The 288,358-nt window shown below is 46.6% G+C and overlaps 1 protein-coding gene across 3 annotated transcripts; it reads right to left on the bottom strand.

Annotated features, from left to right (window-relative positions):
- Positions 1-264,733: 264,733 nt before the first annotated feature.
- rprml (reprimo-like) lies at positions 264,734-266,880 on the bottom strand. Of its 3 annotated transcripts, none has more exons than XM_067969266.1 (2): positions 266,814-266,880; positions 264,734-266,207 (listed from the first exon to the last, which is right to left on the bottom strand). In XM_067969266.1, exon 2 carries the CDS (start codon positions 265,800-265,802, stop codon positions 265,476-265,478), a length of 327 nt encoding a protein of 108 aa, XP_067825367.1. In that variant the 5' UTR covers positions 265,803-266,207; positions 266,814-266,880; the 3' UTR covers positions 264,734-265,475. The 3 variants fall into 3 exon arrangements, with proteins under 3 accessions (XP_067825367.1, XP_067825366.1, XP_067825365.1); XM_067969265.1 differs by having other exon boundaries at positions 266,763-266,878; XM_067969264.1 differs by having other exon boundaries at positions 266,723-266,878.
- Between the last annotated feature and the right edge of the window lie 21,478 nt (positions 266,881-288,358).

Consider the following 288,358-nt stretch of genomic DNA (forward strand, 5'->3'; position numbering starts at 1 on the left):
GAAAGACAGCGCCTCCGACTGTGCAGCACTCCCTCAGTACTGCAGTGGAATGTCAGCCTGGATTATGTGCTCAAGTCTCTAGAGTAGCACTTGAACCCATGACCTTCTGACTCAGAAGCAAAAGTGCTACCCCGGAGCCACGGCTGACGTTTGGGCAGATTGGTAGACCATGGGTGGCATTATAGCCAATCCAAACCATCCTCTCCCGGAATCCACGTACTTACATACTTTTCCAACAGGAATCACTGAATATGAACCAGACGCAGGGATCTTGGCTGTTTTTTTTCCTCTTCCTAGTCAAGTGATGCTAACTTTGGCACCCACATTGCTGTCCTATCCAAGAACAACCAAATCAGCTCAAACTTGGCATTGAACCTGGTCCGTTCTGGTGCATTTGGCTCAGTACAATCTGAAATTCTGGCCCCTAATTGGACTGAATTGCTCACTTCATACCCCAGGTGCCACCTCTGCCCATTTCCCTGTAATACTTTAAGTAAAAGACAACTTGTGGGGGATAATTCCACAAAAATGATTGAACTATTAAGAAACCTGGCACTAGGGGCAGTGACAGAATGGTTTGATGCTCCTGCCATGCCCCAGGGAAGGACAGCATGCTGGTTCATAACTATGACTCTCAATCTCAGTCATGATGTTGGAAGAAATGGCTAGTGGAGGGTGGAGATTTCTCAAAAGAATGGAAAAATAGTGAGTTGAATCGTGCTGGGCTGTTCATCCCCAGAGGAGCATTGGCAGGAGGCATTGGAGTAGGTTGCCACCCACTCTTTCAGCCTGAGGAAATAATGCTTCCCATCAACACAAGGACTGCAGCAGTTCAAGGAGATGGTTCACCAGCACCTTCTCAAAGCAACTAGGGATAAGTAATAAACGTGGCCTTCCCAGCATTGTGAGGGGGGGCAAAAGCCAAAAACTGGAGTAGGGTTAATAGAGATGAAGACAACCAAGTCCACAATCTAGACTTGGAGATCCTCAAAATGGAACTCGTAAGGTTGGACATAGATCTCCCTCACATGCTCACAACTACTGACCTACATTTTATTGTCTAGAGACACCAATAAATGTGCTGATGAAGTCAGGTGTGAACTAGCCATTTGGGAATTGGGGAGATTTCCCAAGTTACCACTTGAATGATTCCATAGCAACGTATTATCGGCACCCCCACCCCCAACTTTTTCCGTGAGAATTCCGAAGAATCCCGCAACTTTCGGGGATGCCAGTCTGCTCTTGGATGAAGTGCGTCTGCAGCAGAAGAAACTACTGAATTAAGAATATAGGCAAATTGTCCCTAACACCCTCTGCTTTGTTGAGTTAGATGTGAGTAAAACCACACGATGATGAGAAGATGCCTCTCAGCTTATTCTTAGTTAACTTGCATATAGTTGGCCTTCACCTCTGACTACAATATGTAATCATAGTTTGTAGTGCTCATAGAATCACAGAAATTTACGGCACAGAAGGAGGCCATTCGGCCCATCGTGTCTGTGCCAGAGGCATGGGATATACTAGTGTTATGTGAAAGCTAATGGTATCTAAGGGAGAGTAAGCTGAGACTGGTGCATACTGTTGGATATTTATTGATCCAGACAGGCGACAATTGAACGGGTGCTGAGCCTTCATTTATTCTCACAGTTTGCCAATATATTCAGAACTACTGCATTGATTAAAAAAGGTCTCGTTTCAGACTGTTCCATGGTGCAAGACTTTAATTGCTTAAGATATAATAGCGGCTCCTGCACAGCACAGTTAGTTTAGACAGTGGGTGGTTTTCTCTTGCATTTGTTTACACACCATCTTGATATGCTTTTCAATTGATTATAGTATGGGGTACAGAATGGAATTGCAGAATCTTGGTTTGCACACCAGCGTTCTCAGTACAGTAGGAAAATTCACCTTAAAGGTCTCGGCCATGGCTCAGTGTCCACACACTCGCCTCTGAGTTGGTGGCTCAGTGGTAGCACTCTCGCCTGGTTCCTTTCTTATCTATCCAGTCGTAGTCAGAGAATCACAGGCAATGGCTTCTCTTCCCGCTCCCACACTGTTACCTCTGGAGTTCCCCCAAGGATCTATCCTTGGCCGCTCCTATTTCTCATCTACATGCTGCCCCTCGGCATCATCATCCGAAAACATGTCAGGTTCCACACATATGCTGACGACACCCAGCTCAATGTCACCACCACCTCTCTCGGTCCATCCGCTGTCTCTCATTTGTCACATTGCTTGTCCGACATCCAGTACTGGATGAGCAAAAATTTCCTCCAACTAAATATTGGGAAGACCGAAGCCATTGTCACTGGTCCCCGCCACAAACTCCGTTCCCTAACTATCGACTCCATCCCTCTCCCTGGCCACTGTCCGAGGCTGCACCAGACCGTTCGCAACCGTGGCCTCCTAGTTGACCCTGAGATGAGCTTCCAACCACATATCTGCTCCATCACCAAGACCACCTACTTCCACCAACATTGCCCGTCTCAGCCCCGCCTCAGCTCAGCTGCTGCTGAAACCCTCATCCATGCCTTTCTTACCTCTAGACTCGACTATTCCAATACTCTCCTGGCTGGCCTCCCATCTTCCATCCTCCATAAACTTGAGCTCATCCAAAACCCTGCTGCCTGTATCCTAACTCGCACCAAGTCCCATTCATCCATCACCTCTGCATTCGCTGACTTATAATGGATCGATTCTAAAATTCTCATCCTTGCTTTCAAGGCCTCCATGGCCTCGCCCCTCCCTATCTATGTAATATCCTCCAGCCCTACAACCCTCCCAGATCTCTGTGCTGGTCCAATTCTGGCCTCTTGCGCATCCCCGATTTTCATTGATCTGCCATTGGCGGCCGTGCCTTCAGCTGCCCTATGTGCGCTGTATCATTCTATGAATCTAATCTGGTCCAAACAGTCATGGTTCAGTTGGAGCCTCCTAATTTGGATACTTTGGGGAGGGGTGTCCAGTGAGCCTTGTACATCGGCTCACGAACCCCTTTGCACTGGCTACCCGTGCAGGGCACCTCAGGTACAGTGCAGGCACCCGCATCAATATGGAGACGCGCTTCAGTGCACCAGGAGAACGCCATTGGGTTACATACCCTTTAATCCCTCCAATGCCTCACCCCTCCCTATCTCTGTAACCTCCTCCAGCCCTTCAACCCTCCGAGATCTCTGCGCTCCTCATATTCTGGCCTCTTGTGCATCCCCGATTTTAATCGCTCCACCACTGGCAGCCGTGCCTTCAGCTGCCCTAAGCTCTGGAATTCCCTCCCTAAACCTCTCCGCCTCTCTATCTCTCTCTCCTCCTTTAAGATGCTCCTTAAAACCTAGCTCTTTGACCAAGCTTTTGGTCACCTGTCCTAGTATCTCCTTATGTGGCTCGGTATCAAATTTTGTTTGATAATCGCTCCTGTGAAGCACTTTAGGACGTTTTACTACGATGAAGGCGCTATATAAATGCAAGTTGTTGTTGACACAGACTGTGAGAACTCTGCAAATATTATTTTCAAAAAATAACAAATATCCTGGAGTAATTTCAAAGACGTATTCAATTTGAATACGCCTTTGAGATTATTCCAGGGTATTTCAAATTCTGACCTATTAAGCTTGCTCTCGTGGTTGTGATCTCATCGCACCATTTAATTAGGTTGTTGACTCCTGATTGTTCTCAACTGTTTGTCTTCTAGATCGTTCTTGCACCTTTTTAAAAAAAAAATGCTTGTCAGCTTGGCTCAGTTGGATGTACTTTCACTTCTGACTAATCTCCCCTAAGACTTCTGCACCCCAATCTAGGCTGAGGGAGTGTCTCATTGTTGGAACTGTCATTCTTCAGATAAGTCGTTAAACTTGAGTCTCTGTCTGACTTTTTTTGGTTCAGGTGGATGTTAAAGATCCCATGACAACATCTGGGAAAGAGTGGGACCTTCTCCTGGTGTCCTGGCCAACATTCCTCCCTCAAGCAACACCATCAAAAGCGTATTAACTAGTCATTGATTTCATTACTGATTATGCGGTCTTGCTGTGTACAAAATGTCTGCACATTTGCCAACATACATTCACTGTGGTCAAAGCAGGGATGCAGGAGGTAGGGCTACCTGTAGTGCTGATTGCCCAACTCACACTGTCTTTGAGTGTGGCTTCCTACTGGGAACATGGGATCAATAAATTTTACCCTCTTTATGAACTTAGAGATGTTTCTGGGGTGTTATAAAGTGCCAGATAAATGCAAGTATTTCTTTCTTGTTGTTTAACAGCTTTGAATATTTAGTGAAGAAACTAAGGGCTATTCATTTATTGAGGTTTTGAACTGTAACATTGATAATTAATACTATCAGATCTCCCGTGACATTCCTAACAGTGAGTAGGAGGTTTTATAAGAACAGAGTTGTTGTGCCAAATAATAATACCGGGTGAAAAGGAAAGGAAGGGACTTGTATTTGTATAGTGCCTTTCACGATCTCAGGACATCCCAAAGTGCTTTACAACCAATTAATTACTTTTTTGAAGTGTAGTCACTGTTGTAATGTAGGAAATGCGGCAGCCAATTTGCGCACAGCAAGATCCCACAACAGCAATGTGATAATGACCAGATAATCTGTTTTTTTTTAGGTGTTGGTTGAGGGATAAATATTGGCCAGGACACCGGGGAGAACTCCCCTGCTCTTCTTTGAATAGTGCAATGGGATCTATTAGGTCCACTGGAGAGGGCAGACAGGGCCTCGGTTTAACATCTCATCTGAGAGACGGCACCTGCGACAGTGCAGCTCTCCCTCAGTACTGCAGTGGAGAGTCAGCCTGGATTTTGTGCTCAAGTCTCTGGAGTGGGACTTGAACCCACAACCTTCTGACTCAGGTGAGAGTGCGACCCAATGAGCCAAGGCTGACAAGGACCCATCAACACTAGGGTGGCCCTGGGATCTGGCATTACCCAGGTGATGTTTTAGGATCGATGAGCACTTTAAAGGGTTCCCAAAGTCTGGGAGCACTGAGAGGGGAGTCCCAGGATTCCAGGCACACTGCAGAGAGAGATTCTAAGAACAGCAGGACAGGTTCTTGTAATCTGGGGTCTCTGGCAGAAGGGTTCTGCGATCTGTGAGCACTGGGGGAGGGTCTCAGGCTCTGTCGGTGGATCAGCAAACATGGGGAATGCAGTCTAGAGGTTTGTGAGCACTCAAGGGGGAACCAGGAGCTGGGAGGGGGTGAGGGGGGGGGGGGGGGGGGGGCGGGAGGAGAAAGTCTTCAGGAGGGGCCCCCATGGGATCCAGCATGACTGGGAAGGGGGGTTTCCAAGCACTGTGAGGGCAGAGTCTGGGGGATTCATAGGGTGTGGCAGTATTAGGGGAGCAGAGTCTAGCAGTCTGGTGAGGGAGTGCTGAGTCCCTTTCGGTCCATCAGACACCACCCCCCATTAGGAGACCTGTTCTCACCTGTCAGCCTCCTCCTCCAGTCCCTCTGAAACCACTTTCACACCCTCGGGAAATCCTTCCACCTCTTTCCCCATCATCAGCCAGCTCTTTGGGGTAGAGTTTCTGCTTGAAATTGCGCTGGTTAGGGAACAGTTCAAGTTTCCGTCAAAATTCATTTGCATATTCACAAACATAAAATCCTCCCAAACGAGCGCAATCAGTGGAATCTGGCAACGTCGGCCTGGGGGTGTGGCCAGTTTTTTGGGCGGAGCCTGATCCGAGCAAATTGAGTCTTGAACCAGCTGAGAGGAGCCGAGCCGAGCGGAGGGAGCGTCCGATAAAAGGCGGGATTTCAGAGCGCTGAGAACAGCTGAGAGGAGCCGAGCCGAGCGGAGGGAGCGTCCGGTAAAAGGCGGGATTTCAGAGCGCTGAGAACAGCTGAGAGGAGCCGAGCCGAGCGGAGGGAGCGTCCGATAAAAGGCGGGATTTCAGAGCGCTGAGAGGAGCCGAGCCGAGCGGAGCTGCGACCGAGTTCGAAGTGACGTTAGGAATCAGATCGGGACGCGACACAGGGGAGGCACCTGATTGGTGAGTAGGTTCAGGTGAGTATTTCTACTTATCTACAGTAACTAAAATAAAAGGAAAGGGAAGGTCTGCAGGTCTTATAGGAAGTACCATTTATTTTTTAGTGAATCAAGGTCCCTAGTGTAGTTAACATTCTCTAAATTGAGAACAATTTAAAGGAGTAAACTCCTTAAAGGGAGTGGTAAGTAGTTTTTCTTTCCTTTTTTTTCTCTTGACATTGTAGTTGTTCTTAAGCTAATTTAAGGGTTAAGTCATGGCAGGAGATCCCAGGGCCGTGTCATGTTCCTCTTGTGGGATGTGGGAATTCAGGGCTCCTTCCTGTATCCCTGATTCCTTCACCTGCGGGAAGTGTGTCCAGCTGCAGCTATTGTTTGACCGCTTGACGGCTCTGGAGCTGCGGATGGATTCACTTTGGAGCATCCGCGATGCTGAGAAAGTCGTGGATAGCACGTTCAGTGAGTTGGTCACACCGCAGATAAAAATTACTGAGGGAGATAGTGAATGGGTGACCAACAGACAGAGGAAGAGTAGGAAGGCAGTGCAGGGGTCCCCTGCGGTCATCTCCCTCCAAAACAGGTATACCGTTTTGGATACTGTTGGGGGAGATGGCTCACCAGGGGAAGGTGGCAGTGGCCAGGTTCATGGCACCGTGGCTGGCTCTGCTGCACAGGAGGGCAGGAAAAAGAGTGGCAGAGCTATAGTGATAGGGGACTCGATTGTAAGGGGAATAGACAGGCGTTTCTGCGGACGCAACCGAGACTCCAGGATGGTATGTTGCCTCCCTGGTGCAAGGGTCAAGGATGTCTCGGAGCGGCTGCAGGACATTCTGGAGGGGGAGGGTGAACAGCCAGTTGTCGTGGTGCATATAGGCACCAACGATATAGGTAAAAAACAGGATGAGGTCCTACAAGCTGAATTTAGGGAGTTAGGAGTGAAACTAAAGAGTAGGACCTCAAAGGTAGTAATCTCAGGATTGCTACCAGTGCCACGGGTTAGTCAGAGTAGGAATGACAGGATAGCTAAGATGAATACGTGGCTTGAGAGATGGTGCAAGAGGGAGGGATTCAAATTCCTGGGCCATTGGAACCGGTTCTGGGGGAGGTGGGACCAGTACAAATTGGACGGTCTGCATCTGGGCAGGACTGGAACCAATGTCCTAGGGGGAGTGTTTGCCAGTGCTGTTGGGGAGGGTTTAAACTAATGTGGCAGGGGGATGGGAACCGATGCAGGAAGTCAGTGGGAAATAAAGTGGTGACATAAACAAAAGGCAGTAAGGGAGAGTGTACAGAACATGACCGGACAGATGGTCTGAGAAAGCAGGGCAAAGACCAAGGGAAGTCTAGATTAAACTGCATTTATTTCAATGCAAGAAGTCTGATGGGCAAGGCAGATGAACTCAGGGCATGGATGGGTACATGGGACTGGGATGTTATAGCTATTACTGAAACATGGCTAAGGGAGGGGCAGGACTGGCAGCTCAATGTTCCAGGGTACAGATGCTATAGGAAAGATAGAGCAGGAGGTAAGAGAGGAGGGGGAGTTGCGTTCTTGATTAGGGAGAACATCACGGCAGTAGTGAGAGGGGATATATCCGAGGGTTCGCCCACTGAGTCTATATGGGTAGAACTGAAAAATAAGAAGGGAGAGATCACTTTGATAGGATTGTACTACAGACCCCCAAATAGTCAACGGGAAATTGAGGAGCAAATATGTAAGGAGATTACAGACAGCTGCAAGAAAAATAGGGTGGTAATAGTAGGGGACTTTAACTTTCCCAACATTGACTGGGACAGCCATAGCATTAGGGGCTTGGATGGAGAGAAATTTGTTGAATGTATTCAGGAGGAATTTCTCATTCAGTATGTGGATGGCCCGACTAGAGAGGGGGCAAAACTTGACCTCCTCTTGGGAAATAAGGAAGGGCAGGTGACAGAAGTGTTAGTGAGGGATCACTTTGGGACCAGTGATCATAATTCCATTAGTTTTAAGATAGCTATGGAGAAGGATAGGTCTGGCCCAAAAGTTAAAATTCTAAATTGGGGAAAGGCCAATTTTGATGGTATTAGACAGGAACTTTCAGAAGTTGATTGGGAGAGTCTGTTGGCAGGCAAAGGGACGTCTGGTAAGTGGGAGGCTTTCAAAAGTGTGTTAACCAGGGTTCAGGGTAAGCACATTCCTTATAAAGTGAAGGGCAAGGCTGGTAGAAGTAGGGAACCTTGGATGACTCGGGAGATTGAGGCACTAGTCAAAAAGAAGAAGGAGGCATATGACATGCATAGGCAGCTGGGATCAAGTGGATCCCTTGAAGAGTATAGAGATTGCCGGAGTAGAGTTAAGAGAGAAATCAGGAGGGCAAAAAGGGGATATGAGATTGCTTTGGCAGATCAGGCAAAGGTGAATCCAAAGAGCTTCTACAAATACATAAAGGGCAAAAGGGTAACTAGGGAGAGAGTAGGGCCTCTTAAGGATCAACAAGGTCATCTATGTGCGGAACCACAAGAAATGGGTGAGATCCTGAATGAATATTTCACATCGGTATTTACGGTTGAGAAAGGCATGGATGTTAGGGAACTTGGGGAAATAAATAGTGATGTCTTGAGGAGTGTACATATTACAGAGAGGGAGGTGCTGGAAGTCTTAACGCGCATCAAGGTAGATAAATCTCCGGGACCTGATGAAATGTATCCCAGGACGTTATGGGAGGTTAGGGAGGAAATTGCGGGTCCCCTAGCAGAGATATTTGAATCATCCACCGCTACAGGTGAGGTGCCTGAAGATTGGAGGGTAGCAAATGTTGTGCCTTTGTTTAAGAAGGGCGGCAGGGAAAAGCCTGGGAACTACAGACCAAGTTAGCCTGACATCTGTAGTGGGTAAGTTGTTAGAGGGTATTCTGAGGGACAGGATCTACAGGCATTTGGAGAGGCAGGGACTAATTAGGAACAGTCAGCATGGTTTTGTGAGAGGAAAATCATGTCTCACGAATTTGATTGAGTTTTTTGAAGGGGTAACCAAGAAGATAGATGAGGGCTGTGCAGTAGACGTGGTCTACATGGACTTCAGCAAAGCATTTGACAAGGTACCGCATGGTAGGTTGTGACATAAGGTTAAATCTCATGGGATCCAAGGTGAGGTAGCCAATTGGATACAAAATTGGCTTGACGACAGAAGACAGAGGGTGGTTGTAGAGGGTTGTTTTTCAAACTGGATGCCTGTGTCCAGCGGTGTGCCTCAGGGATCGGTGCTGGGTCCGCTGTTATTTGTTATTTATATTAATGATTTGGATGAGAATTTAGGAGGCATGGTTAGTAAGTTTGCAGATGACACCAAGATTGGTGGCATTGTGGACAGTGAAGAAGGTTATCTAGGATTGCAACGGGATCTTGATAAATTGGGCCAGTGGGCCGATGAATGGCAGATGGAGTTTAATTTAGATAAATGTGAGGTGATGCATTTTGGTAGATCGAATCGGGCCAGGACCTACTCCGTTAATGGTAGGGCGTTGGGGAGAGTTATAGAACAAAGAGATCTGGGAGTACAGATTCATAGCTCCTTGAAAGTGGAGTCACAGGTGGATAGGGTGGTGAAGAAGGCATTCAGCATGCTTGGTTTCATTGGTCAGAACATTGAATGCAGGAGTTGGGATGTCTTGTTGAAGTTGTACAGGGCATTGGTGAGGCCACACTTGGAGTACTGTGTACAGTTCTGGTCACCCTATTATAGAAAGGATATTATTAAACTAGAAAGTGCAGAAAAGATTTACTAGGATGCTACCGGGACTTGATGGTTTGACTTACAGGGAGAGGTTAGACAGACTGGGACTTTTTTCCCTGGAGAGTAGGAGGTTAAGGGGTGATCTTATAGAAGTCTATAAAATAATGAGGGGCATCGATAAGGTCGATAGTCAAAATCTTTTCCCAAAGGTAGGGGAGTCTATAACGAGGGGGCACAGATTTAAGGTGAGAGGGGAGAGATACAAAAGGGTCCAGAGGGGCAATTTTTTCACTCAAAGGGTGGTGAGTGTCTGGAACGAGCTGCCAGAGGCAGTAGTAGAGGCGGGTACAATTTTGTCTTTTAAAAAGCATTTGGACAGTTACATGGGTAAGATGGGTATAGAGGGATATGGGCCAAGTGCAGGCAATTGGGACTAGCTTAGTGGTATAAACTGGGCGACATGGACATGTTGGGCCGAAGGGCCTGTTTCCATGTTGTAACTTCTATGATTCTATGATTCTATGAAAAGATCACGGAAAACACGTAAGTGGTTTTGCACAGAACTCACTTACTTATAAAATTCCCCGATCTTTTGCTCTGTTTTTTGGCCGATTCTGCTTGGATTGCGTTGATATTACCGACGCAAACAAGCAGCAATTCGACCCCATTATCTTTACGTTTCTGCCTCAAAGCATTTGGTCCACTGTTACTGGGTTTGCCAACTTGTGCAGTCCTAAATAAACAAATATTTCCATAAATAAGAATTGCAAACTTTATACAATTTATACAATTTCCAAGTTTTAACAGAAAAAAAACTCCCTTAATCCCTAAATAATGGTTCAGAAGAGCAAGATTTTTAAACTAAATTTTCAACTGAAATAAAGATAGGAGCGGCTTGTCATGATTGACGTGGACAGTAGTCAACCAGGAGGATAGTAATCGAATTACATAGAATTTTGCAGCACAGAAACAGGCCATTCAGCCCAACTGGTCTATGCCGGTGTTTATGCTCCACATGAGCCTCCTCCCACCTTACTTCATCTCACCCTATCAGCATATCCTTCCATTCCTTTCTCCCTCATGTACTTATCTAGCTTCCACTTACATGTATCTATGCTATTCATCTCAACGACTCCATGTGGTAGCATGTTCCACATTCTAACCGCTCTGAGTAAAGAAGTTTCTCATGAATTCCTTTTTGGATCATGACCCCTAGTTTTAGACTCCTCCACAAGCTGAAACATCTTCTCTACGTCTACCCTATCGAACCCCTTCATAATCTTAAAGACCTCTATCAGGTCACCCCTCAGTCTCCTCTTTTCTAGAGAAAAGAGTCCCAGCCGGTTCAGTCTTTCCTGATAGTTGTACCGTCACATTTCTGGAATCATCCTTATCAATCTTTTTTGCACTTTCTCCAGTGCCTTTATATCTTTTTTATAATATGGAGACCAGTACTCCACGTGTGGTCTAACCAAGGTTCTATACAAGTTTAACATAACTTCTCTGCTTTTGAATTCTATTCCTTTAGAAATGAACCCCAGTGCTTGGTTTGCACTTTTTATAATTCAGACATCTTCCAGCTGGGTTTAAGTCACCTGAGATTCTTTTCAACTAAAGAAAAATTCTCACTAAGCATTTTTTTTGTTTTCTTTTCTGCTATATCGACAAAGAAACCACCCGTGCTCTAATCACAAGTCTTGTCTGTCTGCAAACAGCTCAAAATGGAAAAGCAACACTTGTTTATAAATTTATGTCACACTTACCTGAAAGAAGGCTTTGAGAATTCACTCTCCAATTTGTTGCAAAGTCTTTTGGAAAGAGCATAGGAAGTCTCAGATCCTCACATGGCGAAGAGACAGCCCTTCGACATCAAGTCATGTTGATCTACAAATCCCCCACTGGGAATTTCTGCAAACTGTACATGCCAGGAATGCACAGATGAGGTTGGAAGCATTATCCAATGAGTCTAAGGTGAAAATATCTGGTTGTAGCCCAGGTTTTTGAGGCAGGATGTAGCCCTGAAGTAAAAGCTTTAAGGAAACCATTAAAAGTTACAAAATAATGGGTAAATATCATCACATTGTTATGAGAAATGTAATTTTTCTGAATCTTGTTTAAAACCTTTTTCCACTTATTAAGATAAATAATGAAAATGTTTACAAAAACATTGAGTGATTTGACTGATTTGTCAACAAAGCATGATAGTGAAATGTTTATATAGGATTTCCCATTAGAAATCTTTGCGTAGAATTTTCCATTATAAATGTTTAATAAAAAACATTATTCAAATATCATGACAACTGGAGGTATGATTCGGAAGTGCTCAGTGTACACAAGACTTTTAATGATAGATAGATTGAGAATTTAGTCTCCACACTGCACTGGTGATCCAAATCTAGCACGAGATTGTTTCCTTACCCTGCCTCTCTTGGAAACATTGGTTCACATAAAATGGGTGATTCACGTACGCTGAATGGCGCTGAAATAGCCACGGGTGAAGTTAAAATTGACCCTTAGGGGTTGATTTGAACCTTGCCCACCCAACGGGAACCGGGCAGGCGGGCAATTAAAATGGGACTTACCGACGCCTGCCTGGTTGTGATTTTAACCTGCTCTTCTGAGCAGGCGAGAAGGACACCCATCAGAAGGCAGAGGGGTCCTTCTTTAAATATGTAGTTAAGGCTCCGATTACTTCATCAGGTCCTGACTGCCATTTTAAACGGAGGCTTGTGCGGGGAAGTCGTTGTGGGTTTCCTGCCAGACTATCCTGGCAGCAAGAGGAGCTGGGGTCAAAGAGGCCCAGAAAGGTCAGTGTTTTTTTATTTTCTTTTAGATTCCTTGTGGAGCCAGGAGGAGCAGGAACAGTTTTTTGCATTTGTCCCCTTCGCCCCACCATTGGTGGTTTTGCATTCAGCCAGGTAGATTCCATTCTTTGGAATCCCTCCCTAAACTGCTCCACCTTTCAACCTCCTTCTCCTCCTTTACGACCCTCCTTAAAATCAATCTCTTTGACCAAGATCTCAGTCACCCCTCTCCTCCTTTGGTTTGGTGTCCATTTTCTTTATGCTTCCCTGAAACACCCTGGGACAGTTTTCTATGTTAAAGGCGCTATATAAATGCAAATTGTTATTCAGGGTCTTTCTGAATGGATGAACTAAGCCTTCCTCACTCATAATTACCTTGTGATCTGCTGGAATGATTACACAGGTGGTGATACATAAGAACATAGGAACAGGACTAGGCCATTCAGCCCCTCAAGCCATCCAATGAGATCATGGTTGATCTGTATCCTAACTCCATCCACCCCCCTTGGCTCTATATTCCTAAATACCCGTGGCCAGCAACAATTCATCGATCTCAGATTTAAAATTATTAATTGAGCTAGCATCCACTGCTTTTTATGGGAGAGAGTTCCACATTTCTGCCACCTTTTGAATGAAGAAATATTTCCTAACTTCCCTCCTAAATGGCCTGGCTCAGATTGTACGGTTATATCCTCTTCTCCGAGACCCCAACCCCCCTCCACCAGCAGAAACAGATTCTCTCTATCGACCCTATCAATGTCTTTAAACACCTCAATCAAATGACCTCGTAACCTTCCAAATTCCAGGGATACAAGCCTAGTTTATATAATATCACCTCAGACTCTAACCTGTGCAGTCGTGATGTATGACCCCAGACACGCACGCATGCACACACGCACACATGCACACACGCGTGCACACACACACACAAGCGTGCACGCACACGCAAGCACACACACACAAGTGCACACACACACACAAGCACACGCGCGCGCACACACACTCACGCACGCGCACACACACAGATGCGCACGTGCAAGCACACGCACCTGGCTGGGGGGAGCGAACAGCACAGACCAGTGATTAAAGTCTGGACCCTCCTGCTGTGTGCAGCTCAGAAGAGAAGAGAAGAGGGGGGAAGAGGGGAGAGCAGGAGATGAAAAGAGAGAAGAAGAGAGGAAAGGAGAAGAGTGGAAAAGAGGAGAGGAAAGGAGAGGAGGGGAGAGGGGACGAGAGGGGAGGGGAGGTGAGGGGAGGAGTGGAGAGGAGAGAGGAGATTTAATCTACTTCATTCCATCATATTACTTCACTTTGTAAATTGTATAAATGTTTTATAAAGGCAAACAAACTAAAAATAATCATTTTCCTTCTTAAGCCAAACCTTCAAAGCATTTACAATAACCGTGGGTGGTTCGGCAATGTTATCAATTTTAAATGAATTTCACAGAACTCATGCACATGTCCTTGATGAGAAGAAATTTGCAGACATATTGAAGCCAGACACTTCATATGAGTGATAGGTTCTAAGTGACAAGAGCACAACAGATTGCAGAGCCATTGAAATATGTAGGGCTGCATTTATCTTCAAAGAAGGAAGCACAGAACAGAAAAGAGAAGAGTTTATAATTCAATTCAGGTAAGAAAATATAAGGGTCGATATTCTGGTCCCAGCGCTGAGCTGGTGGGAGTAAAGAGCTGCGATCTCTTCACTCGGTAAAATCACTGAACCAAGGTGTCAGCGCTCTCACCTCTGAATCAACAGGTCATGGGTTCAAGTCCCACTCCAGAGACTTGAGCACAAGATCTAGGCTGACACTCCAGTGCAGTACTGAGGGAGTGCTGCAATGTCAGAGGTGCCGTCTTTCAGATGAGACGTTAAACCGAGGCTTTATCTGCCCTCTCAAGTGGATTTACAAGATCCCATAGCAATATTCGAAGAAGAACAGGGGTGTTGTTCATGCTGTCCTTAACCAGCATCACTAATAAACAGATTCTCTGGTCATTACCGAAAAGCTGTATGTGGGATCTTGCTGTGCGCAAACTGTCTGCTGCATTTCCAACATTGCAACAGTGACAACATTTCAAAAGTACTTCATTGGCTTTAAAGCGTTTGGGATGTCCTGAGGTCATGAAAGGCGCTATATAAATACAAGTTCTTTTTTAACCTTGAGAACAGTCGACCCTGCTACATGTTCCAAGGTCAGCTCAATTACTTATTCAAAGCAAGCTCCCTGAATTGGGCCTACAGCTGGGACTTCAGAGGGTGGGAAATGCGGCTCTTAAAAGGTCTGCAGCAGTGCATCGAAGGGGAGCACATCGCTTTGCAGAACAAAAATTAGGGCAAAAGTGTTGGAATTTGTTCAGAAACGGCACACCGCGCCCCAACGAGCCCTTCCGTTCCCCAACGCAGCTGTGAACCAGCTGTGAACCAGCTGCCACAAGAAGTGGGTAAAAGGAGGGTTGCTGCTTTTGGCACAGGGGAGACACTTGGACTGATGTCAACGTAACATTCACCTTCAAGGCAAGCAAAAAGGTTGGCAACGTCAGAGAACCTTCCAGAGAAAGACTATCCAGCATTTCCCTACGTGAAGTAGCTAGACAAATTGTGTACACCACAAAGAGTTTCTCTTAACTCATTATACCTTGATTGAAGCCACTTACAAAACAATCAGAGAACCGCACCGCACTTTTCTAGCTTCATGCACAACAATAACAACTTGCATTTGTATAGCGCCTTTAACATAGTAAAACATTCCAAGCCACTTCACAGGAACGTTATCAAACAAAATTTGACACCAAGCCACATAAGGAGATATTAGGGCAGGTGACCAAAAGCTTGGACAAAGAATAGGTTTTAAGGAGCATCTTAAATGAGGAGAGAGAGGTGGCGAGGCGGAGAGGTTTAGGGAGAGAATTCCAGAGCTTAGTGCCTACGCAGCTAAAGGCACGGCCACCAATGGTGGGGCGAAGGAAGTGGGGAATGCAAAAGGCCAGAATTGGAGGAGCGCAGAGATCTCGGGGTGGGGGGAATGTTGTAGGGCTGGAGGAGGTTACAGAGATAGGGAAGGGTGAGGCCATGGAGGGATTTGAAAACAAGGATGAGAATTTTAAAATCGAGGGGTTGCCAGTCCAGTAGCCAATGTAGGTCGGTGAACACAGGGGTGTTGGGTGAACGGGACTTGGCGTGAGTTAAGATACGGCAGCAAAGTTTTGGATGAGCTCAAGTTTACAGAGGGTGCAAGGCGGCCAGGAGAACATTGGAACAGTCGAGCCTAGAGGTAACAAAGGCATGGATGAGGGCTTCAGCAGCAGATGATCTGAGGCAGGGGCGGAGATGGACGACGTTATGGAGGTGGAAGTAGGTGGTCTTGGTGCCCATTCTGTTGCAGGACATACTTCCTCACTCCAACTTCAAACCAGAACTACTGTTACACTAAGGTGAGCCCGCAAAGCAAGCTTCCAACAAAATCGAGCTGCTTGGTGTATGTTCGTTTACTCACGCAAGCACACACACAGAGTAGGAGGTTGGGTGGGCACTAGGGTCTCACCCTAAGTCCTCTTCAAGCTTCCAACAATTTGGCACAACTTCTCCGCTTGCAAGGACAAGGTACGTGTAACAAGAAGGAACAAACCCATATGGGAGGAGGGTGTCACAACTTCAACCCCTTGGAAGGGACCAAATCCTGGAGCTGGAGAGCGTAGAGGGAGTAGGACAGAGTGAAGCCACAAACCAGGTCCAAGCTGAGGGCCAGTAACAACCTCATTCCGTCATCCTTTCTTCGCTCACTGGTTCACTCACTCACTCATTCACTCACATGAACGCACCATGACATTCAAGGGTTAATTCAACAATCCTATGCTCCCAAATAGGAGCCACATTCCAAGGGAGTGCAGGTTGGAAACTGGATTACAACAATGTAGCACTGATTCCCCAATCCGCACTTCCCTCTAATGTGGCTAGATTGCTGAATTTACTCTACAGTGTAGTATTTCGCCAGGTATGGACTGTCTTGCAGTCGGCACTCTCATACAATGTTCCTCTCTTATTTCTATAGGTGACCCCAAGAACCAGCCTGACCTCTCAGAAAGGTGGAACAAGATAATATCTCACAGTGCTCTATCATTCACTCGACATGTCGCAAGGGACAGCATAGGTACATCCACCACTGGGGGATTTAAACAGTCAGTTTGAGCCTGTCTCTTGAGGCTATATCACATCCAGGCCATCAAACACCCTTCTCAAATAACTACAGATGTTCCAGAAAGCAGGCAAGCATTTGTTGCCCATCCCCTTGAGAAGGTGGTGGTGAGCCTCCTTCTTGAACCACTGCAGTCCGTGTGGTGAAGGTTCTCCCACAGTGCTGTTAGGTAGGGAGTTCCAGGATTTTGACCCAGCGACGATGAAGGAACGGCGATATATTTCCAAGTCGGGATGGTGTGTGACTTGGAGGGGAATTTGGAGGTGATGGTGTTCCCATGTGCCTGCTGTCCTTGTCCTTCTAGGTGGTGGAGGTCATGGGTTTGGGAGGTGCTGTTGAAGACCCCTTGGCACGTTGCTGCAGGAGGGATTGGATGGAGTGGATGTTTGAGTTGGTGGATGGGCCTCCTCCCCCTCCTCCCCCTCCTCCTCCTCTTCCTCCTGGGCTGGGAGTCGTTAAAGGCCATTAAGGTCAACAACATCTTAAAGTGGTATTACTATCTCAGATCTAACTCTCTTACTCTGTTACAATTGACAAACTCACTTAAACAGACTGGGGTGGGAAATGGAAAAGGAGCAGACTGGTGTAGGGGGAGGTGAGGCATTCCTCTGAGGCTGAAGCTGAGGCACATTGTTGTGGCAGAGTGGAGGGAGCTTTACTCTGCATCTAACTGTCATGTACCCGACCTGGGAGTCAGCAATGGGAAGTGTTCAACTTCCCTTATTTCAATGAGCACACTCTTCAGACAAAACACAGCCAGAAACGAGTATCTTTAACATCACTGGAGATCATGTTCTTTTCTCTGTGTAAGGATCTGTTCCACAGGTATCATTGCTAGGACCACTGATGCTCACCATTTACATAGAATCATAGAATGGTAACAGCACAGAAGGAGGCCGTTCGGCCCGTCGAGCCCGTGCCGGCTTTCTGCAAGAGCAATCCAGCTAGTCCCACTCCCCTGCCCTTTCCCTGTAGCCCTGCCAATTTTTTTCTTCAAGTACTTATCCAATTCCCCTTTGAAAGCCATGATTGAATTGGCCTCCACCACCCACTCAGGCAGTGCATTCCAGATCATAACCACTCGCTGCGTAAAAAAGTTTTTCCTCATGTCACCTTTGGTTCTTTTGCCTATTACTTTAAATGTGTCCTCTGGTTACCGACCCTTCTGCCAATGGGAACAGTTTCTCTCTATCTCCTCTGTCTAGACCTTCATGAATTTGAATACCTCTATCAAATCACCTCGCTACCTTCTCTGTTCTGAGGAGAACAACCCCAACTTCTCCAGTCTATCCACATAACTAAAGTCCCTCATCCCTGGAACCATTCTAGTAAATCTGTTCTGCACCCTCTCTAAGGCCTTCACATCCTTCCTAAAGTGCAGTGCCCAGAACTGGACACAATACTCCAGTTGTGACCAAACCAGTGCTTTATAAAGGTTCATCATGACTTCCTTGCTTTTGTACTCTATGCCTCTATTTATAAAGCCCAGGATCCCGTATGCTTTTTTAACCGCTTTCTCAATCTGCCCTGCCACCTTCATCAATTTGTGCACATATACCCCCAGGTCTCTCTGTTCATGCACCCCCTTTAGAATTGTACCATTTAGTTTATATTGCCTCTCCTCGTTCTGCCTACCAAAGTGTATCACTTCGTGTTTCTCTGCGTTAAATTTAATCTGCCATGTGTCTGCCCATTCCACCAACTTGTCGATGTCCTCTTGAAGTCTATTACTGCCCTCCTCACTGTTCACTCCGCTTCCAAGTTTTGTGCCAACTGCAAATTTTGAAATTGTGCCCTGTACACCCAAGTCCAAGTCATTAATAAATGTTAAGAAAAGCAGTGGTCCTAGTGACCCCTGGGGAACACCACTGTATACCTTCCTCCAGTCCAAAAAACAACTGTTCACCACTACTCTCTGTTTCCTGTCACTTAGCCAATTTTGTATCAACGCTATGGCACTTTATCAAATGCCTTTTGGAAGTCCATATAGACCAATCAACCACATTGCCCTCATCAACCCTCTCCGTTGCCTCATCAAAAAACTCAATGGGTGCTAAATTGGGTGGTGTAGCACCCGTTGTTTCGGCGCGACACGGCCTCTTCAGCATCCAAAATGGCGTCTTGGATGCGCACGCACGTTTCCAGCGTGACGTGCGCCAGATGCCATTTTGGTGTAGGAGTTAGCGCAGGCGCAGATAACGAATGCTGGAATCATGTAAAGTAGGGAGAAAATGGCTTCATTCAGTGTACAACGCTGATTTAAAGTGATAGACACCATTTTGGGACTTAACGCTCAACTCAATGTACAATCTTAACCCCGACCGTCTGAACGTGTCTTAGAGAACCTGGAGGGCCCCCCACCAGCGCTATTTAAAGGGACCAGGCAGGATTTACAGGTTAGCGGCTGGATTATTGCTTCTAGCTGCCAAGACATTTGTAACTGTTTTTGGAGGTCTCCTATACTTGAATACTAGGACGCGGGGACATAGCCTAACATTTAGAGCAAGGACGTGCAGGAGTGAAGTTTGGAAATGCTTCTACACACAAAGGGTGGGAGAAGTTTGGAACCCTCTTCTGCAAACGGCAGTTGATGCTAGCTCACTTGCGAATTCTAAATCTGAGATTGATAAATTTCTGTGAACCAAGGGTATTAAGGATATGGGGCTAAGACCAAAATATAGAATTAGGTCACAGGACCACCATGATCTCATCGAATGGTGGAACAGACACGAGGGGCTGAATGCCACTGCCACTTGCTGCCGACTGATATGCACCACCTTCTCCTGCATGAAAGCGGGGCGTGTGTCTGGGTGATGTGCCTGTCATAAATGAATAGCTGCCAGTGTGTGTGGCCTGTGAGTTGTGGGTGGGCGGCTTGAAACAGTGGTAATGTGTAAGGGTGAGAGGGTTGAGTACAAGAGTTTGTTGGTATGTGGGTGATGGGGGGTGTACTGCATGGAGCAGTGGATGCGGCTAGTGGTGTAGTTGGTAGGAGACGCCACTCGACAGTTGACCTCACTCACCTTGACCACTCATGTCAAAGCATTGAACTTCTCCCTGTATTGCATCCATGTTCATGATGCTGTGCACCTGGCATTGACTTCGTCCCCTACTGCCTCCCACCAGCTTTTGGGTGTATGTCTGGAAGGCCTCTTGCTCCCTCCCCCCCCGGGGGATATAGGATGTCGCTCCTTCTGTCCACCTCTTGCACCAAGGCCTCTGGTGCATCAGCAGAGAACCTTGGTGCACAAAGTCTCAGATCGGCAGATTGGTGAGGTCTGGTATGCAGATTGGAGGATGTGGGATTTAGTGGCACAACCTTTATTCAATTTTTTAACATAACTCATCAGTATGTTAAAATAGGGATGGAACCTGCATCTGTGCTTTACGTGTGCGATGTCTGATCTCCGTTCAGACTCCATGCAGACAGCAGGCTGTTATATTCAGTAAATAACAGGTACCAGCTACCTTTAAGAGAGTTCGACCAGACAGCCTGCCTTTAAGAGATTAAAGCTCCCCCTGCTGGTGGAAAGTGCGAATTGCATGGAATCCTCGTTCAATGCTGATTTCCAACGCAGATTGCAGGTGAGTTCTCAGGCCTGACGAAAATCTCGTCCTGCCTGCGCAGGGACCATTGGGCGCGGGGTAATAGCGGATCGTGCTACCCCCGCCCAAAAACAGGACCCATCCAATTTATCCCCCAGTCAGTTTAGTTAAACACGATTTGCCTTTAACAAATCCGCACTGGATTTTCTTTATTAATCCACACTTGTCCAAGTGACTGTTAATTTTATCCCAGGATATTGTTTCTCAAAGTTTACCCACCACCGAGGTTAAACTGACTGGCCTGTATTTGCTGGGTTTATCCTTACACCCTTTTTTCAACAAAGGTGTAACGTTTGCAATTCTCCAGTCCTCTGGCACCACCTCAGTATCTAAGGATGTTTGGAAGATTATGGCCAGTACCTCTGCAATTTCCACCCTTACTTCCCTCAGCAACCTAGGATGCATCCCATCCGGAACGGGAGACTTATCTACTTTAAGTACAGCTAGCCTTTCTAGTACCTCCTCTTTATCAATTTTTAGCCCATCCAGTCTCTCAACTAACTCCTCTTTTACTGTGACTTTGACAGCATCTTCTTCCTTGGTAAAGATAGATGCAAAGTATTCATTTAGTACCTCAGCCATCCTCTCTGCCTCCATGAGTAGATCTCCTTTTTGGTCCCTAATCAGCCCCACCCCTCCTCTTACTACCCATTTACTATTTATTTGCCTATTGAAGACTTTTGGATTCCCTTTTATGTTAGTTGCCAGTCTATTCTCATCCTCTCTCTTTGCCCCCCCTTATTTCCTTTTCACTTCCCCTCTGAACTTTCTATATCCTGCCTGGTTCTCACTTGTATTATCAACCTGACATCTGTCATACTCCCCCTCTTTCTGCTTCATCTTACTCTCTATCTCTTTCGTCATCCAGGGAGCTCTGGCTTTAGTTGCCCTACCTTTCCCCCTCATGGGAATGTACCTAGAATGTACCCAGACCATCTCGTCTTTAAAAGATGCCCATTGTTTGATTACAGTTTTGCCTGCCAATCTTTGATTCCAATTTATCAGGGCCAGATCCGTTCTCAACCCACTGAAATTGACCCTCCTCCAATTATGTATTTTTACTCTAGATTGCTCCTTGTCCTTTTCTACAGCTAATCTAAACCTTATGATACTTTGATCACTGTTCCATAAATGTTCCCGTACCCACACTTGCTCCACTTGACCCATCTAATTCCCCAGAAACAGATCCAGCAATGCCTCCTTCCTCATTGGGCCGGAAATGTACTGATCAAGAAAGTTCTCCTGAACACACTTCAGAAATTCTTCCCCCTTTCTGCCCTTTACACTGTTACTATCCCAGTCTATGTTAGGATAATTGAAGTCCCCCATTATCACTACCCTATGGCTTTTGCATCTCTCAGTAATTTCCCTGCACATTTGCTCCTCTATATCCTTCCCAATAGTTGGTGGCCTATAGAATACACCCAGTAGTGTAATGGCACCTCTATTGTTTCTTGGCTCTAACCAAATAGATTCTGTCCTTGACCCCTCCAGGACATCCTCTCTCTCCAGCGCTGCAATATTCTCCCTAATCAATACTGCCAACCCCCCTCCTTTCTTTCCTTCCCTATCATTCCTGAACACTTTGTATCCCAGAATATTTAGTACGCAATCCTGCCATTTTTTGAGCCAGGTCTCCACAAACAATTTGGACTCGGGCATCGGAAGTATGATTTCAAAATTTAGGGACAATATCAAATTGGGAGGTATAGTTAATACTGAGGAGGACCGCGACAAAATACTGGAAGACATTAATGAACTTGCAGAATGGGCGTGTAATTGGCAAATGGATTTCAAGATAGATAAGTGTGAGGTAGTACATTTTGGTAGGAAGAATAAGGAGGCCACATACTCCTTGGAAAATAAGAATCTAAACGGGGTAGAGGAGCAAAGGGATTTAGGGGTACGGATATACAAATCGTTAATAGTAGCGACGCAGGTTAATAAGACCATTAAAAAAGCAAACCAAGCACTGGGGTTCATTTCTAGAGGAGTAGAATTCAAAAACAGAGAAATTATGCTAAACTTGTACAGAACCTTGCTTAGGCCACACTTGGAGTACTGCGAACAATTCTGGTCTCCATACTGTAAAAAGGACATAGAGGCACCGGAGAAGGTGCAAAACAGATTTACTAGGATGATACCAGAAATGAGAGGTTATACCTATCAGGAAAGATTAAATAGGCTGGGGCTCTTTTCTCTAGAAAAAAGACTGAGGGGTGACCTGATAGAGGTCTTTAAGATTATGAAGGGATTTGATAGGGTAGGTGTGGAGAAGATGTTTTCACTTGTGGGGGAGACCAGAACTAGGGGCCATAAATATAAGATAGTCACTAATAAATCCAATAGGGAATTCAGGAGAAACTTCTTCACTCAGAGAGTGTAAGAATGTGGAACTCGCTACCACAAGGAGTAGTTGAGGCGACTAGCATAGATTGATTTAAGGTGAAGCTAGATAAACACATGAGAGAGAAAGGAATAGAAGGATATGTTGGTAGGGTGAGAGGAGGCTCATGTGGAACATAAACACCAGCATGGATCTGTTGGGCTGAATGGCCTGTATTTGTACTGTGATTCTTCTTTGTAATTCTTTGTAAAGGCTGGGAATACAGAAGGAAGTGAAGACAGGTATCACCTCAGGCAGTACAATGCGCACGCACCCGTAATCTGTTCTTGTCATATTGAATTGGATAAGAATTGCTGGCCAGAGTCACTAAGGCTGTGCTTATCCAATAGTGTTATTTTTATGACATATGTTGCCTGTTATCTCTCTGTCACATCAAGTACAGTCTTTCAACTGAAACGTCACTCTACAAAACTAAATCTGGGGAATGGTGACCGTCCCTGGTGTTGGCAAAATCTCTGCCAGGCAGGGCGTGTATTGGGGTTTCTCCCAATCTCCCGCCATTGCTTCAGTGGGAAATCGGTGGAATACCCAGAGGAACCGCCATTTACACGATCCTCGGCACAAGATTGCACAACAACACCAACACCACCACCACCAACAACAACAACAACAGCAACAACTCACATTTATATAGCACCATTAATGTAGTAAAATGTCCCAAGGCGCTTCACAGGAACGATTATCGAACTAAATTTGACAACGAACCACATAAGGAGATATTAGGACAGGTGACCAAAAGCTTGGTCAAAGAGGTATGTTTTAAGGAGCGCCTTCAAGGAGAAGGGAGAGGTAGAGAAGCAGACAGGTTTAGGAAGGGAATTCTAGAACTTAGGGTCTAGGCAGCTGAAGGCACAGCTGCCAATGGTGGAGCGATTAAAATTGGGAATGCGCAAGAGGCCAGAATTAGAGGAGCTCAGGGATCTCGGAGGGTTGTAGAGATGGAGGAGGATACAGAGATCGGGAGGGGCAAGACCATGGAGGGATTTGAAAACAAGGATGAGAATTTTAAGATCGATCATAACAACGCTGATAAACACCATCCCCCCCACTGACCCAATGGTGCCCTCCACTGGAGTTTGCAGGGTCAGCAGAAGGGCACCTCATTAGCATGGGTCAGGCGGGTGCAAGCATCACTTCTGGTCATTTGCCTGGCCAGCAGTCCACCCTTGGGGCCCACATAGCCCCCGTTGAGACTGAGCCTCCACTCACTTGATGTACTGGTCGCCACAATTACACCAGATCCCCTAACAGGCTCAGGAACAGGAGCATGCAGCTAAGGGAGTCCCCACCCCAAGCTTGGTCCCCTGGCCATCATAAGAACATAAGAAATAGGAGCAGGAGTAGGCCATATGACCACTCGAGCCTGCTCCGCCATTCAATAAGATCATGGCTGATCTTCTACCTCAACTCCACTTTCCAGCCCGATCCCCATATCCCTTGATTCCCTTAGAGACCAAAAATCTATCAATCTTAGTCTTGAATATAGTCATGATGTGGAGATGCCGGTGATGGACTGGGGTTGACAATTGTAAACAATTTTACAACACCAAGTTATAGTCCAGCAATTTTATTTTAAATTCACAAGCTTTCGGAGGCTTCCTCCTTCGTCAGGTGAACGATGTGAAAATGAAATCCTCGAAATGAAATCGCATTTATAATTCACAGAACAATGCTTGGTGAGTACAGACAGTTTTTTCAACTGCCCGTTGCCAAGGCAATCAGTGTGCAGACAGACAGGTGTTACCTGCCAGGTCTCCGAATATACAAATCACCAAAAAAAAACAACAAACAAAAAAAAACAGAGATAGAGAGGTAGAAACATAGAAAAGACAGCAACTGACCCGTTATATTAAAAACAGATAACATTTGTTCGCTGGTGGGGTAACGTGTAGCGTGACATGAACCCAAGATCCCGGTTGAGGCCGTCCTCATGGGTGCGGAACTTGGCTATCAATTTCTGCTCGACGATTTTGCGTTGTCGTGTGTCTCGAAGGCCGCCTTGGAGTACGCTTACCCGAAGGTCGGTGGATGAATGTCCATGACTGCTGAAGTGTTCCCCGACTGGGAGGGAACCCTCCTGTTTGGCGATTGTTGCGCGGTGTCCGTTCATCCGTTGTCGCAGTGTCTGCATGGTCTCGCCAATGTACCATGCTCTGGGGCTTCCTTTCCTGCAACGTATGAGGTAGACAACGTTGGCCGAGTCACAGTGTTACTCCTGTGACTCGGCCAACGTTGTCTACCTCATACGTTGCAGGAAAGGATGCCCCAGAGCATGGTACATTGGCGAGACCATGCAGACGCTGCGACAACGGATGAACGGACACCGCGCAACAATCGCCAAACAGGAGGGTTCCCTCCCAGTCGGGGAACACTTCAGCAGTCATGGACATTCATCCACCGACCTTCGGGTAAGCGTACTCCAAGGCGGCCTTCGAGACACACGACAACGCAAAATCGTCGAGCAGAAATTGATAGCCAAGTTCCGCACCCATGAGGACGGCCTCAACCGGGATCTTGGGTTCATGTCACGCTACACGTTACCCCACCAGCGAACAAATGTTATCTGTTTTTAATATAACGGGTCAGTTGCTGTCTTTTCTATGTTTCTACCTCTCTATCTCTGTTTTTTTTTGTTTGTTGTTTTTTTTTGGTGATTTGTATATTCTGTGAGACCTGGCAGGTAACACCTGTCTGTCTGCACACTGATTGCCTTGGCAACGGGCAGTTGAAAAAACTGTCTGTACTCACCAAGCATTGTTCTGTGAATTATAAATGCGATTTCATTTCGAGGATTTCATTTTCACATCGTTCACCTGACGAAGGAGGAAGCCTCCGAAAGCTTGTGAATTTAAAATAAAATTGCTGGACTATAACTTGGTGTTGTAAAATTGTTTACAATTGAATATAGTCAACAACAGAGCATCCACAGTCCTCTGGGGTAGAGAATTCCAAAGATTCACAACAGTCTGAGTGAAGAAATTTCTCCTCATCTCAGTCCTAAATGGTCGACCCCTTATCCTGAGACTATGCCCCCTCAGCTCCAGACCTCATTACAGCCTTGGTCCAAACATGGACAAAAGAGCTGAATTCCAGAGGTGAGATGAGAGTGACTGCCCTTGACATCAAGGCAGCATTTGACCGAGTGTGGCACCAAGGAGCCCTAGTAAAATTGAAGTCAATGGGAATCAGGGGGAAAACTCTCCAGTGGCTGGAGTCATACCTAGCACAAAGGAAGATGGTAGTGGTTGTTGGAGGCCAATCATCTCAGCCCCAGGGCATTGCTGCAGGAGTTCCTCAGGGCAGTGTGCTAGGCCCAACCATCTTCAGCTGCTTCATCAATGACCTTCCCTCCATCATAAGGTCAGAAATGGGGATGTTCGCTGATGATTGCACAGTGTTTAGTTCCATTCGCAACCCCTCAAATAATGAAGCAGTCCGAGCCCGCATGCAGCAAGACCTGGACAACATCCAGGCTTGGGCTCATAAGTGGCAAGTAACATTCGCGCCAGATAAGTGCCAGGCAATGACCATCTCCAACAAGAGTGTGTCTAACCACCTCCCCTTGACATTCAACGGCATTACCATCGCTGAATCCCCCACCATCAACATCCTGGGGGTCACCATTGACCAGAAACTTAACTGGACCAGCCATATAAATACTGTGGCTACAAGAGCAGGTCAGAGGCTGGGTATTCTGCGGCTAGTGACTCAGCTCCTGACTCCCCAAAGCCTTTCCACCATCTACAAGGCTAAAGTCAGGAGTGTGATGGAATACTCTCCACTTGCCTGGATGAGTGCAGCTCCAACAACACTAAAGAAGCTCAACACCATCCAGGACAAAGCAGCCCACTTGATTGGCACCCCATCCACCACCTTAAACATTCACTCCCTTCACCACGAGGTTAAACTGACTGGCCTGTAGTTGCTGGGTTTATCCTTACATCCTTTATTGAACAAGGGTATAACACCCTAAACATTCACTCCCTTCACCACTGGCGCACAGTGGCTGCAGTGTGTACCATCCACGGGATGCATTGCAGCAACTTGCCAAGGCTTCTTCGACAGCACCTCCCAAACCCGTGACCTCTACCACCTAGAAGGACAAGAGCAGAAGGCACATGGGAACAACACCACCTGCATGTTCCCCTCCAAGTCACATACCATCCCGACTTGGAAATATATTGCCGTTCCTTCATCGTCACTGGGTCAAAATCCTGGAACTCCCTTCCTAACAGCACTGTGGGAGAACCGTCACCACACGGACTGCAGCGGTTCAAGAAGGCAGCTCACCACCACCTTCTCAAGGGCAATTAGGGATGGGCAATAAATGCCGGCCTCGCCAGCGACGCCCACATCCCATGAATGAATGAAAAAAATGTTCTAGTCTCTCCAGCCAGGGGCAACAGCCTCTCAGCATCTAACCTGTAAAGCCTTCTCAGAATCTTATATGTTTTAACGAGATCACCTCTCATTCTTCTAAACACCAATGAGTATAGGCCCATTCTACTCAATCTCTCCTCATAGGACAACCCTCTCTTCCCTGGAATCAATCTTGTGAACCTTTGTTGCTCCGCCTCTAAGGCAAGTATATCCTTCCTTAGATAAGGAGACCAAACCTGTACACAGTACTCCAGGTGAGGTTTCACTAAAGCCTTGTAAAATTACAACAGTACTGTTGTACACTAACCCCCTTGCAATAAAGACAAACATACTATTTGCCTTCCTAATTGCTTGCTGTACCTGCATGTTAACTTCCTGTGTTTCATGTACAAGCACATCCAAATCCTTCTGAACACCAACATTTAACAGTTTCTCACCATTTACAACATATTCTGCTTTTCTATTCTTCCTGCCAAAGTGAATAACCTCACATTTCCCCACATTATACTCCATCTGCCACCTTCTTGCCCATTCACTTAATCTGTCTATATCCCTTTGCAGACTCTTTGTGTCCTCCTCACAGCTTACTTTCCCACCTAGCTTTGTATCGTCAGCAAATTTGGATACATTAAACTCAGTCCCTTCATCTAAGTCATTAATATAGATTGTAAATAGCTGAGGCCCAAGCACTGATCCTTACGGCACCCCACTAGTTACAGCCTGCCAGCCTGAAAATTACCTGTTTATCCCTACTCTCTGTTTTCTGTCCGTTAACCAATCCTCTATCCATGCTAATATATTACCTCCAGCCCCATGAGCACCTATCTTGTGTAACAACGTTTTGTGTGGCACTTTATCGAATGCCTTTTGAAAATCCAAATATACTACATCCCCTTTATCTACCCTGCTAGTTACATCCTCAAAAACCTCTAATAGATTTGTCAAACACGATTTCCCTTTCATTAAACCATGTTGACTCTGCCTAATCAGATTATGAGTGCCCCATTACCACGTCCTTAATAATGGATTCCAGCATTTTGCTGACTACTGATATCAAGCTAGCCAGCGTGTAGTTCCCTGTTTTCTCTCTTCCTCCTTTCTTGAATAGCAGGGTTACATTTGCTACCTTCCAATCCACTGGGACCATTCTAGAATCTAGGCAATTTTGGAAGATCACAACCAATGCATCCACTATCTCTGCAGCCACCTCTTTTTGAACCCTAGGATGTAGGCCATCAAGTCCAGGGGATTTATTAACTTTTAGCCCTATTAATTTCTACTAATTTTCTTTACTAATATTAATTACTTTAAGTTCCTCACTCTCATTAGACCCTTGGTTCCCCACGATTTATAGTATATTTTTTGTGTCTTCTACTGTGAAGACAGATACAAAATATTTGTTTGACATCTCTGCCATTTCCTTATTCCCCATTATAATTTCTCCTGTCTCAGCCTCTAAGGGAGCCAATTTACTTTTGCTACTCTCTTCCTTTTTACATACTTGTAGAAGCTCTTACAATCCATTTTTAGATTTCTTGCTAGTTTACTCTCATATTCTATTTTCTCCCTCTTATCCATTTTTGGTCATCCTTTGTTGGTTTCTAAAACTCCCAATCCTCAGGCTTACTTCTTGGCAACATTATAAGCCTCTTCTTTTAATCTAATACTATCCTTAACTTCTTTAGTTAGCCACGGATGGATCGTTTTTCACCTGGAGTTTTTATTTCTCAATGGAATGTATATTCGTCGAGAATTATGAAATATTTCTTTACATGTTCACCATTGCTTATCTACCGTCATATCATTTAATCTAATTTCCTAATAAACCTTACCCAACTCGCCACTCTTATCTATGTAATTGGCTTTGTTTAAGTTTAAGACTGTAGTTTCAGAATTAAGTACTTCACGCTCAAAATCAATGAGAAATTCGATCATATTATGATCAGTCTTTACAAGAGGATCCCTTACTGTGAGATTACTAATTAATCCTGTTTCATTACACAAGACAATATATAAAATAACCTGTTCCCTGGTTGGTTCCACGATGTATTGTTATAGGAAACTGTCTCGAATGCATTCCTTGAACTTGTCCTCCAAACTAATTTCGCCAATTTGATTTGCCCGGTCTATATGAAGATTAAAGTCCCCCATGATTATTGTATTACCTTTGTTAAAAGCTCCTCTTATTTCTTGATTAATGCTCTGTCCAACAGTATAACTACTGTTAGGGGGCCTGTAAACTTCTCCCACTGTGGGGTTCAAAACCCCTTTAACAAAAGACATTTGAAAGAAGGGGTTAACTGTAGCTCTTTTAAACAAAGACATTTGAAAAGCTGCAAACACAGTAATGTGGTAAACCGTGTTCTCGCAAATCCTGCTTTTCCCTGATGGCTTTGGAGAAGTCTGAGTTTCGGGATCGAAGACATTGTACTGCGGATCGATACCTAGATTATTAAATAAATAAGCTAGATGGACAATATTGAGCTTAAAGTGTTGTCAGGTTTTCAAAACACACAGGCTTTTGGAAACACAAGCTTTTCAACACAGCAGGGGATAATGTAAGAAAAGGCAACAAGGACATTCATCAAAGGCTTCGGATCAGGAAGGCAATGATAGGTGTGAAAAAAAGCATGGGCCTCTCATTCCTATCTGGTAATCTGTTCAAAAGAACTGGGATTTGTAAAACATCAAACAGTGTTGCACCCAGCATATGGTCAAATGGTGTAAGGAATGGATTTGACGCCATTGAAGCAAACAAAATTGGAGACGCAAGGACCGTTAAGAATGTCTGGGCATAGAAACGTAAGGGGCTATCACTACATGAAAGGCCATCAACAGCGACAATAACCCATCGTTCGAACACATGGTCTTTTCTATATCAAAGGGTCTCCAGTCACATGATCAAAGCCTAAACTGTCAATTATTGAAGTATGTTAATGATTGAGGCATAGCAGCAGGGAGCGATTGAACAAAAAGAATGACCCTCCCCAATCCTACGGCCTATTGGTAAAAAACAATATAAAAAGAAGACTTTGAGAGAAGGGGGCTCTCTTCTCTTCACCACCCGGCAGTCACAAGGAACGCACACTGCAGTTGAACATCACGCAAGAAGAAGAGGACCTCGAGTTCTGAAGAACTGATCAACCTTCAGGCCCGATGAGCAAAAGCCTTGGTTGAAAAGTTTGTATACAGATTAATGATTTGCCTGATGTGTGTATGAATTGTTCAGTCATTACATAATAATGTTGCGAATTGTTAAGTGTATAATGGGATTTTATAGAGGAAAGTGATATGTATGGTTTGATGTTGCTTCATGAATGCTCGTATGAATAACATCATTAAATAATTACTTTTGATTAACAAAACTACCGTGAGTGAGGGTGACTTTCTTTGCTTGACTATTCATCCAGTGTCCAAGAATCACACAAAATAAGGAATTCCCTACATCACCAGTGTTTTCTGTCCCTTGTTATTTCTTATCTCCACTCATACTGATTCTACTTCCTGATCTTCCACACCAAGATCCTCTCTCACTATTGTCCTTATCTCATCCCTTATCATCAGGGCAAACCCCCCCCACCCCCCAACCTCCTTTTCCATTTTGTCTGTCTTTTCAAAAAGTCAATTACCCTGGAATATTTAGTTCCCAACCTTAGTCCCCTTGCAACCGCGTCTCAGTAGTGCTTACTAGATCAAACCCATTTATCTCTATTTGTGCCATTAATTCATCTATCTTGTTACAAATGCTTCATGCATCCAGATAAAGCGCCTTTCATTTTAACTTTTTACTATTTTCCCCTCATTTGACCTTATCCACTGATGCACTATTAGTGTTAAACTCTCTGTCCCTTCCTGTCACACTCTGCTTATCTTTACTCAAATCGATACACTGCTCTATGACCTTGACTTTTCTCTTTAAATTTATAAATTTCCACTCACATAAACCCTCCACCCCCCCCCTCCCCCACCCCCGCCCGTTTAGGTTAAAACCCCACCTACAATCCTAGTTATTCGATTCACCAGGACACTGCTCCCAGCTCAGTGTAAGTGGAGCCCGTCCCAACGGAACAGCTCCCCCTTTCCCCAGTACTGGTGCCTGCGCCCCATGAATTGAAACCCCTGTCTCCCACACCACTCCTTGAGCCACGCATTTAGCTCTCTGATCTGTTTGTCTCTATGCCAATTTGCGTGTGGCTCAGGAAGTATTCCAGAGATTACTAGCTTTGAGATTCTGCTTATTAATTTGGACCCTAGCTCCTTAAACTCCCTCACCAGAACCTCATTCCTAGTTCTACCTATGTTGTTGGTTCCTACATGGACCACGACAACTGGATCCTCCCCCTCTTGCTTCATGTTCTTTTCCAGTCACAAGAAAATATTCTTAACCCTGGCACTGGGAAGGCAACACAGCCTTTGGGACCCCTGGCTGCAGAGAACAGTATGTATCCCCCTGACTATCCCCTACCACTACCACATTCCTTTTTACTCCCCCCACTTGAATGGCCTCCTGTACCATGGTGCCATGGTCAGTTTGCCCGTCCTTCCTGCAGCCCTTGTTCTCATCCACACAGGCAGCAAGTACCTCGTACCCGCTGGACAAGGTCAAAAGCTAATGCTCCTCCATCACTACATCCTGGGTCCCCGTACCTGCCTGACTCGCAGTCACATCCTCCTGTCCCTGACCACTGACCAAATCTAAACTACTAGCTAACCTAAGGGCTGTGACTGCCTTCTGGATCAAAGTATCCAGGTAACTCTCCCCCTCCCTGATGCATCGCAATGTCTGCAGCTCGGATTCCAGCCCAACAACTCTGAGCCAGAGTTCCTCGAGCTGCAGACACTTACTTATGCTGTGGTTGCCTGGGATCAAGCTGCTCTCCACCGACTCCCACACACTGCAGTTACGACACACCACCTGCACTGTCATCCCAATATAACCTTGTTTTATTTATTTAATTGGTTAAAGTTGTTATTCACTCAATATTTTTAGTCTTATTAACTAATTAGTTTATCTAGTTTAAGTTATTAAGTTAATAAAGTAATAGTTATCGTTTCCAAGCCCTTAGTTTAACTCACTGCCGCCACACTTGATACCCCCGAGGCTCCGCGCTCTTTACCCCCGAGGCTCCGCACTTTATACCCCCACCACTCTCACTGTGCTCTCACCGCTTTTTCCTTTGTAAGAGACGGACGTAAATTTTCCCCCTTACAAGGCATTCAGGAAACTTCCAGAAATGCCAGAGACTCGGCCGAAACGATGGAGACCCAGGGCAAGTTGGTGCCTGCCATTTTCCTGGGGTACTGACGGTCTCCTACTGTAATTCCATAGAAATAGGAGAAGGCCATTCAGCCCCTCGAACCTGCTCAGCCAACCAATTAGATCACGGCTGATCTGTACCTCAACTCCATTTACCTGCCTTTGCTCCATATCTTTTACCCAACCAAAATCTATCCATCTCATTCTTGGAAGCTTCAATTGTCCCAGAATCCATAGCCTTTGGGGAAGAAAATTCCAGATTTTCACTACCCTTTTGTGTGAAAAAGTGCCTCCTGATTTCACTCTTAAATGGCCAAGTTCTAATTAAGATTAAGCCCCCTTGTTCTGGATTTCCCCACCAGAGGAAGTAGTCTCTCTCTATCTACCTTATCAAATCCCTGTGTCCTTTTACACACCTTGATTGGATCACCCCTCGACCCCAACGGGGGACTGGTAGAATCCCTGAGGAATATTTGTTAATCCGATTTGGGCAATGCTAAACACAGATGAACAGTCTGTTAGCATCTCCTACTGGCACCTACACCCACTTTCACTCATGTCTGCTTTTGATGGAATTATGGAACAGGAGAAAATATGGACTTTAATCATTTGGTTGTGCCTGATGTCACACATTGGGACGCGGTTATACTGTGACAGGGAGTTACTTCTGCTATATTCACCATTCAAACCCTAACGCTAACCAATTATTCCGGTTCCCACCTGCTCAACATCCGCTGCCTTTTCCTCCTTAATGCGACTCATTTCAAGATGCCTTCCTATCTGTGCAGAATACTACAGACATGTGCTGCTGCTGTTCTCAGTGTTGGTGTTTCTGCGGCTGTTGGTGTCACTAATGTTTGTTGCATCTGTTGTTTCTGTTGTTGTTGTTATTGGTGGCCGTTTTGTGTGGTTAGTAATGCTATTGCTACTGTTCGTGTTGATGTTATTCTTGCCGGTGTTATTGCCGGTGGCTATTGTTGACATTATTGCTGGTGTTTTTGGCGTTGGTGATTTTTCAGTTGACGTTATTGCTGGTGCTGCCAGCGATGGTGAAAGTCCATCAGCCAGTGCTTACTTTAAAGATATAAGACATTGGTTTGCATTAGTTTAATTGCATTGTTGCTGTACAAGGTGCTGCTCAGACCCCAGTTGGAGCACAGGACATAGTCCTGGTACCAGAAATTTCACTTATGAGCAAAAGTTAAAGAAGTTGGGCTCATTTCCTCTAGAGAAGAGGAGATTCGAGATGGTGAAAGGAATGAACAAAGATGATTCAAGTGAATCACAGATTACAGAGAAGGATTCAAATATCAAGGGACACAAGTTAAGAAAAATATTATTTTCACCTGAGCGTGGAATAAGTCGGTTATTGAAGCAAACGGTTGAAATGGGTTCAAGTGAAAACTTGATGGCCCCAATATTAACGCAAAGGCAGGTTCCGAGTGGGGGGAGGGATTTGCGTGCGCAAAACCTGGAAGAAAATTTAGCGGGTTGAAATGTCCGACTTTAACTTGATTGCCTGATTAAATTTCTCCTTCCGGGTTTTGCGTCTCCAAGCTGTGACAGCGGGCGTGATGCATGACGCGATCTCAAATCGACTATTTAAAGGGCCGATGCAAAAATGGAATGTGGAGGAGCTAGAAGGTTTTGGAAGGAGACGGATGAGAGTTAGTGAACATGGATTCAGGATGAACAGGACCAGCACCCAGATTTAACGGTGCTTCCCTTGACTTACTGCTGGGTGCAGTCAGGAGCAGGAGGGAGATAATTTTCCCCAGCAATGGGAGGAAGGAACCTGCTGCACTGACCAAGAAGGCATTGCTCCAGTGCAGGAAGCGGTTTAATGACCTAACCAGGTCAGGAAAAGTCAGTACACTTGCTGATTCACCCACATCCTGTGGTGTACGCCTCTCACTCTGTCTTGCCAAGCGTACTCCATTACATCACTCCTCACACCCAGTTAAGTTTTAACAGCATCCATCCTTCGCTTTCTATGCACTTCCTCACTTCCCCATTTATCCATCCACCATTTCCACTCACCCCAATCCTTATGCAATGTGATCCATCTGTCTCATGGTCACCCATGCATCCATCGGGTAACTTCGTGACCATCAGTCACTCACAGGTCTGTTCTTTCGCCTCTTGTAGGAGAAGAGAGAGCAAAACGCAAGGGAGAGGGAGAGGTGGCCCTCCACAAATAGTGCAGCTCACAGATTCAGAGGAAGACGCCATGGAGATAAGTGATACATCTGCATCCCTGTCAATTGGAGATGGAGAGACCGGGAACTCGCAGATGCCCGGTGACAGAATTAAAAATATCTCTGACACACACGCTGACTTTATTTCATCAATGACTGAACTATGAGAAGCCTGAGTGTGGTGTTTGTCAACATTGTTACTTTGCCAGGACTAATTCATTTCTAATTCCTTTGTCTTCCAGGGTCTTCACACTTAGAGCAACAGGATGTGGACTTGCCTGAAGATGATTCCTCAGAGGACCTTATTCCTTCTGAGGGTGCACCGTCACAGGACTTACAACCAAGCACCAGCCCAAATACTCGTACTTCGGTGGGTCTTGTTAGACGGTAAGTTGGGTTTTCTCCTGGTATCATAGTATCATGTATTATAGTAGGTACAGCACAGGAGGAAGCCATTCGGCCCAACGTGCCTGTGCCAGCTCTTTGAAAGAGCTATCCAATTAGTCCTTTCCTCCTGCTCTTTCCCCATAACGCTGTAAATTTATCCAATTCCCTTTTGAAAGTTACTATTGAATCTGCTTCCACCACCCTTTCAGGCAATGCATTCCAGATCATAACAACTCACTGTGTAAAAAAAATGTTTCTTCATGTCACATCTGGCTCTTTTGCTGCTCACCTTAAATCTGTTTCCTCTGGTTACCGACCCTTCTGCCACTGGAAACAGTTTCTCCTTATTTACTCTGTCAAAACTCTTCATGATTTTGAACACCTGTCAAATCTCCCCTTAACCTTCTCTGTTCTAAGGAGAACAATCCCAGTTTCTCCAGTCTCTCCACATAACTGAAGTCCCTCATCCCCGGCACCATTCTAGTAAATCTCTTCTGCACCCTCTCCAAGGCCTGACATCCTTCCTAAAGTGTGGAACCCAGAATTGAATACAATACTCCAGCTGAGGCCCAACCAGTGTTTTATAAAGGTTTAGCATAACTTCCTTATTTTTGTACTCTGTGCCTCTATTAAAAAAGCCGAGGATCCCATATGCTTTTTTAACAGCTTTCTCAACTTGTCCTGCCTCCTTCAAAGATTTGTGTACATACACCCCCAGGTCTCTCTGTTCCTGCACCCCCTTTAAAATTGTGCCATTTAGTTTATATCGCCTTTCCTCATTCCTCCTACCAAAACGTGTCACTTCACACTTATCTGCGTTAAATTCCATCTGCCATGTGTCTGCCCATTTCACCAGTCTGTCTGTGTCCTCCTGAAGTCTGTTACTATCCTCCACATTGTTTACTACATTTCTGAGTTCCATGACATCTGCACACTTTGAAATTATTCCCTGTATATCCAAGTCCAGATCATTAATACGTAAGCCCACCAGCGAACAAAAGCTATCTGTTTTTAATATAATGGGTCATTTGCTGGCTTTCTCTGCCTTCCGGATGTTTCTGCCTCTCTCTCTCTGGTTTTTTTTTCCTGTTTGTTTTTTTTGTTGAATGTATATTCGGGGGTTCTGTAGGTAACACCTCTCTGTCTGAACACGGTGATTGCCTTGGCAACGGGCAGTTGCAAAGGCTGTCTGTAATCACCATGTATTGTTCTGTGATTTATAAATGTGTAGGCTTCAAGGAGTTCCTGACATTTACCTGAGGAAGGAGGAAGCCTCCGAAAGCTTGTAGATTTCAAATAAAATCGTTGGACTATAACTTGGTGTTGTAAAATTGTTTACAATTGTCAACCCCAGTCCATCACCGGCATCTCCACATCATTAATATATAACAAAAAGAGCAGTGGCCCTAATACCGAACTCCACTGTACATTTCCCTCCAGTCTTGGTGATTCACAATTCACAAGTGAGCACGAGCAGACACTGGTGACAGGGGCAGCTGTGGAGAGTCCGTGTCGGGAGGGGCACTCCACACCCTGGGGACCATCGTTAAGAATGAGAATGATTGAAGTACAGCAGCAACTTTGCGAGGTACTGGAAAACATACCTCACACACTCTCCACAATAGCGGAGAGGATGGAGGAGTCCAGCTCTGACAATAGTGGAATGGTGTCGCAGCTAATTGTGAGAATGTCTGCCACGGAGACAGTGGCCACCTCTATCGAGCTTCAAGCACGGGTCTCAAATGAGTCGATGCGGCCGTGATCATGGCCGTGCAGGAGATGTGTGCCACCTTAAACAGGATGACAGATATCTTATCCATGGCCTTACAAGGCGTCACTGATCTGCACCAAGCTGCTCCTTCAGCCAGTACCCGACATGCTGCCTCCTCTCCCGATGGTCAAGTCTGCCCCTGCACAGCTGCAGTTGGAGCAGTCTTTGGCGGGGCCTTCAGGGGCCCAAAAACCCAGAGGTCATAGTCCAAGAGCATCTCAGCAGTCAGAGCAGGGATCTGAGCAGCCTGCCACTACAGCTGCTGAAGCCATAAGGGATTCACCATGTAGAAGTGGTAGGAAGTGTAAGAGAAAGCTATTGTAATTCACCAAGGGTATGCACGTGTTTGATAAAATGTTATGTTGTTAAGTTTTCTTTTTTTATAATGACACATAAAATTGAATGATGTGCACCATTTTCCTGTCTTGCCCATTATTGCGTCCTGAGTGCCAACTCGCCCTTTCAGTTGCTTCATGAATAATGTCAGTTCATGACGGGACTCATTGGGGGATGTGCAATGGGTGTATGCTTGGTTGAAGGACAGTGTAGTGCAAAGGGGAGGGGGGATTGGTGGTGGTGGTGGGAGCGGGCTGGAGGATTTTATTTGTTATTATTTCCAGTGTCAGCCACTAGCTGAACCTTCGAACTATCAGGGCAGAGCAATGTACGCGGCTGGTCTGGTGTAGGACGACCCATCTTCATATTGCTCCTCCTCCTCCTCCTCCTCCTTTTTTTCAATGATCTCGTCATCAGAAGATGATTGACGAGTGCCTTGGTCAACCTCCACCTCTAATCCTCTCTGCTGTGCAATGTTGTGCAGGACGCAGCACACCACCATGATTCTGGGCACCCTCGCTGGCGACTACTGAAGGGCATCCCCAGACCTATCCGGGCACCTGAAGCGCATTTTCAACATGCCGACGGCTTGCTCGCTGACACACCTGGTGGCCATGTGGCTCTCGTTGTAGCCTCTCTTGCACCTTATTGGTGGGGTTCCTCTCAGGTATCATGAGCCAAGTTTGAAGGGATCTCCCTAGTCTCCCGCGAGCCAGCCATTAAGTCTGTTTCCTGGTAGGAAGAGGTTCCGAATGTTGGACTACCGCAGTATAAAAGCATCATGATGGCTCCCAGGGAGCCTGGCGCACACCTGCATGAACTTCTTGTGGTTGCACATCAGCTGTGCATTGATGGAGTGAAATCTCTTGTGGTTGATGTGGTGGTGCTCGGATTGCCACATGTGTGCAATCGATGGCACCCTCTACCTATGGGAAGCCAGCCAGAGACACAAATCCGACTGCCTACGCATTCAGGCTTTTGTCGTCGCGGGGGAAGTTGACATAAATTGCAGCCCTACCAAACAACCCATCCATCACTTGCCGTATACATTTATGTGCAGCCGACTGAGAGACCCTGAAGATGTATCCGGCAATGGAAGGAACAAGAGGCAATAAATTGAGGGCGGTGGTAGATTTGACAGCGACGAGCAATGAGTGGCCACCAGGTCCAACAGGGAGCAAATCTTCTTGAAGGAGGCTGCAGATGTCTGCGACCACCTGCCGGGTCAGTCTGAGCTTGTGGAAGCACGGTTCTTCAGATAGGTCATGGAAGCTGAGCCTGTGTCTTTAGACCCTCTCACGTGGATAGTGCCTCCTGCAACCTTGGCCCCTCTGCTGCTCTCCTCTCTGCTGCTCTCCTCTCTGTTGTCCAGATCTGTGTTGTGCACCTCTCTGTTGTGCACCTGCAGATCCCACCACAGCACGACGTTGCTGCCATGGATGGTGATTGTCTTCCTCGCCCAATGTCCTATCGAAAACATCCATGGGCCACCCCCATCCTGAAGTCCTTCAGAAGTTTGTAGGCTATCGATGATCATAAGAACTCTCTACAAAACATTTGCCAGAGGGAACTGAGAAAGCAGCTGTAAACACTGAGCCTAATTCACATCGGGCAATCAGGACTTTAAACACCACCATGAAGAGCCACTCAATTTCGCCCCTCTTTTACTGACCAGTTTCCCGAGCCTCGGAGAGCCCCTGCTGGAGGTGTTAAATTCAAATCCCTGTTGAAATCTCTTCAAATGCGTCTCATTTGCCTGTGACAAGGATCGGCCCGCGTGTGACGAGGAACGGCCTGCGTGTGACGAGGAACGGCCCGCGTGTGTCAATGATCGGCCCGCGTGTGTCAATGATCGGCCCGCGTGTGACGAGGAACGGCCCGCGTGTGACGAGGAACGGCCCGCGTGTGACAAGGATCGGCCCGCGTGTGTTAATGATCGACCTGCCTCCGGCGAGCAGGTCACTCACACGCAACCAAACTTGCCTCCGTTAAAAACGGATGTGGGCACATTAGAAGTGGGTTGGCATCGGGTTTGAGAATTTTACAATTTTAACCTGCCCACTCGCCTCCAACCCAGCCATCCTTGGGGGTTAAAATTCTTGCAATGTGCTTCTGGAGAGAGAGGGTTTTGAGAGATATATCAGGTGGAGTGGGTTTAGTGAAAATTGACAAGCTGGTTGGGTCTCAGGGGATTTTACTGTTTCGAAAAAATCCTATGCTAATATATGATATACAATAACAATTTATTATGATCTATTACGCATCAATTATATTTTTATCTGGACCATTATAAGCACACAGGGCTTTCATGTGAGGCAACTTTCACCTCTCTACAAAAGAGGTGTCAACCGCCTTGAAGTTATTGAGATGCAGTAGGGAGTAATCAGAGAACCTTCACCACACGGACTGCAGCGGTTCAAGAAGGCGGCTCACCACCACCTTCTCAAGGGCAATTAGGGATGGGCAATAAATGTCGGCCTCGCCAGCAACGCCCACATCCCATGAACGAATAAAAAGAACTTTGGAGAGATCATGGCAGGTCAGGAAAACACCTTGGCTAAAATATTCTCCCAAACAATGAGAGAGCGGGAGATGGAGAAAGAGAATCTAGGGAAGGCCTGATGCATACATGAGGGAGAAGGGAATAGAGGGCAGGGTGGAGAGGCGATTAGAGCAGGAGGAGGCTCGTGTGGAGTGTAAACACCGGCATAGACCAGTTGGACCAAATGGCCTGTTTCTATGCTGCAGATTCTGCATAATTCTATGTAATCTGTGACAGATGGGGGGGATTCCTGCTACATCCCAGGCATTTAAACTCCGTTAGAGACATAAAACTCCATAGCTGTCAGCGAAAGGGACCTTTCGAGCAGTAAAATGGAAAGAGAAGAGAATCTGCCCAAATTCAGGAAAAATAAGAATACATTTCTCTGGAACAATGGACGATATGGGAGAGATGTCGCCCAGTAAAACCGCTCCTTGTAAAACTCTCCATTCGCTTTCAAATTTGCAAATCTCATTACAATGAAAAGGGAGCAGGGTTGCTAAAAAGTCAAATGACATTTGATATGGCCTTGGTCATCCTGGTCTAGAAACACAAAGTGATCCTGAGGCTTCTTGATCCAAGCATAAAAGTTTGTAGCCAGAAATGTATGTGGTACGAGAGGTTAGAGATACTGTACTAGAGAAGCATTTGGACTTATAACCCAGGTAGATACAATACCAATAGAAGTGCACTTTTCAAAGGCCTAGGTAGACTCCCATTAAACTCAAAGCTCTTTTCCATATCGGCCCTAGGGTTGCCAACTCTAGTTGGAAGTATTCCTGGAGGTTTCATCACATGATCTCCCAGCCTTGCTCCCGTGCAAATAGCCTTTTAGCCCCATCTCCAATATTGTTATAACTAGTAAACAAAAGTGCTAAAAGAAAATAAAAAACACACCATTTTCGTTTTAATGCCTCGATTATTTTTTATCCTGGGTGTTGCTCGCAGCAGAGTCCTGGAGATGAATCTTTAATTCCTGGAGACTCCAGGACAATCTTGGAGGGTTGGCAAACTAATCAGCCCTGAGATGAATCCCTGTTCCCTAACTGACAGTGTAAGAAGGGGGTCAGCACACACAGGGATTCAGTAAGAAAACCGATGCTGTCTTCATCTTTATGAGATGCTTGTACCTGGCATCTCATGTGCCTGGGAAGGCCCGATATCTGCAGGAGACAGGCAGCAGGAATCAGGAGGGATTCAAGCAGATCGAAGCTTCCAGCTGGAGACAATTGATGTGCGGATGTCAATTTGTCAAAGATTCTGGTTTCAGCAAATTGGCTCCGGGAGATAAGGAGCAATCCTCTGGAAGATGAGATCTGTCAACAGACCATGGAACAATCCGCACAGGCCTGGCTGGAAAAATCAAAACTAGACAGCAGACTGGACAGCAGCGGGGCACTTGACAGTTCACAACGGAGTACTATTTAAAGACACTGACTCGTCAGGTGATCCCTACGTCAATGTGCTCCGAAATGTTGGACAGGGTACATGCAGGGCACTAAGGGAGGTGAAAATGCAGAGAAGAAGCTAAGCACAGTATACAGCAGCCAAGCTTGAGCAGGCAGCTTGAAGAATTAAGGAGTACAATTTCTTCTGTTCTGGCAGAAAGTCCTTGGCTGAAGGTCAGATCTAACCTGTTCGAATTGAAAGGATCCACATATCTCCTGATAGTGGTCTGCAAACTTTTCGGTGAGGAGATGCCAGCAAGTATTGGTACACACCTGGGTGCCCCCTACAAATATTGGAACACTCCTGGATACCCTCTACAAGTATTGGCACACTCCTGGGAACCCTCTACAAGTATTGGCACACTCCTGGGTACCCTCTACAAGTATTGACACACTCCTGGATACCCTCTACAAGTATTGGCACACACTTGGGTACCTCCTACAAGTATTGGCACACTCCTGGGAACCCCCTACAAGTATTGACACACTCCTGGATACCCTCTGCAAGTATTGACACACTCCTGGATACCCTCTACAAGTATTGGCACACTCCTGGATACCCTCTGCAAGTATTGGCACACTCCTGGATACCCTCTACAAGTATTGACACACTCCTGGATACCCTCTGCAAGTATTGACACACTCCTGGATACCCTCTGCAAGTATTGACACACTCCTGGATACCCTCTACAAGTATTGACACACTCCTGGATACCCTCTACAAGTATTGGCACACTCTTGGGTACCCTCTACAAGTATTGACACACTCCTGGATACCCTCTACAAGTATTGGCACACTCTTGGTTACCCCCTACAAGTATTGGCACACACTTGGGTACCCCCTACAAGTATTGGCACACTCCTGGGAACCCCCTACAAGTATTGACACACTCCTGGATACCCTCTGCAAGTACTGACACACTCCTGGATACCCTCTACAAGTATTGGCACACTCCTGGATACCCTCTACAAGTATTGACACACTCCTGGATACCCTCTACAAGTATTGACACACTCATGGATACCCTCTACAAGTATTGGCACACTCCTGGATACCCTCTGCAAGTATTGGCACACTCCTGGATACCCTCTACAAGTATTGACACACTCCTGGATACCCTCTGCAAGTATTGACACACTCCTGGATACCCTCTGCAAGTATTGACACACTCCTGGATACCCTCTACAAGTATTGACACACTCCTGGATACCCTCTGCAAGTATTGACACACTCCTGGATACCCTCTGCAAGTATTGGCACACTCCTGGATACCCTCTGCAAGTATTGACACACTCCTGGATACCCTCTGCAAGTATTGACACACTCCTGGATACCCTCTGCAAGTATTGGCACACTCCTGGATACCCTCTACAAGTATTGACACACTCCTGGATACCCTCTACAAGTATTGACACACTCCTGGGTACCACTACAAATACTGACACGTTCTCAACGCCCCGTAGCAAATAGTGACAAAACTTCAAGGACCACGAGATCCTCTTGCGGACACCTTGAAGTCCAAGAATTGTAATTTGACACCTCTGCTGCACACTACTTCATGTGATAAGGAGATGTGTTAACTATAGCTACGTTTCAAGCAATCGTGACACCTTCCAAATCTATATTTACCTCAGTGGGCAGCCTGAATAAGTCATGTCAAATCATGGACCGCAAATCTCACTGGAAGATCTTGTCAAGTTCCAGGAGGAATATAGTTTTACTCACTGGATGTGTAGCCCGAAATAAACAACGAATAAGAGGGGAACAGAGAGGAGAGTGAAAACAATGAAGGATCTACTGAAGAAATCAAACCTTACCTCTATTAGTGTATCATGCTACATTATTAGCAAATGGCTCTAGCCTTGGCTCAGTGGGTAGCACTCTCACTTCTGAGTCAGAAAGTTGTGGGTTCAAGTCCCACTCTAGAGATTTGAACACAAGATCCAGGCTGACACACCAGCGCAGTACTTGAGGGAGTGCTGCACTGTCAGCCTTTCAGATGAGACATTAAACCAAGGCTCCATCTGCCCTCTCATAGTGGATGTAAAAGATCCCCTAGCAATATTTGTAAAAGTGCTGGGAGTTGTCCAGGCTAAAAATTTTCCCTCAACCAACACCGCCTAAACAGATCATTGGGTCAGTTGTCTCAGTGCTATTTGTGGGACCTTGCTGTGTACAGATTTTTGCTACGTTTGCCTACAAAACACCAGTGACTACACCTCAAAAAAGTACTCCATCTGAAGCGCTTTGGGATATCTTGTGGATGTGAAAGGCCCTATACAAATGCAAATTCTTTCTTTGATGGAAAGATGGCTGAGAAAGGCCTTCCAATGTTGCCAACAAATCTCCCTCCTCAGTGGCCACATTTGGCTGGGTTTAGGGAAAGGAATTAGTTGTGCCAGCTAGAATTTCAGATGCAGGTTCCTGATCTGAGTGAAGGTGACCAGACCTGAGTGACAGACTCAAAGATCGAAGGGATGGTGCCACAGGAAGTCTCAACATCACAGGTGTTATCCGCATGCCCAACCGTTGTGTAAGAAGAAACCAATGTTATCTTTTTCACATCTCTGAAGCAACTGAAACACAGACAGCCAGGAGCCCTCGGCCGAGCACTCAGTGGGACACTGACAACCAAAGCAGAGAAGATGAAAGCTCTCTGAAGCTGCAGCTGGGGCAGAGACCAATTCAGAATGGGAAAAGAACCAGGGAGGAGATGAGGAGAAATATTTTTACGCAGCGAGTTGTTATGATCTGGAATGCACTGCCTGAAAGGGTGGTGGAAGCAGATTCAATAGTAACTTTCAAAAGGGAATTGTATATATATGTGAAAAGGAAAAAAATTGCAGGGTTATGGGGAAACAGCAGGGGAGTAGGACCAATTGGATAGCTCTTTCAAAGAGCTGGCACAGGCACGATGGGCCAAATGGCCTCCTTCTGTGCTGTATGATTCTATGATTGTAGAATCCTGGGGTAGAAGAATGTGACCTGGGATGTTACAAATTGGATAGCCAGGTGGTGAAGGATCGAATACTAGAGCCTGGTCTTCAGTTGCTTCCAAGCCTTTATACACAGAGCTCCACATTACACCCACCCACACCCTAGATCAGCTCTCTTATAAATGGATACAAGAGAGTCCTCAATTGATACACACCACCTGAATACAATTAACACTAATTGATATAAATCACATGGATACAATTAACATGGGAGTCCACCTATACCTCCTAAAGGTCTCGGCTTACAAACGTAGTTCTATAAGACCATTCGGCCCCTCGAGCCTGCTCCGCCATTCAATGAGATCATGGCTGATCTGATTTTTACCTCAACTCCACTTTCCCGCCTTTTCCCTATATCCTTTGACTCCCTTGCTGATCAAAAATTGCCCCAACTCAGCCTTGAATGTATTCAATGACTCAGTCTCCGCAGCTTTTTGGGGTAAAGAATTCCAACGATTCACGACCCTCTGGGAGAAGAAATTCCTCCTCATTTCCATCTTAAACGGGTGATCCCTTATTCTGAGACTATGCCCCCTAGTTTTAGATTCCTCCATGAGGGGTAACATCCTCTCAGCATCTACCCTATCGAGTCCTCTCAGAATCTTGTATGTTTCAATAAGATCTTCTCTCATTCCTCTAAACTCTAATGAGTATAGACCCAACCTGTTCAATCTTTCCTCATAAGACAACCCTTCCACACCCGGAATCAACCTAGTGAACCACTTTGGGAGAAAAAATAAAAAAGCAAAATATTATTTGAATGGAGAAATACTACAAAATGCTGCAGTACAGAGGGATCTGGGTGTCCTCGTACATGAAATCCTTCCATACCCGGAATCAACCGAGTGAACCTTCTCTGAACTGCCTCCAATGCAAGTATGTCCTTCCTTAAATAAGGGCACCAGAACTGTACGCAGTACTCCAGGTGTGGCCTCACCAGCACCCTGTAAAGTTGTAGCATGACTTCCCTGCTTTTATACTCCATCCCCCTAGAAATAAAGGCCAATATTCCGTTTACCTTCCGGATTACCTGCTGCACCTGTATGTTGACTTTTTGTGTTTCATGTACGAGGACACCCAGATCTCTCTGTACCGCAGCATTTTGTAGTATTTCTCCATTCAAATAATATTTTGCTTTTTTATTTTTCCTCCCAAAGTGGATGACTTCACATTTTCCCACATTATATTCCATCTGCCAAATTTTTGCCCATTCGCTTAACCTGTCAATATCCCTTTGCAGACACTTTGTGTCCTCATCACAACTTGCTTTTCCACCTATATTTGTATCATCAGCAAATTTGGCCACAAGACATTCTGTTCCTCCATCTAAGTCATTGATATATATTGTAAATAGTTGAGGCCCCAGCACTGAGCCCTGCAGCACCCCACTAGTTACAGATTGCCATTTGGAAAATGACCCTTTTATCCCGACTCTTTGTTTTCTGTTAGTTAGCCAATCCTCCATCCATGCCTGTATATTACCCCCAACACCATGAGCTCTTATCTTGTGCAGTAATCTTTTATGTGGGACCTTATCGAATGCCTTTTGGAAATCCAAGTATACTGCATCCATTGGTTTCCCTTTATCCACCCTGCCCGTTACTTCCTCAAAGAACTCTAATAAATTTGACAGGCATGATTTCTCCTTCATAAAACCATGTTGACTCTCCTTGATTGTATTATAAGTCTCCAAATGTCCTGCTACTACTCCCTTAATAATGGATTCTAGCATTTTCCCAATGACAGATGTTAGGCTAACTGGTCTATAGTTACCTGCTTTCTGTCTCACTCCCTTCTTGAATAGGGGTGTTACGTTTGCAGTTTTCCAATCCGCTGGGACCTTTCCAGAATCTAGTGAATTCTTCACGTTCAAGTTCTGGGACATTTATTAAAATATTTCTTAGAAAGGGGAATGTAAGGGTTATGATAAAAGGTTATAAATTAGTTATGTATTAGGGAAAAGGAGACCAGTGAATGTAAATAGAGAGGGAGACAACGCAGATCATGAGGCCGGGTTATAGGGAGAACCTGTCAGATTGGGAAGATTGGTAGAAACTGTAACAGAAGCAGCTGGAAATAAAGTATCTCATATCTGGGAACTATTCTAACAGAACCCAAATACAACAGAAACTCCAGACAGGTACAACTCCAGCACCATCCAAACTCTCAATTCCAAAACATGTTTCTACTTACAATGTCAATGAGTCACAGAGAGAGAGAAATGTAGACAAGCACTGAGGCAAATCATTAAAAAAGAAGGGAGCGCTACTATACGCGAGAGCACTTTCAGTACAGACACTTCCCTATGGCAGTTAGGGAGAAAATCACAATTAATGGTCTCTGCTGTCTGTCACAGGGAGGTTAGAACATACATATACTGCTCAGGCTCTCATCTTATGGACCAACTGACCAGTCTGAATTGGAGGTTCCTTACCTTGTGTTTTTTGTTCGTTCTTGGGATGTGGGCGTCACTGGTGAGGCTGGCATTTATTGACCCTCCTTAGTTGCCCTTGAAAATGGGCCTTCTTCTTGGTCCACTGCAGTCCTTGTGGTGATGGTATTCCCCTCAATGCTGTTAGGTAGGAAGTTCCAGGATTTTGACCCAGTGACGATGAAGGAATGTTCCTCCTCCTTATGTCCAAGTCAGGATGGTGTGTGACTTGCGGGGAACTTGGAGGTGATGGTGTTCCCATCCACTTGCTGCCCTTGTCCTTCTAGGTGGTGGAGGTCGCGGGTTTGGGAGTTGTATAATTTGTATCTATATATCCTGTATATGAGACATTTTGGGAGCTTCAGCCAAGCTATAGAGGGTTTTGTGACCCTCTGTCCAACTTCCCAACCTTTAGCCATAAAATAAAGCATTGTCTAAGTCGCACCGTACACAATCGCTGTGGTCCAGAACTAACTGTAAGATTTTGGGGCTACCAATAAGGTTAGTCGTGAAACCCCTACCCAGAACTTAATCTACTATAATTACTGTTATTAAAATGTTCTCAATAACTACTAACACCGTGAGCTTCGTAACGTACCAGTGAATTTCCCTTGGCCTTGCTCATGGTTTGTTGGAGAAAATGGTACTCCTCTAGATGTGTGTGTTGTAATAGGGCAAAATGTTGGGCAGACCTGGCTAACTTACACCACAGCACCACCAGTGGTGGGAGGGTAAAATAGCTGGTGTCACAGTGTTAAACCAATGTTAACTTATTTCTAACATAAGTGGTCCTTGTATATTCTCAGACCGTATTATATCTTCATTACACAGTGTTTTCTTATTTCTCCCTGCTTTGGAAACTTTGACTGGAGTTTATTCATTTTTGTAATGAACTCTGCTTCTCAATTGATGATCAGTTTCATAGTTTCAATATTCTTTCCAGTATTTCCAATTACACTCACTCTCTAATACTCTAAGCTGCAGGCTAATAAATGAAAGTCAGCACGGATTTGTTAAAGGAAAATCGTGTTTGACTGACTTGATTGAGTTCTTTGAGGAAGTAACGGAGAGGGTTGATGAGGGTAGTGTGATTGATGTGTATATGGGCTTTCAAAAAGCATTTGATAAAGTACCACATAATAGACTTGTTAGCAAAATTAAAGCCCAGGGGATTAAAGAAACAATGGCAGCACGGATACAAAATTGGCTAAGGGTCAGAAAGCAGGGAGTAGTGGTGAATGGTTGTTTTTTAGACTGGAGGGAAGTATACAGTGGTGTTCCCCAGGGATCAGTATTAGGGCCACTGCTCTTTTTGATATATATTAATGAGCTGGACTTGGATATACAGGGCAGATACATGGCAGATGAAATTTAACGCGGAGAAGTGTGAAGTGATACATTTTAGTAGGAAGAATGAGGAGAGGCAATTTAAACTAAATGGTACAATTTTAAAGGGGGTGCAGGAACAGAAAGTCCTGGGGGTGCACATACACAAATCTTTGAAGGTGGCAGGACGAGTTGAGAAGGCTGTTAAAAAACCATATAGAACCCTGGGCTTTATTAATAGAGGCATAGAGTACAAATGCAAGGAAGTTATGCTAAACCTTTATAAAACACTGGTTAAGCCTCATTTGGAGTATTGTGTTCAATTCTGGGCATCACACTTTAGGAAGGATGTGAAGGCCTTAGAGAGAGTCCGGAAGAGATTTACTAGAATGGTGCCAGGGATGAGGGACTTCAGTTATGTGGAGAGACTGGAGAAGCTGGGGTTGTTCTCTTTAGAACAGAGAAGGCTAAGGGGAGATTTGATAGAGGTGCTCAAAATCATGAACGGTTTTGATAGAGTAAATAAAGAGAAACTGTTTCCAATGGCAGAAGGGTCGGTAACCAGAGGACACAGATTTAAGGTGATTGGCAAAAGAGCCAGAGGCAACATGAGGAAATATTGTTTTAACACAGCGAGTTGTAATGATCTGGAATGCACTGCCTGAAAGGGAATTGGATAAATACTTGAAGGAAAAAATTTTACAGGGCTCTAAGGAAAGAGCAGGGGAATGGGACTAATTGGATAGCTCTTTCAAAGAGCCGGCACAGGCACGATGGGCCAAATGGCCTCCTCCTGTGCTGTACCTACTATGATACTATGTTACTGCAAGACTGCTCTGAGGTGAGTAGGTGTGGAGCATGAGCTGGGAACTCCTGAGCTATACTGCAGCCTGTGAGTATTTGTGAATTGCCCTCTATCTGTCAGGAGAGAGCTCTGTATAAATGTGCTCAAACACAAACAGCTCCACTCCACTGCGATCATTTTTTTGAATCTGAGGAGATTGCGTAGTGTCGGATCTTCAAGGTAATGGTCTCCCTGGACACTGATCCAACCCGGCTTCACTTGGTACTGGAGTTATATTCCACATGGTGTCGAGCGGCGAGACAGTCCTCGTACACATCTGGCCTTCATGCATTCAGGAGTCAGATTAGAACTCAGCTCCTGGATTATCCGCCCGCTCTCATGCTGATGTACATTCTAAACCACTTTGCATTATGTACGAACATAGGAACAAGAATAGGCCATTCAGCCCCTCGAGCCTCCTCCGCCATTCAGTTAGATCATGGCTGATCTGTATCTTAACTCCATCTACCCGCCTTGGTTCCATATCCCTTAATACCCTCACCTAACAAAAATCTATCAACCTCAGATTTGAAATTTTCAATTGCCCCCCCCTCACCGCCCAGCCTCGACAGTTTTTTGGGGGAGAGAGTTCCAGATTTCCACTCCCCTTTGTGTGAAGAAGTGCTTCCCGGCATCACCCCTGAAGGGCCTAGCTCTAATTTTAAGATTACACCCCCTGGTTCTGGATTCCCCACCAGAGGGAATAGTTTCTCTCTATCGACCCTATCAAATGTTTCAATCATCTTAAACACCTCAGTTATATCACCCCTTAGTCTTTTCACCACATTTGCATTGTGGTGAAAATGCCAGTATAACTGCGGTCTTCCTTTGTCCCTTCCTTCCTTATTCGCATTCTATCTAACCTGCCCTTGGGTTAACCTGTTTGTTGCCTGTGCAGCCAATTCTTTCACACCTCTTCCACCCTTGAGACTGCAGTGATCACCAACATCCAAAGGACCGCTCATGTATCAGGGCCACACATGGCCAAGGGATGTTTAAAGCAGGCTATCGATAGGGTAGACACAGAGAAACTGTTTCCTCTGATGTTTCAATCCAGAACAAGGAGGCACAATCTTAAAATTAGAGCTACACCATTAATGAGGGAAATCAGGAAACATTTTTTCACAGGAAGGGTCGTGGAAATCTGGAACTCTCTCCTCCAAAAGGCTGTGGGTGCTGGGTCAATTGCAGCTTTCAAGGCTGAGATCGACAGATTTGAATTAGATAAGGGATATGGAGAAAAGGCGCGTAAACGGAGTTGGGGTACAGATCGGCCATGATCTAATGGAATGGTGGAACAGGCCGACTCCTATTCTTATGTTCCTATGCTGGCATCTAAAGCTGAGAGTACCTATGACTTTAAATAGGTTATGGCATAGCCCAGTAATGATCCTCCGATAGGGCAGGCCATGATTTAATCTATACATATCTATTTGAGCTTTACAAATGTATAGCTTTCTCAGCTAAGGGAAAGTAAGCTGTGAGGAGGAAACAAACAGTCTGCAAAGGGATGTAGACAGAGTAAGTGAATGGGCAAGAAGGTGGCAGATGGAGTATAATGTGGGGAAATGTGAGGTTATTCACTTTGGTAGGAAGAATAGAAAAAAATAATATTTTTAAAATGGTGAGAAACTGTTAAGTATTGATGTCCAGAAAGACTTGGGTGTCTTCTTACAAGAAACACAAAAAGTTAGTTTGCAGGTACAGCAGGCCAATAGGAAGGCAAATGGCATGTAGGCCTTTATTGCAAGGGGGTTGGAATACAAGAGTAAGGAAGTCTTGCTACAATTGTACAGGGCTTTGGTGAGACCTCACCTGGAGTACTGCGTACAGTTTTGGTCTCCTTATCTAAGGAAGGATATACTTGCCTTAGAGGCGGTGCAGCAAAGGTTTACTAGATTAATCCCTGGGATGAGAGGGTTTTTTTTTTTTTATTCGTTCACGGGATGTGGGCGTCGCTGGCGAGGCCAGCATTTATTGCCCATCCCTAATTGCCCTCGAGAAGGTGGTGGTGAGCCGCCTTCTTGAACCGCTGCAGTCCGTGTGGTGACGGTTCTCCCACAGTGCTGTTAGGAAGGGAGTTCCAGGATTTTGACCCAGCGACAATGAAGGAACGGCGATATATTTCCAAGTCGGGATGGTGTGTGACTTGGAGGGGAACGTGCAGGTGGTGTTGTTCCCATGCGCCTGCTGCTCTTGTCCTTCTAGGTGGTAGAGGTCGCGGGTTTGGGAGGTGCTGTCGAAGAAGCCTTGGCGAGTTGCTGCAGTGCATCCTGTGGATGGTGCACACTGCAGCCACAGTGCGCCGGTGGTGAAGGGAGTGAATGTTTAGGGTGGTGGATGGGGTGCCAATCAAGCGGGCTGCTTTATCTTGGATGGTGTCGAGCTTCTTGAGTGTTGTTGGAGCTGCACTCATCCAGGCAAGTGGAGAGTATTCCATCACACTCCTGACTTGTGCCTTGTAGATGGTGGAAAGGCTTTGGGGAGTTAGGAGGTGAGTCACTCGCCGCAGAATACCCAGCCTCTGACCTGCTCTCGTAGCCACAGTATTTATATGGCTGGTCCAGTTAAGTTTCTGGTCAATGGTGACCCCCAGGATGTTGATGGTGGGGGATTCGGCGATGGTAATGCCATTGAATGTCAAGGGGAGGTGGTTAGACTCTCTCTTGTTGGAGATGGTCATTGCCTGGCACTTATCTGGCGCGAATGTTACTTGCCACTTATGAGCCCAAGCCTGGATGTTGTCCAGGTCTTGCTGCATCCCATGAAGAGTGGTTGAGTAGAATGGGCCTATACTCTCTGGAATTTAGAAGAATGAGAGGTCATCTCATTGAAATATATAAGATTATGAGAGGGCTTGACAGGATAGACGGTGAGAGATTGTTTCCCTAGGCTGGAGAATCTAGAACTCGGGGGCATAATCGCAGGATATGAGTTCGGCCATTCAAGTCTGAAATGAGGAAGAATTTCTTCATGCAGAGGGTTGTGAATATTTGGAATTCTCTACCCCAGAGAGCAGTGGATGCTGAGTCATTAAATATATTCAAGGCTGAGATAGATAGATTTTTGGACTCTAGGGGAAGCAAGGGGTAGAGGGGTAGGGCAGGAAGTTGAGGTCAAAGATCAGCCATGATCTGACTGAATGGCGGAGCAGGCTCGAGGGACCGTGTGGCCTACTCCTGCTCCTAATTCCTATGTTCTTATGTTCTAACACATAAAAATCATTGCTTCTCCTTCATGCAGTATTCTCTCTCACGAAAACTGACAGTCCATTTTTGTTTATTCATTCATGGGATGTGGGCATCGCTGGCGAGGCCGGCATTTATTGCCCATCCCTAATTGCCCTTGAGAAGGTGGTGGTGAGCTGCCTTCTTGAACCGCTGCAGTCCATGTGGTGAAGGTTCTCCCATAGTGCTGCTAGGTAGGGAGTTCCAGGATTTTGACCCAGCGACGATGAAGGAACGGCGATATATTTCCAAGTCAGGATGATGTGTGACTTGGAGGGAAATGTGCAGGTGGTGGTGTTCCCATGTGCCTGCTGCCCTTGTCCTTCTAGGTGGTAGATGTCGCGGGTTTGGGAGGTGCTGTCGAAGACGCCTTGGTGAGTTGCTACATTGCATCTTGCAGCCATGGTGCGCCGATGGTGGAGGGAGTGAGTGTTTAATGTGGTGGATGGGGTGCCAATCAAGTGGGCTGCTTTGTCCTGGATGGTGTCAAGCTTCTTGAGTGTTGTTGTAGCTGCACTCATCCAGGCAAGTGGAGAGTATTCCATCATACTCCTAACTTGTGCCTTGTAGATGATGGAAAGGCTTTGGGGAGTCAGGAGGTGAGTCACTTGCCGCAGAATATCCAGCCTCTCACCTGCTCTTGCAGCCACAGTATTTATGAGATTGGTCCAGTTAAGTTTCTGGTCAATGGCGACCCCCAGGATGTTATTGGTAATGCCGTAAAAATAACAAGGGGAGGTGGTTAGACGCCCTCTTCTTGGAGATGGTCATTTTCATCAGAACCTTATTAATGCAGGCTCCACATTTAATGTACAATGAGCGGCCTTTAAAGAGGAGATGCTCCAGGTACAGTCTAGGTACATTCCCACGAGGAGGAAAGGTAGGGCAACCAAAGACAGAGTTCCCTGGATGATGAAAGAGATAGAGAGTAAGATGAAGCAGAAAAAGGGGGCGTATGACAGATGTCAGGTTGATAATACAAGTGAGAACCAGGCTGAATATTGAAAGTACAGAGGAGAAGTGAGAAAGGAAATAAGAGGGGCAAAGGTAGAGTATGAAAATAGACTGGCAACTAACATAAAAGGGAATCCAAAAGTCTTCTAAAGGCATATAAATAGTAAATGGATAGTAAGAGGAGAGGAGGGGCTGATTAGCCTGACATCAGTCGTTGGGAAAATGTTGGAATCCATTATTAAGGAAGTGGTAACAGGGCACTTAGAAAATCATAATATGATTAGGCAGAGTCAACATGGTTTTATGAAAGAGAAATCATGATTCACAAACCTATTAGAGCTTTTTGAGGATGTAACTAGCAGGGTAGATAAGAGGGAACCAGTGGATGTCGTATATTTGGATTTTCAAAAGGCATTCGATAAGGTGCCACATAAAAGGTTGTTACACAAGGTAAGGGCTTATGGGGTTGGGGGTAATATATTAGCATAGATAGAGGATTGGTTAACAGACAGAAAACAGAGAGTAGGAATAAACAGGTCTTTTTCAGGTTGGCAGGCTGTAACTAGTGGGGTACCGCAAGGATCAGTGCTTGGGCCTCAGCTATTTACAATCTATATTAATGACTTAGATGATGGGACCGAGTGTAACGTATCCAAGTTTGCTGATGATACCAAGCTAGGTGGGAAAATAAGCTGTGAGGAGGACACAAAGGTCTGTAAAGGGATATAGACAGATTAAGTGAGTGGGCAAGAAGGTGGCAGATAGAGTATAATGTGGGGAAATGTGAGGTTATTCACTTTGGTAGGAGAAATAGAAAAACAGAATATTTTTTAAGTAGTGAGAAACTATTAAATGTTGGTGTTCAGAGAGACTTGGGTGTCCTCATACAAGAAACACAAAAAGTTAGCATGCAGGTACAGCAAGCAATTAGGAAAGCAAATGGAATGTTGGCCTTTATTGCAAGCGGTTTGGAGTACAAAAGTAAGGAAGACTTACTACAATTGTACAGGACTTTGGTGAGACCTCACCTGGAGTACATCGTACAGTTTTGGTCTCCTTATCTAAGGAAGGATATACTTGCCTTAGAGGTGGTGCAGTGAAGTATCCCTTTATTAATTCCTGGGATGAGAGGGTTGTCCTATGAGGCAAGGTTGAGTAGAATGGGCCTATATTCTCTGGAGTTTAGAAGAATGAGAGGTGATCTAATTGAAACGCATAAGATTATGAGGGGGCTTGACAGGGTAGATGCTGAGAGGTTGTTTCCCAACGTTGGAGAGTCTAGAACTAGGGGGCATAGTCGCAGGATAAGGGGACGGCCATTTAAGACTGAGATGAGGAGGAATTTCTTCACTCAGAGGGTTGAAAATCTTTGGAATTCTCCACCCCAGAGGACTGTGGATGCTGGATCCTTGAATATATTCAAGGCTGAGATCGACAGATTTCTGGACTCTAGGGAAATCAAGGGATATGAGGATCAAGCAGGAAAGTGGAGTTGAGGTCGAGGATCAGCCATGATCTGATTGAATGGTGGAGCAGGCTCGAGGGGCCATATGGTCTACTCCTGCTCCTATTTCTTATGTTCTTATGTTTTTATGATCAGGGACCAAAAAAGGAGATCTACACATAGAGGCAAAGGGCATGGCTGAGGTACTAAATGAGTACTTTGCATCTGTCTTTACCAAGGAAGAAGATGCTGCCAAAGTCACAGTAAAAGAAGAGGTAGTTGAGATACTGGATGGGCTAAAAATTGATAAAGAGGAGGTAATGGAAAGGCTAGCTGTACTTAAAGTAGATAAGTCACTCGGTCTGAATGGAATGCATCTTAGGCTGCTGAGGGAAGTAAGGGTTGAAATTGCCGAGATGCTGGCCATAATCTTCCAATCTTCCTTAGATATAAGGGTGGTGCCAGAGGACTGAAGGATTGCAAATGTTATACTTTTTAAAAATGTATTCGTTCATGGGATGTGGGCGTCGCTGGCGAGGCCGGCATTTATTGCCCATCCCTAATTGCCCTCGAGAAGGTGGTGGTGAGCCGCCTTCTTGAACCGCTGCAGTCCGTGTGGTGACGGTTCTCCCACAGTGCTGTTAGGAAGGGAGTTCCAGAATTTTGACCCAGCGACGATGAAGGAACGGCGATATATTTCCAAGTCGGGATGGTGTGTGACTTGGAGGGGAACGTGCAGGTGTGTTGTTCCCATGTGCCTGCTGCTCTAGGTGTTAGAGGTCGCGGGTTTGGGAGGTGCTGTCGAAGAAGCCTTGGCAAGTTGCTGCAGTGCATCCTGTGGATGGTACACACTGCAGCCACTGTGCGCCAGTGGTGAAGGGAGTGAATGTTTAGGGTGTTATACCCTTGTTCAATAAAGGGTGTAAGGATAAACCCTGCAACTACAGGCTAGTCAGTTTAACCTCAGTGGTGGGGAAGCTTTTAGAAACAATAATCCGGGACAAAATTAATAGTCACTTGGACAAGTGTGGATTAATAAAGGAAAGCCAGCACGGATTTGTTAAAGACAAATCATGTTTAACTAACTTGGTTGAGTTTTTTGATGAGGTAACACAATGGGTTGATGAGGACAATATAGTTGACGTTGTGTTTATGGACTTTCAAAAGGCGTTTGATAAAGTGCCACATAATAGGCTTGACAGCAAAAATTGAAGCCCATGGAATAAATGGGGCAGTGGCAGCATGGATACGAAATTGGCTAAGTGACAGGAAACAGAGATTAGTGGTGATCGGTTGTTTTTCGGACTGGAGGAAGGTATACAGTGGTGTTCCCCAGGGGTCAGTACTAGGGCCACTGCTTTTTTTGATATATATTAATGACTTGGACTTGTGCATACAGGGCACAATTTCAAAATTTGCAGATGACACAAAACTTGGAAGTGTAGTAAACAGTGAGGAGGATAGTAAAAGACTTCAGGAGGACATAGATAGGCTGGTGGAATACATGGCAGATGAAATTTAACACAGAGAAGGACGAACTAGCAGGGGCAATATAAACTAAAGGGTACAATTCTAAAGGGGGTGTAGGAACAGAGAAACCTGGGGGTATATGTGCACAAATCTTTGAAGATGGCAGGACAGGTTGAGAAAGCATTTAAAAAAGCATACGGGGTCCTGGGCTTTGTAGATAGAGGTATAGAGTACAAAAGCAAGGAAGTTATGATGAACCTTTATAAAATATTGGTTCGGCCACAGCTGCAGTATTGCGTCCAGTTCTGGGCACCGCACTTTAGGAAGGATGTGAAGGCCTTAGAGAGGATGCAGAAAAGATTTACTAGAATGGTTCCAGAGATGAGGGACTTCAGTTACGTGGAGAGACTGGAGAAGCTGGGGTTGTTCTCCTTAGAGCAGAGAAGGTTAAGAGGAGATTTGATAGAAGTGTTCAAAATCATGAAGGGTTTAGATAAAGTAAATAAAGAGAAACTGTTCCCATTGGAGAAAGGGTCGAGAACCAGAGGACACAGATTTAAAGTGATTGGCAAAAGAACCAAAGGCAACATGAGGAAAAACTTTTTTATTGGAGAGTAGTTATGAAAGGATGGTGGAAGCAGATTCAATCGTGGCTTTCAAAAAGCAATTGGATAAATACTTGAAGGGAAAAAATTTACAGGGCTACAAGGAATGGGACTAATTGGATTGCCCTTAAAAAGAGCCGGCACGGGCTCGATGGGCCAAATGGCCTCCTTCATTGCTGTAACCATTCTATGATTCTATGATTCTGCACTTCAGTGTGACATGAGCCTGTGATCTTATTGCCGAGACCTTTTCCAAGCAATAATCTCCAGTCAGGATTCAAACGGTAGCTTCATCTGACTAAATGCCACAAAACTGCAAATTTTGCAGAAGGAAGAAAAACGCCCAATCCTTGAACCCTTTGTAAATCTGCACAGAGATTGTCCTTCAGTCAACAACAACTTGCATTTATATAGCGCCTTTAACATAATAAAACGCTCCAAGACAATTAATAAATTAGTAGAGCTATTAGATTTCAATATCTTGATCTGGGAGCTTTTCTATGAGAATGAATGGGATGAGAATTAGTTCTGCGTAATCCCCAAGATAACTAGGGGCATGATTTGAGCACGGAGGCGGGAAGGGACCGACCGGGGTGGGAAGATTAATAAAGGAAAGCCAGCACGGATTTGTTAAAGACAAATCATGTTTAACTAACTTGGTTGAGTTTTTTGATGAGGTAACAGAGCGAGTTGATGAGGGCAATGCGGTTGATGTGGTGTTTATGGACTTTCAAAAGGCGTTTGATAAAGTGCCGCATAATCGGTTTGTCAGCAAAAATTGAAGCCCATGGAATAAAAGGGGCAGTGGCAGCATGGATATGAAATTGGCTAAGAGACAGGAAACAGAGAGTAGCGGTGAACGGTTGTTTTTCGGACTGGAGGGAGGTGTACAATGGTGTTCCCCAGGGGTCAGTACTAGAACCATTGCTTTTTTTGATATATATTAATGACTTGGACTTGGGTGTACAGGGCACAATTTCAAAATTTGCAGATGACACAAAACTTGGAAGTATAGTAAACAGTGAGGAGGATAGTGATAGACTTCAGGAGGACATAGATAGGCTGACTCGAAACTCAGAAGTTAAGTTGGCGGGTCACAATCTGCGATCGCAACCTTAATGAGGTCAATAAATTTTACTTCCAGGCTTCGCGCCCGGACGCTAGCCTGATTGACAGGGAGCTGGCTGTCGGGCGGTGAGGCCGGGGATCGAGGAAAAGGAAGGATGGGATTGTGGGCCGTGGAGGACATGTGGGGTGGGCTGATGCCAGGATGCGATCGGGAGGGGGAGGGGGAACTGATGCCGGGAGGAGATCGGAGGTCGGTTGAAGAGGTCGCAGATCGGGAGAAGAGATCGGAGGTCAGGTGATGAGTCAGCCGATGGCAGGGTCGCGCCAGGTGACCTTATTGGGCTGAAATGAAGCACTCCTGCTCCTCCAGGCCCACAGGCAGTGCAATAAAGACCCTCACCTCATGGATCCGGCCCTTCCCGCCTGCTTTCACCCGACATGAATCGGAAGCGATGGGAAACCTGAACAGGAAAGATTAAAGTCGTTTTACTTTTGTTATACGCAAATAATTAAGTACCTCAACTATTTCAATGAGGTACATTGCCCCTTTAAGTATCGGCCCGCTGGCTTTAAGTGGGGGCAGGACTTCCGGGTGTTTGTTGAGCGTGGGCAGACAAACCTGCCTGAAGTGGGCACATTGGAGCCGGGATGCTGTCCTGCTCCAATAATCCACTATTTTTACTGCCCACCCACCCCCAACCCACCCGTTCTTGGGGGTTACAATTATCCCCTAGGTGTCAGCTGTGACTCAGTGGGCCGCACTCTTGCCTCTGAGTCAGAAGGTCATGGCTTGAAGCCCCACTCCAGAGACTTGAGCACAAAATCTAGGCTGACACTGCGGTGCAGTACTGAGGGAGTGCTGCGCTGTCGGAGGTGCCGTCTTTTGGACGAGACGTTAAACTGAGGCCTCGTCTGTCCTCATAGTTGGACGTAAAAGATCCCATGGCACTATTTCAAAGAAGAGTAGGGGAGTTCTCCCCGTGTCCTGGCCAAAGATTATCCCTCAACCAACATCACTAAAAAAATAACAGATTATCTGATCATTCTCACATTGCTGTTTGTGGGATCTTGCTGTGCGCAAATTGGCTGCCTCATTTCCTACATTACAACAGTGACTACACTTCAAAAGTATTTAATTGGCTGTAAAGCACTTTGGGATGTCCCGAGGTATTGAAAGGCGCTATATAAATGCAAGTTCTTCCTTTTTTTACACTACTGCTAATTGTCTAGTTTATTAAAAATGAGCCACCTGTAGGGAAGGCAGTGGTTGTGAGCAAGTGATGATCAGTAAAAGGGAAGGCAGGATCAGCCCCCGCAGCTTCGGTGCAGTTTGATAGTTAATCGTCGATTTTTATCAATCTTCACAACCCCACCCTCCGAAGGCGCTGATTAAAACTGAGGCATCATCCCCCAGAAGCTGCGACCTCTGGTTACCCCCCCCCCCACCCCGAATCTCAACTCGCCAGGCGTGAAGCCAGACAGTGACCGTTGGCAGGCTATTCCACTTCAGAAGGCATCACAGCCGAGTCTGAGCCTGCTCCTGTCCTCATTCGATTACCAGGAACCCACTTTGCAACTGGATTGCGATGAGGGGCAGGAACTCTGGCTGGATCTCTTCCCCCTTCCCTAGCGACTGTGCTGTCGTACCTCAACTGCTGTCCAGACTGAGATCAGCTAACACAGCAAACAGCACCAATCCAACCAGGGACACTCTAGGCTTTGCAGCCTTAGCAATACTAAGCCCTCGGTGGACCTCACGAGTGGATTACTATTCTGATGTTTAAATAATTATATGGATTCATTGAATCACGCTCAGAAATATAAAATTAACCAACTATAAAAGGTCCATAAATGTACAGGCTAAGATTCCCGGCTGCCCACATCTCTTGAATGATGGAGAGAACGGCCTCTGGTATGGAGTAGGCAGCCCTCAATCGGTTGATTGGTCCTCATGGTGCTGGATCCTACTGAGTTCAGGACCAAGCGCTGGACTTTCTCTGCCATCTGCTACTTAGGGTAATAGCATTCCATCAATGGATGGATATCAACTTTGTACAATGCTAAAGTCAACAGTTGGCCCATTCTACCTCGGACAGTAGCTCCAGCCGTGTGCCCCAGCACATAGCATAGATGCATTTAAGGGGAAGCTAGATAAGTACATGAGGGAGAAAGGAATAAAAGGATATGTTTATAAGATGAGATGAAGTAGGGTGGGAGGAGGCTCGTGTGGAGCATAAACACCGACTTAGGCCAGTAGGGCCGAGTGGCCTGTTTCTGTGTTATAAATTCTATGTAATTCTATGTAATACCTTCCCTTCCTCTGACAGCAGACTACTGCTCATTCCACACTCTCTCCTTCCCACCATCAGTGGCCATTGTTTCAGCTTTGCTTCTGAAACTCCTTTCCTGTATCACTCCACTTTGCCAACTCCCTCCTTGATTTCAAAAGTCTCCTAAATATCCCATCCCTTTGACTTTGCTTTCAACCCCTCCACCTGCCTTACATACCCCTTTCCCCTTGCTTTATCCATTCTTATCCAGGAACCTAAATTCTTGCAATGGCGATATGTAGGACTGAGTTTCCTGTTTTCTCTTGAATGAGGATTGAACAGAGTGACAGAGCAAACAAAATTCCATTTGAACTCATATCACTTGGGTAAAGAGAACATTAAGGAGAAAGGAGCAGCTGAATAATATTCTTTCCTCAACAATAATCCAGAAGAGAAAGGCTGGGGATTATAAGGATGTTTTCTAATTAACTACATAACCAGCCCCTCCATGGCTGTCAATAACCAAAACCAATCCATGTCTTTGTGAGTGGCTATGGTCCTCTTTTCTCCATATGTATCCCTGTATATATTCATGATTCTTCTCTCCGTAACTCTGCACCTGTTTTTTTTAACCTTCTCTCTGGTCCTGAAACTCAACAGACCAGCAATCCCGGCCTGCTCGTGACCTCTGCCACTGACCCCGAGAGAAGGTCACTTAATGTGCATCCCCAAACCCCGCCCCGCTCCTCCCCAGACAGGTGCCTGCCCCACTAGGGGCACAGCTAGTCTACCAACTGCAATGTAGATGGCTTGGCTGGGTAGGGTAGGTATCCCTCCCCCCAGAAGAAAATTCTCGTTCCCTCTGTAAAGGGTTGGGGGGCACCTCAAAACATTTATAATCTTGGGGATCCAGGCCATGATCCTGGCCTACACTGCAAGTTGGTCAGCAGGTACTCCTGGTCTCACCAGGCCTCCCAGTGCCAACCATACACTCAGTAGTTAAGTAGGCCCAGGGTTTGCCCGCCCCGCACCCCCTTATATCGATGGCTCCACCGCCACAAGGCCATGCCAAAAACCTTGGTGTGAGCTCAGGATCTGTCGTAACCGGGTTCCGGTGTAACCTCCAGTTCTGGTGGACTCTAGCCAAAGTTATGGTGGGATTCCACTGGATCGGCCAGGAATCTTAAGCCCCTCTATCTCTGTGTGTATCTGTGGTTCTCCATCAGTGTAGCTGAAACTCCTTCAATATCTCTTCCTTTCCCTCTTCCGATTTGCCTGTGGTTTCTCCTCACCCCATCTTCCACGTCCGAACTTGCCTCTCTCTCTCTATCTGTCTCCCCTTCTCCCATATCTGACCATGTCCCACTCTCTCCCCCACCCCCAATGTTTGAACTTCTCTCTCTCTCTCTCTCTCTCCCCCACCCCCCGCCCCCCCCCCCATGTAGGAGCTCCTTTCTGACTCTCCCCACTTCATGAATCTACTTGTCTGTCTCTCTCCCTCCATCCCCTGTGTCAGAAACTCATTGTAACGTATAAAATTCTGACAGGGCTAGACAGCCTAGATGCAGGGAGGATGTTGCCCCAGGCTGGGGGGTCCAGAACGGGGGGTCACAGTCTCAGGATATGGGTTAGGACATTTAGGACTGAGATGAGGAGAAATTTCTTCACACAGAGGGTGGAGAACCTGTGGAATTCTCTACCACAGAAGGCTGCGGAGGCCAAGTCACTGAATATATTTAATGATGTGGAGATGCCGGTGATGGACTGGGGTTGACAATTGTAAACAATTTTACAACACCAAGTTATAGTCCAGCAATTTTATTTTAAATTCACAAGCTTTCGGAGGCTACCTCCTTCGTCAGGTGAACGATGTGAAAATGAAATCCTCGAGATGAAATCGCATTTATAATTCACAGAACAATGCTTGGTGAGTACAGACAGTTTTTTCAACTGCCCGTTGCCAAGGCAATCAGTGTGCAGACAGACAGGTGTTACCTGCCAGGTCTCACAGAATATACAAATCACCAAAAAAAAAACAACAAACAAAAAAAACAGAGATAGAGAGGTAGAAACATAGAAAAGACAGCAACTGACCCGTTATATTAAAAACAGATAACATTTGTTCGCTGGTGGAGTAACGTGTAGCGTGACATGAACCCAAGATCCCGGTTGAGGCCGTCCTCATGGGTGCGGAACTTGGCTATCAATTTCTGCTCGACGATTTTGCGTTGTCGTGTGTCTCGAAGGCCGCCTTGGAGTACGCTTACCCGAAGGTCGATGGATGAATGTCCATGACTGCTGAAGTGTTCTCCGACTGGGAGGGAACCCTCCTGTTTGGCGATTGTTGCGCGGTGTCCGTTCATCCGTTGTCGCAGCGTCTGCATGGTCTCGCCAATGTACCATGCTCTGGGGCATCCTTTCCTGCAACGTATGAGGTAGACAACGTTGGCCGAGTCACAGGAGTATGAACCATGCACCTGGTGGGTGGTGTCCTCTCGTGTGATGGTGGTATCTGTGTCGATGATCTGGCATGTCTTGCAGAGGTTACCGCGGCAGGGTTGTGTGGTGTCGTGGACGCTGTTCTCTTGAAAGCTAGGTAATTTGCTGCGAACGATGGTCTGTTTGAGGTTGGGTGGCTGTTTAAAGGCGAGTAGTGGAGGTGTGGGGATGGCCATAGCGAGGTGTTCGTCATCATTGATGACATGTTGAAGGCTGCGGAGAACATGGCGTAGTTTCTCCGCTCCGGGGAAGTACTGGACGACAAAGGGTACTCTGTTGGTTGCGTCCCGTGTTAGTCTCCCGAGGAGGTCTATGCGATTTTTTGCTGTGGCCCGTCGGAACTGTCGATCGATGAGTCGAGCGTCATATCCCGTTCTTACTAGGGCGTCTTTCAGCGTCTGTAGGTGTCCATCGCGTTCCTCCTCGTCTGAGCAGACCCTGTGTATTCGCAGGGCCTGTCCATAGGGGATGGCCTCTTTGACGTGGTTAGGGTGGAAGCTGGAAAAGTGGAGCATCGTGAGGTTGTCCGTGGGCTTGCGGTAGAGTGAGGTGCTGAGGTGCCCGTCTTTGATGGAGATTCGTGTGTCCAAGAAAGAAACTGATTCTGAGGAGTAGTCCATGGTGAGCTTGATGGTGGGATGGAACTTGTTGATGTTATCGTGTAGTCTCTTTAGTGATTCCTTGCCGTGGGTCCATAGAAAGAAAATGTCGTCGATGTATCTGGTGTATAGTGTTGGTTGGAGGTCTTGTGCAGTGAAGAAGTCGTGCTCGAACTTGTGCATGAAAATGTTGGCGTATTGGGGTGCGAATTTGGTCCCCATGGCTGTTCCGTGTGTTTGGGTAAAGAACTGGTTATCGAAGGTGAAGACATTGTGATCCAGGATGAAGCGGATGAAACTACACCATGTTCTCCGCAGCCTTCAACATGTCATCAATGAGGACAAACACCTCGCTATGGCCATCCCCACACCTCCACTACTCGCCTTTAAACAGCCACCCAACCTCAAACAGACCATCGTTCGCAGCAAATTACCCAGCTTTCAAGAGAACAGCGTCCACGACACCACACAACCCTGCCACGGTAACCTCTGCAAGACATGCCAGATCATCGACACAGATACCACCATCACACGAGAGGACACCACCCACCAGGTGCATGGTTCATACTCCTGTGACTCGGCCAACGTTGTCTACCTCATACGTTGCAGGAAAGGATGCCCCAGAGCATGGTACATTGGCGAGACCATGCAGACGCTGCGACAACGGATGAACGGACACCGCGCAACAATCGCCAAACAGGAGGGTTCCCTCCCAGTCGGGGAACACTTCAGCAGTCATGGACATTCATCCACCGACCTTCGGGTAAGCGTACTCCAAGGCGGCCTTCGAGACACACGACAACGCAAAATCGTCGAGCAGAAATTGATAGCCAAGTTCCGCACCCATGAGGACGGCCTCAACCGGGATCTTGGGTTCATGTCACGCTACACGTTACCCCACCAGCGAACAAATGTTATCTGTTTTTAATATAACGGGTCAGTTGCTGTCTTTTCTATGTTTCTACCTCTCTATCTCTGTTTTTTTTGTTTGTTGTTTTTTTTTGGTGATTTGTATATTCTGTGAGACCTGGCAGGTAACACCTGTCTGTCTGCACACTGATTGCCTTGGCAACGGGCAGTTGAAAAAACTGTCTGTACTCACCAAGCATTGTTCTGTGAATTATAAATGCGATTTCATCTCGAGGATTTCATTTTCACATCGTTCACCTGACGAAGGAGGAAGCCTCCGAAAGCTTGTGAATTTAAAATAAAATTGCTGGACTATAACTTGGTGTTGTAAAATTGTTTACGAATATATTTAAGAAAGAGATAGATAGATTTCTAGACACAGAAGGCATCAAGGGGTGTGGGGAGAGAGCGGGAATATGGTATTGAGATAGAGGATCAGCCATGATCATATTGAATGGCGGAGCAGGCTCAAAGGGCCGAATGGCCTACTCCTGCTCCTATTTTCTCTGTTTCTATGTTTCTAGAACACTAAATCCACCAATCGCAGCGCAGCAAACAATCACCCCTCCTCCCTTCCCAGTTTGAAGCCCCTGGAATTCAAAAAGAAATAAATATTTCAGTAAGAAAGCAGTACCGTGAGACAAGAGCACAAATTTACATTTTTATTTGTAAATTCAAGGAAAAATTGCAAATTTGCAATGGGATGCCAAGTCCTAAGCAATCCAGCCATTACCCCAACGGAGAATAAGTGACTCAGTGCAGACAGTGAATGGAACCTGGGACCTCCTGGGTTTTTGGCTTTGTGTTAAACTGAACGATGCCTTTACCTACTGGGCCTTGAAGAGTTTCAACTTCCTGTATCTTAAAATAAGAAACATACTGTTAATATATTCGCTGCTTAAATAGGCCATTTCTCATCCGCCCTAAAGCAGTACGTCTTGCCTGATTGAATGTTTAGACAAGCGTGAGGGTTTATTTTTTAATAAGTTCCACGTGACTGTCTTGAACATTAATGCTGGGTTAGGTACGGCTGTGTCTGACAGTGACAGCGGCCAAATGTCTCAAGGCGTTGATGCTCCTGTGCCTCCCTCCGAGGCCCGGGCCTCGGGTTCCGCTTGAAGTAGTCTCACTCGCCCTAATTGTTCATCTTCGCCAACCGCCCAACCTGTGCCGGGTTTCAATTTTCTTCGATTTTTCCTCCCAAAAGGCAAAATTTGGAACAGCGGCAGAATTGATTGCTCTCCCCAGACGCTGTAGCTCTGCCACAAGCTTTTACTGAAAGGTAATTACCTCCAGGCTGTGAGGCCCCTGTGCCGAATGAGTTATCTCTGTCGCACGGTGAGGGGCAGCTCTCTCCGCTGACAGTCTCCATTAACCGCAAACTACACAAGGTAATTTGTACTGTGCAACAAGGCCCGGTTTGATCAGGCTAGTCATCACACAGTGTAGATATAATGAGGGAGAGGCCAACTAGTGGTATACGTGGAGGGGGATAATTCAAACAATTATCTGGGAGTCATCCAGTGATTGACTTCACTTCAAAAACTTAAAAATCTATTGAATTGTACAAGGGGGCGAGTTAGTTGACGTTAACAGATATTTTAACAGTGTTAGCTCGGCCCAGTGGGCGCACTCTCACCAGAAGGTTATGGCTCCAAGCCCCACTCCAGGGAGTGCTGCATTGTCAGAGGTGCCTTCTTGCAGATATCATGTTAAACTGAAGCCCTGTCTACCCGTTCAGGTGGACATTAACAATCCCGATTCAAGAAAGAGCAGGGGAGTTCATTTGTACCTCAAATTGCCTCAATTCAGAGGACCCCCGATTTGCGTATCACATGTGGCCTCCCGCCTGAAACAGGCAGGCGCTCTGGCCGCCCGTCTCATGGCACTACCCAAGATGGCGACAGCCAGAGTGCCAGTGTAAAGGGGGCAGTAAGTGACCTAGTACCACGTTCAGGCCCGACCGCCTCGATTACACCTGGCAGATGGAGTTATAATCGGCCCTTGTTAGTTTTCAAGCATTTTAGGTGTGTGATAGTTCTAGTACTTTTCTTTTATGTCACTTGTTTCAATTTGAAAAAACGCATATGTTGGAAGAAAGAAAGAAAGAATTGCATTTATATAGCGCCTTTCACGACCTCAGAATGTCCCAAAGCGCTTCACAACCAATGAAGTATAGTCACTGTTGCAATGCAGGAAATGCGTCAGCCAATTTGTGCACAGCAAGATCCCACAGGCAGCAATGTGATAATGACCAGATAATCTGTTTTAGTGATAAATGTTGGCCAGGACACCAGGGAGAACTGCCCTGCCATTGGATCTTTTACATCCACCTAAGAGGGCAGACAGGGTATCAATTTAATGTCTCATCTGACACCTCCGACAGTGCAGCACTCCCTCAGTACTGCAATGAAGTGTTAGCCTAGATTATGTACTCTGGAGTGGGACTTGAACCCACAACTTTTTGATTCAGAGGCGAGAGTGCTACCCACTGAGCCACGGTTGACACTACCCAGTGTGACCCAGAGACCAGGAAAGAGCTTACTGTCTCGGTTCACACGGTAAGAATGACTTGGTTGTGGCCCCAGGGGGCTGCTGATGCCCAAGGGACAAATGCTTCAGGGTGGCACAGTGAAGTTCCGCTGCAGATCCCATTGAGCCAGGTGTCTGCAACCTCAACGTCGGGGTTGTGGGGAGACCTGGCACTACCTTGCAGGAGAGGGGGCCACTCTCACACCCCCTACCCCTGCACCCTGGCTTTAGCATTGCATTGTCAGAGGCTGTGAGCTCTCCTGCACTGAGAAAATGCCCTAGCAAGTTTTAAATTGTAATGCAGGCCCCATTGCATTTAGTTGGCATGTTGGTGTCAACACGGTTTGCCCGCCATTCACAGCCGGTGTAGGAAATTGTCGCAAACATGGGTTGTTAATCCTTCAACAATGACCTCCGCTCAAGTGGTTATAAAATAGCAATTTTAATAAAATGACTTACAACAGAGTTGCACTACATCTTTCTTCAGTGTTACATAACTGTATAACAGTATTATAGTTATAAAACAGATTACATTAAATGACAAGTAATCAATACAACCTGATCCATCCATCGAACCCAAGTCAGACTTAGCCTTTGCAGACTGCCTGTGGCAGTGGACTTCTGGCTGTCCCCTCTTGAGAGCTCTAACCTTTGGGAGGGAGCATGCCCAATCTTTATACTAATCGGCTGCGTTGTTCTGTACGTAAGCACTGCTGGTCTTATCTCATGGTCGTAAACCATCCCACTTTGCTGACTCTCAGAAACCACCAAGGATTGTTTATACCATCTGCTGCATAAACAGTTTGTTCCATGTCAGCCTTGAACATGGCTCCTGTGATGTTTATTGTTTACATAGCCTTTCACTGTTATCAGGTAATATGTGGTTTCTATAGCAACCTCACCTCTTGATTTGGTGTAAACCACTGTCTGACATTAGCATCTAGAAATGGGCCATTTCTTGACCTTTGAGTGTTAGTTCTGAAGTTTCAACAGGATTATTTCTTACAAATTGTCTTTCACACACACACACCAAAAAACAACTCCCCCCCCCCACCCTCCTATTAACACCGCCCTCTTGCTAAATGTTTGGGAGCTTTCTGCGAGCAATGACCATGCTTGGCTTTAAGCCATATTCTTACAGCCAATGTAACCCGAGATCCTGGAGGTGGCCAGCAACGCAGGACAACAAGAGATTTAGCTGCACTGAAAGCACAGAGGGAATCTTCATCCTCCGTCTCTCCATTTAAAAGTCGAAATGCCCCAATGCTGTTACTCAATGCCTCGTGTGCCCAGGCTTTACGTTCTCGACAAGCCCTAGGACAGTTTAAGAGGTAGTCAGACTGTGACAGGGGACGGACGGAAGGTGTCTGAGGGAGGGCGAATTAAACAGGCCGAGTCTGTTCTCTCATCTTTGTCACTGCTAACAGAAAGTTTTGTAACGTGTGAATTTTAAAATGGAGCCAGAACGTGTCCCGATATATTACATAAGGGTTCGACAGGGTAGATGTAGAGAATATGATTCCATTTGTGGGGCAGACCAAAACTAGGGGACATAAATATAAGATAGTCACTAATAAATCCAATAAGGAATTCAGGAGAAAATACTTTACCCAAAGAGTGGTGAGAATGTGGAACTTGATACCACACAGAGTGGTTGAGGCGAATAGGATAGAGGCTTGGTAAGTATATGAGGGAGAAAGGAATAGAAGGATATGTTGATAGGTTGAGATGAAGTAGGGTGGGAGGAGGCTCCTGTGCAGCATAAACACTGGCACAGACCGGTTGGGCCGAATGGCCTGTTTCTGTGCTGTAAGTTCGATGTAATTACAAGATGTTGTGAATGGGACTAAAGAAAGACAGGTGTGAACAGCTGCTTGAATGGCCCGAAATAGTCGGCATGCTTAATACGGTTTAAGCAGCGCCCATGTAATGGTAACAGTTCGGGCCATTTTCCCAATATAGGCAGCTGTCCGGGATAAGCAGGGACGATGTAAGTGGTGGGGATTGTAATACCTAAAACCCTTGTACCTGTTGGGACAAGTAACAACGTACAGCACTGTACCTCACACAAGCCGGAGACTCTATGAGGCACTCAGCTAATGTCAGCCATAGACCCAGTCACATGATGGTCCTCTGCTACCGGTGGTGGGGAAGGGAATGTCACCTGTGGAGGGCACAAGCCAACAAAGTTGGACAGCAGAGATGTGGAGAAGGATGAATGCCCTGGAGCTTCTCCTTGATCACCTTTGAGAACAGTGGACGGTAAGGATTGTACAGGATCTGTGGAAGCACTAGGCTCGATGGCCTTTGACCTTTTCTCTTTCAACTTTCCTCACATTCGTAGAACATGAGCTTCTTTTCACTTCTGTTCCCGGTGCTTCCTGGGAGTTGTCAATCATTCTCAACCTCAATATCGGCAAATTGCTGCATTGTAAAAATTCCAATTTCAAGTAATAACCATTTCAAGAAAAATCAAAATTATTTGTTTCTTGTCATACTCACACAGCGATTTTCATTTTGTTCCTGATATAAATTAGCATTGCAGCCAAATTTAAATTTGTTTTTGGTCTTTACTTGGAAAAAAAAGTTTTTTAAAAAAAACTTGTTAAAACAGATTAGGCTAAGATAATACCATTTGCCTCACAATAAATTCTGAGATGTCATTTCCGCAGCTCTTAGGCCAAAGTTACAGCGAACTAACGGGAGAACTCTGTGGACATTCACACTCAGCATCTCTGGCAATGCTTTTCTTCGAAATAAAACCATGGGATCTTTTACAGTGAGTACAGGGGTGATGAACAGGACTTGGTGCAAGTTAGAATACAGGCAGCAAGTTTATGGAGGATAGAAAATGGGAGGCCGGCCAGGAGAGCATTGGAATAGTTGTGTCTAGAGGTAACAAAGGCATGGATGAGGGTTTCAGCAGCAGATGAACTGAGGAAGGGGCGGAGATGGGCAATGTTGCAGAGGTGGAAGTAGGCGGTCTTGGTAGTGAAGAGGATAAAGGGCCGGAGGCTCAGCTCAGGGTCAAATAGGACACCAAGGTCGCGAACGGTCTGGTTCAGCCTCAGAGAGTGGCCAGGGAGAGGGATGGAGTTGATCGCTAGGGAACAGAATTTGTGGCGGGGACCGAAGACAATGGCTTCGGTCTTCCCAATATTTAGTTGGAGAAAATTTCTGCTCATCCGGTACTGGTTGTCAGACAAGCAGCGTGACAAATCAGAGATAGTGGAGGGGTCGAGAGAGGTGGTGGTGAGGTAGAGCTGGGTGTCGTCAGCGTACATGTGGAACCTGACGCCATGTTTTCAGAAGATGTCGTCGAGGGGCAGCATGTACATGAGAAATAGGAGGGGCTAAGGATAGCTCCTTGGGGGACTCCAGAGATAACGGTGCAGGAGTGGGAAGAGAAACCATTGCAGGCGATTCTCTGGCTACGACTGGATAGATAACAATGGAACCAGGTGAGGGCAGTCCCACCCAGCTGGACAACGAAGGAGAGACATTAGAGGAGGGTGGTATGGTCAACCATGTCAAAGGCCGTAGAAAGGTCAAGAAGGATAAGGAGGGATAGTTTACCACAGTCACATAAGATATAATTTTTGACTTTCATAAGGACTTTTTCAGTGCTGTTGCAGAGGTGGAAACCTGTTTGGAGGGATTCAAACATGGAGTTGCGGGAAAGATGGGCACGGATTTGGGAGACAACAACACGTTCAAGGACTTTGGAGAGAAAAGGGAGATTGGAGATGGGACGGTAGTTTACGGGGACAGAGGGGTCAAGGTTGGGATTATTGAGGAGGGACGTGATGACGGCAGATTTAAAGTGGAGAGGGACAGTACCTGAGGAGAGGGAACCATTAACAATATCAGCAAACATGGAGGCCAGGAAGGGAAATTGGGTGGTCAGCAGTTTGGTGGGAATAGGGTCGAGGGAGCAGGATGTGGGTCTTACGGTCAAGATGAGCTCGGAGAGGGCATGAGGGGAGATAGAAGAGAAACTAGAGAAAGATGTGAGTTCAGGACTAGGGTAGGGGGGAACCATGGGGAATTTTGGCTTGGTGGGCTAGGGGAATGGAAGGAAACGGCAGAGGCAGCTGAACCGATGGTCTCAATGTTAATGACAAAGAAGTCCATGAGATCATTATACTTGTTGTTGGCTAAACGTCTTCCAAATTAGACAAAATTTACATCTCTGAGGGCACTTGCTCCTGACAGGCACTGTTTGTATTTGTTCTCCATCATATCTGCACTGTTTGATCAGTGTAAGAATTACAACTCTCTATCCTTAGGTGACTGACTTCTCTCTAATTACATTCTATGCAGATAGAAATCATGGGGTGCCTTTCATGCATAAATTCACACTGTGGTGCTGGGTACATGAAGCCTTGTCTTTGCCCCCGGTTATTAGACATCTATTTGTTTGAATGAGCAATCTTTTTCCACTTTGCTAAAGCCCCCGTCAAACACTATCATCTCACAGGAGATAAAAAGGAATCAGCATAATCGGTGACCTTGGAGATGGAGGCTATTCTTAGCACTGAGTTGTTGAACTCCGTTAAGTGCAGTGTTATTTGACTGAGCCATCCTATGTGAGAGTCGATTCCATGATCCTGGCAATATTGGAGCCGGGGGTCGAGGTGTGAGCGAGGAGTCCCACTCACGGGACGTGGGGAGCCCTCACTGGATTCAACTAGGTCAACTCAATCGAAAATTACAATGTGCTCCGTGAGCACCTCTCTCGAGCACAGGGAGCATGAGGAATTGCGGGGGGTGGGAAGATAATGAGAGCAGCAGCACTTAAAGGGCCACTGCTCCATTTTAAAGTTGATGTTAATTGTGAGTGGGTGGACCAGCACAGATGGAAGGTCAACAGTACAAACGGGCTGAATGGCCCCATTTGGCGGTGAAATCTTCTGCTGGAAGAGGTGCAACTGAGGAGGGTATCAATGTTTGGGGAAGAGGGGAACCCTTCTGTGTGAGTCAATGTGCAGTATGCGTGGGCAGGAGGTGGCACATGGAGCGAAGGCTGTCTCCCGTGTCCACAGGTCGTAACCACAGATAAGGAAGAAATCCTCAGGCCTGAGGCAGATTGCCAAGGTACAGCTGCCCATAGTTTGACAACTCAAATTAAGTCTATGCCCACAGTATTCATCCCATGAGCACTGTGCCCTAAACATGGTGCAGGATCAGCACTCGAACACGGAAAACACTGGCATAGCGCCCTCACATCTAACACACCAAAACTTCCACACTCATCGTGCTTCTGCTTAAACCTTGTGACTGGCAGAGAGAAAGGCTTCTAATGTCACACACAACCATTGCATGCTGTGCCACTAAGTCAAATTGGCACCTAAAGCTGCATGGATGCTGTATGGTCATTCGCACATGGTAGGATGTGAGAAAATTCCATCCCCAACACGGGCATCCCCCACTTTGATAAGCACATTATCGAACTCTGGCCCTTTTTCTGTGTCGTCACACTGGTAATGAGCTGGTGCTCGTTGATGATAGCAGCAGGAAACTTGGCCCCACCATCTTTACAGACGAGAACAGCTTGCCTTCGAGTCGACTGAGACTGTTTGCTGACTTGTTGAGCACTGAATTTGCTTCCAAAGTTTTGTTACAATGCTCTGTCGTACAACATCGGCTCACATAGATAATTGACTTCTGAAGTTCTGATTGGCTGAAAGAGTAGACACCAATGAATGCTAAAGGCTGTCACAGTTGAATAGCTGTGTCACTATCCATCCAGTGGACATCCCCACGTGTGCTCTATTGGAACAGTGCAACTCAAGTGGATTAAAACTGTCAGCTCTACTTTTTATTTTACTTAATGCTCAGTGCCCTGTTCCAGTACAAAATATGTTGGAATAGCTCAGAGCAGATTACTGACTGAGGTGGAGCTCCGTGACTTAGCAGCTATAAGGAGCCAATGCAATGAGGTAACCAAACTCTACCCTTCCAATGCCGCCTTTCTTAACCCATCATCCGTTCGTGTTTTAGTTTTGCTATTTTTAAGTTTGTTTTTAAATTTGTCGTGTGATTTGGTTACCTCGTCCTCACACTGACGAATACGAGAGTGCCTGTCATTGTCATCTTATCTGAGGAAAGGTACAATTTTCCTCTCCCTCTCACGTGGTTAGAATGTGGAACTCGCTATCACAAGGAGCGGTTGAGGCGAATAACATAGATGCGTTTAAGGGGAAGCTGGATAAACACATGAGGGAGAAAGGAATGGAAGATATTCTGATAGGGTGAGATGAAGAGGCTTGTGTGGAGCATAAACGCCAGCAAAGACCAGTTGGGCCGAATGGCCTGTTTCTGTGCTGTAGACTCCATGTAATTCTACTTAATTACTACTGATTTGGTATGTAGGGATAAGAATATCCCTGTTTAGAAACAAGAAAATCACAGCCTTTTCTCAGAGATCAACTCACGTATCCAAAATTGCACCATATCCCTCTGTCCCTTCTCTCACTAGAAATGCATCCAATTGTCACTCAACCCCACTTAGACTGACCCCTGGTAGTGAGTCTGACAAAACTGAAGCATTCTTGTCTGTGATATCTTAGCATTGGCTTCGTTCTATCCATCACGGTACGTATGGGATTAAAAACCAGCTTCACTCCCAGGGAATGACCCAGTTTGTTTTCCACAGAAGTTACTACACACAAACAGGCAATTCAGCCCAATCAGTCCATGTCTGTGTTTCCCCTTTACCCTCGCAAATAGTCTTGATTTTTAGACATTAGGTAGGATGTACCTCACCGTCACCGATGTTCTTGGGGCGGTAATGAGATGGCGGGGGGGTGGGGGAGTGGGGGGGATAATTGGGCAATGACCCTACCGCTGGCTCCCCACCTGTTTGTTCCCCCTCACCATATTTTCTGGCATCTCCACCACCAGATGTCGGTAGCACCACCCAAATATGGGCGGGGGCATGCTAAACAGGGCAATAACAATGGAATGAAATAGAACCAGAAAATGCTGGAAATAGTCGGCAAGTCAGGCAACATCTGTAGAGACAGAAACAGAGTTAACATTTCAGATCGATGATCTTTCATCAGAACTGGAAGATGTGAAAGATTTCGCAGTTTTTAAGCAAGTACAGAGCCAGGGAAAGGGGAGGGGGGAGGGGAGGAAAGAACAAAAGGGAGGATCTGTGATAGGGTGGAGGGCAGGAGTGATTAAATGACAAAAAGGATGATGGTGCAAGGCAAGGAGGGTGGTAATGGGACAAGTAAAGCAACAAAGGATGGGTCTAGAGGAGCTGTAAACAACAACAGCAGAACCATTACCAGGTGGTGAGCGAACCAACACGAGGGAAAAACTTACTTGACCCCATCCTCACCAATCTACCTGTCGCAGATGCATCTGTCCATGACAGTATTGGTAGGAGTGACCACCGCACAGTCCTCGTGGAGACGAAGTCCCGTCTTCGCACTGAGGACACCATCCAACGTGTTGTGTGGCACGACCACCGTGCTAAATGGGATAGATTCAGAACAGATCTAGCAGCTCAAAACTGGGCATCCATGAGGTGCTGTGGACCATCAGCAGCAGCAGAACTGTATTCCAGTAAATCTGTAACCTCATGGCCCGGCATATTCCTTACTCTAACATTACCAACAAGCCAGGGCATCAACCCTGGTTCAATGAGGAGTGTAGAAGAGCATGCCAGGAGCAGCACCAGGCGTACCTCAAAATGAGGTGCCAACCTGGTGAAGCTACAACTCAGGACTACACGCATGCTAAACAGCAGAAGCAACATGCTATAGACAGAGCTAAGCGATTCCACAACCAACGGATCAGATCAAAGCTCTGCAGTCCTGCCACATCCAGTCATGAATGGTGGTGGACAATTAAACAACTAACGCGAGGAGGAGGCTCTGCAAACATCCCCATCCTCAGTGATGGCGGAGTCCAGCACGTGAGTGCAAAAGACAAGGCTGAAGCGTTTGCAACCATCTTCAGCCAGAAGTGCCGAGTGGATGATCCATCTCGGCCTCCTCCCAATATCCCCACCATCACAGAATGATTCACTCCACATGATATCAAGAAACGGCTGAGTGCACTGGATACAGCAAAGGCTATGGGCCCCGACAACATCCCGGCTGTAGTGCTGAAGAGTTCTGCTCCAGAACTAGCTGCACCTCTAGCCAAGCTGTTTCAGTACAGCTACAACACTGGCATCTACCCGACAATGTGGAAAATTGCCCAGGTATGTCCTGTCCACAAAAAGCAGGACAAATCCAATCCGGCCAATTACCGCCCCATCAGTCTACTCTCAATCATCAGCAAAGTGATGGAAGGTGTCGTCGACAGTGCTATCAAGCGGCACTTACTCACCAATAACCTGCTCACCGATGCTCAGTTTGGGTTCCGCCAGGACCACTCGGCTCCAGACCTCATTACAGCCTTGATCCAAACATGGACAAAAAAGCTGAATTCCAGAGGTGAGGTGAGAGTGACTGCCCTTGACATCAAGGCAGCATTTGACCGAGTGTGGCACCAAGGAGCCCCAGTAAAATTGAAATCAATGGGAATCAGGGGGAAAACTCTCCAGTGACTGGAGTCGTACCTAGCACAAAGGAAGATGGTAGTGGTTGTTGGAGGCCAATCATCTCAGCCCCAGGACATTGCTGCAGGAGTTCCTCAGGGCAGTGTCCTAGGCCCAACCATCTTCAGCTGCTTCATCAATGACCTTCCCTCCATCATAAGGTCAGAAATGGGGATGTTCGCTGATGATTGCACAGTGTTCAGTTCCATTCGCAACCCCTCAAATAATGAAGCAGTCCGAGCCCGCATGCAGCAAGACCTGGACAACATCCAGGCTTGGGCTCATAAGTGGCAAGTAACATTCACGCCAGATAAGTGCCAGGCAATGACCATCTCCAACAAGAGAGAGTCTAACCACCTCCCCTTTGACATTCAACGGCATTACCATCCCCGAATCCCCCACCATCAACATCCTGGGGGTCACCATTGACCAGAAACTTAACTGGACCAGCCACATAAATACTGTGGCTACGAGAGCAGGTCAGAGGCTGGGTATTCTGTGGCGAGTGACTCACCTCCTGACTCCCCAAAGCCTTTCCACCATCTGCAAGGCACAAGTCAGGAGTGTGATGGAATACTCTCCACTTGCTTGGATGAGTGCAGCTCCAACAACACTCAAGAAGCTCAACACCATCCAAGATAAAGCAGCCCGCTTGATTGGCACCCCATCCACCACCCTAAACATTCACTCCCTTCACCACCGGTGCACCGTGGCTGCAGTGTGCACCATCCACAGGATGCACTGCAGCAACTCACCAAGGCTTCTTCGACAGCACCTCTCAAACCCACGACCTCTACCACCTAGAAGGACAAGAGCAGCAGGCACATGGGAACAACACCACCTGCACGTTCCCCTCCAAGTCACACACCATCCTGACTTGGAAATATATCGCCGTTCCTTCGTCGTCGCTGGGTCAAAATCCTGGAACTCCCTTCCTAACAGCACTGTGGGAGAACCGTCACCACACGGACTGCAGCGGTTCAAGAAGGCGGCTCACCGCCAACTTCTCAAGGGCAATTTGGGATGGGCAATAAATGCTGGCCTCGCCAGCGATGCCCACATCCCATGAACGAATAAAAAAAAAGTACCTGCTGTCCGAGAAAATGAGAGCAGTGGTTATGATCTGAAGTTATTGAAATCAGTGTTGAGTCCGGCAGGTTGTAAAGTGCCTAATCGAAAGGTAAGGTAAGATAAGGTGCTGTTCCTCGAGCTTCATTGGAACAGTGTAGGAGGTCGAGGACGGAGAGGTCAAAGTGGGAGTGGGATGGAGAATTAAAATGGCCATTCAGCCCATCATGCCTGTGTTGGCTCTTTGAATGAGATATCCAATTAGTCCCACTCCCCTGCTCTTTCCCGATATTTTTTCCTTTTCAAGTATTTATCCAATTCCCTTTTGAAAGTTACCATTGAATCTGCTTCTACCACCCTCTCAGGCAGTGAATTCCAGATCATAACAACTCGCTGCGTAACAAAAAATTCTCCTCATCTCCCCCCTGACGTTTTTGCCAATTACCGTAAATCTGTGTCCTCTGGTTACTGACCCTCCTACCTGTGGAAATATTTTCCCCTTATCTACTTTATCAAAACCCTCATGATTTTGAACACCTCTATTAAATCTCCCCTTAACCTTCTCTGCTCTAAGGAGAACAAGCCCAGCTTCTCCAATCTCTCCAGATAACAGAAGTTCCTCATTCCTAGTACCATTCTAGTAAATTTGTGTTGGTATCTGCCTTAACTTGTAAGGGGTGGAATTTGCAAGTCAGCTGACTGGCCTGGGGGCGGGAGTTCCTGGTCCAGGCCTCGGATGAAGACCCAGTGTATCAGTGGCAGCCAGTACACTGAGGAGGATGAGGGGTATCGGCCTCTTACAAGGGTGCACGTCGGCATCACCGGTGGTGTCCTGGACTGGGGTAAGTAACCTTTACCACCGCCCCCCCACCGTAGAGTTAAAATTACGGGCAAGTGCACGACCATTTTCCCTCTGGTATGGGGCAGGCAGATGTCTAAGAAGCAGCCCAAGGGCACGTGTGCCCGCCTGCCCCATGCAAACAAGGTGCCCTCCCACTGACTCGGCAAACTCCGGCAGGCGGTCAGTGTCGGATGACCCAATGCAGCCACCATCGGCGGGACTGCAGCCCGTGGAGTCTCAGGAGCCCTGTGCCTCTCCAGAGATTAACACTTTCCGCTGACTCCTGAAGCTTGCCCATTATCACACTTTGAAAAAAAATACCGCCCACCACCATCATTATTTGCAGCACAGTGAAGATAGCACTCACCAGCCAATGGCCTCTGTCCAAACCCCAGGCTCTCTTTCAAACTCTGCAATAAATCCCCTTTAAATACTTCATCTGAAAATTGGATTTGTGATCACAGCGGGTCACTCGACAGCAGTGCTAAACTTTCTTCATACATCATTGATGAAAGAAGCCTAAGTCCTGATCCTCGCCTCACAGCCATCTCAACAAAATCCCACAACACGTCCACCGTTACAACCGAGACTCCAGCTCCGAGCGTTTTGCCATCCGCTGCTCAGAGGCTCCATGGCCCCAGATCAGCAGCTGTCGAACCCCAACAGGTGAGTCACACTGCCTGGTGCCGCATCAATCTTCAATCCCAGCCGATTCATTCTTTTGGCATCTCCTGATCCCGTGCTGTTACAAAAAAGGATCATCCTAGAACAGAAAACGCTGCAAATACACAGTAGGTCAGTTAGGATCCGTAAAGAGATGAAAGGCAAGTTCTGACTCCATAGAATCATACAGCACAGAAGGAGGCCATTCAGCCCATCGTGCCTATGCCGGCTCTTTGAAAGAGCTATCCAATTAGTCTCACTCCCCTGCTCTTTCCCCATAACCCTGCAAATTTTTCCTTTTCAAGTATTTATCCAATTCCCTTTTGGAAGTTATAATTGAATCTGCTTCCTTTTATAGGAATTCTCCAGCCCGATTGTCCCAGTTCTGATCTGGGGTCACATCTGATACATTATATTCAGTCTTCCTCTTATAAATGCTGACTGACCTGCTAAGCATTTCTAGAATTTACCATTTTTATTTCACTTCCCTGGTGTATTTGATTATTCTTCATTATCTTTTAATTCTGTTCTTAAAAAGATTTATCAATTCACTACCTTTTGAATGGAGTTAATGAATTCTTATATTTTGCTCCTTTACATTATGTTTTTTGGACAGTGTCCCTTTAAATATCGTTCCAAATAAATAAAGGGGAGAAAAATTGCTGTGGTCACTGTATGTTCAAAAGAAGCTGTTTATGATTTTGCTAGAAATATTGACCAGAGCAAATCTTCATGGACAAACGTACAAGGTCAAGTAGTGAAAAGAGCATTTCCTCCACCAAGTGGAGGCTTTTCAACTTCTCTAACCTTCCCCGACTCAACCCGCCTCAATATTCACCTCATCCAAAACACCACTACCCACATCTTCACTCGTGTAAAGTCCCACACTATCATCACACCCGCCCACTACCATCACACCCGCCCACCACCATCACACCCGCCCACCACCATCACACCCGCCCACTACCATCACACCCGCCCACCACCATCACACCCGCCCACCACCATCACACCCGCCCACCACCATCACACCCGCCCACCACCATCACACCCGCCCACCACCATCACACCCGCCCACCACCATCACACCCGCCCACTACCATCACACCCGCCCACTACCATCACACCCGCCCACTACCATCACACCCGCCCACCACCATCACACCCGCCCACTACCATCACACCCGCCCACCACCATCACACCCGCCCACCACCATCACACCCGCCCACCACCATCACACCCGCCCACCACCATCACACCCACCCACCACCATCACACCCGCCCACTACCATCACACCCGCCCACTACCATCACACCCGCCCACTACCATCACACCCGCCCACTACCATCACACACGCCCACTACCATCACACCCACCCGCTACCATCACACCCGCCCACTACCATCACACACGCCCACTACCATCACACCCGCCCACTACCATCACACCCGCCCACTACAATCACACCCGCCCACTACCATCACACCCACCCACTACAATCACAACTGTCAACTGCCACCCCCTCTCAAGCTCCATTAACTCCCTGTGGGCCAACAATTTGGCTTCAGAATTGTTGTCCTCACTTTCAACTCCTCAATCCCTTGTCCGACCTACCATTGTGATCTCTTCCTGCCTCAAATCCTGGCACACACACACTCTGCTCCTCTAACGCCAGCCATCTCCTTGTTCCGCACTCCGCCACTGCTGACTGCTCGCTCAGCTGCTACGCTCCTGCCCTCTGGAAACTCCCCGATTTGTTCTTTCCACCTCCCATCCTGTTCTCTTTGACTGTGCCTTTGGTTCCCCACTCCCTGTCTCATTCTCTCCTTTCCCCTCCTGCTCAGAGCCCATTGTTTCATCCTCTTTAATGTAAAGCACGTTGAGACATCTTCATGTACATGAGAAGCAGATTGCTGCCATTGTTGCTATTTATCAAATTCCAAATGTCTTGGGGAACGACAGTCGGGATGAGAATGAAAACGCAGGCAGGGCTCATCACAGCACCATTCAAAGAGAAGAAAAGGGTTTTGGATTGAACAGCCAGAGGCAAGTCTTAACTGTATGACCATCACATGATCTTTTCATTATGAAGAAGGACAGGAGCTGATGGGCTGTCGGAGGTGTAGAAAGCAGCTACTGTACATTTCATCGCATTTACAGATGCGTAAGGAAGTTCCCGCCAACACCCTGTAAGCACACGTACACCCAGCTTCCTCGTGGCAGTGGGAAGGTGGACACCCCACAGTATAAATTGGACGTTGTAAGATGTGAGCCATACTTTGCAGCTACTGGTCACCGATCAGGAGTACAGAATGGCCTACAGCCTTAGTGAAGGTCGTTTTGAAGGTATTATTGCCACAGGCGTATGTAGAATCATATCATGAATGGGAAAAGTAGGTTGTTAACAGCACAAGTGATTGAAACAGCACCTCCCTAACCTGCGGCATCCACCACCTAGAAGGACAAGGGCAACAGGTGCATGGGAACACCAAGTTCCCCTCCAAGTCACACACTTTTCCGGCTTGGGACATATATCGCCGTTCCTTCATCATCGCTGGATCAAATTCCTGGAACTCTACTTAACAGCACTGTAGGAGAACCTTCACCACACAGACTGCAGCGGTTCAAGAAGGCGGCTCATCACTACCTTTTCAAGGGCAACTAGGGATGGGCAATAAATGCCGGCCTTGCCAGCGATGCCCATATCCCGAGAATGAATTTAAAAAGACAGAACTTAAATGGAGTCACGGGAGAGGAATTCTACGTAAACAAAAGCATTTCTATAACGGTAAGCAAATGAGGGAAGTCAGTACGTTTCAAGATGCATTTCTTCACAACATTTGCGATTATAGAGCAATTCCGTAGAATAAACTCTGCTTTAATGCCTCTGTTTTTCTAGCCAGGTTTAAAGCGCTGGGTTCATATTAAGGGTCTCTTGGCCACTCACGGTGGACTGTTTGGAGCTGGGACCATTGATGGAAAAGATGAACTCCAACTGAAGGAGAGTCCCAAGGATCGTGCCTGATGTGGCTGTTGAGAAAAAATTGGTAAAGAATGTGGAGAAAGAGAATAAATATTTTGTGGCCCATTTGGTTATGACGATGACGATGCTGATGGTGATGGTGGTGTGGGTGCGGGGGTAAGATGACAGGGGGAGATGATTATGCCACGTTCCAGGCGCACTCCCACCCCCACCCCCTGATTTCCCGGTTTTTCAACACTTGAGGTTGGCCTATTGAACTTACTACACATACACTCAAAGAAGAGTCATATACACAGATATACATATATCCAGGTACATGTACAAGTGTACACACACACACACACACTCACTACAACAGGAGGCATAACCTGACTCCTCAATTCTCTCTGACCTCCATTGGTCTCCTGTCTGGTTACCAGGTTTGGAGGGAGCAATAGATACAGTTGAGTGGGACAAAAGCAGTTTATTGGGACACAACAAGTTGTCAAACAGTACAGTGGGCTTCACACAGCACACAGCAGCAGGCCAGGACTTGTCTATGTAAAGGGTTTGAGAGTGTACATCACACTCCATAACAAACTATGGCCAAAAAACATAATTTTAAAAAAAGTGCACATGAAAATTGAAAACCCAGTGGACCATCATTTTCATGTCTGATGAATCCTGTAAACTAACAGGCACAACAATGAAGTACAAAAAGGAACGGGAGCTTCAAAGTGTTGAAATGGGAGAAGAGCAATGTCATTTTGTCTTTCAGAAGGTCGAGCATGGTGCAAAATATGTCTTTTTATAACGGGCATCGGGGTGCTGAGGAGATCAGTAACAAGACTCAGGGCACAGTCTTCTGGACCATTTTACTTCAATTGTTTTTTCTGCTGCCACTTAGGATTTCCTGAGTCTTTGTGGTAATGACACTATCATGTTTATTTTTTCCTGCAGCTCCATTCGAGGAAGGCCAGCATAGGGGCTGTCGGGCAGGGCTGGCAGCAGAGCTGGTTTAAGAATTCATGGGGCCCTGACCGCCTAGGGTCCTGTGGAAAGTGCAGCCCCCAAGGCTGAGTGGGCGGATCTTCCCTCCAACAGGCACGTTCCCACCGCGGGTGTTTAACCTGATAACGTGAGACGTCGCCGTGTCGGAGCAGAGCCTGGAGCAGAGAGGAGGTCAGGGGGCACATCCTGCAGTGTTCATAGGGACATAGAATCATGGGGGAATAGGGATATACATAGGGACCTAGGGTCATAGGGACATAGTGACCTAGGGACCTAGGGTCAAAGGGACATAGAATCATAGGGGATGAGGGATATAGGGTCATAGGGACATAAGGTTATAGGGACATAGGATCATAGGGTTATGGGGACATAAGGTCATAGGGACAAAGGGACATAGGGTCATAGGGGCATAGGGTCATAAGGTCATAGGGACATAGGATGATGGGGATATAGGAACAGGAATGGGTTATTCAGCCCCTTGAGCCTGTTCTGCCATTCAATCAGATCATGGCTGACCTGTATCTTAACTCCATTTACCTGCCTTGGTTCAATATTCCTTAATACACTTACCTAGTAAAAATCTATCAATCTTCAAAAGTTTTGACATTTTGAATTGATCCCCCAGCCTCAACAGCATTTTGGGGGGGGAAGAGTTTTCCAGATTTCCACTCCCCTTTGTGTGAAGAAGTGCTTCCTGACATCACCCCTGAATGGCCTAGCTCTAATTTTAAGTTTATGTCCTTTGTTCTGGACTCCCCACCAGAAGAAATAGTTTCTCTCTATCTACCGTATCAAATCTTAAACACCTCAATTCGATCACCCCTTAATCTTCTACACTCAAGGCAATACAAGACTAGTCTATGCAACCTGTCCTTATAATTTACCCCTTTTAGTCTCGGTATCTTCCTGGTGGAATCTGTGCAGCACCCCCTCCAAGACCAATATATCCTTCCTGAGGTGCAGTGCCCAGAACTGCACACAGTACTCCAGATGGGCTGGAACCAGAGCTTTATAGAATTCTAACATAACTTCTACCCCTTTGTATTCCAGCTCCCTTGAGATAAAGATTAACGTTCCATTAGCCTTTTTAATTATTCAGGGACTCGGTCTGGCACAGACTGATCAGCGGGTGGCAGAACCATAGAGGGCCTTCCTCAGTCAGCGTTAAACCTGCCCCCCCCACCCCACAACCCCCACCCAGCGCTGCCTCTCCGCTCTCAACTGGCCCAAGCCATGCCCTCTGTATCTGAGTTGAAACCCAGTGAGGTCCCCGCATTCCTGACTCCCTGCTGCTCTCTGCGCGTCCTCGAACACCGCACCACACTAGACAATTCTGGCAAATTTGGCGGGAGGCCCTATATTTGGCGGGGGCCCCTATATTTGGTGAGGGTCCTATATTTGGCAGGACCCATATTTGGTGGGGATCTCATATTTGATGAGGGCCTCTATATCTGGCAGGAGCCCCTATAATTGGCAGGAGCCCCTATATTTGATGAGGGCCCCTATATCTGGCAGGAGCCACTATAATTGGCAGGAGCCCCTATATTTGATGAGGGCCCCTATATCTGGCAGGAGCCCCTATAATTGGCAGGAGCCCCTATATTTGATGAGGGCCCCTATATCTGGCAGGAGCCACTATAATTGGCAGGAGCCCCTATATTTGATGAGGGCCCCTATATCTGGCAGTAGCCACTATAATTGGCAGGAGCCCCTATATTTGATGAGGGCCTCTATATTTGGCAGGAGCCCCTATAATTGGCAGGAACCCCTATATTTGGTGAGGGCCCCTATATTTGGCGGGGCCCCATATTTGGCGGCAGCCCTTGGGCACATGCCCACTAGGCCCATGTGTTAATCCGCCCCTGTGCACCAGAGGTGTTCTGTGCCCAGCCACTGCTGCCCTCACATCTGCATGTACAGATAGATGGGCATGCACTTTGCTTTGGCAGTAATGCTGGCCTGTTCTTCAGAAGCACCCCAGTCACAGTAGGTCATCCTATCAATGATAATGATTGTCAAGGAGACCAACAATTATTTATGTTGCTTAATTCTAATTCTTGGACAAGGCAATTCATTGAGCGTAAAATAAAACAATGACTTTGAATTATTGAGAGTAGACTGTATCACACAGTGTCTCTCCAGGGTCTCGATTAAACCATTCAAAAAGAAAATACTGAAAAGAAAGACAGGCACCGTCAGTGAATTAGAACGGTTTTCACCTTCATGAATTGGTAGATGGGAGATCTACAATTCGATGACATAAGTTGCATCAAAAAATGCAAAGACATCGCTGCAACAAAAGTGTTCCTTGTGGGATCTTGCTGTGCGCAATTTGGGTGCCACATTTCCTACAATGCAACAGTGACTGCACTTCAAAAGTGCTTCATTGGCTGTAAAGCGCTTTGGAACATCCTAAGGTCATGAAAGGAGCTATATAAAAGCAAGCCGTTCCTTCTTTCTTTTCCTGTGATAAACACAGGGCCCCTTTAAGACAGTATTTCAGACTCAAAGCTTTGTTCATGTTCATAAACTGCTCAAGCTTCACTCTCAGGATTTATAACATCATTACCATCCTGCGATTGAATTATTGCCATATAACTCCGTCAGCCATCTGCATCTGATATTTATCTTCTCCTCTTTAAAATCCTGTTACTGTTATGTCCTGGTCGTTTCTCTTTTTAAAGTGATCGATTCGGTAGCAGTAATCTGTTTACTTATGGGGCTGCTCTTAAACCTGCTGGGGTACAGAGAGAGAGAGAGAGAGAGATCAGAGAGAGGCAGTTTTAGCTTTGTGGAGATTTACACCCGTGACTTAGAGGGGATGTGTGTGGGAAGCGGGGTGGGGGGGGGATTGTTTTAGGCTCCCAGTGTGACAATAGCCTGGAGCAAACTCTTGTCTCCCCATCCGCCCACCCAGCCCTCCTCCATGCACAGAATCAGCACGAGCTCTCTGAATCTCAGCCTGTACAGGACTAATACTGACTCTGATAAATCATCTCATTTATCAGAATCAGTGCTGAGCCGATCAGAGGTGAAGGTAAATAATAAAGCACAGTCCCCTGCGACTCGATCTTTGTGTGCTTGTTAAGATGCGGGATGTCAGTGCTGTGAAATAACTTGCTGTACATTTTATACCCAGCGTCACATAGCCGTGGCTCAGTGGGTAGCAGTCTCGCCTCCGAGGCAGAAGGTCGTGGGTTCAGAGACTTGAGCACAAAATCTAGTCTGACACCGCGATGCAGTACTGAGGGAGTGCTGCGGTGTCGGAGGTGCTGACTTTCAGATGAGATGTTAAACCGAGGCCCCCGCCTGCCCTCTCAGGTGGGTGCAAAAGATCCCATGGCACTATTTGAAGAAGAGCTGGGGAGTTCTCCCCTACCACTTCAAAAAAAATACTTCATTAGCTGTAAAGAGCTTTGGGGGGGCTCCTGAGGTCGTGAAAGGTGCTATATAAATGCAACTTCTTTCTATTTCATACTCCCCAGGTTAGTTTCAGTCGACATTCTGGCCCTCGAGCTCCCCAGCCCAGCCTATCTGTCACACTGGTGTGACCCGCACTGGAAGGCGCTATTGCCTATCTGTGCTGAGTGCATTTGGACATGTCACGTTACCCCAATCCAAAGGGCTACTCCGCACAATCCATCGGAGCCACATAATGCAGGACATCCTGTAATTGGAAGAGTCTTTAAAGAGAATCGGACCTCTGGAGGCCCCACAAACAACTATTTGTACTTACAAACCTTTCACTTAAAGAAATTCCCAAGGCGTTTCATAAATATGCGTAAGAAAATCTGACGCCATGCTAAGAAGGCAGAGATTAGGAGAGATGACCAAACTCTTGGACAAACAGATTGATCGTGAGGAACTTTTTAAAGGTAAAATAAGAGATGGAGAGGTTTAGGGAGGGAGTTGCAAAGAGTAGGGCAGCTGAAAGCTCTGCCACCAATGGTGGAGCAAGGGGAAAGTGGGGGTGAAGAGAGGGCTGGAATCACATCAACATTCGGGAGGGACATAAGGCTGGAGGATATCACAGATATAAGGTGTGGCAAGGCCAGGGGGGATTTATAGACAAGCACAAGTATTTTGAACTTAATATATTGGAGGATGTGGACCCAGTGGAGGTCAGCGGGAATGGGGGTGATGGGTGAGCAGGACCTAGTGCAGAACAGTAGGGAGTTTTGGGCAAGTTGGTGTTTATGGGATATACAGATGGCAAAGGCATGGAGAAGGGTTTCAACAGCAGAGGGGCTGAGGTAGGGGAAGAAAGTAAATTTGGTGAGGGATGGGATGTGGGGCTTAAAAATCACTTAAGAGCGGAATAGAATGCCCAAATTACCATCCCTAAAGCAACAGTCCTTATTTAACTTTTATCCATGGTCCTTTCAGTATTATGTAAAATGGCTGACTGCCTGGGTGTCTGTTCCTAACAATCAAAAAGTTTCTTACACCAATATCTTATACTGTAGGTAGTGTAGTGGATATTTGGACTGTCCATCCTATCACTGAGCCATGCAGCCCTGTTTAAATAATGAGCTGGTATCAGTAAAAGTTGTTTGATTGTCATAAAAACCCAACTGGTTCACTAGCAAACCACTCAGTTGTATCAAACCATTACCAAACAGTATGGTAGGAGTATCTTCACCACATGGACTGCAGCATTTCAAGAAGAAGGCCCACTTCTCAAGGGTAACTTGGGATGGGGGAGGATCAGTCGGAGAATGGCCAGAGAGGTGGATGGACTCAGTTGCAAGAGAGTGGAGTTTGTGGCAGTGGCTAAAGTCAACGGTGATGTTGAACTGGAGGAAGTTGTGACTCATCCATGACTTGATGTTGGACAGGCTGTCTGACAGCATGGAGGCCGCCAAGAAGTTGAAAGAAGAGGTGAAGAGATAGAGCTGGGTATCATCAGCGCAGATGTGAAAGCTCATCCCATGCCTGTGGATGGACATGTAGGCAAGGAAGAGGAAGGGGCCGAGGATAGATCCTTGGGGGAACCCGGAGATGATCCCTCAAATTCTATTTGAAAGTGACATTGGTGAAGACGAGAGGAAGCCAGCACGATCTCCTGATGCTTCCTCCTCAGAGGTGCACCAACAGCAGGCTATAACCCAAAAGGCAGCCACTGGAGAACTGCCTCATTACCTCCAGGTTTGTCCTCATGCCACTAGCACTAAGCCGAGTGAGGATTCCAATGTGTCTAGACTCAAATAGAAGTTGGAACAGTTCCAAGGATGACACTGGTGAAATAATTGGAGACAAATGCCAGACTGAATATCAAATACACTATACTAGATCAGCATAAAGTGCCAGTGACATGTAGCTAGAACCATTCATCTTCAAGTTAATCATCAGCCCCTACCAATCTCCAGCCCCTAGTAATCATCACTATTGACCAATCTTCATTCCTTACCAATCTCCATCCTTACTAATCCTCATCCTCTAACAATCCTTCTCTTGTACCAACCCTTTTCCTCTCCCAGCCCTCACCCCCTACCAATCCTCACCTGTACCAATCCTCACCTCTACCAATCCTCACCTCTACCAATCCTCACCCATACCAATCCTCACCTGTACCAATCTCCACCCCTAGCAATCCTCACCCGTACCAATATCCACCTGTACCAATCCTCACCCCCTACCAATTCCAACCCCTACCAATCCTCACCTGTACCAATTCCCACCCGTACCAATCTCCACCTGTACCAATCCTCACCCATACCAATTCCCACCCATACCAATCTCCACCTGTACCAATCCTCACCCATACCAATTCCCACCCATACCAATCTTAACCTGTACCAATCCTCACCCGTACCAATCTCCACCCGTACCAATCCTCACCCGTACCAATCCTCACTGGTACCGATACTCATTTGTACAAAGGAAGATGGTAGTGGTTGTTGGAGGCCAATCATCTCAGCCCCAGGACATTGCTGCAGGAGTTCCTCAGGGCAGGGTCCTTGGCCCAACCATCTTCAGCTGCTTCATCAATGACCTTCCCTCCATCATAAGGTCAGAAGTGGGGATGTTCGCTGATCATTGCACAGTGTTCAGTTCCATTTGCAACCCCTCAGATAATGAAGCAGTCCGTGTCCGCATGCAGCAAGACCTGGACAATATCCAGGCTTGAGCTGATAAGTGGCAAAGTAACATTCGCACCAGACAAGTGCCAGGTAGTGATCATCTCCAACACGAGAGAGTCTAACCACCTCCCCATGACATTCAACAGCATTATCATTGCCGAATCCCCCACCATCAACATCCTGGGGAGGGGGTCACCATTGACCAGAAACTTAACTGGACCAGCCACATAAATACTGTGGCTACAAGAGCAGGTCAGAGGCTGGGTATTCTGCGGCAAGTGACTCACCTCCTGACTCCCCAAAGCCTTTCCACCATCTACAAGGCACAAGTCAGGAGTGTGATGAAATGCTCTCCACTTGCCTGGATGAGTGCAGCTCCAACAACACTCAAGAAGCTCAACACCATCCAGGACGAGGCAGCCCGCTTGATTGGCACCCCATCCACCACCCTAAACATTCACTCCCTTCACCACCAGTGCACTGTGGCTGCAGTGTGTACCATCCACAGGATGCACTGCAGCAACTCGCCAAGGCTTCTTCAACAGCACCTCCCAAACCCACGACCTCTACCACCTAGAAGGACAAGGGAAGCAGGCACATGGGAACAACACCACCTGCACGTTCCCCTCCAAGTCACACACCATCCTGACTTGGAAATATATCGCCGTTCCTTCATCGTCACTTGGTCAAAATCCTGGAACTCCCTTCCTAACGGCACTGTGGGAGAACCGTCACCACACGGACTGCAGCGGTTCAAGAAGGTGGCTCCATTACTCCAGTACCATTACTCACCCGTACCAATCTCCAATTGTACCAATCCTCATGCCTTAACAATCCTCACACTCTACCAATCTTCATCCATCACCAATCTCCACCCCTAGCGACACTCACCCCTAGCATTCCTCACTTTCTATTACCCTGGAAATAACGTTCTGAAATTGTACAGCCAAATAACATGTCACAGTGCAATCAAACTGACTGATTGAACCGGTGCCCTGGGCCACACTCTCCTGTTCCTATGTTCTTTTCTTTCTCTGTTCCCTTCCTCTCTCTCTCTCTGTCCCTCTCTCTCTGTCCCTCTCTGACTGTCTCTCTCTCTCTGTCCCTCTCTCTCTGTCCCTCTCTCTCTGTCCCTCTCTGACTGTCCCTCATTCTCTGTCCCTCTCTCTCTGTCCCTCTCTCTCTGTCCCTCTCTCTCTGTCCCTCTCTCTCTGTCCCTCTCTCTCTGTCCCTCTCTCTCTGTCCCTCATTCTCGGTCCCTCATTCTCGGTCCCTCTCTCTCGGTCCCTCTCTCTCGGTCCCTCTCTCTCGGTCCCTCTCTGAATGTCCCTCTCTCTCTCTCTCTGTCTCTCTCTGACTGTCCCTCTCTCTCTGTCCCTCTCTGACTGTCCCTCATTCTCGGTCCCTCTCTCTCTGTCCCTCTCTCTCGGTCCCTCTCTGACTGTCCCTCTCTCTCTGTCTCTCTCTCTCTGTCCCTCTCTCTCTCTCTGTCCCTCTCTGACTTTCTCTCTCTCTCTCTGTCCCTCTCAGACTGTCTCTCTCTCTCTTTTGATTAAAGTGGACTGGGAAAATAGATTAAAGGGTAAGATGGTACATGAGCAGTGGTGTTCATTCAAGGAGTTATTTTACAACTTTCAAAAAATATATATTCCACTGAGGAAAAAAGGGTGTAAAAGAAATGACAGCCATCCGTGGCTAAGTAAAGAAATTAAGGATAGTATCCGACTAAAAACAAGGACATATAAGGTAGCCAAACTTAGTGGGAGGATAGAAGATTGGGAAGTCTTCAAAAGACAGCAAAAAGTAACTAAAGGATTGATTAAGAAAGGGAAGATAGATTATGAAAATAAACTAGCAAAAAATATAAAAACAGATAGCAAGAGTTTCTACAGTTATATAAAAAGAAAAAGGGTGGCTAAGGCAAACGTAGGTCCCTTAGAGGATGAGACCAGGAAATTAATGGTGGGAAACATGGAGATGGCAAAATGCTGAACAAATATTTTGTTTCAGTCTTTACGGTAGAGGACACTAAGAATATCCCAACACTGGACAAACAGGGGACTCTAGGGGGGAGGAGCTAAATACAATTAAAATCACTAAGGAATTAGTACTCAGTAAATTAATGGGACTCAAGGCGGATAAATCCCCTGGACCTGATGGCTTACATCCTAGGGTCTTGAGGGAAGTGGCAGTAGGGATTGTGGATGCTTTGGTAATAATTTTCCAAAATTCTCTGGACTCGGCAAAGGTCCCGACAGATTGGAAAACTGCTAATGTAACACCCTTATTTAAAAAGGGTAGCAGGCAGAAGGCTGGAAATTATAGACCAGTTAGCCTAACATCTGTGGTAGGTAAAATTTTGGAGTCTATTATTAAGGAGACAGTAGCAGAACATTTGGATAAACATAATTTAATAGGACAAAGTCAGCATGGCTTTACGAAGGGGAAGTCATGTCTGACAAATTTGCTTGAGTTCTTTGAGGACATAACGTACAGGGTGGATAAAGGGGAACCAGTGGACGTAGTGTATTTAGACTTCCAGAAGGCATTCGACAAGATGCCACATAAAAGATTATTGCTCAAGATAAAGAATCACTGGATTGGGGGTAATATTCTGGCATGGGTGGAGGATTGGTTATCTAACAGGAAGCAGAGAGTTGGGTTAAATGGTTCATTCTCGGACTAGCAACCAGTAGCCAGTGGTGTTCCGCAGGGGTCGGTGCTGCGTCCCCAACTCTTTACAATCTATATTAACGATTTGGAGGAGGGGACCGAGTGTAACATATCAAAGTTTGCAGATGATACAAAGATGAGAGGGAAAGTGGAGAGTGAGGAGGACATAAAAAACCTAGAGGGGGATATAGACAGGCTGGGTGAGTGGGCGGAGATTTGGCAGATGCAATACAATATTGGAAAATGTGAGGTTATGCACTTTGGCAGGAAAAATCAGAGAGCAAGTTATTATCTTAATGGCGAGAAACTGGAAAGTACTGCAGTACAAAGGGATCTGGGGGTCTTAGTGCAAGAAAATCAAAAAGTTAGTATGCAGGTGCAGCAGGTGATCAAGAAGGCCAACGGAATGTTGGCTTTTATTGCTAGGGGGATAGAATATAAAAACAGGGAGGTATTGCTGCAGTTATATAAGGTATTGGTGAGACCGCACCTGGAATACTGCATACAGTTTTGGTCTCCATACTTAAGAAAAGACATACTTGCTCTCGAGGCAGTACAAAGAAGGTTCACTCGGTTAATCCCGGGGATGAGGGGGTGGACATATGAGGAGAGGTTGAGTAGATTGGGACTCTACTCATTGGAATTCAGAAGAATGAGAGGCGATCTTATTGAAACATATAAGATTGTGAAGGGGCTTGATCGGGTGGATGCGGTAAGGATGTTCCCAAGGATGGGTGAAACTAGAACTCGGGGGCATAATCTTAGAATAAGGGGCTGCTCTTTCAAAACTGAGATGAGGAGAAACTTCTTCACTCAGAGGGTGGTAGGTCTGTGGAATTTGCTGCCCCAGGAAGCTGTGGAAGCTACATCATTAAATAAATTTAAAACAGAAATCGACAGTTTCCTAGAGGTAAAGGGAATTAGGGGTTACGGGGAGCGGGCAGGAAATTGGACATGAATTTAGATTTTAGGTTAGGATCAGATCAGCCATGATCTTATTGAATGGCGGAGCAGGCTCGAAGGGCCGATTGGCCTACTCCTGCTCCTATTTCTTATGTTCTTATGTTCTCTCTCTCTGTCCCTCTCTCTCCCTCTCTGGTGAAGGTAAAGGTGAATAGAAAGCTCAACTTGAATAAATACTTTTAAAGCCGCACCTCATTGGGCTACGGCAAACGGACTTGAACTGCTGCATACTGATCAGAGAGAGGGGGAGAGGGACGCAGAGAGTGAGAGAGGGACAGAGAAGAGAGAGGAGGACAGAGAGCGAGAATGGGATGAGAGAGAGAGGGAGAGGGACAGAGAGAGAGAGAGGGACACAGAGAGAGAGAAAGAGAGACAGTCAGAGAGGGACAGAGAGAGAGAGAGGGACAGAGAGAGAGAGACAGTCAGAGAGGGACAGAGAGAGAGAGAGGGACAGTCAGAGAGGGACAGAGAGAGAGAGGGACAGTCAGAGAGGGACAGTCAGAGAGGGACAGAGAGAGAGAGGGACAGAGAGAGAGAGGGACAGAGAGAGAGAGGGACAGAGAGAGAGAGGGACAGAGAGAGAGGGGGACAGTCAGAGAGGGGGACAGTCAGAGAGGGACAGTCAGAGAGGGACAGAGAGAGAGAGGGACAGAGAGAGAGAGGGACAGAGAGAGAGGGGGACAGTCAGAGAGGGACAGAGAGAGAGGGACTGTCAGAGAGGGACAGAGAGAGAGAGGGACAGAGAGAGTGAGGGACAGAGAGAGTGAGGGACAGAGCGAAAGGGACAGAGAGAGAGGGACAGAGAGAGAGGGACAGTCAGAGACGCACAGGGAGAGAGTCAGAGAGAGAGAGAGGAGGGGAACAGAGAAAGAAAAGAACATAGGAACATGTTCACATAGGCCATTCAGCCCCTCGAGCCTGTTCTGCCATTGAATTCAATTATGGCAAGGGAGAGGGACAGAGAGAGGGAGAGGGACAGGGAGTAAGAGAGAGGGAGAGGGACAGGGAGTAAGAGAGAGGGAGAGGGATAGGGAGTAAGAGAGAGGGAGAGGGACAGAGAGAGAGCAAAAGCGAGAGGGAGATGGACCATGAGAGTGAGAGAGAACTGTAGAAGAAGACGCCCAAGATGCTTCCTCACTTCTCTCAAAGTCCATTATTTGTCTCAAACGTCCCATTTTAATCAGGGCATTAAGTTGTGCCGTGGAGAACAGCAGCAGGATACAAGACTCCAAAGAGAGTAAAATCAGCCGGTTTGACAGTTCTAAAGAAAACCACACTCCCAGCCCAAAGTTCAACAGATTGAAAGCTGAGAAGTATGGAGTTTATGTGCATGGCAGTGGATCAGGTGAGGACGAGCCCAGATTACAGCTTTTAGACAATACAGTAACACCAAAACACCCTTCTAATAGGCTTCCGTGTCTCTGTGGGCGGCCGACCTCCTTTTCTTTCTGTGAGCTCTGCTAATGGGCGATTGAATTCCTCATTCACCAACGTTGACACCGAGGTTAATAGAAGCAGCGTAGACTCATCGAGGAAATCGTTCATTTTCTATTCCTCGTAATTGGGTTGAACAATCACTGTTATTAAACACGTTTCTGACGATGTTAACATTTGCTTTCACCCTCCCCTCTCCCCCCTCCCTGGGCATTGTATCACAAACATTAAAACAAGTTAACCTGTTAGAGCTGAAAACATGGAGTGAAATGAGTGAGCAGTCTGCCTGAATTGTTTCGGTAGCATTGTTAGATTCTGCCCCCACCAGTTACCATTCTGCCCAATGATAATTATATCAGTCTCTGGTCCATTTATTGGCTGCGAAGCACTTTGGGATATCCTGAGGTCGTGAAAGGAGCTGTATAAGTTCTAGTCTTTTCTTTCATTCTCCACCTCCCACGCCTCCTTCTGGCTCTCTCACTCCCTCTGTATGTGTTCAATTCTGTTCCCCTCTCACTTGGATAGAAATTACTGTTGTCGACATGAATGAGAGAACATAAAGGGTTAATTTCCGCCGGGGTATCTCCCGCTCGTTCGCTATGATTTCAGTGGAAGAGCCGTGGGCACCCCAGATAAATCGGCATCACCGGCTCTGCCGTAGAAATGACAGCGAACAATTCACCCCCGTGTCTTCGTATAAGATTCCTCCTATCTGCTATTTGACTGGAATCATTAACCCAGGCTGACTTCTTAAAAGAGCGGGTGAAGGAACGATGCACAAAACTCGGTAACTGTTCGTCCGCCGATATCACCAAGGGGGTTTTCTGCCCTTATATCTCTACCTCAGTCTTTCCTCTACTTCACTCCCTCCCTCAGTCCGCTTGGCCTCGGTTTGAAGTCGGTGCGTGAGGGGAGGCCTGGGCGAGTGATAAGCTCACATGCCGAGGCCAGGAGATAGTTTGACTCCTGGGCCTCATTTAAACATTCAGGCCCCAAAGTCAAGGAGTAACGTCACAGGACAGCAGGTAGGTGATTGGTTGGTGAGTATTTTTTGCTCTCTAACCTAGGACAGTGAGTTAAACTAAGAGCTGGGAAACTTAAACTAGTTAAACTAATTAGTTAATGAAACTAAAAAAAATCAAGTGAATAAAAACTTTAACTAAATAAATAAAACAAGGTTAGATTGGGATGACAGTGCAGGTGGTGTGTCGTAACTGCAGCACGTGGGAGTTGGTGGAGACCAGCGTGATCCCAGAAAACCACATCTGCATTAAGTGTCTGCAGCTCGAGGAACTTCAGCTCAGAGTTCTTGAGCTGGAGTCCGAGCTGCAGGCATTGCGATGCATCAGGGAGGGTGAGAGTTACCTGGACACTTTGATCCAGGAGGCAGTCACAGCCCTTAGATTAGGTAGTAGTTTAGATTCATTCAGTGGCCAGGGATAGGAGGATGTAACTGCGATTCAGGCAGGTAAGGGGATCCAGGATCCAGGATGAGCCTCGGTCTTTGACCTTGTCCAGCGGGTACGAGGTACTTGCTACCTGTATGGATGAGAACAAGGGCTGCAGGGAGGACGGGAAAACTGACCACGGCATCGTGGTACAGGAGGCCATTCAAGTGGGGGGAGTAAAAAGGAATGTGGTAGTGGTAGGGGATAGTATAGTCAGGGGGATACATACTGTTCTCTGCAGCCACGACCAAGAGTCCCAAAGGCTGTGTTGCCTGCCCGGTGGCAGGGTTAAGGATATCTCCTTGCGGCTGGAAAAGATCTTGGAGCATGAGGGGGAGGATCCAGTTGTCGTGGTCCATGTAGGAATCAACGACATAGGTAGAACTAGGAATGAGGTTCTACTGAGGGAGTTTGAGGAGCTGGGGTCTAAATTAATAAGCAGAACCTCAAAGGGAATAATCTCTGGATTACTACCTGAGCCACACACAAATTGGCATAGGGTCAAACAGATCAGAGAGTTAAACATGTGTCTCAAAGAGTGGTGTGGGTGACAGACGTTTCGATTCATGGGGCACTGGCATCAGTACTGGGGAAAGAGGGAGCTGTTCCGTTGGGACGGGCTCCACTTAAATCGGACTGGAACCAGTATCCAGGCGAATTGAATAGCTAGGGCTGTAGATAGGGCATCAAACTAAAAAAGTGCGGGAGGGTTCTGGTGAGGGGAAATTTAGAAATCTAAAGAGAAAAGTCAAGGCCATAGAGCAGTGTCGTGATTCGGGTGAAGATAAGCATTGTGTAACCTGAAGGACAGAGAGTTTAATGATAATAGTGCATCAGCGAATAAGGTCAAATCAGGGAAAAATGGTAAAAAGTTAAAATTAAAGGCACTTTATTTGAATGCACGAAGCATTCGTAACAAGATAGACGAATTAATGGCACAAATAGGGATAAATGCATTTGATCTAATAACCATCACAGAGACATGGTTGTAAGGTGACCAAGGTTGGGAATTAAATATTCCAGGGTACTTGATGTTTGGAAAAGACAGACAAAAATGGAAAAGGAGGGGGGCATAGCCCTGATAATAAAGGATGAGATAAGGACAGTAGTGAGAAAGGATCTTGGCTCGGAAGATCAGGAAGTAGAATCAGTATGGGTGGAGATAAGAAATAACAAGGGGAAGAAAACACTGGTGGGAGAAGTTTATAGGCCCCCTAACAGTAGTGATACTGTTGGACAGAGTATTAATCATGAAATAATAGGAGCTTGTAACAAAGGTAATGGAGTAATCATGGGGGACTTTAATCATCATATAGACTGGACAAATCAAATTGACAAAGGTAGTTTGGAGGACGAGTTCATGGAATACATTCGGGACATTTTCCTGGAACAATACATTGTGGAACCATCCAGGGAACAGGCTATTTTAGATCTTGTCTTGTGTAATGAGACAGGATTAATTAGTAATCTCACAGTAAGGGCACCTCTGGGGAAGAGTGATCATAATATGATCAAATTTGACACTGAGTTCGAGAGTGACGTCCTTAATTCAGAAACTAGAGAAAGCCAATAAATACTTAAATAAAGCCAATTACATAGGTATGAGGGGCGAGTTGGCCAAGGTAGATTGGGAAATTAGGTTAAAATGTATGACGGTCGATAAGCAATGGCAAACATTTGAAGAAATATTTCATAATTCTCAACGAACATACATTCCATTGAAAAATAAAAACTTTAGTAGAAAAGTGATTCATTTGTGGCTAACTAAAGGAGTTAAGGATAGTATTAGATTAAAAGAAGAGGCTTATAATATTGCCAAGAGTAGTAAGCCGAAGGATTGGGGGAGTTTTAGAAATCAGCAAAGGATGACCAAAAAGTTGAAAAAAAGGGAGAAAATAGAATATGAGAGTAAACTAGCAAGAAATCTAAAAACGGATTGTAAGAGCTTCTACAAGTATGTAAAAAGGAAGAGAGTAGCAAAAGTAAACGTGTGTCCCTTAGAGACTGAAACAGAAGAAATTATAATAGGGAATAAGGAAATAGCAGAGACGTTAAACAAATATTTTGTATCTGTCTTCACAGTAGAAGACACAAAAAACATACCAGAAATAATGGGGAACCAAGGGTCTAATGAGAATGAGGAATTTAAAGTAATTAATATTAGTAAAGAAAAAGTACTGGAAAAATTAATGGGACTAAAAGCCAACAAATCCCCTGGACCTGATGCGCTACATCCAAGGGTTCTAAAAGTGGCAGCTGCAGAGATAGTGGATGCATTGGTTTTGATCTTCCAAAATTCCCTAGATTCTAAAACGGTCCCAGTTGATTAGAAGGTAGCAAATGTAACCCCGCTATTCAAGAAAGGAGGGAGAGAGAAAACAGGGAATACAGGCCAGTTAGCCTGACATCAGTCATTGGGAAAATGCTGGACTCCATTATTAAGGTAGTGGTAACAGGGCATTTAGAAAATCATAATATGATCAGGCAGAGTCAACATGGTTTTATGAAAGGGAAATCGTGTTTGACAAATCTATTAGAGCTTTTTGAGGATGTAACTAGCAGAGTAGATAAAGGGGAACCAGCGGATGTGGTATATTTTGATTTTCAAAAGGCATTCGATAAGGTGCCGCACACAAGGTTGTTACACAAGATTAGGGCTCATGGGGTTGGGGCTAATATATTAGCATAAATAGAGGATTGGTTAACGGACAGAAAACAGAGAGTAGGAATAAGCAGGTCATTTTCAGGTTGGCAGGCTGTAACTAATGGGGTGCCACAAGGATCAGTGCTTGGGCCTCAGCTAAGATTAAGTGAGTAGGCAAGAAGGTGGCAGATGGAGTATAATGTGGGCAAATGTGAGGTTATTCACTTTGGTAGGAAGAATAGAAAAACAGAATATTTTTTAAATGGTGAGAAACTATTAAATGTTGGTGTTCAGAGAGATTTGGGTGTCCTTGTACACAAAACATAGAAAGTTAACATGTAGCAACCATTTAGGAAGGCAAATGGAATGTTGGCCTGTATTGCAAGGGGGTTTGAATATAAGAGTAAGGAAGTCTTGCTTTGTTGAGACCACACCTGGAGTACTGTGTACAGTTTTGATCTCCTTACCTAAGGAAGGATATACTTGCCTTAGAGGCGGTACAATGAAGGTTCACTAGATTGATTCCTGGGATGAGAAGGTTGTCCTATGAGGAGAGATTGAGTAGAATGGGCCAATACTCTCTGGAGTTTAGAAGAGAGAGGTGATCTCATTGAAACATATAAAATTCTTAGATGGCTTGACAGGGTAGATGCTGAGAGGCCGTTTCCCCTGGCTGGAGAATCTAGAACTAGGGGGCATAGTCTCAGGATAAGGGGTCGGCCATTTAGGACTGAGATGAGGAGGAATTTCTTCACTCAGAGGGTTGTGAATCTTTGGAATTGTCTACCCCAGAGGGCTGTGGATGCTCAGTCGTTGAGTGTTTCAAGGCTGAGATTGATAGATTTTTGGACTCAAAGGGAATCAAGGGATATGGGGATCGGGCGGGAAAGTAGAGTTGAGGTCGAAGATCAGCCATGATCTTATTGAACGGGCTCGAGGGGCTGTATGGCCTACTCCCGCTCCTACTTCTTATGTTCTTATGTCCTTATGCCCCAACCGCCACCCGAACCCAGCAGAAATCACTGCCTGGCCAGCTGGCTGGCGGGAGTGGGAATTCGGGCAACAGGAGGTGAGGCGTGGGGTCCAGAGGCGATTGCGATTTGGGGAGGGGGGAAGCCCAGGGCAAGGGAGCCCCGGGGTTTCCTGATCCCCCTTGGCCCACAAGCAAACTTTATAAAATGATAAACTTACCTTGCTGGGCCTCTTCTGGCCCTCGATCCGGCTCCTGACGGGTTTGGCCACATCTCCTCCCCCCACTCAGGCCCCGATGACATCATTGGAGCCCGAGCTGTATATTTAAAGAGGACCCCGCTCGCTTGGGGAAGGCATCCTTTGCCGCCTGCAATTTAAAATTACAGGAGGTCCGACCAGGGTGGGAAAGAAGTGGGTGAGTCCTCCAGCACCATTTTAACTGCCCCCTGACCTGGTTTCTGCCCGGCGGGGCGAGTTAAAATCGAGGCCCTTATCCTTCCCTCCCAGCATCTTGCTCTATCCAGTTCTCCCTTATTCTTTCTCATTCCAATTCTACCTCCCAGCCTCACTAATTTTCCTTTCTACTTCTCCTTGTCTGTTCCTCTTTATTTGTTGTTCTGCCGTTGTAATGAGATCTTCATCCGCGATAAATATGAACGATATGTCAACCTGCTAATCTACAGTTTCTCAGTCTTAAACTTCCTGACATTTTAAACGCTCGCACGCTCAATTGGGGGAATAAAAGTGCCTGCACTTACTGAGCAGCCAGGGACTGTCACTGTTACACTCAGAGTCCTCTGACCACTGAGCTCTCAACCAGCAGACAGGGGCATGAATGGGTCTCTCAGCCTGATGTTTGATAAAGGTTTGCCATGAAAGGAGATTGGTTTCTCTCTGTATGGTTCCTGAGCAAATAGAGAGACTCACAGCACAAATAGACTGAAATGTCTGTACGAGCATTAAAGCCTAGATATTACTGTTTGCCATACCAGTGCATGAGCACTTAACCCATTAGCAAGGGGCCAGCCTGTTTATTTTAAATAGCGAAAAAGAATGCTTTAGAAAAAAGAATGAACTTACATTCATACAGCATCTTTCATGAGCCCAGGATTTTCCAAAGCACTGCACAACCAGTGAAGAACTTTTGAAATGTAGTCATTATTGTAATGTAGGAAACACAGCAAGCAATTTGCACACAGCAAAGTCCCACTGTCAGCAATGAGATAATGACCAGATAATGTTTGGTTGATGGATATATATTGGCCTGGACACCAGAGAGAACTCTGCTGCTCTTCTTCAAAATAGTGCCATGGGATCTTTTACATCCACCTGAAAGGACAGACAGGGCTTCAATTTACCATCTCAACTGAAAGACAGCCCCTCTGACAGTGTAGCACTCCCTCAGAACTACCTGGGTTATGTGCTCAATTCTCTGGAGTGGGACTCTGAACCCACAACCTTCCCACTCAAAGGCAAGAGCACGACGCACTGAGCCAAGTAGTGCAATGGATATTTGGATTGTCCGCCGTGGTACTGAGCCATATAGCCCAGTTCCAATAAAGAGCTGGTGACCAATAAAAGTGACCATGAAGCTGTCAGATTGTCATAAAAACCCAACTGCTTCACTACTGTCCTTTAGGGGAGGGAACCTGCTGTTCTTACCCGGTCTGGCCTATATGTGACTCCAGTCCCATACCAACGCAGTTGACTCTTAACTGCCCTCTGAAGTAGCCCAACAACCCACTCAGTTGTACCAAACCGCTACCAAGCAGCGTAGTGGAAGAACCTTTCACCCCACAGACTGCAGCGGTTCAAGAAGAAGGCCCACCACCACCTTCTCAAGGGCAACTAGGGTTGGCCAATAAATGTCGGCCTTGCCTGCGACACCCACGTCCCAAGAGTGATTTTTTTGAAGAGGTTGCAGTTGGATCCTTGGCCTGTGCTGAGTTCGCTGACTTCAGCCAGGGGTCCAGCTCCCCATCATTATCCGACGGTTGCTATCGGGAAGTGCACGGTGTCCCAAACCGAGCCTTTGCATGAAGCTCCCACAAGGCAAACATCAAACCTGCCGCTGTAGTCCTTGTGGTGAAGGTGCTCCCCCAATGCTGTTGGTTAGGGAGTTCTTGTTGCTCTTTTCGTGGTTTGATACAACTGAGTGGCTTGTTAGACCACTTCAGAGGGTAGTTAAGAGTCAACCATGGTGACAGGATGAAAATCTCTTCTCCATGACAGAGATGGGACAATCTAAACCCATGCTCAGCTGTGGCTCAGTTGGGAGCGCTCTTGCTGCTGAGTTGGAAGGTTCAAATCGCACTCCTGAGAATTGAGCACAAAATCCAGGCTGACAATCCAGTGCAGTACTGAGGGAGGGCTGTGCTGTCAGAGGTGCTGTCAAACCGTGGCCCAGACTGCCCTCTCAGGTGGATGTAAAAGATCCCATGGCACTATTCAATAGAAGTGCAGGGGAGTTCTCCACGGCCAATATTTATCCCTCGACCAACACCTGGTCATTATTGCTGATTGTGGGATCTTGCTGTGCGCAAATTGGCTGCCACGTTACTACAGTAACTACACTTCAAAATTATTTTGTTGGCTGTGAATCACTTTGGGATGTCCTGAGGTCACGAAAGGTGCTACATAAATGCAAGTCTTTCTTTGCTTTCACACTCTCAGTTACGTGGAGAGACTAGAGAAGCTGGGATTGTTCTTTTCAGAGCAGTGAAGATTAAGGGGAGATTTAATAGAGGCATTCAAAATCATGTAGGGTTCTGATAGAGTAAAGGAGGAGAAACTATTACCACTTGCTGAAGTGTCGGTAACTAGAGGACACAGATTTAAGGTAATTTGCAAAAGAACCAGAGGGGAGATGAGGAGAATTTTTTTTGCACAATGAGTTATTATGATCTGGAATGCACTGCCTGAAAGGGCGTTGGAAGCAGATTCACTCTGTAACAAAAGGGAATTGGATAAATACTTGAAGGAGAGAAAATTGCAGCACTATGTGGAAAGAGCAGGGGAGTGGGGCTAATTGGATAGCTCTTTCAAAGAGCCAGCACAGGCACAATGGGCCGAATGGCCTTGTTCTGTGCTGTAAGTTTCTATGATTCTATGAAGTGAGTGTGAATCACATCACAAAGCAGCCCACGGTTCAAAATTAATTGGTGATCTCACTCAGAGAAGGCAGACAGGTGCCTGTTGTGAGAAAAAGAAACTCCGCACTGTTCCACTGGAAAGCTCTCTTCTGAGCGTGCGGTTAAGGCACGTCAATGGGACAGGCTACTGTGGTTCGCTCATACCGTACTATACCTCAACTGAAAGCGCTTGACGCTGATACTTGGTCCTAAAATGTCAAAATATTTCCCTTTCCACTGTCATTCCTCACATTAATGCTAATGCAGCAAACTAAAACTCTGTGTGGTATTTTTAATGTGATCCCATAGTGGTGCTTAACCCCTTCTTGACTCCCCCGGGATCCATCCTTGGCCCCCTCCTATTTCTCATCTACATGCTGCCCCTTGGCGACATCATCCGAAAACAAAATGTTAGGCTCCACATGTACGCTGACGACAGCCAGCTCTACCTCACCACTTACCTCTCTCGACCCCTCCACTGTCTCTGATTTGTCATACTGCTTGTCCGACATCCAGTATTGGATGAGCAGAAATTTCCTCCAATTAAATAGTGAGAAGGCCAAAGCCATTGTCTTCGGTTCCCGTCACAAACTCCGTTCCCTAGCCACCGACTCCATTGCCCCCCCAGTCCCAGCCAATGTCTGAGGCTGAACCAGACTATTAGCAAACTTGATGTCCTATTTGACCCTGAGCTGAGCTTCTGACCCCGAGTCCTCTCCATCACCAAAACTGCCTTCTTCCACCTCTGTAATATCTCCTGTCGCCAACTCTGCCTCCGTCCATCTGCTGCTGAAACCCTCATCTATGCCTTTGTCACCTCCAGACTCGACTATTCCAATCCTCTCCTGGCCGGCCTCCCACTTTCCACCCTCCATAAACTTCAACTCATCCAAAACTCTGCTGCCCGTATCCTAACTTGCACCAAGTCCTGTTCTCCCATCACCCCCTGTCACTCGCTGATCTACATTGGCTCCCGGTCTGGCAACGCCTTGATTTTAAAATTCTCATCCTTGTGTTCAAATCCCTCCATGGCCTCGTCCCTCCCTCTCTCTGTAACTTCCTCCAGCCCTCTGAGATCTCTGTGCTCCTCCAATTCTGGCCTTTTGTGCATCCCCGATTCTAATTGTTCAACCATTGGCAGCTGTGCCTTCAGCTGCCTAGGCCCTAAGCTCTGGAATTCCCTCCCTAAACCTCTCCGCCTCTCTACCTCTCTCTCCTCCTTTAAGACGTTTCTTAAAACCTACCTCTTTGACCAAGTCTTTGGTCACCTGTCCTAATATCTTTTTTTTGGCTCGGTGTCAAATTGTGTTGATAACTCTCCTGTGGGACATTTTTACTATATTAAAGGCACTGTATAAATGCAAGTTGTTGTTGTTTTTGTTGTTGAAAGGCCTTTCATTTTGTTTAACATCTGAAAATGCAGTTTTCTGTAAATTTTGAGTGATAGGGTAGAATCGGAGAAAGATACACAGTAAAGGGCATCGGCTTAAGTTGCAGTATTGCCTCCTAAAGTCTTGTTAAGGTGAACTGTCGTGCTAATCAAAGAAGGTTGCAACACTGGGGAATCTATCACTTTCCCATTTCAGGATCCCAGTATCGAGCATTCCTAAGTCACCTACAGCACAGGATCGTTGCAAAGTTCCCTCCAGTAGTGTAACTTTAGCACCAACCTCAGAAGAGCACCATCTACTCCTTCAATGTGATGTTTCCACTTCCCACACCAGCTTTATGACCACGTGCATCAAATGTAATCAGGAAAAGAGCTTCCCAGACCCACAGATCGAAGCCGTAGGGGTGGGGCATGGGATCAGGGAGATCGGAGGCCAGGGGATCGGAGGTTGGGGGGATCAGAGGTCGGGGGGATCAGAGGTCGGGGGGTTCGGAGGTAGGAGGATCAGGGGGATCGAAGGTCCAGGGGATCGGAGGGCGGGGAGATCGGAGGGCGGGGGGATCAGAGGTCAGGGGGATCAGAGGTCAGGGGGATCAGAGGTCAGGGGGATCAGAGGTCAGAGGGATCGGAGGCAGGAGGATCAGGGGGATCGAAGGTCCAGGGGATCGGAGGGCGGGCGGATCGGAGTTCAGGGGGATCGGAGTTCAGGGGGATCGGAGGTCGGGGGGATCGGAGGGCGGGGGGATCGGAGGGTGGGGGGATCAGAGGTCAGGGAGATCGGAGGGCGGGGGGATCGGAGTTCAGGGGGATCGGAGTTCAGGGGGATCGGAGTTCAGGGGGATCGGAGGCAGGAGGATCGGGGAGATGGAAAAAGGAAGAGTTAGCAAAAGGAAACTTTGGTCCCGTAGAGGCTGAGACAGGAGAAATTATAATGGGGAAGAAGGAAATGGCAGAGACGTTAAACAAATATTTTATATCTGTCTTCACAGTACTTTTCCTCTACAAGACACAAAAAGCATAGCAGAAATAGTGAGGAACCAAGGGGCTAATGAGAGTGAGGAACTTAAAATAATTATTATCAGTAGAGGAAAAGTACTGGAGAAACTAATGGGACTAAAAGCCAATAAATCCCCTGGACCTGATGGCCTACATCCCAGGGTTCTAAAAAGGTGGCTGCAGAGATAGTGGATGCATTGATTGTGATCTTCCAAAATTCCCTAGATTCTAGAACGGTCCCAGCGGATGGGAAGGTAGTAAATGTAACTCCACTATTCAAGAAAGAAGGGAGAGAGAAAACAGGGAACTACAGGACAGTTAGCCTGACATCAGTCATTGGGAAAATGCTGGAATCCATTATCAAGGAAGTGGTAACAGGGCACTTAAATAATCATAATATGATTAGGCAGAGTCAACATGGTTTTATGAAAGGGAAATCGTGTTTAACAAATTTATTAGACTATTTTGAGGATGTAACTAACAGGGTAGATAAAGGGGAACTAGTAGATGTAGTATATTTGGATTTCCAAATGGCATTCGATAAGGTGCCACATAAAAATTTGTTACGCAAGGTAAGGGCTCATGGGGTTCGGGGTAACATATTAGCATGGATAGAGGATTAGTTAATGGAAAGAAAGCAGAGAGTAGGGATAAATGGGTCATTTTCAGGTTGGCAGACTGTAACTAGTGGGGTGCTGCAAGGATCGGTGCTTGGGCCTCAGCTATTTACAATCTATATTAATGACTTAGATGAAGGGACCGAGTGTAATGTATCCAAGTTTGCTGATGATACAAAGGTAGGTGGGAAAGTAAGCTGTGAGGAGGACACAAAGAGTCTGCAAAGGGATATAGACAGGTTAAGTTAGTGAGCAAGAAGGTGGCAGATGGAGTATAATGTGGGCAAATGTGAGGTTATTCACTTTGGTAGGAAGAATGGAAAAGCAGAATATTTTTTAAATGGTGAGAAACTATTAAATGTTGGTGTTCAGAGAGATCTGGGTGTCCTCGTACAAGAAAAACAGAAAGTTAGCATGCAAGCAGTTAGGAAGGCAAATGGAATGTTGGCCTTTATTGCAAGGGGGTTGGAGTACAAGAGTAAAGAAGTCTTGCTACGTGGCTTTGGTGAGACCTCACATGGAGTACTGTGTACAGTTTTGGTGTCGTTATCTACAGAAGGATATACTTGCCTTGGAAGCAGTACAACGAAGGTTCACTGGATTGATTCTTGGGATGAGAGGGTTGTCCTATGAGGAGACATTGAGTAGAATGGGCCTATACTCATTGGAGTTTAGAAGAATGAGAGGTGACCTCATTGAAACACATAAGATTCAGGAGTTGGCTTGACAGGGTAGATGCTGAGAGGTTGTTTCCCCTGGCTGGAGAATCTAGAACCAGGGGGCATAGTCTCAGGATAAGGGGTCGACCATTTAAGACTGTGGACGCTGAATCATTGAATATATTCAAGACTGAGATAGATAGATATTTGGACTCAAAGGGAACGAAGGGATACGGGGATCGGGCAGGAAAGTGGAGTTGAGGTTGAAGATCAGCCATGATCTGATTGAATGGCGGAGCAGGCTCGAGGGGCCATATGACCTACTCCTGCTCCTATTTCTTATGTTCTAATGATCGGAGGTCGGGGGAATGGAGGCCGGGGGATCGGAGGCCGGGGGGATCGGAGGCCGGGGGATCGGAGGTCGGGGGAATGGAGGCCGGGGGGATCGGATGTCGGTGGGATTGGAGGCGGGGGGATCGAAGGTCGTGGCATCGGAGGTCGGAGGTTCCCAAAAGCTCTCCATCACTGGGGGTTTCCTCACCTCATGTCTGGGTCTGTTGTAGACTAATTGATAGAGATTGATTGCTATAATTAGTCAACAACTTCATTATCGTCGTATTATGCAACTACCAGGATGGTAGAAGCCAAACTAGATGGACCTTAGTCTTTTTTCATCTGGCAATTCCTATCTTCCTGGTAATGCCAACATGAACTGGAAGGGCAGGAGAATAATGCCAGTGTAAACTGGGGGGGGGGAGAATAGTGCCAGTGTAATCTGGGGTGGGGGAAGAGAATAGTGCCAGTGTAATCTGGGGTGGGGGAAGAGAATAGTGCCAGTGTAATCTGGGGCAGGGGACATGAAAATAGTGCCAGTGTAAACTGGGTGGAGCAGGAGAATAGTGCCAGTGTAAACTGGAGGGGGCAGGAGAATATGCCAGTGTAAACTGGGCACAAGAAAATAGTGCCGGTGTAAACTGGGGTGGGGGGGCATGAGGATAGTGCTAGTGTAAACTGGAGGGGGGCAGGAGAATATGCCAGTGCAAACTGGGGCGGGGGGCAGGAGAATATGCCAGTGTAAACTGGGGCGGGGGGCAGGAGGATATGCCAGTGTAAACTGGGGTCAGGTGGGAGAATACTGAGGTAAACCTGCAGCTTTATAAATCATTGATACAACCGTGCTTAGAATGCTGTATACAGTTCTGGTCACCACAGAACAAAAAGGATATTGCAGCCATTGAAAGGATACAGATGAAAGCAATCAGAATGATTGAGGAGATGGAGGGATTGGATTTTGAGAAGTGATTATGTAAATTGAGCATGTATTCACTGGGAAAGTGATTAAGAGGTGATGTGATTGCTCTTTTTAGGATTCTAACTGGACTAGATAATGTAGACCATGACAAGCTATTTTACCTTGTCCAAAACGGTAGAACCAGAGGACACGACCTGCATTTGAAGAGGGGTAAATTCAAACCTAATCTGCGGAAACAATATTTCAGTGAGCGAGTGGTCAATCTAGGGACCAGGCCCCCTTGGGAGACAGTGGATGCAGAGAATATTTATTCATTCAAATGCAAATTAGTTAGATTTCTTTCAGATAATAACATTTTGTGATACAGTATATGAATAATTTGAGACATGACATGTGGTAAGTGTAACATGCTTGGGAGGAACAGGTGACTTTGGACCTATGGTTCCGAAAACTCTCCAGCTCTGAGGGTTTCCTCGCCTCATGTCTGGGTCTGTTGTAGACTGATTGATAGAGATTGATTGCTATGATTAGTCAGCAACTCCGTTATTGTTATAACATGGGACTACCAGGATGGCAGAAGGTGAACTAGATGGACCTTCTTGATCTTTTTTCACCTAGCAATATCTACGTTTGTAATAGTCCCAACATGAACCTGGAAATAGAAGAATAATCCCAACATGAATTGGGGAGTAGGAGAATAATCCCAACATGAACTGGGGAGTAGGAGAATAATCCCAACATGAATTGGGGAGTAGGAGACTAGCACCAACAGTTTAGCATTAAATTAACAATCTCACTTAAATGGCTAGAATTCTGGCTAATTTGAAAAATGGCAATTTGCTTTGGAGGTCACTCTTTCTGAGTTTGTTGCTAGTGCACTTAGTGAGGAACAAGCTCTTTCCTGCATCTCCTGTGTCTCATGTAAGATGTTTTATAAATGGAGAAAGCTGGTTGTAGTGCCAGTGCCCGGAGAGATCAGCTGACGCAAGCCTGGGCTTTAAATGGAAGGCAAGGCTGACTATATCTGACATGAAAGTAATTGAAGACAGAAAATAGCAAAGTCTTCCATTCCTCAAAACTGACATCACTCATATTGATGAACACAAATCTCCCCTGTCCCCCTCCCCCACACACAAGGAACTGTGTGAGAGAATGATAACAGAATTATACCACCTTTTCAGTGTCCATATTACTCTGAATTGTGACACAGCTTTGAGCTGATTGACAGCATCTGCACTTCTTCATGTTTTTCCTCAAATTGCTGTCAGTATTATGATGTAATGGCAATTAAAAGCAGTGCTGCTTGTCATTGTCAGAACTGCCTTCTGCAATGCTGAAACTGCAAAATAGACACTACACAATTGTATTGGGTCTCCTGGGTTCCATTAAAATGAAGTACATTCTTGTACCTGTGTGTGGGCTGTATCCAAGCCCAGGAGTACAGACATCTAACTACTGTCAGAGGGTGAGGGCTAGAAATTCGTCAGAGGGTGAGGGCTAGAAATTCGTCAGAGGGTGAGGGCTAGAAATTCGTCAGAGGGTGAGGGCTAGAAATTCGTCAGAGGGTGAGGGCTAGAAATTCGTCAGAGGGTGAGGGCTAGAAATTCGTCAGAGGGTGAGGGCTAGAAATTCGTCAGAGGGTGAGGGCTAGAAATTCGTCAGAGGGTGAGGGCTAGAAATTCTGGAGCGCCATTTTTACATGGATGGTGGTTGCAGGGTAGGCTCCCTGCGCCTTAATGGTGTGGCCCGAGGCTCCCCCGATATTGGGCCTCAGGTCTCATTAACATCGAGCTGGCGAGCTGCGAACAGCCAGCCAGCGGAAGAAGACAAGATTGGGCCCCTGCTAGCTTTGCAGCGACCCTCAGGAAAGTGAAAGTCAGGGGTCGGGAGATCAGAGGCCAGGGGTCGGGAGATAGGAGGCTGGGGGTCGGGGGACAGGAGGCTAGGGGTCGGGAAATCAGAGGCCAGGGGTCAAGAGATCGGAGGCCGGAGCTCGGGAGATAGGAGGATCAGAAGAATTAAAAGCAGAGGTTATGTCAGGGAAAGGTAGCAATGAATTCTCAAAGACCGTCCCAGTTGCCTTACAAGCCTAGTTTACAGAGTTCAATTTGTTGCAGATTATTCTGCAAGATGTAGAAGAACCCAGTGGTGAGGAGATATAGAAGAGTAGATTTACTGATTGGGTCTCCAATGGGTCATTAGTTGGCCAGTATTTAATTAGTACCCAATTTGAACATTCATGTGCCGACCATGAGTGATTTTGCTGGATCAGCTTCATTTGCCTAGTGTGGATGAGATCTTGGCCAATATTGGGCCAATATTGGGTCAATATTGGGAGCTCACCAGAAGGTGGGCTGGTAAATTGGGTGTCATCAACTCTTTAAAGGGTGATTGGGTAAATTTAAAGGGTTGCAACCACTTAAAGGTTATAGTGATAGAAAAGTTTGTAACCTTTACAAAGGCTGTTAATATTTCTAACATATATCTCAGCCTTTGGAAAAGTTGTTGGGGAAACAAAGGCGCCTTACAAAACCCAATGGCTGGCTCGGAAACCAAGTCTGTGGCCAACTGATGGAGTGTCTCTACACTCCAAAGCCCTGTTTGATGGCTGGTGTAGTGTAGGTGGTGCAGAGTGAGGTGGCAGTAAGGAAAGAGGCTCTGCTTACCCTTCCCATAGAGCAGCAGTGCAGTACGTTTGAAAGGGACAAGAAAAGAGGATTCAAAGCATTATTGCCGCTGGAAGTGCCAGCTGTATGGTGCATGTTAGCTGCAGGCATCCTTGAACCAGACGGCACTGCTCTGTGTCTGGCTGTGTAGCCAGATCCGCATGGATCATTTACCTTTTACGTCCACCTGAGAGGGCAGACGGGGCATCGTTGCCCCGTCTGCCCTCTCAGGTGGACGTAAAAGATCTCATGACACTATTTCAAAGAGGAGCAGAGGCGTTCTCCCCAATGTCCCTGCCAATATTTATCCCTCAACCAACATCACTAAAAACAGATGATCTAGTCATTATCTCGTTGCTGTTTGTGGGATCTTGCTGTGCACAAATTGGCTGAAACATTTCCCACATTGCAACAGTGACTACACTTCAAAAGTACTTAATTGGCTGAAAAGAGCTTTGGGACATCCTGAGGTTGTGAAAAGGCGCTATCTAAATGCAAGTCTTTCTTCCTCTCTCTTTTTCCTCAGTGGGAAATTACTCTCAGGTGGGCTCAGTCTGCCGCTGGTACAGCCTGACCTGTCTGTCATTTCTCCAACTCTTCTCCTCTTCTTCCTCCAAATGAAGCGTTCTGTTGGGAAACTCATTTTCCCAATGTTGCGGAATTACCAAAAAAAAAGTAGCAGTACCAAAACCCTTGGCACAAAGCCTCCAGACCAACTAAGGGAAAACAGGAAACAAAATCAAGAAAAAAAGGCAAGAATAAAGCTTTAGAAAAAGCCTTAAAATGCTGCCACACGTCTTACTCTTTAAACACACTTCCACAAATAGCACACCCCAGCAGACCTGGGCTCCTATTTTATATGGGCAAGGCGATAACTGGGCACTGCACTGGTGAAAATGCCAAGAACTTGCATAGATCAGGAAGGTTTCATTAGAACACAGAAGATTATGCAGTGATTTGATGGAGGTGTTTAAAATTATGAAGGTATGGGACAGAGTGGATAGAAACAGAATGTTCCCAGTGATTGAAGATTCAAGCATGAAGGGACCTAGATATAAGATTAAATGTAAGAGATATAGGACAGAGAGCAGGAGAAGTTTTTTCACACAGAGTGATGATGTAGAACACATTAAACCTTGATTGTGTTGGCTATAGCTTCATGGACCTTTAGAGATTGATGCATTAAAACACCCAGATCTCTTTCTTTCACTAAAACATTTAAAATGAAAAAATTAAGTAGGATCCAAGTTCTCTTTATTGTGTCATCAGTATTGGAGTAGTTTTATAGGATTCCCATGGTCACAGATAATGTAATTTGTGAGATGTCCCTAAAACAAGAGATATTAACCGTTTGGAACTGACTTACACCGGTAGACGACAATCAGCCCCACTGTCATTGCCTGGAATAATGGGACAGAGGACATCTTACGGCTGCTAATGATACCTTTGTGCACCAAAGTGAACTGAGCGCAGAAGGGATGAAGCAATGTGTTTATGCAATTTTGTTTTTTTTTCCACTTGAAGGTTTGTGTGGCAAAGTGAATATCTCCTGAACTTACCAGGAGCTCAGAAACGGTGAGAAACAGAAAAAGCCAATTACTGTCATAACTGACTTCAAGTCACTTGTCAGATTGTTACCTATACTGTAAGCATTTACATTCATACACTTTTTGCCACAAAGTTAGCAAGCTGCCAAAATTTCAAGGGCATATCATAGTTTCCACATAATGGGGTGAAAATTAGATTTTTAAGTGTTCATTAAAATGTAAGTTTTATCATCATTGGAAAAGACGGTTTTAGCAATATGTTGACTCTCCTGGTTAACATAAGCCTCTCCCCAAATCTAGGAACATAGGAACATAGGAACAGGAGTAGGCCATTCAGCCCCTCGAGCCTGCTCCGCCATTTGATAAGATCATGGCTGATCTGTGATCTAATTCCATATACGTACCTTTGGCCCATATCCCTTAATACCTTTGGTTCCCAAAAATCTAAATGAAACGTTGAACGGTGTTTTAGAAAATCTAAACCAGTTTATCAAAATACAAGCTCATGACCTTGCAGAACCTCATTATACACTTTAAGCCTAGTTTTAGACATGCTTCAAACTCAAGCTTTCTGTATATTCTCTGATTAGTACATTGGTGATTGGCATTCCATAGCATAGAATAAAGGACAAAACACAGAAACAGGCCATTTGGCCCAACCAGTCCATGTCAACGTTCAACTTCCAGTCGAGCAAATAGTCCTAATCACATTTACCTGACCTGTTCCCATACCCCTTCATCCCATACCCCTTCATCCCATACCCCTTCATACCCCTTCATCCCATACCCTTCATCCCATTTTCCTTTATCCAATCGAATCTTGAAGATAGACTTAGGGGGTTAAATTAGGCCGTGCAGCGCCCATTTTTTTTAGGCGCTACGTAGTCATCTAAGACTCAAAAATGGGGTCTGAGATGGGCGCGCACACTTCCAACAGGAAGTGCGCAGGACACCATCTTGGTAAAGGTGTTTGCGTGTGTACCTAACGACCGTCGGCAATATGCAGAGTAGGGAGATTATGACGCGAATCAGTGTGCAATGCTGATTTGAAGCCACCACTGCAATTTTGCAACTCCACACTCGACCCGACGCTCTGTCTTAACCTCGCACAGCTGAACACGACGTTAAATGGCGTTAAGGGCCCCCCTCCAGCGCTATTTAAAGGGATTATGAAGTACTTACAGGTTAGTTGCTTGATTATTTCTTCTGGTTGCTGGTGCAATTGTATGTGTTTTTGGATGTTTCCTCTACTTGGCTAAAGTTTCAATATTCTATAGAGAGTGGTCTGGCTGGTCTTGCAGTACTTTTAGTGGCATTTAAAATATAGAGCTGAAAAAAGTTGCTTCCAGACATGGGTGGCCTGGGATTTGAACATGACTGGGAGAATGAAGAGAGGCCACGCAGAGCAAGACAAGCTGCTAGAAGAGGGGGGAGGAGGAGCAGAGCACTCAACAGGAGGCCACATCCGCGGAGGATCTTCAGGGACCAATTCTTTTACCTCAACTTCGCAATGACCAACGCATCAGACATCTTCACTAAAGACATCGTGGCTGAAATCTGTCAACTGCTGCAGCCACAACTGCAGCCTCAAAGCAGGGCAAGGATAATATTGCCTGTGGCTGTCAAGGTAACTGTGGGTCATAATTTTTATGCCTCCGGCTCCTTTCAGGCTGCCGTTGGAAATATAAGCAACATCTCGTAGTTCACAGTGCACTGCAGTATAAGGGAGGTCACTGAGGCTCTCTATACAATGAGAGACAGATTCATCTCATTCCCTCTTGCCAGAGACAAGCAGCAGGAGCGAGCACTTGGTTTTGCTCGCATTGCAGGCTTCCCCATGGTGCAGGATGCCATTGACTGAACGCACATTGCCTCTCATGCTTCTCATCTGAACTTGGCCATATTCATTAACAGAAAAGGATTCCACTCCCTCAAGGTGCAGCTGGTGTGCGACCACACACAACGCATCATGCAGGTGAACCCCAGCCTATCCAATCTTTTCTCATAGCTAAAATTCTACAGCCCTGGCAACATCCTCGTAAATCTCATTTGTATACACTGTAGTGCAATCATATCTTTCCTGTAATGTGGTGACCAGAACTGTACGCAGAACTCAAGCTGTGGCTTAATCAGTGTTTTATACATTTCGAGCATAACCTCCCTGCTCTTATATTCTATGCCTCGGCTAATAAAGGAAAGTATCCCGTATGCCTTTTTAACCACCTTATCTATCTATCCTACTACCTTCAGGGATCTGTGGACATGCACTCAAAGGTCCGTCTGTTCCTCTACACCTCTCAGTATCCTCCCATTTATTGTGTATTCCCTTGCCTTGTTTGCCCTCCCCAAATGCATTACCTCACACTTCTCTGGATTAAATTCCATTTGCCACTTTTCTGCCCACCTGACCAGTCCACTGATATCTACCTGCAGTCGACAGCTTTCCTCCTCACTATCAACCACACAGACAATTTTTGTATCATTGCAAACTTCTTAATCAAGCCCCCCACATTCGAGTCCAAATCATTAATATATACCACTAAAAGCAAGGGACCTAGTACTGAGCCTTTTGGAACCCCACTGGAAACAGCCCTCCAGTCACAAAAACACCCGTCAACCATTACCCTTTGCTTCCTGCCACTGAGCCAATTTTGGATCCAACTAGCCACTTTTACTTTTTGACCAGTCTGCCATGTGGGACCTTGTCAAAAGCCTAGCTAAAATCCACATACACTACATCAAATGCGTTACCCTCATCGATCCTCCTTGTTACCACCTCAAAAAATTCAATCAAGTTAGACTGACACGACCTTCCCTTAACAAATTCATGCTGACTGTCCTTGATTAATCCACGCACACATGCACAGCAGGCCTACACCGAGACCCACGCTGCCACAAGGAATATCATAGAGCACATCACTGGCGTCTTCGAGCAACGCTTCTGCTGCCTGGACCACTCTGGAGGAGCCCTGGAGTACTCAGCTGAGCGGGTGTTGAGATTTGTGGTAGTATACTGCATGCTGCACAACCTCGCCACCGCCTATCAGGCAAGAACCTGAGGAGCATGAGGAAGAGGAGGAAGAGGAGGAGGAGGAGGGAGAGGAGGAGGATGAAGAGGAAGGGAGGCTACAACATAGACAGGCCCTCTCTGTCAAGGCTCTACGTGATCAGATTATTAATGAGCAAGACCAGTAATTTCAACTACACCTCCCTATTCACCAACAATCCCATACTCCTTACCTTTCCTCTCTCACTGTCCATCAAATCATCCTCCTTATGATTACACATTGGTTGCCCCCTCAGCTCACCTCAGAAATTAGAACCACCACCAAATGCAAGTTGAAATCCACATTTATAAATCTACTCATCAAATAATGCAAACAGAATGAGACTATTCACCCTTGTGCATTCCATTAGTGTGCCTTTACCTATCCTAGTGCTCCTACGAGGTGTTTCTCCAGTGGCTGGAGCACGCATGATGTAAGGCTGCTGACCTTCAATGGAGGAGATTGCAGATAGCCTTGGAGGACGACCTCGAGCAGCTCTGGGCCTAAAGGGCCCGGCTTCAGACTGCACCATCTTGGCCTGGGCTGCAGCAGTATGGGCCGGCTGGTTGACAGGCAACAGCAGGGGCATTGGTGGAGTGGCAGGGATGGGAGCAGGAATGCTGTCATTCTGAGACAGGACAGCAGGTTCATCTTCCATGGAGCCACTGCCACTCTCCCGAGCAGCGCCTCAGCAATCCTGGTGATCTGTTGGGGAACAGATTGCTGGTCTGCTTTGATGCCCTGGAAGCCCCATTCAGCAGAGGCACCCAGATCCATGACAGCAGCAGTCTGATCTTCCAATGCAGCAGTCAGACCTTTGATGGAAGCTGTGACATCTGTCATTAGATGCTGCATCATGGTGGGTTCCACAGGTGCGCTGATGGAGGTGACCACCCGTTCCATGTGGGAAAGGATGGGCTCCAAGCTCTGCGCAAAGCCCTGTGCCAAGTTGGAGTTGGACTCCTCCATGCTCCTTGACATTGTGCACAGGCTTTCTGGCAGGTTTTCCAGTGCACCAAGCATTTGGTTGTGTATGCCCATCAGCCTTCTTCTGTAGCCTGGCCCATCGAAGTCCTCATCTGATTCCTCTGCAGCAGAACTGGTGTGTGACTTCGCCCTTTGGCGAGCTGGCACCTGTGATATCCTTTTCCCCGCTCTAGCTCCTGTGCACTTGTGCCTGGTGTCTCACCGCGTGCAGATCCCTCCTCTACCCTAGCCTCTATAATATGTGCAGTGTCAGTCTCTGAGCTGGTGGCTGCGAGTGTAAGATCGAGTGACGGTGTCCCTTCATCGTCACTTCCTTCTTCCTCTGCCTCCTCTGACTGGGAATGTTCCAGTTCTTGGGTATCTGAAATGACAAAGGGGCAAGGGATGGATTGTGGTGAGGAGAGAGGAGGAAGTAAGAAGTGCGTGCTCACACCATCTGCAGCACGTGAGTCAGAAAAGACTGTGGGATGAGGGAGACATGGGAAGCGAGAAGGAGGATTAGGTACAGAGACCCTCATCATCGATCCCCCCAGCTCCGCCAGTGGCCACGGCCTCAACGATGCCCCGTCCAATGATGGCCAGGACTGTCTTATGTTAAGACAGATAGGCTCGCTTGTCCTCCTCCAGTTCTCTCTTGCTGCCTCCTGTTATGCGCCACCTTCTCCTGCAAGAAAGAAAGAAGTATTTTTTTTTATTCGTTCACGGGATGTGGGCGTCGCTGGCGAGGCCGGCATTTATTGCCCATCCCTAATTGCCCTTGAGAAGGTGGTGGTGAGCCGCCTTCTTGAACCACTGCAGTCCGTGTGGTGACGGTTCTCCCACAGTGCTGTTAGGAAGGGAGTTCCAGGATTTTGACCCAGCGATGATGAAGGAACGGCGATATATTTCCAAGTCGGGATGGTGTGTGACTTGGAGGGGAATGTGCAGGTGGTGTTGTTCCCATGTGCCTGCTGCTCTTGTCCTTCTAGGTGGTAGAGGTCACGGGTTTGGGAGGTGCTGTCGAAGAAGCCTTGGCGAGTTGCTGCAGTGCATCCTGTGGATGGTACACACTGCAGCCACAGTGCGCCGGTGGTGAAGGGAGTGAATGTTTAGGGTGGTGGATTGGGTGCCAATCAAGCGGGCTGCTTTATCTTGGATGGTGTCGAGCTTCTTGAGTGTTGTTGGAGCTGCACTCATCCAGGCAAGTGGAGAGTATTCCATCACACTCCTGACTTGTGCCTTGTAGATGGTGGAAAGGCTTTGGGGAGTCAGGAGGTGAGTCACTCGCCGCAGAATACCCAGCCTCTGACCTGCTCTCGTAGCCACAGTATTTATATGGCTGGTCCCTGCAGGGCCCACCGGTCGCGGAAGATAGTTCATTCAGTCCATCAATTCTATGCCAGTGCTGTTCCCTCCTTCCCTTAAGTCAGCGAGTGTCCCGCAAGATGTTTGGGTGATGTGGCTGTCAAGGATGAATAGCCTTCACAACTCGTGTTAAATCATTGAACTTCTTCCTGCATTGTGTCCATGTTCTTGGAGCAATGTTCCTGGCATTGACCTCCTCCCCTACTTCCTCCCACTGCCTCCTGAGTATATGTCTGCCCCCCTGCTGATACAGGATGTCCCTCCTTCTCTCCACCTCTTGCACCAAGGCCTCCAGTGCATCATCAGAGAACTTTGGTGCACTGTCTCTCTCATGTTCAGCCATTCTTCAATATTCAGCACAGATTCACTTCAGAATTGACTTCCACAATGCACCTCCCCTTTAAGTGGTGCAGCCTTTAAGTAGTGCTGGCCACTCGCGATATCGGGACCCCTGCTGATGCATGCAGCCAATGAACAGCACTGGCTGCACGCAGCAATCATTTAAATCAGCAGGCAGCACAAATTTAAAGTGTTGCCTGCATCGTTATGAATGGGCACAGGTTAATCATGTATCGCACTCCCCGTGCCTGTTTTTAGGGGTTATCCAATTTAACTCCCATAGTTTCTGCCTCAACCACTAACCCTGGATGTGAATTCCACATCCTCACAACTCTCTGTGTGAAGAAGTCTCTCTTGCTCTCTGTCCAAAATCTTGTATCTTTGGCTCTTCATTCTTGACCCCTCAACTATTGGAAACAGCTTCCATCCACTCCATCCCATCCTTTCATAATTTTAAAAACTTCTATCATATCGCCCCATAATCTGCATTGTTCTGACCAAAAAAGCCCCAATTTTTCAAGTCCTTCTTCATATTTGCATTTCCTCATACCAGGCAGAATCCCAGTGAATCGGCGTTGCACCCTCTCTAAAACGTAAATATCCTTCCTATAGTGTGGAACCCAATACTGCACACAGTACTCTAAGGTCTTATTAAGGTTCCATATGGGCCCTCCTGTACCTCTTTTATATTCTATACCACTTGTGATAAAAACTAAACAAAGGAAGAGGGTAATCAAGTAGAATCCTAGAACATTACAGCACAAAGATAGTTCATTCGGTCCATCAATTCTATGCCAGTGCTGTTACTTCCTTCCCTAAGAAAGCCTTTAACCAGGTGGAGACCACACTTCCTCCAGAGAATCTACAAGTCAGTGTGACTATCAACCCCCTTCCCCAACCAACCGTCAGTCATGGTTCATCAATAGTTCAAGCACGAGTCACTACCAAACCCCGAGTCAACACCCCCTCACAGGTCACTCCCAAACCCCGAGTCAACACCCACTCACAGGTCACTCCCAAACCCCGAGTCAACACCCCCTCACAGGTCACTCCCAAACCCCGAGTCAACACCCCCTCACAGGTCACTCCCAAACCCCGAGTCAACACCCCCTCACAGGTCACTCCCAAACCCCGAGTCAACACCCCCTCACAGGTCACTCCCAAACCCCGAGTCAACACCCACTCACAGGTCACTCCCAAACCCCGAGTCAACACCCCCTCACAGGTCACTCCCAAACCCCGAGTCAACACCCCCTCACAGGTCACTCCCAAACCCTGAGTCAACACCCACTCACAGGTCACTCCCAAACCCCGAGTCAACACCCACTCACAGGTCACTACCAAACCCTGAGTCAACACCCACTCACAGGTCACTACCAAACCCCGAGTCAACACCCCCTCACAGGTCACTCCCAAACCCCGAGTCAACACCCCCTCACAGGTCACTCCCAAACCCTAAGTCAACACCCACTCACAGGTCACTCCCAAACCCTGAGTCAACACCCACTCACAGGTCACTACCAAACCCTGAGTCAACACCCCCTCACAGGTCACTCCCAAACCCTGAGTCAACACCCCCTCACAGGTCACTCCCAAACCCCGAGTCAACACCCCCTCACAGGTCACTACCAAACCCTGAGTCAACACCCCCTCACAGGTCACTCCCAAACCCTGAGTCAACACCCCCTCACAGGTCACTCCCAAACCCCGAGTCAACACCCCCTCACAGGTCACTCCCAAACCCTGAGTCAACACCCCCTCACAGGTCACTCCCAAACCCCGAGTCAACACCCCCTCACAGGTCACTACCAAACCCTGAGTCAACACCCACTCACAGGTCACTCCCAAACCCCGAGTCAACACCCCCTCACAGGTCACTCCCAAACCCCGAGTCAACACCCCCTCACAGGTCACTCCCAAACCCCGAGTCAACACCCCCTCACAGGTCACTCCCAAACCCCGAGTCAACACCCCCTCACAGGTCACTCCCAAACCCCGAGTCAACACCCACTCACAGGTCACTACCAAAGCTCGAATCAAGCACTGAATTCTCTGCCTCATACCATTAACGCCATCGGAGGACATTCTCGTGGGTCTGTTTCTGGGCCATCTATAGATCCAGGGTGGACGAGGCCCATGGGGTTTGTCGCTCCAGCTGCCCCCCTCTCTTCCACAGCCTAGTCCGTGCCCGGTTGGCCCTGGAGAAGGAACACGCGGTGTCCGCCAGTACACTTGAGGCCTTCCGCGACCGGTGGGCCCTGCAGGGACTGGAGTGAATTGCGGATGGCCAGAACAATATTATTATGTGGTTTGATAAGTTTCCTTTGTTCCTTTTGTTCAAGTTTTTTATTAGCTCCGCCCCTTTAAAAAAAGGGGGTCGTGTTTAAATTTGGTTTTTAGTTGATGCCTGCGGAAACCCAGTGCATCCTCGTTGGTTCACTGGAAAAGGCATACCGTTAGCACCTTGAGCACAAAAGTCAAGTACAAACAAGTACATAGAATTACATAGAACGTACAGCACAGAAACAGGCCATTCGGCCCAACAGGTCCATACCAGTGTTTATCCTCCACACGAGCCTCCTCCTCCTTCATCTAACTCAGACATCATGCAGCTACATTTGATAGAACAATTACTTTGGTCTGAATGCATGCTAGCAGTGGCAGTGGATGAACAGCTCCAGGGGAAGGCTGGTGTTGCTAAGAGCACCCTGTACTAAAGACAGTTTGAGTGGGAAGTAACTGTATGCGTCGTGGGTGCTTCATACACTAAATAAATGGAATGGAAATGGGTTCTGTTACCTTGACTCATCTGGTAATATCATTGAACTTTCTCTGACTTTACCTCCAGGTTTACAGTATGTTGCTGATGGCATTCACACTGGTTGTCACGTCCTGCCATTCTTGTTGAGCAGCTTCCCTAGCGGGTGTGTGGCCTTCTGTCCCGAATAAAGCCCCCGCCTCCTGTGCCTTATTTCCGCCATTGGAATTTCCCTGGACTGTTCTGAAAAATGGGGCATTCTCTGCGATGGCAAGTGTTTCTCCTGAGAACTCAGCTCCATTTTGCAAATGATGGAGGGAACACAAGCGGAGTCGAAGGGGTAGTCTTCTTATACCGCCCTACTTCAAGTCGGCTTGCTACTGATTAGAAAATATAGACTCAAGTGTAGAATGACCAGTGCACAACTATTGTAACCCACTGTCCTGGATTTATGTCCAAACAATATATTTGTTTATTGTTCACGATGTCCTTTTAACCATTTCCCGTTTTCCATTTAAGCACTTTACAAGTTGTTCCACTATTTCTCCTGTGTGTATGTTTGTGTGTGTGTGTTTTTAATTCATTCATGGGATATGGACGTCGCTGGCAAGGCCAGCATTTATTGCCCATCCCCAGTTGCCCTTGAGAAGGTGGTGGTGACCCTTCTTCTTGAACCACTGCAGTCCGTGTGATGAAGGTGCTCCCATATGCTTGGTAGGGAGTTCCAGGATTTTGACCCAGTGACGATGAAGAATCAGCAATATATGTCCAAGTCGGGATGGTGTGAGACTTGGAGGGGAATTTGGAGGTGATGGTATTCCCATGCAACTGCTGCCATTGTCCTTCCAGGCGGTGGAGGTTACAGGTTTAGGAGGTGCAGTCGGAGAAGCCTTGGCGAGATGCTGCAGTGCATCATGTAGGTAGAACACACTGCAGTAACGGTGCACCAGTGGTGAAGGGAGTGGATGTTTAAGGTGATGGATGGGCTGCCAATCAAGCGGGCTGCTTTGTCCTGGATGGTGTCGAACTTCTTGAGTATTGTTGTAGCTGCACTCATCCAGGTAAGTGGAGAGTATTCCATCACACTGCTGACTTGTGCCTTGTAGATGATGGAGAGGCTTTGGGGAATCAGGAGGTGAGTCACTCGCCCCAGAATACCCAGCCTCTGACCTGCTCAAGTAGCCACGGCATTTATGTGGCTGTTCCAGTTGAGTTTCTAGTCAATGGTGACCCCCAGGATGTTGATCGTGGATGATTTAGCAATGGTGATGCCGTTGACTGTCATGGGGAAGTGGTTAAACTCTCATTTGTTGGAGATGGTCATTGCCTGGCACTTGTGTGGGGTGAATGTTACTTGCCACTTATCAGCCCAAGCCGGGATGATGTCCAGGACTTACTGCATGCGGGCACGGACTGCTTCATTATCTGAGGAATTGCAAATGGAGCTGAACACTCATTAGCAAACAGCCCCACTTCTGACCTTATGATGGAGGGAAGGTCATTGATGAAGCAGCTGAAGATAGTTGAGCCTTGGAGGCTGCCCTGAGAAACTCCTGCAGTGATGTCCTGGGGCTGAGATGATTGGCCTCCAACAACCACTACCATCTTCTTTTGTGCTAAGTATGACTCCAGCCACTGGAGAGTTTTCCCCCTGATTCCCATTGACTTCAATTTTACTAGGGCTCCTTGGAGCCACACTCGGTCGAATGCTCTTTGATGTCAAGGGCAGTCACTCCCTTCTCTGGAATTCAGATCTTTTGTCAATATTTGGACAAAGGCTATAATGAGATCTGGAGCCGAGTGATCCTGGTGGAACCCAATTTTGTGTGTATGTTTGTTAGTGTGTGTGTGTTTTTTCCTCCCCCTTGTCTTTGTTCTGATCCTTATAAAATGCTGTTCATCTTTAATTCTTCCAGTTCTGAAGATGGGTCCACACCTGAAACATTAGGGGAAATCTTTATCTTCACCCCGAGAGGTAATCTGGATGGAGCAGATCGGCCAGATTTCCACCCAGGTGAAGAAGCTGAAAATTTATCCCCAGTAATTCATTTGTTTCTTTCCCCACAGATGCTGCCTGATTTTCTGAGTGTTTCCAGCATTTTCTGTATTTGGATCCAATTATCAGTACCTGAAATTTTTCTGATTTTTGTTTTTATTTATATTTCTTGTTTAAAAAATGAGATATTGAAACTGACAAGTCCAGTATAATTCCCAGGTGCCTTTTTAATTTTCCCTGTGCTAATTCTAATCCGTTCCTTGTATGTTTATGTCATACATTTTTGACCAATATGCAATATTTTACTTTTGTCAGAATTAAAGTTCATTTGCCATTTGTCTGCCTAAATTGTGTAAGGTGTCTAATTCCTTCTGTAAACCTTTCCCTGCTACCTCTATCTCTACTGCTATCCCTATTTTAGTTATCTGCAAATCAGACAAACGTACAATTGGTTTCAGTATCCAGGGCAGTTATGCAGATTAGATATAACATAGGTCCAAGTACTAATCACTGGAACTCCACTCAGAGCTTGCCCCTAGTCTGACAGTACTTTTCTCATTTTCCTATTTTTAAACCAACTTATTATTGAGTCCCATTTTCTATCCTGGATCCCCACGGCTCTTAGTTTAATTAGAAGTTTCTCAAGTGAAACTTTGTCAAAAACTTTCAGAAAGTCCAAATAAGCTCCACCATACTTTCCCTGTGAAGAAATCAAGGTTTATCAGACAGACCCTCTCCTTCTAAATCCACATTGACGGTTTCTTATAAAGTTATTGTGTTACAGGTACTCCTTCAGCCTGCTCATTGCAATGATTTCCATTATATGACCTGTTTCTGATGTTGGCTTAATGGGCTGTTATCTGAGGGTCACTTGGTGTCCATTGTTATCTGAGGGTCACTGGGCATCTATTGTTATCCGAGGGTCACTGGGTGTCCATTGTTATCTGAGGGTCACTGGGTGTCCATTGTTATCTGAGGGTCACTGGGTGTCTATTGTTATCTGAGGGTCACTGGGTGTCTATTGTTATCAGAGGGTCACTGGGTGTCTATTGTTATCTGAGGGTCACTGGGTGTCTATTGTTATCTGAGGGTCACTGGGTGTCTATTGTTATCTGAGGGTCACTGGGTGTCTATTGTTATCTGAGGGTCACTGGGTGTCCATTGTTATCAGAGGGTCACTGGGTGTCTATTGTTATCTGAGGGTCACTGGGTGTCCATTGTTATCAGAGGGTCACTGGGTATCCTTTGTTATCTGAGGGTCACTGGATGTCCATTGTTATCTGAGGGTCACTGGGTATCCTTTGTTATCTGAGGGTCACTGGATGTCCATTGTTATCTGAGGGTCACTGGGTATCCTTTGTTATCTGAGGGTCACTGGATGTCCATTGTTATCTGAGGGTCACTGGGTATCCTTTGTTATCTGAGGGTCACTGGGTGTCCATTGTTATCTGAGGTTCACTGGGAGTCCATTGTTATCTGAGGGTCACTGGGTGTCTATTGTTATCTGAGGGTCACTGGATGTCCATTGTTACCTGATGGTCACTGGGTGTCCATTGTTATCTGAGGGTCACTGGATGTCCATTGTTACCTGATGGTCACTGGGTGTCCATTATTACCTGAGGGTCACTGGGTGTCTATTGTTATCTGAGGGTCACTGGGTGTCCATTGTTACCTGATGGTCACTGGATGTCCATTGTTACCTGATGGTCACTGGATGTCCATTGTTACCTGATGGTCACTGGGTGTCCATTATTACCTGAGGGTCACTGGGTGTCCATTGTTATCTGAGGGTCACTGGGTGTCTATTGTTATCTGAGGGTCACTGGGTGTCCATTATTACCTGAGGGTCACTGGGTGTCTATTGTTATCTGAGGGTCACTGGGTGTCCATTGTTATCTGAGGGTCACTGGGTGTCTATTGTTATCTGAGGGTCACTGGGTGTCCATTGTTATCTGAGGGTCACTGGATGTCCATTGTTATCTGAGGGTCACTGGATGTCCATTGTTACCTGATGGTCACTGGATGTCCATTGTTACCTGATGGTCACTGGGTGTCCATTATTACCTGAGGGTCACTGGGTGTCCATTGTTATCTGAGGGTCACTGGGTGTCTATTGTTATCTGAGGGTCACTGGGTGTCCATTATTACCTGAGGGTCACTGGGTGTCTATTGTTATCTGAGGGTCACTGGGTGTCCATTGTTATCTGAGGGTCACTGGGTGTCTATTGTTATCTGAGGGTCACTGGGTGTCCATTGTTACCTGATGGTCACTGGGTATCCATTGTTATCTGAGGGTCACTGGATGTCCATTGTTACCTGATGGTCACTGGGTGTCCATTATTACCTGAGGGTCACTGGGTGTCTATTGTTATCTGAGGGTCACTGGGTGTCCATTGTTATCTGAGGGTCACTGGGTGTCTATTGTTTTCTGGGGGTCAATAATAATAACAACAACAACTTGTATTTCTATAGCACCTCTATGTAGAAAAATATCCCAAGACACTTTGCAGAGGCATGGTGGGAAAAAAAGATGCCGAGACAAAGAAGGAAGTATTCGGAGGGGTGACCAGAAGCTTGGCCAAAGATGTGGCTTTTAAGAAGGTTTTTAAAGGAGGAGAGGAAGGTGGAGATGTGGAGCCATTTTAAGCGGTGGCTGAAGACACACTAGCCATTGGTACGAGGAGGAATGGGACATGCACAAGAGGCCGGAGTCAGAGGAATAGAGAGTTCGGAATAGAAGTGGGAAGGGTGGTTGTAGCACTGGAGGAGGTTAGAGATAGGGAGGGGTAAGGGATTTAAACACAAGGTTGACCAATTTAAACTTGAAGTGTTGGAGCACCAGAGGCCAATGTAGATCAGCAAAGACGGGGGTGACGGGCGAGCAGGTCTTGGTTCAGGATGGGATATGGGCAGCACAGTTTTGGATAAGCTGAAGTTTACAGAGGGTTGAGGATGGCAGGCTGACCAGGAGTGCATTGGAATAATAGAGTTTGGAGTTCACAAAGATGTGGATAAGGGTTTCAGCTGCAGGTGGGCTGAGGTAGTGGCGGAGGTGGGTGATACGGAGGTGGATGTAGGCAATCTTTGTGAAGTGTCGTCAGCGAGCATGTGGAAGCTGACCCCATGTTTGCAATGATGACATGAAGAGGCAGTATGTAGATGAGGAAGAGGAAGGGGCCAAGGAAGGATCCTTGGGGTACTCCAGAGGTGATGGTGCAGAACCCATTGACAGAGATGCTCTGGCTACGATCAGATAGGTAAATGTTGGAAAATGGAGGAGAGGCATTGGAGGAAAACGGAATGGTTATCCATGTCAACGGTTGCAGAGAAGTTGAGAAAAATGATAAGAAGGGATAGTGCATCACGGTCACAGTCACAGACAATGTCATTTGTGACTTTGGTTAGGGTTGTTTCGGTGCTGTGGGACAGTGGAAACTCGATTGACAGAAGACAAACGGGTAGTTGTGAGATGGATGGGCACATAAATGGGAGGAGACAACATGTTCAAGGACATTGGCGAGGAAAGAGGGGGTTGAAGATGAGGCGCAGGTTCGCAAGGACAGAGGGGCTGAGGGTGGATTTTTTTCAGGAAGGAGACAATGATGGCAGCTTTGAAAGAGAGGAGGACAGTGCCTGAGACAGAGGAACCATTTATTATGTCAGCTAGCAGGTGGGCCAGGAAGGGAAGGTGAGTGCTCAACAGTTTAGTGAGAACAGGGCCGAGGGAGCAGGAGATGGGATTCATGGACAGATGACCTCGGAGACGGTATGGGGAAAGATGGGAGAGAGAGAAAGATAAGGGTTCAGGGCTAGGGTTGGGGACCTGCAAGGAGGTTTGGTATCGTAGACATGGAGAAGGAGGGGAGGCAGCTGAACAGATGGCCTCTATCTTGATGACAAAGCTGTCCCTGAACTCCTTGTACTTGTTGTTAGAGGTAAGGGTGGAGGGGGCAGGAGACAGGATTTTAAAGAGGCAGTTTTTAGTGGAGAGAAGGAGGCTGGGATTATCTTTGCCTTCCAAGTTGATCCTAGAGTAGTTGGCAGTTTTGACAAAGGAGAGCGAGGCTCGCTGGAGCTTGATGCCCTCCAGCCAGATCTGGTGATGGATGGATGACCACAAGGCAGTTGTGCACCAGATACGCTTATGTTTGTGCCCCTTGGAGTTGAGACTGTGAAGATCGGGGCCATGCCAAGGGGGAACAACAGGGATGGGAGAGAGTGAAGGATTTCCTGGGGACGAGTGCACCAAAGGTGGATGTGAAGGAGTGGTTGAGCAAATCACGAATGGAGGGCCAAACACTGAGCAGTTTGGAATTTGAGATCGCAGTTGTAAGTGACCTGGGGGAAGTTCGTTTCCAGAGCAAATGAAAGGGTGTGGGGTTGAAAGAGGGTTTGGGATGTGGGTGGTGAGGGATACAGCAGTGATCGGCGATGGGTTGCTCCGGGTTCATTGCTCTCTGAGGGTCACTGGGGGTTCATTGCACTCCGAGGGTCACTGCAGGTTCACTATTTTCTGAGGGTCTCTTGAGATTTGTTACTTTCTGAGCATCTCTGGAGGTCCATTGCTTTCTGAGCCACACCTTGCAGCCACTTGTGCAGGAGAGTATGGGGGCAGAAGAGCCAGTGCTCAAAGAGGTCGAATCAACAGCTAAGCTAAGCAATCTTAGTGACCCTGCAATTAAATTTTATACTGAAGATTTCAAACTTTTGGAAGTTTGGTTTACAATAATAGGCCAATTATCTCTCAATGATAATATAACCTGCCAGCTTGTGTTGGCATGGTGATTCACTTTAAGATGTGAAAATGCATAATCTCTTATAGACTGTAACATGAGCCAGCCTGCAGTGTATCCTGCAATATAACAGAATAAAGAATCTTTCACTTCAATGCGGTAAAAAATATAGTTCACCTTTGGGACTGCCAGAGTCTCACACAGGTGGTCTCCTCATGTAGGACTGACTTATGGCTCTCTGGTGTTAGCTGGTCAATCTCCATAACACAGAATTTGTTCAATGTTCTATGTAAAGAATAATTGGCAGACAATCACTGATATATGCAAAAATAAACTTCACAATCCACAGGCTCACTTAGCAAGTGTTAAGTAATTTCCTCTCACCAGATGGTTTACTTTTGCATAATCCTAAATGATTTATGGTTTTTCGATTCCTCCATGCTTTACATTTAATCCATGGGGAAGGTCAATATACCCACTCATACTCATTAGTCTGCACCACATTTAACTGTGATATTGGAAATTCATTTTCTCCAAGGATGAAAGAACAGTCCTCGGGATGCAGGGCCACAAGTTTTGGGTTACACTGTTACCTTTACCCTCATCGTGAAAAAGTGACCTGAAGATAGACGAAGGAAAGCTAATGGGCACTAAAAAGAGGCAATGGTCATGGTTGTCAGAGGCCAAACAACACATCCCCAAGACATGACTGCAGGAGCTCCTCAGGGAAGCATCCTCAGCTCAACCATCTCCAGCTGCCTCATCAATGACCTTCCTTCCATCATAAGATCAGGAGTGGGATGCTCGCTGCTAATTCCACAGTGTTCAGCTCCATTCATAACTCTTCCGATAATGAAGCAGACCCTGTCAGCCTACAGAAGGACCTGCATAAAATCCAGTCATACCAAATAAGTGACAGCCAATGACCATCTCAAACAAGAAAATGACTAACCACCTCCCCCAAACCTTCAATGCCAACATCATTGTTGAGTCCCCTGCCTCTGACATCTTGGGAGTCACCACTGACCAGAAGCTTAACTGGACCAATTACAAAATCATGGTTACAAGAGCAGAACAGATGCTGGGTGCTCAGTGATGAATTAAGGAAAAGGAAGATTTACATTTGTATCGCGCCTTTCGTGACCTAAGGACGTCCCGAAGCTCTTTACAGCCAATGAAGTACTTTTGAAGTGTAGTCACTGTCGTAATGTAGGAAACATGGCAGCCAATTTGCACACAGCAAGATCCCACAAACAACAATGTGATCATGGACAGATAATCTGTTTTAGTGATGTGGGTTGAGGGATAAATATTGGCCAGGACACTGGGGAGAACTCCTCTGCTCTTCTTCAAACTAGCACCTTGGGATCTTTTACATCCACCTGAGAGGATAGCCAGGGCCTCGGTTTAATATCTCATCCGAAATATGGCACCTCCGACAGTGCAGCACTGAGGGAGTGTCAGCCTAGATTTTTCCTCTAGAGTGGAACTTGAACCCACAAGCTTCTGATTCAGAGGCAATAGTGCGACCACTGAGCCATGGCAGACACGCTGAATGACTCACCTCTTGATCCCTCAAAGCCTCCCAACCTTTTACATGGCTCAAATCAGGAATGTGATGGAATTCTCACCACTTTCCTGATGGATGCAGCTGCAATGACACTGTCACGAAGTTTGAAAACATCCAGGACAGACCAGTCCACTTGAGCAGCACCACTGCCACTGAACTCAATATCCACCCCTTCCAGGCACTGTGGTTGAAGTACGTACTATCTAGAGGATGCACTTCAGCAACTCACCAAGGTTCTTCAACAGCCCCTCCCTGCCCCATCATCAAGAAAGAGAAGAGCAGAAGTAATGGGAACACTATCACCTTGGACTTGTACCACCGTCCCTTCATCGTTGCTGGCACACAATCGTGGAGTCACCGAGGAGCCTGCCTCCCAGAGCAACACCAACTGCTCAAAGCGATTGGGTTGCAAGGTCACCACAATTTCTGTTTCCGTCTCTTCTGAGTTGGAATTAGCCTGAGTTACCTGTACATATTCGGGTGAGGAGCAGTGACTTTGGATCAGAGAAAGATTCACCACTGCAAGTAGACAATTGTAACGTTCATCTTACGGAAATGCAAAGTCATTTAAAAAATAAAACATTAGCAAACTTTACACAACTTGACAAACAGAACAAAAAGAGTAAGATCTGCAGGTAAAGGGGTGAGCAGTCTGTTTGCTCTTAAAAATAACTCCAAATAAGGTTGAAAAAATGAAACTAGTGAAGATAAACCCAACACTGTAGGTTGTGTAAAAACATCCCTGAATTGTTCAACTGAACCGTCAGTTACAAATTCCGCATCTGGCTGTTGAGTTAAGAGCAGTGTCCTTCTGAGTAACACAACCGTCACATGGAGCAAACAATGAGGGCAGCTCAAAACACTTTGATGTGGACATATTTAAAGCTAATGCTGGGAACACTTTTCCTGAGTTTGCCTCTATGTTTGAATTTTTTGACGTTGTGCGTTGACATTTCGGGTAAAGCCTTTGTCAGGGCAGAGTTCTGGGGGTGGAGGTCTGCAGTTAGGGTTTGCTCCCTTTTCAAAACTGGTCGACCACTTTCCCCAATTTTCTTGATTTTACACCACCAGCTTCTATTAATGGATAGGGTGAAGGCCTCTCTGTGCTCTCACAGGCCCAGCCTTTAATTAACTTGCCTTCCCTTTGAAACGTTCAGTGGTTAAGGGGAGAAAATATCTCCAGCATTTTCTGCCTGTGATCTAATTGCAGCACACAATGAGACTGGTACTTTTCCTTTTATTATTAAATAGCCAGACTGTGTAGGACCCACTGCAATTCTCCAAGAAACATCAATAATGGATACTTCTTAAGACTGTGCGGAGGGGTCCAAGTGTGCGTTACATTACTTAGTGGAAAGTATGACCAGATGGGAACAAGGATGTCTCAGCTAATTAACCCGCCATTATTTGGAGTGGTAAATGTTAATCTAACATCTCATTAATACCTGATGGTATAACAGGTTCTCCCAGACGTAATAAAGTACTCGGTAGTTTTATAACACTCTGTTGATCAAAGGGAAAAAGGGCAGAGGGGCACCACGTTCTCACGTTGATGTAAAGAAGAAGCACTTTAGAATCTCAGTAAATGCGACACAACTGTAGATTTAATCAAGGGAAATGTGTTGAATGAGAGAAAATCCTTCGGTAGACATTCTCAGGACTGTATGGGCCCCATTCCTCCCGGAATTCTCTACAGGGTAAGTTTCTGATCGGGGTGGGGGGGGGGCGAGAGTTTATTAATTCTCGGGATGTGGGGTGTCACTGGCAAAGCCGGCATTTATTGCCCATTCCTTGTGACCCTTGAGAAGGTGGTGGTGACAAAAAGCAGGACAAATCCAATCCGGCCAATTACCGCCCCATCAGTCTACTCTCAATCATCAGCAAAGTGATGGAAGGCGTCGTTGACAGTGCTATCAAGCGGCACTTACTCACCAATAACCTGCTCACCGATGCTCAGTTTGGGTTCCGCCAGGACCACTCGGCACCAGACCTCATTACAGCCTTGGTCCAAACATGGACAAAAGAGCTGAATTCCAGAGGTGAGGTGAGAGTGACTGCCCTTGACATCAAAGCAGCATTTGACCAAGTGTGGCTCCAAGGAGCCCTAGTAAAATTGAAGTCAATGGGAATCAGGGGGAAAACTCTCCAGTGGCTGGAGTCATACCTAGCACAAAGGAAGATGGTAGTGGTTGTTGGAGGCCAATCATCTCAGCCACAGGACATTGCTGCAGGAGTTCCTCAGGGCAGTGTCCTAGGCCCAAACATCTTCAGTTGCTCCATCAATGACCTTCCCTCCATCATAAGGTCAGAAATGGGGCTGTTCGCTGATGATTGTACAGTTTTCAGTTCCATTTGCAACCCCTCAGATAATGAAGCAGTCCGTGCCCGCATGCAGCAAGACCTGGACAACATCCAGGCTTGGGCTGATAAGTGGCAAGTAACATTTGCGCCAGACAAGTGCCAGGCAATGACCATCTCCAACAAGAGAGAGTCTAACTACCTCCCCTTGATATTTAACGGCATTACCATCACTGAATTCCCCCACCATCAACATCCTGGGGGTCACCAATGACCAGAAACTTAACTGGACCAGCCACATAAATACTGTGGCTACAAGAGCAAGTCAGAGGCTGGGTATTCTGTGGCGAGTGACTCACCTCCTGACTCCCCAAAGCCTTTCCACCATCTACAAGGCACAAGTCAGGAGTGTGATGGAATACTCTCCACTTGCCTGGATGGGAGCAGCTCCAACAACACTCAAGAAGCTCGACACCATCCAGGACGAGGCAGCCCGCTTGATTGGCACCCCATCCACCACCCTAAACATTCACTCCCTTCACCACAGGCGCACTGTGGCTGCAGTGTGTACCATTTGTAGGATGCACTGCAGCAGCTCACCAAGGCTTCTTTGACAGCAACTCCCAAACCCATGACCTCTACCACCTAGAAGGACAAGAGCAGCAGGTACATGGGAACAACACCACCTGCACGTTCTCCTCCAAGTCACACACCATCCCGACTTGGAAATATATCGCCATTCCTTCATTGTCGCTAGGTCAAAATCCTGGAACTCCCTTCCTAACAGCACTGTGGGAGAACCTTCACCACACGGACTGCAGCGGTTCAAGAAGGCGGCTCACCACCACCTTCTCAAGGGCAATTAGGATTGGGCAATAAATGCCGGCCTCGCCAGCAACGCCCACACCCCATGAACGAATAAAAAAAAAAGGTTCGTACAGTGAAGATGCTCCCAGTGCTGTTAGGAAGGGAGTTCCAGGGTTTTGACCCGGCTACGATGAAGGAACGGTGATACATTTCCAGGTCAGGATGGTGTGCGATCTGGAAGGGAACTTGGAGGTGATTGTGTTCCTACATTCCTGCTGTCCCTGTCCTAGATGTGGAATGTCATGGGTTTGAGAGCTGCTGCAGTGCATCCTGTAGATAGTACACACTGCAGCCTTGGTACATCAGTGGTGGAGGGAGTGAATGTTCAGGATGATGGATGAGGTGCCAGTCAAACAGGTGGAATCTCACCATCATAAAAAAAGAACTTGCATTTATATAGTGCCTTTCATATTCTCAGGACACTTTACAGCCAATGAATTACTTTTGAAGTATAGTCACTGTTGTAATGTGGGTAAATAAAAGTAATTTGATCCCAGGAACGAACCAACGACGCCCGCAGTTCGTTACCTGCACTTGCCCATAGACTTTCTATGAGCTTTTACACGGCAAGTTCCTGTCAATGGGACGGCCATTTTACAAGGCGCCCTCTACAGGGCATCTGGGACCTGTGTGAACAGGGCAAGCTGCCGTGTGTCTCCTTAACCAATCCGACTGGAGAATCGTTAATAACGGCACAGTGTCAGAACCAGGAAGTGTAAGTTAGAATCGTGAATTCAATGTCAAATCTGGTACAGAAAGCAAAATAAAGAAAGACTGAATTAAGCCACAGAGATAAAAGTGACAGAAAGAAAAAGTAAAAGAAAACTGTATTTAATTTTTTTTTGAATGTCCAACAATAATTAAAATCTGAAGGGATGAGAGGGTGTTTGGCAGTAATTAACACTTCCCACGCTGTTAAAATGGTACTTAGAGTTGAAATGACTTGACTTCACTTTTTTGACGAGTTTAGTCTGTAGCTGCGACGTCAGTGCAGGAACTTCATGCCGTTCCATTCACTTGAACAGGGAGCCAGCCAGCAAGATATCAGAGCTTTTGGAGGAGCATCGCATCTCAGAAAGCAACGTCCAGATTTCCTGTTTAACTGTGCATGTGCAGTCGCAGGAAGTTACTGTCCGATTTGCACATAAATAACGGTGAGGGCCGTTACCCTCGGCGTTATTTTTACAGCAAAATTCGGCCCCATCTTTTTTCTTTTAAATTTGTCTTTTGCTAGTTTGGACCTAGGCCCATCATCTACCTGTCATGATTTAATTTGAAATATTATTCCTTATTTACGTTTTCCGTACTGTTTATCATCATATCCCACCATGAGGTCTCCTCTCAATTATCCCCTTTCAAGGCTGTAATAGGAACAGGAGGAGGCCATTCAGCCTTGAACCTGTTCCGACATTTAATTAACTCATGGCTGATCTGTACCTCAACCCCATTTACTTACCTTTGCTCCATATCCCTTTATACCCTTACCTAACAAATATCTATCTATCTCATCGAGTTACGGCCAAACTGGTCTATGCCAGCGTTTATGCTCACATGAGTAAACCTCCCTACTTCATCTAACCCTATCAGCATATCCTTCTATTCCATTCTCCATCATGTGTTTATCTAACTTCCCCTTAAATGCATCTATGCTTTTTGCCTTAACTACTCCTTGTGGTAGCACGTTCCACATTCTTACCACTCTTTGGGTAAAAAAGTTTCTCCTGAATTCCCTATTGGATTTAAGAGTGACTATATTATATTTATGACCTCTTGTTTTGGACTCCCCACAAGTGGAAACATTTTCTCTACGTCTACCCAATCAAACCCTATCATTATCTTAAAGACCTCTATGAGGTCACCCCTCGGACTTCTTTTTTCTGGAGAAAAGAGCCACTGCCTGTTCAGCCTTTCCTGATTAGTATATCCTCTCAGTTCTGGTATCATCCTTGTGAATCTTTTTTGTACCTTCTCCAATGTCTCTATATCCTTTTTATAATATGGAGATCACAGTACAGTACTCCAAGTGTGGTCTAACCGAGGTTTTATACACGTTTAACATAATTTCTCTGCTTTTCAATTCTATCCCTCTAGAAATGAATCCCAGTGCTTGCTTTGCTTTTTTTTATGGCCTTATTGTCACTGCTTTGAGTGACCCCTAGATCCCTTTGCTCCTCTACCCCAATTAGACTCTTATTATCCTAGCAGTATGTGGCCTCCTTTTACTTCCTACCAAAATGCACCACCTCACACATATCTATATTGGAATTCATTTGCTAATGAGTCTTGAAAGCTCCAATTGTCCCCCAGTATCCACAGCCTTTTTGGGGATTCAGTTCCAAATTTCTACTATCCTTTGTGTGAAAAAGTGTTTCCTGCTTTCACTCTCGAATGGCCCAGATCTAATTTTAAGACTATGCCCTCTTGTTCTGGATTCCCCCACAAAAGGAAATAGTTTCCCTCTATCAATCCTATCGAATCCTTTTGACATTTTAAACACCTCAATTAGATCACCCCTCAATCTTCTATACTCAAGGGAATACAAGCCAAGTTTCTACAATCTGTCCTCATATGTAACCCTTTTAGCCCCAGTATCATTCTGGTAAATCAGTACCGCACCCCTTCCAAGGCCAGTATATCCTTCCTGAGGTACGGTGCCCAGAACTGAATGCAGTGCTCCAGATGGGGTCTGCCCAAGGCTCTATACAACTGAACCTTCTCTTTGTATTCCAGCCCCTTGAGGTAAAGACCAACATTCCATTCGCCTTTTTGATTACTTTTTGAACCTGTCCATTAGCTTTTAGTAAAGGACGGCTAGAGCCGGAAATGGAAAATGCCATTCTGGTGCTGTAGGGGGCACTCTTCTGGGGTAAGGGCAACGTAGAGGAAGCTTTACTTTTGTGTGCTGTACCTAGCCTCTAAGTACCTGATGTTGATACTGGGCAACCAAAGTAGAAGAGTTTGTCATTTCACTGCACTAACATCTCTCGTTTTGATGAGCACAAAAATAAATAGAAAAACTTGCGTTCATAAAACACCTCACCATGTTCTCAGGACATCCCAAAGCGTTTTACAACCAATGAATTACTTTTTTGAGTACCATCGCTGTTGCAGACAATCATAGCAGACAATTTATGGATGGCTAAATGCCACAAACAGTAATTGAGATAAACAGCCAGTAGATCTGGCCTTGTTGATGTTGGTCAAGTGATGAATATTAGCCAGGACACTAGGAGAACACTCTGCTCTTCTGCAAATAACATCATGAGATATTAAACATGAACACAGGGGGTCAAGTTATCTTGTCTGAAAGAGAATACCTCTGACAGTGCAGCACTCCCTCAGTACTGCGCTAAAGTGTCAGCCTAGATCATGTGCTCAAGTCTGCAGTAAGGCTTGAAGCCACAACCTTCAAACTCAGAAGCAAGATTACTACCAGCTGAGCCAAGCTGACACTGAGCTCTTATAAACATGCATTTGGTGCTGAGTCTTAATAGATATTCCGTTCTCTGGTGAAAGGTTCTTAACATGGATTTCCAGTGCGCAATCTCCTGCTTCCATTCAGACCCAGCTAACAGTGAGCAGTCCGACATTAATCAGTGTCACAGGGCTTCTAACAATCCCCAGTGATTGTGGACCGTGATCAGAGAGTGGAAATTCTATACTTTGAAACTTGTTTTCACTGTATGAATAAAATGATAAAATTGGTTCTGATTTAAGCACAGCATTTGCTGGTGAATGATCCTCTCTTCATACCACAGCCCACCTACTGACTGCACTCATTCTGAATCAGCCCAATTTCCCTGACACTCAATAGGGGTTTCTATTCATGGACTGCAGCTTATTGATTGGGTGCAGATGAGCTGGCTATTCACTGGTGGTGTCGAGTTTAGCTGGTTAATAAAAAAATTATTATTGCAGTTCCTCGGATGTCCCTGGGTTTATAATGAACCCTACAGTCACTTTTCACTGTGTCGGTGAACAATTGCACTGGAATAGCCAGCTGTTCACACTACAGTGTGGACTCCACTTCACCAGTGAGTCAAACAGTTACGTTTGGTGGGCCAGGAACAGGAGCCCTAGCAGTGACAGACAGGCAGAGTGCTTACATCAATCACGGGACAATGTAAACGCTGACAGTTTATCAAGTGATGATCAATGATTCATTATCAAGCACCAATATGGTCAACATATTGGCTAATTCAGCAGAACAGATTGAATTTTTTCCAGTAACCTCAGAAAACTGCATGTATCAGACAAACTGCACATTATGTGGGAGTGTGTCTAAGGCCCTATCACAGGTGTGGGGTTTGGATAATGTTCACAAACTGCCTAAGTGTCACTTTCCCTTTTTTGCAGGCCAGTTATAGCAAACAGTTTACATCAACGTGAAGTGGTTTTGGGAAAGAAAGAATGAATGAATAAATTTCAGAAAATTATCTGAGGAATTAATTAACCGTGATTAACATAAATTAAGACTGGCCATCCTTTGAAGCCAGTGCATGTACACCAGTCACATCCCGTGAATTTGCTTCTACTTACAAGGTAATCAAGATAAAAAGGACAGAGTAAACCTTAACAGGAGCAGCAGTAGACAGAAGCTAATTTAAGCTTGACATTAATATGCAATGCCTTCAGACGGAATGATGGGATTTCACTTAAAACCGATGCACTCTCCCATAGAAGGACAGAATAAGCCTCTCCCAGACAGCAGTTAACAGAAATCAATTTGAATGCGCCATTTCTGACCTGGCCAAAATTCCATATAAAAAGAGAAGGGGCAGATTTTCTTGTGCTTTGCCCCTGTGGAACGCTCATTCCCTGGGCACAAAGCACAGGAAAAAGGAGCAGAGACCCATAGCGTTACCCCAGAATTTCCTGGTCTTAACCTCAACCTATAATAGATACATGTAAGGAGACGCACAACACCAGGTTATAGTCCAACAGCTTTATTTGAAATCACAAGCTTTCGGAGCTTTGCTCCTTCGTCAGGTGAAGTGAAGAGATGCATATAGGCAAAGCATATATGCATGTTCTCTGACTATATATGCTGTGCCTATATGCATCTCTTCACTTCACCTGACGAAGGAGCAAAGCTCCGAAAGCTTGTGATTTCAAATAAAGCTGTTGGACTATAACCTGGTGTTGTACGACTCCTTACATTTGTCCACCCCAGTCCATCACTGGCATCTCCACATCATGGCTATAATAGATACAGGTTGAGGCCTGCAATGATAAGGAGGCAGGAACGGGTGCCCCCAGCCTCTCTAACTCATTTTCCTCTCCCAACACCAGATAGGTCGTTCATTTTTAAGGGTGCCCAGAGGAAGTGGGCTTTAGGCCCTGTGCCCACCTGTCCTCCGATCAGTGGATCAGATAGGGGCAGGCACAAGAGGCAGAGCACGAGGTAAGTCCCAAGGTAAGGGATAGGGATTGGTGCTGGAGGCCTTTAGGCTGCTGTGTTTTTTAGCGCAGCAACCAGAAGGCCTTAACACCAGCAGCTGATGTCAGATGACTTTCCTCCCCCATTTCCAGGTCCTCGGTCCTGCCAAAGGCTGGGAGAGTATCCAGACTATGTAAGTGAAGTGAACCCCGAAATACAGATGGGTCCAGGACATTGCAGGCAAGCACACTTCGGCTCCATAGAGGGACAGAGAAATCAGCCCTTTAATATTCCCACTTTATAATCTGAAACTGAACAGCCGTGATGCGGCCTTGTACAGTGCAGTGGCTCACAGCCGCTCTGCCTGAGGCCCACTGGGGCCAAAGAAGACAATTTTTGTTTTGGAGTCTTCGGCTAAAAAAGGAGCCATTTCGCCGCTGGATCTCCTCTGGAATCGACTGCCTTAACCTAGGTAAGGTTTGGAGTCTTTCAGAATGGCTCAGAGACTCACACCAGAGCTCTCAGCTGGCGTGAGTTCCACTGAGGCCTCGTAAGGACATAAAGAGGCGGAATTGCCGGGTAGCTTAGGAACTCCTCCCCAACACACTGCCTTAACGTAGGGAAGTTGGAAGGCCCGTCCTTACCAGAAAATGAGTGCATCTCAGCAGAAATGGGTTCAGCCCCAAATTCTGGCCTCAAGCAGCTGGTCAAACCTCCGTCCACCCTTGATTCAGGCAGGAATTTCGGGGCTGCTGTGTTCATTTAAAGATTAGATTAGTTCTTAGAGATGCAATCTCGTATTATTTTGTCTACTCAAGGAGTTCGATATAAAAACTTGCTGTTGTAACTGTATGACTGCAGTGTAATATTGTTGGATTATTCACTTGTTTAATAAATTCACTTCATATTGTCAGCTCCATCCAAGGTCCAATGTGATGATCTAATGCTTTTGAAAACTAAACTGGAATCATAGACAGGCATAAAACAATCCAGTCCCTCAATGCAATTACCAAACAGGGTTCAGCCAAGTGTACTATTGAAATCTTCCCTAGATCTTAAGGTAAGGGTCTGAAATTTCCTGCGTCCTTGCTCCCAGAGACCCACAAAATCTGGCCGCGAATCTAATACATGGCCTAAAAGATCGTGGAATTTTAAAAATTGAAAAGTTTCCCCAATGGCAGGGTCTTAAACACACTGTGCCTGATGTGCGTGAACGATGGTTACTGGTGAGTTCAGCGCTTTCCTTGGGCCCCGATTATTTACACTGATTTACGCCCATTTTACATTCGGGTGTATTCCGATGAGACTCGCAAGAAATTTGAGCGCAACTTGACATCGGCAGAATGGGCACATTTTCCGGTCTAACTTCCGGGTTGCGCCCACAGAGGAAATTCCGGACCAGAGGCCGGCACTGTCAAAGATCTGGGACACACATACGGGAGTGATCTCACATACAGGAGCCACAATGATCTCAGGCTGAAAAGGTTTAGGCAATAACAAAAACATAACAATATCCAATAAATTACCTCAAAGTGCAGCGACTGTTGTTATGTAGGTAAACGTAGCCGCCAATTTGTGAACAGCAAGATCCCACAAATATCAGTTCATCGGTTTTCAGTGGCACTGGTTGAGGGAGGAATGTTAGCCAGGGCAACAGGAGGACTCCCCTGCTCTTCTTCGATCTTTATCATTTACCTGTGCCACTGGTAAACAGTCGCAGCAAAACAACAAGACTATTCGCAGCTCCTGAGCAATCGCACGAGCCTCACGTCTGCACATTGTTTGTTGTTATCAAAATGCCCGGCAGCATTAGGGTTGCCAACTCTGGTTGGACATATTCCTGGAGGTGTCATCACATAAACTGCTGCCTCCAACTGCCCCGCCCCCACACTCCCGCCATTGGTTGCTCGATATGTCAATCTTCGCGGTGACCCGCCATCCCATGGCCAATTGGAAAGTGAATAGACTCTTCATTACCCAATAGGATGATTCTTGACTGTCAGTCAAACAGCCATTTTTCCCATGTCCAATATTTTCATAACTAATAAACAAAAGTGTTCAAAGAAAATTTATTTTTAATGCCTATGTTATTTTTCTCCCAGGTTTGCTCACAGCAATGACCAAGGATTAGTCTTTAATTCCTGGAGACTCCAGGGCAATCATGGAGAGTTGGCAACCCTAGGCAATATAAATGAGGTGAAGAAAGCAGCAAGGATGCCCTCCATATAAAGCTCTCTGTTAGAAGTTAATATCCAAAGATCATTCTCACTTAAAGAGCTAGCAAATTTTAAATGAAATTCTAGTGAGATAAACAGAACCATTAACATCCAGAGGGAATGCTGTAAACTGAAGTACTTTAGCCCTCACCTGATAGGTGGCTGCTTTATTGAGTTGCTGTGGTTTGTGCAGCTTATTGTGGTGAATTATTTATTCTGGTAATATTCTGTGAGCAATTCCTCAGTGAGCCTTCTGGAACAAGGCACAGAAATGATTAAAATCTGCACAACCATGGCAGCCTCATATCCTGGAGATGTTTGATAGACATATAAAGGATAAACTTTCAGCCCATGCAGACTGAGAGACGACTGGCTGGGGACGTAGGAACATAAGAACATTGGAACAGGTCCATTCAGGCCCTCGAGCCTGTTCCGCCATCCAATTAGATCATGGCTGATCTGTATCTTAACTCCATTTACCCACCTTGGTTCCGTAACCCTTAATACCCTTGCCTAACAAAAATCTATCAATCTCAGTTTTGACATTTTCAATTGACCCCCAACCTCAAAAGCTTTTTGGGGGAGAGAGTTCCAGATTTCTACTACCCTTTGTGTGAAGAAATGCTTCCTGACAGAAACCCCTGAACGGCCGAGCTCTAATATTGAGGTTATGCTCCCTTGTTCTGGACTCCCCCACCAGAGGAAATAGTTTCTCTCTATCTACCCTATCAAATCCTTTAATCATCTTAAACACCTCAATTAGATCACCCCTTAATCTTTTATCAATATTCCACTGTACTTTACTCAGTGCTCATCAGGAAGTTGTAACTTGTCGTCCTATTAGCTTTCAGTTACCGTAAAGTCATGCATATAATCCCCACCTTTGCACAGGATTTTCCATGTCCTGCAATCCTGGGAGTATGGCTTATTCACCGATGCAATCTTTAGATTTTAAACAGGTGAATAACTGCAGTTGTTTATCTATTGTACCGAACATTATGGAAACTGTGTAGCACTTGGTTGCCTCACGCAGTTATTTACTTACGAGTCTAAAATGCTTAAACCTTCGCCACCCCTCTCTCCTCCATCAAACCCACCTCTTTGGCCAAGCTTTAGGTCACCCCTCCTATTATCTATTCCTTTGGCTTGGTTTCCTCACACCCCCAAGACAAACATCCCGGGCGGACGCCTAAAACAGGGGTTAGTCCCCGTGAATATGCAAATAAGAGGGCCTAAGGCCTGTCGAGGGCCCCGTTTAGAAATGTGACACAGATGACACATTAAGGCTAAAAAAGCATATGGGATCCTGGGCTTTGTAAATAGAGGCATAGAGTGTAAAAGCAAGGACGTTATGTTGAAACTTTATAAAACACTGGTTCGGCCACAACTGGAGTAATGTGTCTAATTCTGGGCACCGCACTTTAGGGAGGATGTGAAGGTCTTAGAGAGGATGCAGAAAAGATTTACTAGAATGGTCCCAGGGATGAGGGACTTCAGTTACGTGGAGAGACTGGAGAAGCTGGGGTTGTTCTCCTTGGAGCAGTGAAGGTTAAGAGGAGATTTGATAGAAGTGTTCAAAATCATGAAGGGTTTAGATAAAGTAAATAAAGAGAAACTGTTCCCATTGGCAGAAGGGTCGAGAACCAGAGGACACAGATTTAAGGTGATTGGCAAAAGAACCAAAGACGACAGAAGAAAAATTTTTTTACACAGCGAGTAGTTATGATCTGGAATGCGCTGCCTGAAAGGATGGTGGAGACAGATTCAATCATGGTTTTTAAAAAGGAATTGGATAAATACCTGAAGGGAGAAAACTTGCAGGGTTACAGGGAAAGAGTGAGGGAAAGGGACTAACTGAATTGCTATTACAAAGAGCCAGAATGGGCTCGATGGGCCAAATGGCCTCCTTTTGTGCTGTAACCATTCTATGATTCTATGAGTGGGGTAGGTGTCGGGGCCTGGACCATTGGGAATCTTCACAGGCCTCATCGGCCGGCAACCAAAGTTAGGTAGTGAGATAAAGTTATTTAAGAAAACACCGTTCCTGTGGAGCACGCAGAGCAGAGCAGGCTCTCCAGGAGTCGCGATCACCCCGGCCTCCCCCCCTGTACCCCACTCCAACCTCCCCACTCCCGGGACATACCTGAGGACTGCTGCCGGTGAGGTAGGAGGGCAAAAATTTCTGTCTCCACTCAGGCGCGCTGGTCCTGCAGCAGTGAATCTGGGTCCAGAAACAGGTCCAGATTCACTTCTACCCCCAAGTCCCATCTTCACACTGAGGACATCCTCCATCGTGTCATATGATACTACCACTGCACTAAGTGGTATACATTAAGAAGCTATCTAGCAGCTCAAAATTGGGCATCCATAGGGCACTGTGAGCAATCAGCAGCAGCAGGGTTCCACCTCAAACTGTAACCTCATGGCCTGGCATATCCCTCACTCCTCCATCACCATCAAGCCAGAGCACTAATCCTGGTTCAATGAAGAGTACAGAAGGGCATGCCAGAAGCAGCACCAGGCATATCTGAGATGAAAATGAGATGCCAACCTTGTTACACAGGACTACATGCATGCTAAACAGTGGAAACAGCAAGCTATCGAGAGAGCAAAGTGATCCCCACAACTAATGGATCACATCAAATCTCTGCAGTTCTGCCACATCCAGTCGCGAATGGTGGCGGACAATTAAGCCACTAACAGGAGGAAGAGGCTCCATGAACATCCCCATCCTCAATGATGGCAGAGCCCAACACGTCAGTGCAAAAGACAAGGCTGAAGCATTCACAACCATCTTCAGCCAAAAGTGCCAAGTGGATGATCCTTCTCAGCCTCCTCCTGAGGTTCCCTCCATCGTAGATGCCAGTCTTCAGCCAATTTGATTCACTCCGCATGATATCAAGAAATGGCTGAGCGCTCTGGACCCAGCAAAGGCTACAGATCCCAACATCATCTTGGTCTGTGGCGCTGAAGACCTATTCTCCAAAACCAGCCGTGCCTCTAGCCAAGCTGTTCCAGTACAGCCTCAACACTGGCATCTACCTGACGATGGAGAATTGCCTAGCTTTGTCCTGTCCACAAAAAGCAGGACAAATCCAACCTGGCTAATTACCACCCTACCAGCTTACTCTCAATCATCAGCAAAATGATGGAAGGCGTCAGCAACAGTGCACTCAAGCGGCACTTACTCACCAATAACCTGCTCACCAATTCACAGTTTGGATTCCACCTGGACCACTCGGCTCTAGATCTCATTACAGCCTTAGTCCAAACATGGACACAACAGCTAAATTCCAGAGGAGATGTGGAAGTGACTGCATTTGATATCAAGGCTGCGTTCGATCGAGTGTGGCATCAAGGAGCACTGGTAAAACTAAAGTCAATGGGGATCAGGGCGAAAATTTTCCAGTGGCTAGAGTCATACCTGGAATAAAGGAAGATGGTTGTGGTTGTTGGAGGCAAATCATCTCAGCACCAAGACATCACTGCAGGAGTTCCTCAGGACAGCGTCCTAGGCCCAGCTATCTTCAGCTGCTTCATCAATGACTATCCCTCCATCATGAGGTCAGAGTGGGGCTGTTTGCTGACGTTTGCACAGTGTTCAGCTTCATTGGCAATTCCTTAGACAATGAAGCAGTCCGTGCCCGCATGTAGCAAGACCCTGACAACATCCAGGCTTGGGCTGATAAGTGGCAAGTAACATTCGCTCCACACAAGTGCCAGGGAATGACCATCTCCAAAACAGCAGAGGCTAATCACCTCCCCTTGACATTCAATGACATTATCATCACCAAATCCCCCACCATCAACATCCTGGGGGTCACCAACAGTTACAATCTCAACTGGACCAGCCATATAAATACTGTGGCTATTAGAGCAGGTCAGAGGCTGGGTATTCTGCGGCGAGTGGCTCACCTCCTGACTCCCCAAAGCCTTTCCGCCATCTACAAGGCACAAGTCAGGAGTGTGATGGAATACTCTCCACTTGCCTGGATGAGTGCAGCTGCCGCAACATTCAAGAAGCTCGACACCATCCAGGACAAAGCAGCCCGCTTGATCGGCACCCCATCCACCAACTCACACATCCACACCCTCCGTCACCAGCGTACCATGGCTGCAGTGTGTGCCATCTACAGGATGCACTGCAGCAATTCACCAAGGCTTCTTCGGCAGCATCTCCCAAATTTTGACCTCCACCACCTAGAACAACGAGGGCAGCAGTTGCATGGGAACACTTTCAACTTCCCCTCCAAATCATCCTGACTGGGACATATATCACGGTTCCTTCATTGTCGCTGGGTCAAAATCCTGGCACTCCCTACCTAACAACACTATGGAAGCACCTTCACCTCATGGACTGTTCAAGAAGAAGATCCACCACCACCTTCTCACGGAGGACTAGGGATGGGCAATAACACCCACATCCCAGAAAAAAACCTCAAGTCGAGAGTGGGACTTGAACCCACAATCTTCTGACTCAGAGGCTGTATATATCTTCTACCTCTTCCCTTGGGGAATAGTTTGAAGTAGTGGAAGGAGTCAGTGGCTGATTAACAGTGACAGGCCATGACATGAATGCTTCTTCCATGGCCATAACCATCTTTCTACTAGCCAGTAGGGTGGCAGGAGGGTTTTATGGGCTCCCACACGATGAAGGCTGTGGGGGGTCATCTCCCGGGTGCAAGTATCCTGCTGGGCATCAACCCAGAATTAAGAGCCAGAGCATCGGTTTCAACTTGCCGGGAATGTCTGGAGTAGGGGCTGAACGCTGCACCTTCTAGCTTAGAGACGGGAAAACTGCCACTGAGCCAAAGGCTCACTTCAACTTACAGGTAAGAGTTCTACAAATTGAGCTAAGCTGTCTCTTAGTCCAGCAAAGCTCCATGTTGGGAGCACCGGATCGGTGAATTTGCTACTCAGTTCTTTGTGCAATTATTTTATCCACAAAAAATGCTGCGTAAGTTTTGCTCATGTGTCCAATAAGTACAGTTCAGCCACACAGTATAATGCTAATGAGCTCATTTCACAAACTGGAATAAGCAGCAGGATGTGTTACAATCATTAGTATTACTTCAAGATGTATTGAATTGTATCTGAAAAGTGAATGCACATATTTCAAATTAGAATTTTTATCAGGACATTTATAGTATTAAATCTCTGGACCAGCTCTGACTTCTAGCATGATCACATGTTGGGATATGCAAAGTATCTAACTAATCAACCCACTCACTAATAATCAGTTCCACTCGCTAATCAACCCACTCACTAATAATCAGTTCCACTTGCTAATCAACCCACTCACTAATAATTAGTTCCACTCGTTAATCAACCCACTCACTAATAATCAGTTCCACTTGCTAATCAACCCACTCACTAATAATCAGTTCCACTCGCTAATCAACCCACTCACTAATAATCAGTTCCACTCGCTAATCAACCCACTCACTAATAATCAGTTCCACTCGTTAATCAACCCACTCACTAATAATCAGTTCCACTTGCTAATCAACCCACTCACTAATAATCAGTTCCACTCGTTAATCAACCCACTCACTAATAATCAGTTCCACTCGCTAATCAACCCACTCACTAATAATTAGTTCCACTCGTTAATCAACCCACTCACTAATAATCAGTTCCACTCGCTAATCAACCCACTCACTAATAATTAGTTCCACTCGTTAATCAACCCACTCACTAATAATTAGTTCCACTCGCTAATCAACCCACTCACTAATAATTAGTTCCACTCGCTAATCAACCCACTCACTAATAATTAGTTCCACTCGTTAATCAACCCACTCACTAATAATCAGTTCCACTCGCTAATCAACCCACTCACTAATAATTAGTTCCACTCGTTAATCAACCCACTCACTAATAATTAGTTCCACTCGCTAATCAACCCACTCACTAATAATTAGTTCCACTCGTTAATCAACCCACTCACTAATAATTAGTTCCACTCGCTAATCAACCCACTCACTAATAATCAGTTCCACTCGCTAATCAACCCACTCACTAATAATTAGTTCCACTCGCTAATCAACCCACTCACTAATAATCAGTTCCACTCACTAATCGGGCCCAATCACTAATAATTAGTTCCACTCACTAATTAATTTGACCCATTCACTGATAATTAAACCGAACATTAATTGAATCCACTCACTAATAATTCGACCCACTCATTAATTGGACACTCAAAAATAATAAGACCCACTCACTAATAATTATACCCACACATTAATCAGACCCACTCCATAATGATCAGACCCATTCACTAATAGTCGCCTCGGTTGATATTATTACTTCATTATTGTTTGCTTTTACATTAAAGCAACATTAGAATGTAAAGAGTAACATTAATGGGCTAGAATCCACAACTCGGCCCTAAATTACTGTTAAGCTCTGTAACCCCCTAAGTGCTATATATGGGCAAATATGGACCTTTACGCTTACAGGTGTCTCTCAGTCATCCCTTATTACCATTTCTTAGTCTTTAATCCTTAGACTGTCACCAGACTGGTTTTGTTTGCTTTCAGCTCGCACACTGATGTTGATATTACAGTGATAAAGCTACACATACACTGAAAATAGCTTTCTCTTTGGGATGTTAAAACCAAACTACTAAATTAAATACATAGCACACAATTTTGGTTAAAATTTATCTTTTTAATGTATTCCATGCGCTCAATCTGCCATCTCATTCCTCCCCTCCATTTTATCTTCCTATTTTCTCTCTCTGTCCTATTTTTTATTTTAGCTTTAGCTTTACTCTATTATGCCTATCCTGTTCCTTTGTTCCCACTATCAACATTTAAAATGTTTAACTTGATTTCATTCTCCTGTCTCCCAGCTCCAACTATCTTTTATTTTTAACCAAGATTTTCATTGCCTACAACAGCAACTTGCATTTATATAGCATCTTTAACGTAGTAAAACGTCCCAAGGCGCTTCACAGGAACATTATCAGACAAAATTTGACACCAAGCCACATAAGGAGATATTAGGACAGGTGACCAAAAGCTTGGTCAAAGAGGTAGGTTTTAAGGAGCGTCTTGAAGGAGGAGAGAGAGAGTTAGAGAGGCAGCGAGGTTTGTGGAGGGAATTCCAGAGCTTAGGGCCTTGGCAGCTGAAGGCATGGCCACCAATGGTGGAGCAATGAAAATCAGGGAAGTGCAAGAGGCCAGAAGTGGAGGAGCGCAGAGATCTCGGAGGGTTGTGGGGCTGGAGGAGGTTTATAGAGAGAGGGTGGAGTGAGGCCATGGAGGGATTTGAACACAAGGATGACAATTTTAAAATCGAGGCTCTGACGGGTCAGGAGTCAATGTTGGTTAGCGAGCACAGGGGTGATGGGAGTACGGAACTTGGTGAAAATTATAATACAAGCTGTCTTTAAAGGCTGCTTTCCTAGCTAAACAGAAGCTCAGATTGTGAAGACTAGCTTGGTCACATCATTGCTTTTTTTGTGATCCCCTGTTCTTTGTGACGAATGACAGCCAGTCCTAGAGAAAGGAGCATTTTTATTCATTCACTCCACTCCATATTCCCTAGATGAGTCTTCTATGACTCTAGAAACAATTGCATAGAAGTTCCTTTAAGAGGTTTTCTGGCAAGAACTGCATTTTTTTTCTTTTACCTATTCTCTGTGTGTGTGCCATGTGTGATATTCCTCAGATCTTTTCCTCCTATCAACATTACTGATCCCATTGCGCAAGTGAAGCCTCAAGCCATTCACTCCACTTTGATGCCTTTCCAATTTTCTCTAAAACACTTGAGGGATAGTTTGCAAACTTTTCTGAGTAATTTATGTTGGATTTTGAGTTCTGTACCAACTGCAGAAAATCCTCTCCCGTTACTGATGACCACATGTGATGCTGGCACTGCCTCTCTCGGCCAATAACATTGCCTCATGGAAGATCTGTTCAGGTTGTCACAATCAAGTTAAACATAAAAAGTTTTAAACTGCTTGTCATCTGTCAACGTCACAGTAATGCTGAGACGAAGAAATCACTGGGTCAGAAATACAATGGGTGCTTCTAGAGATCGTAAGGCCTACCTTAAGCACCAAGCCCTAGGCTTTGCCTTCAAATTTACCTCAGAAACTATATGTTTAGCTCAGGTAAAGTAGACCAAAAAGGCTCTCAGAAATCCAATTCGTCCCATCCAGCGTATCAGGGGCAGCATCAGACATCGCGATCCAAGATCATCCGTACTCAACAGAGCTGTTCTCCTTCCCTAATTTTAAACAGCCAAGGTGTGGCTTAGTTGGGGCAGTGACAGGCCTCAGTGTAGTTTCCACATTCCGTCAATCCTAGCTGCCTTTGATTTGATCGCCCAACATCATCCAATCTTTGCTGGCAGGGTTAATATTTAACAGTTATACATCAGTGCTCTGGAAGCTAAATGGAGGCTCTATTAACAATAACTGTATTGGAGCATCAGCTGAAATTATGTATTCAAGTCCTTGTATGGGGTTTGAACGCATGACATTTTGACTCAAAGGCAAGAGAGTTACCAACTGAGCCAAGCTGACACTTCGACAAGAATACAAGAGTCATTTTAATTTCTCCAAGACGGCTAGGTGACCTCCCCCTGATATGTGGAGTGGTTTAATTTGAACAATAACTACTAGCCATGTCTTTTTTTCCATGTTATGCCCAGTTTAAGGATTAAGTTCTCCTTGGTGAGGTACTAAATAGCATGGTGTATATTGTAGATCTACCCATAATACTATTCCCAATAATATACTACAGAAGTACAGTAATTACTGCAACAGTAAGAGAATTGCCATTTTATTACCCGAGAAAGATTACTTAATTAGTACCAATTGCACTCAACTAAGTGACGGTGTTGTGCTATTCTATCTACAGGCAACTGGGTTCCGACTGACCAAGCCACTTAAGACCTCTGGATGTTCCGCTATTGAGTCCTCTTGCTGCAGTGATTTATTAGCACAGCTCCATCACTCAGACCTCACCGCATCTGAATCGCTTCAGATGTTTCCCCCAGGTACAATCAAATCACTTCACCAACCAACCACAACACACCATCAAGATGAAAATATTGACTTTATCGCTTGAAGAGAAGCAAGCACCTTATGGGATTTTTCAATTTTTATTGCATTCCCAAAAGATTAGACTTTAATTTTTCTTAAAGGGAAGTCTCTTTATCTCTGCAATCCCATCCTTTGGAGTTGTTTTTCAGCCTAATGTGGAATGTAACTGGGTCAGCAGAGCTGAATGCACAGATAGTCAGCAGTCAGAGCAGGGAAGCGATAAAGGCAGAAAAGCCCCATCCATTTATGGTATGTATCTATTTTAACAGATGTAAATGCCAGCTGCAAAATACATTGGAGATTGCCCAGAGAAAAGTACGTGAATCGAGATCTTTAAAATCAATAAGAAAAAATGTCAAACTGAAGTCAAATAGTGACTGTGGAAGATAGAGAAACTGGGGAAGGTAAAAAGAGTGGGGAAAGGAGAGAGACTAAAGAAGGGAGACAGACTAGGAATGGTAAAAAACCTAGGCCAGGTAGAATGATTAGGGAAGGTAAAGAGGCTGGGGAAAGTAGAGAGACTGGGGAAGGGCGAGGGACTGGGGAAGAGTGAGGGACTGGGGAAAGTAGAGAGACTGGGGAAGGGCGAGGGACTGGGGAAGAGTGAGGGACTGGGGAAAGTAGAGAGACTGGGGAAGGGCGAGGGACTGGGGAAGGGTGAGGGACTGGGGAAAGTAGAGAGACTGGGGAAGGGCGAGGGACTGGGGAAGGGTGAGGGACTGGGGAAGGGAGAGAGACTGGGGAAGGGTGAGGGACTGGGGAAGGGTGAGGGACTGGGGAAGGGTGAGAGACTGGGGAAGGGAGAGAGACTGGGGAAGGGAGAGAGACTGGGGAAGGGAGAGAGACTGGGGAAAGGTGAGGGACTGGGGAAGGGTGAGGGACTGGGGAAGGGTGAGAGACTGGGGAAGGGAGAGGGACTGGGGAAGGGTGAGGGGCTGGGGAAGGGTGAGGGACTGGGGAAGGGAGAGGGACTGGGGAAGGGAGAGGGACTGGGGAAGGGTGAGGGACTGGGGAAGGGAGAGGGACTGGGGAAGGGTGAGGGACTGGGGAAGGGAGAGGGACTGGGGAAGGGTGAGGGACTGGGGAAGGGAGAGAGAGAGACTGGGGAAGGGAGAGAGACTGGGGAAGGGAGAGAGAGAGACTGGGGAAGGGAGAGAGACTGGGGAAGGGTGAGGGACTGGGGAAGGGTGAGGGACTGGGGAAGGGTGAAGGACTGGGGAAGGGTGAGAGACTGGGGAAGGGAGAGGGACTGGGGAAGGGTGAGGGGCTGGGGAAGGGTGAGGGACTGGGGAAGGGAGAGGGACTGGGGAAGGGAGAGGGACTGGGGAAGGCTGAGGGACTGGGGAAGGGAGAGGGACTGGGGAAGGGTGAGGGACTGGGGAAGGGAGAGGGACTGGGGAAGGGTGAGGGACTGGGGAAGGGAGAGAGAGAGACTGGGGAAGGGAGAGGGACTGGGGAAGGGTGAGGGGCTGGGGAAGGGTGAGGGACTGGGGAAGGGAGAGGGACTGGGGAAGGGAGAGGGACTGGGGAAGGGTGAGGGACTGGGGAAGGGAGAGGGACTGGGGAAGGGTGAGGGACTGGGGAAGGGAGAGGGACTGGGGAAGGGTGAGGGACTGGGGAAGGGAAAGAGAGAGACTGGGGAAGGGAGAGAGACTGGGGAAGGGTGAGGGACTGGGGAAGGGAGAGAGAGAGACTGGGGAAGGGAGAGAGAGAGACTGGGGAAGGGAGAGAGACTGGGGAAGGGTGAGGGACTGGGGAAGGGGGAGAGAGAGAGACTGGGGAAGGAAGAGGGACTGGGGAAGGGAGAGGGACTGGAGAAGGGTGAGGGACTGGGGAAGGGTGAGGGACTGGGGAAGGGAGAGAGAGAGACTGGGGAAGGGAGAGAGACTGGGGAAGGGTGAGGGACTGGGGAAGGGAGAGAGAGAGACTGGGGAAGGAAGAGGGACTGGGGAAGGGTGAGAGACTGGGGAAGGGAGAGAGACTGGGGAAGGGAGAGAGACTGGGGAAGGGAGAGGGACTGGGGAAGGGAGAGAGAGAGACTGGGGAAGGGAGAGAGACTGGGTAAGGGTGAGGGACTGGGGAAGGGTGAGGGACTGGGGAAGGGTGAGAGACTGGGGAAGGGTGAGGGACTGGGGAAGGGTGAGAGACTGGGGAAGGGAGAGGGACTGGGGAAGGGAGAGGGACTGGGGAAGGGTGAGGGACTGGGGAAGGGAGAGGGACTGGGGAAGGGTGAGGGACTGGGGAAGGGTGAGGGACTGGGGAAGGGTGAGGGACTGGGGAAGGGAGAGAGAGAGACTGGGGAAGGGAGAGAGAGAGACTGGGGAAGGGAGAGAGACTGGGGAAGGGTGAGGGACTGGGGAAGGGGGAGAGAGAGAGACTGGGGAAGGAAGAGGGACTGGGGAAGGGAGAGGGACTGGAGAAGGGTGAGGGACTGGGGAAGGGTGAGGGACTGGGGAAGGGAGAGAGAGAGACTGGGGAAGGGAGAGAGACTGGGGAAGGGTGAGGGACTGGGGAAGGGAGAGAGAGAGACTGGGGAAGGAAGAGGGACTGGGGAAGGGTGAGAGACTGGGGAAGGGAGAGAGAGAGACTGGGGAAGGGAGAGAGACTGGGGAAGGGTGAGGGACTGGGGAAGGGAGAGAGAGAGACTGGGGAAGGAAGAGGGACTGGGGAAGGGTGAGAGACTGGGGAAGGGAGAGAGACTGGGGAAGGGAGAGAGACTGGGGAAGGGAGAGGGACTGGGGAAGGGAGAGAGAGAGACTGGGGAAGGAAGAGGGACTGGGGAAGGGTGAGGGACTGGGAAAGGGTGATGGACTGGGAAAGGGAGAGGGACTGGGGAAGGGAGAGAGACTACAGAAGGTAGAGAGATGTGAGAAGGTAGAAAGACAAAGGTAGAGAGGAGCAGAAACTAGGCAACAGGCAGGGCAGTGGTTCTTAAGACTTTGATTTTGTATTTAGATTTTTACAGTATTCATTCAATAATATTACATCTATATTACAGTAATAAACCTACAGCTGTCATTTTACTTGTGTCATTACTAGAATATTAGAGGATTTTTCATCAATGAAGCATGTTGAAACATCAGGAATGTCCAAGAGCACAGAATTCCTCAGAGCTGCCAGTATCTAAGGTCTAATGTCTTAGAGCAATCTCTCAGGTGCCAGTAATACTTTCTAACTATCATGTCCTCTGCCAAAGGCCCCGTTCTGGCTCTTGGAAATTTCAGCTTCTTCTGGGCTTTTGCCATTGACCGACATACTTTCCAATCAGTATTGTTGGCCAAATTTCAATACTGATTATTTGTGCCAGGATTTTCTGGTGACAGGACTACCCATTTGGTTGCATCAGTAGACTAGGATACAAAGTGTCTAAAATCTCAACCTGACACCTGAACAATAGATTCCCCCTCCCTCCCCAGTGTGATAGGCCTTTTAAATATCAGCAGTAATGAGTGGATTTGCTGTAAATAGTTGAAACAAATTATACACAGTTACCAAGCCTCTCGAAATTTCGGTTTGATTTTGTTGTCCACCATAGTGTTGCTATGAGACCAAAAAGAATTTGGAAGCTTCTGTATGTCCACATAAACACTCAAATTGGTGTGGTAATAACTAGCGGCTTTTATTTCCAGACTTTTTAGAATATTCTGCCAAAGAATAACAAAGGAATACAAGAGAAGTATAATTTCTACAATGTGCTTACTCTCATCAGCCGATGGTCTAGTGTTCAGTTAACAATGTGCAAGTACCATACATACCAGTTTCCTGAAAAGTGTCTTGTGTATTTATCAACAAGTGACTGACTAGAAGGTTCTGTGGAAATTAACTGAATGCACAGCTAATCATCAGACAGAGCAGAGAAACATTAAAGAGGGAAAAGCCCCATACATTTATGACATATATCTGGACACCCTAAACTTTCTATCCTTTCCATCCTCTGTGCTTTAAGTTACTCATATCCACCCCTAATCCCATTGGATGTTAATATCAATGAAATTTCAAAAGATAAAGAAGGTAAAATATTTGTAAATCTATTTTAATAGCATATATATCTTAATATATCACATAAACAGCAAATGTCTGCCTCCTTGACCATGCAGATCATCCAGGCCCATGCAGATCATCCAGGCCCAAACACAACTGCTCAATCAGAGGGGGGAGGCCACTAGTAGGGTGTTGGCAGACATCCCCATCAGCCTCTGCACAGTCACTCTTGCTTGGGACCCTTTCCCATGTAATGGTTCGCAATCCTCCCCAAACCGCTCTCCACTCACTCGCATGCCCTTCCTCTTGCCTTTGTTTCCCTCATCCCTGCCTTCTTAAGAACCTGCTGGTCCATGGTCCCATATTTCTGAGACCCTACCTCTACCACATGGACTACACACTTCCATCCCACAGCTCTTTCAGCAGCTTTATTTCAAGTGACTCCTCTCAGAACCATCAACTCTTTATATATTGGTCTTTGAGGGGATGCAGTGGATAGTCATTGGAATGATACTGGGGCTAAAAGGGTTAAATTATGAGAGCAGGTTGCATAAACTCGGCTTGTATTGCCTTGAGTATAGAAGATTAAGGGGTGGTCTAACTGAGGTGTTTAAGATGATTAAAGGATTTGATAGGGTAGACAGAGAGAAACTATTTCCTCTGGTGGGGGAGTTCAGAACAAAGGAGCATAGCATTAAAATTAGAACTAGGCCGTTCAGAGGTGATGTCAGGAAGCACTTCTTCACACAAAGGGGAGTGGAAATCTGGAACTCCCTCCCCCCAAAAGCTATTGAGGCTGGGGAGGGTTAAGTGAAAATGTTTAAACCAAGATGATAGATTTTAGGTAAGGTTATTAAAGGATATGGAACCAAGGCAGGGAACTGGAGTTAAGATACAGATCAGCCATGATCTAATTGTATGGCAGAATAGGCCTGAGGGGCTGAATGGCCTACTCCTGTTCCTATATTCCTACCTGATTACATTTTTAATCCATTCTGACCACACTACAAAACACAGCTACAGCTTGGTACTAATTATTTATCCTGGGAAACAGCGTCGTGCCACAAAGTTCAGCTGTTAATTTCCAATCTTTTGCGTCAGTCAACAATTCACCTTCTCTTTCCTGCTCACTTGCTGTCCCTATTATTACCTCTGATTTACTATGTTACTAGTTTCTTTCTTGCTTGTCACAGTACGTACGGGGTGAAAAGCAAGTTCACTTACAGAAAAATGAGCCTGGCCGTTTTGAACAGGTGATATATCTGCTTGATATCAGGGAGTCTTACATATGTAAATGCTTTAGATTTCAACCTTGTTTACCTGCTAGCTTTGTGCATTATGTTCAAAGTGTTATTACTAATAGGTGACAATTGAATTCTTCCAGCAGCCTTACGTGGGTGTTATTTTTAGATAAATGTCTCACAGTGTTTGAAACATTAAAAAGGCTGGGATGAGGGAAACAAGAGAGAAACCAATCAGTTTGGGTTCTGCCAGGACCACTCGGCTCCAGATCTCATTACAGCCTTGGTCCAAACATGGACAAAAGAGCTGAATTCCAGAGGTGAGGTGAGAGTGACTGCCCTTGACATCAAGGCAGCATTGACTGAGTGTGGCACCAAGGAGCCCTAGTAAAATTGAAGTCAATGGGAATCAGGGGGAAAATTCTCCAGTGGCTGGAGTCATATCTAGCACAAAGGAAGATGGTAGTGGTTGTTGGAGGCCAATCATCTCAGCCCCAGGACATTGCTGCAGGAGTTCCTCAGGACAGTGTCCTTGGCCCAACCATCTTCAGCTACTTCATCAATGACCTTTCCTCCATCATAAGGTCAGAAATGGGGATGTTCACTGATGATTGCACAGCGTTCAGTTCCATTCGCAACCCCCATGATAATGAAGCAGTCCGAGCCCGCATGCAGCAAGACCTGGACAACATCCAGGCTTGGGCTCATAAGTGGCAAGTAACATTTGCGCTAGACAAGTGCCAGGCAATGACCATCTACAACAAGAGAGTGTCTAACCACAGCCCGTTGATATTCAATGGCATTACCATCACCGAATCCCCCACCATCAACATCCTGGGGGTCACCATTGACCAGAAACTTAACTGGACCAGCCACATAAATATTGTGGCTACAAGAGCATGTCAGAGGCTGGGTATTCTGCGGCGAGTGACTCACCTCCTGACTCCCCAAAGCCTTTCCACCATCTACAAGGCACAAGTCAGGAGTGTGATGGAATACTCTCCACTTGCCTGGATGAGTGCAGCTCCCACAACACTCAAGAAGCTCGACACCATCCAGGACAAAGCAGCCCACTTGGTTGGCACCCCATCCACCACCCTAAACATTCACTCCCTTCATCACTGGTGCACCGTGGCTGCAGTGTGCACCATCCACAGGATGCACTGCAACAACTCGCCAAGGCTTCTTCAACAGCACCTACCAAACCCACGACCTCTACCACCTAGAAGGTCAAGGGCAACAGGCACATGGGAAAACACCACCTGCACGTTCCCCTCCAAGTCACACATCATCCCAACTTGGAAATATATCGCCGTTCCTTCATCGTTAATTGGGTCAAAATCCTGGAACTACCTTCCTAACAGCACTGTGGGAGAACCTTCACCACACAGACTGCAGCGGTTCAAGAAGGCGGCTCACCACCACCTTCTCGAGGGCAATTAGGGATGGGCAATAAATGCCGGCCTTGCCAGCGACGCCCACATCCCATGAACGAATAATTTTAAAAAATCTCCCCTTGACCTTCATGACACCACCATAGCCATGTCTAAAACCATCAACATCTTGGGGGTCACTCTTGACCAGAAGCTTAACTAGACAAACCATTTCCACACCGTGACTACACAAGGAAGACAGAGACTAGAATTTTGACCTCAAGCCGGGAAGGGAGCGGGCTTCGAGCCCGGCGGTCATGCTGATACTTAGGCTGGCTGGCTGTCGGGCAGGAAGGCCTGCGGTAGCAGGCTGCAGCCGGGGGTTGGAGGGAGGGAGGGAGGGAGGGAGGGAGGAGATCGGATGGGCCGGAGAGGACATGGGATGAGCCACGGAGGAAATCGGATGAGCGAGGGAGAAGATTGCGGGGCCAGGGAGGAGATCGGATCGGCTGGGGCGCTCATCGGAGGGCTGGGAAGGACATCAGAGGGCTGGGACTTAGAAATCAGAGGTCACTGGTGGTCGGGTAAAGAGACAGAGGTAGGTGGGGGGACCACAATCTGGGGCGGTCCACCATTGTGGGAGGGTCCACCGGGAGGTTGTGGGGGAGGCAGGCGATTGCAGAGGTCCTGTCGACCAGGTGAGCTTGTTGGGCCTGGATGAAGCACTTCTGCTCCTCCGGGCCCACAAGCAGTGCAATAAAGGCACTCACCTCATGGATCCGGCCCTTCCCACCTGCTTTCACTTGACGTGAATTGGAAGTGACGGGAAACCTGAACAGGTAAGGTTAAATTCATTTACATTTTCCAATACACAAATAATTAAGTACCTCAACTATTTCAATGAGGTACATTGCCCCTTTAAGTATCGGCCCGCCGGCTTTAAGTGGGGGCGGGACATCCTGGTGTTTGCTGTGCACACGCAGACTAAACTGCCTGGGTTAAACCCAGAAGTGGACGAATTGGAGCCGGGGTGTGGTCCTGCTCCAAAAAGTTGTAATTTTAACCTCCCACCTGCCTCCAACCCACCATTTTTGAGAGTTAAAATTTACCCCTAGGTCTCTGCGATGGGTGGCTCACTTCCTGGCCCCTCAAAGCCACTCGACCATCCACAAGGCTCAGATCAGGAGTGTGATGGAATACGCCCCATTCATCTGGACGGGTGCAGCTGTAGCAACACTCAAAAAGCTCGACACCATCCTGGACAAAGCAGTGCACTTGATCAGCATCCCTGTTGCCAGGCTTAATATCCACCCCTTTCCATAACTGGCTGCAGTATGTGCGATCTACAGGATGCACTGCGGCATCTCACCAAGATTACTTTGATAGGACCTCTCTCCCCTGTGGGAACACCATCACCAACAAGTTCCCCTCCATGTCACACGTCATCCTGACTTGGACATATATCGGCATTCCTGCATCGTTGAGTCAATATTCTGGAATTCCCTCCCTAACACCATTGTGGGAGCACCTTCACCACGAGGAGTTCAGCAGTTCAAGTGGAAGGCTCACCACCACCTTCTCAGGGCAACCATGGAGGGGGAATAAATGCAGCCTGGCCAGGGTCACCCACATCCTCAGAACAAGGAAAAAGAAAATTCTTCCCAGGTCAAACCCTAGCCATTCAATTCGAGCCATTCATACAAGCTCTTTTGTGTCTGAAATATATATTTTTAATTTGTTCTGGTCAATCATCAAAGCATTTTAAAAGTATTTATTGGGCTGATTTACTCCAACTCAGTGCTCCTTCTGAAGGCTAAGCAGGAGACTCCATGGGAGTTTAGCACTGGTTGCCACATAAGATTACGGCCAGCATCTGTGATTCAGGTCCAGTTTTACACTGCGTGTTAGCTAGGGCCGCCAACTCTGGTTGGACGTATTCCTGAAGGCTTCATCACATGACCTCCTGCCTCCAACTGCCCCGCCCCCATGCTCCCGCCATTGGTGGCCTGACACGTCCATCGTCGCGGCGCCCGCCATTCCACAGACCCGATTGGATGATCCATGACTGTCAGTCAAATAGCCTTTTCTCCCCATCTCTAATATTTTTATAACTAATAAACAAAAGCGTTCAAAGAAAATGAAACAAAACACAGAATGTTTTTTAATGCCCCTAGTACTTTTCTGCCGGGTGTTGCTCGCAGCAGTGTCCAGGAGATTAATCTTTAATTCCTAGAGACTCCAGGACAATCCTGGAGAGTTGGCAACCTTAATATTATTGCAACTGTTGGTTATTTTTGTACATTGCAAGGAGAAATATTACAGTTAGTTCCTGCTTCCTCTGTCTGTCAATAGCAAGTCCCCAGACTTCTCATAGACTCTTCAGAAACTGTGGGATACATTCCCCTCCCACCATAATTCATGGCCCCCTCCCTCTTTGTTCACTGCATATAAGCGGCATTGGAAAGACCACATTCATTGCCCAGCACCATTTGCCCTGAGAAGGTGGAGGTGGGCCTGCCATCTCCTTCAACCAGGGCAGTTATTTTGGTAATGGGGGTCCCACGATTGCTTTAGCTTGAATGTCATCCTTGCCCAATTCAGCAATGTTTCCAACCTTCTGAACACTTCACTTTCACTGAACTAACACTATCAAGCTGTGTTAATTAAAAAGAGGTTAAAATATTTGTTAAATTGTACCTTTTAAACCCCAATAGACAGAATGGGCTCAATTTTGAACCTAAATTGCGGTGTGTTGGAGGCGAAAATTGCAGAAATGCAGAGCGGGTTGATAGTTAAAGAATCAAATATACCTCATTGAGGTACTTAAGGTACTTTACTTGTGATATATTAGGTAGTTAGAACAATTTTCAACTTACCTGGGCGGCTTTCCCACGGCTTCTGATTCACATCTGGTGTGAAGGGCCGGATCAGGCAAAAATGAAATAAATAAATTAAATAAAAAACCATTGCACAAAGTTAAAACACAAAATCAACCGACCTTTCCACCCTGTTCCGATGTCTCCCTCTCCGATCTTCCCCTCTTCCCCTGATGTCCCTCTCCGATGTCCCTCTCAGTCCCCGATGTCCCTCTCCGATCTCCTCCTCTTCCCCCATGTCTCCCCAATCTTCCCCTCTCCCCCCCCGATCTTCCCCTGTCCCCCCCAATCTTCCCCTCTCCCCCCCCGATCTTCTCCTCTCCCCCCCCCGATCTTCCCCTCTCACCCACCCCCCGATCCTCCCCTCTCCCCCACCCCGATCTTCCCCTCTCCCGCCCCCCCCCCACTGATCTTCTGTTCCAGTGCAGGATGATGTCTCTCTCTCTCTCTCTCCTTCTCTCCCCTGCCTCGGCATTGCAGCTCCTGTCAGCAGCCAGCCTGTCAATCAGGGGGCCTTCATGCCCCCATCCCCTGCCCCCCCCCACTGCTGCCATCCTGCCTCCACTCTAATATCGGGGCCAATGGCCCAGAATTTGCTGTCAAAATAACAGTGATGCTAATGGCACTCACCGTTATTTATGCGCGAATCGCACAGCAACTTCAGGCGAGGGCAGGTGCGCAGTTAAACACGAAAATCCGCAAGTTGCAGTTCGAGATTTGACGCTCTGCCATTAACTTCGCGAAAACGGCATCTCACCGTCTGACTCACCATTGAAACGTATCGAAGGGCCTGAAGTTCCTGTACTTGCACGGTAGAAAAAAACTAAACTCGCCACAGAAAGTTAGGCCTTGTCCTTTTCAGTCTAAGCATCTTTTTAACGGCGTGATGAGTCTCAATTACTGACGGAATGAGACTCCACACTTGTAAAAGTTAATTTTCAGTGCCTCTCAGTTGCTTGCCCTGTTCACACAGGTCCCAGACGCCCTGGAGAGAGCGCCATGCTGTTTCCATCTCCCACATCCGGCAGCTTCCAGTGCAAGATCTCATGGAAATTAAATGGGCAAAGGCAAGTTTAATTAAATGCGGGCCCTGATCATTGAGCAACTGCAGCAAATTCTGGGCCATTGACGAATTGACTCATCTGGATACGACACAGAAGTTGTCCTGATAATTAATTGCCTGAACAAATAGAGTTTACAAAGCAAGGTTCAAAATACAATTTGCCTCCAACAGACTGTAAAAAGGGACATTTGACCTTCTATGAGCCAGATTTCTAGACACAGAAGGCATCAAGGGGTACGGGGAGAGAGCAGGAATATGGTATTGAGATAGAGGATCAGCCATGATCATATTGAATGGCGGAGCAGGCTCGAAGGGCCGAATGGCCTACTTCTGCTCCTATTTTCTATGTTTCAATGCTTCTAAGTCTCATTAGCATATTCAACTTATTGTCAAACTCAGGCACCAATGTGGCACTAATCGGCACCAAGTTGGCGAACTCACTGAGATGCCACAGGATGGCTGGTTGGGGATGGGGCACGTAGTTGGAGTAGAGGAGGTTTTTCACTCTATCTTCTTGTCCATGAGACCCACCTCATGCTCTCTAGACCCTATTCCCAATAAACTGCTGACCAGCCAACTTCCCTTCCTGTCCCCCGTGCCAGCTGAGAGTATGAAAGGTTCCCTCTCCTCAGATACTGTTTCCCCTCCCTTTCAAATCTACCATCATCATCCCTCCTCAAAAACCCACCGTTGATCCCTCTGTCCTTGCAAACTACCACCCCATCTCCAACCTCTCTTTCCTCTCCAAAGTCCTTGAACGTGTTGTCGCCTCCCAAATCCATGCCCATCTTTCTCGCAAATCCATGTTTGAACATCTCCAATCAGGTTTCCGGCCCTGCCACAGCACTGAAACAGCCCTTATCAAAGTTACAAGTGACATCCTATGTGACTGTGACCATGGTGCACTATCCCTCCTCATCCTTCTCGACTTGACTGCAGCCTTTGACACGGTTGACCACACCATCCTCCTCCAACACCTCTCCTCCATTGTCCAGCTGGGTGGGACTGCCTTCGCCTGGTTCCACTTTCCAGTTGTAGCCAGAGAATCTCCTGAAATGGCTTCTCTTCCCACTCCTGTTATCTCTGGAGTCCTCAAAGCATCTATCGTTGGCCCCCTCCTATCTCTCATCTGCATGCTGCTCCTTGGCAACATCATCCAAAGACATGACAGATTCCACATGTACGCTGACGACACCCAGCTCTACCTCACCACCAGCTCTCTCAACCCCTCCATACCTCTGTGTTGTCAGACTGCTTATCTGACTTCCAGTTCTGGATGAGACGCAATTTCCTCCAATTAAACATTGGGAAAACTGAAGCCATTGTCTTCGGCCTCGCCACAAGCTCCTTTCACCAGCCCACCGACTCCATCCCCCTCTCTGGCCTCGGACTCAGGCTAAACCAAATTGTTCGCAATCTCAGCCTCCTATTTGATCCTGAGCCGAGCGTCCGAAGCCAAGACAACCTACTTCCACCTCCGTAACATCGCCCCAGCCTCAGCTCATCTGCTGCTGAAACCCTCACCCATGCCTTTGTTACCTCTAGACTTGACTATTCCAATTGTTTCCTGACCGACCACCAACCTTCTACCCTCCATAAACTTAAGTTCATTCAAATCTCCGTTGCCCGTACCTAACTCACAACAAGTCTCTCTCACCCATCACCCACTGTGCTCGCTGACCCACATTGGCTCTCGCTCCACCAATGCCTCAATTTTAAAATTCTCCTCCTTGCGTTCATATCCCTCCATGCCCTCGCTTCTCCCTATATCTATAACTGCCTCCAGCCCTATAACCCTCCAAGAACTATTGGCGTCTATGCCTTCAGCCGTCTAGGTCCTAAGCTCTGGAATTTCCTCCCTAAATCTCTCTACCTCTCTCTCCTCCTTAAAACCTACCTCTCTGGCCAAGCTTTTAGTCACCTGTCCTAATATCTCCTTCATCGGTGTCAATTTTTGTCTTATTCTGCTCCTGTGAAGCGCCTTGGGATGTTTTCCTGCTTTAAAAGTGCTATATCAAGTTGTTATATCTAATCCATGCTGCACTTGACCTGGGAGTATTTGATGCTGACAATGGATGCCTGAAATAGAAAATGTTCCATTCTCCAACATTAATATTCTTTACCTTGAAACACAAAATTCACCAAAAAAAAAAGCACAAAGAAAATGTGATGAAAAAATGTCTCGCAGTCTCAACAATGGTTGTTGTCCTCAAAGGACTGACCTTGTTTAGTCTCGGTCGCTCCCACAGCGCACAGCTCTTGGCTTTCAGAGCAGCTGCAGCAGGTCGCTGCTTCTTTCATGAGCAGCTTTTGTTCTCCAATCTCGTATGAAACAAGTCCGTCCCACCCCCTGAGCGACTCTCTAATTAACAGCTCACTCTCTTTATTCATTCCTTTAATGAGAAAAAAAAAGATCGGGGGGGGATCTTTTGCGGGTTTTTTTTTTAAACGGAAATGTTTTCTTTATTTTTTGTTTCATGAATGCCTGGCGAATTGTTTGTTATATTCAAGTGTTCAGCTGTTGCCTGAAGTATCGGTCACTGCCTCTGGGACCTTGGGCAAAACATTAAAACCCATTATGAAGATTAACAACAACAACTTGCATTTATATAGCGCCTTTAACATAGTAAAAGGTCCTTAGGAACTTCACAGGAGCGTAAATAGACAAAATTTGAGACCGTGCCACATAAGGAGATATTAGGACAGGTGACCAAAAGCTTGGTCAAAGAGGTAGGTTTTAAGTAGTGTCTTAAAGGAGGAGAGAGATAGAGAGGCAGAGAGGTTTAGGGAGGGAATTCCAGAGCTTAAGGCCGAGCCAGCTGAAGGCACGGCCGCCAATGGTGGAGCGATGAAAATCAGGGATGCGCAAAAGGCCAGAATTGGAGGAGCGCAACAAGATAAGCAAGTCCCTAAAGGGTGGATTTCACATGATCTGTGGAAGGGCTTGACTCAATGAGTACAATGGCCATATCCGAGCCTATGCTTTTTACTCTCTCTAATTTTCCCTCCAATTTTCTCTCTTTAATCTGACGGTGATAACCCGTGCTGAGATTTAGTTCCACAGGGCTCCTCAGCACCATTTAGCTAACTCAACATCGCTATTATTCGTGTGCGAGCCTGGACATTGACTGTCAGCATGTTATTGGGGGGAGGGTGCCTCACAGTTAAACATGACCCTGTCCTCACCTTAAATCCTTGCTGTGTCTGAAATTGAGTTTGAAAATGCCTAAGAAGAAGCTCCTAAGAAGAGTGCCAAGAAGGCCATGAATAAAGTGCAGCAAGAAGTGGAGAAGGTCGAGGAAGGAGAGTTACCCCATCTACATCTGCAAAGTGATGAAGCAGGTTCACCCCCCGACACCAGCATCTCCTCCAAGACCACGGGCACCTTGAATTCCTTTGTGAATGATATTTTCAGGCGCATCACGGGCGAGGCTTCCTGCCTGGCCCATTGCAACAAGCTCCGCGACCATCAGCTCCCGGGAGATCCAGACCATGCTGCCTGCTGCTGCCCGGGGAGCTGGCCAAGCACACACAATGCCAGGAGGGACAAAGGCAGTGACCCAAGTACACCAGCTCCAAGTGAAGCTCCACAGTGAAATGAAAAAATAAACACACTTCCAGCATGGGCCACTGGATAGAGGTCAGGAGCAGCGGCCCTGTCGATTTTTCTAACGCAGGGATACTGTGGTCAACTACATTGACCAATGCTGCCTCGGCGGAGATGAGCTAACTCACGACAGTCTGTCGATTAAGCCTGTGGCTGCACTGGTCCGTGAGGCTCAGTCCCACAATGGGCAGTGAGCTGTCTCCCCCGAGGCAGCAGAAGAGCTGGTTCTGTACATTTTTTTTAATGTAAAACAGGATAAGAAGGAATAAAAAAAATAAAGCAATTAATCAGAAGACATTAAACAGAAAGACAGATGGAGAATTGAAAGTTAAATAACGAACAAAGATTCCTCGTCTCACGTCTGGGTCTGTTGTAGACTAATTAATAGAGATTGATTGCCATGATTAGTCAACAACTCCATTATCGTTGTATCTGGTAGAAGGCGAACTAGATGGACCATGGTCTTTGTTGGCCTAACAATTCCTACGACTCTCAGGAGACCTTGTATTTTTCTTGCTTTTAACAGCAGAACTGATGCTAATTTTTGCTGTGTAAAATGAACCCATTTTTGTTGCAGCATTTCACATAGAGTTCGAGAAAGCGTTTAGCACGGTCCCAAAATATTTTGTCTATTTATCCAGAGAGAATCTGCGCCCAGCCAACTGGTCTCTGTGAGCACAATGGGTTTAACTGGGTCTCGGCTCAGACTCCAGCTCAAGTCTTTCAGTCTCTCGTTTACACTTCTCCTTCGATGCCCGTGACCTGGCTACAGTATAACGAGTCAGGTTTTATTTTTAATAGAGGAGTCATTCAGCTTCGTTGAATTAAATATAGTGAATTCACAGCACAGTTGTCTTTTTATATTCATTCTCATGGTGTGGGCATCGCTGGCAAGAATTTCCTTTTTAATTGTTCTCAGGATGCTGGCGAGGCCACATTTATTGCCCCTCCCCAGTTGCCCTGAGAAGGTGGTGGTGATGGTGGGCCCCCTTCTTGAACCGCTGCAGTCTGCGAGGTGAAGCTGCTCCCACAGTGCTGTTTTCTTAGCCCTTTGTTACAGCTGAATGGCTCACTAGGCCACTTCAGAGGGCAATTAAGAATCAGCCACTTTGGAGTGGGACTGGAGTCACTGGAGTCCTTCCCTAAAGGACATTAGTGAATCAGTTGGGTTTTTACCACAATCCGATAGATTCATGGTCACTTTTAGTGACACCAGCTTTTTATTTCCAGATTTTTTAATGGAATTCAAATTTGCAACCTGCCATGGTGGGATTTGAACTTGCATTCTCTGGATTATTAATCCAGCAGCATAACCACCGCACTATCGCCTCATATGTAGGAACCAGGTGACGCAGCAGGATAACATACTGACTTTTCACCTCTGGGATTTGGCTCAGACTGATTAGTTGCCTCTAACTGCTGTCTGTAGGGTTCCTATCGAAAATGGTTTGGGCAGTCTCAGCCCAGGTCTTATTGGGCATCAAACCACAGCGTAAAACTGCCCCTAGTTTGGTGCTAAAATGATAATCAGGGCTGGTGTGGGAAATGGAAAAATGCCACACTGGTGCAGTAGAGGGTGCTCATCTGAGGTTGGGACAAGATGAAGTGAACTTTATTTTGCCATACCCATACCTATACTGAGAGTGTTCATGCTGACACTCAGGCCCCGATATTACCAGGGTGGCAGGTTGGCAGCAGGGGGTCGACTGGGCGCGTGGGTAACCCGCCCAGTAAAATCGGTGTGTTCCCCATGCGATCGCGAGTAAATTGAAGCCACTTACCGTGGCTTCCAGGTTTCCCGTTGGAAACCAGCGCAGCGGGCGGACTGCACACCCACATCACAGACTGTCAGCTGGAGGAGCCCTATTTAAAGGGGCAGTCCTCCAATGCTGCTCCTGCAGCAAACAACCAAAACAGCAGTATGGAGCAGACCAGGGGAAAGGCTGCTCCCAGGTTTAATGATGCCTCACTCCAGGTCTTACTGGATGGGGTGAGGAGGAGGAGGGACATATTCTACCCGGCCGATGGGAGGAAGTGGCCTCCCTCTGTCACCAAGAAGGCCTGGCTCGAGATGGCAGAGGAGGTCAGCAGCAGCAGCAACGTCTCCCGCACCTGGATCCAGTGCACTTACTCATTCTCCTACACTCCGTCTTCCACATCACCGCCCCCACCCCACAACTCCTTCTGCACTGCCAACACTACTCTATCACATCACTCCTCACACCCACTCAAACCTCATCCTCAACTTACCTGCACTTCCTCACCTCCCCAGTACTCATCCCACCACTACCACTCATCCCAATCCTCATACAATGTCATGGCTCTGTCTCATACTCACCCTCTGATGCATCTCTTTCACTGTCAGCCTCACCCAAACCAATGCATTCAGCGGTTGGCCACGTCACCATCCCTCACTCACGCCTCTCTACTTTCTCCCCTTATAGAAGAAGAGAGCCCAGAATGCACGGGAGAGGGTGAAGACCGGAGGGGGGGCCGCAACATCAGGTCATCCTCAAAGACGTGGAGCAGGAGGCTCTCGAATTGAGCCGCACCCTCGAGTGCCTGTCTGTGGGGGACGCAGAGACTGCCATTCGACAAACGGCTGGTGATGGAACTTTAACATTCAGCACACACAATAGCAAATGATGTTAACATGCCTTGCCATCTTCAGCACCTCAACATCTGTCATCATGCTTAACATTGCCTTCTGTTCTCTTACAGGGCCTTCAGCGACTGCCGTGACGGCGGAGGGCGATTCCCCAGAGGACCTGCCCGCCTCAGATACACACACCTCGGTGGGTCCCCGTCCTCACTTAGTTGGGGTCGCACATGGTGAGTCACCACACACATGTGAGCACGAGCAGACCCTGGTGGCAGGGGCACCTGACGAAGGAGCAAAGCTCCGAAAGCTTGTGATTTCAAATAAAGCTGTTGGACTATAACCTGGTGATGTGCGACTCCTTACATTTGTCCACCCCAGTCCATCACCGGCATCTCCACATCATGGCTACATTTAGAGGGAACTCACAGAACTGGGAATGGGGGGAGAAGTGTTGTGATGGGAGTGTCTCATGCACCTATTCAAGTAGGCTGGAGTGTGCTGGGCAGCCTGCAGAAATGCACAAGAACTACAACTTTCGGGAGACTATTGAGGTCATGCAACTTTACTTGATCATGAATATTACATCTTATTCCAAACTAGAATTATGAACAGAATTATGAATGTGCAGTCATTCAGAAAGCTGTGTTCAGTCTGAATTTGTTGAAATTGCTTGTTGCTTCAAAGTTCAATGGAGTAAGTTGAGTTAAAAGCCAAATTATTTGTAAAATCAAATGTATGAGACAGACATCTGGAAAGCTTCGAACATGTAAAATTCGAGGGCAGAGTGAACCACGAGCAATAATGTAAAAGAAGGAAAGACTTGCATTTATATAGTGCCTTGCACGACTTCAGGACGTCCCAAAGAGCTTTACAGCCAATGAAGTACTTTTGAAGTGTAGTCACTGTTGTAATGTAGGGAAACATGGCAGCCAATTTGCGCACAGCAAGATCCCACAAACAGGTATTCAGTTTTAGTGATGGTGGTTGAGGGATAAATATTGGCCAGGACACCGGGGAAAACTCCCCTGCTCTTTTTCGAAATAGTGGCATGGGATCTTTTACGTCCACCTGAGAGGGCAGACGGGGCCTCGGTTTAACATCTCATCCGAAAGACAGCACCTCTGACACTGCGGCACTCCCTCAGTACTGCACTGAAGTGTTAACAGAAGATTAACAATCTCCCAACTGTGCAGCTAAAGGTTAGTTGTCAAACATGCCAGGAGCAGCCGTATTTCAGCAGGTCTCACAGTAAGACACTGTCACAGGGCTACGTTTCTTCAACCCTTTTCTATCTTTTTGTTTTTCTCCTGGGAGAAAACTTTCCACACTTTTCACTCCCTTGGTCTGTAGGGAATTCCTTATTTTGTGTGATTCTTGGACACTGGACAAATAGTCAAGCAAAGAAAGTCACCCTTACTCACGGTAGTTTCATTACTCAAAAGTAATTAATGATGATATCATTCATACGAGCATTCATGAAGCAAAATCAAACTATACATATCACTTTCCTCTATAAAATCCCATTATACACTTAACAATTCGCAACGTTATTATGTAATGACTTAACAATTCATACACACATCAGGCAAATCATTAATACATATACAAACTTTAAACAAAGGCTTTTGCTCATCGGGCCTGAAGGTTGATCAGCTCTTCATTACTCGAGGTTCTCTTCTTCTTGCGTGATGTTTAACTGCAGCGTGCGTTCCTTCTGACTGCCGGGTGGTGAAGAGACTGTTCTTCTCATATTGGACACTAAATTGGGCCGTGTAGCACCCGTTGTTTCGGCGCGACTCGGCCTCTCTGACATCCAAGATGGTGTCATGGATGCGCACGCACGTTTCCTGCGTGACGTGCTCCGGACGCCATCTTGGTATAGGAGTTAGCGCAGGTGCAGATAACGAACGCTGGAATCGTGTAAAGTAGGGAGAAAATGGCTTCAATCAGTATGCAACGCTGATTTAAAGTGATGACACCATTTTGGGACTTGACGCTCAACTCAACGAACAGTCTTAACCCCGACCATCTGAACATGTCTTAGAGTGCCTGGAGGACCATCTCCAGCGCTATTTAAAGGGATCATGCAGGATTTACAGGTTAGTGGCTGGATTATTGCTTCTGGCTGCCGATACATTTGTAACTGTTTTTGGAGATCTCCTATACTTGAATACTAGGACGAGGGGACATAGTCTAACATTTAGAGCCAGGACATGCAGGAGTGAAGTTTGGAAATGCTTCTACACGCAAAGGGTGGGAGATGTTTGGAACTCTCTTCTGCAAATGGCAGTTGATGCTAACTCACTTGTGAATGTTAAATCTGAGATTGATGGTTTCCTGTGAACTAAGGGTATTAAGGGATGTGGGGCTAAGGCGGGTATATGGAGTTAGGTCACAGGTCCACCATGATCTCATTGAATGGTGGAACAGGTTCAAGGGGCTAAATGCCACTGCCACTTGCTGCCTCCTGATATGCGTTACCTTCTCCTGCAAGAAAGTGGGACATGCATCTGGGCAGGGGTCATTGGGTTGAATAGCCTGTCATGGTTGAATAGCTGCCAGTGTGTGTGACCTGTGAGTTGTGGGTGGGCAGCTTGCAACAGTGGTAATGTGTAAGGGTGAGAGGAAGCATCTGATTGGAAGAGTTGAGTACTGAATGAAAGAGGTTGTTAGTATGTGGGTGATGGGGGGTGTAGTGCGTGGTGTAATTGGTAGGAGACACCACATGACAGTTGACCTCACTCACCTTGACCACTCATGTCAAAGCATTGAACTTCTTCCTGCACTGCATCCATGTTCATGGTGCTGTGCTACTGGCATTGACTTCGTCCCCCACTGCCTCCCACTGCCTTTTGAGTATTTGTCTTTAGGACCTCTTCCCCCCCCCCCCCCCACCCCCCCACCTGCGGATCTAGGATGTCCCTCCTTCTGTTCATCTCTTGCACCAAGGTCTCTAGTGCATCATCAGAGAACCTTGGTGCATGCACTCTCACAGGCCTGGTACCGACTCAGATCGGCAGATTGGTGAGGTCTGGCGTGCAGATTGGAGGATGTGGGATTTAGTGGTGCGCAACCTTTATTCAATGTTTTAACATAACTCATCAGTTTGTAAACATAGGGACGGGAGCTGCATCTGTCATTTATGTGTGTGATGTCTGATCTCCGTTCAGACTCCGTGCAGACAGTAGATTGTTATTTTCAGCAAATAACAGGTACCAGCTACCTTTAAGCGATTGCTAAGAGACAGCCTGCCTTTAAGAGATTGGGGCTCCCTCTACTGATGGAAAGTGCAAATTGCATTGAATCCTCATTCAACGCTGGTTCGGAACGCTACTTGCAGGTAAGTCCTCAGGCTTCACGAAAGTCTCATCCTGCCTGCACAGGGGCCATTGGGCGTGGGGTAAGAGCAGATCCCACTACCCCCGCCCAATAATAGGCCCCATCCAATTTCTTTTCCCCCCAATGTGTTTTGAAAGCCTGACAACGCTTTAACCTCAATATTATCCATCGAGCTTATTTATTTAATAATCTAGATATCGATCCGCAGTACAATGTCTTAGATCCCAAAACTCAGACTTCTCCAATGCCATCAGCATCAGTGAGGGAAAAACAGGATTTAGAAGAACACGGTTTACCACATTACTGTGTTTACAAGTTTTCAAATGCCTTTGTTTAAAAGGGGTACAGTTAATCCTTTCCTTCAAATGTCTTTTGTTAAAGGGGTTTTGAACCCCACAGGTCTCCCTGGGCTTCAACCATGGCCGAGAGGGCAAATGTAACTTGCTGCCAGGCCTCACCCATGCCACCCTGACTTGGTCGCTACGAAACATACAAGAGTAACTCAGAAGACATCTTTCCAGACAATCTTTCCTCTCTCCCTGTGGGGACTCCTTTCCTCTCCAAACTCTGCCTCCCACATTAATACGGTTCAAACTGGGAGTCCGGCAGAATGGGGCAATCAAGCCTCCCTCTCTCAATCCCCTCCCAATCCCCTCCCCCTTCCCCTCCCCTCCCCTTCCCCTCCCCTCCTCTTCCCCTCCCCCTCCCAATCCCCTCCCCCTCCCAATCCCCTCCCCCTCCCAGACCCTCCCCCTCCCACTCCCCTCCGCCTCCCAATCCCTTCTCCCTCCCCAATCCCCTCCCAATCCCCTCCCCCTCCCAGACCCTCCTCCTCCCCCTCCCAATCCCCTCCCCCTCCCTTCCCTCTCCCCTCCCCCTCCCCTCCCCCTCCCCGTCCCTCTCCCAATCCCCTCCCCTCCCCCTCCCCGTCCCCGTCCCTCTCCCAATCCCCTCCCCTCCCCCTCCCAATCCCCTCCCCCTCCCAATCCCCTCTCCCTCCCCAATCCCCTCCCCCTCCCAATCCCCTCTCCCTCCCCAATCCCCTCCCTCTCCCAATCCCTCTCCCTCCCCCTCCGTCTCCCAATCCCCTCCCCCAACCATACTTCAGTTTTGCTTCAACAATTTGAGCAGTGTTTATTAGTTCAGTCTCCTCGGGGTAAATTTCTCCTCCAATCTAGTTTCCAATGACATAATCACAACAGTTTAAATAAACAGATTTTAATTCCCCCATCAATCACGTCCAGAGACGACACTGCTGTAAGTGACTGGGTTTGATTTTACGCACATAATTTCTATTATGTTTCTATCCTCCACTCACTGCATTTGTGCTGGAGAAATAATCCTGTTTTTATCACAAGTCTCTGCTGTGGTTTTGGTCATGATTTGTGTTTGCTGTAGTTGGTGGAGACTCCGTTTAAATAGATTCTGTTTGCTGCCCATAGTGCCATCACAAGTCCCGGCCAGAATGGAGACGATTGAGTACCTCGCCTCCAACTCATTGGTGTCACCACTCACTCGGTACTAATAAAGCCTGTTAAAGTGTGGAGGGATATTGGTGACATTGATAAAACTAAAATAGCATCACTTCAGCATCGTTAACAGATGTCAGCTTCCAATCAACACAACGACCTTTACCCATTTGTTGAAATGTACAAACCTGAGAAACATGCATATCCCAGTACTGAAAGCAGCAGGTGGGTCTTATAGAAAAGTACACATCCCAGTACTGTACTGACTGAAGTACACGTCCCAGTACTGTACTGAATGAAGTACACGTCCCAGCACTGTACTGACTGAAGTACACATCCCAGTACTGTACTGACTGAAGTACACGTCCCAGTACTGTACTGACTGAAGTACACATCCCAGTACTGTACTGACTGAAGTACACGTCCCAGTACTGTACTGACTGAAGTACACATCCCAGTATCGGTGTTAATTGTGCACAAATTGGCTGCCACGTTTCCTACATTACAACAGTGACTCCACTTCAAAAGTACTTTATTGGCTGTGAAGTGCTTTGGAACGTCCTGAGGTTGTGAAAGGCGCTATATAAATGCAAGTTCTTTCTTTCATATTGTACTAAGTGAAGTACATAACCCAGTACTATACAAACAGACTCATGAATTGTACTAAAGTTCTGTGCTAATAAAGACTCTTCGAGGGGAAGGACTGTCTAGAGGGTGTTCTCTTGCACCAGTACCATGATTTCCCAGAGAAACTCCGGCTCTGGTGGGGTTCTCAGGCTGGTGTGAAGTTGCAGCCCTCACTGCTTCCAGACTAGCCACTGCTCCATCGAGATGCTGCCCATCACTGATTTCACTAGAGGGGTCTAGCAGTGAGAGGGGCCTGATTTCATGGCCTCCAATCCAGCAATAAAATTGATATTTCAACAAAAACATCAATTAAAATAAACATGAGTGTTATTTTTTTATAGAATGGGAGAGTACTTTGAACATTTCTTCCCAGTTAAGTACATATCCCAGAGCTTTCTAAATGCAGTGGGCAGCTATGTGTTCCAATACTCAACTTACAGACTAATGAGCTTTAGACCCAAGTTTTGAGTCTCAGGACCTCAGTTCAGTATCACTCTGTAGGACACCACTTGTGGCAATGCAGTGCCCTCTTTGTATTTCACTGAGGATCACTATAGATTACTTGCTCAGTGGATCGAGTGGATCTTAAACCCACAATGTTGTAACTCAGACATGAGACCTAGCAACTAAGCCAAGCTACTGCCATTGCCCCTAACAGAGTATTGGACTAAATATTCAGGTCAAATCATTGTAGTTATGTAGAAAAGTAAAACAAAGAAAGAACTCCCCTGTTCTTCTTTGAAGTGAAGTGTCAGCCTGGATTAAGTGCTCAAGTCTCTGGAATGATACTTGAACCGATAACTTCCTAACTCAGAGGTGAGAGAGCTACCACTGAGCCACAGCTGACACTGAAGCAACTTATCATGTTAAAATGTCTCAAAGCCCTTCACACAATTAATTCCTTTTGAAGTGTAATGCTTGTTATGTAGGCAAACATACTTTAGAAACAGAGTAAGTATTAATCAGTACCCTTGTACTCTACTAATGGCACACTGAGGTGAATATTCTAGTACTGTATTAAGAGTATTGAATATTTATTGAGTGCTGTACTAACAGATTGTCTCTACGTATAGATCCAAGTACATACTAATTGGGTATGCTGAAGTATTAAAAGATTTCTATCACTTGACTGAAAGTGTTTTCTAATTATTTCCCCCCCGTGTCGCTCACTTTTCTCTGGATGTGGTGACCTTACTGGAATCCTTGCCAATGCCCCTCCATGAGCAGTTGGTGGGACATATACTCCAGCAGCCCAAGTAGGCCCTTCTCCAATTTCCCCTCCCTCCCTGCAGGAAAATGCCCAGCAGTCATTGGAAATCCCAACTCATGAAACAAATCAGAAACTCACCATACGGAGATCCACTTACTACCAGATCCACAACTAGCCATTCTATGATTCTATAAGAGCGGGGAAATGGGGCCAACTAGATTGCTCGTACAAAGAGCCGGCACAGGCTCAATGGGCCAAATGGCCTCCTTCTATGCTGTAACCATTCTATGATTCTATAAGATCCCATGGCACTATTTCAAAGAAGAGCAGGGGAGAAATCCCGGTGACCTGGCCAACATTTATCCCTCAACCAACACCTTAAACAGATGATCTGGTCATTTATTTCATTTGCTGTTTGTGGGACCTTGCTCTGCGCAAATTGGCTGCCGTGTTTCCTACGTTACGTTTCAAACGTACCTCATTGGCTGTAAAGCGCTTTGGGGCGTCCTGAGTGGGAGTAGCTCAGAGGAATTTCCCAATCAAATAACTCTGGCCTTGAAAGGGTGCAAATGAGAGGGGACCTAATAGAGGTTTATAAGATACTAAAATAGAATATAAAAGGTCACAAACTGTTTCAAGCTAAACCACAGTTGCAGGATAAGTGGCCATAGATATAAACTGGTAAAAGGCAAGTTCGGAACTGATGGCGGGAAGCACTTCTTCACACACTGACCGATACCTGAAACGGCCTCCGGGTAGGGAAATGGAGGCGAAATCCCTGGAGTCATTCAAGAGACAGTTGGAAGCTGTGACGGATTCTAGGGGCCCGATTTTAGCACCCGCTATCGGGTGCGTTCTCGGCGGGGGGGCCCCGAAAATCCCGAAATCCAGGTGCGGGACCGGATCGCGCCTCGATCCCGCCCACTTCCGGGTTCCGCGCTGACGTGCGGGCGTGCGCGCGCAGCCCCCGCTGGTGGGAATCCCACAGGCAATTAAAGCCAGCGGGATGCAACTTGAGAGTATTTACTTTGCTTGTTCAGGTCATTAACTGACCTGATTAAGGGACTGTGTGTGATTTTGGATAAACATGGGACTGTTTCACACACTGGGGGAAACAGTCCCAGTTGAAATGGACGTGTTGCAGCTGTCAGCCTGTGGCAGCTGCAAAGGTCCATTTGACAGGTGGAGGGGGGGGAGACCCTCACCCATTGCAGGAGGCCACTCTGTCACTTGGGACAAAGTTTGGCCTCCACCACCCTCCTCCTGATGGTCGAAGTCACCAACCTGCACACTTACCCCGGGGTCCAGAGACATGTACCTACCTTGCGGACCTCCTCAGATGTACATCTTCTGGATGGGGGCCGCCGTAGCTGCAGTCATGACCTCCTCGGAGGGCGAACAGCATCACCAGCCTCACCAGCCTCGCCATCCACGCCGTCCACCTCTGACACATGGGGCTCCACAACAGAGTGCTGTGACACATCCACCTGTACAGCAGTAGGGAGGGCTACCGCAGAGAGAGATGCGTCGCAGAGGGCACTACCCTCGCCACAGGTTCCACAGACCGAGGCTCAGCCTCCTGGACCTCTCTGAGCAGCAGTGCACACGGAGACTCAGAGTCAGTCGACATGTAGCCGTGGACATCTGCAGCCTCTTTCATGCCGAGCTGCTCCTGGCTGGCCTGTGCACCATCTTCCTACCTGTCGCTGTCAAAGTCACCACTGCCCTCCCGAACTTCTGCTCCACTGCCTTCCAGGCTGCAACCGGGGACATCCCCGATGTCTCTCTGTCGTCTGCGCAGAAGAGCCCTGCAAATACACCTACACCCACTCTGCAGTGACACACTGGGTGGCATCAGTGGTGGGTCCTCATAGGGATACCCAGGAGCGGGCATTATTGCACAAACCGGACAGGATTCGCGAAGACATGGCAGTAGTGGTGCCAATATAATGTGTGATGTGAGTTGTTCTTTAATTCAATAGAAGTAAGAACCATGACAAACCCTCAAACACCCTTGTGCATCCCCTTCATGCTCACGACACGTTTGCCTTACGCTGCCTACTGCACATATGTGATGCATGCCCTGTGGCTGCAGCACAGGTGGTGGCAGGTTGAGTGAGGCTGGCCGTGAGAGAGATGCTCGAGAGGGTGAGTATGGGATAGAGCCATGAGATTGTATGAGGATTGGGTTACGTGGTAGTGGCGAGGTGAGTAGGTGCAGGTAAGATGAGGATGAGGTTTGAGTGGGTATGAGGGGTGATGTGACAGAGTAGTGTTGGCAGTGCCGAAGGAGGTGTGGGGTGGGGGCAGTGATGTGGCAGACGGAGTGTAGGGGAAAGACTACGTGTTCTCACTGTGGCTGACCTACTGAGGTCATTGGAGCGCCTCCTGCACTGTATGTAGGTGGGCGATATGTTGGTGGCGCTGGTGACCTCCTCTGCCACCTCGAGCCAGGCCTTCTTGGTGGCAGAGGCAGGCCGCTTCCTCCCGCCCTCCGGGTGGAAGATCTCTGTCCTCCCCCTCCTCCTCACCCCATCTAATGATACCTGGGGTGAGGCATCATTAAACTGGGAGCAGCCTTCCCCCTGGGCTACTCCATGCTGTAATTTTTGCTGTTTGTGGCAGCATCTGTCAGTGGAGGACTGCCCCTTTAAATAGAGCGCCTCCAGCTGACAGATCTTACTGTGCATGCGCAGCCCGCCCGACGCGCAGACCAGCAGCGGGGAACCCGGAGGAGCAGGTAATTGGATCCAATTAGTGTGTTGCCTGCTACGATCGTGCAGGCAACCCACTAATTTCACCGGGCGCATTTTCAACGCGCCCGCTGGCCCACCCGCCGAGAACCTGCACCCCTGGTAAAATCGGGCCCCTAGGTTTCCATGGAAAGATGGGCCGAATGGCCTCCCTCACCTGCACCTACCCTTGGAATCTGTGTGAATTGCAGCGACTGTACGATACACCATTCGCCGCAAATCGCACCCGCTTTTCTTGTTCATTTGCTGAAACATATTTTTGATCATCTGCAGTTCTCTCGGCTGACAATCTGCAGCCTCCTCACCAACAGGATTTGTCTTGTTCGTTGGTGCAGTTTATTACCAGAATACCAGTCGGATTAAGCAGGGTATCCATCAGTCAGGAGTCAGCAAGTGGATCATTAGATGTTTATTTACAGGCAAAAAATCTTTCAATCCATTAAAATTTGTCTCTGACCAATTCTATGATGGACCTTGTGTGCCAGTTGTTGGAATTGATGACTGGTATGCTGGTTGCCTGGCATCAAGCCCAGTAAGGCTGTAAATGTTAATCGCCAACTGTGTCTAGCTTCCTGCAAACAGGAAAGTAGAACAGTGGAAAAAAAACAAACAAAATGTTCGCACCAAACTTAGATTCCTGGCAGTCCCCGTACAGCGCTGTTAGCTGTGGGGGAGCCTGCAGTATCATTTAGCACCAACAATCTGCCAATGAAATAGAGAACAGCTGAGACATGGGACTGTTCAGGAGGCAGAAATCTTGTGAGGGGTTCAGATAAAAGAGTACAGGAAATTTCTAGATGCCTCAGGACTGGAAGCAAGTCATTAACTTTGACATGTATCAGTGCCCCATATGTTACTGTTTTATTAAAGTTCTCCAACAAATATTTCTGTCAGTGCTGAAGTCAATCAACATTTTACCTTCAAAGCTGGACAATGATTGGAGAATTGTCATTTTTTAGTCTGATTTGGTGGATTTAATTTCTTCCGTATAATGGTGAACGTGTTACAATTTGTGTTGACAGTATTACAATATTCCATTGCTAGTGTTACAATATTGTGTTGACAGTATTAAAATATTCCATTGCTAGTGTTACAATATTGTGTTTACTGTATTACAATATTCCATTGCTAGTGTTACAATATTCCATTGCTAGTGTTACAATATTGTGTTGCCAGTATTATGATCTAGTGTTGTCAGTGTTATAAAGTTGTGTTAACAGTATTAAAATATTTAGTTGCCAGTATTACAAAACTATGTTCATAGTATTACAATATTGTATTAATAATGTTACAATATTCCGTTGTTAGTGTTATGATGTTGTGTTGACAGTATTACAAAGTTGCGTTGATATATTACAGTGTTTTATTGACAGTATTACAATCTTCTGCCAATAGTATGACAATATTCTGTTGCTGGTTTTACAGTGGTGGAGTGGAGGAAGTACAAAAGGGGATAGAATCATAGAATCATAGAAGTTACAACATGGAAACAGGCCCTTCGGCCCAACATGTCCATGTCGCCCAGTTTATACCACTAAGCTAGTCCCAATTGCCTGCACTTGGCCCATATCCCTCTATACCCATCTTACTCATGTAACTGTCCAAATGCTTTTGACTTTTGAAGACAATGGAAATAAAAATCAGGAGAGATGTAAAACGGACTGCCGATTCGCTATTAACCATTTTACACTATCGCACAAAGACAAGATCTATCCCAAGGCCTTGGATTTAAAAGGTTGGAGGACTGAATGGTGCGGGAAGGGGGAGATTGCAGAGATAGGGTATGGTGAAGCACTGCAGCAATTTCAAGATGAGGATGAGGATTTTAGATTTAACCAGTTGGAGAATGGAAGCCAGTGTAGGTCAACCAGAACAGAGGAGAAAGGACCGAGTGCAGTTACAGGAGATGAACGACCTGCTGCTATTCATGGAGGGTGCAGAATAAGAGGCCATCGAGGAGGACATTAGAGAAATTGGCCTCGATTTCAACCCGGGGCAGGATCTGTGTGTGGGGGTGTGGGCAGGCAGGCCAGGTCGAGCGACAAGTTCGCATGCTGAGGCCTAGAGAAATTTTAGCACCTGGGCCTCATTTACATTTGCAAGATCGGGCTCCCACCTGAACCCGGCAGGAATCACTGCCTGGCTGGCAGGCAGGAGCGGGAATTCGGACGTCAGGAGACCACCTTCTGATCCCCGCGGGAACAGTTCCAGGCACGTCGTAAGTCTTCGGGCGGGGAACCCTCGTCAAGGGATGGGGATGGGGAAACCCAGGGCAGGGGTGGACCAAGGTTTCCTTGTAGGGCCCGGAGGTGCACACCTACTCCTCCAGGTCAACAAGGAAACTAAAAAAAATGTAAAACTTACCTCCCTGGGCCGTGGCTCCTGTTTCCGCCAAGTTTAGCCTGGTGAAGAAGCCATCGCTCCACCGCTCAGGCCTCAAGTTAAAATGGCAGATCAGGCCTCGATGATATCCTCGGAGCCTGACCTGCATGTTTAAAGAGGACCCCGCTGGCTTGGGGCGAGTGTCCTTGCGGCCTGCAATTTAAAATTATAGTTGGCCAGATTGAGGCAGGAAAGTAGTGGGTCAGTCCCCCCACCGTTCCACTTTAACTGCCCCCCCAACCTGGTTTCTGCCTGGCGGAGGGGGGAGTTAAAATCAAGGCTATTGGGTCTAGAGGTCACAAAAAGTATGTGAAAGGAGTTCAGTTGCAGACGGGCTGAGGTAAAGGTGAACGTGGACACTGTTATGAGGTGGAATCAATCATTCTCGGTAACGGAGAGGAGCTGTTTGATGCTCAGCTCAAGGCCGCATGGGACACCAAAGTTTTGCAGAGTTTGGTTCAGCCGGAATGAGAGACCAGGGAGGTGGAGTGAAGCCAACAGGAAGGGATAGGAATTTGTGGTGAGGGACAAAAACAACGTTCAGTTGGAGAAGGTTATGACTTGATGTCGGACAGTTACTCTGACCACACAGAAGTGGTGATGAGGTCTTAAACAGGCGACCCCTTTTCTGAGACTATGCCCCCTAGTTTTAGATTCCCCCATGAGGGGTAACATCCTCTCAGCATCTACCCTATCGAGTTCCCTCAGAATCTTATATGTTTCAATAAGATCTCCTCTCATTCTTCTAAACTCCAATGAGTATAGACCCAACCTGTTCAATCTTTCCTCATAAGACAACCCTTCCATACCTGGAATCAACCTAATGAACGTTCTCTGAACTGCCTCCAATGCAAGTATGTCCTTCCTTAAATAAAGGCACCAGAACTATACGCAGTACTCCAGGTGTGGTCTCACCAGCACCCTGTACAGTTGTAGCATGACTTCCCTGCTTTTATACTCCATCCCCCTAGAAATAAAGGCCAATATTCCATTTGCCTTCTGGATTACCTGCTGCACCTGTACGTTGACTTTTTATGTTTCATGTACGAGGACACCCAGATCCCTCTGTACCGCAGCATTTTGTAGTATTTCTCCATTCAAATAATATTTTGCTTTTTTATTTTTCCTCCCAAAGTGGATGACTTCACATTTTCCAACATTATATTCCATCTGCCAAATTTTTGCCCATTCGCTTAACCTGTCGATATCCCTTTGCGGACACTTTGGGGCCGATTTTCAGATGGTCAAGCGGGTGCATTGGGGGCGGGGGGGCTTCTAAAATGGCGGAATCCCAGAGCAGGTTCGGAGCCGTTCAGATGCGCACGCAGCTCCCGCACGCGGGACTCCCACCGGCAATTAAAGGTATGACGATTTAGATACTTATTTAGCTAGTTGAGGTACTTGACAGACCTCATTGACAGGAGATTTTGGCAGGGGTGTAATTTTGAAGGATCAACAGCGTGTTTCTTGTGCTGTGGGAAACACTCCCTGTTGGAGCAGACGTGTTTCAGCCAGCAGCCAGTGGGAGATGCAAAGGTTTATTTGACAGGTGGGGGGAAAACCTCATTTATTGCAGCTGGGCACTCTGTCACTTCAAAGTTTTGGCTGCAACGCCTTCATCTTTCCACTCAAAATTATGAATTTATACCCTAAACTCTGCTGTGCAAACACATTTACCTACTTTGCGGACCCCCTCAAACTCACACTGTCAGGATGGGGGGGACGCCATAGCTGCATTCATCACTTCATCCGTGGACAAGCAACATCACCAGCCTCGCCAGGCACGCCATCCACCTCCGCCACGTGGAGCTCCACAACACAGTGCTGCACCACAGGCACCTGCACAAAATAGTCGTGCAACTACACATACACCCACTGTAGGGTGACCCAATGGGTGGCATCAAGTGTGGGTGTTCATGGTGAACCTCATGAAAGGTACTTATTACACAAACCAGTCAAGAATGGCCAAGACGTGGCAGTAGTGGTGATAATAATAAGATTTAATGTGAGTTGAAAAAAATAAAATATAAATAAAACCATGACAAACCGTCAAACACCCTTGTGCATCCCCTTTGTGCTCACAAAATCTTTGCCTTACGCTTCCGACTACTCCTACCCTGTGGCTGCAGCAGGGGTAGTGGCAGGTTGCTCTTGTTCATGCCCTGACTGATTAGATGCTTTGGGCCGACGCCCTCTGGGTTTCGGTGCCCGTGAGGGACCCTCCAAAGACTGCTCCACCTGCACCTGTGCAGGGGCAGACTCGACCACCTGGAGAGGAGGCAGCATTGCGGGTACTGGTTGAGAGGGGGGGGCAAAGGTGAGACGTGGGAGCACTTTGAGTGGCATCCCCACTTCCTTGACCCCTTTCGCCATCATCCCTCTCCTGGGCCAGGCCCACATCACTCTGACCACCCTGCTGGACGACAGTTTGGAGGACATGTGTGAAGCCTTGTAAGGCCAGTGCTAGTGTATCTGCCTGCCTGTTTAAGGCGGCAGAAAGTTGCTCACCCTGAGTCCGAAGGGCCGTTGTCAGGGCCTCAATGGACTCATTGTTCAGCCGTGCTTGAAGCTCGATGGAGGCTAGCCTTCACTCCATCGCAGACATTCCCGCACTTACCCGCGACACTATCTCAGAGATGCCCTCACGTCCCTGTGACAGTATCTCGGAGATTCCCTCCTGTACCTGTGCCACCATTCCACTCATGCAGGAGTTGGACTCCTCCATCCTCTGCGCGATTGTGGAGAGTGCGTGTGGCACCTGTTCCAGCACCTCGCAAATGTGCTGCTGCCCCTCAATCATTCTCCTTTTCATGGATAGCCCCCAGGGTTCAGCATCTGTGTCCAGCTGAGCAGAGTCTGGAGAGGAATGCTCCCACCGACACGGACTCTCCACAGCTGCCCCTGCCACCAATGTCTGCTCGTGACCACGTGTGTGGTGACTCACCATGTGCAACCCCAACTAACTGAGGACAGGGACCCACCGAGGTGTGTGTATCTGCGCTGGTGGATGGCTCGCTCAGATGTGACCGTGCCCCCCTCAGAGGTCGGTAGGTCCTCTGAGGAATCGCCCTCCGCCGTCACGGCAGTCGCTGAAGGCCCTGTAAGAGAACAGAAGGCAATATTAAGCATGATGACAGATGTTGAGGTGCTGAAGATGGCAAAGCATGTTAACATCATTTGCTATTGTGAGTGCTGAATGTTAAAGATCTGTCACTAGCCGTTTGTCGGTGGCAGTCTCGGAGTCCCCCATGGACAGGCACTCGAGGGTGTGGCTCAATTCGAGAGCCTCCTGCTCCACATCCATGAGGATGACCTGATGTTGCGGCCCCCCCTCCGGTCTTTGCCCTCTCCCGTGCATTCTGGGCTCTCTTCTCCTATAAGGGGAGAAAGTAGAGAGGCGTGAGTGAGGGATGGTGACGTGATCAACCGCTGAATGCATTGGTTTGGGTGAGGCTGACCGTGAAAGAGATGCATCAGAGGGTGAGTATGAGACAGAGCCATGAGATTGTATGAGGATTGGGTGGAGTGGTAGTGGTGGGATGAGTACTGGGGAGGTGAGTAAGTGCAGGTAAGTTGAGGATGAGGTTTGAGTGGGTGTGAGGAGTGATGTGATAGAGAAGTGTTGGCAGTGCAGAAGGAGATGTGAGGTGGGGGCGGTGATGTGGAAGAGGGAGTGTAGGAGAATGAGTAAGTGTACTCACTTTGGCTGACCTAGTTAGGTCATTGAAGTGCTTCCTGCACTGGATCCAGGTGCAGGAGATGTTGCTGCTGCTGCTGACCTCCTTTGCCACCTCGAGCCAGGCCTTCTTGATGGCAGAGGCAGGCCACTTCCTCCCGTCCACCGGGTAGAATATATCTCTCCTCCTCCTCACCCCATCCAGTAAGACCTGGAGTGAGGCATCATTACAGCTGGGAGCAGCCTTTCCCCTGGGCTGCTCCATGGTGCTGTGTCATTGTTTGCTGCAGGATCAGTCATTGGAGGACTGCCCCTTTAAGTAGAGCTCCTCCAGCTGACAGCCTGTGATGCGGGTGCGCAGTCCGCGCACTGCGCAGGTTTACGACGGGAAACCCAGAAGCCACGTTAAGTGGCTTCAATTTACCCGCGATCACGTGGGGAATGGACGGATTTTACTGGGCGCGTTACCCACCCGCCCAGTCGCCCTCCCGCTGCCATCCCGCCTCCCTGGTAATAGCAGACACTTTGTGTCCTCATCGCAACTTGCTTTTGCACCTATCTTTGTATCATCAGCAAATTTGGCCACAAGACATTCTGTTCCTTCATCCAAGTCATTGATATATATTGTAAATAGCTGAGGCCCCAGCACTGAGCCCTGCAGCACCCCACTAGTTACAGATTGCCATTTTGAAAATGACCCTTTTATCCCGACTCTTTGTTTTCTGTTAGTTAGCCAATCCTCTATCCATGCCAGTATATTACCCCCAACACCATGAGCTCTTATCTTGTGCAGTAATCTTTTATGTGGCACCTTATCGAATGCCTTTTGGAAATCCAAATATACTGCATCCATTGGTTCCCCTTTATCCACCCTGCCTGTTACTTCCTCAAAGAACTCTAATAAATTTGCTTTAATAAACCATTACTGACTTGTGATTGTCTCATTCTCTGCAGCATTTGAGCATGTGCAACGTCCGTAAGTCAGTCTCCTGATTTTATTCGAGACGATTAGGTTCATGAGAACTACATGACTAACATGAATGTCATGTCAATCTGCTGTAACCGTCGCCCATGCATGTATCTGATGAGTGGTGACATCAGCCAGTGCACATCACAAAACACACACAGCTCTGTGGAAAAGCAAATCCATTTGCTGCAAACCACATGAATTTTTCAAAGGCTGTGAACTTGTTTTGTTCATTACACTGAATAAAACATCAGAACGCACCTACAGGTACTTCAATAAAATATCAAGTGTGAACTCTCTGTTATTCCTGCACGTATCCATTCTGTGTACAGTACGGGTCATGTAATAAGCGCAAAGTACAATACTTGGCTCATGGTGATGAACACTATCTTCTTACACCTTTGCAGTGAATCGTGTCCCTTAATTCCACTTTGTAGGTCCCAATCAGTTATTCAGCCCATTCCTGACTGTCACTGCAGATTCTGGTTGTCTTTCTAAAGCATTGAGTTGAAACAATGGAACAGTCATTTCATAAGAACATAAATAGAAGCAGGAGTAGGCCATACGGCACCTCGAGCCAGCTCTGCCATTCCATCAGATCATGGCTGATCTTCGCTCTCAATTCCACATTCCTGCCCAATCCCCATATCCCTCGATTCCCCTAGAGTCCAAAAATCTATCCATCTCAGCCTTGAATATATTCAATGACTCAGCATCCACAGCCCTCTGGGGTAGAGAATTCCAAAGATTCACACTCCTTTGCCTGAAGAAATTCCTCCTCATCTCAGTCTTGATGGCCAACCTCTTATCCTGAGACTATGCCCCTAGTTCTGGACTCTCTAACCAGGGGAAACAATCTCTCAGCATCTACCCTCACAAGCCCCCTCATAATCTTATACGTTTCAATGAGATCACCTCTCATTTTTCTAAACTCCAGAGAAAAGGCTCATTCTACTCAACCTCTCTTCATAGGACAACCCTCTCACCCAGGGATTAATCTAGTGAACCTTCATTGTACCGCCTCCAAGGCAAATATATCCTTCCTTAGATAAAGAGACCAAAATTGTACACAGTACTCCAGGTGAGGTCTCACTAAAGCCCTGTACAACTGTAATAAGCCTTCCTTACTCTTGTACTCCAACCCCCTTGCAATAAAGGCAAACACGCCATTTGCTTATCTAATTACCTTTTTGTGCTTCTTGTACAAGGACAGCCAAGTCTCTCTGAACACCAACATTTAATAGTTTCTCACCATTTAAAAAATATTCTGTTTTTCTATTCTTCCTACCAAAGTGAATAACCTCACATTTCCCCACATTATACTCCATCTGCCACCTTCTTGCCCACTCACTTAATCTGTCTATGTCCCTTTGCAGACTCTTTGGGCTCGATTTTAAACTTAAATTGCGGGTGCGTTGGGGGTGGGGGGTCTGTGAAAATTGCAAAAATGCAGAGTGGGTTCGGAAGCCGGCTCCAACCCGCCGACTTCCGAGTTCCCCACGGACAATTAAAGCCGGCGGGATGATAGTTAAAGAACCTAATGTACCTCATTGAGGTACTTAAGGCACTTTACTTGTGACATATTAGATAGTTAGAACGATTTTTAACTTACCCGGGCGGCTTTCCCACGGCTTCCAATTCATGTCTGGTGAAACCAGGCACAAAGGGCCGGATCAGGCAAAAATGACATAAATAAATTTTAAAAACCATTGCACAAAGTTAAAACACAAAATCAATCTACCTTTCCACCCTGCTCCAACGTCCAATGTCTCCCTCTCCGATGTCCCTTTCAGCCCCCGATGTCTCCAATTGCGATCTCCTCCTCTTCCCCCCCATATTCCCCCGATCTTCCCCTCTCCCCCCCCTTGATCTTCCACTCTCCCTCCCCCCGATCTTCCACTCTTCCCCCCCCACCGATCTTCTGTTCCAGGGTCGGATGACGTCTCGCTCTCTCTCTTTCTCTCCCCCCCGCCCTCGCGTTGCAGCTCCTGTCGGCAGCCAGTCTGTCAATCAGCTGCCGGGCGTGAAACCTGGAAATAACTTTAATCACCATCGATTACATCGCAATCACGTCGGAAAAGGTAAGTTTTGTTTATTCAGGTTTGCCTCGCGCACCTTCACCCCCCCTCCTCCCGCTGCCATTCCGCCTCCACTCTATTATCAGGGCCTTTGTGTCCTCCTCACAGCTAACTTTCCCACCTAGCTTTGTATCGTCAACAAACTTGGATACATTACACTCAGTCCCTTCATCTAAGTCATTAATATAGATTGTAAATAGCTGAGGCCCAAGCACTGATCCTTGTGGCACCCCACTAATTACAGCCTGCCAACCTGACAATGGCCCGTTTATCCCTACTCTCTGTTTTCTGTCCATTAACCAATCCTCTATCCATGCTAATATATTACCCCCAACCCCCTATCTTGTGTAACAACCTTTTGTGTGGCACCTTATCGAATGTCTTTTGAAAATCCAAATATACTACATCCACTGGTTCCCCTTTATCTAACCTGCTAGTTACATCCTCAAAAAGCTCTAACGAATTTGTCAAACATGATTTCCCCTTCATAAAACCATGTTGACTCTGCCTAATCATATTATGATTTTCTAAGTGCCCTGTTACCACTTCCTTAATAATGGATTCCACCATTTTCCCGATGACCAATGTCAGGCTAACTGGCCTGTAGTTCCCTGTTTTCTCTCTCCCTCCTTTCTTGAATAATGAGGTAACATTTGCTACCTTCCAATCCACTGGGACCGTTCCAAAATCTAGGGAATTTTGGAAGATCACAACCAATGCATCCGTTATCTCTGCAGCCACCTCTTTTAGAACCCTAGGATGTAGGCCATCAGGTCCAGGGGATTTGTCAGCTTTTAGTCCCATTAGTTTGTCCAGTACTTTTTCTCTAGTGATGTTAATTGTTTTAAGTTCCTCACTCTCATTTGTTCCTTGGTTCCCCACTATTTCTGGTTTGCTTTTCATGTCTTCTACTGTGAAGACAGATACAAAATATTTGTTTAACGCATCTGCCATTTCCTGATTCCCCATTATAATTTCTCCTGTCTCAGTCTCTATGGGACCAATGTTTACTTTTGCTACTCTCTTTTTACATACTTGTAGAAGCTCTTACAATCCGTTTTTATATTTCTTGCTAGTTTACTTTCATATTCTATTTTCTCCCTTTTTATCAATTTTTTGGGCGTCCTTTGTTGGTTTCTAAAACTCTCCCAATCACCAGGCTTATTACTCTTCTTGGTAACATTATAGGCCTCTTCTTTCAATCTAATACTCTGCTTAACTTCTTTAGTTAGCCACAGGTGGATCACTTTTCCCATGGAGTTTTTATTTCTCAATGAAATATATATTTGTTCAGAATATTGAAATATTTCTTTAAATGTTTGCCATTGCTTTTCAACTGTCAAACCCTTTAATTTAAGTTCCCAATCTACCTTTAACAGCTCGTCCCTCATACCTATGTAATTGGCTTTAATTAAGTTTAAGACTCTAGTTTCTGACTTAAGTACATTACTTTCAAACTGAATATGAAATTCTATCATATTATGATCACTCTTCCCCAGAGGTTCTTTTACTGTGAGATTACTGATTAACCCTATCTCATTACATAATACAAGATCTAAAATAGCCTGTTCCCTGGTTGGTTCCATGGCATATTGCTCTAGGAAACCATCTTGAATACAATCCATGAACTCGTCTTCCAAACTACCTTTGCCAATTTGATTTGCTCAGACTATATGCAGATTAAAGTCCCCAGTGATGACTGCATTTCCTTTGTTACAAACTCCCATTATTTCATGATTAATACTCTGTCCAGTGGGATTGCTACTATTAGGGGGCCTATAAACCACATTGAAAATGGAAGATTGCTACTTATTGACCCCTGCATGGAGTGCCTGCACGTGACGGTCAAGTGAGGGTCAGATCAGGCTCAGCTGTGATGTCTTCACTCAAATAGCCTGAATACTCATTGTCTAGCTGGCACATTAAGAGTGACTTATTGCCTCTTCCCACCCTCACTGTTGCTGCCACAATCTTCCCCTGGGCCTATCGTTGGTTGGCAGAGTGCCCGCCTGAGTCAGACGGTAAGCCCACTTTAAATACAAGTCGGAGTCCTCTGAGGTGCATAGGACCCTGAGGTTGCCAACCCTCCAGGATTTGCCCTGGAGTCTCTGGGAATTAAAGATTAATCTCCAAGACACTGCTGCAAGAAACACCGGGAGAAAGATCATAGGGGCGTTAAAAAAAAATTGTGCTTTTTTAAATTTTCTTTGAACACTTTTATAAAAATATTGGAGATGGGAATGAAATCTGTTGACTAACAGTCAAGAATCATCCAGTTGGGTAATGAAGAGGCTGTGGGAAGGCAGAGTGCCACGAAAATGGACGTGTAGGGCGACCAATGGGAGTAGTGAGGGGGTGGGGTGCTTGAAGGGTGGAGATCATGTGTTGAAACCTCCAGGACTAAGTCCAACCAGAGCTGGCAACTCTATGGGACGCTGATTGCCACTTTAGGACAGTAGTGAATGGATCCTGCATCACACATGTTCTCCAGGGTCCACAAAATCAACCTGGACCAGTGCTGTTCCAAGTTCCCCAGGACCTCCCCACCTCCAGACCTACTTTCTTCTGACAGGCAGACTAGCCCACCGCATGAAGTTGTGGCCCGGAGATGGTGGGATGCACCGGGGGCACTCGATTTACCAAATGCTAATTGTCGGTAACCAGAGGACACGGATTTACGGTAATTGGCAAAAGAACCAGAGGCAACATGAGGAATAATTTTTTTACGCAGCGAGATGTTATGATCTGGAATGCACTGCCTGAAAGGGCGGTGGAAGCAGATTCAATAGTGACTTTCAAAAGGGAGTGGATAAATACTAGAAGGGGAAAAATTTGCAGGGCTATGGGGAAAGAGCAGGGGAGTGGGACTAATTGGATAGCTCTTTCAAAGAGCCAGCACAGGCATGATGGGCCGAATGGCCTCCTTCTGTGCTGTATTATTCTATGATTCTATTGAGGCCCGGAATGTCAAACTGATCAGGCCTACCTACCGTCAGGACTAACGGGTACAGGTTGGCACGCTCCGCCGGTTGCCCGGTCAACTGTTAATATCCAACCCCCCCCTCCCACCGACGAAGAATGGTATGTCCTTAAATAAATGTACGTGTGACGGACGCTCTTCACATTTATGAAAACCTTCCATTTGCCGTGAATGAGTTTGTGCTGCTGTGCCTCACGCAGCAGTCCAGGCACCCCCTGCAGTCTGCCTCGAAGGGAGCCACCATGGGGGCCAAGCCTGTGGGTGGAGGAATAAGCAAAACAAGCGGGGGTATGAAGAACGATGGCACAGGAGTAGGAAGAGGATGCCGGGTTTGGTTCTCGGCCTTCTCTTATTGTGCGTGGTGAGGCCTGCTTTCAGGGGGACGGGGGATTCCGACCCTGTGGTACGCCGACAGCCGCTCGTGGCTCAGGAGGGGCCGAGGTGAATGACTTCAGCGGCTTTCCTGAAGGCCTGAGATGGTCTGCCTCCAAAAAAATTGAGCGAGGGGAGGAGAGGGTGGCACAGTATTGAACAAAGCCTCCATCACTAAGCGTAAAAGAACAAAAGAAAGAACTTGCATTTCTATAGCACCTTTCACCACCTCAGGACGTCCTGAAGCGATTCACAGTCAATGAGGTCCTTTTGGAAGTGTAGTCGCTGTTGTAATGTAGTAAACGCGGCAGCCAATTTGCGCACAGCAAGATCCCACAAACAGCAGTGTGATAATGACCAGATAATGTGTTTTGGTGATGTTGGTTGAAGGATAAATATTGGCCAGGAAGAACTCCCCTGCTCTTCTTCAAAATAGTGCCGGGCCGTCTTTTAATAGCAGCCTGCACAGCAGCTCAGGAAGCAGCAGTGCCAGGGGTTATGGGGCACTTGACCCCTGAATCACACCCATCACTATTAGAAGGTTGAGTTCAGAGGTCACACACATTCCAAACTTGAATTTTCTCATTGCAGGCACAGTCAACAACAACTTGCATTTATATAGCGCCTTTAACGTAGTTAAATGTCCCAAGATGCTTCACAGGAGCGTTATCAAACAAAATTTGACACCGAGCCACATCAGGAGGTATTATGACAGGTGACTTGGTCAAAGAGGTAGGTTTTAAGGAGCATCTTAAAAGGAGGAGAGAGAGATAAAGAGGCGGAGAGGTTTAGGGAGGGAATTGCAGAGCTTAGGGCCGAGGCAGCCGAAGGCACAGCCGCCAACAGCGGAGCGGTTAAAATCGGGAATGCGCAAGAGGCAAAAATTAGAGGAGTGCAGAGATCTCGGACAATTGCAGGGCTGGAGGAGGTTACAGAGATAGGGAGGGGCGAGGCCATGGAGGGATTTGAAAACGAGGATGAGAATTTTAAAATCGAGGCATTGCTGGACCGGGAGCCAATGTAGGTCAGCGAGCAAAGGGGTGATGGGAGAACGGGACTTAGTGCAAGTTAGGATACGGGCAGCAGAATTTTGGATGAGCTCAAGTTTATGGAGGGTGGAAGATGGGAGGCCGGCCAGGAGACCATTGGATTAGTCCAGTCTGGAGGTAACAAAGGCATGGATGAGGGTTTCAGCAGCAGATGAGCTGAGGTAGGGGCTGAGACGGGCGATGTTACGAAGGTGGAAGTAGGCGGTCTTGGTGATGGAGCGGATATGTGGTCGGAAGCTCATCTCAGGGTCAGACAGGACGCCACGGTTGCGAACGGTCTGGTTCAGCCTCAGACAGTGGCCAGGGAGAGGGAAGGAGTCGGTAGCTATGGAACGGAGTTTGCAGTGGGGACCAAAGACAATGGCTTCGGTCTTCCCAATATTTAGTTGGAGGAAATTTTTGCTCATCCAGTACTGGATATCGGACAAATCAGAGACAGTGGAGGGGTTGAGAGAGTTGGTCGTGAGGTAGAGCTGGGTGTCGTCAATGTACATGTGGAACCTGTCATCACGTTTTTGGATGATGTCGCTGAGGGGCAGCATGTAGATGAGAAATAAGAGAGGGCCAAGGATAGATCCTTGGGGGAACTCCAGAGGTAATGAGGCGAGCACTGTCCCACCCAGCTGGATGACAGAGGAGAGGCCTAGGAGGAGGATGGGGTGGTCAACTGTGTCAAAGGCTGCAGACAGATCAAGAAGGATGAGGAGGGATAGTTTACCATCGTTACAGAGGATGTCATTTGTGACTTTGATAAGGGCCGTTTCAGTGCTGTGGCAGGGGCGGAAACCTGATTGGAGGGATTCAAACATGGAGTTGCAGGAATGGGGGGCATGGATTTGGGAGGTGACAACACATTCAAGAACTTTGAAGAGGAAAGGGAGATTGGAGATGGGGCAGTAGTTTGCAAGGACAGAGGGGTCAAGGGTGGTTTTTTTGAGGAGTGCGGTGATAACAGTCAGGAGCAGATACTACCAAAGCCAGGAGATGTGAAGTGCTAATCAGGAGCAGAAAGGAAGCCAAGGATTAGCACCCATTGTTCCTCTGCTTCGCACCTGGTTTTTGGGGCTCTTTTGAGAGCAGGGCAGTGGAAACTTTGCCCTTGCATTTATGGACATGGAGAGAGGAGAGGGTCAAACAGATAAAGAAATAAAACACTTGTATTTATACAGCGCTTTTCACAACATCCCAAAGCGCTGTACTGCCAATGAAGCACTTTTGAAGTGTAGCCACTGCTGTAATATAGGCAGCCAATTTGCGAACAGCAAGATCCCACAAACAGTGATGTGATAATAACCAGATAATCTGTTTTAGGTGTTGGTTGAGGGATTGGACCGGACACCAGGAGAGCTCCTCTCCTCTCCTTTGAAATAGTGCAATGGAATCTTTTACATCCATCTGAGAGGGCAGACAGTGCCTCGGTTTAATGTCCCATCCGAAAGACGGCACCATCCGACAGTGCAGCACTCCCTCACTACTACACTGGAGTGTTAGCCTACATTTAGTGCTCAAGTCTCTGGAGTGGGACTTGAACCCACAACCTTCTGATTCAGAAGAGAGAGTGCTACCCACTGAGTCATGGCTGACACGAAGTACCTGATCCTTTCAAAGATTATTGTGATTATCACTCGCAGCTTCTCCAATCCTCTGTCTGGTAACCACTCCCTCTCCAGGAATCTCGCTATGAAAAGTCATAATAAGAATAAAATCGGTCGGGCCACCCGGCATCGGACCACTAGGCGCCGGACACGACAAAGGCAAACCCTGGATGCTGGAAATTTGAAATAAGAACAGAAAATGCTGGAGAAGCTCAGCAAGTGAGGCAGCATCTGTGGAGAAAGAAACAGAGTTAACGTCTCAGGTCGAAATGTCTCAGGTCGAAATGTTAACTCTGTTAACCCTTGTAACACAAGTGAGAACCAGGCAGAATATAGAAAGTTCAAAGGGGAAGAGAAAAAGGAAATAAGAGGGGCAAAGAGAGAGTATGAGAATAGACTGGCGGCCAACATAAAACGGAATCCAAAAGTCTTCTACAGGCGTGTAAACAGTAAACGGGTGGTAAGAGGAGGGGTGGGGCTGATTAGGGACCATAAAGGAGATCTACTCTTGGAGGCAGAGAGGATGGTTGAGGTACTAATTGAGTACTTTGCATCTGTCTTTAGCAAGGAAGAAGATGATGCCACAGTCTCAGTAAAGGAAAATATAGTTGAGATACTGAATGGGCTAAAAATTTATAAAGAAGAGGTACTAGAAAGGCTGGCTGTAATTAAAGTAGATAAGTCACCGGTCCGGATAAGATGCATCCTAGGTTGCTAAGGGAAGTAAGGGTGGAAATTGCGGAGGTACTGGCCATAATCTTCCAAATATCCGAAGATACGGGGGTGGTGCCAGAGGACTGGAGAATTGCAAATGTTACACCCTTGTTCAAAAAAGGGTGTAAGGATAAACCCAGCAATTATAGGTTAGTCAGTTTAACCTCAATGGGGGGGGGAAATTTTTAGAAACGATAATCTGGGACAGAATTAACAGTCATTTGGAGGGTGGATTGATTAGGGAAAGCCAGCACAAATTTGTTAAAGGCAAATCGTGTTTAACTAACTTGATAGAGTTTTTTGATGAGGTAACAGAGAGGGTCGATGAGGGCAATGCAGTTGATGCAGTGTATGTGGACTTTCAAAAGGCGATTGATAAAGTGCCGCACGGTAGGCTTATCATCAAGATTGCGGCCCATGGAATAAAGGGGGCAGTATTGGCTGAGGGACAGGAAACAGAGAGTAGTGGTGAACAGTTGTTTTTCAGACTGGAGGGAGGTGTACAGTGGTGTTCCCCAGGGGTCAGTGCTGGGACCACTGCTTTTCTTGATATATATTAATGACTTGGACTTGGGTGTACAGGGCACAATTTCAAAATTTGCAGATAACACAAAACTTGGAAGGGTAGTAAACAGTGAGGAGGATAGTGATAGACTTCAAGAGGACATAGACAGGTTGGTGGCATGGGCGGAAATTTAACCCAGAAAAACACGAAGTGATACATTTCAGCAGGAAGAACGAGGAGAGGCAATATAAACTAGAGGGCACAACTCTAAAAGGGGTACAGGAACAAAGAGATCTGGGGGTATTTGTGCACAAATCATTGAAGGTGGCAGGACAGATTGAGCAAGTGGGATTTTCAGCAAAAAGGCATACGAGATCCTGGACTTTATAAATAGAGGCATAGAGTACAAAAGTATGAAAGTCATGATGAACCTTTATAAAATACTGGTTCGGCCACAACTGGAGTATTATGTTCAGTTCTGGGCTCCGCACTTCAGGAAAGATGTGAAGGTCTTAGAAAGGGTGCAGAAGAGATTTACTAGAATGATTCCAGGGATGAGGGACTTATGGTTACGTGGATAGACTGGAGAAGCTGGGGTTGTTCTCCTTGGAACAGAGACAGTTGCGAGGAGATTTGATAGAGGTATTCAAAATCATGAAGCATCTAAACAGAGTAGATAGAGAGAAACTGTTCCCATTGGCGGAAGGGTCAAGGACCAGAAGACATAGATTTAAGGTGATTGGCAAAAGAACCAAAGGTGACATGAGGAAAAACCTTTTTACACAGCAAGTGGTTAGGATCTGGAATGCACTGCCCGAGGGGGTGGTGGAGGGAGATTCAATCATGGCTTTCAAAAGGGAACTGGATAAGTACTTGAAAGGAAAAAATTTGCAGGGCTACGGGGAAAGGGCAGGGGAGTGGGACTAGTTGGATTGCTCTTGTATAGAGCTGGCGCGGACTCGATGGGCCGAATGGCCTCCTTCCGTGCTGTAACCTTTCTATGATTCTATGATTCATCAGAACTGGAAGATGTTAAAAGAGTTAAAGTTTTGGAGCAAGTACAGAGCCAGGGAAAGGGGGGAGGGTAGGGAGGGGAGGGGAGGAAAGAACAAAAGGGAAGGTCTATGATAGGGTAGCGGGCACGAGTGAATAAATAAGAAAAGGGGTGATGGTGCAAGGCAAGGAAGGTGGTAATGGGACTGGTTAAGAAACAAAAGGTTGATCAGGAGTAGCTATAATTACAAATGCATCGGCAGCCAGAAGCAATAATCCAGCAACTAACCTGTAAATCCTGCATGGTCCCTTTAAATAGCACTGGTGGGGGCGGTCCTCCAGGTACTCTAAGACATGTTCAGATGGTTGGGTTAAGAGTTGCATTGAGTTGAGCGTCAAGTTCCAAAATGGTGTCTATCACTTTAAATCAGCGTTGCACACTGATTGCATCCATTTTCTCCTTACTTTACATGCGGATGGCGATGATTTAAGATATTTGGCAAAAGAATCAGCGGGGAGATGAGGAGAATTTTTTTTAAGCAGCAACTTGTTATGATCTGGAATGCACTGCCTGAAAGGGCGGTGGAAGCAGATTCAATAGTAACTTTCAAAAGGGAATTGGATAAATACTTAAAAAAGGAAAAATTTGCAGGACTATGGGGAAAGAGCAGGGGAGTGGGACTAATTAGATAGCTCTGTCAATGAGCCAGCACTGGCACGATGGGCCAAATGGCCTTCTTCTGTGCTGTAAGATTCTGTGATTCGATGATAAATTAGGTAATCCAACTATAAATATGGAGAAAATCCCAATATACCACAAGGCCATGCATATAATGACACTCCAGTCGAAGGAATAATAAGGTTAGTGTAAGAATTATAAAGGGGAAATAGTAAAGAGAAACCATTGCAGTGAAACAGTGCAGAGATAAAGTTATTAACAGTGAGAATATAACAAGTGGCATTTGGAATCTGGTAAGTGTTAAATAATGGGTTTGACAGCATTTTCTCACCCGAGTTGCTAACAAGCAACAATTTCTATATCAGGTCTCACACATTCTGTGAAAGTGTAGCCACTCTAATACATTCTCAAAATGATATACAGAGACCAAAAACACAGCAAGTGTGCACTCAAAACATTTTTTTTTAAATTACTGACTTCTGTCTCCAATGTTTTAAGCACAGGTGAGCCTGTCAGTTTTAGTGTTTCTTATCTGTGACTGGGCTTTCTTTGCATTTGTTCACGTACTTATGAAGCGCTGTGACTATTATTTGGAACGTAAGGCTAGAAATTGGGCCGTCTAGCGTCCGTAGTTTTGGCGCTACTCGGCCTCTCGAGATGCCAAGATGACATCTTGGCTGCGCGTGCACGTTTCCAGCATGACGTGCGCCGGACGCCATCTTGGTATAGGTATCAGCACGTGCGCAGATAGCGAACGCTGGAAGCATGTAAAGTAAGTAGAAAATGAATACAGTCAGTGTGCAACGCTGATTTAAAATGATAAGTTCCAAAATGGTGTCTAACGCTCAACTCAACGCACAGTCTTCTTCAGACCATCTGAACATGTCTTAGAGTGCCTGGAGGACCCCCCACCAGCGCTATTTAAAGGGACCATGCAGGATTTACAGGTTAGTTGCTGGATTATTGCTTCTGGCTGCCGATGCATTTGTAACTGTTTTTGGAGGTCTCCTAGACTTGAATACTAGGACGTGAGGACATAGTCTAACATTTAGAGCCAGGACGTGCAGGAGTGAAATTAGGAAATGCTTCTACACGCAAAGGGTGGGAGAAGTTTGGAACTCTCTTCTGCAGATGGCAGTTGATGCTAGCTCAATTGTGAATTCTAAATCTGAGATTGATAGATTTCTGTGAACCAAGGGTATTAAGGGATATGGGGCTAAGGCGGGTATATGGAGTTAGGTCACAGGTCCACCATGATCTCATTGAATGGTGGAACAGGCTCGAGGGGCTAAATGCCACTGCCACTTGCTGCCTCCTGTTATGCGCCTCCTTCTCCTGCAAGAAAGCGGGACATGTGTCTGGGTGATGTGCCTCTCATGGTTGAATAGCTGCCAGTTTGTGTGGCCTGTGAGTTGTGGGTGGGCAGCTTGCAACAGTGGTAATGTGTAAGGGTGAGAGGAAGCATCTGGTTGGAAGAGTTGAGTACTGATGGAAAGAGCTTATTGGTATGTGGGTGATGGTGGGTGTAGTGTGTGGTGCAGTTGGTAGGAGACTCCACTTGACAGTTGACCTCACTCACCTTGACCACTCATGTCAAAGCATTGAACTTCTTCCTGCACTGCATCCATGTTCATGGTGCTCTGCTACTGGCGTTGACTTCGTCCCCCGCTGCCTCCCACTGCCTTTTGGATGTATGTCTAGAGGGCCTCTTGCCCCCCCCCCCCCCCCCCCCCCCACTCCTCACCCCACCCCAATCCCGGCGCAGATATAGGATGTCCCTCCTTCTGTCCACCTCTTGCACCAAGGTCTCTAGTGCATCATCAGAGACCCTTGGTGCATGCACTCTCACAGGCCTGGTACCAACTCAGATCGTCAGATTGGTGAGGTCTGGCGTGCAGATTGGAGGATGTGGGATTTCGAAGTGCGCAACCTTTATTCAATGTTTTAACATAACTCATCAGTGTGTAAACATAGGGATGGGACCTGCATCTGTGTTTTACTAGTGCAGACTTCGTGCAGACAGCAGACTGTTATTTTTAGCAAGTACCGGCTACCTTTAAGAGATTTTAAGAGACAGCCTCCCTTTTAACAGATTAGGGACTCCCCCTGCTGGTGGAAAGTGTGCATTTCCTTGAATCCTCGTGACAGGCCTGGTTTTTAACGCTGCTTCGAAACATAGAAACATAGAAAATAGGAGCAAGAGTAGGCCATTCGGTCCTTCGGGCCTGCTCCGCCATTCAAAATGATCATGGCTGATCGTCTAACTCAGTACCCTGTTCCCCCTTTTTCCCCATATCCCTTGATCCCTTTAGCATTAAGAAATATATCTATCTCCTTCTTGAATACATCTAATGACTTGGCCTCCACTGCCTTCTGTGGTAGAGAATTCCACAGGTTCACCAACCTCTGAGTGAAGAAATTTCTCCTCATCTCGGTTCTAAATGGCATACCAAGTATCCTGAGACTGTGACCCCTGGTTCTGGACTCCCCATATGTTTCGATGAGATCAACTCTCATTCTTCTAAACTCTATTGAATTTGGGCCTAGTCGACCCAATCTAACCTCATACGTTAGTCCTGTCATCCCAGGAATCAGTCTGGTAAACATTCGTTGCACTCCCACCATGGCAAGGACATCCTTCCTCAGATAAGGAGACCAAAACTGCACACAATACTCCAGATGTGGTCTCACCAAGGCCCTGTATATCTGCAGCAAGGCATCTCTGCTCCTGTACTCAAATCCTCTTGCAATGAAGGCCAACATACCATTCGCCTTCCTAACTGCTTGCTGCACCTGAATGCTCACTTTCAGCAACTGGTGTACAAGGACACCCAGGTCTCGTTGCACCTCCCCTTTTCCCAATCTATTACCATTCAGATAATAATCTGCCTTTCTGTTTTTACAACCAAAGTGAATAACCTCACATTTATCCACGTTATACTGCATCTGCCATGTTCTTGCCCACTCACCCAACTTGTCTAAATCACATTGGAGCCTCTTTGCATCCTCCTCACAGCTCACATTCCACCCCAGCTTTGTGTCATCTGCAAACTTGGAAATGTTACATTCAGTTCCCTCATCCAAATCATCGATATATATTGTGAATAGCTGGGGTCCAAGCACTGATCCCTGCGGTGCCCCACTAGTCACTGCCTGCTACCTGAAAAAAGACCCATTTATTCCTACTCTCTGTTTCCTGCCTGTCAACCAATTCTCAATCCATGCCAGTATATTCCCCCCAATCCCATGTGCTTTAATTTTGCACACTAACCTCTTGTGTAGGACCTTATCAAAAGCCTTCTGAAAATTCAAATACACCACAGCCACTGGTTCTCCCCTATCTATTCTACTAGTTACATCCTCAAAAAACTCCAGTAGATTTGTTAAGCATGATTTCCCTTTCATAAACCCATGCTGACTTTGTCCAATCCCGTTAATGCCTTCCAAGTGTTCTGTTATCACAGAGTTATAACAGACTCTAGCATTTTCCCCACTATTGATGTTAGGCTAACTGGTCTGTAATTCCCTGTTTTTTCTCTCCCTCCTTTTTTAAATTGTGGGGTTACAATTGCCACCCTCCAATCTGTAGGAACTGTTCCAGAGTCTATAGAATTTTGGAAGATGATCACCAATGCATCCACTATTTCCAGGGCCACTTGAAGGTAAGTCCTCAGGCCGGCCGAATGCATTGTCCTGTCTGCGCTGGAAGCACCAGGCGTGGGTTAATCGCGATACCCACGCCCAGTTTTGGGGGTTAACCAATTTAATCCCCATAGGAACAGGAGTAGGCCATTCAACCCCTCGAGTCTGTTCCGCCATTCAATTTGATTATGGCTGATCTGTATCTTAACTCCATCTCCCCGCTTGGTTTTGTGGTGAATAAGAACTTAAGCTAATGTTAATATTCACTCACTCAAATATAAGGTCCATAGATGAAATTTGAAGGAAGATTGCATCGTAAACAAAGAAGATGGTGCTGGAGAAAGTACCGCACTCGCGTGCTTACGGATACCACTTTGATAAAGTCCAACGTGGCTTCACTTCGCCACTAGTACACGTTGGAATTAAGTCCACGAAGTGTGCAATGCACGACTGCCGTATGGATGAACGTCCATAAAGCTGAATTAAGCTCTCGGTGAGCCCCAAACGCAAGATTTGCGAACCTTGTTCAAAAGTCCCCGCACATAGAACGGATTTGCGATGAAATGTTGAAGTACAAAATGATGAGTAGCTGAAAGCGTGGCCGTCCGCTAAAAAAGTCCAGCTACAAGTGGAAAAAAATATTTAGGGTTGCCCGACTTTGTTGCAAGGGCTAGTATGAATGCTGACTGGCTTAGCGTCGTCATGTGAGCTCCTCGCAGAGTCACTGCAATTATGGTGTGTGTGAGGGTACATTTCATGTATATAAGAAAAAATTAGTCACTACATGTAGCTTCCTCCTAGATCGATGATGATGGAGCAAAGATCGACAATGAAGCATTAATTAGTGTAGCTCAAAAATGCTGTCACAGTTAAATATTGCCAGGTATATAAGAAATCACTAAAGTATATCAAGGTAAGGCTTCAACCTTTGTCCATTACCTGTAGAAACCTCTTGGGCCAATGTACATGCCTGCCTGAACGTGTCTTCCTCACTTCTGGTGCAGATGTCAGTGGCGAAGATGTTGATGGAGAAGTGGACGGAGTTGAAGGTTGCTGGCTAGGAGTAGTGGAGGTTGATGTTGGCTGCCTCTTCGCTGCGGTAGCATGTGCAGATTGTGATGCCTCTGCTTCACTGTCCATATTGGTGGCCTTCAGTCTATCTAAGCTGATGGTGTCAGGCTTCGCGTTGATGTCTAGGACAAAATACTTGTCCTTCCTGCTAACGACTCGAAAAGGACCATGGTAAGGAGATTGAAGTGGAGTCTCACAGCATCGAGAACATGAGCGCACATCGAGAGGCCTTTGTGGAACGATGCTAAGCTCTGGTAGGAGTCGGCTGTAGCTCACACATCTTCCTCCTTAGCCTGGGGTCTAAACTGGAGCAGTTCACCGCTGGTAGGATAAACTGCCCTGGCAGGCGAAGCATCGATCCAAACACTAGCTCAGCTGTGCTGCAACCCAGATCAGCTTTGACGGTAAAATGGATACCCAGAAGTACGAGTGGTGGTGTTTCCATCCAGAGTTGTGGATATTCTTGCGCCTTCAACGAAGACTTGAGTTGTCGATGGAAACATTCGATGAGCATGTTTGCAGCTGGGTGATAGGCGGTCGTTTGAGTGTGTTTACTCCCCAGTAATTCCGTCAATGCCTTGAAAAGCGCGGACTCAAACTGGCTACCCCTGTCGGTGGTGATAGTGGATGGGGCACCAAACACAGCAACCCATCTGGAAACAAAAGCTCTGGCCACCGTCTCTGCCGTGATGTCGGATATACGTATAGCTTCAGGGCACCTGGTATAACAGTCAACACATGTGAGGAGATATGTGTTAACGCTGGATGGAGGAAAAGGACCAACTAAGTCTATGTGCACATGGTCGAAACATGCGTCACGCGAGGCAAACGTACCCAACGGTGTCACTGTGTGATGATGCACCTTTGCTCGTTGACATTGTAGGCAGGCTCTGGACCAGTTCCTCACGTCACGGTTAACTCCATGCCAAACAAAACGTTGAATCACGAGGTGCTGTGTAACTCTGATACCAGGGTGAGATAAATTGTGTAAGGCATCAAACACAGCACGTCTGAACTCAACTGGAACGTAAGGGCGAGGATTGCCTATAGAAAGGTCACAAACAATCTTACCCTCTGGAGTAGGGAGAGGCACCTCGCTGAACTGGAGTGATGTGGAGCTAGCTCTCAGCTGGTGAAGTTCCTGGTCTCCCTGTTGAGCTTTGGCTAACTTGTCAAAGTCGATGGAGGGCGGTGCGTTGAAAGCATTGACATTCATTTGTGAAAGAGCATCAGCGACCGTGTTCTCTTTACCACTAATATGGCATATGTCAGTGGTAAACTGGGGCACGTAGTCAAGGTGAGGGACCCTCATAGTGAGTAACGATCAGGCTTAGACTGGAAAGAGTGAGTCAGGGGCTTGTGATCGGTGTGCATGCAGAACTGCCTACCCTTCAGTGAGTGACAGAAGTTGCAGATTGCCAGGTAGATGGCCAACAGCTCGCGACCGAAAGTGTTATATCTCGAATCTGCTGGTTGCAGCCCCGTAGAGAAAAATGAAATGGGCTCCGACTTTCTGCCTACACATTTTTGGAGTACACCACCCACGGCCATGATGCAGAGTGGAGCATCTGGTTCGGGTTGTACCAACATGGTAGCTTCTGCAATGGCGGACTTCACCGTTTTGAAAACCATAGCTCACTCGTCTGTCCAGGGTAAGGACTCATTCAACTTCTTTCCTTGTTGTGTGAGGAGATCAGCGAGTGGACGTAGGATGCCTGTGCGGCTCGGTATCAACCGCCCGTACAGCTTACGTACTAACGTAGGTGCTGGATAGTCTTGGACCACCTTGACTTTGTCGGACACCGTGCTCGTCGACCTGGTGACCCAGAAACTGTAAGGAGGGCTCTCCAAACTGACTCTTGGCAGGGCTGATGACGACACCATACTGTGATAGGCGAGCAAATAAGAGCTGCAAGTGCAATTATGGTCTGCGTGAAGGTACATTTCATGAATATAAAAAAAAATGAGTCACTACAGTTTCATATCCTTTAATATCCCTGCCTGACAAAAATCTATCAATCTCAATTTTTAAATTTTCAATTGACCCCTAACCTCAACAACTTTTTGGGGGAAAGAGTTCCAGATTTCCACTCCCCTTTGTGTGAAGAAATGCCTCCTGACATCACCCCTGAACAGCTTAGCTCTTTTTAAGGTTGTGCCCCCTTGTTCTGGACACCCCCACCAGAGGAAATAGTTTCTCTCTGTCTACCCTACCAGATCCTTCAATCATCTTAAACACCTCAATTAGATCACCCCTTAATCTTCTATACTCGAGGGAATACAAGCCTAGTCTATGCAACCTGTCCTTATAATTTACCCCCTTTAGCCCAGATATTCTTCTTATGTTGTGTAAGTGAATGTGGCAGCCATTTTGCAGTGAGGAACAGCATTGAGAGGAATTACCAGTGGTGTTGGTCGAGGAACAACTGTTGACCTGGACAGTGTTAGAAACACCTTGTTGAAAAGCAAAGAGGATTCCAAACATATAATAAAGGCTGAATCAATGTCCTACACCAAAATAGAAGGAAATAATTGCTCTAAAGAATTCTGCAGATTCTCTTTGGGAGTCTCTGATCTGCTGCAGACTTTGCAATAGAAGAAATAATCCAAGGATGAGTCTTGCTTAAAAATATTGTACTGAGCTATAGGACTTACGATGGAGGCCATTAATCTACCACTGCAGTAGAAGCACTCCGAGCTGTGGTGAATGGTCAGGTGAAAGGCAATTCTAGTCACAATGCCGTCCAATAATATCCCCTTTGCTTGGTGGTGGAATATCCTCAGTCCATTGCAGGAGTTAGGACAATTGGCTCTTGTAGACTCCCAATTTTATTCTAGTGTTGTACCTTCACAGCAAGCACCTTAAACGAAGCTGCTGGTGTCTTGGACTTGTGCCATATTAATGCCTCTGACTTCCAACTTGCAGGTCCTCTGCGGCCAGGACCAACATTGAAGTAAACTAAGGGGGGAATCACGAAGGCCAACAGCTGGGGAGACTCTGGTCGGACATATTCCTGGAGGTTTCATCACATGACTTCCTGCCTCCAACCACGTCCACTCACCCCCTCCAGTCAAACAATCTTTCTTCCCCGTCTCCCATATTTTTATAAAGAAAGCGTTCAAAGAAAATGAAAGAAAACACATTTTTTGGAATGCCCCTATGATTTTCTCTCCCTGGTTACTTGCAACAGTGTCCAGGCGATGAATCCTTAATTCCTGGAGACTCCAGGACAGTCCTGGAGAGTTGGAAACCCTAGGGAAGACCCAGTAAAAAAAAAATGTTGTGACTGCTCCTTTAAATTGCATTATAAAGAAAGAAAGACTTGTATCTACATAGTGCCTTTCACAACCTCAGGACCCGTGAAGTGCTAGTCAGGAGCAGAAAGGAAGCCAAGGTTTAGCACCCATTGTTCCTCTGCTTTGCACCTGTTTTTTGGGGCTCTTCTGAGAGCAGGGCAGTGGAGACTATGCCCTTGCATTTATGGACAGCGAGAGAGGATAGTGTCAAACAGAAAAAGAAATAAGAAAAGAAAGACTTGTATTTATATAACGCCTTTCACAACCTCAGGACATCCCAAAGCTCTTTACATCCAATGAAGTACTTTTAAAGTGCAGTCACTGTTGTAATGTAGGAAACGCAGCAGCCAATTTGCGCACAGCAAGATCCCACAAACAGCAACATGATAATGACCAGATAATCTGTTTTTAGATGTTGGCTGAGGGATAAATATTGACCAGAACACCGGGGAGAACTCTCCTGCTCTTCTTCGAATAGTGCCGTGAAATCTTTTCCATCACCTGAGAGGCGCCTCGGTTTAACGTCTCATCCAAAAGACGGCACTTCCGACAGTGCAGCACTCCCTCAGTACTGCACTGAAGTGTCAGCCTGGATTATGTGCTTAAATCTCTGGAGTGGGACTTGAACCTTCTGACTCAGAGGCGAAAGTGCTACCAACAGTGCAGCTTACTTTATTTTGTGTGTCTTTACAATGAGTTGGTTCCTACTCAGTTGTGTGTGACTCAGCGTCTGGAAGACATGTTTTTCTGAACTGCACCAAGTGACTCTCATCAACCCCAGTTTCCAAGTCAAGTGTATAATGTTTGGAGTGACTTGGATTGGAAAATCCATATAACCGGTTCTGGGTGCCTATCTTGATCAATGTTCTCTGACCAGGCACCTTTAAGAATTACCTTGGATTGAAAGAATTAGAATCAACAATGATCCTGGTCATTTTGGAGTGGAAATCTTGCTGAAATGTGAGTGAGCATTGACTTTTCTGAAGCCCATTACGAAACCAATCCTAAGGAGTCCATAATAAAGCTGTAAGGGTCATTAAAGCAACTACTTTTCAGCTGCCCCAGCTCTTATCAGTTGGCAGCACTCTCACCTCTGTCAAGAGGTCATAAGTTCAAGCCACACAATGGACCAGAACACACAATCTAGATTGACACTCCAGAGCAGTACTGAGGGAGTGTTGCATCATTGGAGGAGCCGTCTTTCAGATGAGACATTAAACCGAGGCTCCGTCTCGCTGTTCAGGTGGATGTAAAAGATCCCATTGCACAATTGGAAGAGGAGCAAGGAGATCTCCAAATATCCTGGCACCATTTCAACACAACCCCAAATTGATAGTCCAGTCATTCATTTATTTACAGTTTGTGGGACTTTGCTGTGCACAAATCGGCTGCCATTTGCCTTTATAACAGTGACGGCACTTCAAAAGTAAACCATTAGCGATGTAGCATCTTGGGGTGTCCTGGGGATGTGAAAGGCGGTAAATAAATGCAAGTGCTTTCTTTACTCTCTAAAACTCCCTCCCGAAACCCCTCCGCCTCATGACCTCTCTCCCTGCCTGCCTCAAAACTCGCCATTTCAATTGTCCCTCTCATCATTTCTCCGAATGTGGCTTCATTTTCTCCTTTACGAGATACCTTGGGACACTCTGCTAAATTACAAGTGTTACTTCATGAAAAGAAAACCTTTCTGTTGTCTATCCGGCTCATTTAACATTTTATGGCTCCAATCTGAATGCTGTGATGATACCTGGAATTATGCTCGTTCATTAAACAAAAGTTCTGAGCTGGAGCTCGGGACTAACGTTGTGTTTATTCCTTCCTCCTACTCAAAACTATACCTTCATTTTCCTTTAACAACTCCTTAACAATCCTTAAAGGGCAAAAAATTGTATTTTTTTTCCAATTTCCATAAATATGTTTTAGGATGAAAGCATCTCAGAGGAGTGGAACTAGCAGGCAGACAGTCAATTACAGCTCTTACCAGATTTCATCTGTTCAAATCTATTGTTGGCCTAAAGAGTGAGGTTTAATCAGGGATTGATCGGGAGAGTGAGAGTTAATCAGAGACTGATCGGAAGAGTGAGGGCTAATCAGGGATTGATTGGGAGAGTGAGAGTTAATCAGGGACTGATCGGGAGAGTGAGAGTTAATCAGAGACTGATCGGGAGAGTGAGAGTTAATCAGAGACTGATCGGGAGAGTGAGAGTTAATCAGAGACTGATCGGGAGAGTGAGAGTTAATCAGGGATTGATTGGGAGAGTGAGAGTTAATCAGGGATTGATCGGGAGAGTGACGGTTAATCAGAGACTGATCGGGAGAGTGAGAGTTAATCAGGGATTGATCGGGAGAGTGACGGTTAATCAGGGATTGATCGGGAGAGTGAGGGTTAATCAGGGATTGATCGGGAGAGTGAGGGTTAATCAGGGATTGATCGGGAGAGTGAGGGTTAATCAGGGATTGATCGGGAGTGTGAGAGTTAATCAGGGATTGATCGGGAGAGTGAGGGTTAATCAGGGATTGATCGGGAGAGTGAGGGTTAATCAGGGATTGATCGGGAGAGTGAGGGTTAATCAGGGATTGATCGGGAGAGTGAGGGTTAATCAGGGATTGATCGGGAGTGTGAGAGTTAATCAGGGATTGATCGGGAGAGTGAGGGTTAATCAGGGATTGATCGGGAGAGTGAGGGTTAATCAGGGATTGATCGGGAGAGTGAGAGTTAATCAGGGATTGATCGGGAGAGTAAGGGTTAATCAGGGATTGATCGGGAGAGTGAGGGTTAATCAGGGATTGATCGGGAGTGTGAGAGTTAATCAGGGATTGATCGGGAGAGTGAGGGTTAATCAGGGATTGATCGGGAGAGAGAGGGTTAATCAGAGATTGATCGGGAGTGTGAGAGTTAATCAGGGATTGATCGGGAGAGTGAGGGTTAATCAGGGATTGATCGGGAGAGAGAGGGTTAATCAGAGATTGATCGGGAGTGTGAATGGGGCAATGTCCTGATCAGGTGGCAAAAAAGCAACATAGTTTGGTCCATCTGTAGATTGCTTCATCAGTTAGCAAAATATAAACACATTTCTGTGTTGCTGTGATCCCTTGTCCTGGAAACGCTGACAGATTTGAAGAAAACAAGAGAAAATATTTTAAGATATGGAAGAAATGTACACTTGGCCAAGAGAGAACCAAACTGTAAAACGTTCCTAAAACGACAAAAATCACATTCAGCAGATTCAATATTCAAATGAATTTGTGTTTATAACAGTAATACACTGAAGAAAGTTAGAGAAGAAAATCAGGCATTTTGTTTGAGTGCTGAAATGCAAGAGTTGCCATGGTAACAAAAGCTGTCCGGCTGAGAAAACAGTCCCTCCCTGCACGTTCCGAGTGTTGTGTGAGATTGGGGACAGTGCTTCTGATTGGCAAGTTACAGTTTTGCATAGTTGGGGGGGGGGGTGCGGGGATAGCAACTATAATATTTGAATAAATTAAACATTAATTATAACTTGTTAGAGTTTTAATGAGATATAAACATACTACTGTCAGCTTCAGTAGATTTGCCCCCAGGGTAATTTGCAAATTCTGGGCCTGCCTCTAATTGTTCCACCACACGTCCAATTGGAGTCAGCGTGAATGTTAAGGATGGTGGTGACACAAAAGGATTTTAACCTCTCCTGGACTAGGACGGTGCCCTGGGCAGCTTCTTAACAAGAAAGTGTAGTCACCTTCTTTATCAACTATCTCAATTTTTAAAAAATGATTATTGAGAGAGTTAGTTGGGTGGGTCCAATTCCCACAGTGCAAGGTACCATCCAGGTTGAAAAGAGGAGACAGTGCAAGGTAAATCGAGGAGTGGTGATTATATGATGGAAACCTAGGGTTTTAATAGCCTGCAGATTGTAGGCGGAAGGGAAGACCGAAGGAGGTGAGGAGCTCCACAGTTTGATGCCCTGAGAAAGAATGGGTTAGAGTCAGAGACAGTGGGGTGAGGATACAACCACATAGGAATTGCTAGACAAAAAGTGACCAAGGTCCATCCAGTTCACCTTCCACCATCCTGGTAGTCGCATGAAACAACGATAATGGAGTTGTTGATTAATCATAGCAATCAATCTCTGTCAATCAGTCTACAACAGACCCAGACATGAGGTGAGGAAACCCCCAGTGATGGAGAGCTTTGGGAACCATAGGTCCAAAGTCACCTGTTCCTCCCAAGCATGTTACACTTATCACTTGTTATTTCTCAAATTACTCACATACTGTATGGCAAAGTGTTATTTACTGAAAGAAATCTATCTAATCTATCTAGGAGGAAGAGTGTGTGTGTTGGTGTGTTTGGAGCTTAACGCCAAAAGAGAAACCAAAAAGGATTGTGACAGAAAGAGGTTGGTGGCTGGAGATGGTGGCAACCAAAGGTATTAAGGAATATGGGCCAAAGGCAGGTATATGGAGTTAGATCACAGATCAGCCATGATCTTATCAAATGGCAGAGCAGGCACAAGGGGCTGAATGGCCTACTCCTGTTCCTATGTTCCTATGAAGGATTGTCTATCAGATGAGAAGCTCTTTCTTGTATCCTATCTCGGAGTGTGGGAGAGGTGCTCGAGAAGCCTTGCCAGATATGGGAGTGCTATTCAAGTTTTGGATGGTGGCACAAATTTCGGGACTGCCCCAGATATTCTGTCAGGTCTACCATCACCGGTCTCTCCCGTAAGCGTCCCACATCACATGTGAACAGCATTTTACGTTCCCTACCCAAATAAACATACGTTATCGGGACCCAGGGGTGTAACAGTGAGACTCCCTTGCTATCTGGACTGAATATCGCATCCCTCACATGTGCCTCTACTGTTTTCTGACCACTTTAGTGAGATGAGGCCAGATACAAATTGTTAAACTGCTTTATTTTACAGTCAGTAAGTGAACGTACAGAGTAAGTTATATCAAATCTCACCTTAAATCAACTTAACTTCACTCCATCCTTATAGTAAAGAAAATAATAAACCACACCACCCTGTCCATGTTTGCGAACTAAGTGACTCTTTCTTTTGGACAGCCCTATCATTGATTCAGATCAAGGCTTGATCTGGGACTGGTCGGCTCTCTTCTTAACTTAAACTGCACTAGGCCTTACCTTTCTGAGCAGAACTTACCAGCTGAGCATGAACATGTGTTTCATTCCTCTTTCATAGCCTCTATGGACAGGGTATGATGGTTTGATCGTTGACTCCTTCCCTGTCCAAGGTTTGGCCAATGGAGCTGCCACTACCCCGTGGGATGTGAGCTCCTTGAAACTAGCTCCTGTAGAGGCTACAAAGTTAAGATATTCTAACACTAGATTTTTTTTTTAATCAAACCTCCAACGAGATGGAACTTTTGTCTGACTTGTTATCTGTATCGCCAGCATCTGGCTATCCTGCAAATTTAACCTCTTGAGAGCAAAATTTAAATTAAAAGGCATATTTTCATACAAGTTAGGTCATGCTTGGTTAGATGGTTATGAATCCTGAAACACAATGGATGGACTGGGACTTTTTAGACTGTTAAAAGTTATTGAGGGGAAGAGAAATGTTTGGGACACAAGGGGAAACAGAGCTTCTTGGAGACAGCTTTGGCAATCGAGGAGATGTGGGACCTCCATTTTAGGTCAATGAAGCCAAGACTGTTGATACGTGGACCAGTGGTAGAGCCATCCAATGCACGAACTGGGAGCTATCGGTTAAACATGTGGGAGACGTGAAGCAAACTTGTCTCTTTGAAGCATTGGAAGAAGATTTTCGCTGCTCCACTGAAGAGCAAGAAGGAGATCGAGCTGTAGTGATTCAGCCATTGGGCTGCAAAAGGCACAGAGGTCGTGAGCACTGAGATCATGTGATCTGAAGCAAGGGTTTACAAATTTATAATGAAAACATCACCGCGCAGGACACTCTGCACCGTGAGATTTGTCTCTGTTCAGACATGGATAGGGAAGGAGCTTTACCGTGAAGCCACTGCAGTAGAACGTCCCGACATGACACCATGAGGAGTCTGAAGCAAAATGTCTGCCTCCAGCCATTAGTTGTAAAGCTTAGAACCTGGTAACAGTGGGTAACTGGGCTGAGATTCAAGTACAACCTATGGGTAACTCCTTTCACAGCACCGATATGATCGATTCGGGTGCATGTATTCCCCCTTTAAGGCCACTGTTTATTTATTTTGCTCTACCATAATTATTTTTCTCATTTCTCTTCCCTTAACTGCAGACTCTACCTACGGTACAGTTCCGCCGACTCTCTCCCTACGGTACAGTTTCATCAACTCTCTCCCTACGGTACAGTTCCACCAACTCTCTCCCTACGGCACAGTTCCGCTGACTCTCTCCCTACGGCACAGTTCTGCCAATTCTCTCCCTACGGCACAGTCCCACCAACTCTCTCCCTACGGCACAGTTCCGTCGACTCTCTCCCTACGGTACAGTCCCGCCGACTCTCTCCCTACGGCACAGTTCCGCCGACTCTCTCCCTACGGCACAGTCCCGCCGACTCTCTCCCTACGGCACAGTCCCGCCGACTCTCTCCCTACGGCACAGTCCCGCCGACTCTCTCCCTACGGCACAGTCCCGCCGACTCTCTCCCTACGGCACAGTCCCGCCGACTCTCTCCCTACGGCACAGTTCCGCCGACTCTCTCCCTACGGCACAGTTCCGCCGACTCTCTCCCTACGGCACAGTTCCGCCGACTCTCTCCCTACGGCACAGTTCCGCCGACTCTCTCCCTACGGCACAGTTCCGCCGACTCTCTCCCTACGGCACAGTTCCGCCGACTCTCTCCCTACGGCACAGTTCCGCCGACTCTCTCCCTACGGCACAGTTCCGCCGACTCTCTCCCTACGGCACAGTTCCGCCGACTCTCTCCCTACGGTACAGTTCCGCCGACTCGTCCTATGGCAAAGTTGCACAGATCCCAGAAGCCCTCTGCCGCTTCACCCACAAAATGCTATTCCTTATGCGGCAGTGAATGCCGGCTATTTGACAGCGGGGTGCATCGCAACCAAACACGATCTTGACCTCACGCTTTCCGGCAGGAGTCAATGGATAGCAATCATGGGTGTGGAGACCTGTCTGACCTCCCCTCCAAAGCCTAGAGGTCACTTGCAGCATCCCCGCTGCTGCCCTGGCAGAGATCAGCTGACTGCACAGACCTTCTGCGTGGCTCTGGTCCCCACAGAGCAGAGCTTCACATTTGCATTTACTGTGAATTTGTGGCTAATTTTTTTTAGAATAACAAGAGGCTGTGGCGCACACAGAACAGAGATATTTACTGCAAACACAGTTCCTTGTTAAATTTTCCTCGCTGTTAAACTGAGCTGCAGCTTAAAGCAGGAAGTCGCATCGAGTTGCCCGAAACACTTAATGCCAGCACCGTTTCGGGCTGAATAACAGCTTGGAGCAGGTGCCAGGCTGGTAATTGAATTGCACAAGGAACACCAACGACTGGAGAGGGCACAGGGAGCTGGCACTGCCAGGGGCACAGATTCCAATCATTTCTTCCAGTCTGAGCTGAACATGGGGTTATGCAGCTTCACTGCAGCATAGATCGAGCAGCTGCCCCCCTCCCTCCCCCACCCGTGGTACTCCCTGTTTATGGGGGAAAATGACATGTACACAATCACAGGAAGCAGAGGAGTCACACTATGGAGTTTTTAAATGCTAATTAAACCCGGGGTGGGGGGTCTATTTTGATCTTTGCGGGACAAGAATAATCTAACACTTACCCTTGTTGAGTCTCTTTTCTTCCATCACCCGTGGAATTGGTCAGTGTGCCCAGCGCAGGCTCCGGCCAGTTCCGACTTAAAATGGCATTTGGAGTCTTATTTACCACTAGGACTCTTATTTCCATATTAAAAGGGGCCTAGCACCTGAATCAGGCAAGCGCTTTAGACACCCGGTGGGAGGCCCCTTTAAAAATGTCCAATCATATCCCGTCCAGTCCAGTAATGTCCAGTCCAGTCATGTCCAGTCCAGTCCAGTCATGTCCAGTCCTGTCATGTCCAGTAATGTCATTTCCTGTCCAGTCCAGTCATGTCTAGTTCCCATTTTGATCCATTACCACCCCGTGAATTCCAGACAAAGGCAGTGAGAATCCACCCCGACATCACAAATATTTCAATTATTGAAGGCACTGATAAATTTTAATAAGGATGAGCAATAGACCATGTTGAACAGAACTATCTGTAAAAAACTCCTCATACAGCTTCAGTCACTCCAGTCATGTCCAGTCCAGTCATATCCAATCTCATCCAGGCCAGTCCAGTCATGTCCAGTCCAATCATGCCCAATTATTTCATGTCATGTCCAGTCATGTCTAATCCTCATTGTGATCTGTCATGTCGAGTACAGTCCAGCCATGTCTAGTCCAGTCATGTCATGTCCACTAATGTCCAGTCCAGTCATGTCATGTCCGATCATGTCCAGTCCAGTCATGTCTAGTCCAGTCATGTCCAGTCATGTCATGTCATGTCCAGTCATGTCATGTCCAGTCATATCCAATCATGTCTAGCCCCATTTTAATCAGTCATGTCGCGTACAGTCCAGTCATGTCCAGTCCAGTCTAGTCATGTCCAGTCCAGTCCAATCATGTCCAGTCTAGTCATGTCCAGTCCAGTCTAGTCATGTCCAGTCCAGTCCAATCATGTCCAGTCCAGTCATGTCTAGTTCCCATTTTGATCCATTACCGCCCTGTTAACTCCAGGCAAAGGCAGTGAGAATCCACCCCAACATCACAAATATTTCAATTATTGAAGGCACTGATAAATTTTAATGAGGATGAGCAATAGACCATGTTGAACAGAACTATCTGTAAAACACTCCTCAAACAGCTTCAGTCACTCCAGTCATGTCCAGTCCAGTCCAGTTATGTCCAGTCATGTCCAGTCCAGTCATGTCCAGTCCAGTCCAGTTATGTCCAGTCATGTCCAGTCCAGTCATGTCCAGTCCAGTCATGTCCAGTCCAGTCCAATCATGTCCAGTCCAGTTATGTCCAGTCATGTTCAGTCAAGTTATGTCCAGTCCAGTTATGTCCAGTCATGTTCAGTCAAGTCATGTCCAGGTGATGTTCCCTTTAATAAGCAATGCTGCTTGTGCTCGAATTGTTAAATCTCAGCTCCCCTGCTTACCCCTGTGTGGCACAGAGTGGGGCAACCATCAGTGGGGCAATGGCCATTGGGGCAGGCAGCACCCACCCGAGCAAGAGTCGGCCTGTCAGATGTGGCAGGGTTAGGCACAAAATTTGGAACCTGAACTAGGTTTTAAAAAACACAGTTAATGTTTTATAATAATTTCAGAGCAGATATTCCTGTAGTAACTAAATCTAGCGGCCTTGGTGCTTTGACTAATGTGTTCATCCCACACAGATGAAAACCAGGGATCTTCACTGAAGTAATCAGTAGTGTTGAGTGAGGACAACTGGGACTGTTTATAGATTCGTCTTCAGCTGTTCCTGTGCGTTCTTGGTGTTGTCAAGAGTGAGAGATTACACTGCTGAGGCACCAAGCATTTACCATTCTCGCTACAGCAACAGCACAGAGAGCTCCCAGGGGTACGAGGCAGGTCAGGAGTAAGGCCCAGCTCCTCCTCCCCCCACCTTTCTCTGACAACCTGCTTAGGACTCAGTTCTGATCAGCATTCCGCTGCCTTAAAGCAAGTCCCTGGCTTCATGTTTAAAAACATACCTTTAACAATTCTGACAACCAATTGATCCATTAATACCAGGCACGGTGTACAGGGAAAAAAGGGTTGGATAAATGGAACCAAGGAACACTCACCTTGCGTCTCTAAGACCTGCCTTCAAATCCAATTCAAACCAACAGGAGGAAAGTCCACACTGGCTGTAAGGATCTGACCTGGTCGGCCTAAATTCGGTTCCGATTGGGCCTAATTAAGTCTCACTCAGGGAGGCCATTGGTGGCCAATGTGAGGAATGGAAGAAAGGAGCGGTCCTCAGAGGCGGGGACTGAGGCAGGTTGTTGGGAGAAAGGAGAGGGAGCTTCACACTAGATCTAATGGCAGAACACTCGACCTGGGACTGCCCGATGGTGACCCTGGGTGACTGAAATGGGAAGAACTCCATTCCCCGGCACTGACACTTCTCAATTCCGCTGAAAAACCCCATTAGGCTGGAAATTGCTTTAGGCCCCTTTTCCAGCCTGAAATGGGGGCCGCCCGCAGAGCGAACGCCCCAAACGGGAGGCCCGAGGCAGGCCTGAAGTTAGGCCTTGAACTTCATCAATGTAATTTTGGCGAGCTGCCATCGTCAGTTTTAAAAAGTAGATTTTGGGCCCGCTTGTCTCACTGGCAAGGGGGGGGGGGAGTGGGCAGGGGGGAGTGGCAACGGAGTGGGGGCGCAAGGGGGGGTAGATCGGAATACTCTGGAATTGGGGGAGCACTCCTGCTCCTCCTGACTCCACAGAAATGATTTTAACATTTTAAAAACTCCCCTTTTTTTTAGCGGCCACTGAAGAACGCAGAGTGGAGCAGGCATCGGTTTCTTTTCCCTTCTGGTCTGTCCAATTTCCCAGCGTGGGCCTAAAGCAGACGATAGGCCTCTTACATATGTAAACGAGGGGCCTAATGCCACCAAGGATGCCTGAAAAATGGCCCAAGTTGTGAGGCTAAAGGGAAGCTGGGAGTGAGGAATTTATAGGGAGCAAGTGTCACAAGTACGCCAACTTTCCCAGACATTAGACAGCGAGTAAATTTGTTTTTTTTGCTCTCTTCAACACTCAGCCAGTTATTTTGTGCAATGAATAGCTCGGGCACAAAGGAATCTGACACTTTGAATAATAACAGTCAATTCCTCATCTCCCAAACTGCACAAATGATAGGGTAAAGGACAATTAGCAAATACGTCAAGCACAGTGCAACACAGAAAGTTTAATTTGCTCTTTTGTATAATTTTATACCTGTCTGAACTTGTGACTACACTTTCGATTAAAACGTTTCAGATGAGAATCAGGTTTTTAGAATCCATTGGAGAACCGAGTTTGCGAAAATTCAATCACTGCCTGTCTGAGTTTCTCCCTCCCTTTTCCTCTGGATATCCTTCTCTTCTCCCCATCTCTCTATCTTCTCTCTCTCATCGGCGGCGGGGGGCAACCAATCGCGGGGGGGGGGGGGGGGGGAATCCGATCGTGTGGGGTCCGATCGCAGTGGGGGACCAATCGCGGGGGTTCCAATTGCAGGGGGTGTCCAATCGAGGGGGTGGGGGGCGGTCACGGGGGTCCAATCACGGGGCGACCAATCGCTAGGGTTGGGGGGGGGGGCTCCAATTGCGGGCGGTGGGATCGATTGTGGGGAGGTCCAATCACACGGGGGTCCGATCGCGGGGTGACCAATCGCTGGTGGGGGGGGGGTCCGATCGCGGGGTGACCAATCGCTGGTGGGGGGGGGGTCCGATCGCGGGGAGGGTCCGATCACGGAGGATCCAATTGCAGTGGGAGGGGTCCAATCGCAGGGGTTTCGATCGTGGGCGGGTGGGTGTTCTGATCGTGAGGGGGGTATGAGGGGGGGGGGGGTCCGATTGCAGGGCGGTTAACAGGTTAGCTTGGTGGTCCGGGGGGGAAGCACTCCTGCTCCTCCCGATCCACAAGAAATGCTGGAAAGGCACCAACACCTTTTGGGTCCGGATATTCTCGCCTCCTTTCAGCCGTCGGGATCCCCAAGGCCTGAGAAACCCAGCCCGCAGCCATTCACTTTAAAACTGTGGTAAGATGTGAGTCGTACAATCTCATTAAAATATTTAAATTCAGGACCCGCCTCCATTAAAAGCAGAAGTGGGGCATTGGAGGCGGGATGGGGTCAGGTTTTCCATTTTTTACTTTTAACCCACCCCCCCGCCCCCGCCTTCCCCTCCCCCCACCCCCCCCCGGCTACCCGCCCCCCCCCCCCCCGCCCGTCCTGGGGCATTAGTTGTCATCTTCCAAAATTCTATAGATTATGGAACAGTTCCTGCAGATTGGAGGGTGGCAAATGTAACCCCACTATTTAAAGAGAGAAAACAGGGAACTACAGATCGGTTAGCCTGACATCGGTAGTAGAATCATAGAAGTTTACAACATGGAAACAGGCCCTTCGGCCCAACATGTCCATGTCGCCCAGTTTATACCACTAAGCTAGTCCCAATTGCCTGCACTTGGCCCATATCCCTCTATACCCATCTTACCCATGTAACTGTCCAAATGCTTTTTAAAAGACAAAATTGTACCCGCCTCTACTACTGCCTCTGGCAGCTCGTTCCAGACACTCACCACCCTTTCAGTGAAAAAATTGCCCCTCTGGACCCTTTTACATTTGGTTCCCTCATCCAAATCATTGATATATATTGTGAATAGTAGGGAAAATGCTAGAGTCTATTATAGAGGATGTGATAACAGGACACTTAGAAAATATCAACGGGATTAGACAAAGTCAACATGGATTTATGAAAGGGAAATCGTGTTTGACAAACCTACTGGAGTTTTTTGAGGATGTATCTGATAGAATAGATAAGGGAGAACCAGTGGATGTGGTTTATTTGGATTTTCAGAAGGCCTTTGATAAAGTCCCACATAAGAGGTTAGTGTGCAAAATTAAAGCACATGGGATTGGGGGTAATATACTGGCATGGATTGAAAATTGGTTAAAAGACTGGGAAACAGAGAGTAGGAATAAATGAGTGTTTTTCGGGGTGGCAAGCAGTGACTAGTGGGGTACCACAGGGATCAGTGCTTGGGCCCCAGCTATTCACAAAATATATCAATGATTTGGATGAGGGAACCAAATGTAATATTTCCAAGTTTGCTGATGACACAAACTAGATGGGATCGTGAGTTGTGAGGAGGATGCAAAGAGGCTTCAAGGCGATTTAGACAAGTTGAGTGAGTGGGCAAATACATGGCAGATGCGGTATAATGTGGATAAATGTGAAGTTATCCATTTCGGAAGGAAAAACAGAAAGGCAGAGTATTATTTAAATGGTGATAGATTGGGGAATGTTGATGTACAAAGGGACCTGGGTGTCCTTGTACACCAGGCACTGAAAGCAAACATGCAGATGCAGCAAACAGTTAGGAAGGCAAATGATATGTTGGCCTTCATTGCAAGAGGATTTGAGTATAGGAGCAAGGATGTCTTCCTGCAGTTATACAGGGCCTTGGTGAGAGCACACCTGGAGTATTGTGTGCAGTTTTGGTCTCCTTACCTAGGAAAGGATATACTTGCCATAGAGGGAGTGCAGCAAAGGTTCACCAGACTGATTCCTGGGATGGCAGGACTGTCATATGAGGAGAGATTGGGTCGACTCGTCCTGTATTCACTCGAGTTTAGAAGAATGAGAGGGGATCTCATTGAAACATATAAAATTCTGACAGGGCTAGACAGACTGGATGCAGGGAGGATGTTTACCCTGGCTGGGGGAGTCCAGAACAAGGGGGGTCACAGTCTCAGGATACGGGGTAGGATATTTAGGACTGAGATGAGGAGAAATTTCTTCACTCAGAGGGTGGTGAACCTGTGGAATTCTCTACCACAGAAGGCTGTGGAGGCCAAGTCACTGAATATCTTTAAGAAGGAGCTAGATAGATTTCTAGACACAAAAGGCATCAAGGGGTATGAGGAGAGAGCAGGAATATGGTATTGAGATAGAGGATCAGCCATGATCACATTGAATGGCAGGGCAGGCTCGAAGGGCTGAATGGCCTACTCCTGCTCCTATTTTCTATGTTTCTGTGTTTCTATGTTAAATTTTACTCCTATTATCTCTATATATTTTGTCTCTCTCCCCTTGTCTTGCTCTCTTAACACCCTGTCTCTGCACATTCATTCACTCTTCTTCTATGTCTCTGGATCTCTCTCGGTACTGTCTATCGCTCCTTTTTCTGTCACACGTACCTCCTTCCTTGTTTTTATATTTCTCCCCCACTTTCCTTCTTTGTATTTATATCTCTTTACCACACTGTAGCTCACACTATGAGCGGTATAACACACCACACTGTAACTCACACTATGAGCGGTATAACACACCGCACTGTAACTCACACTATGAGCGGTATAACACACCGCACTGTAACTCACACCATGAGCGGTATAACACACCGCACTGTAACTCACACTATGAGCGGTATAACACACCGCACTGTAACTCACACTATGAGCGGTATAACACACCGCACTGTAACTCACACTATGAGTGGTATAACACACCACACTGTAACTCACACTATGAGTGGTATAACACACCGCACTGTAACTCACACTGTGAGTGGTATAACACACCACACTGTAACTCACACTATGAGTGGTATAACACACCACACTGTAACTCACACTATGAGTGGTATAACACACCGCACTGTAACTCACACTATGAGCGGTATAACACACCGCACTGTAACTCACACTATGAGCGGTATAACACACCACACTGTAACTCACACTATGAGTGGTATAACACACCGCACTGTAACTCACACTGTGAGTGGTATAACACACCACACTGTAACTCACACTATGAGTGGTATAACACACCACACTGTGACTCACACTATGAGTGGTATAACACACCGCACTGTAACTCACACTATGAGTGGTATAACACACCGCACTGTAACTCACACTATGAGTGGTATAACACACCGCACTGTAACTCACACTATGAGCGGTATAACACACCACACTGTAACTCACACTATGAGTGGTATAACACACCGCACTGTAACTCACACTGTGAGTGGTATAACACACCGCACTGTAACTCACACTATGAGTGGTATAACACACCGCACTGTAACTCACACTATGAGCGGTATAACACACCGCACTGTAACTCACACTGTGAGTGGTATAACACACCGCACTGTAACTCACACTATGAGCGGTATAACACACCGCACTGTAACTCACACTGTGAGTGGTATAACACACCGCACTGTAACTCACACTGTGAGCGGTATAACACACCGCACTGTAACTCACACTATGAGTGGTATAACACACCGCACTGTAACTCACACTATGAGCGGTATAACACACCACACTGTAACTCACACTATGAGTGGTATAACACACCGCACTGTAACTCACACTATGAGCGGTATAACACACCGCACTGTAACTCACACTATGAGCGGTATAACACACCACACTGTAACTCACACTATGAGTGGTATAACACACCGCACTGTAACTCACACTATGAGTGGTATAACACACCACACTGTAACTCACACTATGAGTGGTATAACACACCGCACTGTAACTCACACTATGAGTGGTATAACACACCGCACTGTAACTCACACTGTGAGCGGTATAACACACCGCACTGTAACTCACACTATGAGCGGTATAACACACCGCACTGTAACTCACGCTGTGAGCGGTATAACACACCGCACTGTAACTCACACTATGAGTGGTATAACACACCGCACTGTAACTCACACTGTGAGTGGTATAACACACCGCACTGTAACTCACACTATGAGTGGTATAACACACCGCACTGTAACTCACACTGTGAGTGGTATAACACACCGCACTGTAACTCACACTGTGAGTGGTATAACACACCGCACTGTAACTCACACTATGAGCGGTATAACACACCGCACTGTAACTCACACTGTGAGTGGTATAACACACCGCACTGTAACTCACACTATGAGTGGTATAACACACCGCACTGTAACTCACACTATGAGCGGTATAACACACCGCACTGTAACTCACACTGTGAGTGGTATAACACACCGCACTGTAACTCACACTATGAGCGGTATAACACACCGCACTGTAACTCACACTGTGAGCGGTATAACACACCGCACTGTAACTCACACTATGAGTGGTATAACACACCGCACTGTAACTCACACTATGAGTGGTATAACACACCGCACTGTAACTCACACTGTGAGCGGTATAACACACCGCACTGTAACTCACACTATGAGTGGTATAACACACCGCACTGTAACTCACACTATGAGCGGTATAACACACCGCACTGTAACTCACACTGTGAGTGGTATAACACACCACACTGTAACTCACACTATGAGTGGTATAACACACCACACTGTAACTCACACTGTGAGCGGTATAACACACCGCACTGTAACTCACACTGTGAGCGGTATAACACACCGCACTGTAACTCACAATGTGAGCGGTATAACACACCGCACTGTAACTCACACTGTGAGCGGTATAACACACCACACTGTAACTCACACTATGAGCGGTATAACACACCGCACTGTAACTCACACTATGAGCGGTATAACACACCGCACTGTAACTCACACTATGAGCGGTATAACACACCGCACTGTAACTCACACTATGAGTGGTATAACACACCGCACTGTAACTCACACTATGAGCGGTATAACACACCGCACTGTAACTCACACTATGAGCGGTATAACACACCGCACTGTAACTCACACTATGAGCGGTATAACACACCGCACTGTAACTCACACTATGAGCGGTATAACACACCGCACTGTAACTCACACTATGAGCGGTATAACACACCGCACTGTAACTCACACTGTGAGCGGTATAACACACCGCACTGTAACTCACACTATGAGCGGTATAACACACCGCACTGTAACTCACACTATGAGCGGTATAACACACCGCACTGTAACTCACACTATGAGCGGTATAACACACCGCACTGTAACTCACACTATGAGTGGTATAACACACCGCACTGTAACTCACACTATGAGCGGTATAACACACCACACTGTAACTCACACTATGAGCGGTATAACACACCGCACTGTAACTCACACTGTGAGCGGTATAACACACCACACTGTAACTCACACTATGAGTGGTATAACACACCGCACTGTAACTCACACTATGAGTGGTATAACACACCGCACTGTAACTCACACTATGAGTGGTATAACACACCGCACTGTAACTCACACTGTGAGTGGTATAACACACCGCACTGTAACTCACACTGTGAGCGGTATAACACACCACACTGTAACTCACACTGTGAGTGGTATAACACACCGCACTGTAACTCACACTGTGAGTGGTATAACACACCGCACTGTAACTCACACTATGAGTGGTATAACACACCGCACTGTAACTCACACTGTGAGTGGTATAACACACCGCACTGTAACTCACACTATGAGTGGTATAACACACCGCACTGTAACTCACACTATGAGTGGTATAACACACCGCACTGTAACTCACACTGTGAGTGGTATAACACACCGCACTGTAACTCACACTGTGAGCGGTATAACACACCGCACTGTAACTCACAATGTGAGCGGTATAACACACCACACTGTAACTCACACTGTGAGTGGTATAACACACCGCACTGTAACTCACACTGTGAGCGGTATAACACACCGCACTGTAACTCACACTGTGAGTGGTATAACACACCGCACTGTAACTCACACTGTGAGCGGTATAACACACCGCACTGTAACTCACACTGTGAGCGGTATAACACACCACACTGTAACTCACACTATGAGCGGTATAACACACCGCACTGTAACTCACACTGTGAGTGGTATAACACACCGCACTGTAACTCACACTATGAGTGGTATAACACACCGCACTGTAACTCACACTATGAGTGGTATAACACACCGCACTGTAACTCACACTATGAGCGGTATAACACACCGCACTGTAACTCACACTATGAGCGGTATAACACACCGCACTGTAACTCACACTGTGAGCGGTATAACACACCACACTGTAACTCACACTATGAGCGGTATAACACACCGCACTGTAACTCACACTATGAGTGGTATAACACACCGCACTGTAACTCACACTGTGAGTGGTATAACACACCGCACTGTAACTCACACTGTGAGCGGTATAACACACCGCACTGTAACTCACACTATGAGCGGTATAACACACCACACTGTAACTCACACTATGAGTGGTATAACACACCGCACTGTAACTCACACTATGAGTGGTATAACACACCGCACTGTAACTCACACTATGAGCGGTATAACACACCACACTGTAACTCACACTATGAGTGGTATAACACACCACACTGTAACTCACACTATGAGTGGTATAACACACCGCACTGTAACTCACACTATGAGCGGTATAACACACCGCACTGTAACTCACACTATGAGCGGTATAACACACCACACTGTAACTCACACTATGAGAGCTATAACACACCGCACTGTAACTCACACTATGAGCGGTATAACACACCGCACTGTAACTCACACTATGAGCGGTATAACACACCGCACTGTAACTCACACTATGAGCGGTATAACACACCGCACTGTAACTCACACTATGAGCGGTATAACACACCGCACTGTAACTCACACTATGAGCGGTATAACACACCACACTGTAACTCACACTATGAGCGGTATAACACACCGCACTGTAACTCACACTGTGAGCGGTATAACACACCGCACTGTAACTCACACTGTGAGCGGTATAACACACCGCACTGTAACTCACACTATGAGCGGTATAACACACCGCACTGTAACTCACACTGTGAGCGGTATAACACACCGCACTGTAACTCACACTGTGAGTGGTATAACACACCGCACTGTAACTCACACTGTGAGCGGTATAACACACCGCACTGTAACTCACACTGTGAGCGGTATAACACACCACACTGTAACTCACACTATGAGCGGTATAACACACCGCACTGTAACTCACACTATGAGTGGTATAACACACCGCACTGTAACTCACACTATGAGTGGTATAACACACCGCACTGTAACTCACACTATGAGTAGTATAACACACCGCACTGTAACTCACACTGTGAGCGGTATAACACACCGCACTGTAACTCACACTATGAGCGGTATAACACACCGCACTGTAACTCACACTATGAGCGGTATAACACACCGCACTGTAACTCACACTATGAGCGGTATAACACACCGCACTGTAACTCACACTGTGAGTGGTATAACACACCGCACTGTAACTCACACTATGAGCGGTATAACACACCGCACTGTAACTCACACTGTGAGCGGTATAACACACCACACTGTAACTCACACTATGAGTGGTATAACACACCGCACTGTAACTCACACTATGAGCGGTATAACACACCGCACTGTAACTCACACTATGAGCGGTATAACACACCGCACTGTAACTCACACTGTGAGCGGTATAACACACCGCACTGTAACTCACACTATGAGCGGTATAACACACCGCACTGTAACTCACACTATGAGTGGTATAACACACCGCACTGTAACTCACACTATGAGCGGTATAACACACCGCACTGTAACTCACACTGTGAGCGGTATAACACACCGCACTGTAACTCACACTATGAGTGGTATAACACACCACACTGTAACTCACACTATGAGCGGTATAACACACCGCACTGTAACTCACACTATGAGCGGTATAACACACCGCACTGTAACTCAGACTATGAGCGGTATAACACACCGCACTGTAACTCACACTATGAGCGGTATAACACACCGCACTGTAACTCACACTATGAGTGGTATAACACACCGCACTGTAACTCACACTATGAGCGGTATAACACACCGCACTGTAACTCACACTGTGAGCGGTATAACACACCGCACTGTAACTCACACTGTGAGTGGTATAACACACCGCACTGTAACTCACACTATGAGTGGTATAAAACACCGCAATGTAACTCACACTGTGAGCGGTATAACACACCGCACTGTAACTCACACTGTGAGTGGTATAACACACCGCACTGTAACTCACACTATGAGTGGTATAACACACCGCACTGTAACTCACACTGTGAGTGGTATAACACACCGCACTGTAACTCACACTGTGAGTGGTATAACACACCGCACTGTAACTCACACTATGAGTGGTATAACACACCGCACTGTAACTCACACTGTGAGCGGTATAACACACCGCACTGTAACTCACACTGTGAGTGGTATAACACACCGCACTGTAACTCACACTATGAGTGGTATAACACACCGCACTGTAACTCACACTGTGAGTGGTATAACACACCGCACTGTAACTCACACTGTGAGTGGTATAACACACCGCACTGTAACTCACACTATGAGCGGTATAACACACCGCACTGTAACTCACACTGTGAGTGGTATAACACACCGCACTGTAACTCACACTGTGAGCGGTATAACACACCGCACTGTAACTCACACTATGAGTGGTATAACACACCGCACTGTAACTCACACTATGAGTGTTATAACACACCGCACTGTAACTCACACTGTGAGCGGTATAACACACCGCACTGTAACTCACACTGTGAGCGGTATAACACACCGCACTGTAACTCACACTATGAGCGGTATAACACACCGCACTGTAACTCACACTGTGAGCGGTATAACACACCACACTGTAACTCACACTATGAGCGGTATAACACACCGCACTGTAACTCACACTATGAGCGGTATAACACACCGCACTGTAACTCACACTATGAGCGGTATAACACACCGCACTGTAACTCACACTGTGAGTGGTATAACACACCGCACTGTAACTCACACTGTGAGTGGTATAACACACCGCACTGTAACTCACACTATGAGTGGTATAACACACCACACTGTAACTCACACTATGAGCGGTATAACACACCGCACTGTAACTCACACTATGAGTGGTATAACACACCGCACTGTAACTCACACTGTGAGCGGTATAACACACCGCACTGTAACTCACACTGTGAGCGGTATAACACACCGCACTGTAACTCACACTGTGAGCGGTATAACACACCGCACTGTAACTCACACTGTGAGCGGTATAACACACCGCACTGTAACTCACACTATGAGCGGTATAACACACCGCACTGTAACTCACACTGTGAGCGGTATAACACACCGCACTGTAACTCACACTATGAGCGGTATAACACACCGCACTGTAACTCACACTGTGAGCGGTATAACACACCGCACTGTAGCTCACACTGTGAGCGGTATAACACACCACACTGTAACTCACACTATGAGTGGTATAACACACCGCACTGTAACTCACACTATGAGCGGTATAACACACCACACTGTAACTCACACTATGAGCGTTATAACACACCGCACTGTAACTCACACTATGAGTGGTATAACACACCGCACTGTAACTCACACTATGAGCGGTATAACACACCGCACTGTAACTCACACTATGAGTGGTATAACACACCGCACTGTAACTCACACTATGAGCGGTATAACACACCGCACTGTAACTCACACTGTGAGTGGTATAACACACCGCACTGTAACTCACACTATGAGCGGTATAACACACCGCACTGTAACTCACACTATGAGTGGTATAACACACCGCACTGTAACTCACACTATGAGTGGTATAACACACCGCACTGTAACTCACACTATGAGTGGTATAACACACCGCACTGTAACTCACACTATGAGTAGTATAACACACCGCACTGTAACTCACACTATGAGCGGTATAACACACCGCACTGTAACTCACACTATGAGTGGTATAACACACCGCACTGTAACTCACACTATGAGTGGTATAACACACCACACTGTAACTCACACTATGAGTGGTATAACACACCGCACTGTAACTCACACTATGAGTGGTATAACACACCACACTGTAACTCACACGATGAGTGGTATAACACACCACACTGTAACTCACACTTTGAGTGGTATAACACACCGCACTGTAACTCACACTATGAGTGGTATAACACACCGCACTGTAACTCACACTATGAGTGGTATAACACACCGCACTGTAACTCACACTGTGAGCGGTATAACACACCGCACTGTAACTCACACTATGAGCGGTATAACACACCGCACTGTAACTCACACTATGAGCGGTATAACACACCGCACTGTAACTCACACTATGAGCGGTATAACACACCGCACTGTAACTCACACTATGAGTGGTATAACACACCGCACTGTCACTCACACTGTGAGCGGTATAACACACCGCACTGTAACTCACACTATGAGTGGTATAACACACCGCACTGTAACTCACACTATGAGTGGTATAACACACCGCACTGTAACTCACACTGTGAGCGGTATAACACACCGCACTGTAACTCACACTATGAGTGGTATAACACACCGCACTGTAACTCACACTATGAGCGGTATAACACACCGCACTGTAACTCACACTATGAGCGGTATAACACACCGCACTGTAACTCACACTGTGAGCGGTATAACACACCGCACTGTAACTCACACTGTGAGCGGTATAACACACCGCACTGTAACTCACACTGTGAGCGGTATAACACACCGCACTGTAACTCACACTGTGAGCGGTATAACACACCGCACTGTAACTCACACTGTGAGCGGTATAACACACCGCACTGTAACTCACACTATGAGCGGTATAACACACCGCACTGTAACTCACACTGTGAGCGGTATAACACACCGCACTGTAACTCACACTATGAGTGGTATAACACACCGCACTGTAACTCACACTGTGAGCGGTATAACACACCGCACTGTAACTCACACTATGAGTGGTATAACACACCGCACTGTAACTCACACTATGAGCGGTATAACACACCGCACTGTAACTCACACTATGAGTGGTATAACACACCGCACTGTAACTCACGCTGTGAGCGGTATAACACACCGCACTGTAACTCACACTATGAGCGGTATAACACACCGCACTGTAACTCACGCTGTGAGCGGTATAACACACCGCACTGTAACTCACACTATGAGTGGTATAACACACCGCACTGTAACTCACACTGTGAGTGGTATAACACACCGCACTGTAACTCACACTATGAGTGGTATAACACACCGCACTGTAACTCACACTGTGAGTGGTATAACACACCGCACTGTAACTCACACTGTGAGTGGTATAACACACCGCACTGTAACTCACACTATGAGCGGTATAACACACCGCACTGTAACTCACACTGTGAGTGGTATAACACACCGCACTGTAACTCACACTATGAGTGGTATAACACACCGCACTGTAACTCACACTATGAGCGGTATAACACACCGCACTGTAACTCACACTGTGAGTGGTATAACACACCGCACTGTAACTCACACTATGAGCGGTATAACACACCGCACTGTAACTCACACTGTGAGCGGTATAACACACCGCACTGTAACTCACACTATGAGTGGTATAACACACCGCACTGTAACTCACACTGTGAGTGGTATAACACACCGCACTGTAACTCACACTGTGAGCGGTATAACACACCGCACTGTAACTCACACTGTGAGTGGGATAACACACCGCACTGTAACTCACACTGTGAGCGGTATAACACACCGCACTGTAACTCACACTATGAGTGGTATAACACACCGCACTGTAACTCACACTATGAGCGGTATAACACACCGCACTGTAACTCACACTGTGAGTGGTATAACACACCACACTGTAACTCACACTATGAGTGGTATAACACACCACACTGTAACTCACACTGTGAGCGGTATAACACACCGCACTGTAACTCACACTGTGAGCGGTATAACACACCGCACTGTAACTCACAATGTGAGCGGTATAACACACCGCACTGTAACTCACACTGTGAGCGGTATAACACACCACACTGTAACTCACACTATGAGCGGTATAACACACCGCACTGTAACTCACACTATGAGCGGTATAACACACCGCACTGTAACTCACACTATGAGTGGTATAACACACCGCACTGTAACTCACACTATGAGTGGTATAACACACCGCACTGTAACTCACACTATGAGCGGTATAACACACCACACTGTAACTCACACTATGAGCGGTATAACACACCGCACTGTAACTCACACTGTGAGCGGTATAACACACCACACTGTAACTCACACTATGAGTGGTATAACACACCGCACTGTAACTCACACTATGAGTGGTATAACACACCGCACTGTAACTCACACTATGAGTGGTATAACACACCGCACTGTAACTCACACTATGAGCGGTATAACACACCGCACTGTAACTCACACTATGAGTGGTATAACACACCGCACTGTAACTCACACTATGAGCGGTATAACACACCGCACTGTAACTCACACTATGAGCGGTATAACACACCGCACTGTAACTCACACTATGAGCGGTATAACACACCGCACTGTAACTCACACTATGAGTGGTATAACACACCGCACTGTAACTCACACTGTGAGTGGTATAACACACCGCACTGTAACTCACACTATGAGTGGTATAACACACCGCACTCTAACTCACACTATGAGTGGTATAACACACCGCACTGTAACTCACACTGTGAGTGGTATAACACACCGCACTGTAACTCACACTGTGAGCGGTATAACACACCGCACTGTAACTCACACTGTGAGCGGTATAACACACCACACTGTAACTCACACTGTGAGTGGTATAACACACCGCACTGTAACTCACACTGTGAGCGGTATAACACACCGCACTGTAACTCACACTGTGAGTGGTATAACACACCGCACTGTAACTCACACTGTGAGCGGTATAACACACCGCACTGTAACTCACACTGTGAGCGGTATAACACACCACACTGTAACTCACACTATGAGCGGTATAACACACCGCACTGTAACTCACACTGTGAGTGGTATAACACACCGCACTGTAACTCACACTATGAGTGGTATAACACACCGCACTGTAACTCACACTATGAGTGGTATAACACACCGCACTGTAACTCACACTATGAGCGGTATAACACACCGCACTGTAACTCACACTATGAGCGGTATAACACACCGCACTGTAACTCACACTGTGAGCGGTATAACACACCACACTGTAACTCACACTATGAGCGGTATAACACACCGCACTGTAACTCACACTATGAGTGGTATAACACACCGCACTGTAACTCACACTGTGAGTGGTATAACACACCGCACTGTAACTCACACTGTGAGCGGTATAACACACCGCACTGTAACTCACACTATGAGCGGTATAACACACCACACTGTAACTCACACTATGAGTGGTATAACACACCGCACTGTAACTCACACTATGAGTGGTATAACACACCGCACTGTAACTCACACTGTGAGTGGTATAACACACCGCACTGTAACTCACACTATGAGCGGTATAACACACCACACTGTAACTCACACTATGAGTGGTATAACACACCACACTGTAACTCACACTATGAGTGGTATAACACACCGCACTGTAACTCACACTATGAGCGGTATAACACACCGCACTGTAACTCACACTATGAGCGGTATAACACACCACACTGTAACTCACACTATGAGTGCTATAACACACCGCACTGTAACTCACACTATGAGCGGTATAACACACCGCACTGTAACTCACACTATGAGCGGTATAACACACCGCACTGTAACTCACACTATGAGCGGTATAACACACCGCACTGTAACTCACACTATGAGCGGTATAACACACCGCACTGTAACTCACACTATGAGCGGTATAACACACCACACTGTAACTCACACTATGAGCGGTATAACACACCGCACTGTAACTCACACTGTGAGCGGTATAACACACCGCACTGTAACTCACACTGTGAGCGGTATAACACACCGCACTGTAACTCACACTATGAGCGGTATAACACACCGCACTGTAACTCACACTGTGAGCGGTATAACACACCGCACTGTAACTCACACTGTGAGTGGTATAACACACCGCACTGTAACTCACACTGTGAGCGGTATAACACACCGCACTGTAACTCACACTGTGAGCGGTATAACACACCACACTGTAACTCACACTATGAGCGGTATAACACACCGCACTGTAACTCACACTATGAGTGGTATAACACACCGCACTGTAACTCACACTATGAGTGGTATAACACACCGCACTGTAACTCACACTATGAGTGGTATAACACACCGCACTGTAACTCACACTGTGAGCGGTATAACACACCGCACTGTAACTCACACTATGAGCGGTATAACACACCGCACTGTAACTCACACTATGAGCGGTATAACACACCGCACTGTAACTCACACTATGAGCGGTATAACACACCGCACTGTAACTCACACTGTGAGTGGTATAACACACCGCACTGTAACTCACACTATGAGCGGTATAACACACCGCACTGTAACTCACACTGTGAGCGGTATAACACACCACACTGTAACTCACACTATGAGTGGTATAACACACCGCACTGTAACTCACACTATGAGCGGTATAACACACCGCACTGTAACTCACACTATGAGCGGTATAACACACCGCACTGTAACTCACACTGTGAGCGGTATAACACACCGCACTGTAACTCACACTATGAGCGGTATAACACACCGCACTGTAACTCACACTATGAGTGGTATAACACACCGCACTGTAACTCACACTATGAGCGGTATAACACACCGCACTGTAACTCACACTGTGAGCGGTATAACACACCGCACTGTAACTCACACTATGAGTGGTATAACACACCAAACTGTAACTCACACTATGAGCGGTATAACACACCGCACTGTAACTCACACTATGAGCGGTATAACACACCGCACTGTAACTCACACTATGAGCGGTATAACACACCGCACTGTAACTCACACTATGAGCGGTATAACACACCGCACTGTAACTCACACTATGAGTGGTATAACACACCGCACTGTAACTCACACTATGAGCGGTATAACACACCGCACTGTAACTCACACTGTGAGCGGTATAACACACCGCACTGTAACTCACACTGTGAGTGGTATAACACACCGCACTGTAACTCACACTATGAGTGGTATAACACACCGCACTGTAACTCACACTGTGAGCGGTATAACACACCGCACTGTTACTCACACTGTGAGTGGTATAACACACCGCACTGTAACTCACACTATGAGTGGTATAACACACCGCACTGTAACTCACACTGTGAGCGGTATAACACACCGCACTGTAACTCACACTGTGAGTGGTATAACACACCGCACTGTAACTCACACTATGAGTGGTATAACACACCGCACTGTAACTCGCACTGTGAGCGGTATAACACACCGCACTGTAACTCACACTGTGAGTGGTATAACACACCGCACTGTAACTCACACTATGAGTGGTATAACACACCGCACTGCAACTCACACTGTGAGCGGTATAACACACCGCACTGTAACTCACACTGTGAGTGGTATAACACACCGCACTGTAACTCACACTATGAGCGGTATAACACACCGCACTGTAACTCACACTGTGAGTGGTATAACACACCGCACTGTAACTCACACTGTGAGCAGTATAACACACCGCACTGTAACTCACACTGTGAGAGGTATAACACACCGCACTGTAACTCACACTATGAGTGGTATAACACACCGCACTGTAACTCACACTGTGAGCGGTATAACACACCGCACTGTAACTCACACTGTGAGCGGTATAACACACCGCACTGTAACTCACACTATGAGTGGTATAACACACCGCACTGTAACTCACACTGTGAGCGGTATAACACACCACACTGTAACTCACACTATGAGCGGTATAACACACCGCACTGTAACTCACACTATGAGCGGTATAACACACCGCACTGTAACTCACACTATGAGCGGTATAACACACCGCACTGTAACTCACACTGTGAGTGGTATAACACACCGCACTGTAACTCACACTGTGAGTGGTATAACACACCGCACTGTAACTCACACTATGAGTGGTATAACACACCACACTGTAACTCACACTATGAGCGGTATAACACACCGCACTGTAACTCACACTATGAGGGGTATAACACACCGCACTGTAACTCACACTGTGAGCGGTATAACACACCGCACTGTAACTCACACTGTGAGCGGTATAACACACCGCACTGTAACTCACACTGTGAGCGGTATAACACACCGCACTGTAACTCACACTGTGAGCGGTATAACACACCGCACTGTAACTCACACTATGAGCGGTATAACACACCGCACTGTAACTCACACTGTGAGCGGTATAACACACCGCACTGTAACTCACACTATGAGCGGTATAACACACCGCACTGTAACTCACACTGTGAGCGGTATAACACACCGCACTGTAGCTCACACTGTGAGCGGTATAACACACCACACTGTAACTCACACTATGAGTGGTATAACACACCGCACTGTAACTCACACTATGAGCGGTATAACACACCACAATGTAACTCACACTATGAGCGGTATAACACACCGCACTGTAACTCACACTATGAGTGGTATAACACACCGCACTGTAACTCACACTATGAGCGGTATAACACACCGCACTGTAACTCACACTGTGAGTGGTATAACACACCGCACTGTAACTCACACTATGAGCGGTATAACACACCGCACTGTAACTCACACTATGAGTGGTATAACACACCGCACTGTAACTCACACTATGAGTGGTATAACACACCGCACTGTTACTCACACTATGAGTGGTATAACACACCGCACTGTAACTCACACTATGAGTAGTATAACACACCGCACTGTAACTCACACTATGAGTGGTATAACACACCGCACTGTAACTCACACTATGAGCGGTATAACACACCGCACTGTAACTCACACTATGAGTGGTATAACACACCGCACTGTAACTCACACTATGAGCGGTATAACACACCGAACTGTAACTCACACTATGAGTGGTATAACACACCGCACTGTAACTCACACTGTGAGCGGTATAACACACCGCACTGTAACTCACACTATGAGTGGTATAACACACCGCACTGTAACTCACACTATGAGTGGTATAACACACCGCACTGTAACTCACACTGTGAGCGGTATAACACACCGCACTGTAACTCACACTATGAGTGGTATAACACACCGCACTGTAACTCACACTGTGAGCGGTATAACACACCGCACTGTAACTCACACTATGAGCGGTATAACACACCACAATGTAACTCACACTATGAGCGGTATAACACACCGCACTGTAACTCACACTATGAGTGGTATAACACACCGCACTGTAACTCACACTATGAGCGGTATAACACAACGCACTGTAACTCACACTATGAGTGGTATAACACACCGCACTGTAACTCACACTATGAGCGGTATAACACACCGCACTGTAACTCACACTGTGAGTGGTATAACACACCGCACTGTAACTCACACTATGAGCGGTATAACACACCGCACTGTAACTCACACTATGAGTGGTATAACACACCGCACTGTAACTCACACTATGAGTGGTATAACACACCGCACTGTTACTCACACTATGAGTGGTATAACACACCGCACTGTAACTCACACTATGAGTAGTATAACACACCGCACTGTAACTCACACTATGAGTGGTATAACACACCGCACTGTAACTCACACTATGAGCGGTATAACACACCGCACTGTAACTCACACTATGAGTGGTATAACACACCGCACTGTAACTCACACTATGAGCGGTATAACACACCGAACTGTAACTCACACTATGAGTGGTATAACACACCGCACTGTAACTCACACTGTGAGCGGTATAACACACCGCACTGTAACTCACACTATGAGTGGTATAACACACCGCACTGTAACTCACACTATGAGTGGTATAACACACCGCACTGTAACTCACACTGTGAGCGGTATAACACACCGCACTGTAACTCACACTATGAGTGGTATAACACACCGCACTGTAACTCACACTGTGAGCGGTATAACACACCGCACTGTAACTCACACTGTGAGCGGTATAACACACCGCACTGTAACTCACACTGTGAGTGGTATAACACACCGCACTGTAACTCACACTGTGAGTGGTATAACACACCGCACTGTAACTCACACTATGAGTGGTATAACACACCGCACTGTAACTCACACTGTGAGCGGTATAACACACCGCACTGTAACTCACACTGTGAGCGGTATAACACACCGCACTGTAACTCACACTGTGAGTGGTATAACACACCGCACTGTAACTCACACTGTGAGTGGTATAACACACCGCACTGTAACTCACACTATGAGTGGTATAACACACCGCACTGTAACTCACACTGTGAGCGGTATAACACACCGCACTGTAACTCACACTATGAGCGGTATAACACACCGCACTGTAACTCACACTGTGAGCGGTATAACACACCGCACTGTAACTCACACTGTGAGCGGTATAACACACCGCACTGTAACTCACACTGTGAGCGGTATAACACACCGCACTGTAACTCACACTGTGAGCGGTATAACACACCGCACTGTAACTCACACTGTGAGCGGTATAACACACCGCACTGTAACTCACACTATGAGCGGTATAACACACCGCACTGTAACTCACACTGTGAGCGGTATAACACACCGCACTGTAACTCACACTATGAGTGGTATAACACACCGCACTGTAACTCACACTGTGAGCGGTATAACACACCGCACTGTAACTCACACTATGAGTGGTATAACACACCGCACTGTAACTCACACTATGAGCGGTATAACACACCGCACTGTAACTCACACTGTGAGTGGTATAACACACCGCACTGTAACTCACACTATGAGCGGTATAACACACCACACTGTAACTCACACTATGAGCGGTATAACACACCGCACTGTAACTCACACTATGAGTGGTATAACACACCGCACTGTAACTCACACTGTGAGTGGTATAACACACCACACTGTAACTCACACTATGAGTGGTATAACACACCGCACTGTAACTCACACTATGAGTGGTATAACACACCGCACTGTAACTCACACTATGAGTGGTATAACACACCGCACTGTAACTCACACTGTGAGCGGTATAACACACCGCACTGTAACTCACACTATGAGTGGTATAACACACCGCACTGTAGCTCACACTGTGAGCGGTATAACACACCGCACTGTAACTCACACTATGAGTGGTATAACACACCACACTGTAACTCACACTATGAGCGGTATAACACACCGCACTGTAACTCACACTATGAGTGGTATAACACACCACACTGTAACTCACACTATGAGCGGTATAACACACCGCACTGTAACTCACACTGTGAGCGGTATAACACACCGCACTGTAACTCACACTGTGAGCGGTATAACACACCGCACTGTAACTCACACTGTGAGCGGTATAACACACCGCACTGTAACTCACACTATGAGTGGTATAACACACCGCACTGTAACTCACACTATGAGCGGTATAACACACCGCACTGTAACTCACACTATGAGCGGTATAACACACCGCACTGTAACTCACACTGTGAGCGGTATAACACACCGCACTGTAACTCACACTGTGAGCGGTATAACACACCGCACTGTAACTCACACTGTGAGCGGTATAACACACCGCACTGTAACTCACACTATGAGCGGTATAACACACCGCACTGTAACTCACACTGTGAGCGGTATAACACACCGCACTGTAACTCACACTATGAGTGGTATAACACACCGCACTGTAACTCACACTGTGAGCGGTATAACACACCGCACTGTAACTCACACTATGAGTGGTATAACACACCACACTGTAACTCACACTGTGAGCGGTATAACACACCGCACTGTAACTCACACTATGAGCGGTATACCACACCACACTGTAACTCACACTGTGAGCGGTATAACACACCGCACTGTAACTCACACTGTGAGCGGTATAACACACCGCACTGTAACTCACACTGTGAGTGGTATAACACACCGCACTGTAACTCACACTATGAGCGGTATAACACACCGCACTGTAACTCACACTATGAGCGGTATAACACACCACACTGTAACTCACACTATGAGCGGTATAACACACCACACTGTAACTCACACTATGAGCGGTATAACACACCGCACTGTAACTCACACTATGAGTGGTATAACACACCGCACTGTAACTCACACTGTGAGTGGTATAACACACCACACTGTAACTCACACTATGAGCGGTATAACACACCGCACTGTAACTCACACTATGAGCGGTATAACACACCGCACTGTAACTCACACTGTGAGTGGTATAACACACCACACTGTAACTCACACTATGAGCGGTACAACACACCGCACTGTAACTCACACTATGAGCGGTATAACACACCGCACTGTAACTCACACTGTGAGTGGTATAACACACCGCACTGTAACTCACACTATGAGCGGTATAACACACCGCACTGTAACTCACACTATGAGCGGTATAACACACCACACTGTAACTCACACTATGAGCGGTATAACACACCGCACTGTAACTCACACTATGAGCGGTATAACACACCGCACTGTAACTCACACTATGAGTGGTATAACACACCACACTGTAACTCACACTATGAGTGGTATAACACACCGCACTGTAACTCACACTATGAGCGGTATAACACACCGCACTGTAACTCACACTATGAGCGGTATAACACACCGCACTGTAACTCACACTGTGAGTGGTATAACACACCACACTGTAACTCACACTATGAGTGGTATAACACACCACACTGTAACTCACACTATGAGTGGTATAACACACCACACTGTAACTCACACTATGAGTGGTATAACACACCACACTGTAACTCACACTATGAGTGGTATAACACACCACACTGTAACTCACACTATGAGTGGTATAACACACCGCACTGTAACTCACACTGTGAGCGGTATAACACACCGCACTGTAACTCACACTATGAGTGGTATAACACACCACACTGTAACTCACACTGTGAGCGGTATAACACACCGCACTGTAACTCACACTACGAGTGGTATAACACACCGCACTGTAACTCACACTATGAGTGGTATAACACACCGCACTGTAACTCACACTATGAGTGGTATAACACACCACACTGTAACTCACACTATGAGTGGTATAACACACCACACTGTAACTCACACTATGAGTGGTATAACACACCGCACTGTAACTCACACTATGAGCGGTATAACACACCGCACTGTAACTCACACTATGAGCGGTATAACACACCGCACTGTAACTCACACTATGAGTGGTATAACACACCGCACTGTAACTCACACTGTGAGCGGTATAACACACCGCACTGTAACTCACACTATGAGTGGTATAACACACCGCACTGTAACTCACACTATGAGCGGTATAACACACCGCACTGTAACTCACACTGTGAGTGGTATAACACACCGCACTGTAACTCACACTATGAGCGGTATAACACACCGCACTGTAACTCACACTATGAGCGGTATAACACACCACACTGTAACTCACACTATGAGCGGTATAACACACCGCACTGTAACTCACACTATGAGTGGTATAACACACCGCACTGTAACTCACACTATGAGTGGTATAACACACCACACTGTAACTCACACTATGAGTGGTATAACACACCGCACTGTAACTCACACTGTGAGTGGTATAACACACCGCACTGTAACTCACACTATGAGTGGTATAACACACCGCACTGTAACTCACACTATGAGCGGTATAACACACCACACTGTAACTCACACTGTGAGCGGTATAACACACCGCACTGTAACTCACACTATGAGCGGTATAACACACCACACTGTAACTCACACTGTGAGTGGTATAACACACCGCACTGTAACTCACACTATGAGTGGTATAACACACCGCACTGTAACTCACACTGTGAGTGGTATAACACACCGCACTGTAACTCACACTATGAGCGGTATAACACACCACACTGTAACTCACACTGTGAGCGGTATAACACACCGCACTGTAACTCACACTATGAGCGGTATAACACACCGCACTGTAACTCACACTATGAGCGGTATAACACACCGCACTGTAACTCACACTATGAGCGGTATAACACACCGCACTGTAACTCACACTTTGAGTGGTATAACACACCACAATGTAACTCACACTATGAGTGGTATGACACACCGCACTGTAACTCACACTATGAGCGGTATAACACACCGCACTGTAACTCACACTATGAGTGGTATAACACACCGCACTGTAACTCACACTATGAGTGGTATAACACACCGCACTGTAACTCACACTATGAGCGGTATAACACACCGCACTGTAACTCACACTATGAGTGGTATAACACACCGCACTGTAACTCACACTATGAGCGGTATAACACACCGCACTGTAACTCACACTATGAGTGGTATAACACACCGCACTGTAACTCACACTATGAGCGGTATAACACACCGCACTGTAACTCACACTGTGAGCGGTATAACACACCACACTGTAACTCACACTATGAGTGCTATAACACACCGCACTGTAACTCACACTGTGAGTGGTATAACTGCCAGGCCAGTTTAGCTGTGCAGGTTTAATAATTCCCCTCTTTCATCCATTGCTGGCCTGAAGTTTTTTATTATTGATATTGATCACTTTTAAGACTCTCCCATTACACTTTCAATCTCTAAGGCTAATCCTCCCCCTCTTCCATTTTCCCTATCTCTCCTGTAGACCTTATAACCTGGTATATTTAGTTCCCAATCCTGACCATCCTGCAGCCATGTCTCAGTAATAGCTAACATGTCATACCCTTCAATTTGAATTTGAACCTGTAGTTCATTTAATTTATTCCTTATATTCCGTGCATTTGTATATACAACTCTTAGTTGGGCCATACATCCTTGCCTGACCTTCAGCTTTGATGCTGGGTTAATCGCCTTACGCCTTCTAGTTTTTACTTTATCTGTAGTGCCTAAAGTACACTTTCTTTCCGCTGCTCTATGCTTTTCCCTTTCACTTGTTCTTGACAACGACAATGAAGACAACAGCTTGCACTCATATAACCCCTTTAATATAGGAAAATGTCCCTGTGAAGTGCAATCAGACAAAAATTGACACTGAGCAACATTGGGACAGGTGACCAAAAGTCAAATTGTTTTTATACATAAGCAATTTATAGCAAAGATAGTAGCCCCATACTGCGCATTACAAAAAGAGATTGTCCTCAATACACAGAAAGCTTGTCATTGTCCAGTAAGAAAGTAACTTTCACTTTTCCAATAAGGAAGACATGAAAGTAGAGCCCTTAAAGCTGTAGAAAGTTCTCAGCAGAGCAAATATTTATTTCTACCTCCTGCACACTTAGATTGCGTTACTGGTCCATCCGTAACCAAAGGAATCTGCCTCCAGATTCTGTCATATTTTGCTTCAAACCCTGATTCCCATCACTGTTTGACCACACCAGCAGACCTGGTTTTTTTGCTCATCTGATTTGATATCAAACAGCTGCGTACGTGAAGCAGTTTAATTACCACCTTCGCACTGAGGCCATCAAAATACCAACCAGCCCAGTAACAAACTCTTCAAAAGCCCTGATAATAAGATGACAACGTTACAGAATGTACTTAATTGGTGTAAGAGTCAAATATTTAACACAAGGCGTCCTCAATCAAGTTAGTTTGTTTCTGGATGGCTAATTAAGGATGTCAGCTGCAATGCAAATAGTCTTTGTCACAGTTAGATGGGTTGTCCATTTGCAATCTGGGTTTCCATTACATTCGAAACTATAAGATTACCAAAGTACAAATTTCTATTTTGCCACAATCACCAACTCCCTCTCCCATCAAGCCTGCCTTCTCTACAAGTCAATAGGACCATTGAGGTACCACTGGCAGAGACAGATTGGTGTACAATAGGTCTTGTGTTAAATCACGAACAAACTCTCACACAGCTTATTAAATGTAGATACAGAATAGGCTCCTGTGCAAATAACTACCCAGTTCTCCTCCCCTTCCTCCACTCACTAATGCCAGAACCAAAATCATTACTCCATGACTCGGAAGCAGGGCTAGACATAAGAACATATATATATGTAACATTTTTAAAGTCCTCCATTGTCATCAAAAGACTAGAAGACTTAGCAACATCTGCAGGCTGTTAGAATAAAAGCTGTATTAGAACTTGATGCAACATAAATCAACTGCTTCAAGATCTACTCATGTTATAGTGACTGATGGACCTGACAGCTCCTTTGAGAAGAATTTGTGGGACTTTAAGAATTTAAGCTCGTTGCCTGGAAGGAAATTCTCCCTCTACGGTTGGGAGGAGGCCTGGGTTTACCAGATAGAACTGGCAAAGAGAAGGGCATGTGGGGGAGATGGCAGAATTTCTCCATTCTCTCTGAATTGATAGAGATGGTTAAGGGGCCAGGCCTGGGTCGTCAGCAACAGTGTAGCATGGCTGGTGGTCTCAGGCCTGGGTTACGGGCCGGAGTGCAGCATGGCTGGTGGTCTCAGGCCTGGGTTACGGGCCGGAGTGTATCATGGCTGGTGGTCTCAGGCCTGGGTTACGGGCCAGAGTGTAGCATGGCTGGTGGTCGCAGGCCTGGGTTACGGGCCGGAGTGTATCCTGGCTGGTGGTCTCAGGCCTGGGTTATGGGCCGGAGTGTAGCATGGCTGGTGGTCGCAGGCCTGGGTTACGGGCTGGAGTGTAGCATGGCTGGTGGTCGCAGGCCTGGGTTACGGGCCGGAGTGTATCATGGCTGGTGGTCTCAGGCCTGGGTTATGGGCCGGAGTGTAGCATGGCTGGTGGTCGCAGGCCTGGGTTACGGGCTGGAGTGTAGCATGGCTGGTGGTCGCAGGCCTGGATCCCCCTTCTGGTAAAACCTGCTACATCATGCATGTTCATTCACCCACACATACGATGGGCTGCAGCATGAGCCATTGGGTGTCCACTCTCCATGCTCCCAACACGTCCAACATCTCAACATTACCTTTTTTCACTCGCAGGACAGAGCAGCAAACAACAGAAGGTAGCGGAGGGAAACTGTTTTGCTGCCAGGACCCGGCCTCATTACCATGCTGCCGATGGGCAAACAGGTGCCTCGCTAGAGCTCGCTGGCTCTGGGTCAGTGCAGCATCAGGCGGTCCAAAGGACGACTCAGCCGGCAGCCAGGTAAGTCCTGGGGGAGGGGGGCGATCGCAGAGGGTAAAAAAGAAAGAAAAAAAAGGAACTTGTATTTATACAGCGCCTTTCGCCACCTCATGACATCCCAAAGCACTTTACAGCCAATGAAGTATTTTTGAAGTGTAGTCACTGTTGTAATGTAGGAAACGCAGCAGCCAATTTGAGCACAGCAAGATCCCACAAACAGGCAATGATGACCAGATAATCTGCTTTAGTGATGTTGGTTGAGGGATAAATATTGACTGGGACACCAGGGAGAACTCCCTTGCTCTTCTTCGAAAGAGTGCCATGGGATCTTTTACGTCCACCTGCGAGGGCAGACGGAGTCTCGGTTCAAGGTCTCATCCAAAAGACAGACCCTCCGACAGAACAGCACTCCTTCAGTACTGCACTGAAGCCTAGATAATGCGCTCAAGTCCCTGGAGTGGAACTTGAACCTATGACCTTCTGACTCAGAGGTGAGGAAGGGGGAGCCCGGGGTGACAGACAGTGGCCCATATTACACTTGTCGAGACCGGCAGAACACTTCTGCTCCTCCAGATCCCACAAAAACAATTTAAACTTCCCGTTTTTGGTCCTATTTGGCTACACCGCCGGGTAAAACTGAATGCTGCGCCCATTTTCACAATTTCGGTTGCAGCAGTGAAAAATTCAAATGGTTCACCTTTAAGAAACTACTTCCGGAAAGGGCAGAACTTTGACTGGCCGTCTTATAAGGGTGGGATAAGCACAGAGCAGGGCTCATGGCTGCTGTGTAGAAACACTCACAAAATAGCTTTGGATCGAGGAAATTCCTCGGCCCAGTGGTCAGATCCTACCAGAGACCAATCCAAACCATCACCTGAAAGGGGACTTGCTCCTTTGAGTCAGATTAAAAGTCTGAAGCTGTGCTGACTGAGCTTTCCATTAAGAAAGAAGAAGAAAAAGTCTAAAAGGGATTGGTTGTGCCTCTTTACATTTGCATCCATTACATTTTCTGCAGTCTGTTGCTACGTCCATCCGTAGTGAGTTGAATTCATTAGCTGGCTTAGAGTGGTGTGAATCACATTTATTCGATTGAGGTAAAATCGTACAGACTGGATGATTGCTTTTTTATACAGTTGTCCATTAAAATGATGTTTGATTAACGTGTAATAAATTGAAAGCAATGGGAATGGGAATGGTCCCTGAAGATTGTGACTAAACAGCTTGCAGTTAATTGATGTAACCTGAATCTTGTCCGTGTCGCACGCAGGAACAGGTGGGCAGCAGATCGATCGCTGGGGTCTCCAGGAAGCTCGGGACTTGTACATCCACTTTTAGTTTCACTAGACATTCACACGATGGGTCAAATTACACTCACCGATGCTCGGCGTGTCGCACTGACCATTCGCTACATGGATTACAGGTAGGGCCGCCATCTCTGGTTAGACTTTCATCACATGACCTCCTGTCTCCTAACTGCCCCGCCCTGTCAAACAGCCTTTTCTCCGCCATCTCCAATATTTTTATGACTAATGAACAAAGCTGTGCGAAGAAAATGAAAGAACAAACATTGTTTTTTTTAAAGTGCCTATGAATTTTCTCCCGGGATGCTCACAACAACAACAACAACAACAACAACAACAACAACAACGACGACGACGACGACAACAACAACAACGTGGTAAAACATCCCAAGGTGTTTGACAGGAGCGATTATCAAACAAAATTTGACACCAATCCACATAAAGAGAACAGGGACCATCAGCTTGGTCAAAGTGGTAGGTGTTAAAGGAGGTGAGAGGTAGAGAGGCGGAGAGCTTTAGGGAGGGAATTCCAAAGCTTAGGGCCTAGGCAGCTGTGTGCACGGCCGCCAATGGTGGGACGAAGGAACTCGGGTATACGCAAGAGTCCAGAATTGGAGCAGCACAGAGATCTCGGAGGGCTGGAGGAGGTTACAGATATCGAGAGGGCCAAGACCATGGAGGGATTTGAACACAAAGATGAGACTTTTAAATTCGAGGCGTTGCTGGACTGGGAGCCAATGTAGATCAGCAAGCACATGGGTGATGGGTAGCAGAGTTTCAGATGGGTTAAAGTTTACGAAGGGTAGAGGGTGTGAGGCCGACCAGGTGAGCTTTGGAATAGTCGAGTCTGGAAGTAACAAAGATATGGATGAGGAGATTCATCTTTAATTTCTGGAATCTCCAGGACAATCCTGGAGGGTTGGCAACCCTAAACAGCTAAATTCAGCCTGGTGTAACATATTCTCCCCATTAATCAGAGCTTTTGTGTATTGAATTAAATAGATTGCGATCTTACTACCTCAGTAAACATCCCCTGAGACAGGATGTCCTTCTTAATGACCGTCAATTGTATTAGAAACACAGACATTTGAGCTACCAGACAATTTAGAAATGATGTGGAGATGCCGGTGATGGACTGGGGTTGACAATTGTAAACAATTTTACAACACCAAGTTATAGTCCAGCAATTTTATTTTAAATTCACAAGCTTTCGGAGGCTACCTCCTTCGTCAGGTGACATCGTTCACCTGAGGAAGGAGGTAGCCTCCGAAAGCTTGTGAATTTAAAATAAAATTGCTGGACTATAACTTGGTGTTGTAAAATTGTTTACAACAATTTAGAAACACATCTCTCTTCAAACCAGCAATATAAACAGGATGGCCAACCTCTGGTCACCTCTTTTTCAATATTTAAGTCTCTCCGGACAAAACAGCTTCACAATTTTTTTTATTGGGAAGACTGAGTGAAGGGCTTAGGGCCCAGGGAGCCAGGCAAGAACCACAATTCAAAGAACAGAAATTGGCGGAAATCAAGACCACGGCCTAGCTCATCTTAACTGGGAATAACCCGAATTGAACAGCGTGACTGAGAAAAGCAGCGAGATTTGTAGAACCAGCTGATTTGCCAGCCCTGTTAAGAGACTGCACTCCCTGCTCCAAACACCAAACTAAGTAACACCACTCTACACATTGAGAGGCATGTTCTGTGGAAATGTATATTATCGAGCTTACACTGGCAGACTTATGGCAGGAATCTGCCTCACTGCAAACCCACTCCGTCTAATGTAACATACACTGCTTGGACTCCCTGACTCACCGCAACTCTCTCCATCACACCCTCCTCAATATAAAATATCTTCAGATCCCTCTACGGTCTTGCCCCACCCTACCTCAACAATCTCCTCCAGCCATACATCCTGGCAGGTATACTCCCCTCCTCCGACTGTGGTTTACTCCTTGTTCCCCAGACTCACTGCTATGCCGTCCCTAAATCCTCTGTACTTGGCACCTTCCTTCCTGCTTCTTAACTCTTCTCTTCGACTATGGATTCATCCTCAATATTCTGTCTCCTTGAATCTCTTGCTCAGGATCCACATTCAGCTGCGTAAACCCCTCTGAGGCATTGTTTTCTTTACATGATGTGGAGATGCCGGTGATGGACTGGGGTTGACAAATGTAAAGAATCTTACAACACCAGGTTATAGTCCAACAGTTTTATTTGAAAATCACAAGCTTTCGGAGATTGTCTCCTTCGTCAGGTGAGTGTGGGATTCCTTGAACGTTTCGCATTTATAGTCAGAGAACAATACCTGGTGATTACAGATAATCTTTCCAACTGCCCGAACGGGTATTGTTCTCTGACTATAAATGCGAAACGTTCAAGGAATCCCACACTCACCTGACGAAGGAGACAATCTCCGAAAGCTTGTGATTTTCAAATAAAATTGTCGGACTATAACCTGGTGTTGTAAGATTCTTTACATTTCTTTACATGAGGAACACTATAGAAATAGAACTCATTGTTGTAGAGTTTCTGAATACAAGACGGCTTTATTACATTTATATCAGCATGTGCACACATGAATAGATATTACACATTCCTGGTACATGTCAATATTTCACATTAACATTTTTCATTATTTCTGTTTTAAGGTTGGTGAGATATAGACAGGTTGAGTCAAAAATCCTTCATAATACCACTCACTAATTAGCAGCTATTTTTTATTCTGTTGCTAGTTGACACAGTCTGTCTAATGAGCTCCTTTGCTCCAGTTCAGCTCCAGCTGGTCACAGCAGCGATCTGTTCACTGAGACCTTGGATTTCTTTCTCTGCCAGTATCCCCTTCTTTCTCCACCCCCGCCCACATCCTCACTGCGGCAAGGGTTCTACGGACCCCCGGGTGCCCGATGATCCTTCACTCAAGTGTCCATTCGTGAGCCTAGGTAGTGAGTGTCAGGGGGCGGAGAGACTAGAGAAGCTGGGATTGTTCTCCTTACAACAGAGAGGTTAAGGGGAGATTTAATAGAGGTGTTCAAAATTATATGGGGTTTTGATAAGAGTAAATAAGGAGAAACTGTTTCCACTGGCAGGGTGGGGCAGGGTGGGCTGAGATGGGGTGGGGCAAGGTGGGCTGGGGTAGAGTGGGGCAGGGTGGGCTGGGATAGGGTGGGACAGGGTAGGCTGGGGCAGGGTGGGGTGGGCAGGGCTGGGGTGGGCTGGGGCAGGGTGGGCTGGGGTGGGGTGGGGCAGGGTGGGCTGGGGTGGGGTGGGGCGGGGTGGGCTGGTGTGGGGTGGGGTAGGGTGGGGCAGGGTGGGCTGGGGTGGGGTGGGGCGGGGTGGGCTGGGGTGGGCTGGGGCAGGGTGGGGCAGGGTGGGCTGGTGTGGGGTGGGGCAGGGTGGGCTGGGGTGAGCGTTGTTACGAAATTGGAAGTAACCAGACTTGGAAACTGATAGGACGTGCAATGTGTTAGCTGCAAGTTATGAGGCAACAACAAGAAAAACAACTGCAGCAAAGTCTCGGTCCAGAAGTTTTTGCAAGAATGACAAAAGGTAAAATAAGTTAAAAAAATGTCCCGATACTGAAACGCTAAGTTATAAAAAGCAGAAACATTCATGCTTAATTTGGAAAAATTATCTAGTTTTCAGACAACTAAAGCGGATAAAGCCAGCGACTCAGTCATGTACCCAGATTATATGATGGTGACCGAGGTCAGGGGAATGTCATGATATTCAGCGTGGGACCAAATTTGAATGACTAATCCATGGAATGTCAGTAATGCAGCCCCCTCTTGCCCAACAAAAGTGTCACTGGCAAATTCCAGCCTGCTGCTACTCAGGCACATGAGAACATATGCCCAATTTTACAGGCTTCGCGTGAACACCCTCCACCCCCCCCCCAAAACAAGATGCCACCCCAATGGTCCGCAGTGGATCACTTGTCGCAGTTCCTTCTACAGGACACATAAAAAAAATGAGCAGCAGCTTCAAACAACCATTAACAGTTCAAAAGCAACCCTGAATTCCTGATTATGACATATGAAGTCAAATAACTGCACTGAAAGTGCAGTAGGACACAGGCATCCAGCTGATTTTCCAAAGCCCCTCTAGTGGCCTCACTCACCAAAAGGGCGAGTCTTTAATTTCCAGACCATTACACTGCCAGTTTGCTCGCAGCAGGCAAAATTACTTCCTTTGAGGGGGGGTGGCGGGTCCAGTGATGCTCCTAAACTTGGAAGAGGAAGAGCAGTTTCTGAGGGGACAGAAAGGCTGACGCAGCTGACCCTGGACCCACATTTACTGGTCCAGACAGACCTTCATGGGCATGTCTTCAGCACCCCATCTTCACAAAGGGGCTGTCAAACAGCCATCTCTTGGAGTCGCACTGGCAGGCAACTTGAAACGCAGGAATTGCTCTTCCTGTGGCCAAGCATTAAACCACCACATCTTCCCAAGCCACCAACTGTGACGTATACAAATCAGCCAGTCAGCACAGCTTTCATCTATCCCGGCCCTACTCTCTGGAACTCGTTCCCTTAGCCACCCTTGCTGTGCTAATTGGCCCCCTACCTTCAAAAGCCTCCTCAAAGCAATCTCTTCCACCACTCCTTTCACCACCTCCCCTAACTCTTCTCCTGAACCGTTCCTTCTCTCCTCTCTGAAGTATTTTGGAACTGTTGAAAAACAAGTTGTTGTGTGAGGTTGGGTCAGACAGGCTCACCCCGTACATTCCCAATGTACATTCCCGTACAAACCCCCCACTCCCAGGGATCGACATTCCACAACTGCTCAGCCCAAAATGCTCATCAATAATGGAATCCAGCAGGACATCCAAACTCCAAGTCAGTGAACCTAGGTTCATAAATATTCCAGTCGGTCATCAGTTGGATTAAATACATTCTCATCCTTTACACTAGTTGAGCAGCTGATTAGCTAGTTACACGCTTAGGCCGCTGGTTACACAGTTGAGCAGCTAGTTACATGGTTGGGCAGCTGGTAAGCTAGTTGCACAGTTGGGGAGCTGGTTTCATGGTTGGAGGGCTGGTTACATGTTGGAGGGCTGGTTACATGGTTGAGCAGTTTGTTATGCAGTTTGGCAGCTGGTTAACTGGTTATACAGTTGAGCAGCTGATTACACGGTTGAGGAACTGGTTAGCTGGTTACACAGTTGAGCAGCTAGTTACATGGTTGAGGAACTGGTTAGCTGGTTACACAGTTGAGCAGCTAGTTACATGGTTGAGCAGCTGGTAAGCTAGTTGCACAGTTGGGGAGCTGGTTTCATGGTTGGAGAGCTGATTACATGGTTGAGCAGTTGATTACATGGATGGGCAGCTAATTAGCTGCTCGCAAGGGGCAGGGGGAGCATTATGAGTGAGGTGTCACAATTGACCATTTTTCTGCTTGTTAAGAAATTTTTGTTGCTTGAAACTGGCAGGAGTGAAATTCTTTAAAAAATGTCAGGGAACTTCACCTTACTGAACAGAAACAGATACCAAGGCCAAGACTAAACCAGGAGACCTGCACACCTAATACAAAACATGCTTGCTTTAATCCTTTAAGTACTTTCACACTCATTAGGAAGATTACGAATCAGTTTGAAATGATAATGTGACTAGGGCTCAGGCTCACTCACAGGCCCAGTGCTGAAAGAGGCTCGTCAAGCACAGCGAATCATACAACAATGTAAACACTCAAAATTGTCCCGTAACATAATATTATTACCCTTTTTAATGGATAGCAGACACACGAAAATGTTTACATTTCTGTTCCAATTTTCTTAAGTGCTGGAATTAAATGCCAAACATTCAGTGCTAAGGGTTGCCATGGAAACTGAATGCACTCTGATTGAGTGCGTGTGTCTCAGACTTGCTCAAAGGAGCCTCTGACTTTAGGAAATGCCGATACCAATCTGTCAGGAGAACGGGGCCAATTCTGAAGTTAACTTCTGGAAGTCAGTCACCGGTACACACAGTGAGAATCCTGGGTGCCAGGGCGTTGGTGCTGAAAGAGCCCTCCCCTTCCCCGCTCCATCATTACTGTCATCTGAGTTGTCAGAGAGGAAAAGAGACAAAGGAGACTGGGTAGGGAGAGAAGAGAGGGAAAGGGAGAAAGAACATTAAGCAGAATGAGAAGATGAAGAGAGAGAAAGGAGTCTGAACAGAGATTGAGAAAAGAGAGAAAGGAGATCAGCCAGCAAAGTAGGAGAGGGAGAGAAAAGAGACCAGGGAGAGTTGCAATCGAAGGGAAAGAGAGAGAGCTGGGTAGCAATGCAATGGAAGAGATAGACCGGAGATCAGGTCGTACTCAAGAGTGGGGAGAAGAGAGAGAAACGAGCATGGAAGAGAGAGAAAGGTTAAACTAAAAAGGGGTGTGATGGGAAAGGTGGGAGTATAATAAGGTACTGTGTTGCAAATGTATTTTTCAGGCTTGGAGAACAATATGATAAAGAAAGGGTTTGGTAATTGGGTCACAGTGTAATGAAATTGTGACTGTCCAAAAAGCAATTAGACCAATTGCTGACCTTTATGTTTCTTGAGCTCATCGCAGCTGATTCTTCAGCACTTGGCTGCTGATACTTGGTTCTCGCATCTGTCCTCTTTAGTCAGTGCCAAAGCCTTGGGCCTTGGTGCAAGCAAGCGATCCTTCCCAGCGAGCAGGATTATTCTGTTTTGCCTTTGTGTGTTGCAAGGTGTGGTAGTGAAGGTTTCCTCTGGTAGTGACAGACAGATCTGAGAAAACAGGTGAGGAACACAAGTAGTTTGTACAACTAGCGGAGTTCAATCTTTCTGCCCCTTTCTGGCTGCAGCTGTGTCTTGCTGCAGCCAGAAAGGGGCAGAAAGATTGAACTCCGCTAGTTGTACAAACACACAAGATTTTGAAGTTTTGCCACAGCACCAAGAGAATGAGCAATGGATTCAGGGACTGTGCAGGTGAAGAGTCCACTGGCAGACCTGACCTGACCATTGCTGCCAATTCCAACTCCATCCCACTGACAACATCGACCTGACTCCTACCACCAGACCCAACCTAACCCCCATTCTAAATCCTGACCAGACCCCCCGCATCAGATCAGAAGCCCTGCAGGAACTCTACTCCCATGTTTCAGTGAAATGGAACTTAATATGTTGGGCCAAGCTGCAAAGAAATGAATTTGCAAATTAAATGTTATTGAATTCTCAACAACAACTTGCATTTATATAATGCCTTTAACGTAATAAAACGTCCCAAGGCACTTTACAGGACCGTTTGTTAATTATAGACATGTGATTTGTACCAATTGATGTTAATTGTGTTCAGGTGCACGTAGCAATTGGGAACTCTCTTAGGAGCAAGCTTGGGAAGGGGGGAGCTTTTAGTGAAGGGGTGCATGGTGTGTGATGTGCACCTCAGTAAATAAAAGCTTGTGAGCAACAGAAGACTTGGTTCCAGTATCAATCCTTCACCACCTGGCTATTTAGATATAACACATTATCAGACAATATTTGACACCGAGCCACATGAAAAGGTATTAGGGCAGGTGACCAAAAGCTTGGTCAAAGAGGTAGGTATTAAGAAGGGTCTTAAAGGAGGAGGGAGAGGTGGAGAGGCAGAGAGGCTTAGGGAGGGAATTTCAGAGCCTAAAGACTAGGCAGCTGAAGACATGGCCACCAATGGTGGGGCGATGAAAATCGGGGATGTGCAAGAGGCCAGAATTGGAGGAGCACAGAAATCGCGGAGGGTTGCAGGGCTGAAGGTGGTTACAGAGATAGGGAGGGGCAAGGACATGGAGGGATTTGAAAGCAAGGATGAGAATTTTAAAATCGAGGCGTTACTGGACTGGGAGCCAATGTAGGTCAGAAAGCACAGGGGTGATGGGTGATGGGACTTGGTGCGAGTTAGGATACGGGCAGCACAGTTTTGGATGAGTTCAAGTTTACGGAGGGTGGAAGGTGGGAGGCTGGCCAGGAGAGCATTGGAATAGTCAGGTCTGGAGGTGACAAAGGCATGGATGGGGGTTTCAGCAGCAGATGGGCTGAGGCAGGGATGGAGACGGGAGATGTTACGAAGGTGGAAGAAGGCAGTCTTGGTAACGGAGAGGATATGGGGATCGGACGCTCAGCTCTGGGTCAAGTAGAACGCCAAGGTTGGGAACAGTCTGAAGAGCGCCAAAGGGCGTGGGCTGCCACTGTAAATAAAGTCAAACAATATTCAGAAGTGTCATGAATTGCAGAAGACTTTCATAAAAAGATTGCTGAAGTAAGACTCAGACACCTTACAGGAAAGGCCACTGAGGAAATACCTCTCATACAGGCAGAGATGATTTTGCTATTGCTCAGCATAAGAGGCCAAAGAAATCCTGAAGTCTGTTGCAGACTCAGGTTAGTGCCATAATAATGATTACTGCCCCTTAGTACTCATGCATAAATTAATGTTTCTGAAGTCCTCTCTAATAGGGATGCCAACAATAGGTAGTAAAGTCACAGCGAATAATGTTGGAGAGCTATAGCTGTTGTGCCTCAGATAAGTAAATTAATTGGGGCCTTCTGTAACAATCTTTTTGTAGATACCCTGGAAATATCTTTCACATGATGTGGAGATGCTGGTGATGGACTGGGGTTGACAAATGTAAAGAATCTTACAACACCAGGTTATAGTCCAACAATTTTATTTGAAAATCACAAGCTTTCGGAGGCTTTCTCCTTCGTCAGGTGAATGTGGGAATCCTTGAACGTTTCGCATTTATATTCAGAGAACAATACCTGGTGATTACAGATAATCTTTCCAACTGCCCGTTGTCAAGGCAATCAAAGTGTTCAGACAGAGAGGTGTTACCTACAGGACCACCGAATATACAAACGGCCAGAACACAAGACAGAGAGAGAGAGGGAGAAATATCCGAAAGGAAGAGAAAGACAGAGAATGACCCATTGTATTAAAAGCAGATAACTTTTATTCGCTGGTGGGGTTACGTGTAGCGTGACATGAACCCAAGATCCCGGTTGAGGCCGTCCTCATGGGTGCGGAACTTGGCTATCAATTTCTGCTCGATGATTTTGCGATCTTTCACAGTTCAACCTCAAGTAATGTAAACTGCCTCCTACATCTTCACAAATGAGTCTACAGCATCTACTACTGAGTCATGAGGTCATCAACAATTCTACAGACGAGGTCAACAGAGATACAGATGGGGCACATCAGTACGTAGCCCCACAAGCCATAAGATCCAGGGTCCGTGCTGCTAAGTGGCAGGAGAATTGCACGACAGGGTCTCTTCCCCCATGACCTACCCTGGATTATATCATAAAGGCCAGGGTCTCCTTGTGGAAGACAAGAGAGCGCATTAGCCAGAGTCGACAGGTGGTGTCCCTTCCACCAACCCACCTCACACCCAGTGCACATGAGCCAAGACCACTCCCCTGCTATACAGCGCAGTACAGAATGCCACTATACAGGCCACACACACTAAGGTGCATGGTGACATGATGCTGACATGATGGTGACATGACACTGTTGGTGATCACGGGGGACTGTCGGTGTCCAATAAGTCAATCGGAGTTCAAAGGTGTACAGAGTCAATGTGTCACAGAACAGTTGGCAGAGGTTGGGCTCTCTAATCAACCACCAGTCAACCTGTTCCCATCCTGGTGCAAAACCAGCAGCAGTGCTCCTCACAGTTCCTGGACATTCCCATTCAGAACTCCCTCAAGCCCTCAGAAGGTCAGCTATGGTTGGCCCATTGGGCTGTTAGAGAAACACCAAGTTCTATCTGACCTCCAGGTTTTGATGTACCGTCCTGTGGGGGGTCCATCAGGTGACACGTCATAGGAAAGCTTAGCAGCTAGTCACCAAGGATATCAATAAGTTGAACTAATGTGTATATATATATATATATATATCTACACACACATCCATCACATTCAACACAATTAACTCTAAAATTAATTCTTTATTTTCCAACACTTTTGCACATATTTCTACAAAAGACTGATTCTGTATAAACAATTGTGAAGATATTTTAGAGCTTATTTGTGTATTTAATATGCTGTGAAACAATGTGTAATAAAGCCAAGTACATTTTATGCAGGTATAATTACTGTCAGCTTGGCTCAGTTGGTAGCATTCTCACCTTTAAGCCAAAAGCTTGTGGATTCAAGCACCACCAAGGGCTTAAGCATGTAATCTAAGCTGACATTGCACTGTTGGATGTGCTGTCTTTCAGATGCCCTCTCTACCTGCTCAGGTACAGCAGCAATTCACTAGGATGCTGCCTGGTATGAGCAAATACAGAGAAAAGACTTGAAAAACAGACTGTTTTCATTAGAACAGAGGAGATTACAGTGATTTACCCAAAGAGTGGTAAGAATGTGGAACATGCTACCACAAGGAGTAGTTGAGGCAAATAGCATAGATACATTTAAGGGGAAGCTGGATAAACACGTGAAGGAGAAAGGAATAGAAGGATATGCTGATAGAGTTTGATGAAGTGGGGAGGGAGGAGGCTCTCCTGGGGCATAGACCAGTTGGGCCAAATGGCTTGTTTCTGTGCTGTAGTTTCAATGTAATTCGATGTAACAAATGCTAAGTGACAAGAACATTACTGAGAGTCAGAAAATAGGGCGATTCATCTTCTTTCCCTCCTCTCCGAGAATAACACCCTCACAGTGTAACACCATGTGTAGCTCAGGCACGGAAAGGAAGAGGCTACTATATATTGTCTCCTCAATTAGAGAATTATTCCCCAAACAGATCAAGTATCCGATTCACCCCCTCCCCATTTGCGCTCCCAATTAGCGCGGAACAACTGTAAACACGACAGTCGATTATTTACAAAGTCCCAGCTGTTTTGTCTGTCTTTAGGAGGACAGCGTCTATCAAACGGAATTCAGTTGAAGTTTATTCCACTTTCCAAGAGTGCAAGAAGGTCTAGTGTGGGCGTCAGGGAGAGGCGATTCTCCCTGGCTCATTAGTGTGGCATGTTGAGAAGAAAAGACTGGAATACGGGAGCATCCACTTGACGAGACTTTGAAGAGAACTCAAGAAAGCTGCACTTTCTTCGAATAATACAATTAAAAAATGTTCATTTTATTCTGCCTGTGAACAGTGACAGTTACCGTGCCCTGAAATATGTTTAATAGTTTTATTAAAACTGTGCTGGGTGGCTCATTGCCGAATTCGCACTAATCTCCAATAGAGTCCCACAGTCTAAGAACTTAATTAAAGTCTCCCCGAGCAGCATGAGGCATCTTATTGAAGGACAGTGTTCCAAACTACCCACTAATGGTTTCAGGCATTAGAGGCAGGATTTGTTGGCTCCAGTCTCGAACAGCTAATTATAGCTCTCGGCTGCTGTTTTATGCTTCAGTGTCCTGCCCTCTGTTTCAGCACACAGTTCATGCACTGCAACCCTACTACGTTCTTGCAAATAACCCTTTGAAAGAAAGAGACAGCAGGCGGCCGTTTTGACTTATTTCTTCCTAGTCTCTGGCTTTTACTTTGGTCAATTTACTCCCTTACTGGGGTACAGATCCAGTTCTCTGCTGACCCTTACTGGGTCCTGTGTGATCCTGGACAGCGTATGTTAGGAGGCTGTGCAACTATAGGAGGCATCGTAGCTGAGCCTGATCCTGATCTCGCTCAACACCCGTACACAAGTGATTTCCAGCAGGTGTGAGGATGTCACTGAATAGCAATCTGGAGTGAGAAGCCTGCATCATTATTGCCCTCCCTTGCCCAGGGCACTGAGGCCAAATGTAGCACATCAATTTCCGCACTGATTGAGATCAGCTAACTCAGCACAGACTGGCGTTCGAAGCTATGTCCCTTGGGTTGGGATGGCACCAGGCTCTGCATTTACGCACAAGACCGTCTGGGGGGAGCTCCCTGTCTCCAATTTGAATGTGCTTTGCTTTCCGTCGCTCCACTCTCGGACTCCCAGTCCGCACCACTCCTAGACTAAGATGACAGGTTGGCAATCTGCCTCCATGCCACTCTCCATAAGTTGCATCAGAATAGCACAGGGTTTCATGCCAACTGACATTCTCCCCCCTCCCTCTGGGGAGATGACAAGCTTGTGTTTGGTATCTCCCTCCCTGCCAACCCACCCAACGGCAGATGGCGTGGAATCCACCATGTTAGGAATCAAAGGCAGTTGCGGAAATTTGCCGCCCAAATGTCCTGAGCCACAAACTGAGTTTCCCAGCAATCCCTCAGTGCTCAAAAGAGGAATAAACTGCACAAGCCAGTGACCTACCATAAAACTCAACGACGAAGGTTCACTAGATTGATTCCTGGGATGAGAGGGTTGTCCTGTGAGGAGAGATTGACTGGAATGGGCCTGTACTCTCTGGAGTTTAGACGAATGAGAGGTGATCACATTGAAATGTATAAAATTCTTAGAGGGCTTGACAGGGTAGATGCTGAGAGGCTGTTTCCCCTGGCTGGAGAGTCTAGAACTAGGGGTCATAGTCTCAAGATAAGAGGTGGGCCATTTAGGACCGAGATGAGGAAAAATTTCTTCACTCAAACGGTTGTGAATCTTTGGAATTCTCTACCCCAGAGGGCTGTGGATGCTCACTCATTGAGTATATTCAAGGCTGAGATCGATAGATTTTAGGACACTAAAGGAATCAAGGGATATGGGGATCGGGCGGGAAAGTGGAGTTGAGGTTGAAGATCAACCATGATCTGATTGAATGCGGAGCAGGCTCAAGGGGCCGAATGGCCTACTCCTGCTCCTATTTCTTATGTTCTTATTTTCTAACAGATAAAATGCTTGGTTATCTTTCCATCTCGCGGGAGATACCAGGGATGAGGGACTTCAGTTACATGGAAAGATTAGAGAAGTTGGAGTTGTTCTCCTTACAGCAGAGAAGGTTAAAGAAAGATTTAATAGAGGTGTTCAAAATTATGAAGAGTTTTGGTAGAGTAGATAGGGAGAAACTGCTTCCACTGGCAGGAGGGTCGGTAACCAGAAGACGCAGATTTAAAATGATTGGCAAAAGAATTAGCGGGGAAATGAGGAGAATTTTTTTTACACAGCGTGTTGTTACTGCTTGAAAGGGCAGTGGAAGCAGATTCAATAGTAACTTTCAAAAGGGAATTGGATAAATACTTGAAGGGGAAAAATTTGCAGGGCAATGGGGAAAGAGCAGGGGGAGTGGGACTAATTGGAAGAGCCGGCACAGGCACGTTGGGCCAAATGGCCTCTTTCTGTGCTGTATAGTTCTCTAGGACAGGTGGTCTGCATATTAATCTTACAGTATCAGCCACTAAAAGTGTTGCGAGGAGATTGATAAAAAACCCTGAAAATCCCTCCTGCCCGACTTGTCTCATTAGGAATCCAGTGTTACGATGGTGGGGGATGGGCGTGTAATTAAAATGGTCAAAGACAAAAGCTCCTCTTAAAGGGCTGTGGTATTTGAAAATACTAATACTCTGGGTCAGATTAATGTGCAAAAGGATTACTGATGAAGTAGACTGGGAGGATAGTTAAATTGTTAGTAATTAATTACTGCTCATTTACTCCCAACAGCGTCTGAATACCAACCCATTCAAACTAGAACTGGATTGTATTATTTACCCATAACGCTTGTGGTGACGAGTGCTGTAAGGGAAAGAATTGAGGATGAATCGGAGTAATTAGATGAAGTGAAGAGAAAGTAATGGAATGAGAAATGAATTGACTTCACCAATTTCCTTTGGGTTTCCTATCCTTTTGCGTCCATCAAGCAGAAAGATGTCAGTACTGAAAATGTAACGGTTCTTATTTCAGGCAGCCAGGACTCGATCTTTGCCTGGGCTCATCTTTAGGCTTACACTCGGCGCTGTGGAAGCAGCACCAAGAGGCCCGAGGATGGCCAGGACTTGGTCCATATTCAGGGCGAGCCTCCACAGGCAGCTCGCACCACGAGAAGAATCTACTTCGGCCCAGGCCTACCTGGCAGGCCCTCGGGTAAGTTCCAAGATTGGGGGCGGGGATTGTTGGAGCGGGCAACGGGGGAGGCATCGATCGCCAGGACTGTGGAGTCAGGGGAGGCTCCACTGAAAGGTTCTTTTCAAATAAAATAAACTTAGCTTTGGTTGGTGGCCGCAGGGGCCGCTGAAGAACTATGGGCCCGAGGCCTGCCCCGCTCTTCGGGAACAACTTTTACACAGGGGTCTTTCAACAGGCCGTAGGCCCCTCATTAACATAGTCAAGGGGCCTAACGCCTGCTTTAGGCAGCCGCCTGAGATGCCTAAAAAATGGGCCCCACGAATTTAGCAGTGGGCCGAAAGCCTGCACAGATTGGGCACAGGCCGTCCCACTGCTAAATCGGTACACTTTGCGCCCACTTTACGCCCGATAAACAGGCACACACATAGCAATTTCTGCCCCCTAGTGTCAACACAAAGCACTTCTAGGTCAGGTATAACAAAGGTTATATGCCAAGTAAAGCTCCCTCTACTCTAGGGTTGCCAACTCTGGTTGGACATACTCCTGGAGGTTTCATCAGATGACCTCCCACTCCCAGTCAAACAGTCTTATTTTTCATCTCCAATATTTTTATAACCAATTTTTAAAAAGCGTGCAAAGGAAACGAGAAAACACACCATTATTTTATTGCCGCTATGATGTTTCTCCTGGGTTGCTCGTAGCAGTGTCCAAGAGTTTAATCTTTAACTCTTGGAGACTCCGGGACAATCCTGGATGGTTGGCAACTCTACTCTAATCTGGCCCAATGATGTACCTTACCAAAAACTTTCGAAGAACATCCCCAACAGCACTGGGTGTAATATTATCTATTTCTCGTACTCAGTATCCTTTGGGCTGTGAGTAACACAGAGCACTTAGTGAAACTGGCCTTCGCCTGTGGGATCTAAGTTTGAATCTGGCCCAAGGTGAAGGGATTGAAAGCTTCCTCAGTCTGCTGGCTGGAAGGCTTTCATCTAAATTGTGTTTAGGCAGTCTCGTTCCAACTCTTCATGCTGATGACTGTTAGGACATTGCACTAAACTTCCCCTAACGGCAACAACAACTTGCATTTATATAGTGCCTTTAACACAGTAAAACGTCCCAAGTCGCTTCACAGGAGGGTAATCAGACACAATTTGACACCGAGCCACATGAGGAGATATTAGGACAGGTGACCAAAGGCTTGGTCAAAGAGGTAGGTTTTAAGGACAATGTTAAAGAAGCAAATAGAGGTTTAGGGAGGGAATTCTCAGAGAGGTTGTAAGGCTGGAGGAGGTTACAGAGATGGGGGGAGTGAGGCCGTGGAGGGATTTGAACACCAGGATGAGAATTTTAAAATCGAGGCGTTGGTGGACCGGGAGCCAATGTAGGTCAGCGAGCACGGGGGGTGATGGATGAACGGGATTTGGTGCGAGTTAGGATAAGGGCAGCAGAGTTTTAGATGAGCTCAAGTTTGCGGAGGGTGGGAGATGGGAGTCCAGCCAGGAGAGCACTGGAATAGTCTAACTGAGTTCTCAGTCTCAATCAACAGGCTAGCTGGTGTGGGAAACAGAAAGTAAGGGGGTGCTTTTCTGTGAATTGGGGGTTCAGGGACATTATTGGGACAGGGAAAAGGAAATTCTACTCTGCATCTAGCCACGGCCTACCTGACCTGCTGCTGACACTGGGTGCAAAGGCGGGAATGGTGGGGTGAACTTTACAACGTCCACTCCAGACTCTGGGCGTCGTGTGACGGGAGTACGTGACGGAACTTCGAGTGCAGAGGTCGGTCCTGGTGGCTCGAGCCATTTAAAATGAACAGATGGAGAAACCGAGCAGGCAGCAGGTTGGGCCCAATGCCAACGCGCAAAGTTCTGGCCTAGAATGCACCAAATTATAAACTATTCCCAGTGTCCTATTCCAATCGATCATCTTGATGTACAAAATTAACATAAAAACAAATCCTTAGCCAGTTTCCCAGGCTGCGCGACACACTGCACATTCTTTGCAATTAATCTTTTATTCTCACCCCCACTGCTCTGGTGTTCGTTACTATTTTTGCAAATGGCTGAGGCAACAACTTCCAGGTTAAAGGGGAATGTCAATGAGATCGTTCTTTTGGCCATCTCTGTCGAGAAGGCCTGAATTTTGTCGGCAGGCTGGTGTGAACATGCGCCGGATCGGGTAGGCCCAAGGCACAACCGATACTGGGCCTCAGGCTTCCATTGATTGAGACCAGAGAGCTGCGGACACCTGGGCAGCCCCAGGTATCTCACCGGCGAAGGGTTTTTCAATTTCAGGCCGTCGCCGCGATGCTAATAGCGACCCTCAGGTAGGTCCCTAGGAGAGGGTGGGGAAACGATTGGGAGAGAGGGAGGCGATCAAGAGAAAGAGGGAGGACCAGGAGAGGGAGAGAGGCAATCGGGAGAGAAGTGGGGCGATCGGGAGAGAGGGGGGCAATCGGGTGGGAGGGGGGCAATCGAGAGAAAGAGGGATGACCAGGAGAGGGAGAGAGGCAATTGGGAGAGAAGTGGGGCAATCAGGAGAGGGGGCAATCGGGAGAGAGGGGGCAATCGGGAGAGAGGGGGGCAATCGGGAGAGAAGTGGGGCGATCGGGAGAGAGGGGGCAATCGGGAGAGAGGGGGGAAATCGGGAGAGAAGTGGGGCGATCGGAAGAGAGGGGGCAATCGGGAGAGAGGGGGGCGATCAGGACAGAAGTAGGGCAATCAAAAGAGGGATGACCAGGAGAGGGAGAGAGGCAATTGGGAGAGAAGTGGGGCAATCGGGAGCGAGGGGTGATCGGGAGAGAAGGGGACAATCGGGAGAGGGAGACGATCGGGAGATAGGGAGACGATTGGAACAGAGGGAGACAATCGAGAGTGAGAAGGTCGATCTGGAGAGAGGGCGCGATCAAAAGAGGGAAGCGATCGGGAGAGGGAGTGATCGGGAGGGAGGGGATGATAGGGAGGGAGAGGAGCGAAAGGGAGGAAGAGGTGCGACCGGGAGAGATCGGGGCAATCGGGAGAGAGAGAGAGGCAATCGGGAGAGAGAGGGGTGATCGGGAGAGAGGGGGTGATTGGGAGAGAGGGGGTGATTGGGAAAGAGGGGGTGATTGGGAAAGAGGGGGTGATTGGGAAAGAGAGGGGTGATCGGGAGAGAGGGGGTGATTGGGAAAGAGAGGGTAATCGGGAAAGAGAGGGTGATTGGGAAAGAGAGGGGTGATAGGGAGAGAGAGGGGTGATAGGGAGAGAGGGGATGATTGGGAGAGAGGGGATGATTGGGAGAGAGGGGATGAGAGGGAGAGAGGGGATGATAGGGAGAGAGGGGATGATTGGGAGAGAGGGGATGAGAGGGAGAGAGGGGATGATAGGGAGAGAGGGGATGATAGGGAGAGAGGGGTGATAGGGAGAGAGGGGATGATAGGGAGAGAGGGGTGATAGGGAGAGAGGGGATGATAGGGAGAGAGGGGTGATTGGGAGAGAGGGGATGAGAGGGAGAGAGGGGATGATAGGGAGAGAGGGGATGATAGGGAGAGAGGGGATGATAGGGAGAGAGGGGATGATAGGGAGAGAGGGTGATAGGGAGAGAGGGGTGATAGGGAGAGAGGGGATGCTAGGGAGAGAGGGGTGATAGGGAGAGAGGGGTGATAGGGAGAGAGGGTGATAGGGAGAGAGGGAGGCGATAGGGAGAGAGGGGTGATAGGGAGAGAGGGGTGATAGGGAGAGGGGGGATGATAGGGAGAGAGGGGATGATAGGGAGAGAGGGGATGATAGGGAGAGAGAGGGGTGATAGGGAGAGAGAGGTGATAGGGAGAGAGGGGTGATAGGGAGAGAGGGGATGATAGGGAGAGAGGGGATGATAGGGAGAGAGGGGATGATAGGGAGAGAGAGGGGTGATAGGGAGAGAGGGGATGATAGGGAGAGAGGGGTGATAGGGAGAGAGGGTGATAGGGAGAGAGGGGATGATAGGGAGAGAGGGGTGATAGGGAGAGAGGGGTGATAGGGAGAGAGGGGTGATAGGGAGAGAGGGGTGATAGGGAGAGAGGGGATGATAGGGAGAGAGGGGTGATAGGGAGAGAGGGGTGATAGGGAGAGAGGGTGATAGGGAGAGAGGGAGGCGATAGGGAGAGAGGGGTGATAGGGAGAGAGGGGTGATAGGGAGAGGGGGGTGATAGGGAGAGAGGGGTGATAGGGAGAGAGGGTGATAGGGAGAGAGGGGTGATAGGGAGAGAGGGGATGATTGGGAGAGAGGGGTGATAGGGAGAGAGGGTGATAGGGAGAGAGGGTGATAGGGAGAGAGGGGATGATTGGGAGAGAGGGGTGATAGGGAGAGAGGGTGATAGGGAGAGAGGGTGATAGGGAGAGAGGGGATGATTGGGAGAGAGGGGTGATAGGGAGAGAGGGGATGATTGGGAGAGAGGGGTGATAGGGAGAGAGGGGTGATAGGGAGAGAGGGGTGATAGGGAGAGAGGGGTGATAGGGAGAGAGGGGATGATAGGGAGAGAGGGGTGATAGGGAGAGAGGGGTGATAGGGAGAGAGGGTGATAGGGAGAGAGGGAGGCGATAGGGAGAGAGGGGAGATAGGGAGAGAGGGGTGATAGGGAGAGGGGGGTGATAGGGAGAGAGGGGTGATAGGGAGAGAGGGTGATAGGGAGAGAGGGGTGATAGGGAGAGAGGGGATGATTGGGAGAGAGGGGTGATAGGGAGAGAGGGTGATAGGGAGAGAGGGTGATAGGGAGAGAGGGGATGATTGGGAGAGAGGGGTGATAGGGAGAGAGGGTGATAGGGAGAGAGGGTGATAGGGAGAGAGGGGATGATTGGGAGAGAGGGGTGATAGGGAGAGAGGGGATGATTGGGAGAGAGGGGTGATAGGGAGAGAGGGGATGATTGGGAGAGAGGGGATGATTGGGAGAGAGGGGTGATAGGGAGAGAGGGGATGATTTGGAGAGAGGGGTGATAGGGAGAGAGGGGATGATTGGGAGAGAGGGGTGATAGGGAGAGAGGGGATGATTGGGAGAGAGTGGTGATTGGGAGAGAGGGGATGATAGGGAGAGAGTGGTGATTGGGAGAGAGGGGATGATAGGGAGAGAGGGGTGATAGGGAGAGAGGGGATGATTGGGAGAGAGGGGTGATAGGGAGAGAGGGTGATAGGGAGAGAGGGTGATAGGGAGAGAGGGGATGATTGGGAGAGAGGGGTGATAGGGAGAGAGGGGATGATTGGGAGAGAGGGGTGATAGGGAGAGAGGGTGATAGGGAGAGAGGGAGGCGATAGGGAGAGAGGGGTGATAGGGAGAGAGGGGTGATAGGGAGAGAGGGTGATAGGGAGAGAGGGGATGATAGGGAGAGAAAGTGGTGATTGGGAGAGAGAGGGTGATAGGGAGAGATGGGTGATAGAGAGAGAGGGATTATAGGGAGAGAGGGATGATAGGGAGAGAGGGATGATAGGGAGAAAGGGGGCGATAGGGAGAGATGGGTGATAGGGAGAGAAGGTGGTGATTGGGGGAGAGAGGGTGATAGGGAGAGATGGGTGATAGGGAGAGAAGGTGGTGATTGGGGGAGAGAGGGTGATAGGGAGAGAAGGTGGTGATTGGGGGAGAGGGTGGTGATTGGGGGAGAGAGGGGTGATAGGGAGAGAGGGATGATAGGGAGAAAGGGGGCGATCAAAAGAGAAGTGTGATAGGGAGAGGGGCCATTAGGAGGGAGTGGGGCGATGTGGCACAGAGAGTGAAATTGGCAGCACTTGTGGGCGAGGAGCATGTCCTTCCCCTCTGTACCGCCATGTATTAAAGGGACAGAAAATTACCTGATTTGGATGAACCCAAAATGGGCCTATCGTGTCACTCCACCCAGCCAACCAGCCTTCAGCTTTCTCTTCTTATGGAGGTTTATGTTCCAATTTCCTCTCCAGAAAGCCCTGATTTATTTTGGATACTAGCAGCCCTTCTGTATCTCCGCCAAGAGGCCACTCTTCGTGAATGAGCCTTGACAGCGAGCGTCAGCAGGCTGTTCGACTGTGGGGGTTGTCACAACTGAGTTTGATCCCGTGCTCATTTGTTGCCTAAACACTCACTAGGTAGCGGCGGGAGTGGGAATCCAGGTCCTTCATTCTCCTTTTTCTCCCAGGGTTGCAGAAGCTGATTGTGGTGAGTCCACTGCTGCTACAGATTTCCAATCTGACATGTAGCAATATTAACATTTAACATTTAAACATTTCTAATGGAGCAACCTTTCATTTTTTTACGTAAACGTGTCTGTGCAGACATTAGGAGGCCTCGAAGCCTTGGGGCCTAGTTAATTCCAATTAATGAATGATTAATCAAACAGAAAGTAAGATATTCAACACTGAATCTTCATTCATTTGACTCATAATTTCCCTGAAGAAATAAAATTAAATAAACCTCAGACCCTGTCATTTGATCTGCTTCACAAAAAATCTAACAGCCGTTCTTTGATGAGACTAAGTGAAATTAAATGAGTCTGTACATAAGTTATATTTACAGATCGAATAAATCTCATACTTGATACACAGCTTAAACACAAATCCCACAGCCAGGTGGTTCATGAAGTAAAAGGAAGGAAGGAAGAGAGAGAAGCAAAGAAGACCAAAGTCAAAGAGGTTGAGAGAAAGGAGAAGACAATATGGATGTTCGCTGCATTGCCTTGTGCCATCCACAGCTTGCTGTTTCCGACATTGTTTATATTTTTGCCACAAGTTGACGTTCTATGTGGATGCTCACTCCTGAAAATCTCACATCTACAGTCTGTCTAATGTTAACAGCTCTCATAGGTTAATAGCACTATACTCTGATATACCATACTGTAATTGCATTGCGCAGTAACAGCAATGTCCTGTAATGTATTGGAACCATACTGTAATAGCACAGTACTGTAACAGCACTGTACTATAATGGTACCATATAGAAATAGCACCGTAATTTTATATAGGTATGCTGTAATAGCATACTGTAACAGAACTGTAATGCAATAGCACTGCAATGTAATAATATCAAACTGCAATAGCACAATACTGTAATAGTACTGTACTATAAATTTACTATGCTGTAATAGAATTGTTATGTAATACTACCATACTATAATAGTATAATGTAAGTACTGTACTGTAACAGTACTGAGCTATAACAGTACCATATTGTAATAGCAGCATACTGTAATAGTATCGAACTGTAATAGCAGCATACTGTAATAGCATTGTACCGTAATAGCAGCATACTGTAATAGCACTGTACTGTAATGTAATAGTACTGCACTGAAATAATACCATAGTGCAATAGCATGGCAATGTAATCGTGCCATAATGTAATAGCACCATGCTGTGATAGACCTTAAACTTAACTGTACTGCACTGTAATAATACTTCATGTCAATAATACCATAATCTAACAATATTGTACTGTAAAAGATTTTAATATTTTTTTTATTCGTTCATGGGATGTGGGCGTCGCTGGCGAGGCCAGCATTTATTGCCCATCCCTAATTGCCCTTGAGAAGGTGGTGGTGAGCCGCCTTCTTGAACCGCTGCAGTCCGTGTGGTGAAGGTTCTCCCACAGTGCTGTTAGGAAGGGAGTTCCAGGATTTTGACCCAGCGACGATGAAGGAACGGCGATATATTTCCAAGTCGGGATGGTGTGTGACTTGGAGGGGAACGTGCAGGTGGTGTTGTTCCCATGTACCTGCTGCTCTTGTCCTTCTAGGTGGTAGAGGTCGCGGGTTTGGGAGGTGCTGTCGAAGAAGCCTTGGCGAGTTGCTGCAGTGCATCCTGTGGATGGTAAACAATGCAGCCACAGTGCGCCGGTGGTGAAGGGAGTGAATGTTTAGGGTGGTGGATGGGGTGCCAATTAAGCGGGCTGCTTTATCTTGGATGGTGTTGAGCTTCTTGAGTGTTGTTGGAGTTGCATTCATCCAAGCAAGTGGAGAGTATTCCATCACACTCCTGACTTGTGCATTGTAGATGGTGGAAAGGCTTTGGGGAGTCAGGAGGTGAGTCACTCACCGCAGAATACCCAGCCTCTGACCTGCTCTCATAGCCACAGTATTTATATGGCTGGTCCAGTTAAGTTTCTGGTCAGTGGTGACCCCCCAGGATGTTGATGGTGGGGGATTCGGCGATGGTAATGCCGTTGAATGTCAAGGGGAGGTGGTTAGACTCTCTCTTGTTGGAGATGGTCATTGCGTGGCACTTATCTGGCGCGAATGTTACTTGCCACTTATGAGCCCAAGCCTGGATGTTGTCCAGGTCTTGCTGGATGCGGGCTCGGACTGCTTCATTATTTGAGGGGTTGCGAATGGAACTGAACACTGTGCAGTCATCAGTGAACATCCCCATTTCTGACCTTATGATGGAGGGAAGGTCATTGATGAAGCAGCTGAAGATGGTTGGGCCTAGGACACTGCCCTGAGGAACTCCTGCAGCAATGTCCTGGGGCTGAGATGATTGGCCTCCAACAACCACTACCATCTTCCTTTGTGCTAGGTATGACTCCAGCCACTGGAGAGTTTTCCCCCTGATTCCCATTGACTTCAATTTTACTAGGGCTCCTTGGTGCCACACTCGGTCAAATGCTGCCTTGATGTCAAGGACAGTCACTCTCACCTCACCTCTGGAATTCAGCTCTTTTGTCCATGTTTGGACCAAGGCTGTAATGAGGTCTGGAGCCGAGTGGTCCTGGCGGAACCCAAACTGAGCATCGGTGAGCAGGTTATTGGTGAGTAAGTGCCGCTTGATAGCACTGCCGACGACACCTTCCATCACTTTGCTGATGATTGAGAGTAGACTGATGGGGCGGTAATTGGCCGGATTGGATTTGTCCTGCTTTTTGTGGACAGGACCTACCTGGGCAATTTTCCACATTGTCGGGTAGATGCCAGTGTTGTAGCTGTACTGGAACAGCTTGGCTCGAGGCGCAGCTAGTTCTGGAGCACAAGTCTTCAGCACTACAGCTGGGATGTTGTCGGGGCCCATAGCCTTTGCTGTATCCAGTGCACTCAGCCGTTTCTTTATATCACGTGGAGTGAATCGAATTGGATGAAGACTGGCTTCTGTGATGGTGGGGATATTGGGAGGAGGCCGAGATGGATCATCCACTCGACACTTCTGGCTGAAGATGGTTGCAAACGCTTCAGCCTTGTCTTTTGCACTCACGTGCTGGACTCCGCCATCATTGAGGATGGGGATGTTTGCAGAGCCTCCTCCTCCCGTTAGTTGTTTAATTGTCCACCACCATTCACGACTGGATGTGGCAGGACTGCAGAGCTTTGATCTGATCCGTTGTTTGTGGAATCGCTTAGCTCTGTCTATAGCATGTTGCTTCCGGTGTTTAGCATGCATGTAGTCCTGAGTTGTAGCTTCACCAGGTTGGCACCTCATTTTTAGGTACGCCTGGTGCTGCTCCTGGCATGCTCTTCTACACTCCTCATTGAACCAGGGTTGATCCCCTGGCTTGTTGGTAATGGTAGAGTGAGGAATATGCCGGGCCATGAGGTTACAGATTGTGCTGGAATACAATTCTGCTGCTGCTGATGGCCCACAGCGCCTCATGGATGCCCAGTTTTGAGCTGCTAGATCTGTTCTGAATCTATTCCATTTAGCACGGTGGTAGTGCCACACAACACGTTGGATGGTGTCCTCAGTGCGAAGACGGGACTTCATCTCCACGAGGATTGTGCGGTGGTCACTCCTACCAATACTGTCATGGACAGATGCATTTGCAACAGGTAGATTGGTGAGGACGAGGTCAAGTAAGTTTTTCCCTCGTGTTGGTTCACTCACCACCTGCTACAGCCCCAGTCTGGCAGCTATGTCCTTCAGGACTCAGCCAGCTCGGTCAGTAGTGGTGCTACCGAGCCACTATAATAGCGCTGTAATGTTAAAGTGCTGAAATGTAATAGCAATACTGTAATGTAATAGTACTGTGTGCTGTAAAGCACTACATTGTAATAGTACCATACTGTAATAGCATTGTGTTGTAATAGCAACATGTTCAGAAGCACATGCAGAATGTAATATTACTGCACTGCAACAGTACAATAATGTAATAATACTGTAATGTAATGGCACATAATATAGTCGTGCCATAATACATAATACATAATGCACTGTAACATAATAATACTTGATAGTACTGCAATATAATGGCAGTGTAATGGAATAAAGTCATATGTAATAGTATCATACTGTAATAGCACTGTATTGTAATGTCATTCTACTATAATAGTACCATAATATAACAGATTCATATTGACATGATATTGTGATGTAATAGTACTGCTCCTTCCCCGCCCCCCCCCCAGTTTTCTCCCCTTATCCACTTGGGGCATCAATGGCCAAGTCCAGTTCCCGAATCACCCAATGTCCACACAAAGGCACTTTTCCAGAAGGGGAGAGTCACTGGACTACGATCGAGAGTGGGAATTCTGGTTACATTTTCCTATCCCCGGCACCGTGACCAATTATGCAACCCTCGCACCACCCTGGCTGAGATCAGATAACTCAACGCAAACTGGTCTGTATGGCTGAGGCCCACATTTACCAGCTGGGCTGTAGGAGGGAGCGGGATTAAGATCTCTCCTTAAACCAGAGGCGACAATGTTCCATTATTAGGGTCACCAACTCTGGTTGGACGTATTCCTGGAGGTAACATCACATGACCTCCAACCACCCCACCCGGTCAAACAGCCTTTTTTCTCCATCTCCAATATTTTTATAACAAAAGTGTGCAAAGAAAACGAAAAAAAAACACCATTTTTTTTAATGCCCCTATGATTCTTCTCCCGAGTTGCTTGCAGCAGTGTCCAGGTAATTAATCTTTCATTCCTGGAGTCTCTGGAACAATCCTGGAGGATTGGCAATCTTATCCATTATGTAATCAATTCAACTCCTCTGACTCTTGTCAACTGAACACAGGCACAAGAACTACAGCTTATTCTATTGACAGCGCTGAGCCTTGCTAACGTTATCTGAAGTCATTTAGCTCGAGTCCTGATAAGTAAATCCATTCTTGCTTGCACAAAAGGACACGTTTCCCTGCATTTCTACAATACAAATGACAACAGTTCATGTTGTGAGTCTTGTCCTGCATCAACGACCTAGAAATGTATTATTTTTGATGCCTTATAAAATAAGAACTAAGAGTTTGAACGCTAAATGAAATTTATATTAGAAGAGCTGATATAAATCGGGCAGATGCAAGGTTTGATCCCTGTGCTGAATTGGCTAATTAGAGATGTATCAGTAAGAATAGTTCAAATGGCCTCAGTGCTCCTGAGTTAGAGAGGGAAACACACTAACAGCAAAGAGTATGGTAACGTAGTGGTTATGTTATTGGATTAGTAATCCAGCGACTGGACTAATAATCCAGCTTAGAACGTAAATTCAAATCGCACTTTGATAATTGATAAAACTCAGTTACTAACATCTGGAAATGTAAAGCTGGTATCAGTAAAAGTGACTGTGAAGCTGCTGGATTGTTGTAAAAACCCAACTGGTTCACTAATGCCCTTTGGGGAAGGAAACCTGCCGTCCTTACCCGGTCTGGCCTATATGTGACTCCAGTCCCACACCAACTGCCCATTGAGAGCGCTTGATGCTGGTGCTGGGTGCCTGAAACAGAAAAGCATTTCAATTTGGAGCTTCAACAAGCACAAGATTTAACCAGTAAATATTGAAAGTTAACCTGTGCTTCTCCTGATAGGCAGTTAGTGAGTTACAGTAGCAGAGAGAGTAGGTCACAGACACATATCAGGAGTTGGGAGGACATCAGAGGCACTCTGAGATTTAGAGTTGGGGGGACGATAGTCACAGTATGAAAAAAAATGAAGGGGAATAATGTGTTCCCCTCAACCCCCCCGCCCCCCCCCCTCAGTATGATGGTAAGTAAAACCATGTCTACACTGACCAGAACAAAGAGGGGAGAACAAATAAACCTCTTTACAGGTACCGACCGACCTGCTGTGTATTCCCAGCGTTTTCTGTTCTTATGTATTTCACTAAACTCTATTGTAGACATCCCAGTTAACCCCCTTTGAATTCTGAATTTCCTCAGAAGCGTCAAACACACACACACACAGTTTGTGTGATGTACCATTGCTGCTGGTATCCTCTGCTCCAGTTAGAAAGCTGAGTAACAAGAAGGGATTGAGACCCACAGTTGGTTCTTTGAGACCGGCAGTCTCAGAGTGACAGGAAAGTACAGGGGTTCTGTGGATCACTGTGGAGGTGGGTAACAATGTGACAGGGGCTCATTCTGATTATTTTTCCACTACAGTGATCTTGGGAGGTGGTGGGTGGGAGGGTCGTACCAACAGACATTGAAAATTAACTTTCAATTCCTGCATGAATGCAGCTCCAGTGACCGGGGGAATTAAATACAGCGAACCCCACTAAATTCACATCGATATATGCTTAAGAAACAAGGTTTTCATTCAGAAACACCGCCCCTGGTCCATTATATTTATCAGCATTTGGGAAGAGAAGTGAAGGAGATATTTTAACATGTTGCAAAGCAAAAAATGACTTGTGAATTTACATTCTACTTCACTCTGTTGCACATTTTCCCCTCTGTATTTGAAAAGATTGAGTTGTGTTTTTACAGCAGGTCCCAGTACTGCAAAAGCTAAGATAGGTTTGCAAAGACTTCAGTTATTGCAAAATAGGCAAAGGAAACGGCTGGGACCTGAACAGCAAACTCCCAGCACAGCACCACTCTAGATATTCCGCTGGCCCTTTACAAGGTGGGGTTGCCAACTCTAGTTGGCTGTATTCCTGGAGTTTTCATCACATGACCTCCCACCTCCGACTGGTCAAACTGTTCTCCCCATCGCCAATATTTTATAACTAATAAACGTAAGTTATCAATGAAATGAATACACAATTTTTTTAATGCCCCTATGATTTTTCTGGCAGCAGTTTTCCTGGAGATTAATCTTTCATTCCTGGAGATTCCAGGGCAATCCTGGACGGCTGACAACCTTATTTGTGTATGGGTGGGGGGAGTCAGTGTCCGAAGGAGAGGGTTCCTGGGAGGTTGCAGGTCAGGGAGTGAGAGTGGAGGGCGGATGTATTTCTCAAGTCATTCATGCAAAATACCAGAGAGGTTCTGAGATATCCCAGACTGTTTCAAGAAGCTATAACAGGAGACTACAAAGGAAGATCCCAGGGTCAGCTTCTGTCTGTCGTCAGATGCTCTCTGTCACTATTGCACTCTTTTTCTTTGGGTAGCTGACAGTCAGAAGTTGGAAAGGGGGGGGTCTCAGAAACGCATCAATATTTAGAGTTTGAAAGCAATTGGTTTAAGACCACGGCATTTTATATAGAAAACTTCTCGAATTTGTAACTGAGAACAGAATCTGCGTGGGGGGGGTCATTATAGGAGACCCAGCCGCAGAACTCAGACATTCCGCCACAAACTGCGCACAATTTTCAACCATCGGTTTTAATGGCAAAGAACTGGATGGACAGCACCTGCCGCATGTGAGGCTCCCCGCCTGAAGCGTGTGTGCGTGTTATATCAGATATTGTACATATAAGATGTATAACAGAGTGGAATTATAGTAATAGACACCATGTTTGTATATCAGAGATTTGTTATTTATAAACTTTGTCTAGAACCCAATGATTGTTATGACCCAAGTATATCCGGGGGAGCTGATGCATTTAAATAGTTCGAACCTAATTCCTGTTCAGATTGCTCCCTTTCCCAAATACAATTAATTTAAATGTATCAGGACCGTCCTGTATTAAAGATTTGGGGATTTTCCTCTCGGGGATGGAGCAATAATTATCAAACCACTCGTAGAAGTATTTTTTTTGGAATATTTTTATCAATAATTTTTTGCATTACAGTTTTAAAAACAAGAAACTTTAAAAGTCGCATTGTATAACGGAGTCACATCAAGTGGAAATCACAGGCTCCCTGGAGAACCGATATAAACCATGCTGTAATTTCGATGCAAGACACTAACCCAGGCACTGAAAACAGACTGGGAGACTTAAAACAGGCACCGACTCGCGAAAAAAATACATGCGATTATAAATTAGTCCTCAAGAAAATATCTTACAAAATGTTTAGATTTTTTTTGTTTGTAATTCGGAGTCCGTTTCATGTACATTACATGTCAATTTTTAAGAATGATTCGAAGGTACCTTCACATGCAACATTCGCTGTAAGATCCCAACTGTACGATTCCCCTTTCCTCCCATTTCACATTCCCATCTTGATTCGTGTGATATTTTCATGCATTTTTTTAAAATGATTATTCAGACTTACTCGGTTCTGCATGCAACACAATTCCCCCTGTACTGAACAAGGGCACAAGACATCCATCCCACAAATCCCAACAGTCTCCCAGAAACTCTTTTTAAGAAACTCTTATTTCTCGTGCAGTCTTTTTCTCTCTCCTCTCTCTCTTTTGCTCAAACCCACCGATCCGTGCTCTAACCGCACCACTTCACCAGATTGCCCCGGGACCCCCTCCCTGTCCTGGGGGAGATTTCCAGCGGTCAATGTACAATCAGGAGTAACCCACTGGTTAAAAATGTGAAGCGAGGCTCCTGCTAATACAAGCCAACTATCACAGCTTCCACATCCTTGGAAGGTCTCCTGTCCTTCACCAGGAAGTTGATCATGCTTTCCGATTTGATCATTAAGTTGCAACCCAGGAAGAATATGCCGAAGATGACAGTCAAAGAGAGGACGCAGAGGACAGCAATCTGCACCACTCTCATGATGAAGAGCTTCTGCTCCTCTTGATTCAGATTCAGGGACCCATCAGTAGTCACTGCGGTCTGGTTACAACATCCAAGGACTGTCCCCAGACCATGGCCCTTACTGGAATAAAATCCTTCCTCCACTACAGTCTGATTGAAGAAAGTAGAATTCATATTTTTGTTTGTTTGTTTGATTGCAAGAAACCGCCTTCTTTTTTAAAAAAAAAGTGTTAAGGAGAGAGGAGCAACAGGAGGTGATCAGGCGGCTAGTGGTGTGAATCCGAAGCCCGCATCTCAAGTTCAACTCTGGTCCTGGTTGCTGAAGAATTCGAGGTCTCTCAAAGCTTCTGGCAGATGTTTCCTCAGTCCCCACCTTGCGTCCGGGCTCCTTGCTGGGTTTTCTGTTTAAATATCAAAATCTGGCGATGGGAGTCTGATCATTCAGAGCTAAAGCTCCTTTTCTGCAGCCGACTCCCTCTTCCCTGCTACTTGTAGAACTTGTCCATTTAGCCGAGAGCCAAACGCGGCTTATAAAGGAGCCTGGAGCCAACCACCAGAAGCTTGGAGGGAGGAGGCAATCTAAAAAAAAAACACAGCACAAGGAGGTTATAGACACCGAGGGAAAAAAATACAAACTTCTAAAATTAAACGTGTGGGAGGTTGGATCTGAAATGATTACCGCCGCTGTTACAAATTGTGTGAAATGTTAAAACTTTTTCAAATCCTCTCATTTTATATTTAAAATGTTTATTTCCCCCCCCTCACATTACTAAAACGGCTCAGAGACTGCTTGTTTCACCTTCTGGAAACTATAAGGAAATATTCTTAGATTCTGAGGGAAGCTGTAATTATAAACACACAATCGGTGTTAAGATCAAGTCTGTGGCATGTGTCAGAATCACTGTCATCCTTTGTTGTTAATGCCTCTCTCTGTCTCTCCAGGGTCCACCCACTTTTTTGAGAGAGAGAAAAGAAACATATTTATACAAATCTGCCCAAATACACAACGCCTCATCTATTAAACTAACGCGTTTTAAATTTAACCCATGTGCGAGAACATTTCTTTTGAACACTTAAAATAATGTTTGCCAAACCCTCTGAGAATGTGCAGCATTCCAAAAAACTGCAGAGGACCTGTCGCTGAGCCAATCTGTAGATCAGTGTTATTTCGCTTATTGCATGTACCAGCTCATTTTGTACAGCTCTGTGAGAGGAAGCAGTTCGAGGGAATAGCTGAGCTCTCTCTCTCTCTCTCTGACTAGATATCTCTTCAGCGGCTGCTCCTTATCAAGCATCCTCATCCTTGAACCCTTTGTTTGAGATGCCATTGCACAGTCACATGGCTGCACAGATTCCCTCCGTCACACACTGACCCCGCAATAAAATTGCAAGGGGCTGTCTGTCAGGGCTTTTACTGAAAATCTCAGCTTCTACCTTGATTGCTAATGAAATAAAAAACAGTCACCTCAGTTCACGTGGTGTGACAAGTCTGCTAATGCAATCCTTTGGCTAAAGAGGCTCCCTCTCCGCTCTCCAATTAAAGGAAAGAAACTGCATTTATATAGCGACTTTCAAAAACTCAGGACCTCCCAAAGTGGCTTTACAGCCAATAAAGCACTTTTGAAGTGTAGTCACTGTTGTAATGTAGAGAAATGCGGCCTCAATTTGTGCACAGCAAGATCCCACAAACAGCAATGAGATAAATGATCAAATAATCTGTTTTTAAGTGTTGGTTGAGGGATAAATATTGACCAGGGAGAACTGCTCTGTTCTCCTTCGAACAGTGCTATGGGATCTTTTTGTTTGCCTGAGAGGGCAGGTGGGGCCTTGGTTTAAACTGTCTCATCTGAAAGACAGTAGCTCCGACAGTGCAGCACTCCCTCAGTACTGCACTGGAGTGTCAGCCTAGATTATGTTCTCAAGTCTCTGAAGTGGGACCTGAGCCCACAACCTTGTGACTCAGAGGCGAGGCTGACATCTTAATGGAGAGGTACAGGAGACTGCACATGGAATTGCAGAAAATGATCTTAATTCCAACAGGTGGAATTTATAGCTAATAAATACATACCCTAAGCCGACACCGCAGTATGGGTGTCAGCTGTGGCACAGTTGGTAACACTCTCGCGGCTGAGTCAGAAGATTCCTGCGTTCAAAGTTCTACTCTAGAGACTTGAGCACATGATCTGGGCTGATCCTTCAGTGCAATACTGAGGGAGGGCTGCACTGTCGGAGTGTGCCGTCTCTCAGGTGAGACAGTAAACTGAGGTCCTGTCTGCCCTCTCAGATAGATGTAAAAGTTCGTCATGGCACTATCAGAAGAAGAGCAGGGGAGTTCTCCCTGGTGTCCTAGCCAACAATATCCCTTATCCAATTCGTGAAATGTAAATTCTTTCACAGTAGTGAGGGAATGCTGCATTGTCAGAGGTGCCACATTTTGGATAAGATGTAAAACTGAGGTGCTGTCTTCCTGGTCACCCCATGGCACTACTCAAAAAAGAAATTCTCCTCGTGTCCTGGCCAACGTATCTCTTTCAACCAACATAGCCAAAAAAAAGCTGGTTGCTCATCTCATTGTTGTTTATGGGATGTCGCAGGCACAGACAGGCTCCATATCAACGGTCACTTGAGAAAAAAATCGTAAAGCACTTAGAGATTTTCTGGCCGATACAATAAAGCACTTATATTAATGTGATTATTGTTATAAACGCACAATCCATGAATGAATTAGACAGCTCTCCTGCTTGAATGGATCAGTATCATAATCACCAACAGCAGGTTGTTCAATCAGAAGACAAGGAGAGTTTCTTTTCTATGTCAGCTCAGAGTGTGGGGAACATCTGTTATTCAGTCCCCATCCTTCAAGAGAGTGAATTCCATAATTGGTTAAACCCAAGGACAATTGGAGCTACCAAGACTGAGATCGATAGGTTATCAAGGGATATGGAGCATAGGTGGGTAAATGGAATTGAGGTACAGATCAGCCATGATCTGATTGAATGGCTGGCTCGAGGGGTTTAATGGCCCTATTCCTGTTCTTATGTTCTTATGTTCCTATGGGCTATTTATACAAGTTTACAATTCTGATTTTTTTTAATTTCCCCAATTTTCCAACTTTCTCTTCGTCTAGAACCGTAGAAGTTTACAGCACAGAAAGGAGGCCATTTGTCTTTGCTAGAGCAATCCAAGGCCAATCCCACTGCCCCGCGCTCTCCCCATAGCTCTGTATCTTCATTTGAAATGTTTATCCAAACCTTCCTTAAAAGATGCAGTGCCCCGCCATGCTCTAACATTCCTCCGAGTAAAGACATTTCTCTTAACCTCTGACCTCCGTCTCTTAGTGACAATTTTAAACTGAAGATCCCCCTCGTTGGTGACTCCCCGACCAGATGAAGTGGTCTCCACTCCTGAAAGTGCTGACTTTTGCTGCATTACGCTTCACAGGCCATGTCAGCAAGCTATTCGACCATGGGAGCTTTATAGCCCGGCCTAGCCCTGCCCTCAGCCAGCGTCTACACACGCACACTCTTCAAGCAGGGATCACTCAATAACAATCAGAAGTACGAACCCTGGACAACTTTGCTCCTGCCTAGCCCATGGGGGGGGGGGCGGGGGCAGTAGCATAATTGTAGTACCTCCCCTCTCCCTTCCCCTCCCTCTTCCCCTCACCCTTTCAGTGCAATCAACAGTTCTGAGTTGACTTGGAATTGGAAATGTAAAATGTCCACTGTCTTTGTACCAAGTGCCTTTCTTCTCTGCCCCATGAGTTTTGTTTTAATAATAAAAATCTCATTAGCCAAACATTACAGGAAGAACACAGCTCACATAGCTGATTGTTTTAATAACTATATCACAGAGCTCTTTTAGATCCCTCCTTCTGCGACTTAGGTGGAGGTATAAATGCCAGAAGAAGGCAAATAATGTTTAACAGCGCTGGCACAACGCCTCAATCAGTGGGACCTGTTTCCTCCTTCAGTTCCTGGACAATCTGCTAATTTTAACACGTATTTAGATTCTTGGAATATTCACGGTGCCAATCAGCCACAGACAGTTTAGTCAGATTATTAAATTGCACCATTTTTAGTGCTTTGGCTAAGATCTGATTTGAAGAGAGAAATCTCAGGTTCCAAAGCTGAATAAATGAAACAAAAGGGAAACCATTGAAGGAGATAAAATGTAGCCCCAGAATTTCCATTTCTTTGTGGAAAAGACGTCAGGCATCCCGTGAGGAGAGTGACCGGATATTGGGGCAAAATCCAATTCCACTGGGTCTCCCCCCTTCTGATGGGGGGGCGGGGGGGGGCTGGGCAGAACAGGTGCTTCTCCCACCCTTCCCCTCTCTGTTCCAACGTCCCTTTTGGGGCTACGTATGGGGAGGGGGTTCAGTGTTCCCCCAGAAATACCTCCATACCCGACCAGCAGCACAAGCACCTGCAGGAAGCCTATGGCTGGCCTACCTACTGAGGTGACAGCTGTGGCTCAGTGGGTAGCACTCTTGCCTTTAAGTCAGAAGGTTATAGGGTCGAATCCTACTCCAGGAGACTTGAAAGTACAACGTCCAGGCTGACACTTCAGTGCTGTACTGTCAGAGGTGATGTTAAACGGCAGCCCTGTTTGCCCTCTTGGGTGAATGTAAAAGATTCATTGTCACTATTTTGAAGAAGAGCAGGGGAGTTCTCCTGGTGTGCTAGCCAATATTTATCTCTCAACCAATACCTAAAACAGATGATCTGTTCATTACCTCATTGCTGTTTTTGGGGCCTTGCTGTGCATAAATTGGCTGCCACGTTGCCTACATTACAATAGTGACTGTACTTCATTGGCTGTAAAGTGCTTTGAAACATCCTGAGGTTGTGAAAGGTGCTATATAAATGCAAGCTTGCCTTTCTTTACTATGTAGCTCACAAATGAAGGGTGCCCCTTGGTGGAAAGGTTGTTTGTGCCCCTGAACCCATCTCCCAGCATGAGGCAGTCTGTTCAGAAGTGAAAAGAAGAAAACTGAAAAGTATTCAGTACCTCCTGCTTTGATTTATACACTTCACTATTTGCCACTTAACTGGTGACACGTCCAACTCCAAATCAACCCTTGCTTTTTAATTTGTTCTTGGGATGTGGGCGACACTGGCAAGACCGCAATGATTGCCCATCCCTAGTTGCCCTGACAGCATTAAGAGTCAACCATTTAGTGTGGGGACTGGAGTCACATGAAGGCCAGACTGGGTCGAGGCGCAGGTGACATTAGTGAATCAGTTGGGCCTTTACAACAATCCAGCAGCTTTCATGGTCATCTTCCAGCACCAGCCGCAAATTTATTGAACTCATGGCCTCCGAGGTCTGAACTCATGACCTCTTGGCTGCTAGAGTAGTACCACTACAACAACAACCACTTGCATTTATATAGCACCTTTAACATAGCAAAATGTCCCAAGTCACTTCACAGGAGGGTAGTCAGACAAAAATTGACACCAAGCCAAAGAAGGAGACATTAGGACAGGTGACCAAAAAGGTGACGAAGAATGGTACGTCCTTAATTGAATGTTCTAATGCCGTCCCTAGTTGCCCTGAGGGCATTAAGAGTCAATCACATAGCATGGGGACTGGAGTCACATGCAGGCCAGACTGGGTAGAGGGTCAGGTGACATTAGTGAATCAGTTGGGTCTTTGCAACACCCCGCTCCCCACATTGCATGCAGGTGCTCTTCACATTTATTTCAACCTTTATAACCTCCTCCAGCCTTACAACCCTCCAAAATCTCTGTGTTCTCCAATTCTGGCCTCTTGTGGATCCCAGATTTCCTTTGCTCCACCTTTGGCAGCCGTGCCTTCTACCATCTAGACCCTAAAGTCTGGAATTCCCTCCCTTAATCCCTCCGCCTCTCTACCTCTCTCTCCTCCTTTAAGACGCTCCTTAAAACCTACCTCTTTGACCAAGCTTTTTGTCACCTGTCCTAATATCTCCTTGTGTGGCTCAGTGTCAAATTTTGTTTGATAATCGCTCCTGTGAAGCACCTTGGGGCATTTTACTATGTTAAAGGCACTATATAAATGCAAGTTGTTGTTCTGTTGTTACCTTCACCTAACTCTACCACACACACATTTTCTCGGGAGCAGAAACTCTGGCTAATTTTTCTCCCCATTAGTCCAGGGAAGCTGAGGCCAATTGTAGGCACCCTAGCACAGACGAGCTAATTCAATGCAGAGAAGAAGTCAATTCTACGACCTTAATTCCTGATCTGTACGGCTCAATATCACAGCAGTGTATTTACCTGCTGAGCCGATTGAGGGAATTAGCCTAGTCTACACAAGTGAGGTTGTTCCATCAAAGCCTCCTACAGCAATTAACTGCATGCTTGACACCACAAGTAAAGAAAAGACACATGGGCCCAGCATTTCCTCAATGTGATATACACTACTCTTGCACCCTTTAAAAATGTGTGCCATCCACCAGTGGCCTCTAGAACAAGTTTTAAGGATATGCTCATTTGCACACCCATTTGCACACCCATTGGTGCACCCATTTGTGCATGCATTGGTGTCGAATTGGTGTAAAACTAATGCAAACAGCTGAATCAGCAGGAAAATCCTGCTCACCCATTCTTGGCTTCTTCCCTGTAAATCCACCACAGCAATGGGCAGCACAGGAGGAGGAAGATGGTAATGATGATGAAGAGGATGATGAGGACCAAGCCACCCAGGAGACGCGGACGCATGATAGGGGCTGTCCCTCAGGACAGCAGCACGTGCCAGGCCTCCAGCCCACCCCCTCATAGCGCTACACCAGGGGGCACATGGGAGGTGAGAACAAGCTGTCAAGAAGCAAGCCGCCATGTGAAGAGGGCCATCTCAGTCCCATGAGCCTTTTGTAGATCGTGAGCAGCCAATCAACTCCTGTGATCCCGGCCCTCCGGTGGCATCTAGGAGAAGGATCAGAATAAGTAAATAAAGACCGGTTTGGGCAGTGAGGGAAGAGTTGGTTGATTGTGTGACTGGAAGTCAATGTAATGAAATAGAACATGCAGCGACATGGCGCCTTGTTCCCGATGGGGGTTAAAGTTAGACAGGAAAGGGGGAAATTACGTGTTGTCGATGTCCTCACTGATGGATAATGACTGGTATGGTCATGTAGGGGAAAAGAGGGCTACAGTGTTGTCATGTGGTAGGATGGGTAGTGGTTTGAGGGACTGTTCCTTTATTGGCAATAGTGGAGGAGGGTAGAAGGAGGCAAGATTCTGGTGTCAAAAGTAGACTGTGTTCCACAGAAAATTAACTGGACCAGCCACATAAATACTGTGGCTACAAGAGCAGGTCAGAGGCTGGGTATTCTGTGGCGAGTGACTCATCTCCTGACTCCCCAAAGCCTTTCCACCATCTACAAGGCACAAGTCAGGAGTGTGATGGAATACTCTCCACTTGCCTGGATGAGTACAGCTCCAACAACACTCAAGAAGCTCGACACCATCCAGGACAAAGCAGCCCGCTTGATTGGCACCCCATCCACCACCCTAAACATTCACTCCCTTCACCACCGGCGCACTGTGGCTGCAGTGTGTACCATCCACAGGATGCACTGCAGCAAATCGTCAAGGCTTCTTCGACAGCACCTCCCAAACTCATGATCTCTACCACCTGGAAGGACAAGAGCAGCAGGCACATGGGAACAACACCACCTGCACGTTCCCCTCCAAGTCACACACCATCCCGACTTGCAAATATATCGCTGTTCCTTCATCATCGCTGGGTCAAAATCCTGGAACTCCCTTCCTAACAGCACTGTGGGAGAACCTTCACCAAACGGACTGCAGCGGACTGCACCACCTTCTCAAGGGCAATTAGGGATGGGCAATAAATGCCGGCCTCGCCAGCGACGCCCACATCCCATGAACGAATAAAAAAAAGAAGAGAAGACTTCAGTGATAAGATGTGCTAAGATGCCATCATGTCAGCCGTGGCTCAGTGGGTAGCACTCCCTCCTCGCTGACACTGCAGTGCAGTACTGAGGGAGTACCGCACTGTCAGAGGTGCCATCTTTCAAATGAGAGATTAAACCGAGGTCCTGTCTGTCCTCTCAGGTGGACGAAAAAGATCCCGTGGCACTATTTCAAGGAAGAACAGGAGAGTTCTCCCCGTGTCCTGGCCAATATTTATTCCTCAACCAACAACTAATTACCTGGCTATTATCACATTGCTGTTTGTGAGACCTTGCTGTGTGCAAATTGGCTGCCGCATTTTCTAATTACAACATGCAGCAACTCAATATATATTGATATAACCCAACCAGAAATGATCAACTCCGAGCATCACAGAAGAACAGTGTGAGGTTACAATCTCACAACAGGGCAGACTAAAGCAAATCAGTAACAGGGTGCGCTGGAGTTTAACTCGTTTGTGTCTTTGTTACTTGAGGGTAAGACCATAAGAGATAGGAGCAGGCCATTCGGCCCCTCGAACCTGCTCCGCCATTTAACGAGATCATGGCTGATCTGATTTTTACCTCAACTCCACTTTCCCGCCCTTTCCCCATATCCTTTGACTCCCTTGCTGATCAAAAATTTGTCTAACTCAGCCTTGAATGTATTCAATGACTCAGCCTCCACGGCTTTTTGGGGTAAAGAATTCCAAAGATTCACGACCCTCTGGGAGAAGAAATTCCTCCTCATTTCCGTCTTAAACGGGCGACGTAAGACAGGTTTGACAGTGGATTCTGCAAATAGTGAACTTGGGACTATCAAAACTATTATTTGTAGGCAAAAAAATCAGTCCCTCTCCTCTTACTAAAATACAGAATAAATGAATAATTCTCCTATAGTTACAACTTGATTAGTGTAACTCTGACTATCATCAGCCACCAACAGCTCATTACTGACTGACATTCCACACTCGGGGCAGTGGAGATGGGGAATTCTCACCCCAGAATGTTTTGGATGTTGGGTCAATTGAATTTTTGTTAAATAAGGGTATCAAGGAATATGGAGTAAAAGTGGGTAAAGGGAATTGAGGTACAGATCGGCCATAATCAAACAGAACAGCGGAACAGGCGCGAGGAGTTGAATGGCCGACTCATGTTCCTACGTTTAAACTCTACCCATGTACTGACTGATCCTCTCAAGTCAAAAGTGTTTAGCTGCAGCAAACCGTTGCAAAGATATCCCTTTTTTGCTAAGTACGTGGTCCATTTGAGGTCAGGCTGACCACCTGAAGAACTGGATCAAAGAACATTTGAATCAGGAGTCGAGCTGAATACTGTCCCTGGGGTTCCTGCAGTTACTGTCAATCCACAATAACCAGTGACTCCCGCTGCACTGAAAACCCATGTTATCAAATCAGTTTGCCTCCGTTTGCCTCTCTTCAAAGTTGTAGTACTGCTCCCTCTAGTGGTTCTGTGGTAAATGCACCGTATGGCCTGATTCAAACAGCAACTTCCCCAGATAAAATCGGGTGATTTCTCCAGCAAAATGCAATGAGTGGAGGATAGTTACATAAATTATGTGCATAAAATCAATCCCAGTCACTTACATCAGTGCGGTCTCCAGGCATGATTAGAGGGGGAATTTCCCAATCATCTCTAATCTGGCCGGGAATAGTGGTATCACTAGATGCAGCCAACTCTAGACCCTCCTGAGATGGCCAATCTCAGCCAAGGAAGCAGCAACTTCATTACAACTGGTCCCAGGACAAGAGAGGGGGAATAAAATATTCCTGGCTTTCCCCATTGGAAATCACGTGCATGTGTGTGGGCATCGGGTGAGGGTAAGATCGGCCCAACTGTGATGCCCACCCTGCCTCAATAGCCTGCCGAAACTCCTTGTCCATGTTCACATGTGAAGAGTGGGAAAGGTATCAGGGTGCAGCCAGTGCCCATGTACACTGCAGCAACTCGCCAAGGCTTCTTCGACAGCACCTCCCAAATCCGCGACCTCTACCACCTAGAAAGACAAGGGCAGCAGGCACATGGGAACAACACCACCTGCACGTTCCCCTCCAAGTCACACACCATCGCCGTTCCTTCATCGTCGCTGGGTCAAAATCCTGGAACTCTCTACCTAACAGCACTGTGGGAGAACCGTCACCACACGGACTGCAGCGGTTCAAGAAGGCGGCTCATCACCACCTTCTCAAGGGCAATTAGGGATGGGCAATAAAAGCCAGCCTTGCCAACGACGCCCACATCCCATGAACGAATAAAAAAAAAAGGCAGTGCCTGCAGGAGAAGACAGGAGGAAAACAATAATGGTAACTTATTGTTTTGCTTCAAATCCTTCTTCAGTTTGTTAGCAAAATTGAAGCCCATGGGATTAAAGGGGCAGTAGTAACGTGGAAATGAAATTGGCTAAGGGACAGAAAGCAGAGAGTAGTGGTAAATGATTGTTTATCAGACTGGAGGGAAGTATACAGTGATGTCCCCCAGGGGTCAATATTAGGACCACTGCTCTTTTTGATATATATTAATGACCTGGACTTGGGTATACAGGGAATAATTTCAAAGTTTGCAGCTTGGAAATGTAGTAAACAGTGAAGAGGATAGTAACAGACTTCAGGAGGACATAGGCAGACTGGTGAAATGGGCAAGACACACGGCAGATAGAATTTAATGTAGAGAAGTGTGAAGAGGGAAGAGATAGCAGAGACACTATTATATATATATATAAAAATTCATTAGAAAAGGGAATAGTGCTGGTGGACTGGCAGACAGCTAATGTTATTCCTGCATTTAAAAAGGGAGATAGAACCAGTCCAGGGAACTACAGACTAATTAGCTTAATGTCGGCGGTAGGAAAGATAATGGAATCTTTACTCAAAGATGTAATAGAAAAACATCTAGAAACAGAAAATATAATAAAGAATAGTCAGCACGGATTTCAAAAGGGAAAGTCATGCTTGACCAACCTTATTGAATTCTTTGAAGAAGTAACAGAAAGAGTAGACAAGGGTAATGTAAAAGATGTAATATATTTGGATTTTCAAAAGGCCTTTGATAAGGTACCACACAGTAGACTCATAACTAAGGTCAGAGCATGTGGAGTCATGGGACAAGTAGCAGAATGGATAGCAAGTTGGCTACAAAACGGAAAACAGAAAGTAGGGGTTAAAGGTAGTTAATCAGACTGGCAAAAGGTGGGAAGTGGTGTTCCACAAGGATCAGTGCTGGGACCACTGTTGTTCACCATTTACATGAATGATTTGGATTCGGGAATCGGAAGTACAATTTCAAAATTTGCAGACGACGTTAAATTGGGGGGTACAGTTAATACCAAGGAGGACTGCGACAAAACATATGAACATAAGAACATAAGAAATAGGAGCAGGAGTAGGCCAATTGGCCCTTCGAGCCTGCTCCGCCATTTAATAAGATCATGGCTGATCTGATCCTAACCTCAAATCTAAATTCATGTCCAATTTCCTGCCCGCTCCCCGTAACCCCTAATTCCCTTTACTTCTAGGAAACACAGGAAGACACTAAAAAACTTGCAGGATGGGCATGTAATTGACAAATGAATTTCAATATAGATAAGTGTGAGGTATTACATTTTGCTGGGAACAATAAGGGGGCCACATGCGGCTTGGATAATAAGAGTCTAAATGGGGTGGAGCAGCAGAGGGATCTGGGGGTACAGATACACAAATCACTAAAGGTAGGGATGCAGGTTAATAAGGCCTTAAAAAAGCAAACCAAGCACTGGGGTTCATTTCTAGATGGGTAGAATTGAAAAGCAGAAAAGTTATGTTAAATTTGTATAGAACCTTGGTTAGACCACTCTTGGAGTACTGATAACAGTTCTGTTCTCCATATTATAAAAAGGATATAGAGGCACTGGAGGAGGTGATTTACTAGGTTGATACCAGAACTGAGAGGGTAAACTTATCAGGAAAGATTGAGCACGCTGGGGTTCATTTCTCTAGAAAAGAGAAGACTGAGAGGTGGCCTGATAGAGGTCTTTAAGATTGTGAAAGGGTTTGATGGGGTAGACGTGGAGAAAATGTTTCCACTTGCAGGGGAGCCCAGAACTAGGGGCCATAAATATAAGATAGTCACTAACAAATCCAATCGGGAATTCAGGAGAAACTTCTTTACCCAGAGAGTGGTGAGAATGTAAAACTCACTACCACAAAGAGTAGTTGAGGTGAATAGCATAGAGGCATTTAAGGGGAAGCTAGATAAACACATGAGGGAGAAAGGAATAGAAGGATATGCTGATAGGGTTAGATGAAGTAAGGAGGGAGGAGGCTCGTGTGGAGCATAAACACCATCATGGACCAGTTGGGCCAAATGGCCTGTTTCTGTGCTGTTCATTATATGTAATTCTATGTAATAAGAAAGAAAGTGATTCTGAAATGATGTTCAGCAAGATGGCTGTGAGGTGTTAAGCTAACTATACCACAGTTCTCTGTTGGCCCCGAGGAAAGCTAGGACAGTATTATGCTGTGCAAGAAATATAAGTCTGAGTTAAGTCAAGCACCTTCTGCTAAAAGCTTTCCTGAAAGTTTTGCACAATTACCCATTTTTTCCAGGTTAAATCCATGAATTTGAAGAAAGTGATATATGAATGTTTTTATTGCTCGAACAGCAAAAGCCATTAATACTATGCTCATTCTTAAAGGAATCAAATCACTTGATAAATATTTAAGAACAGGATGGGAAGTTATCAAATACTCTAAGAAAGTGCAATAGTCTATTGGTTAGGAGGATATGCTGATAGGGTACGGGAGATGCTGATAGGGTTAGATGAAGAGGGGTGGGAGGAGGCTTGTGTGGAGTATAAATACCGGCATAGACCAGTTGGGCCGAATGGCCTGTTTCTGTGCTGTACATTTTATGTAATTTATGTAAGTGATGCATTTTGGAAGGAAAATGTGGAGAGGCTGTATAAACTAAATAGTACAATTTTAAAGGGGGGGTTTTGAGGCTTTAGGGAAAGAGCAGGGGAGTAGGACTAACTGGATAGCTTTTTCAAAAAGCCAGCACAGGCACAATGGGCCAAATGGTCTCCTTCTGTGCTGTACGGTTCTATGATTCTATGAGATGATGACACTGTCCACAAGACAACACATTTCCAGGGAGGTAGAGCTGCTGCAACACACAAACCGAATTATTAACGGAACTTGAAGAAGATCTGATTGTAAACTCCAGTCACAATAAGGAAGAAGTCGGAAGGAGTTACCTGTTAAAGGCAACGAAAGTCTAGGGCGAGTGTTCTTACTTCGAGCTGATCGCCTCTGAAAGAGCAAAACTTAGACCATCAGAAGGATATTCCTTGTTTTTTCTTTTCATGTAAACAGCTGCCATGTCAGGTCACCAGTGATGTCATCTACTGTAAACTCGCAGGGTCGACAACTCTGATTGGACATATTCCTGGAGCTTTCGTCACACGATTCCCCACCCTTAACTGCCCCACCCGGCCGAAGAGCCTTTGTTCCCATCAACAATATTTTGATAACAAAAGTGTTCAAAGAAAATGAAGAAAAAAAACACACCTTTTTTTTTAATGCCCCTATGATGTTTCTCCCCGGGTGTTGCTCGCAGCAGTGTCCAGGAGATGAATCTTTAATTCCTGGGGTACTCCAGGACAATCCTGGAGGGTTGGCAAACCCAACAAGCCGCCAGGTAACATGGGTCAGGGGGCTGCAGATCAGCCCAGACTTCACAATTCCCACTGCAGTCGGACGAGCCTGTGCAGGACTCATGGGGTTCTGCTCAGTCAATGAAGTCATTAAAACGGCCGAGCAGCAAGAAGACGTGATGGTGGAGATAAAATATCGGGGACAAATTTAACCTAAAACTAGATCAGGTGCAACGCTGCTTTTACACCCCATTGAAGTATAAAAATGAGGGTTAAAATGAACCCCATTGTGTTTTTCTTTTAAAAATGGAAGAACATATTTCTGAGATTATATTTTTGAATATAGAATGGGAGGAGTATGTTGGACCAAAAATGTTAGACTTTGGTGAAGGGAGAAATGTTGGAGTATTTTGCAAATTAACAAACCCAGTAACACCCAAACTGCCACCTCAGGTGAAATCAGCTAATTTAGCAGCAGCCTCTTACTGAAGGTGGGACTATCTGTTCTGTATGATTTAAGTATCACACCATTCAGGCACAAAGCCACTGGAGGGAGCTGGGTGACTAAAGAGCTTTGATAACTCCTTGCAATATTCCCACTTAGCCTGAGCTTTTAAAACCAGCACAGCCACATTATCCATTGGGAGCACAGGACATAAACTTGTTGGTTTGGCTTGGTTAGTAGCACTTCTTGCTGCTGAATCAGAAGGTCATAGGTTCAAATCCCACTCCAGAGACTTGACCATAAAATCTAGGCTTGCACTTTAAGTGAGAGTGGGACCTGTTTCTGGCTGGGGTGGAGATTATCTTGTACAAGTGGTAGGTACCCTGTAACCTAAATCAGGGCGATGTGATCTCCTGGACTAGTTTCAATCACCTGGGGGGTCAGAGAGGAATTTTCCAGGTTTTTTCCCTTAATTAGCCTGGGTATTTTTTTAAATCTTGTTTTCCGTCTCTCCCAGGAGACTATATGGCTCTGGGTGGGGTGGGGAGTGTATGTATCGTGATGCATAAGGTATCACAACCGTGTGGGACAGGTTGGATGGACCAGTAGGTCTTTTCCTGTCCATTATTTCTGTGTGTTTGTAAGTACGCAGTGCTGAGGGTGTGCTGCACTGTCAGAGGTCCCATCATACGGGCGGGACATCGAGGTTGAATTTCTCCCGCTGTGCCGATGTCAATGTGGCGGAAATTTGTCGGAAACCCTGTTTACACGTGTAACCGTAGTCTCCACCGAAGTGACGGCACCACAGTCGGTGAAGCTTTGAGGAAACTCGCCCCATTACAACAAGGTCTTGCCTGCCAGGTCAGGTGGGCTTTAGTGATCCGCTGGCACTGTTCGAAGAAGAGCAGGAAGCTCGCAGTGTCCTGGCCAACATTCCTCCCTCAACCAACAGCACCAGAAAAACAGACCATCTGGCCATTCACCTCATTGCAGCTTGTGGGATCTTGCTGTGTACAAAATGGCTGCTGTGTTTGCCTACATAACAACCACTACCGGACTTCAAAGTGATTCGTTGTATGTGAAGCATTTGGCGATGTAATAAGGTGTTATATAAATACAAGTCGCTTTTTATGTAATTCTTCCATTTCTGATTTGCATAATTTATTCCTACACTGGCTTACACACAGTTGTTTAATCAACATCTGCATCACAGATAGAAAAGTATTATAATTTGGCCATATGCCGTGGGACTGGTTTAAATTTACATCTCCCAAATTCATTAGGACTGTAAAGGGACTTAAAGGGACATGCCTCAACTTCAGCAAATCATGGACAGTGGTTCATTGTTGTCATTGCTCAGGGATAAACCTGACCTGTACCTTTATAAAAATATATCTTTCCTCTCACTTTTCCCCTTCTCCTCTCACATTACCCCCTCCTCTCACTTTTCCCCTCTGCTCTCACTTTTCCCCCTCTGCTCTCACTTTTCCCCCTCTGCTCTCACTTTCCCCCTTTCCTCTCACTTTTCCCCTCTCCTCTGACTTTTCCCCTCTCCTCTCACTTTTCTCCCTCTGCTCTCACTTTTCCCCCTTTCCTCTCACTTTTCCCCTCTCCTCTCACTTTTCCCCCTCTCCTCTCACTTTTCCCCTCACCGCTCACTTTTCCCCCTTTCCTCTCACTTTTCCCCTCTCCTCTCACTTTTCCCCTCACCTCTCACTTTTTCCCCTCTCCTCTCACTTTTCCCCTCTCCTCTCACTTTTCCCCTCACCTCTCACTTTTCCCCCTCTGCTCTTACTTTTCCCCCTCTCCTCTCACATTCCCCCCTTTCTTCTCACTTTTCCTCCCTCCTCTCGCTCTCTCTCTCCTTTGTTTGGGATGAGAGACTGATCCTCCTTTCATTTCGAAGGCTAAGGGTCAGAGCACCGTCACTTTAAATATTGCGAGATGGAAGACGAAAGAATGGAGAGTTGTGGTCTGCCAGTTAACAGGGCCAGCCAAGTGTTGAACTGAGATAAGGGTTGGCTCCAGTATGCGGTTTTCTGAGAGTTACAGTCGATCAGTTATCCCATGTTTCTGAGTTGGAGTAAGCCGTGCTTCTGGTGGAGATAATGCTGTTTTACACTAGAACAATGGAGGCCGGACTAATTACACAGGGTAAATAAAACCAGGGCCTCGATTTTAAAATGGGGGACGAGATCGGTGCGCGCGAGCCCCAAGTGGGACGACTAGGGTTACCAACTCGGGTTGGTAATTCTAAATTGGGGAAAGGCCAATTTTGATGGTATTAGACAGGAACTTTCAGAAGTTGATTGGGAGAGTCTGTTGGCAGGCAAAGGGACGTCTGGTAAGTGGGAGGCCTTCAAAAGTGTGTTAACCAGGGTTCAGGGTAAGCACATTCCTTATAAAGTGAAGGGCAAGGCTGGTCGAAGTAGGGAACCTTGGATGACTCGGGAGATTGAGGCCCTAGTCAGAAAGAAGAAGGAGGCATATGACATGCATAGGCAGCTGGGATCAAGTGGATCCCTTGAAGAGTATAGAGATTGCCAGAGTAGAGTTAAGAGAGAAATCAGGAGGGCAAAAAGGGGACATGAGATTGCTTTGGCAGATAAGGCAAAGGTGAATCCAAAAAGCTTCTACAAATACATAAAGGGCAAAAGAGTAACTAGGGAGAGAGTAGGGCCTCTTAAGGATCAACAAGGTCATCTATGTGCGGAACCACAAGCGATGGGTGAGATCCTAAATGAATATTTCACATCGGTATTTACGGTTGAGAAAGGCATGGATGTTAGGGAACTTGGGGAAATAAATAGTGATGTCATGAGGAGTGTACATATTACAGAGAGGGAGGTGCTGGAAGTCTAAACGCGCATCAAGGTAGATAAATCTCCGGGACCTGATTAAATGTATCCCAGGACGTTATGGGAGGTTAGGGAGGAAATTGCGGGTCCCCGAGCAGGGATATTTGAATCATCGACAGCTACAGGTGAGGTGCCTGAAGATTGGAGGGTAGCAAATGTTGTGCCTTTGTTTAAGAAGGGCAGCAGGGAAAAGCCTGGGAACTACAGACCGGTGAGCCTGACATCTGTAGTGGGTAAGTTGTTAGAGGGTATTCTGAGAGACAGGATCTACGGGCATTTGGAGAGGCAGGGACTGATTAGGAACAGTCAGCATGGTTTTGTGAGAGGAAAATCATGTCTCACAAATTTGATTGAGTTTTTTGAAGGGGTAACCAAGAAGATAGATGAGGGCTGTGCAGTAGACGTGGTCTACATGGACTTTAGCAAAGCCTTTCACAAGGTACCGCATGGTAGGTTGTTAAATAAGGTTAAATCTCATGGGATCCAAGGTGAGGTAGCCAATTGGATACAAAATTGGATTGACGACAGAAGACAGAGGGTGGTTGTAGAGGGTTGTTTTTCAAATTGGAGGCCTGTGACCAGCGGTGTGCCTCAGGGATCGGTGCTGGGTCCGCTGTTATTTGTTATTTATATTAATGATTTGGATGAGAATTTAGGAGGCATGGTTAGTAAGTTTGCAGATGACACCAAGATTGGTGGCATTGTGGACAGTGAAGAAGGTTATCTAGGATCTTGATAAATTGGGCCAGTGGCCGATGAATGGCAGATGGAGTTTAATTTAGATAAATGTGAGGTGATGCATTTTGGTAGATCGAATCGGGCCAGGACCTACTCCGTTAATGGTAGGGCGTTGGGGAGAGTTATAGAACCAAGAGATCTAGGAGTACAGGTTCATAGTTCCTTGAAAGTGGAGTCACAGGTGGATAGGGTGGTGAAGAAGGCATTCGGCATGCTTGGTTTCATTGGTCAGAACATTGAATACAGGAGTTGGGATGTCTTGTTGAAGTTGTACAAGACATTAGTTAGGCCACACTTGGAATACTGTGTACAGTTCTGGTCACCCTATTATAGAAAGGATATTATTAAACTAGAAAGAGTGCAGAAAAGATTTACTAGGATGCTACCGGGACTTGATGGTTTGACTTATAGGGAGAGGTTGGATAGACTGAGACTTTTTTCCCTGGAGAGTAGGAGGTTAAGGGGTGATCTTATAGAAGTCTATAAAATAATGAGGGGCATAGATAAGGTCGATAGTCAAAATCTTTTCCCAAAGGTAGGGGAGTCTATAACGAGGGGGCACAGATTTAAGGTGAGAGGGGAGAGATACAAAAGGGTCCAGAGGGGCAATTTTTTCACTCAAAGGGTGGTGAGTGTCTGGAACGAGCTGCCAGAGGCAGTAGTAGAGGCGGGTACAATTTTGTCTTTTAAAAAGCATTTGGACAGTTACATGGGTAAGATGGGTATAGAGGGATATGGGCCAAGTGCAGGCAATTGGGACTAGCTTAGTGGTATAAACTGGGCGACAAGGACATGTTAGGCCGAAGGGCCTGTTTCCATGTTGTAAACTTCTATGATTCTATGATTCTATGATTATATGGACAAATTCCTGGAGGTTTCATCACACGAACTCCACCCCCACGCTCCCGGTCACCTGACTCGTCCATCCTCGCAGCTCTCCGCTTTCCCCTGTCCATTGGAAAGCCAACAGACTCTTCAACACCCGATTGGATGATTCTTGACTGTCAACCAGACTACCTTTTATCCCATCTCCAATATTTTTATAACTACTAAATGAAAGTATTCAAAGAACATGATAAAAAAAACCACATTTTTTTAATCCCTCTATGATTGTTCTCGCGAAGACGCCGGGACAATCCTGGATGGTTGGCAACCCTAGGAGCGTGCCCCGGGGGAGTCTGGGAACATGGAAGCCCGGCCGATCTTAATGGCCAGGGCCTCATTTAAATAATTGCTCCCGGAGCCCTGCCCGATCCCAGCTAGAGGTGGCAATCAGGGGGCGGGGGGTGGGGTTTATATCGCAATCAAGGGGATGCAGGGGCTGGGGAGGACCAAGGACTCCTTGCGGGGACTGGGGGAGGGGGGGAAAGCATTCCTGCTTCTCCTGGCCCACAAGTAGTTCTGACAGATGGAATTTTTTAAAACTCACCTTGGCCTCTTCTGGCCAGTCAGCTCCCCCCGCCATGGTTTGGCTGTCGGGCTCCGGACAGTGGGGGACACACCCTGACCGCCATGGCTCGGCTGTCGGGCTTCGGACAGTGGGGGACACACCCTGACCGCCATGGTTCGGCTGTCGGGCTCCGGACAGTGCAGGACACGCCCTGACCACCATGGTTCGGCTGTCGGGCTCCGGACAGTGGGGGACACACCCTGACCGCCATAAGAACATAAGAAATTGGAGCAGGAGTAGGCCAATCGGCCCCTCGAGCCTGCTCCGCCATTCAATAAGATCATGGCTGATCTGATCCCAACCACAAATCTAAAGAACACAAGAAGTCGGAGCAGGACCCGGCCACATAGCCCCTGGGCCCTCTCCGCCACCCACAGGGCATTGACCATGGTTCGGCTGTCGGGCTCCGGACAGTGGGGGACACACCCTGACCTTTCGTTAATATCACGTCGTGGCGCCGATGATGTCATCATCAGACCTTTGAATGTAAAGTAGTCCCTCGCCTGCCTGTAACGGGAGCCTCGGCCGACTTGAAAGTGAAATGGCGCTGGGCAGGAAAGGACGACCTCAGGCCGGTGAGTGGACTCGGCCTGATCTTAACCCCCCCTCCCACACACCATTCTCACTGGGCGAGGAGGGGTTGAAATTGAGGCCCAGGTGTTTGTTGGTCCTTGAGAGAGTGGTGACAGGATGAAGCCCATAGTGTAAGGTAGAAAGAGTAAAAAGAGAGATGAGATGAATCGTGAAATAATGTTTACGTGACAACAATCTTGGGCTTTAAAAGCCTGTTGGAGGGCGAGTGTCTCTGGGGAGTTCCATAGTTTTATGAACAACATCAACAACAAAAACAACAACTTGCTTTTATACAGTACCTTTAACATCGAAAAACATCCCAAGGTGCTTCACAAAGCATTATCAGACAAACATGTACCATGAGCCACAGAGGGAGATATTAGGAGGGTGACCCCTTTGGTCAAACAGATGGTTTTAAGGAGGGCCTTAAAGGAGGAGAGGGGGGTGGAGAGGTGGAGGAATTTAGGAAGGGAACTCCAGAGCATAGGGCCTAGACATGCTGAATGCACGGCCACCAATGGTAGTTTAAAGGGAGGTGAGGGAATGCACATAAGGCCAGAGTCAGAGAAATGGAGACTTCGGGAGATGGGGTTGGAGGGTTGGAGGAGTTTACAGAGATAGGGAGGGGCAAGGCTATGAAAGGATTTAAACACAAGGATGAGAATTTTAAATTGGAAGCATTGGCCGATCAGCAGCCAATGTCGGTCAGCAAGGACAGGTGAGCAGGACCTGATGAGGGATAGGATACAGGTAACATAGTTTTGGATGAGCTGAGATTTATAGAGCATGGAGGTTCAGAGGCCAGCCAGGAGAGCATTGCAATAGTCAAGTCTGGAGGTGACAAAGGCATGCCGTCAGTATAGGTTTGAGTAGAAGGTGATGAGGTGAATCACGACATTGAACATTCCGAAGTGTGTGATATTGGGGTGGGAATGATGCACAGTGAGACCTGCACCAGAGTTGTTGCACATGGTCATTCTCACCTGAACTTCCAGGTTTCTCATCTACATAGCAGCCTGCCTGAGGGAGCTTGCATGCATGGAGGGAGAAATTTGAATCTCTGCTGCAACTATTTAAAGGGCTGCAGCAGCAAGGTTTTTTTTGGCTGGCAAACTGAAAGTGGCAGATAAATGAAATATATGGCTGGTGGATGAAATCCCATAGAAGTTGTGGCAAGATTCCATGGAAACCACCAAGGAAATTTGGGACCAATCTTTTTTGGTCTGAAATTTGTATGGCAGTGCAATTTCGTGAAATATATCAGTTGGTTATCAATGGTGAGTGAGTTGGGGAATAGGCCCATTAAAGGTTTTCCTCATGACCTAAAAATAAGAGTTTAGCCTTGGAGCTCTTCACTGCCAACATGATTGAGAGCAAACCAGCCCAAACACACCATCAGTGTGCGCCGTGACTCTTAAATCCAGCCCTCAAGGTCAGGATAATCCCTGGTTGGGTCAGGGAAATAAGACAAGTCCTGCCTACCAAGTGAAGGATCTTGCAGGGTTGGGTTATTGTCCTTTGTTGTTAGCTGGGGCTCCACTCTGAATCCCTTGGGGGGGAGGGGAGGTAGCCTGAGGGAAGGTGCCAAGGAAATGCTACCCAGTGGATTCCTGGAGCATGTATTGCTCCCAAGTACGCAAGCCACAAAATTGGTCCTCTGTAATTATAACTGCTCAGCCCTGCAAAGCTTGCATGCAATCTTGCATCATTTTGAATGCTTAGCATGCACGGCCATACATCAGCATGGCACAAATACAAGCTGCAACTTACACCTAAAATCCCTGCTTGTAGCCTTTTAGTCCCTTGAGTAAAGAAGATTAAGGGGTGATCTAATTGAGGAGTTTAAAATGATTAAAGGATTTGATAGGGTAGATAGAGAGAAACTATTTCCTCTGGCGGGGCAGTCCAAAACATGGGGCATAACCTTAAAATTAGAGCTAGGCCGTTCAGGGGTGATGTCAGGAAGCACTTCTTCACACAAAGGGGAGTGGAAATCTGGAAAACTCTTCCCCCAAAAAGCTGTTGAGGCTGGGGGGTCAATTGAAAATTTAAAAACTGAGATTGATAGATTTTTGTTCAGCAAGGGTATTAAGGGATACAGAACCAAGGCAGTCGATGGAGTTAAGATACAGATCAGCCATGATCTAATTGAATGGCAGAACAGGCTCAAGGGGCTGAATGGCCTCCTCCTGTTCTTATGTCCCTGCTGGAAAGTGAGTGTGTCATTGTATGTGTGCCCCTAGGGTGAGGGCAGGCTCCAGCTCAGCTGTGATGTCCTTCACATTTGAATAGCCTGTTGGCAGTCACTGTGGTTGGGCCTCAGCTGTTTATCACCTATATCAGTGACTTAGATGAAGGAACCGAGTGTAATGTATCCAAGTTTGCTGACGATACAAAGCTAGGTAGGAAAGTAAGCTGTGAGGAGGATGCAAAGGGTTATAGACAGGTGAAGTGAGTGGGTGAGAAGGTGGCTGATGGAGTACAATGTGGGGAAATGTGAAATTCTCCACTTTGCTAGGGAGAATAGAAAAGCAGACTATCTTTTAAAAGGTGAGAGACTAAGAAATGTTATTCAAAGGGATTTGGGTGACCTTGTACACGAATCACAAAAAGTTAACATGCAAGTACAGCGAGCAATTCAGAAGGCAAATGGTATGTTAGCCTTTATTGCAAGGGGACTGGAGTATAAGAATAAGGAGGTTTTGCTGCAATTATGTAAGGTTCTGGTGAGACTACACCTGGAGTACTGTGTACAGTTTTGGTCTCCTTGCCTAAGGAAGGGTATGCATGCCTTGGAGGCGGTGCAACGAAGGTTCACTAGATTGATTCTTGGGATGAGAGGGTTGTCCTGTGAGGAGAGATTGAGTAGAATGGGCCTATATTCTCTGGAGTTTAGAGGAATGAGAGGTGATCTTATTGAAACATGTAAGATTTTGAGAGGGCTTAAGAGGGTAGATGCTGAAATGCTGTTCCTCCTGGCTGGACAGTCTAGAACTGGGGGCAGAGTCACAAGAAAAGGGATCAGCCATTTAGGACTGAGATGAGGAGAAATTTCTTCACTCAGAGGGTTGTGAATCTTTGGAATTCTCTACCCCAGTGGCCTGTGGGTGCTC

Source organism: Heptranchias perlo, chromosome 30 (genome assembly GCF_035084215.1).
Source record: "Heptranchias perlo isolate sHepPer1 chromosome 30, sHepPer1.hap1, whole genome shotgun sequence".
Classification (NCBI taxonomy): Eukaryota; Metazoa; Chordata; class Chondrichthyes; order Hexanchiformes; family Hexanchidae; genus Heptranchias; species Heptranchias perlo.

Coding starts and splice junctions, on each gene's coding strand:
- rprml (XM_067969266.1), bottom strand. CDS start 265,802: ATGAATTCTACTTTCTTCAATCAGACTGTAGTGGAGGAAGGATTTTAT.